The sequence below is a fragment of the Leucoraja erinacea genome, chromosome 34, assembly GCF_028641065.1.
Source record: "Leucoraja erinacea ecotype New England chromosome 34, Leri_hhj_1, whole genome shotgun sequence".
NCBI lineage: Eukaryota > Metazoa > Chordata > Chondrichthyes > Rajiformes > Rajidae > Leucoraja > Leucoraja erinaceus.
This window is the reverse complement of record NC_073410.1, coordinates 8,005,001-8,217,500: the sequence shown is the minus strand read 5'-3', so window position 1 is coordinate 8,217,500 and position 212,500 is coordinate 8,005,001. Positions and strand designations below refer to the sequence as shown.

Here is a 212,500-nt window from a genome sequence, read left to right as displayed (position 1 = left end):
CGCAAGGTTGAGTAATATAAGAAGAAGAATATTTTAATATAATAAAGAATAATATAAGTTAAATAATAGCCGCGTTAAAGGGAACGCCGTGAATATCTTGTCGGACCTAGATGTTCGTTTTTTTTCTGAAGCATTTACTCATCAATCACATATATGTAACTGTTTAGATTTGCTGTAAGCAATAACACCGGACACGTGTTGTCAGTTATGTGCTTTAAACGAGATAACCCCCCCCCCCCTAGTTTCTTTGTGTATTGACTGTCTAGCGGTCAATATATGAGTGTGAAAATCCAAGTTTTTTTCAGAATTAATATGTTGCAGGAAAACCCCGTGATAATTCCAGTCAAGGAGTCACGCAGTTGAGAAATTATTCGGGTTGCAGCATAATATCACCAGGTTGTTTTAACAACCAAGTTGCAAGGCAGATTTGAGTAGAATTAGAGACAGATGCGGGGATAAGGGAACAGCTACGTTTTGAAGCAGAGATCTGCGAACAAGGAGCACGGAGGTGACAAACCATTCAATCTTTGCGTGCAAAGGAAATTGGCAAAATTCTTGAAAAGAAAAGAAAATGCAGGGATATAATGCAAGAAGAAAAATGTGGTACGAATTGTATGTTCCTTTCATGATAGGTCCCGTCTTTAATGTATGAATTATACATTGCCATTCATTTTCAGTTTGGGTTTTATTTTGAATGAACGCAGTTTTTGTTAAAGCATAATAAAATATCGACTAATTGTTAGTAATGTGTGGATAGATGAGAGTTGAGATCTGAATGGTTGGCCGTTAGTAAATATCCATTGGGAATAATAATCATCCATTGGGTAAAAACAAGTAGGAATCTGTTTAACGAGCGCTTGATACAGAAATACACACAAACACATATACAAACACACACATATACACGACCCACACATATACAAACACACACATATACACAACACACACATATACAAACATACACATATACAAACATACACATATACACACCCCCACATATACAAACATACACATATACACACACACACATATACAAACATATATATATACACACACACACATATACAAACATACACATATACAAACATACACATACATACACACACACACACATATACACACACCCACACACACACACACACACACACACACACACACACACACACACACACACACACACACACACACACACACACACACACACACACACACACACACACACACACACACACACACACACAAACACACACACACGTACACACACACGTACACACACACACATATACGCACACACACACACACACACACACACATACACACATACACACAAACACACACACACACACACACACAAACACACATACACATACAGACACACACAGACACACACACATACAGACACACACATACACACACACACACACACACACACACACACACACACACACACACACACACACACACACACACACACACACACACACACACATACACACACACACATACAAACACACACACACACACACACACACACACACACACACACACACACACACACACACACACACACACACACACAACACACACACACACACACACATACATACACACACACACACACACACACACACACACACACACACACACACACACACGTACACACACACACACACACACACATACACATACACATACACATACACACACACACAAGCACACACTGACACATACAAACACTCACACGTACACCCACACACACATACACACACACACACACACACACACACACACACACACACCTGGGAAAGGCTACAGTTAATAACGTATTTCTGTTCCAGGTGTGGTTTAAGAACCGCAGGGCCAAGTGGAGGAAGAGGGAACGCAACCAACAGGCTGATTTTTGTAAACATGGCTTTGGCGCCCAGTTTAACGGACTCATGCAGCCTTATGATGAAATGTACTCCGGGTATTCCTACAACAACTGGGCCACCAAGAGTTTGACGACCAGCCCTCTCTCGGCCAAGAGCTTTCAATTCTTCAACTCGATGAACGTTAGTCCCCTCTCCACGCCGCCCATGTTCTCTCCCCCCAGCTCCATCTCCTCGATGACCATGCCGACCTCCATGGTTCCTTCGGCCGTGACGGGAGTGCCCGGGACCAGCCTGAATAATTTAAGCAATCTGAATAACCTCAACGGCCCCTCCCTCAACTCGGCCATGCCTGGTGGCGCCTGTCCTTACGCATCGAGTGCTGGTCCATATATGTACCGGGACACCTGTAACTCCAGTCTCGCCAGCCTCAGACTCAAGGCTAAGCAACACGCTAATTTCGGTTATCCGGGAGTTCAGAACCAAGTGTCCAACCTAAGCCCGTGTCAATACGCTGTGGACAGACCCGTATGAGCCTTATGTCTTTAAAAAAAAAAAAAATCGACTAACCTTAAATATGACCATCAAAACATACAACCAGCTCCTTGGCAGAGCTGGCTAAAACAAATACCCGTTCACACGAGAAGCCAAAATCCCCTTTCATTTGGACCGGTTTAGAAAGCTTTCATGAAAGAGTGTTAGGCACATAACTTGCAGACAAATATTTGCTAATCCAGATAATATACAATCCAAAAACATGCATGACCATTACAACCCCGGTTTACAGGTTGTAACGCGGAATATAATGTATATAATGAACTTTTCTTGTTTTCCTTTTTGTATGTGAATTGATTATCTGTATAGTGTTTTAACATGTAAAAATAACGCATGTCCTCTAACAGCATATCTGAACATTTTGCGCGCCTTGGTTAGATTAGGAATGTACAGAATGACCTGCGGTGGATATTCACTGTTGTATATCATTGCTTATATCATATCCTGCATTCATGGCCCATCAGTCGGCGTCATTCCCCTTCAAGAACCAATATATTTTATTATTTGTTACAATTAGCACACCAATCGTTAGCCATTAGACCGCATCCCCTTCAATGCCTCTCCATCCCTGATCTTAGACCCCAACCCCCCACCGCAACCAACCCCGTAGGCTTTTATAAACTTTTTTTTCTGTGGTTTATTTAAATCTGTCGGATTCTCATATGTGTAACGGTGTGACGTCGCTTGAAGCTGACAGCTATATCGCGTTTTTCATTCTAATCTACTGTGCGCAACTTTCTCTAAAAGCCCAACGTTTACAGTAAAGACAGCTTGATTTGCACTCTGTCTAATGCTTAATAAACAGATTCTACAATGCCAGTGTACGCTATTTTCTTCTTGGGACCCTTAAGACGTCTATATTGCGTCAAACACGATTTTAATAAGAGACCAAACATATTTCTGGAAATGTCCTGTTAATTTAAAATTCAACATGAACAATGGGAGAAATGGGACGCCAAATCGTAAAAGCCATCTCTTATGTAACCGCCACAAAGACCACTATCATTAACTAATCCCTAAAATGAGAAACTGCGAACCCCATGTAAAATCCGTTACTTACACTCCATTCAAGCCTGGGGTTTGAATTTTTGTGTTACATTTTTCTGATCTGAAATTACTTCTTACTTGAAACATTAGGAAACGTGTATCTATCTTTCTGAATCGCCCGCTTTGTTGTCCCCGTTGAAGTGGAATGGGAAATATTGCCTGTGTCTTGTGTCTAAACAAACGGACCAGCTTGAAGCAGTTGTACATTTTGCATTATTTACTGGAACAATTCAGGAAGGCAGAACAACAATCCGCAGCGAATTCTCTCTGCCGCAACAGGCCTACGGACAAAGCTACATGAGATAGCTTGCTAAAAGAGTTGAGGTCCTAACATGTGATATAAAGGACTGCAAGGAAGAAGTAGCAAGTGTTAATCTACATACAGCCAGAACAGTCTTTTGTATTGCCGTTGAACCGAGGAAACCTAAGCGCGGCACTTGTGGCGCAGCGGTAGAGTTGCTGCCTTATAGCGCTCGCAGTTCCAGAGTTCGATCCCGACTACGGGTGCTGTCTGTACAGGGCCCCTTGACAGTGTGGGTACTCTCCCAGATCTTCGGTTTCTTCCCACACTACAAAGATACCAAGTGTAAAGTGTCCCTAGTGTGCGTAGGCTTGTGTTAATGTGTGGGTATCGCTGGTCGGTGCAGACTCGGTGGGCTCGCTGTATCACCGAACTAAACTAAACTAAGAAAGAGCCAAATTCTTTGAATCTCGGTCAGTAATCTAATACATGAACACTCCATCTTTGATTTAAACAATGTTCAACCCGTTCTACTCATATCTCCATTTTATCTTCAGAGCTGTCATAGGTCAAATATTCCATTTCCCAGAAAACCAACGATATTATTTTTATGACGATTTCACGATAATAGGTCGTTTAAGGATTTTAATTCTCATTTATTGCTGAAATATAACACGGCCAAGTTACAAGTTATTTGACAATCAGGGTGAAGCGTTATACAAAAAAATAAGACACAAAAAGCTGGAGTAACTCAGCGGGACTGGCAGCATCTTTGGAGAGAAGGAATTGATGACGAGACCCTTCTTCAGAGTCTGAGATACTCCAGCTTTTTGAGTCTATATTCGATTTAAACCAGCATCTGCAGTTCCATCCTATGCAAGAAAATAACGTATTTCAGTTCACATGGTGCCGGGATGCCTCAGCGGGTGAGGGAGCATCTGGGGAGGGAATGGGCAAACGACGTTACAAGTCGGGATGTGTGATGGAACGTTCCATGTGCTCCATAGATGCTGGATTACTCCAGCGCGTGGTGTTTTATGTTCAGGATTCCAGCACCTGCAATTTCTTGTGTCAACTCTATTTGGACAGTGGCGTCAAATCAGAGAAACACCACAAATACTTCCCATCCAATTAATTACGACTGAAAGGCGGTGTGAGAAAACGCTGTGTGTTGGTGGGAATTCGACTGAGAACAATGAGGAGGGTGACCTGTTTGTGGCGTGCTTGGCAAGACCACGGGTCAAATGTATATCTTGTCTGAAGAAGGGTCTCGACCCGAAACTTCACCTATACGTGTTTTCCATAGATGCTGCCTGACCTGCTGAGTTACTGCACCATTTTGCGTCTTATTTTTGTAAACAAGAATCCGCGGTCCCTCGTCTCCACTTCTTCTAAACGTCCAGCCTTCTTTCAATAATGCCCTAGGATGTTCACTCCTGGAGCACCGTTCACCCAAGCGTGATACCCCAAAAAGATGCAGCCCGCCCGCGGCACTGCATCTGATTATCACCATTAAGGCGAGCATGTATCAACTGGAAACTGCTATCTATATCCGTTCATGCTCCATATCTGAGGTCATTATTAGAACTCCACCGTAAAACTGAAAGGGCTCGGGTGACTCAACGGGTCGTGCAGCATCGGTGTTAGGCGACGTTTCAGGTCGGGGACATACTTCAGCCATTAGAACTCCACCTTTGATTCTTTGCTTTGAGTTTTTCAGCATGAAATTGGCCTTAGGTTAACCAGTGAGCGTCAGGTTAAATGTCTATGTGCGGCACCCGAGTCATTCTTTAAATATTTGGACGGGATAATCCTCCCGAGGTTCAAATTCCTCAACGTTTGGATGACCAGAAAAAATATTGTTGTTTCAGCGTTAACAACTAATTGAATCTGACGTCAGCATCCTTACTTAGCAATTTAAAGCTTCTCGCCTTGACTCAGCATCACGGTGGATATGCGCATTGTCCAGGTTGTACTCCCGGGTTCCTTCTGAAATCGGTATCATTCCTGCGAATGGCGTTACAAAGTTTCTGGAGGTATACTGTGTCGGGGGAGGGCGGGGAAACAGATCGAATGGAAAAAACAAAACTCTGCCATTTGATTTTTCTTCACAGTGAAATCCGCTAAAATAAGCGTAACGTCTCAAGTTCCCTGACTTTTTCCCTGAACGGAAGCCTCACTTCAGCCAGAGTTGGACATGTTGCAGATACGCAGCAGGTCTGTGGATAGTGAAACCGTGGATACCTTCGAGCGACTCCCCTTTCAGATCAGTGATAATCAACCCAGCATTGCCCGCCTGAACCGTTGCTTTGTACCGATCAGACTCACACTCACGGTGTTTGGCTCTCACTTTACATATCTGTACTAAACAATAAAACTGCCTCAGTTTTCACTACTGATTTCCAGCTTTTGGATTTTTTTCTTGAAAAAAAAAGACTTTCAATTTCTGTTTAATTTCTCTTTCGGAATAGACACAACATGCTGGAGTAACTGAGCGGGACAGGCGGCATCTCTGGATAGAAGAAATGGGTTACGTCTCTCGTCAAGAACCTTCTTCAATGTATAGTTTTCACGAACCTCAAATATGAACTCAGTTTCTTTCTCCACCGTGGCTACCCGACCCGCCGAGTCTTTCCCGCATTCTCTGTTTATATTTCTGATTCTCAACATCTGCAATTTTGTTCTCACGTTCAGGCAAAGTGAGCCATTTTGCGTAGAAAGTAACTGCAGATGGTGTTTATACCGAAGATAGACACACAGTGCTGGAGTAACTCGGCGGGTCAGGCAGCATCTCTGGAGAAAAGGGATGGGTGGTGTTTCGGATCGCCCTTTGATTCTCCACTCTCTCACTAGTGGAATCGCCCTCTGCACATGCACCCTATCCAGCCCTTCAATGTAAGTTTCAATGGAATGGGAATTCTAGAGTGCCACGTCCCCGAGTTAGACTGCGCCATTGACAGGGACAACATGCAAAATTAATGTAAAGCATTGGATTTATTCGTTACACCCCAAGACAGCAACATATTCATCCTTTCTGTGCACATGGGTAGGGTTCCATCCATCATATTTCTGCTACCCCATTGAAGCTGCCATCTAATTAGGCTCGTTCATCGACCCCTTTCACATTGTTCGGCATTTTCAAGTTTTTTTTTCAAGTATTTCATATATTTATTAAATTCCCTTTGAAAAGTTCTAACTGAATCAGCTTCCACTACCTTTTCTGGCTTGCAATCTACATCACAATAGTCTGCTGAGTGGAAGTATTGGTTCCCATAAAGCCGAAACGTTGCCTATCCGCGTTCTCCTGGGATGCTGTCTTTCCCATTGAGATACTCCTGCACTCTTTTGTAAGCCAGCATCTGCAGTTCCTTGTTTCCAAAATGGTTCCCATGCTGCCTGGGATTCACTTGTTAATTTGAAAACGTTGTCCTCTGTTGATGGCACTTACTGCGGAGAGGGTCTTAGCTGCAAGGAATCTCCATCGTGGTGGGTTGGGAAGGCTAGATCATTGGAGCTATTTAAAGAGGAGGTAAATGGAGAATGGCGATGCAGGCGTGAGGGGCTAAGTAGCCTGTCCCTGTTCACACTTTCTTGTATTATTGTGTACTTCATCATTCTCTGCGCTGATGTCTACAAGTAACTGAAGTGTCTCTGAAGTGTCCGGTACCATTGGAGCGAATGTGCAGGAAGGAACTGCAGATGCTGGTTTAACCCGAAGAGAGACAAAAAATGCTGGAGCAACTCAGCGGACAGGCAGCATCTCTGGAGAGAAGAAATGGGTGACTTTTCGGGTCCAGACCCTCGACCCGAAACGTCGCCCATTCCTTCTCTCCAGAGATGCTGCCTGTCCCGCTGAGTTACTCCAGCATTTTGTGTCTACCATTCTAAACCTCTGCATCCACCCGAAAGCGTCGTTGCAACGCTGGGCACAACATTCCAGCTGAGGACTCACCAGCAATTTGTAAATGTTTAGCAGTGAAGTATTTATTTTTGTACTTCGTGTTTTTGTTTAATTGATCGGAGGATATTTTTTCTGGGAAATAAAACATTTTTAAAGCGTATAAATAAACCGATTTGTTTATAAAATCTGCGGAAGGTTGAAGCGATGCCCCAAGTAGCTTTTGTTTTGATAGGCATACTGCAGTTCGGGAGTTGACATTGTGTAGTGTCAGACTAATGGCCCCTTTCATTATCGTTGGAGATCAGATTCTCTCAGAAGTTCGAAGTCGAATGGAAGTGGAATCCACTCCTGTGACGTGAAGCTTCAAAAAAAGGCCACAGCGAGTGTAAAATTAGACAATTTGGCTCAGCTTGTACATTGTGACTAAAACGTTTTTTGGAATCGACCTTATTTCTGTAGTTTTGTTTTCACAATGTCCTTGGATTTCTGCTGGATCTGTTGCCAAAGAGCGCACACTGGCTATAAGAAGCTAGACGTTTGGTTTACATCTCTCCATTTGTCAATCCCAACGGGGCCAACGGGAAAGATAGCTGAGGCGAGACCTCACAAGTCAATGGCGAAGACAGGGGAGGTGGCAGCAGGCTTGTTAAACCAGTGTATTGTTCAACCAGTGACACGCTGCTGATGACTCGAGTTACAGCGCCATAGAGTCATGCAGCGTGGAAACAGGCCCTTCGGCCCAATTTGCCCGCACCGCCACCACCACCTGGCGCATCTACACTAGTCCCACCTGCCTGCGTTTGGCCCATATCTCCCTAAACCTGTCATGTCCATCAACACGATATTTGACTGTAATGCAGCGAGATCGTGAGGAGAAGGCACGGGCCACAGAACCCACTCTTTTTAAAACAAATATTGTCTATAAATATCACACAAACTACTATCAAATAACCCAGGCTGCTGTTAGGTTACACGGAACACTGGACCACAGAAGAGTACAGCACGGGAACAGGCCCTTCGGCCCACAACCTGCTGAACTTGATGCCAAGTTCAACGATTCTCCTTTGCCTGACCGTGATCCATATTCCGCCATTCCCTGGGATATATCCATGTGCCGATCTGAAAGTCTCTTAAATGCCACTATGGTATCTGTTTCCAGCACCACCACTGCAAGCGATGCAGGTACCCATCCACTACAGCAAGAATCGCCCCCAGATCTCCTCCAAATTCTGCTCCACTCGCCTTAAAGCTTTTTTCTCTTGTCTTTCGAATCAGTCGCGGTTTCAGACGTCCATTGTTTCCAATCTCTCCGGGACTTGGGACAGATCTGAACCATGCCATGCCCATTAAACGTGACCACTCGCTCAATGATCTCTTTCCCCCAAGTTCCCCAAATGCGCTGTTTCCGATATAGTGGCAGTTCATTGGTGAACGGCAAGGTTCCACAAACAGGGACGTGTGATTCAACGGTACACAAAAATGCTGGAGAAATTCAGCGGGTGCAGCAGCATCTATGGAGCGAAGGAAATAGGCTGAAGAGCAACGGGACTTCACAGAAAGTTGAAGACAGTCCGGAGAAGGGTCACAACCCAAAATGTCATCTATTCCTTCTGTCCATAGATGTTGCCGGTCACGCTTAGTTACTCCAGCATTTTGTGTCTCTCTTCAGAGAAAGCCTCTGAAATAGATCAGTGGGGTATTTAACATCTACCTGGTTTACTTAAAGAACGACATTCTAACACTTGCACCAACACAACTGAAGCTTCTTCTTCTTTCGTGTGGCATGCACAGCTTAAAGTTGTAGGACAACTTGTTCTATTTGATCTTCTGTTTGTGCACGTCTAGTTGATTGCATTAGTCGAAACAGGGCGGACCACGTGAAGGTTGCAATCTTCCACACCACAACTGAATAGTACTCTGCAAATAAGATAATAAAGGGAAAAAAACAAGTTCACCTTGAAATCGTGCAAAGGATATGCTGAGTTTACAACATGAAGTAACATTACAGAGGGATTCTATGAGAACACAATCTATGGGAACACAATGGTTGTGGCCGGAGCGCTCTACATGGTAACGTCTATTGTACCAAATACATTCCCAGCCTCTGCGGGAAAAAAACAAACATAAATAAACCCATCAAGTAGCATTGGTGTAAAATACACAATTAGTATTACTCCTCTTTAATCCATAGGTTTAAGAAGGGACTGCGGATGCTGGAAAATCGAAGGTACACAAAAATGTTGGAGAAACTCAGCGGGTGCAGCAGCATCTATGGAGCGAAGGAGATAGGCATCGTTTCGGGCCTTCGAAACGTTGCCTATCTCCTTCGCTCCATAGATGCTGCTGCACCCGCTGAGTTTCTCCAGCATTTTTGTGCACCTTCGATTTTCCAGCATCCGCAGTCCCTTCTTAAACCTATGGATTAAAGAGGAGTCGCTTTATGGATTGGGATGTTGAGTGGGAATTGCTCACAGTCCCACTACATTGAGCAGGCTCAGTCATAGATATCGGGGAATGATTCTCCCGTGAGCGCTTTGCATATACATCTTAGATATATACATTGTAAAGTTGGTATTTCATATAGTTACAGATAATGCAGAGAGGACCCCCCCCCCATCCATTGTAGTTATACGGTGGAAATACGAAGTTCTAACTGATGTTGCGTTTAACACACGGGGAACATACACGATTAGGCGCAGCGCAGTGTTTTCGACATCAGACGGGCAAAATGAGTCCGCCAAGAAGAGCACACACTATAGCGGGCATTCGCGGAGGAAACTGCGGATTCGGGGCAAGTTCTTGCGTGTACCTCAAATAGAGTGGGATAGGACAAAGAGGATGCGCAGCTCGGGGGGAATGGTCAGCCAGTGACAGGGTTAAATGGCGCATTGATGGTAAATTAAGTCCCCTCACATAAAACAAGCGATCTTTAGAGCAACAGTTTGACAATATTAGCGAGGGCTGGCTCCAATGACTACAAATAGCCGTTGAACAGCAGGGTGTAACAAAAACACAATTTGGATTAAGGTGGCGTCAGGCGTGAGACAGATTCATAGTTACAATGCTGGTTTAGACCGTCGACACAAAAAGCCTTAACTGGTCAGGCAGCAATGTCTGGAGAGAAGGAATAGGCGACGTTTCGGGTCCAGATCCTTCTTTAGACAGTTATATGGGGTTATTGGTGGCAATTTGTGAAGTGGAATAGCTAAACCAGGGTCACGCAAACCTGACGGAGAGGGGGAATGTTCGGATCTGTGCGTCCAAACTGAGTCTTTTCACAGCACGGCCTTTTAATATATTTTATTTCCAAGTAAAATGCGTATTCAGTCAATTTCCAGCCGCCCAAATCGAACTAACTATTTAAGTAGGCCCCACTGATAAGCAAACAAATCGCCGCTAATTCGCACCAGGTGTGACGGCCTTGGTTTGCCTGCTAACTTCCCGACCGCGATCACCACCCCGACCTTTGTCTCTTCTCGTCCTGTATAATGTGTGAGTATGTGTTCGCATGAATGCATAGCAACGCACCTTTTATTCTAGCATGTTTTGTGTTATGGTTGGTTTCATAAATGTGACGGTACTGGACCTCCACAGATATAATTCCTCATCGTTCCCGTTTTCGCGCAGCCAGCAACTCAGTGTTTGCAGACTGCCTTCGATTTGCACTGAGATTTACATGAGGATTAGGAAAATAACGTCCTGGTTTGCAGACTAAAAACCCACTGTCGCCCGCACCATTTCAACTCAAAGCACTCAATGCCACCGGTATTCAGGCTTGTTCACTGAAGTGCCGGGCAGGGGATAGTGACAAATAGAACTGGCGAACAGAACTAGCGTTATTGGCTTCCACAAAGGAGTAAAAAGATCGGCGGAGAGAGAGACCCGCCTGGGCGGCTTCTGCACATCTGCCCCCAATCCTAATGGGGAACATGCTTGATGGAAATTAAAACCCCAAATCCATAGGTGAGTACGTGATACATAGTTGGACTTTGGCCCAGACTTCTTATCGCAGGGACTTTCAAAGTGCTTGAAGGTAGACACAGAAAGCTGGAGTAACTCTGCGGGTCAGGCAGCATCTCTGGAGAAAAGGAATTCTAGAGAGAGCTAGATAGGGCTCTTAAAAAATAGCGGAGTCGGGGGATATGTGGAGAAGGCATGAACGGGGTACTGATTGGGGATGATCAGCCATGATCACATTGAATGGCGGTGCTGGCTCGAAGGGTCAAATGGCCTACTCCTGCACCTACTGTCTATTGGAATAGGTGGTATTTCGGGTCGCGACCCTTCTTCAGAGTCTGGGGAAAGGAAAACGAGAGATGTAGAATGAAATGTATACACTAAAGTAACAATGATAAAGGGAGCAGGCCATTCATTGTTAGCGGCTCCAGTTTTATGTGTCCGTCTTCGGTTTAAACCAGCATCTGCTGTTCCTTCCAACACATTTCAAAGTGATTGAGGTTTTTACTTTCGTAAGAAGAGATTTTTGTTCACTCTCTGTCCGGAGGCTGTTGTAAAAGGCTGCACGGACTCGTGCATGGTGACTGGTCCTCTGAGGGCAACGCGTTATGATGTGGTTTATATTGAAGAGCTGGGAGAAATGTTGACAGGTTACATACAGTCAGTGTAGCCATTTAAGGTAATTACAAAAAATGTCCGTGTACTAACACACAAAATGCTCCAAAACCGAGCTAATGCGTAAAAAGTGCGGGCGGGGTTTTATTGAGTGAAACTGAATCAATATGATCTTATCTCCATTTGAACCACAGTTCATTTTAAGCTGCTTCGTCATTTTTTCAGTGGCGGCCGGGTAAGAAAAACGGGTTTACCCCGAGATACATGTTAATATGTTGTCAACCTCCCGTGTTCATCTGAGTAATATGTTTTCGGCAATCTTTTCCTTCAACCAGTTCGGCTGCAGAGCAAAGATTACTATACGTTTTCCTGGAATTTCCGAAATAGTGGGTTCTTCTCCCGCCGCTGCGTTATTTTTTATCTGTAGGAAGGAACTGCAGATACTGGTTTAGACCGAAGACAGATACCAAAAAGTGGACAGCATCTCTGGAGAAAAGGAACATGTGACGCTTCGGGTCGAGACCCTTCTTCAGACCCTTGTTTAATGCCTGAAGGCTAAATGTTCTGAAATTGAAAAGCGGAGATTTTGCATTTTCCAAAGACGCAATAAAGACAGATTGCAGGTCATTTGGAAAACAACAAGTGATTCTTTGCAGTCTAAAATCTAACCCAGCAGCCAAATGCAGGGTGGCGATCCGAAACGTCAGCTTTTCATGTTCTCCACAGAGGTTAGTTCAGCACTTTTGTGTTTCAAGACAGCAGCACCAGGGTAGTGGGAGATGGTGGGGGAATGTTGAATGGAACACAAACCTTGCTGTACTGTAGACTACGCAGAAACCTGTTGGGTATGAGGGAGGGATAGGGGCCAAATGTGAGACGAGGTCATCCCTCAGCTTCCTGCACTGCAAAGAAAAAAAACTCCAGCCTATCCACCTTCTTCTTGCAACCCAAGCCCTCCAGGAAGGACCTCGCTTAGCATGAACAAACCATGTAAATCTCTCAGAGCGGGTGCCATTCTTGACGCGCACGGAGATTGTGACAGAATCTCTGGTCTACAGGCAGGACACAAAGTTGGCGATGTTTCGGATGCACGGGGACATCGGCCACCCCCTCGCCTCTCAGAGTATGTTTTCCCTTACATTCTTCCTCTATTTGCGAGGCCTCCCTTTAACTGAAACACTCCACTTCTAGAGATCGCTCTCTACCGCAGGGATTTGCTCCCACATCCTGTAATTGTTTAGAATTTACAGACTGGGAACAGGACCTTTGGCCCACCGAGTCCGCGCCACCCATCGATCACCCGCTCCCAATTTCTAGTTGATCTCACTTGCGCATCCCACACACTTGGGGCAATTTACAGAAGTCAATGAACCCACAAACCTGCACGTCTTTGGAGGTTTGCTCCTCAGTTCTGCTGGTCACAATAATTATGAATTAACCTCCCCCTCCTTCCCTACCACGCACATAGAATTAGTTCTATATACACGGTTTGAAGACCCATATCAGGTTTAGAGCTTAATCACCAATTCATCCCACCCCCAATCTAAAAGAAAATCACTCCACAGTTCATTTTTAAAGAAACTGTGCCTTAAGGTGACTGCAAAGAGTTAATTATGTTTGCTACGTACGCTTCAGTAGTATATAAGTCTGTATATTTAATTCATCAACATAAAACTGATTTGACACAAATGTTCACTGTCACCATTTTAATATGGACGTAAAAACAGACGGGAAACGTGTAGAGAGTTTATAATAATGTCGACATAGGTTAGTGAACGACAGTCTTCTGTTTGAGTGATGTAAACCAACCTGTGCCCTGACAGGGATTACACCAGGCACTTATCTATCCCATCCTAGCATTGACTTATTATTTGAGGACATTCACACCATGCCACACATTACCATTGCAGGTCGACCTAATTTCAGTGTTTAGTTACAACAGGCAGATTACTTAAACAATCTTAAATATTGTCAGATAATTTATTAACCTGGGGGCTGTAAGTGGAAACAAATGGAAAGTATATTTAGAACATAAACCCAGAAAAAATAATTGCTTTACCCAAAGAGTGACAAATGTTTGGAATAATTCTGGAAAGCAGTGAAGAGTCCAAATGAAATCGTGATAATTTAGTTGCTTCTGTTATTAGCTGTCGCAGTGGGAGGTGGATTGAGCTGGTTGTTTTTTTCTCCTCCCCAGCCATCATTTTTGGCTTCATCACAACATGCGCACATGGTTGGTTTTGTGTTAAAATCACACCGGCCCAAACAAAGATCAAACATAATAATATTTGGTTTTGTGGCTTTAGCCAAGCAAAAGCACGAGTAGGACTTCCACTTCTATGCCATCTTTTATGGCTTAAAATGCTTTTAAGTTAAAGAAGGGATTTTTGAAATTTCAGTAGTTCAGCAAAATAAAACTGCAAATGCAGCAAAACTATAATTCAAATAGAACATCGAGGTAATATTCAGGGATCGTGACAACATATGTGGAGGGAGAAAATCAGAGTCCCACTTACGCAACTTTTTCGGTGACTGCTGGCACCCGTCATAGGTCATTGCAGGTCGCTGAAAATATTCAACATGTTGAAAATCCAGTGGCGACCAGAACAAGGTACGACTCTTTGGGCGACTATTCATGACCATGCTGGCTTCACCCCGCGACATGTCACCAGGGTGTTGCCTGTATGGTCGTGAGTAGTCTTCTCAGTCACCCAAAGACTCGTAGCATCTTTCTGGAAAATGCTGGATTTTCAACATGTTGAAAATGTTCGGCGATCTGCACCTGTTCTATCGAAACCTTTTGCATTTTTGAACCTCTCAATCCTTCCCCACCTGTAGGAGAACCATCCCTGAGCTCAAATTCTCTTTGAGTAATTGGTCATTCATTTATTTAAAGCAAACTGTACCACTCTAGTAAAGATTCTGTTTATCCTCTCCAAAATATTAATGCTTTTCCCAAAATCTGTCCCTCAGAATTGGATGCAATGTCCTAATATTCTAACCTTCACTAATGTTATTTTGGATCTGTTTCATGTTGGTGCTCAATAAATCAACTAACTTTGCACCATTCTCCTGCTCTTTCTCAATCAGTGAATATAAGTAACCATGCAGGATGGAACTGCATACGCTTGTTTACACCGAAGACAGATACAAAATGCTGGAGTAACTCAGTGGGTCTGGTATCATCTCTTGAATAAGGGTTTAGTAGACAAGTCGGGTCACGTCTGAACAAGGGTCTCCACCGAAAACTTCACCTATTCCTTTTCTCCAGAGATACTGGCTGACCCACTGAGTTGCTGCAGCTTTTTGTGTCTATCTTCAGTATAAGTAATTATGCCTTCCTTGCGTAAAAACTGCTTAGAATTTTGCTTCCATCCAGTCATCTGTATTCTAATATCAGTATTTAATTTAGTTTATCAGTTCAAAACTAAACTGAACTGATATTTCATCTGTAGTATATTTCTCAAGATATAAAGGAAAAGTGCGGGATGTTAAAATAGGGTGTTTCTCTTTTGCGTATAGGAAAGAACTGTAGATTCTGGTTTAAATTGAAGGTAGACACAAAATACTGGAGTAACTCAGCAGGACAGGCAGCATCTCTGGAGGGAAAGAATGGGTGACGTTTCAGGTCGAGACCCTTCTCTTTAGCAATACATCTTGATGGTTGGACAAATATCCCACTGAAAGCAAGGAATGGATTGCAAGTGAAATTATTTAACTGACCTGATATTCCTAATTTGTAGTCCTAGCATTTAAAATATACTTATCTCATAATAATTAGGTATGCTTAAATCTTTAAAAGTAATAAAAGGGAACGGCAGATGTTTATACCACTGAATGACACAAATTGTTAGAGTAACTGTATTTTTACCTTGAACAAAGACCCAACCAATTTTCCTCTTCTAACTCTCCTCCACCCAGCGTAACTTGTCCTCACCCTCAACAGCTTCTCTATTCACTCCTCTCACTTTATCCAAGTTAAAGATGCAGCCGTGAGCACTCGCATGGGCCCCAACTATGCCTGCCTTTTTGTTGGTTACCTCGACCAATTCTTGTTGAAGGAAATGGGCCCAAATGCCAAAATAATTCATTTCCCAGCGTGATGAATGTTGGATTCTCTATTTTTTTGGTAATTTCTACAAACGTTCCCCTTCCCCCCCCCCCCCTCCTCCCCCCCCCCCCCCCCCCTCCTCAACCGCCACCCACACCCCGCTCTTTGGCCCTTTCCTCAACTAAAAGTCAGTTAACCAGTTTCACAGTTCGCAATGATGTATCCCTCTTGGAAGCACACTGGCCTAGCCTGAGGTCATCTGTTACCGGCTCTGATGTGTCCTGGTCTTTTCTTGTTTCCAGTTACTCCCCCACCCCCCCCCCCCCCCCCCATCTCCCCCACAATCAGTGTGAAGAAGGGTCCCGACCTGAAACGTCACCTATCCATTTTCTCCAAAGTTGTTGCCTGACCCGCTGAGTTGCAGCAGCAGTTCGTGTCTATCTTATGTTTAAATCTTTCTTTATTCAGCCATTTCATTATAGAATGAAATTAATGTGCATAAACTATCTGAAGAATACTGAAGGCAAAGCTCTGTATGCGCTGAAACTCAAGTTCAGAAGCAATTTGATCAGTGGTTGGTAGCACAGTAGTTTATTTCCAACAGGGATAACATGTTGGTTGAGTTATTTTTGTAACCCAAGCTTCGAAATCATCTTTGACATTTGCTTTTAATGTGGTTTGCCTGGGTGATTTACTGTTGAGCAAAGTTGAAATGAAATGTTGCTGTAACATCAAATGAAATAATTATTTTTGTTGGCTGCTGTTAAAACAAATGTTCTCTCTATCCGGGGTGAGTGGATAAACCCCACCCCCGTGTGGAAATTAATGACACAAAAAAAATGGTGCTAGGATTGTGTCTGAAGCATTGACATGACTCAGAAATGAATAATAATAATATTTATATTTGAGTGCTTCACTATAACTAAGTTTAGCAATCTGGCCTGGTCACAGAAAGCACTTGCAAATGTTAGCTCTTTACCCAACGTATTACTAGACCATGGAATATGTTTGGTTTCTTTCTCGAGGAAGAATAGCCTTGCCTTTGAGAATGTACAACAATGGTTCAGTGGGAGTGGTTGAGGGAGAGATCGTTGCATCTGAGAAGAGAACTGGAGGGCTATTTGAAGAACAGGAAGATATCGGGCTGTGAAGGGCAGTGGGATTAGTTTACAAAATGTTCCAGCTAAAAGCTATCAAGAGCCTATTCGAACGATATGATCTTCTGGATTCCAACAAGCTGATGTTTGTTGACTGACTATGTGTTATCAGGGAAGCATGATTGTGATAACTATAGAACGAGCAAACGACAGCAAACCTGTGAAGAGATGCCAACAGCTCTATGCAAACACAATTCTTTTCCCCTCTATACCACAGGAAACGTTAGCTTAGGTAAATTTGAGCAAAGTAAGAAAAATATGAGGCAGTGGATATGTTGATTGGGTGAGATGAAGAAAGGATAATGTAATCCTGTGAGGTAAATAATGACTGGCTTGGGCACGATTGATGAAGAGGTCATTTCTATGCTGTAAATTCCCTGTGATTCTTTCAAAATTGATGAAGATGCCTTGATAATCTATTCCTTGCAATTCCGAGCGACATGGGGAGTCTGATTTGAGCTTCTGGCTTGCAGTTTAGGGAACAAAACTCACTGTTGAACTATTAGTCGATCTTTCCAAGCAGGGCAAAGCACAAAAGGAGGTTAATTTAATCATTGTAACGTCCATGTTAGTTTAAATTAATTAATGATGGCAGACAAAATAAATAAACAGAATTGAGCGCATAGTTAGTAACCCAGAATTGTTGATGTTTGTGGTGTTCATGTGATAACATGAAGTTGAGCTCGAGCAGCTGATGAATCAATAACTCTTAAGTGCAGACCTGAAGAAATGGATTGGGCAAGATGAAGACGATGGATAGCTCAGATGTTTTGTGCTAATGTATTGGACTGAGTAAAGTACTGTCATGACATATTTGGTTGAAAGCAAACACACTCAGTGAATATATTTACATTCTGGACAGAGGGTGGACAACCACAAACTTTGCAATATGTGTGAGCATTTGTTTAAACCTCAAGGCTTTTTGATTGCCTCTGTTTATTCCTAATATTTATACATTTAAGTGGCTGAAGGCAATATTCCACTGTGATTACATCCTTCTGGTATTTTAATACAAATTTCTTACTAAACATATACAAGATTCACTTTAATTGTCATGTACCAATTACCGTACAGTGAAAATTGAGTTGCCATACTAAGTGAAAAGCAACAAGAGACACAGCCACATAAAATAAAATTTAACATAAACATCTACCACAGCAGAATCCACATTCCTCACTGTGATGGAAGGTAATAAAATTTAATCATCTTCCTCCTTTGTTCACCCGTGGTCGAGGCTTTTGAACCCTCCGCAGTTTGCCGCTGCCGACGGTCCGATGTCCGAAGGCCTCTCGTCGGGATGATGGAAACTCCACCTATTGATCTGAGAGCAAGGGTTGCGTTTCAGTTTTATGGCCACGACAAGCTCTATTTACACAGCTGCCTCCTGCTGGAATTGTAACAGGCTTGTTTTCAAGGAACCTTTGTGCAAGTCTAGATTGTGGCCCAGATAGATCAGATAAAATTCAATTGCATCTCGACAATATGAGTAGAAGCCATTTTGGTTTGACTGGGTGCTAAATTCATCTGCTGGTCAGTCAGGTGCTCACCCCATTTGACGTGAGTGTGGTGCCAGAGGAAGGACTCGGCTGTGAAGTCGAGGGAGAATTTTTCTCCATGTGCTGACAGTTCGCTAGAATCCTGGATGTTGGATTAAAGCAGCAGATGCATCATAACATCTCCATGTGACTGAAAGCAAAACCGATGACAGATGTAACCTGACTGCATTCTTAAGAAATGAGACGGGAGGGAAGAATACTTACTCTTAATATTACCATTAAGGTCAGACCAAAAATCTGTCTCTTCAGCCTTTTACCGTGCAAACCACCCTGGATTAACACTGCGTGTGTCAATTCCAAGTGGTCCAAGATGAAATCCCAAACCTTTCCTTGGCTTCAAATGCTGAATCTTGATTTAGGTTGGAATGAAGCAGAGATTCCTGATGGATTATGATCTATCCTGAGCTCCTCTGCAATACCAGTTAAGATACATTATGTAACAATTTTTAAAAACGCAACAAGTGATGGAAAGATTCAACATGCCTTTGGTACACCTTTGACAAGTAAAGATAGAGAAGTATGGGCGCAGATGTACCATCTGGACTTTACATATTTACACTGCATTAAAGAAAATATATAAAAAAGAAGTAACCGTAAGGATTAAAATCCATGAGGTCACAGTTTTGAAGGTATACTATACGCACAATGGGTACTGTTAAGGGCCTGTCCCACGAGCATGCGACTCTATGCGGCAAGCACGACCTAAAGGGCTGGGCCCAACAGCATGTGCCTGCATGCGGCAAGCGTGACCTAACGTGGTCGCTTGAACCGTACGGCCTCGCGGGGCCGGTCCCACTTCGATTGCCGGAGCCTAATGGAGTTGTGCGGAGCTGGTCCCGACATCGCGCGGGACTCCGAAAAACTGACAAAAATTCTGCGCGGCAACGGCCCGCAGCTGCCTCGACGCCGTACGCATCGCTTCAACGCTGTACGCCCGTCGAACTTCACGTCACTCACTCGACCGCCGTGTGTACAGCGTCGAGGCGGATGCGGGCTTTAGGTCGCGCTTGCCGCATGGAGTCGCGTGCTCGTGGGACAGGCCCTTAAGCCTTCACATTGTGAATAAGGCTTTGATGTTAGAGCGTATGCACTATGATGCTGATAGATATTAAAACATTAAAATATGGAGGAAGACTATTGATTATTTTTACATTAGAACAATACAGATTTTACAGGAAAATATTTAATAATCAATTAATTGAGCTGCAAGGTAGATGGAAGGGTATCATTACAGTTGAGATGGTTTGTAGTCTAGAATTTGGAGCATATAATAGAAGAAAATTGAACTTGCTTTACATAGTAATAATATTGCAGGATATTGTTGAACATGTTGGGCTAAGAAATGACAAATGGGATTGAACTCTGAGGCATAGAAGGTGTTGCATTTTCAGTGAATGGTCAGCCCCTGGAGCATGTTGAAGAACAAAGGGATTGAGGTTTATAGGTACATACCTGTAGCTCCCTGCAAGACAGGTAGACGGGATGGTGAAGTATTCTTGGCACCAATGGTCAAGGCATTGAGTACAGGTGTTGGAAGGTCATATTACAACTGTACAGTCATTGTTGAGACCACACATAGAGTACTGTGTACAGTTCTGGTTGCCCAGCTATAAATAGGATGTCATGAACTGGAAAGGGTGCAGAAAAGATTCACGTGGATGTTACTGGAAATATATGGGGTTGAGTTATCGGGAGAGGCTGGATAGGCTGAGTCTTTTTACCCCGATGCATAGGAAGATGAGGGGTGATCTTGTGGAGGTCTATAAAATCAGTCTGATATGATATATATGAGGGGTATGGATACAGTCAATGTTTATTTGCGGGACGACAGATGGCGCGATGGGCTAAGTGTTCGGCTGGCGACTGGAAGGTAGCTGGTTCGAATCCCACTTGGAGTGCATACTGTCGTTGTGTCCTTGGGGCAAGACACTTCACCCACCTTTGCCTGTGTGTAAATGTAATGTAATTATGTGAAGCACTTTGGGGTCAATGCAAGTTGACTAAAAATGTGCTATATAAATAAGATTATTATTATTATTTTCCCAGTGTCAGGGAGTCAAAAACTGGTGCGGATAGATTTAAGGTGATGATAAAGATTTAAAAGAGACCCGATGGGAAACTTTCTTATGCAGGGGATGTCGAGTACATGGAATGAGCTGCCAGAGAAAGAAATAGAGGCAGATATAATTACAATGTTTAAAAAGACATTTGGTCAGGAACATGGATAGGAAGAAATAAGAGGATCTGGGCTAAATGGAACTAGCACATAGATCATCTTAGTTGTCATAAAAGGCTCCATGCTCTCTGAATCTTTGATTCTCAGTCAGGGTGTGTTGGGCAAACATTCTAGTGAGGTGCCTTGGGACATTCCGACACGGCAACGGTTACAGGAGTGGGATTAGAACCAATGGCTGTTCTAGAGTTTGCATAGATGCTACCTCGTCATCCACAGCCACCTATGTCTTTGTTGTATCCATTCAGTACTTCAATGGCTAATGAAACTGCAATTGCCTTATCAGATCATTTAGCCAGTGGAAGGTTGGATATATTACTTTCAGGTAAACTTCTGTGACCTCAGACAGAAAATAAGCAAGTATATTATTATTCCAATTAGTTATCCCCAACGGTTAGAAATATGCAAACACTGTCATGGCAACCAAATACAGAAGATTTATATGTGATGAATCATTGAAGAATTTAAATCTTTCTCAATTTATCATATTTAATGTACAAAGCTTTGCATATTCTAAGTTCTAAGATTATAATTGTTCCACCAATCATGGCCTATTGGTGTTCTCACCCACACAATAACCGTGTCCCTCATGTAGGGACATGCTATTGAGAAGTTTGTTTACACACTTGATAAGAAATATATTGTATACCCACTTGAGACAACTCCAGTAGTTTCAGAAATAAGTTGGTCTTTAACACTTGACCACCAACCAGCAGCTTATCAGACTGTACCGACAGTCTTTTCACATGAGGCAAAGGTTCACTTGCACCTTCTCCAACCTCATCTACTATATCCGCTGTTCTTGGTGTGGTCTCCTGTATATCAGCGAGACCAAGCACAGACGCGGCGATCGTTTCGCTGAACACCTCTGCTAAGTCCACCTAAATGTACCTGATCTCAACACTTTAACTCCCCCTCCCATTCCCACACTAACCTTTCTGTCCTGGGCCTCCCCCATTGTCAGTGTGATGCCCAGCGCTAATTGGAGGAACAGCACCTCGTATTTAGCTTGGGTAGCTCAGCCCCCAGCAGTATGAACATTGACTTCTCTAACTTCACGTAATCCTTAGGTTTCCCTCTCTCTCTCCATCCCCTCTGCCTTACCAGTTCTCCCTCCAGTCTTACTGTCTCTGACCACATTTTAACTCTGTACCTCCCACTCCCCTGACATGAGTCTGAAGAAGGGTCTCGACCCGAAACGTCACTCATTCCTTCTCTCCAGAGATGCTGCCTGTCTCGCTGAGTTACACCAGCATTTTGTGTCTGTTTTTGATTTAGACCGGCATCTGCAGTTCTTTCCTTCACATATCAGAAGATAATATTTGGTTTGCAACATAATCTTCATAACTACCTTCTCCAAGTATATTGAGAATTAGTAAAGTGGATTTGTGTTCTACTGTTTTCAAAATAATTTCATTTAATGTCAGCATTAAGATGTGTATTTGTATCCATTCTGCCACACATTACCTCCATCACACTTGGCTCAAAGCTCCACAATTAAAGTGACTTTTTAAACTGAATGGGACATTTTAAATAGAATGGGCTTGGATAGCGTGGATGTGGAGAGGATGTTTCAACGAGTGGGAGAGTCAGGAGAATGGGATTGGGAGGGTGAGATTGATTGAATGGTGGAGTAGACTTGATGGGCGAAATGGCCTAATTCTGTTCCTATCACTTATGACCTCGTAGGTAGACAAAAACGCTGGAGAAACTCAGCGGGTGAGGCAGCATCTATGGAGCGAAGGAAATAGGCAACGTTTCGGGACGAAACATTGCCTATTTCCTTTGCTCCATAGATGCTGCCTCGCCCGCTGAGTTTCCCCAGCATTTTTGTCTACCTTCGATTTTCCAGCATCTGCAGTTCCTTCTTGAACACCTATGACCTCATGACATGCCAACCAGTCAAGGTTTAGCTGTGTCACGGCTAAATTGGTGCAGAATTGTTTATTGTCCAAATGTATTGGTAAAATTTAAAAAATCCTTTGTTGTGATATCCTCATAGAGATTTTATTGCCGAAGGTTGTTCATAACCTGCAGGAGAAATATTGTTATCGGCTCTGAACATAAATAAAGAGGAAGAACGAATTAGATTAATGAAGAACATTGCAACGGATACAATTCAGAATTAAACGTCTTAAAGTATATTTATATGTAATTAATCATGCATAAGATGCCAATCCTTATTTGTATGTTACGGCAGATTGTAAAATGATATGTGTCAACTACTTATTTAGGATTAAATAAAGTATCATAGAGAAGGACAAATTGAAGGCAATTTAAGAAGTGAAGTGTCAGACAGGTCACCCAATACATCTTAAAATAACTTGTCTCAAATACATCATGTCACACTTTCCACTTTGCCGACCAGGAAGATAGATTCCACCCAGCCACTAGTGACATGGGCTGGAAAATAATACAAATGGAGCATTTATAATTATTAGCAACATGCAGACTTTACAGTAGAAGTGACAAGAGAATCCAGATCAAGAAATTATTTGATTCACTTGTTAACAAAGCGCTCGTTGTCAAATGGATTTGATAAATGGAGGAACTTGTTCTAACATTGTTTTAACATTACAAAATATTAAATGGTCAGCTCGACATAGACTACAAGACCTACACCAAACCCAAACCAATTAGGAGCAGACGAGGGCATTCGATCCAATTTGTGATCCCAGCTACAAAGACAGATGTGTACAGCAATTCGTTCTTCCCCCGCACAATTAAAGCATGGAATAATTTCCACCCAACTATAGTTACCCAACCAGATGCAACTAAATTTAAAGTTGCTCTTTCTACCCAATAACCCTTTCAGCCTTAAGCCCTCCCTTCACCACCTCCAGTTTAAATTCCATTTACTTATTTTGGAGAACCAAGAACTAATATTTTATATGCAATTACACTGAAGACATTGGATTGCTGATCAATTAGATCATAAAGTCCTAACTGGATTGAAAAGTGGGCAGGAATAGATATTAGTGCAAAGATAGACACAAACTGCTGGAGAAACTCGGAGGGTCAGGCAGCATCTCTGGAGAGAAGGAATGGGTGACATTTCAGGTTGAGACCCTTCTTCAGACTGGCTTCAGTCCGAGGAAGAGTCCCAACCCAAAACAACGGCCATTCCTTCTCTCCAGAGATGCTGCTGATCCCGCTGAGTTACTCCAGCATTTTGTGCCTATATGTAAACCAGCATCTGAAGTTCCTTCCTTCACATTAGGAATTAATGTGTTAGTTTACAATAATCTGGTATTTTCAAGGTCCTTCAGATGGTTGCTCATTGTAAATTCTGAGATTTATGCGTCAGTTTCACAACTGATCACAAGCTGGTAATTAACAGTTCTTCCTCCTGCCGACTCCATTTTGCTCAAAGTCATTGCCAATATTTATTATCTAACTGACATCACTAAGTACGGATTATCTTGTTTGCACAAATTCACAGGATGTATGTTTTACTGGCTGGACCAGATTTGTTGCCAGTTCCTAATTCCGGCTGTATTTGGTGATGTGCTGGCCACTTCAGCTGGCAACTGAGAGTCAACTAGAGGCACATGAGACTGCAGATGCTGGAATGATGAACAAACTGCTGGAGGAAATCAGAGGGACAGGCAGCATCTGTGCAGGGAAATGGAACCGACCCCATATCGAACCTGCTGGCGAAGGCGATGCCACTGTAGTCTGGTGGTCTAATCTTGCTGAGGCTAGGCATTAGCTCTCGTACATCTCCTCATACCTATCCGCTGACCATGATTTGACCAACCAACACCAGGCCACTATCTCCCAAATCGTGACCGATTTCATCACTTCCGTCAATCTCCTCTCCACAGTCTCCAACCTGCCGTTCCCCAACCATGCACTGCCCATTCCCATCACCTACCCAACATCCACAAACGGGACTGCCCTGCCAAGCCCATGGTCCCAGTCTGCCCTTGCCCCACTGAACTCATCTCCTCATGCTGTGACTGTATCTCGTCTCCTCTCTTCCCACCTACATACAGACCACCCCACACACGTTCTACCACTTCAAGAACTTCTAATTCTTTGGACTCCATTACCCATCTTTACCATGAAAACCTTTACACTTCCATTCCACCTTGGGAAGGTCTCGGAGGCCTCTGTTTACTCCCAGACCCAATACCCAAACAGTTCCCCTCAACTAATGCTCTCCTCGACCTCAATCTGAAGAAGCACCTCGGCCAAAGTGTCATCTGTCCTTTTCCCTCTACAGATGCTGCCTGAGCCGCTGAGTTCCTCTGCAGTTTGTTTTTTGCTTAAGAGTCAACGGTCTTGTTAGACTCAGTCATGGGTTCAGATCATCTTCATTGAAGAACATTTTAACTCTGGATTTTATTTAATTAGTCTTTAGTTGTTGTGGTAGGTGTAATTCTATACCATTGCGGTTTCCTAGTTTATAGAGCAGTTATTTCAGAGTAACACGGTTATGCACAGGTAATGCAGAGAGCTCTGTGCCTGGTTTATTTTCTCAGATTTTGTAACTTACAAAATTCTTAAGGGGTTGGACAGGCTAGATGCAGGAAGATTGTTCCCGATGTTAGGGAAGTCCAGGACAAGGGGCCACAGCTTAAGGATAAGGGGGAAATCCTTTAAAACCGAGATGAGAAGAACTTTTTTCACACAGAGAGTGGTGAATCTCTGGAACTCTCTGCCACAATGGGTAGTTGAGGCCAGTTCATTGGCGATATTTAAGAGGGAGTTAGATGTGGCCCTTGTGGCTAAGGGGATCAGGGGGTATGGAGAGAAGGCAGGTACGGGATACTGAGTTGGATGATCAGCCATGATCATATTGAATGGCGGTGCAGGCTCGAAGGGCCGAATGGCCTACTCCTGCACCTAATTTCTATGTTTCTATGTAAGTGCACACAAAAACACACGTATGATCAATTAGACTGGAAGTCGATAATTCTTCAGTGGGTTGAATGCCAGTTTGAATTATGCTGCTGCACTTATGAGCCAAGCCTTGTTGTTTCACCAATGTGTTGATTCTGCTCAGTGGCGGACTGGGTCTAAAAATATTGGTTACCAGGAGACGAAGGGGGCCCAACCACAACTACAATGCTATCATTTAACAGGGGCCCACTTGCCATCACTTGCTATCACTTCATCAGGGGCCCACTTGCCATCGGGCAAGCTGACACCCTGGCCAGTCCGCCACTGATTCTGCTTGCTCGGTCCGAGTTAAAACTACCTTGTTCAAATTAGTTGCTGCCCTGTTTGGCAGGCACCACACATATGCACATGGTTCTCCTGATTAACTTGAGGATTAAGTGCAAACTTACAATGAAAGTTATCAGGGCTTCTCTAGTATCTCTAGGGAGGGACTGCAGATGCTGGTTTACACCAACGAGGGACACACAAAATGCTGGAGTAACTCAGCAGGTCAGGCAGCATCTCTGGAGAAAAGGATCTGTTTTGCATCGGAAATAGTCTGAAGAAGAGTTCTGACCCAAATAAATAATTTATTGTGCTAATTTATTATATCACGAGGACAGGAATAATTCAGAAGAATCCAAATTAAAATGTGAGGTAATATTAATGTGGAGTCCTACACTATTCAGTTTTCTGAGTACTTTGACGTCAATGACCCAAACTATACTGACAAGATAATTTATATAAATGCTTGTACAAAGACTTTACTATTACCAACATGCTTATTTCATATTTCCTTACCACATAGATGATTTGACTCTTTGAGTCAATCCTGACTCGCAAAGCAATCTCATTTTCCATTATGTTTCTCTGTAATATATTCTCTTTACATTCCGATCAACTTTCTGAAGATTCTACCTCTCGCCCATGGGGAATTTGCAGTGGCAATTAACCTGTCACCCACATGTCTTTTGGGAAGTGGGAGGAACTGAAGCATCCTGAGGAATCCCAAGTGGTCACAGGAAGAATGTGCAAACTCCATACAGAGAACATCAGAGATGAAGAATAAATTCGGTGGTATGAGGCAGCAGCTCTACCTATTTTATTTCAGAGCAGGGCAACTTTAAGCGCACCTGCAAGACTCTTATTGGTATTCAAAAATGCTGAAGAAACTCAGCAGGTGCCCTGGCACCCGCTGAGTTTCTCCAGCATTTTTGTGTACCTTCGATTTTCCAGCGTCTGCAGTTCCTTCTTAAACTCTTATTGTTATTCATTGGTATAACATTTTTCCAATGCAATGGTCTAGTGGTATAGATTTCATGGGATCCAGGGAGAGCTAGCCGACTGGAGAGGAAATTGGCATCATGGAAGTTACAATGAAAGTTAACAGGGCTTCTCTAGTATAGGGAGGAACTGCAGATGCTGGTTTACACCAACGAGAAATTGGCTTCAACGGGTGATGGTGGAAGGTTGTTTTTCGGACTGGAGTCCTGGGACTAGTGGTGTGCCTCAGGAATCAGTGCCGAGTCCTTTGCTGTTTGTAATTTATATCAACGATTTGGATGAGAATGTAAAAAGCATGATTAGCAAGTTTGCAGATGGTGAGTCATATGGAACAGTCTGTGTGGTAAAGGTAGACCAAAGTTTGATGTAGGTGTGTCAATATATTTCCCAACCTTTTAGTGCAGAACATGCAGTTGGTGGATTCTACTATTCTTTTCCTTCTGGTAATTGTGGGTTTCAACGTGGCTGTGGAGGAAGTGAGTTGCTGCAGTGCATTTTCAGATGGGACATGGGCCTTTGTATTCCAAAGATAGGGGGAATGTATTGCTTGGGGTTGTACATTCAAGTTGCTACTGTATCCTTCATGGTTAAGATGCATTAAGAATGAGGATGCCCAAAATCACATAATTTACGGAATAAAACAGGAACAATCTATTCACACACTTCAACCATTTCTGAAGACAGACAAGCTGAGAAGAATTGCTAACCTAGTTTGTTGACCGAGTGAAGAGCTTTTGTGAGGTCAAAAAAACTCCAGGCTCTTTACATTTTTCTTGAGTTAGTCACATGTGAAGAGCATGTCCATTGTGGAGCTCCTTTAGAAATGGTTGGAGGTGCTCCTTATGATGACTTTACCTGTGGGAGAGAGCAAGGAGATCCATCGCTAAGCACCAAGGCCACAGTCTACCAAGCAGCCTTCCAATATACATTGCAGGCATGGATAATATAGAATAGGCACTTCAAAGCTCTGGAAAAGTATCATTGGCTCAACGAAGTATCATTCGTTGGCTCAACAAATTCCCTTTACCTCCAATGCCAGGATAGGCAAACCAAGTCAGTAACCTCTCTCAGGCCAACAAAGATGCTCTCATCTAGTCGGTAGGGGCACTGTAAAACCGCTGCCCTGCCAGCAGCATGTTAATCATGTCTAATTTTTTTGTTTTTTCCAGTATGTCCAAATGTGCGTTTTAATGTCTCTCGGTGTGTCTTGTGTGTGGGGGGATAAGGGGGAGACCATGCAGATGGACCAGGGAGATACTGAGCCACTTGAGCATCTTTGATGGGAGGATGCAGAGACCAAGTGCAAGAAAAGTCGGACAAAAAGCACAACATCCTGAGTAGCCCATCCTCCTAATCCGGCAAGCTCCAGCTGTTCCATCTGCCCCAGCTGTGACAAGACCTGCATTTCTTGCATCAAACTCATCAACTAGCTCACACGCTCCTGAGCTGTAATAGAGGCAAGTCATCCTCAACCACATCGGACAGCTGAAGAAAATAATTAGAAATAAAGAGAACCATGTAACATGGCCCCAAAAAGAGTGATAGAAGTTGTATAATAATGTTTATTCAGTGGTCCAGACCGCAATTTGTCCTGATTATTACTCATGATGTATTGTATGTCTCTGCTTTGCTTTGAATCTTTCAAGGCAGTCTGCCTTTTTATCGTTCACTTTTTATCTCCTAATCGCCACATTTTTTTGCCTGTTGCACGGTCCCTCAAATGTTTCTGTTCCTAAATTGTTTTGTTCATTTTTCTCTCTTTTTTTTGGTCTCCTTTACTTTCTTTCCATTCCTGATTGATGAGCAAAGTGCCCTTTGTGTCACTGGGGTGCAGATGGCCTGAATTAACTTGACAGCCGTTCCAAGTTCCTCCCGGTTTATTTGTATCACCGAACAAATTGTGAGCATTTCGACAATCCAATACACAAAAGGCGAGGTAAAATGGTGAGGAGTAGGATTAGTGGGAAGACAGATGATTGAGTGTTACCCCAGTACACTTGAGGTCCATTAGATTACACCAGAATGTGCTTATTTTTCATTATGTGCTGGTTGCTAATCTTCTTAATACACCTTATGTCCAGCAGTAGTTGCAACTCACAACCAACACACAATTGGAAGTACAACCTGGTATAAATTGGTGCGACAAAAGTAAGCTTTGGACTTAATCTCTTGAATTAAAGATCAATACATCTTTTCACAGGATGGTACGCCAATTGAGTACTAATTAAATGGAGTATATGCATTAGTTAATTACTTTTTAAATGATTTATTTTGAACAAATCTTCCCCCCCCACCCCTAATTGAATTGCCCAGAAGTTCAATGTGCAATAAATGTCAGATCCAATTTGGAAGACAAAAAGCATATACTATAGATTCATTAAGACACACTCATACCAATGCATTCCCTTAAAATACTTGAAATTGTACTCGGTCATGTCTCGCTAACCAACATTAACTCATTCAGTTTCAAGTCGTCTCTGTGCGCTTTTATAGCTCCCGTTTAGAACACTTTACTGAGAAATTATGACCTTGTACCTCAATGGAACATAACATTTCAGATCAACATTGATAAATATGCAGCTGACACCAGCCACAACCTCATTTGGGAAGTGTTAGGGCATTAACATCAGAGGTTGGCATCCTATTCATTTTTGAATGTCAACGGGTTCCAGTCATATACTAAGAATCCAGTGCCACTCCATTCTATTCTGGGAGTACTGCACTGTTGGTGGTGATTTTGTTTTTAAGGCTGAGTTGAACTAACGCCATCCCAGACAAATGTAAAATATCCATGTCAAACATGAAAGAGGAGCACAGTGATTTCCTAATGTTCAGACTAATATTTGGCTCCCAAACGGCCTGTACAATTCTAAATTATCCATTTACTTTGATGCTCTTTGTTGGAGCTTGCTGTGCACAAAGTGGCTTCCTTTCATTATATGAAAAACAATGACTATAGATCAAAAGGAGAGGTACTAGGTTGCCTTTGTAGCTCTTTGAGATACCCTGTTTCCTTTTCTTGTATGGTAGTGGGAACAACTTACACATTGATGTCGAGATTTTGATAAACAGCTATGGATCTGATGAACCTGCAAAACATGTCACTAATGATTGGAGGGGCAGTCTAATCCCCTTGATGATATGCTTCCTTGTTTGACTTGTTTCTGAAATCACAGCTGTGCTGTAGGAGTCATGATTTCTAATTAAGTTTTTGTTTTGGACATTTATGTTGTTTCATTTCGATTTTCTTCGTTGCCCTACCGTTAATCAAGAGTTATCACTGGAGTTTCTCTCATGTTGGCTTTCTTGGTTTGAACCACAATTCTGGCATATCCGGGTGGATTGATAAATCAGGTTTGCAGGAATGTAAAGGGTGAAATAGGTGACAAAAGCTTTCCCTTCCAATATTTGGGATAAGGATGTTCATATCTGTGGGGGTCCATTCAATTGCAATTGACTTCAATGTTCTGTTAATAATTTGCATGGATATGTTTCATTCCATATCTATTTATTGGTGCCACAACCATTTGCCCATACAGAAGCACGATTTGCTATGGTTAAATCCATTAAATCCTAAATGGCTTTTCGGTTTTCCCCCTGCACTGTATTGGTTCTCATGGGTTTCAGATGGCTTATTCTCTCCTTTACTTTATCCTTGGTCTTCAACAAATGTTTTCTCCTTCGTCCCTTTATTTTTTTCCTTGGTTTTCTACTTTTGTTCCTCTGTTTTGCAACCTTTCTTTTCCTCTTCCCTCTCTTTCTTCCTCTCTCTGAACGCGCCAGGTTTTTAATGGAACATCGAGGCCCAACACACTGTCTATGAGACTAAAGCAAGCAGAACTCAGTTGCAAATAAAAGACCAGGCAAGGCCATGTTAGGCTCCGTACTTCATTTCTTTACACGGTTTCATCCAAAGGAGCCTTTATTTGTAGTTGTGCGTGCGTCATCCTCCCTCTCATGGGTTGGAGTTTCACTCCAAGCCTTCTGTTGTAACCAAGAGTCATTTAATAAATACAAGAGCTTAACCATTTGGTCAGTTGGTCTTATATTGATGATAACTTAGATGATAACTTATAGTTGTGCAATACTTCTAATGCCCCTGTCCCACTTAGGAAACCTGAACGGAAACATCTGGAGACTTTGCGCTCCACCCAAAGTTTCCCGTGTGGTTCCTGGAGGTTTTTGTCAGTCTCCCTACCTCCGGCAACCACCTGCAACCTCCGGGAACCGCACGGAAACCTTGGGTGGGGTGCAAAGTCTCCAAAGTTTCTGTTCAGGTTTCCTAAGTGGGACAGGGGCATAAAAAACGCTGTAAAAATTTCTAGCTGAAATACGACCAGTCTCTGCACAAAATGCCTTTTTGGCCAAAGAGGTATGTTTTCAGCGCTTTTAAAGGGAGGAGAGAGAGTTTTGAATTCCATAGCTTAGGATCTAGGGCTACAGAAGTGGAGGATGGACAAGTGACATGAGTTGGAACAACATACATAAGAGTGGGAAGATTCATCTTGCCTTCAATGGTGTGATTAGGTATTCTGCTATGATTCTTAATGCAACATTCCAATAGTTCAAGTTAGTTATTAATGCTGGGCTGAGTTTGTTCACGTATAGATTTATATTTGAGATGTGAAGCTTTCAAATGTTTCAGTGTTTTTTTTCAACTCTTCAACCAAAATGTCAAGACAAGTAGACGATGTACAACAGGTAGATTGTACATTAGTAGATGGAGAGATAGGGGGAGGATTAGTCTGTTTATGTTACTTTCTGGGGATTAGCTAAGTCACTGTCTTGTCAAAACCATTTGTCTTTCTGGGGTGGTCCTGCATAATGCAGGCACTAGTGAGTTGCTTGTCAGGACAAGTCGGATTAGAGGGAAGCAGACAATCCTACACACTCACTGTTGGCTTTCTGTGAGAGAAGGGCATGAAGATGGGATGACACAAAAAGGTGTTAAGCTCTCTTGCTGCAATTCTATAAACACAAAGCAAGAAAGGAACTAAGAAAGTGAACTTTGGAATTTTCATATCCCGAAGCCCCGATGATCGGACTTTGGATTGAAATAACACACAGAGACATTTAAAGGCATCCACCTAAATCAGTGCAATGTTTATGAAAATTTACATCCTTTCAATCTAATAATGAATTGCACGAAATTTGCTCTTATGCCTAGCACTTCCATAGCGACCACTTATATACTGGCTGCCAATCTCAGATCAGTACTGGAATTAATTTATAGCTTGTTTATAATTTCTGGTTGTAAATTTGACTCTGATAGTCAGCTGATAAGACTTAAGGATCATAGAAACACAAGAAGGGAGACACAAAATGCTGGGGTAACTCAGCGGGACAGGCAACATCTCTGGATAGAAGGAATGGGTGACATTTTGGGTCGAGACCCTTCTTCAGATCAGATCAGTCTTCCCACTTGAAGAAGGGACTCGTGAAACTTGCAGACATTTCAATGAAATTTGCCTTGGTGTTCATTTTTATAGCGTTGCTCCCAATCTCGGAGCCATGGCTGGTGTGCATTATACTTGCACAAATTGTCAATAGGAATTCTATTTTTGAAATCTCCATCTCTGTACCTCTTCCCTTTAGACCACATATGTTTTGTTTATTTCTCCAAATCTTTTAGTCTTTGGTTCAGGGTCTATTACATTCTTAATCCCCCGTGAATTTCTACATGAAAGAGCAGTGTATAAATGCAGAAGCCGAATATTATCGCCGATGCAAACCATAGATGGAAACACAAGAAACTGCAGATGGTGGAATCTTAAGCAAAACACAAGTTATTAAAGGAATTGCGGGTTTTGCTGACAAAGCATCATTTTCACTCTTGTACTTTGCGAACATCATTGTTATTAGAGTCTTCTTATGATATCGCCGAGTTCCTCCAGCACTTTGTATTTTAAAACGGGAAGGTGCTGACAACAATCTGAAGTCTGTGGAGAGAGAGAGGATCAGAGAAAGTTCAGGTTGATCTGATAAATGATCATCGACCTGAAGTATTAACCCAGTGGCTTTCCGCAGATATCGCTTGACCCGTTGAGTGCTCGCCTACTGAAAAATGCATGTTTCTCTAAACGTTGACCATTTTCTTCCTTTCCTTTACAACATCATCACAGTCCACACTTACAACAGAATCGTATTTCTAAACGACTGGACTGAAAGTAATGCTTTATTAGGGACAAATGTGTTTGAAAATATCGTGATAAAATCATCCATTGGCTGAGGGTAATGTTAAGACTAATGGTTCCATAAATCATCGACAGAGCATCAGATAATCAGAGGTTTAAAAAAATTAAAGAATATTAGTTACTGTTAATTTTTTGTCCCCGTGTGATGTCCCTGCCATGTAATGAGGGGCTGCATCCTCGGTACAAGATAATGGATGACCTATGGTATGATACCGACAGGAATGAATCAAAAGGATTCCATTGGTGTCATGAATCAAGGGCAAAGCACGTGTGGTATTCAATGTCACTAGAACTTGTAGATTGAATTAGTGCCTCGTATCCTTGACAGCCTTGTTGTTATTCTTTGTATTGTACCGAGAGGCGTTTATATTTATTATCTGAGCTCGCTGCATGTTGGGGGTTTTTTCCCTGTGGGATCATTCCACAGCCATTTGGGAAGCATTTCTTTTTAATCCTTTCCCAGGATTTGGGTGATGCTGGTAAGGGAAAATGTATCAGCTGCTGTAGAGAAAGTGTGGAGTCATAGATCTAATAGAACTTGATGTTTCAATCCCGGTAATAAGTCGTCACTCTTGCTATTTGCAGTGGGATTGGAGTGGTGAAGGGTAGGGTAGGTACGTCATCAGGGTCATCAGGTGGGCACGCTCCTTCTTTGACGTTTCATTGATAAGCCCACAACATCTCCAGAGGGCTCAACAATGATACCTGGCATCCCAGGTACACCCCCTCCCCTCAATTCCACACCCCCCTGTCTTCATCTTGCAGCCCAATTGTCTCTCCCCTTGATCCAAATCCAATTGCTGCTTTTTTTTTCTGCAGAATTTGATAATAATTTGATTGTTTGTTGGAGGGAGCGACCCCTCACCCCCATTTTCTTTAATAGCCTGGTCATAGATGCAGCAACAAATCCCCTGCATCCAACTTCCACAGGGAAAATCTTGGTCTTCCAGCCATTCTGGGAAGCTTTGCTTGCCAGTTCAGAGTACTTGGTCTTTTTCCTCTCACAAGCTTCTTCAACACCATCTTCCCAGGGAACTGTCAATTCCACAAGGACTCTTACTGAACTATTCTATTGAACAAAGATAAGAGTGTTAGTGGATCTGAAGAAATGCAGTTCCAAACAATGATGTTGCTTGTTGAATACTATTTTACCTTCGGGAACACAGCTGTGATAAATCGGGATGTACAAATGATGCACTATACCTACAGCTTTTCGTATCAGATTAAACACCTTTCATCTTCAGCATAAACATAATTAACTGTTTCTCCATCGATGAATAAGTACTTCCAGCATTTCTGTTTTTATTTCAGAATTCAGATCTGCGTTGCCCAACTTTTACATTTGAGCTTTATTGTTGAATGTTTAATTCAGATATGGTGTAGGGAACATGCTCTAACTTGACCTGCTTTCAGGGAGTTGTACAGTGCAGGCGGAAAATCCATGGCTCATGGTCGGTTGAAGGAAGGGTGAATAGAATTATTCACTTGCCTCCTGCCCCATCAAACCTAATACCAAGTATTATAGAAGAAGTAGGTAGATGACGTAGTCCGTTCTATTATTGATGTATTAACAATAAATATTAAAGCTTTGCTCTGCATGGTCATAATAAGTGCATGGAAGAGTCTTGAACACTGGTTGCACTCACCTCTCCCACTTTGAGTTCTGTTGATGTCAATGGGAACAAATGTGTGAAGATGGCCATGGCCCAAGGCTGATAGCCTCTTGCACATTTTGTGCTGGCAACCAACAAGTAATCTCTCACTCTCTCTGTATCTTTCAAGCCATCAGGTTTCCAATATTGCTGACCATCCCACACCATCAAAGAGATTTATTGGAGGCGATGCCTCAAAAAGGCAGCCGGCTTCGTCCAAGACCCATCCCACCATCCCATCCTACCCTCATTTCACTCCAACTATCAGGAAGAAGATACAAGTGTCTGAATGGCTCGATTGTAATCATGTATTGTCTTTCCGCTGACTGGATAGCATGCATCAAAAGTTTCTCACTGTACCTTGGTACAAGTGACAATAAACTAAACTAACTAAACTAAAACTATGACCACAAGGTTCAAGAACAGCTTCTTCCCGACTGCCATCAAGTTCTTTACCACCAGGAATTCGCTAACTAAACTATGAACTATGGACTCTCTTGCTGGCACTAAGGACTTTGGCCTTTTTTTGCACTGTATTTTTTGAAGATTATTAATTCATTTTTTTGTTGTTATTTATTCGAGGTTATCTATGAGCGTTGTGTTTACTCTTATGTTTCTGCAAGTAAGGGTTTCATTGTTAATACATATAACAAATGCTCTTGATCAGTGAGAATCTTGTGGAAGTGTGAGATCTACTGATGGGTTGAGTTGAGTGACTGCTGGGATGGGCAGGAGACACGGAGGCGAATATGTCTTTTCACTCAGCGAATGGACTTTGTGTTGACTTACTCGGAATCTGCTGCATTATGTTGAGGAATTCATTCTTAAATCCTTTGCCAGCAGACCTGTTCCCTGTCCCCTTAATTTTCAATTGGGGTTGTAGGGTAAAGGTTTAGGAGGCAAAAGGAAAGTTAGGTTTTATTTTAATCATTTTGTTTAAATGTTTTTCATTATTTGCAAAAGTTTATGTTTTTCATTTAAAAACATCACATTTGGAGGTGGTTGATTGGAGAGGAAAGACTGAGGAAATCCATCAGCTTCCTCAGGTGAAAGTCAAAGATGTCACGGCATAATTTGGAGGAAAAGCACAACATTTTCCCTGGCTCAGTTATTTTTCAATCAACATCATTGAAACACGTAATCAATACATTGCAATTTGTGGTGCAAACTACTTTGTGCAAATTGCCAACTGTGTTTCCTATATTACAACGCTCTATACATGGAAATCATTTCATTGGTTGTAAAGTCCTTTGGCATGGACCAAAATGACAATTAAAGATGCAGTAGAAATGAGTCCTTGGTTGTTTCTTTCTTTTGACATATGGAGTCTGGTCAAAATTTGGCCAGAAACTGATCCTTGGTCTGTTGTTATTATTTAATCTGAGTTGGCAGGTTCTTTTTAATGAGGAGGAAAAGGCCGGTTTATGGAGTCAAGCAACAGTTTAGCTAAGGTGTTATTGTAAAGCAGAAGCGGCTTGAGGATGGAAAGGCCTCGCGTTCGTCTTGTTCTTCTGTGGTGGCCATATTTTCACGGCCAAAGACTCACTCCAAGTGTCCCTCACAGTGATTAATTGCCCGTGGGTGTTCCTCCAGTAGTCTTGCGAACGCTGGCGTGGGTCCGCGATGAATCAGGAGGGGTGCAATATCAGCTCGTGATCCCAGCACCGTTACTGAAATTAGCGGCTGTCGAAATTTAGGTCGGCTGTAAAACTTTCCGCCAACGGAACAGCGATCGGTCGACCTGATGACAGGCGTGCGGCATTGTCACCCTTTGCGAAACCATCTGGTCAGCTCAGTTTTTCCCCTGTAACACAATATTGCATTCGGATGACTCTGAAGAGTCATCAAATGAAGGCAATGTGCTCTCACCAATAAAGTACGAAAATATATATGCTCTGTCCTGGGGTCTTTACAGTTCCCGCTGTTACTATTTTATTTGCATCCATTAAAATTTGAAGCATTTGGTCATGCTGGATTGGAAATAGCAAAAGTATCAGTGACATGCTGTTATCCAGGAAGTACCTCATATATCAGCCTTCCTATTACCCTGGTTAATGTAAAAGCCAGCTATCTGCCTGATCCACTGTTGTTTCCCTGGGCAGCTACCTGGTGGCCAACACAGTGAGTGAAGATTTGTCAATACAAAGAATTCAAGTCTTCTTTTGAAGCGCTCTTCCTCATTGCACCTCTAATTTGTTTTTGTTTTTTTGCATTGCATTAAATGGAGCAAAATGCCCCGTGTTGTAAAAATAACTCTATGGAAACAAATGCCGGCCAATAGTTAACAGATATATATACCTGTGGGGTGAGTTTTACAGCAATCCCAATGAACAAGGCAAATAGGTCATGAGAATTCCTGAGCTTGGGAACTAGATAGCTTAAAGATTGGTCACCATCTGCGGTGGATGAAAATGAGGCCGGAATTCTCAGAGCATTGCAGAGATACAGATAAAGTGTAAGGTTTCAACAGAAGAATGTGTGAGATTTGTACTGACAACCGATTGTGGATGAGCTTCAGATGAAGACGTTTTGAGATGGACTGTCACGACCTCTGAATAGACAAACCCCAACTACTAAACCTACACTCATTTTCTCAGCATACGTAGTCAGTTGTTCAATAGGATTATTTTTTTTCAAGCGAGTCAGACATTTGTGGATATTAAGTTGATTAATCTAAAGTTTACAATCTCAACACAGTGTTGACAGCGCTGAATTAAAAACAGAAATGACCAAAAACACTCAGCAGGTCAGGCAGCATCTGTGGAATGGGGGAAAAGGTTTTTTTTTTTGTGAGAACTGGGAAAGAAAGATAAAAAAAGGGGGAAAAAATACTGGAGGTTGCTGAGAAGGTTGCGGGAGGGATGGAAAAGTCAAAGAGAATATTTGTCTTGGGTGAGACCAGATTAGAAGGAAGAATGGGACTTTTACGGAGTGTTTATGATTCCTCGTGTTATGTGTTGCTAATACAAAGGCTATGGGACATACCAAGCAGGGCAGCCTGGACACAAGGAGCAAAACTGTCACACTCACATAATGGATGACGCATCAGAAATGACTCGTTTAATACAGGTGGAAAGAAATAGTCGCCTCTAGTTGGAGAATTCAAAGTTGCATCTGACAGTGCTCACTGCCAGAAGTACTGGATTGCACTGGGAGAAGATGTCGAAGACATTAAGCTTTCTCACATGGAGGTGAACTGTTTTATGCTTTAACATCAAAGCTCAGTGGGATTATTTTCCTCTATGTTTGTTCCCTGCCTTTAGCATGATAAAATACATAAATTAAGGGGCCATTGTCACTTCACCTTTTGAAGAACTATACTTTGTCGTTGACCATTTATCCATATCTCTCTATTGTCAATCTCCGGGAGATGATTGCTTCCAACTCTGAATTTTGAGTTGCTTTATAATTCACTCTGTTCTAATGAAAAATGGCCCCAAATGACAAAACAATCCAATTTGCAATTTAGTTTTCACACATCAATTTAGTACTTCCTGGTTCTCTAGCTTTGTAACGTAACCACCACTGAGCCATAGGGGGACTCAAATATTCATCTATTTCCATCTGAAATCAACAATGAAGGTCTAGAAACGGAGAACTGCAGATGCTGATTAATACACAAAAGGACACAAAGTCCTGGAGTAACTCAGCAAGTCGGGCAACATCACTGGACCATGGGTAGGGTATGTTTCGTGTCTTGTCTAAAGAAGGGTCTCGACCAGAAACGTCAGCTATCCATGATCTCCAGAGATGCTGCCCGACCTGCTGAGTTACTCAGCACTTTCTGTCCTGATGATGAAATTCTCCAAGTTTATGCGCTCAGATAATGTCGCCTCAAATTAAAGATATAAAGACGAATTGTGTTCCACTTCTGGACTCAATATAGCACAAAAGCATCAAGATCAGGGAATGGACAAAGTTTGTGTCTCTGCAGATTCTTCCTTGTGATGAATGAGAGTACAGTCGTATTTAAAGTCACCACTACATCGGCCCATTTATGTTGGATCAGCAGGTCGTTACAAGGCCAAGATGATCATTGTAGCGGTACCTCTAACATTTGCTATACATTCACTGTACCTTTGCAAAGCCAAGTGGAATAGCTGTACATACCCCTTCTGCCTGCAACAATCTGGGTCTCTAGTGACTCAAATCTGCAATGTAGGATTTTTCATGCATGCATTAATTTTCAGAAACAATATAAGTATGCCCTTGAACCTCACTCAAAAAGTTGGTGCTTTGTGGAGGAGTATTTATGTTCAAACTGTTGTTGTGTAATACTAGTATATTAGCAGTTTGAAGTTACGCCAAAAGTAGTAAACATTTTAAGGCAGCCCTGTACGGATCAACTTACTGTTGGTTACTAACCTTCATTTAACGTACTCTGTGGTAATGTTACAATTGAATGCCTTTTCCTGCACCTCTGTTCATTAGCCTAACCTGCTAGTCTCGGATCAATTTTCTAAATTTCATACAGGTGGGAGATAGATTGAATGGTCCCGGGGGAGTTGAAGAACAGTGACAGACTCATCTTGTTAGCATCAAGAAATCTGAAGCCCTCATGAAGTGGGGGATGGTACATTGCAATGAAAATAATGAGAATGAAATGAGTTTTGGTTCTTCCATAGACTCGGTGCAGCTGAAAGCAATACAATCATTTGTATTTCAATCACCTCATCCCTGAGTTGCTCCCAGATTCACAACATTGATTTCATTTACCTTGAGGCAGAATGAACATCATCTTCACCATGTGTTAATTACAATAGAAATGGCTGGAACAACACTAACAATGGGAGAGTCCAGGACTCGTGGTCATAGCCTCAGAATTAAAAGAATTAGGAAGGAGACGAGGAGGAATTTCTTTAGTCAGAGGGTGGTGAATCTGTGGAATTCTTTGCTGTAGAGGCCAAGTCAATGGATATTTTTAAGGCAGAGATAGATTCTTGATTAGTACGGTTGTCGGAGGTTATGGGGGGGGGGTGGGGGGAATGGGGTTAGCTGGGAGATGTTGATCATCCATGATTAAATGGTAGAGTAGACTTGATGGGCCGAATCGTACTACCATTACTTATGACAACTATATATGGCCTATTTAAATCTCAAAATACCATCTTTAAGTATCCCTTGATTGCTCATGGCATCTCCCAACTGAACCAAACTCAGTATGGATTGACTTATCCCAAACAATTTTCTCACTTCAGTTTTCACCTCAGTACTTCAGCTCTGGGTTGGAAATATGATGTATATACCCACAGTGATCTCATGTGAATGTCGTGGTACACCAACACGTATGTCTGACACATTCTTAGGTCTACGGATGATACAAATTGGTGAATATTTGTTCTCCAATGAGTGGGCTCTACTTTTACATTTCTGCTGTGTTGAAAACTGGAAAAGAGAGGCGAAAATAAATTGGTGCAGTAATGGAACGAATGCAGAAAGAAGAACAGATATGTTGATAAATAAGGGGCGATAATGAGAGAGAAAGAAGTAAGAGGGGAGAGTACAGGAATAGGGAAGGGTGGGGTGAGGATGGGATGGAGACAATTATATTATATTGGATGTGATTGGGGAAAGTGGTGAGGAGACGGATTCAGAAAGGTTCGTAGATCCTGGCAGATTAGTCACATCTCTTTGAATGCTGGAATATGGTCAATGGGCTGAGTAATCTCTTTTTGCCCATGTTACCATGTTTAACACCAAAGGAGACTATCCAGCCCATCAGCTCCACATCAGAGCTACCCCAACCCAACAGCATCTTTGCTGCATTCTTTTTGTCCCATTGCTGATGGAGATATCGAAGCAAAATGTTGGTCTCCTCTGTCATAATGATCTGTTCCGATGGCATACTCTCATGTTGGGAGTTATACAGATGGTCTTCTATTCGAATCTTTGCGAACAGTCTGCGTATAACAGGCTGAAATTGCTTTCATTATAGACCGGCAGTCCTTTCAAGAAGTCCGCCATCATATTCAGCTCAATTTTTCTCTCCTTACGTCCCTGGGGCCCTGAAATCTATTCGATCTCACATTTTGTTCAACTGAGTCCTTTTGACACCTACTTAATTTAAGCCTAATTTATTGTAGCTATTTAACCAACCACAGCGTGCCTTTGGGATAGGGGAGAAAACCCGAGCACATGATCAGGTAAGGAACATGCAACCTCTACACTGACAGTACATTGGAACTGTGGGCAGTAGAGCCAGCCTATTTAAAGAGGCTGTTCTCATGTAAAATGGGCACTCATGTCCATCCTTAATATTCCTGATGAAGCTGATCTGCCCTGGGGTACATCTGGAAAAGTTACATCCTCTCTGTTATAAAATAGTGGAAGGGTGAGATGTATCCAAGTTACGATGGCACCCGGGAGAGAGAAGGAAACTTGAAGATGTTGGTTTGTTCCATGCCATCAGCCTTCGGATGCTTTCCTTGTTGGCGAGGGACATCATGGGTTTGTGGGCGCTGTTAGAGAAACTCTGGAGTGTTGCTGCAGAGAATCTTTTAGATGTATCTTCTTATCGCCAGAGCAGTTAAGCTGTGAGATGGTGCGTTTCACCGATCGATGGTCAAAAGGCCACGTCTTCTCCCTTTTGCTCAAGCCATAAGGAAACTACTTGCTCCTCTGCTGGGGCTGCCAATCCTGACTGCGGTGTCACTTGGGAAATGGCAATGATAATCTGCAACCATGGACAGCTGGAACCAATTAGAAATAAATTGAATCCAGAAGCTAACTCTTCCAATTCAACATTTCACAGACATGGCAGTGAGATGCAGGATTTCCTCAACATTACCTCTGACCTTTGTCATGCCTGACCTAAAAATGATGCTCGGGAAGGTCAAACAGTTTTCTAAAAAGGCCCCAAACACAAGGAAGATAGAGACATATAAAACAATTAACATAAATTTCCATTCATACTTTATCAGGCTTTCTAAAGTCATTCACAAGAGCACAGTGCATTTCAAAGTTGCATGATCCATCAGAAATGGCTTCAACCGTTCAAATGATTGAACAGTGGAACTAGCAACTGAAAATATGATTAAAATCAGCAAGACCTGACGGGGCAGTGTGACTAAATCGATCCAAGTAAGGCAGACATCTCTTTTCCCTTTTTTAATGTAGCACAGTGGTGCAGGTGATAGAGCTGCTGCCTTACAGTGCCAGATACCTAGGTTCGATCCTGAACTATTTATTTGGGTTAAGAAATCACCTTGTGAGTCATCTCTGTGCCTTCCTGTACCTCAACATCCTTTAAATGGCAAATAATCCAAAGAGAACACTGATGCTGGTTTTATATCCATTTAAGATAAGACCATTAAGATGTGTGGAACAGAGATAGTAGATGAGGTGCATGACAACTATGTGTAGGAAAGAACTGCAGATGCTGGTTTAAATCAAACTAGACACAAAATACTGGAGTAACTCAGTGGGACAGGCAGCATCTCTGGCGAGAAGGAAAGGGGGATGTTTTAGGTCGAGACCCTTCAAAAGCTCATCTATTTATTTCTCACATCTTGTGAGAGTGCCTGCCCACCACAACTCGGGTTGTGTATTCCAGGTTCCTACACACTGGTTAAATACATTCTTCCTCCAAACTTTCTCCCCTTAATCTAAACCTATACATTTGGCTTTGGATACTTTTGCCATGGGGAAATGTTTCCTCCCGCCTATCCTCTTGATGCTCCTCATTTCCATACCTCTATCAAGTCCCTTCTTAGCCTCCTCACTCCTCGGAAAACAAATTCCATCAATCTAGTCTCTCTTCATACCAAACACTCCCAATGTTGGGGGAGTCCAGAACCAGGAGCCACAGTCTCCGAGAATAAAGGGGAGGCCATTTAAGACTGAGATGAGAAAAAAACGTTTTCACCCAGAGAGTTGTGAATTTGTGGAATTCTCTGCCACAGAAGGCAGTGGAGGCCAATTCACTGGATGAATGTAAGAGATAGTTAGATGGTGCTCTTGGGGCTAGCAGAGTCAAGCAGGCATGGGTTACTGATTGTGGATGATCAGCCATGATCACAATGAATGACGGTGCTGGCTGGAAGGGCTGAAAGGCCTCCTCCTGCACCAATTTTCTGTGCTTCTATGTTTCTATCCCAGGCAACATTCTGACGAATCTCCTCTGAGCCTCCTCCATTGCAATCACTTCCTTGCTATAGTGCACACAATGAAAACAATCTTTCCCCCATGTAATGGATTGGTAACCAAACATTTTCTAATGAGGGTAATTTGAGGTTAAAGAGAGAGAAGTTAGTTAATTCAAAGACGTGATCAGAAATAAGATGGTTTCAAAGGCAGTGGAAGCAGATCCATCAGTAATTTTTTTTTTTTTAACGGATATGGTTAATCAAGGAAAAGCTAAACTGAAGCAGAGGAAAGACCAGGGAGTGGAATGAACTGGATAGAGAAAATCTTGCCATTGTGTTTAATGCACAGCAACCAGTGGAAATCGTTCTATGGGGAAACTCTAGTTCCACATTGAAATGAAGTTTGTGCTGTGATGTACAATGAAATCAAATATTAATTGCACATTTATACTGCACTCACACTTGGCACTTTCTCGAATGGAAAGCAAAAAAAGGATTGGAACAAGCTCGGCTAAAAACAACAGCACGATTGAACACACTGGCGACATTGTGGTTTAGAGTGGCAGTGATGGAATGTGCAGATGTTCTATTCTTTTACTGTCAGTATTTTAAATGGAATTGCAGCTTTTGAAACCAGACCCAACAGATCCAGGCCTGCCACTCCCACCAACCGATGCAAGGTCTGGACACGTGTTGTAAAAAACCGCAAACGCGGCTGTTGAGTCCGTCCTGACAGACTTGCATGGACGCATTATCTGCTGACTGCAAAGCTCAAGATACAACCAGGACTTTCCAGAAAAATGAAGAATAGGCTAATAAATAAAGAAAACACACATATACATTGAGGTTTTTCAATTAAGACTTACCAGGGCATTAACAGGTCATGAAGCCATCATTCTTTGGCAACGCCTCACAATCAAGGATAATTAGATCCAAGGGAATATATTATCTACACCTGATGAGGCCAATTTGGAATTGGCACACATGGCAGCAACTGGTGCATGGACTTGCATTGTTGATCTGGTCCACAATACACTGTGGCTGCCGTGTCTGGTTTTTTACTTCTTGCTGCTGTTGGATGATTTAGAAATGCAACAGCCTTTTGGTCCATCTAATCTTGTCTTGTCTTCCAGTATCATTGTTATTCATGTTTCCCTTCAGGAGGAAGTTCTAGAAATGCTTGTCTATAAATCTACATTCTGCCAGCAGTGGTTCAGAACTGAATTTTGAATAGGAAGAGTAAATCTTGCTGCTGCTGCTGTGGAGCTCATTTACCCCCTAACAACTGGTGATTAATGTCTGAGTCATAGAGCACAGAAACAGGCTGTTGGCTCACTAAAGAGCCTGTCCCACTATACGAGTTTACCCAAGAGCTCTCCCGAGTTAAAAGAAAATCAAACTCATGGTAAGTACGTAGAATGTACGTAGCGGGATACGTCTCTTAGCGGCTCGTAACGCTAACGGTAGGTACTCGGGAAATGGGGTAAGCTCGTGAAGTTTTTTCAACATGTTGAAAAATGTCCACGAGAGCCCCGAGTACCTACAAGCGGCTATTACCGTAATTCTCCGAGTTCGAATCAGGGGAAACTCGGGAGAACTGTTGAATTACCTCGTACAATGGGACAGACCTTTGAGTCATCTACACCAATCTATTCTCCCCGCATTCTCATTACCTCCCTCCGGATTCCACCATTCACCTACGCACTTTGGATAATTTGAAATGGCCAATTAACCTCCCGATCTGCCCCCTTTTGGAATGTGGAGCATTCAGAGGAAACTATGTTGTCACAAGGAGAATGTGCAACGTCCACACAGAAGTACCAGAGGCCAGGATTCAATGCAGGCACTGGAACTGTGGCTACTACTTGTGTAACCTTGTTCTTCCCTATACTCCTCTTTAGCTACAGATAATGAAGTAGTTTGTGAAGTAGTCATTGTTATAATCTAGATAATTTTACATTCTGGTGAATACAACTATTTACACACAGCGTGGTTGCACAAAAATGCAATGGGATAAAGATTTGGTGATTTATTAATGATCTCTGAAGGAGAGGCATGGTAGGGCAGCTCAGCTGAGGGCAATTGGCATTCTGTGCTGTGTGGGAAGTTGAAAACACTCCCGTTGAGTTAGATAATCACCCTCAGTCTGATGAAGGGTCTCGACCCGAAACATCACCTATTCCTTTTCTCCAGAGATGTTGCCTATCCCACCGAGTTACTCCAGAATGTTGTGTCCATCTTCGGAGAGTTGGACAACTAGGTCTGCAGAAAGTGTCTCCATTTGCAGCAGCTTCAACTGCAGGTTTCAGAGCTGGAGAGGTAGCTGGAGACAGCGTGGTGCATCCACAAGATTAAGTATTTCATTGACACCATGTTGCAGCAGTTTGGGAGGAGATATTCATTGCAAATGGAATTTACAAATCACCACCAAAAAAACTGTGATTCGAAATAAAATTGTCCTTTGTATCAATAAATTGTTATATAAATAATTATATTTGCCATAATGAAATTGGAACATGGGCCAAACGCAGACAAATTATACTAGGTTAGATGGGGCATCTTGGTCGCCATGGACGAAGGGCGAAAGGCCTGTTTCCATGCTACATCTCTATGAATCTAATAAAAATTTGCTCTTATGGAATTTATGTTGGAAAAGGTAACTAAATAAACATGAAACGCAAAAGAACCGTTCATAAAGTTAGTCAAGAGAAATACACAAGAGACTGCAGATGCCGGAATTTTAGGCAAAATGCAAACGGTTGGAGGTGGTCAGCAGATCGGGCAACATGTGTGGAAGGAATCAGACAGAGAGATGTGTCGTGGCAGGACCCATTTTTAGATTGATGTTGTTCGCTTTATGGAAAGTGATAATACCGAGAATCTTCTGGGAATGCAACGACCTTGTAATTGGGGAATATACAGAGGTGTGGTTGGGAAGTGGTAAAGCTACAGCTTAAGGATCTGCTGATGGAGAGGGAATGGGTGAATGTCAGGCAGCTATTCCAGGGGTCCTGTGAGACCATTTCATTCCTGAGATTTCCCTATTTGGATGCTGGGTGAGGGTGCTGGTGGGTCCAGGGAGTGCAGTCAGGGGAGGGAGCATGCTGTCATGACGAGCTCAGCCGCACAGCAGTGATGGAAGAAGCGTGAGAGGGAAATAATAATAATAATAACTTTATTTGTTAAGCACCTTAAAAACAACCAAAGCTGACCAAAGTGCTGTACAGAAAAAAGAAAACAAGCAAGACATCATAACACAGGCAGAACAACAGAACATACAACTAACACGAGGCGCATAAATTACATACAAAAATCCAAACAATAAATTTAAAAAAACATAAAACACGAGTACGAACAACGCAGCAAAACCAAGCAAATAAAGTTAATAAACAATTCAACACCTCACTGGTCTACAAAGGCCATGGAGAATAGATATGTCTTCAGGAGTGACTTAAAAACAGCTAGAGAAGGGGCCTTGAAATAGTGATAGAGAATGCAGTAGTTAAGGAGAAGGCAGGCTATGACTACATTTTGAACACGGATAGTATATCAGTGTCTGAGGTAGAACGTGGAATGACTCCTGCAAGTAGATTTTAGGGAACTTGGAAAGAGGTTAAAAAGCATGAACTCAAAGTGAGTAAACAGAGGACTGGGTGTCAATGAGAGCAAAGTGAGAGAAGAGTACAAGAAATCAATGTGTGGCTGGAGAGATGGTGGAGGTCGGAGGAAAATATTTATTTAATATCAGTGACTTAGAGAGTATTTCTAAGGTTGTCCGGACCTATTGACGCTGGGTGGGTTGCACTCTAATCGGTCTCAGACCAATATGCTTCTCTTTGTGCTTTTGGTGGAGAGTTTTAAACAGTGAGGAATAATGAGTGGAGTCGGGAGGGAGAGAACCAAAGTTGCAAGTGGAAGTTAGAAATATAGGTCATTGTATAATGAGGTATTTAGAGAAGCATGGAACAGATGTGATGCAATGATCCTGGAGACTTTAAACTACATACAGACTGGGAAAATCACATTAATAGTAATCTGACAGAGGATAAATTCTTTGAATGTAAGCGAGATGGATTTCTATACCTGCATGTTCGGGAAACCACAAGGGAACAGGTTATTTTGGATCTAGCACTGTGTAATATTGAATCCTATTGTTAGTAAGGAATCTCCAGGATACAGTAAACCACAATATAATGGAAAATTATACTGTTAAAAAATAATGACATTTTATTTGAAACCAAGATTGTCAATCTAAACAAAGATAATTATGAAGCTTTGAGAGGCAGGTTGGTGGGGGGATATTTGGAAACTACTTTCAAGTGGTATAATTGAGGACATTGAGGCTGTTAAGAAAAAGATATATGACTTGCAACAAATATACATTTTTTTAAGACACAAAAGCACAAGAGAATTGTGGTGGAACCATACATTAGTGGAGAAAGTAAAGATATTAAATCTATGAAGTTGTGAGATATGTTTCTATGTTTCTATAAAGCAAAGCCTAATGATAGCGAAGGTTTTGGAAATCAGCAAAAGATGCACAAGAAACTGATGAAGAGAGGGGAAGAAAGAATGTGAGAGCAAACTCGTGAGAAATATAAAAAGATTGTAATAGCTTCAATCGATATGTAAAAAGTGAGGGCAAATTTGGATCCTAGACACAGAAATACAGGAGAGTTTGTGATAAGAAAGAATGAAATGATAAAGAATTTAAGCAAATACTTTCTTCTCAGCTGGAGACACAAATAAATCTTCCAAAACTACTGGAGAATTAATAGTCCATTGTAAATGAGGAAATAATAAAAAACTTAAATCTTCGGACCCAATGATCTATTTCCGAGATTTGAAAGACCTGGCTTATGGGATAATAGATTCTCCAGTTATTATCTTCCAAAGTTATATAGATTTTGGAATGGTTGGAAAATATTGGACAGTGGTAAATGGGACCCTACAATTAAAGAAAGGAGGGGGAGTATATAGAGAACTATTCACTTATTAAATGCCATCAGTACCAACATTTACAATAAAGGATTAATTAAGTCACTTAGAAAATAATATAATTGAGTGGAGTCAACGAATTTCTAAAAGGGAAATTATTTTTGATTAATCAATCCTTTGATGATGGATAAAGAGGAACTAGTGGATCTAGTATATTTAAACTGAGATTAAGAAATGCAAGAGAATAGAAAGAGAGTCTGTAAAGAAATAGAGGAAGGTTTAGTGAGTGGGCGAAGATATAGCAGAAAGAATATGTGAGAAATTGTGAGTACTTGCTTTGATCGAGGGTAATTGAAAGGTTGAGTATTTAAAAGGCACAAAAGAATCTGGATGACCTTGTGCATGAAAATCAGAAAGTACCAGTGCAGCAAATAATTAGGAAAGCAAATGAAGTGTTGATCCTTATTCCAAGAAGTATAAAGTATAACAGATGGGGAGTCGACTTCACCGACACAAGATGAGACCACATATGGGGTGTTGTGAATAATTGTAACCTTATTTAAGTTGGGAAATAATTAAACTGTGAAGTGATATTTCACCGGCTTGATTCTTGAGATAAATAATTGTCTTTGGAGAAAGAGTTGAGCAGGTAGGAACTATTCCTACTGAAGTTTAGAAGAATAAAAAAAATGTTATTGATACATGTAAGATTCCTCATGGGTATGACTAAAGTGGCTGCTAAGAGGAAGTTTATCTGGAACAAAGGCATAGCTCAAAATGTGGGGTGGTCCATTGGAATGGAGGAGAGGAGGATTTTGTTTTCTCTCAGAGTGAGCCTTTGCATTTTTCTACCACACAGAGGAATCTCATTTCTCTACCGCACACAACTTTCTCAACTACAAAGGCCGAGTCAATAAATACATTGGACTCTAAGATAGATAGATAGATATTTGGACAATGGGCTAAGAAGATCGGGCAGGGAAGTGGAACTAAGACCAAGAGAACATCAGTTGTGATACAATTGAATTGCTATTGCCTGTACTCTTGCTATTCCCCATGCTTGTTTTTTCAAAACAGTGTATTAGATATCTTAGACATTTGTTTGCCAGGAGTGGTAGTTAAAACAGGCCCAATAACATTGTCAGTGGGGGATCAAAAATATACATGAAAAGGAGGGAAAATAGTATGTGAGATAACTCTTTTAAAAGGCCAACAGGCAAAATGGGCCAATTAGTCTCTTTCAATGCTATATACAGTATGTCATAATGCATATAAATTATGCAGAGGTAAATATTTAATTGAATGTACATTTTATAGTTGATAGCTATTCTCCTCCAGGCCAGCAGGGGTCACATACTTTTGGGGACATACAGTGTTACTGTATTGATCATTGGTAGTCACCATTTTGGATTGATTTTATCTGCACTTTCTCTGTAGTTGTAATACTAAATTCTATTAATTTTATTTTCTCATTTGCGCTACCTTATGTCCTATCTCCTCTGGCAGCTTGTTCCATACATCAACCACCCTTTGAGTGAAAGAGTTACACCTCAGATTCCTATTAAATCTTTTGCCCTTCACTTTATACCTATGTCCTCTGGGTCATGATTCACCTACTCTGGGCTAGACTCTGTGCATCTACCCGATCTACTCCTCTCATGATTTTATACACCTCTGTAAGACCATCCCTCATCTTTCTGCGCTCCAAGGGAGAGCCTACTCAACCTCTCCCTCAAGCCCAAACCCTTTAGTCCTGGCAACATCCTCATAAATCTTCTCTGTATCTTTTCCAGCTTGACAACATCTTTCCTATATCATGGTGCCCAGAGCTGAACACATTACTCTAAATGCAGTCTCACAAACATCTTATACAACTGCAACAAGCTACCTCTTTGTGCAAAGAACCCCTTCCAATTGACAGTGATTTATCTAAAAAGGCACATTTTTTTTTTTAATTTTGTCAGCTTTGCGGGAGGATTAAATCGCTGAATTCTGAATTACTGAACTCAAAATAAGATGAAGTCCAAAGTCTTAACAAAATATCTCGTGAAGGAACTTCAAAGAAAGGAACATAAGGTTTTCCCTTTGTGCATTTTCGTAAAGATTAATCCAATTGTCGTTGTCCAGAATGGGGTGGGCATCAGAAGCAGATTTTACTTTGACAATGCCACAAAATCAGTGGCAATAAAACAGAAGTGTATTATTGCAGAGCATGTTGCTACTAATGTATAGTCTGCGCCATATTTTAAGGGATTGAGCAATGGATTAACACATGGGAAGATTACTCCCGCACTGACAGATTGAACAAAAGCAAATTACCGAGTATTATTTATGAGAAATACCGAGATGAAAGTGTTCTTTTGATGAGACCGATGGATGTAGTCAATGACGGAACTGTGCCAAATATTTTATCTCTCTTTCCATTGCTCTTCATCACACCCTTGTTCAGTTTAACCATTTGGCTGGATTGTGTGGGTGCAGCATCCTGCTCAACTGGGCCAGAAGCAAAGGGTTGACCAATCGATTGACCAGAACAAGGGTTCATCTGGTGAGGTATAACAGGCCCAGACCAGTGTCCTGCTGTGCTGCAGTCTCAGGAACATCCTAACATGAGGCAAAGCTGAGGTTGGAACTCCTGTCAAAATGTTCTGTTTTTAGATTTAATTAAAGAGAGAAATTAAAAAAATATTGAGATTTCTGTAAATAATTGAAGAATTAAAAAATATTTAAATTTTTTTTTAGAGCAGGTTAAAATACCAGGAAGATTTTTTTTAAGAAAGGAAATAAATATATAAACAATCCTTTTTCTTCTTGATCTCTAAATCATTAATCCCATTTCAAAAGAATGGATTCCCAATCCTAAACAATCTAACTGGAGTGGGATTGTAGGGTGAATCCCCTGAATATTGCTTGGGATTCAGAGCCAGATGAGGCACCACCTGCAAACTCTATTTGGGGGATAGTGATGGATACAGGCATTTGTATTCCAGATGCCCAGATTTGTAGTGTCCACATGAGGTGCAAATTTAGTTACTAAGGAGTGGCTGAATGCTGGCAATTCCTTTGGAACTGCTGACCATAACAAGATTGATTGAAAAATGGCAAAGGTGATATACTGAAATATTCAATTATACTTTATTGCCACATGTACCTAGGTACAGTGCAATGCTTTGTTTTGCATACAACCTGGCAAAAACACATAGCAGACCTCACCTAGACAGTACACGTGTCACCACCTTTCTGATGCCGACAAAGTTGCAAAAGTTCACTGAACAGTCCACATATATGAACATGGTTTGGCTGCATGCAGTGATGTCCAAATATATTAGGTAAATTAAGAATCTAGATGTCGTTATGCAAACTTAGAATTTTAAACCCCCTGTTTTCAAACATGCTTTTCAATCTCCCTATCTCTATATCTTTCTCCAGTATCACAACCTTTTGAGATATCTGCACTCCTCCAATTCTTGCTCTTTGTTCATCCCCAAAGTTAATACCTCAACGACTGTTGGCTGCACCTTGAACGACCTGTTCTCGAATCTTATCATCCTCTCCCTGTACATCTCTACCACATTTCCTCTTTTAAGATGCTCCTCAAAACCTAATCTTTGACCAAGCTTTTGGTTACCTACCTTAAGGTCCCTGTTTTTCAGTGTCAAATTCTGCATGATAATTCTTCTGTGAATGGGATGGTATTCTATAGATGAGAGATGTTGCTGCTGTTGCTATTTGGGAGTCGAGATATAGCTAACCATATTTTCGCTTGGTAAGTAAAAGCTGAGTAAGAGACTCGATTGTTGCCCCTGTCATTCCAATAATCAAATTCGCATGACATGTAAAGATGAACTTTGACCCTTTTTTGTGAATTTGTTGATAAGAGGCTAAGACCTAAGCGTGAGTGCTTTAACTGTGTGTTTTATTGCCTCGGTTACTGAATGATGGCAGATGCTTCTTTACTGAATACATACACACAGGAGGGATATTTACCTGTCAGGTGTGGAAGATGATTCCTGCCAAAAATGTATGTGTTAGACTAAAACAGTGCCCCTATACGTGGTTATACTGTATTTTCAACTGAATTAACGGAGAAAAACAAACTTAAATGTTGAACCACTACCTTCAAGATAATCCCAGTAGAAAGACCAAGCCTCGAATGATCATTTTATAACTTGTTGGCCAGTGTTTTGGTTAATGGAGGCACAGATTGTCTCAATCAAATTTAATGTAATACTTAGATAGACACAAAAAGCTGGAGTAACTCAGCGGGACAGGCAGCATCTCGGAAGAGAAGGAATGGGAGATGTTTCGGGTCGAGACACTTCTTCAGACTAGTATTAATATAATACTTCCTGGAAATTCATCTTCTGGTTTCCAGAGCAATGACATTCTGCCACCTACTGGACAAATCTACCAGTCTCCTTTCCATCAAAGTACAAGAGGAATTTGAAATGCCTAATGGGTCTGTATCAGCATTATGAATCACAGGAACCTCCTCTGGCATTACTTAATCTAACCCCATCAACTGAACTCTTCTGTTCCTTTCTTGTTCATCTGCTTTTCGGGACCCCTTCAAGATATTAGATTAAAGACAAAAATGAAAGATCACTGATTCTGAAAATCCAAATAAAACTCAAAATATTAAGAAAGATTAGGACAGCAAGCATATTTGGAGAGAGAAACAGTAATTCATTGACACAGATGGAGATATTTTAGGACCGAGATGAGGAAAAACATTTTTCACACAGGGAGTTGTGAATCTCTGGAATTCTCTGCCACAGAAGGTAGTTGAGGCCAGTTCATTGGCTATATTTAAGAGGGAGTTAGATGTGGCCCTTGTGGCTAAAGGGATCAGGGGGTATGGAGGCAGGTACAGGATACTGAGTTGGATGATCAGCCATGATCATATTGAATGGCGGTGCAGGCTCGAAGGGCCGAATGGCCTACTCCTGCACCTAATTTCTATGTTTCTATGTCCATCACTAATTGATCCTGAACTGAGTGTCTTGCCGGAGTATTCCTCAAAGCAGTTACCAATCAATCAAGTCACATGGATGAAAGAGTTTAAGAAATTCAGGGTCTCTTGGAAAGTCATATGAAAAACATACCTGTAGTAACCTGTAGAATATACACTTTACATGACAATTGTGAAGAGAGGGAGAGAAAACCCATTGATTGCCCTCATTGTGCACACCGGCACAGTATTTTTCTGATGAAGGAAATTCAATGGAATAATCCTATTTTTCTCACCAATAGAAAACTGAATCTCATTTTTCCCCAAGTGAAATATATGAAATACCATTTCTCAATTGTTCCATATCATTCTAGAATTTCAACAAGGCCCTTCCTGACAGGAGTCATCCTTGGAATCACAATGGCGGTGTGTGGAGTATCGCAGAAGAACCTGGAGCAAATGTCCTCGGGACTTTTAAATATTGTTATATATATATGCCTGCCTCAACCACTCTGGCAGCTCGTTTCATATATGTGCCGCTCTCTGAGTGGAAAAGTTACCCCTCGGGTTCCGATTAAAATCATTCCCCTTGTTTTTTGTAGATTGGGAGGTTAATAAGCTGAGAAGAAGTAAAGTCGGAAAAGGTTCATTTGAATCTTAAATTTGTCATTCTCCTGCAGAGCTAAAAGATCTTTTTCTTCACTGGAACTAAATAAAAAACAAATATGAAGTGGACCTAGAATATAAGAAATACAAGCAGTAGTATAACTTACACTCCATCCTGTCCCACCATTAACTAAGGTCATAGTTAACGTGAACTTGCCTTTGTATCAGCACTTGGTCATATCAATAAAATATGGTATGCTTCTTTCTTTCTAATTGACAACTGTGAGTGTGTGTGTGTGAGTGGTCTCAGTGACTGAGCTGCCAGCCCAAGAATCCATTTGGCCCACAATGTCCATACTAGCCTTCTGAAAACCAGTCCCTTTAGCCCACAACACCATGCTAGTGCTCCAGAACCACCCCCCCCCCCCCCCCCACACACACACACACACACACACACACTGGCCAGCAATATTGGAATTGGTGGCGAGGTGGAATATTGCGTTGGGGGACCAGCCCTCCCGTGTGAAGCTGGGACCCAACGGGTCCCACTTAGTCTAGTATTTCTTAAATGTAGCGATGGTACCTGCCTCAACTACCTCCTGCGGCAGCTGGTTCCAAATCAGTTGATCTGACAGAAATGTATGATGGCCACAACACTGCTGGATTGTCATAAAACCATAATTGTTTTGGTGTCTTTTTCTCCTCAGGCTTGCAACCAGGAGGGGGTTCCTGGCTGACTTGTAAGCAAGAGTCCTCCGGAGCATCCCAGCAAGACATCCAGTTCAGGTGCAATTTGGAAGCTGAGAGGGCGTCAGGTCTACCCGACTGTTGGTGCAACGCAACTGGGACGTTGGGTTAAACTGGGCTGGATTTCACTGGGCTGGACTGGGCTCGGCTGGGCTGGACTGGGGCTATGCTGGACTGGCCTGGCCTGGCCTGGGCTGCACTGGGCTGGGCTGGACTGGACATGGGCAGGGCTGGGCATGACTGCATTAGGCTGGAGGTACACAAAAAAGCCGGAGAAACTCAGCGGGTGCAGCAGCATCTATGGAGCGAAGGAAATAGGCAACGTTTCTGGCCGAAACCCTTCTTCAGAGTGATCGGGGGTGGGGGCGGGGAGAAGGACTGGGCTGGGCTGAACTGGGCTGGCATGGACTGGACTGGGTTGGACTGAGCTGGGCTGGACAGGGTTGAACTGGGCTGGACTGGGCTAGGCTGGGCTAGGCTAGGCTGGGCTGGGCTGGGCTGGACTGGGCTGGGCTGGGCTAGGCTAGGCTGGGCTGGACTGGGCTGGGCTGGACTGGGCTGGGCTGGGCTGGGCTGGGCTGGGCTGGACTGGACTGGGTTGGACTGGGTTGGACTGGACTGGGTTGGACTGGACTGGACTGGGTTGGGTTGGGCTGGACTGGGCTGGACTGGGCTGGGTTGGACTGGCTGGGCTGGGCTGGGTTGGGCTGGGCTGGACTAGGCTGGGCTGGACTGGACTGGGCTGGGCTGGCATGGACTGAACTGGACTGGGTTGGACTGGGTTGGGTTGGACTGAGCTGGGCTGGGCTGGGCTAGGCTAGGCTATGCTAGGCTGGGTTGGACTGGGCTGGACTGGGCTAGGCTAGGCTAGGCTGGGCTGGGCTGGGCTGGGCTGGACTGCGGTTGCTGCAGCCGCCGCCAGCTGTCGCTGTGTGCGGAATGCCGGCCAGGAAGTCGGCTCGGGAGCGCCGGCGTTAGTCGTGCGTTGGCTCCATGTAAATCTGAGTCAGTCAGTGGCGGCAGGAGAGGCGATAACAAGGCGGCGGCGGGTGGTGGCAGCAGCAGTAGTGGCGGCGACGACAGCGGCGGGCACCCGGAGCGCAGGGAACATGGAGCTGCGGGTAAGCGGGGAGTTGCAGCGGGCGATGCCCCGGTTCCCGGCCCCGGTCCCGGCCACAATGGGGCCGAGGCTCCACACAATGGCCGGCGTGGAGCGGCGACCCAGCGCCAGCTCACAATAGGCGGCGTTCCACCGGTGAGGTCAACAAAGTAGCCGGCTACTGCCCCGCAATGTCTAGTAGCCGGCTACTGCCCCGCAATGTCTAGTAGCCGGCTACTGCCCCGCAATGTCTAGTAGCCGGCTACTGCCCCGCAATGTCTAGTAGCCGGCTACTGCAATGTCTAGTAGCCGGCTACTGCCCCGCAATGTCTAGTAGCCGGCTACTGCCCCGCAATGTCTAGTAGCCGGCTACTGCCCCGCAATGTCTCTAGTAGCCGGCTACTCTCTCCACTGCCATCAGCCACCGGCTACTCCCCGCATTCTCTAAAGTAGCCGGCTACTCACTCCTGGAGCCTTCAAAGTAGCTGGCCACTACTCAAGATGGCCAAACTAGCCCCGCATTCAGTCTCTAGTAGCCGGCTACTCTCTTCTGGAGCCTTTAAAGTAGCCGGCTACTCTCTCCACTGCCATGCAGCCGCCGGCTACTCTTTTGGCCACTAAAGAAGCGGCTACTCTCCGCATGCTCTAAATTAGCCGGCTACTCTCTTTGGCCACTAAAGTAGCCGGCTACTCACTCCTGGAGCCTTTAAAGTAGGCTCGGCTCACTCACTCATGATGCACCAAAGTAGCCGGCTACTCGCTCTCCAGATGCCATCATTAGCCGCCTACTCTCTTTGGCCACTAAAGTAGCCGGCTACTCACTCTCTTCTGAAGCCACTCACTCCAGATGCCATCAAAGTAGCCGGTTACTTTGGCAGCATTAGGAGAGAGTAACCGGCTACTCCCTCCCTCTGCACCGAAGTAGCCGGCTATCTCCTTCCTTCTGTCACCAAAGTTGGCCGCAAGGATTGGAAGCGGCTACTTTGGTGGTGTCACGAGGGAATTGCTAGCTATTCTTTCCTCATGCCATCAAACTAGCAGGCTACTTGCTCCAGATGCCATAAAAGTAGCCGGTTACGTTGGCATCAGCATCAGGAGAGAGTAGCCGGCTACTGTCCTTATGGCACCAAAGTTGGCCATAAGGAACCGGCAACTTTGGTGGTGTCAGGAATGAGTAAACAACTACTCTCCTGGTACCATCGAAGTAGTCGGCAGCCCAGTGGGAGTGCAGTGTTAAAGGCCAATTCCTGTTGTGACTGGTATCCCAAGTGATCTCTTCGGCCAGATGCCAGTAATCTGCAGTGTAGGAAAGCTGGACAAGCTGCACATATCTGGCATGATCCCAGGACGGGGGAACAGACTCTTCATCAGTGCACGGTGTGCCTCGACCATATGGTGATGAAGCCGCAGCTGGCTGGATCGCATCATTTGAGTAACTTCGTCTGCACAATAACATTGAAGGAATGTCAACTTTCGTGGCCAATTCAGTGTCTTTTGCCTTTGAGTGTGACGTTAGGTTTGAGTCCCACTCTTGTACTCTGGGCTGCCTTTTCACTGGTACAGAAAATATTATGCAAACTTTGAGACTCTGGTGCTGTTTGTGTTTAAACAGAGCATCATATCCATCATTCATCATTTTCAAGATTAGCTATTTATTCCTTACCCTTGTTTGTGATGTGGTTTGCTTGCTTATACAACAAATGTTTATTTTGAGAGTAACTTAGTTATGAAGTGCATCAGATAACTTTCTGGTGCAATGAGGTACTGCATTAATGTGGAACGTATTTTTGCTGCCAGTGCATCAAATGTTTTTGCTGGGTGATTTCATTCCCTGTGACTTGAGTCAGCTGCCTTGTGGCATATATCATCTGATCATGTTTGCTAAATGCCCAGAGAAATGAGGTGAGGAAGAATCTGCAGTTTTCAAACATGTTATCCTTCCTGTTTTGAACAGAAGCTGTTTGTTGCAGACAATGAGTAAGAATGTTTTTCCTGGCTTTGGTTTGCATACACATCTCCCTAGGAACAGTAAATCTACTGAACGACCAACCAGTTTAAGGTTCAGTGGAAAACTAAATGTACTAATACACTTGGCCTGTAACTCACAGTCTCAGTGTGTGAATCTGATCTGAAGGACAACAGTAGGAGAAGTGACAATAGCATCTGAAGCATTTTCTGTGAATCAACTAAATCCATTTTTAGACCAACAACTAGTTTAGTACCTTTCACATCCCATGGTGCTTTGTACGGTTATGGTCAAAGAATGTTTGACCCCTGAGCTCCACAAGGAAATGTCTGAAATAGACATAGAAACATAGAGAATAGGTGCAGGAGTAGGCCTTTCGAGCCTGCACCGCCATTCAATATGATCATGGCTGATCATCCAACTCGGCATCCTGTACCTGCCTTCTCTCCGTACCCCCTGATCCCTTTAGCCACAAGGGCCACATCTAACTCCCTCTTAAATATGAACTGGCCTCAACTACCTTCTGTGGCAGAGAATTCCACAGATTCACCACTCTCTGTGTGAAAAATGTTTTTCTCATCTCGGTCCTAAAAGATTTCCCCCTTATCCTTAAACTGTGACCCCTTGTTCTGGACTTCCCCAACATCGGGAACAATCTTCCTGCTTCCTTCCTGTCCAACCCCTTAAGAATTTTGTTAGTTTCTATAAGATCCCCCCCTCAATCTTCTAAATTCTAGCGAGTGCAAGCCGAGTCTATCCAGTCTTTCTTCATATGAAAGTCCTGACATCCCAGGAATCAGTCTGATGAACCTTCTCTGTACTCCCTCGATGGCAAGAATGTCTTTCCTCAGATAGGAGACCAAAACTGTACGCAATACTCCAGGTGTGGTCTCACCAAGACCCTGTACAACTGCAGTAGAACCTCCCTGCTCCTATACTCAAATCCTTTTGCTATGAATGCTAACATACCATTCGCGTTCTTCACTGCCTGCTGCACCTGCATGCCCACTTTCAATGACTGGTGTACCATGACACCCAGGTCTCGTTGCATCTCCCCTTTTCCTAATCGGCCATCATTCAGATAATGGTTTCAACTCAAAACATCACCTATTCCTTTTCTCCAGTGATGATGCCTGATCCGCTCAGTTACCCCAGCATTTTTGTCCATCTTTGGGATAAACCAGTGCATCTGCAGTTCCTTCATACACAAGGAAATATTTTGTTGGGTAACTGATCAAAAACCTAGTTCATATGGAGAGTTTAGAGCAGGTAGAATTAGAGAAAGACTTAATTTTACACATAAATAAGACAAAAACATTGCCAGTGCTGGCTTTGTAGTTGTCAGTGTACTTAAGCTGTCCGGTTTTAGCTGCGAAGACATGCAGCCTGACATTAACCCTGAACGCCAAGTTCTATTTTTATGGCCATACCCTTTGTTCTGAACTCTGCACAAGAGGAAATGAGGTGGAGAGAGAAAGGCAGCCAACTCCCTTTGTCTTATAAAAACCTGAGTTTGGTCTTCCTTAATCTTCTGCATGGAGGATTATAAACTGAAGTCCGATCCCTGGTCAGTGGGGAGCTCTTCCTCGTGTGACTCAAAAAGGTTGTGAGTTCAAGTTTGATTCAGAAATGTGATCAAAAATGTGGCTGAAAAGGGTGTATAATTAACAACGTTCTTATCTTCAAAGATTTCGGATATGGTAGAAATCACAGACTCGAACTGCTCTCTCGGCTGGATGTAGGATGTGGTTTCAAAGAGCAGGAATTTATTCCCATTTTTGTTGGAAGTACTTACCACCCAGTCAATATCATTAAAACTGACATTAATTTAATACCACACTACACGTTGTGTATAAATAGCTGATGTGTTACTTCCATTACAATGGTATATATACTTCTGAAAGGTACAGTGTTTTTTATTTAAAGCAAGGGCTAGTTCTTGACTTGCGGTTAGAACATCAACACAGAGCTGTAAACTGAGGAGCCTGTCTATTGTGCCACCCACGTTGCCTTGATTAAATATCCCAAAGGGAGAAAAAAGGAGGGCCTGTATTATCTCGAGGTTACTTTTGCTTCCAGGGTAAGTTTTGATTTAATAAAGTGGCACTGCATGGAAACTGAAGTTGGAAAATAATTTGAGGGTATCCAGGAAGTATTGCTTCAAATATTACCAGTTTACATCTGGTTTTAGTTATCTAGAGGAAGATGCCAGAATGGCAAGACACAACTAATTGTTTTTGATTCGCCTCAGTCCAGAAGCTATTGGTTTTAAACTTTCAATAGACTTTCTTGCTTTGGATATTGTTATGTCCTCCTGGGTAAATGCCAGTTGAGAATGGGGGAATAGAATAATTATAATTTCTTGGAAATACATTCTATATGTGGAGTAGTAGGTCTTTGCAAATTGTTGACCCATTGCTGCTGTATTTCGAACATGCAGTGTGGCATGTGATTATTTTGAACAAGATGAACCGTCGAAAAATAAAGAAAAACAATGAGGTCCAGAGATGTCGCCTGACCCACTGAGGTATTCCAGCATTTTGTCTTTCTCAGGGACATCCGAAGTGTTGTTGTCCTTAACTCTATATTCTCTGCCATCTTTTGCAAGATGGCCTATAGCATGATATGCTTTCTGAGTGCAGTTGTTCCCCCTATGTAGTTTAAGCAGCAAGGTTCTGATGAATCAATGTTCTGGCTTAGAAACTTCAATTGGAGGTAAGACGCCAGACAGAACTCCACTGTTATTCTTTGAATTATTGCTCTGGGATCTTTGGAAAGATTAGATGGGGCCTAGGTTTAACGGCTCATCTGAAAGAACTGTGATCCATCCCTGTGGATTTTTGTGCAGCTGGGCTTGAGTCTCCCTCACTTTAAAGGTGAGCTTTGCAGCAGCAAGAAGGGTGTTTGTGATTTTGTTGTTTCATTCTTACTTTCCCTCCAGTGCTCCTAACCTAACAAATTAGGCGAAGGGAGACTTGGGAGGGGGTTTGCGCTGAGGCTTATGAAGCTGCCAAGTTTGATGATTACAGTCCTCCCTCGATTATTGTCCTACATTCTGCTGCCTGTAGAAACGAGGCTGGTTAATACACAAAAGGACACGAATTGCTGGAGTAGCTCAGCAAACCAGGCAGCATCTCTGGAGAAAATGTTTAAGTGACATTTTGAGTCGAGATGAAGTGTCTGAAAGAGGGCGTCAATCTGGAATGTCACCTATCCATGTTCTCCAGAGATGTAGCTTGATCTGCTGAATTATTCCTGCATTTTGTGTCCTTTTTCCCACTGGCTGTAGTTATTAAGTTATCTAAGCTTGACTGTCTCCAGTGCAATCATCAAGTCTAATTTAACCATTGTCCAGAAGTCTGGTGACAGTCAATAGCTTCTAGCCAGCCAATGGTGTCTTCAAAATTGCCCACCTTTGGCCCTCCTCTCTCGGCCTCCTGAAATCTCTTTCCATTTGTGGACTTTTGCAACCCCCCCCCCCTCTCCCCTCCCCCTCCAGTTTCTATCAAAAGACACAAAGTGCTGGAGTAACTCACTGGGTGAGGCGGCATCTTTGGACGTTTTGGGTCGGGTCCCTTTTTTTGCACTGGAATCTGAAGAAGAGTCCCAACCCAAAACATCCCTTATCCATGTTCTCCAGATTGGAAACGTCACCTGCCCATGTTCTTCAGAGATGCTGCCTGACCCACTGAGTTACTCCAATACTTTGGTCTTTTTTTTGTAAACCAGCTTCTGCTGTTCCATGTTTTTCTTGTTTCTATCAGTTCATCATCAATGGGTTTTCCAATGGGGCAAGGTTTCTGCATGTTTTACTAAATTAGAACCACATCACAGCACTGTCCTAAGCCACATTCACAACAAAGCTGATAGTATGTGGTGAGTAGCTGAATCTAGACTTTACTTTTATACTTTAGATAGATAGATAGATAGAATTTATTTGCCACACAACCAGGGTCGGTGGAATTTGGGTTGTCAGCAGCGATACAATAATAAAGAACACACAACCACAATAAAAATGTAACACAAACGTCCACCACAGCATTCATCACTGTGGTGGAATGCACAGAATTTGGCCAGTCCTCCTTCATTTCCCCCCCCCCGTGGACAGGACCAGAGTCCAGAGTCAGTCCAGGATCGGGTCTTCCTCACCGGAGACCGCGGCTTTAAGTTGGTGTAGGCCGCAGGCCGGTGGTCGAGGTTTAAAGTCTCCGCCGCAGCCAGAAGCACCGTAGACTGCAGGGCCGGTGGTCGAAGCTCCCCTCCAGGAGTGATGTTAAGTCCACGCCGGGCCTGCGGTAGAAGTTGGCCGCGGGCTGGCGGTGGAAGCTCCTTCTTCCCCCGGGTCCCCCACGAGGGATCCCGGGCTATAGACACCGCACCAGCTGGAACTCTGCAGACCGCGGCTTCAGGCTGCCAGCTGCCGCGGGCTTGCGAAGCGGAGCGCTCCCCTCCGGCGAGCCCCAACGAGGGGTCACCCGCTCCACACCGAGAGTCCACGCTGCGCCCGCCGCTGAAGCCCCGGGAGCGTCTCCGTAGAAAGGACGCGTCGATCCTTGCTGTTAGACCACGGGGGAGGCGACCTGGAAAAAGTCGCCTCTCGATGGAGCTCCCTTACCCCCCCACACCAACCCCCACACAAAACACACAGAGGAACATCAAAAACACACTTTAAGATATACTAAAAAATAAAAAAAAGTTGAAAAAAACTAACACGCTGCTGCCAGAGCAGCGCCCCCAGACTGTAGAGATTCAGCGCACTCTTTCTGTTAGTCAACTAATTGACTATCCATGATAATATATTGCCTACAATGTCATGGGCTCCCAGTTTATGCAGTTACCTGTTTATGTGGTATTTTGTGCTGAATGTATTCTGGAAATCCCCCTTCATTGCAACTGCTAGTTCCCTAATCTTCCTTATTGCACCATTGAAGAGCACGAGTTCTCTTTTGCAAAACCATGATGACTCTGCAAAAATAAACCAGAAACTGCAGATGTTTTTTTAGCAAAAACAGTTGCAGAATGCTCAAGTAACTCAGTGGGTCAGGCAGCATCTCTGGCGAACATGGATGGGTGACGTTGCGGGTCGGGACCCTTCTTCAGACTCTGCTGGATTACATGATTCATATTTGAGACCTCTTGTTACTGTCTAATAATATATTTCAGTATTTTCTTAATGACAAATCCCAGGCGAATTGGAAAAACGGATCCAAGTCTCAGTGCAGACATGATAACTAGTTGGTCCGCTCCCATGTCATATGATTTCATGGAAACTTGATTTAAGGCTGTTTCTCAATGATGACCTTTTATCAGAGAGACTTTACACTGTGATTTACAGGCTAACGTTCTTGAAGATAGATAACTGGCGTATGGGGGAGGGAAGTGAAGGTTATCAGTGGTGTACAGAAATTTCAATCTTTTATTTTTCTTGTCGTGCTGCCTTCAATGTAAGCCTTTGATAAGAATCCACTTCCTGTGCTGTCTTTGCCACCCATGATATATTGCATCACTGCTTTTCCAATGCTTGCGATGCTTTCTCCCTCGACCACATTGTTTTCACTGCTAGATGTGATGCGCCTCTTGATGAGGCACCAGAACCAGTCATAAACCGAGCAGATCATGGGCTCATTTACCCACGTGTTCAAGTGACCTTGGACCTCAAGTGTCTCATTTACTTGGTGAATGCGGATCAAAAATTGAGGGGTGAAAACAGTGCCACTGCCGGACATTGATGGCATGAGCATTACTTACACCAAGTCTTTGTCTCACTTGAAGTACATGGGTATTAATTTTGATACATGGATAGGTATTGTTTAGAAGGATGTAGGCTAAATGTAGGCAGATGAGTCTTACTTAGATGGGGCATCTTGGTGGGCACAGACGAGTTGGGGCCGAAGGGCCCTTTTTCTGTGCTGTGTGACTCTGATTCTCTATGACTCGACCTGGGAAGTGTCAACTCTTCTGTCGGCTCTCTTGTCATGGAAATAGCAGCTTGAAAAAGCAAGGTCGCTCAGGTGCCTGCACTCCCATGGGAAACTTCATGCTGTCACACAAGATCAACATGTGCAAAGCAGTTGTGTTCGCAAGCGTCTTGTGTGGCTGCGAGACTTAACCTCTTAACGACAAGTCGTTTGATGTGCTTTCTGTAATCGGTCTCTGTAGTCACCCCCAGGAATCAAATAATAAGGCATGGTAACGAACTTGGATGATCTGGCCAGGTCAGCATTGAGGCCATGATCCGAAGGCTCAGTTGTATTGGACAGGCCACATAAGCTGTCTGAAGAGGGTCTCAACCCAAAACGTCACCCATGCCTCTCTCCAGAGATGCAGCCTGAACCGCTGAGTTACTCAGCATTTTGTTTCTATGGACTTCCTGCTGGTTTACTGTATTTTGCAGTGAACCGCAGAAACCAGTGATGACCACGAAAATGTTGCAAGGATTACATTAAAGATAACATTAAATACCTTCCTGTAGGATAGTTGAGACTCATGCACAGAACAGAATAGGCCAATGTGCTTTGACCAAAGAGCCTGTAGTAATTTTGAAGGCAGCTGAATGGGACTGTCACCAGAACCAGTGAAATAGGAAAGCCTTGGTATCTGCGATGGCACAGTGTCTCTCCCATACCTCCGCTGTCCCAGTGTGTGTGCCACCAAGTCTGATCTAGTCGCCCACACAAGGGCTCACCATCGAAGATAGCATAACTGGTATTGTTGAACTTGATGGTCAACCGACTTACCTGGTGTGTCCAAGGTCTCTTGGGTTTGGAGGACCATCAGCCCCAATGGCCAAGGCAGTGAACTAATCTAAATCATAGCAGAGGTCATTCAGCCCATCTAAGGTGTGCTACTTCTGCTCTTGACCCAGAAACCTATAGATTATAGTGCATCGGCTTTTCATTCAACTGTGTTTTTTAATGTGTTCCCTCACCCTCTGAGAATGTGAGTCTCACCAAACTTTGTCAAAAATATTCCTACCTGCAGCCATCATTTCCTTTGTGATTTAATAACCTCTCTCTATCAAAGGTGACGGATCTTACCAGGTTAATTTATCCAGGCTTGTCCTAATTTAATATAGAATTGCAAAGTTCCACTTCAGAACCTTTGGAATGGGTGGGTGGTGGTCACTTTACTTGAGGCATGAGGTACATATTAGTACCTCAGTTTATATGACTTGACAATGCTCTCACCTGCATCCAGGAAGTTCCCCTATCATCCACATAGCTCAAGCTGAGAGCGTTATTGAATATTCATAACTTACCTACACTGAAGCAATTATTAGAACGTTTGAGGACTAGATAGTTCACTCCCAGGATTGGCTTCCAATCTGTCTGAGTGCTTTTCATTCAATCTCTAGTCTCACAGCTCAATGGCCCTCTGATCTTTTGTCCTTCATTTTTCATCTCAAGTGAAACACCCCCCCCCCCCCCCCCCCATTCATTTTGTTCCATTATTGATGGTCATTTAATTTGTTCATAAGTCATAGGAGCAGAATTAGACCATTCGGCCCATCGAGCCAACCTCACTATTCAATCATGGAAGTTCTATCTCTCTCAACTGCATTCTTCTACCATCTCCCCGTAACCTTTGTCATCCTTTGTAATCAAGAACTTAAAAAAAATAACTAAAGACTTTGGCCTCCACAGTCATCCGTGGCAATGCATTCCACATTTCATCACCCTCTGCCTAAAGAAATTCCTCCTCGTCTCCTTTTTAAAGGTACATCCTTTTATTCCCTCTAGCCCTAGACTCTCCCACAAGTGGAAACATCAGTATAGAGTCACATAGCAGGGAACAAGGCCCTTGGGCCCCATGCCAACAGGATGCCCCATCTTATCTAATCCCATAGCCCACGTTTGGTCCATATCCCTTCACCTGCTGAGGCCCTAAGCTCTGAAATTCCCTATCTCTCCTTCACCCTCATGCCTCATTCCTTTAAATTTCTCATTGAAAGACTATATACAGACAAGCTTTTGTAGATGTCCTAATCTACTTTGGCTCGGCGTTGCTTGGCAACCCCCTTGTGAAGTACATCAGGGCATTTGGAAAACATTAGATAACAGAAAATTATTATTGAACTGAAGATGTTTCCTTATGGTGACATTGCCCACATGTTCGGAACTAAGCATTGCCTTCAATCACCTCGAATCTAATATAATTTATTTTATGGGGAGCCAATATTAAGATAGGATCTGTAACTTTAGGGTAACTTTAGAGCAGAGTAATGTGCATGCTTTTCTGTGTTTCAACGGGTTAGCTTGTGTTTGGAATACAAACTCCCACATAAACAAAATGTGTAATAAAATTCCACTCGGTTAAGTTCCTGCCTGTTATTATAATTGAATAGGATTTTGATGTCCTTGGCAACACCTCAACTAAAATGAATAATTGAATGAACTCGTGAGATGTTTACTTCGATTCTAGGTTAATGATGTAAGATTTGCATGGAAGTTAATTTTGCCTTGAGGTCATTTGCAACCATCTCATATTTTAAGTATATTTGTGAGATATATTGGGTGTTTTGATGCTGATTTCTGCACAGTGAGCTCCACAAATGGCAAAGTGATTACCTGCTTTGAGAGACAAATATTGGCTAGGGGACTGGGGAGAACGGTGATCAGAAGTCAGTGCAACTGTTGTGCATCCCTTTGAGGAAGCAGTCGGGGTTTTTATTTAAACAATCTGTACAAAAGGTGTCAGCAGCCTACAGCCCATTAGCCCATTAGCCCATTCCCCTCAGTGTTTCACAGGGGAATCAGTCTGTGCTTGAGTCTCTGGAGTGGAGCTTGAACTTGTAACCTTCTGACTTCCAGAGACAACTGTTCTGCTTTGCACTACAGCTGAGCAGAACAACGTTTCAGCTAAACTCGATGTATTGGGAATTCATCCTGAATTATAAAGCATGCGTGTGAATTGCTCCAAGTGTGTCAATGATGGTAGAATCTGGGAGGACTAGTTAGGAATGTTGGAAGAATGAAATGTGATTAGTGTTAGTGCATGCTGGATGGTCGGTATGGACTTGGTGGGCTGAGAGTCCTGTTTCGAGATCTGTGACTAAATGGATTGTATAAGAAGGCCTTATTTTGAGTCAATCACCAAAAACACGGAAGCGAATAAGAACACAGTATGATTTGGCACACTGCCTGTCAGGGTAATGGAGATATTACCTTCACAAGGTGATCAAAAGGGCACTAAAAGAATTATAATTTATGGGTAGTGGAAAAGAACAGGGACGTGGGACAAATTTTTGGGAACCACCAAAAAAGCCTCCTTCTAACCTTCCTACCAACAACTGGAGAGCTGTCCTGAACTACTATTTACCTCATGAACTATCTTTGATTGGACTTTATCTTCCACTAAACCTTTATCATGGATCAGTGCCCTGTGGATCGATTGTAATCTTGTATTGTCATTCCGCTCACTGGTTAACACGCAACAAAAGCTTTTCACTATATCTTGGTACACGTGACAATAAATCAAACTCAAATACGATGGGCTGAATGGCTTCTTTTCTGCAGCAACAATTCTATGACAAAAAGATGAAGTGAAGGCCGTGATGATGAGGGAAAACTTGCTTTTGCTCTTGAAACTGGTGGGGTGTGAGAGAGTGCTACCTCAAAGAGTCAAGAAGGCATTAACTCTTATTACATGAAACATCCTAGAGTTCAGCACATAATGAGCACTAGAGCAGTTATAACTAACGAGGCTCAGGACCTGCAGCTGAGATGAAGAATCAGTTTTGGTCCGAGTTTCTCAGATAGTGCTCCTGTGCTGTGCGTTTTGCACTGAATGCAGCTGTTTTGTAAATGTTGCTGCTGAAACCTTATCTGTGCTGACCAACTTCCAGCTCCAATTGGTTAAAACACTTGCTATTTTCACTCTTGAGGCAGGAATGTGCTCGTGTTTGAGAAGTTTATTTTCTGGATTTACTATTGGTTTTTACGAGAGCTTTTGCAGGCAACAACACATTCCAGCTTCCATTTTGAGGTTTTATTGGTGCTGCAGTCATAAAGTTCCTTCGTCCAGATTTGTTATGTTTTTCACTCTTCTGGTTTCACCTTTTCCAGTGCAGATTGTCCCCAGGAACCTGTGTTCCAAGTCTGTCTATTTACACAGGTCCTCTTTTCTGAAGGAAACACTATGCTGTAGATTGGCTCCTAGGAATTTGGAATTGATTGTTAACTATTCTGCTGGTGTTGTGGGCTTTGTCATAAGGTCAGAAGGAACAGGAGTAGAATTAGGCCATTCGGCCTATCAAGATTCCACCAATCAACCTTGGCTGGTCGATTTCTCCCTCCTGACCCCATTCTCCTGCCTTCTCCCTATAACCTCTGACACCTGTACTAATCAAGAATCTATCTATCTCTGCCTTAAAAGATTGAGCCTTACAGTGTGGAAACAGGCCCTTCAGCCCAACTTGCCAACATGTCCCCTCAACACCATTCCCACCTGCCTGCATTTGGCCTATATCCCTTCCAACCTGCTACCTTGGTTGAGCCTGCAACGACAACTTTGCATAAAGATCTTGGGGGGGATCACACTGCAAAGGGTTACAGATGGAAAGGGATTTAAAGATGAGGATGCGAATTGTAACCAGGTGACAGAGTAAGTGTGTCCAAACAAGGATCACCATGCGACTGGGGCATGGTGCGCAGTGAGAGATGGATGTCAGACTGTTGGAAGACCCACAGTTTACCAAGGAGAGCATTAGAAGAATTAAATTGACAAAGATGTGTATAAAGAATCTACCAAGCATGATTAGGTGTTGCGTGGAAATGATGTATTGTCCATTCAGTGTTGACAGTTGAGGGTTTATTTGGTTGAGCTGTTTAAACTGTGACAAGGAATTCAAAATGGTAACTAACTAAGAGAAGCATAATTCTTCATACTCTTCGGATCATCTGAGGAAGCCAAGCCCATTGGGGAACAGAATCCAGGCAATTTTGGATCCATGGCGTAATATGGAATTCTGAATCTTTCTCTCGCAGTATAGAAATGCAGCTTTCATGACTCAGATTGGTAAACTTCCATTAGGTACGAGTAGCACAGGAGGCTAAATGTGTGCAAAAGCAAATGAATGGGCAAGAGGTAGAGGGCAATGAGTCAGCAGCTCCAGGAACTTGGTTACTGGGACTGGTGAGGGCTGAGGGTGGCACGATGGCGCAACGGTAGAACTATTTCCTTGCAGTGGCGGAGACCCTGGTTGGATCCTGACCGCGGGTGCTGTCGGTACTGAGTTTGTATGTTATCCCTGTACCCCGCGTGGGTTTTCTCCGGGAGCTCCGGCTTCCTTCCACACTCCAAAGACATTCAGGTTTGTAGGCTAATTGGCTGCGGTAAAATTGTGAGTTATCCCCAGAGTGTGCAGGATAGTTTTAGTTTGTGGGGATCGCAGATCGGCGATGTCTCGGAGGGCTGAAGGGCCTGTTTCCGCGCTGTATCTCTAAACTAAACTCAAAAGAACATCCTGTGGCTAACTCTGATACTTTTCTTGCAGGAGACGCTGGATCTTTACAAGGAGACGGTTGAGTTGTATCTAGGATGGGGGACGAGTTATGTGAACACATGGTTCCAGGGGATGGAGCCCTGGCAGATTGCTGCCATCACAGTCATGGCTACTCTGCTGGCAGTGTGGCTACATGGCTTCCTCTTCAAACGGCAAAGTGAGTACGACTGTCCTTTGTGCCAAGAACTGGTCCTAACCCAAAACATCATAGCAAAAGGATTTGAGATTTGATTATAGGAGCAGGGAGGTTCTACTGCAGTTGTACAGGGTCTTGGTGAGACCACACCTGGAGTATTGCGTACAGTTTTGGTCTCCTAATCTGGGGAAATACATTCTTGCCATAGAGGGAGTACAGAGAAGGTTCACCAGACTGATTCCTGGGATGTCAGGACTTTCATATGAAGAAAGGCTGGATAGACTCGGCTTGTACTCGCTAGAATTTAGAAGATTGAGGGGAGATCTGATAGAAACTTACAAAATTCTTAAGGGGTTGGACAGGCTAGATGCAGGAAGATTGTTCCCGATGTTGGGGAAGCCCAGAACAAGGGAACACAGTTTAAGGATAAGGGGGAAATCTTTTAGGACCGAAATGAGAAAAACATTTTTCACACAGTGAGTGGTGAATCTCTGGAATTCTCTGCCACAGAAGGTAGTTGAGGCCAGTTCATTGGCTATATTTAAGTGTGAGTTAGATGTGGCCCTTGTGGCTAAAGAGATCAGGGGGTATGGAGAGAAGGCAGGCACAGGATACTGAGCAGGCTCAAAGGGCCGAATGGCCTACTCTATTTTCTATGTTTCTATTATCTGTCCATTCTCTCGTTAGATGCTGCCTCATCTGTTGAGTTGAACATGTCCATTGCTTTACTCATTCTGTGTCTTTACCTATGTTTTATTGGCTCTACTTATATAAAGCCCTTAAGAGTCAACATGTTTTTATTGCTGAAGAAAATAAAAAGTAAAACCAGCCATTTTTCTGATCTATCGATGGCTAGAGGGAGCCTATTAAAATTAAAATAGTTGAGTCGTAAAAGTGATCAATATTTGTTTCCCAATTTCTTGCACTGTTTCCTTGAATTGTGTTATGAAGCTAGATTGTAGTATCTGTGCAGTTTTGTGGATTACTGCATCTGCCAACAAGGGAAGATCCTCAGAGTACGGAATAACTCAGCGGGTCGAGGCAGCATCTCTGGAGAATGTGGGTAGATGATGCTTTGGGTCAGGACCCTTTTTTACACTTGGAGTTTCTACTATTAAATGGTAAAAAAAAATTCCACCTCTCTCCACAGGTATCTCCTCACGGTTAAGGAAGTTCTTCTTCAGGATCATAAGGAAAATGCCGTTCTTTGCTGCTTCAGTAAGTATGTTTATCATTTTAACATTTCTGTGGAATAAGCAAAGAGGCATGGATGGAGCCTCTGCATTTGAATGTGGAAGATTTCCTTGGTGCATTTTGTTGTGGTCTATTTTCCATTTGAGACGTTCACATCATTTCGTAGATCCTTGCCTCCGCAACTCGTGCAATCAATTTGCACACAGCAAGGTCCCACAGTAAACCATGATGGAGTACTGAAGAATTTGGTTGTCCTCGTAAAGGATAAATATTGGCCAAATCACTTGGGGAGAATGCTGCAAAATAATAGCACAAAATATTTCATGTTGACCTTTTGGTGAGCAGCACCAAATGTAGCTTCCTCTTATAACTGAATGGGAGTGTTCGCTTCTATTTTCATGCTCTGGTGTACGTATGGGTTTTGAACCAGCAAACATCTAACTGAGGCCCAAGCGCCACCCATCACTCCATGGCTGACTGTGTTTATAAACTGAGCATCTCCTTCCATTCGAGCCAACAGATACGACTCTAGATTTGCCACTTGTTCATTCTCAGATGTGTGCACAAATCTTTTTTTAGCAATCTAATTATAAATAGATTCGAACTGAATTTTTCTCCATAGAAATGTTTGTCTTGGACCTCGTAGGATTCATTGTTTATTTTTCCAGCATCGAAAGCCCTTTAATTTGTTTTTGCACATTCGTGTGTTTACAGCTTCCCTCTTTCAATTCTGTATGTGTGTTGTCCTACAATATGTATGTTGCTTCTGCTCCAACAGCAGCACTAAAGGATGAAGAGTCGATGATGTGTTCTTTGTGAGAACTTGTTGGCAAGATCAACATTCATTATCCATCTCTGTTCATCTTTTAACTGTGTCATGTACGCTGGTGTTTCATTGAAAATTTAAGAATTGCCCACACACAGTGCCCTCCATAATGTTTGGGACAAAGACCCGTCATTTATTTATTTGCCTCTGCACTCCACACCTGACTCCTGAAGAGTGTTTCTGATCTGATAATTTCTACATCGTGAAACCAAAATGTATATAAATGGCATTTAATAAAATCTGCCAATGAGCACTTTAACCACATGTGATTTTTTTTTTTAATTTCCTATTACAATTCTTAAATTGTGGAGTACATAGGCAAATAAATAAATAATGGGTCTTTGTCCCAAACATTATGGAGGGCACACACAAAATGCTGGAGCAACTCAATGGGTGAGGCAGCATTTATGGAGAGAAGGAATTGGCGACGTTTCGGGTCTCGCCCCGAAACGCCGCCAATTCCTGCTCTCCATAGATGCTGCATCACCCGCTGAGTTACTCCAGCATTTTTGTCCACCTTTGATTTTACCAGCATCTGCAGTTCTTTCTTAAACATTATAGAGAGCACTGTAGCTCAGAATGGTTAAGGACAGGAGAGCTGAATGGTAAAGGGCATGAGAATTCTTTGCTATTAGTGAATTGGATGTGTTTTACCTCAAGCTGATCAGGCGGGGGGATGAAGGTGTTGAAGGGTTGCAGGTGACCATTTTGTAAGTGAGCAGTAGAAACTAGGAACTGCAGATGCTGGTTTACCAGAAAAGACACAAAGTGCTGGAGCAACTCAGCACGTCGAGTCGCATCCCGAGAGTTGGTGGATAGGTGACGTTTCGGGTCATGCACCTTGAGAATTTAAGAATTGCCCACAATATCGTGGGTCTGGAGTCGCAAATAGGACAGAATGTCTAAGGGCAGGAGAGTTCTATGCAGTTGGTTAACTGGAAGTGTTTTTACCACAATCTGGTTCATTCAAGGTCACTTTTTGTGTTGTTCCAAAACGTCACGTATCTGTGATCTCCAGGAGTGCTACCTGACCCACTGAGTTACTTCCAGCAGTTTGTGTCTTTCTTTTTGTAAATGAGCAGGTTGGAACCCAGAAACGGTTGAAGTGGTGCATGACATCAGAAGTGTCGTGCATGAAGGTGGTCAGAGACTGGGTGAGGGGAAAAAGAATGGAACCAAGAGATGGGGAAGTAGTTTCTGCAGGATACAATGGGTCTATCTGTTCATCTGATCGCAGTCATTCCCCTTGTTCTACCCGGCCTCCTCCACCACTGCAACTCAGAAATGTTCCCAGTTTGTGAAACATCAACACAGATTCTGTCTCCACTGCCATCCCTACTGAATAATTCCAATATTTTATATTTCTGCATCAGTTTTGCAGTGTCTGCATCCTTTGGTCTTTTGTTCATAGGAATTATAAAAACTTCAGAGGTTGTAGAATTTGCAAAAGTAGAATAACATGTTATTGTTTAACGGGCAGAACAGGAGGGAGTGCAGTGCATTGTCCTTATGCAGCTGTTTAAAATCATTCTCTAATTTGGCCCAAGTATTATATTTCCCCATAATCTCGTATGTCAGCAAAAACACGCTCCTGGAGGAACTCGGAGGGTCTGGCAGAATCTGTGGAGGGGAAATAGACAGATAACATTTCGGGTCAGGTGCCTTCGCAGTCACAGTTTCTGCACCAGCTTATTTATTGATCACTGCTCCAGCACATGCAGTTTCTTGTGTCCCCAACTTCATACAGCTGTTGTTTTCTGTATGTCTTGTAGTGTTTTCTAGAAATTTGCTACTCTTCGCCATAAACCTCTTGTATTAATTCAGTTATTATATATTTGTTTATATATTATATATGTCTGAAGAAGGGTTTCGGCCCGAAACATTGCCTATTTCCTTCGCTCCATAGATGCTGAGTTTCTCGCTGTGCACCCGATGAGTTTCTCCAGCTTTTTTGTGTACCTTCGATTTTCCAGCATCTGCAGTTCCTTCTTAAACAACATTATATATCTGTTCTCTGATTGCTGGTGCATTTGTCACAGGAGAAGCTTGGCTCTTGCTTTTTCAAAATAATGTTGGTCATCTTTGGGTCTTTCCCAACTTTCTCCCCGAAAGTCGTGAACATTCCCAGCTTTAATACCTCCTCAACTTGAACTGCCTCATCCCCTGTATTACATTGAAATCTCACTGTAGACTCTCGCAAATCTCTTGAAATCATTGCTGAATATACAATGCCTGGAACTCAGCTGAACTTTCCTAATCAATGATTTGTAAAGATTTATTAAAAGTTTTGTAATCAATGGCTCAGTGTACAAAGCCAAGCTTGCTTTTGTTTTTCCTCCCTGACTTGCCCTGCCACCTTTATGTCTGGATCGCTCTGCCTTGAACCCTCTCAAAGTAGACTGCCTTGCCTCTCAACATTGCTTCTCCCGCCCGGGGTGCATCATTTTGTATTTACACTGCATCTTTCTTCTGTCTTCCCACTTCACAAGTCTTGTCTGTCCTTGTATTTTGTTATTAACATTCTGGTCTGCGATGCTCGCAAACTTTGTCGCCCACAAACTTGTTGAGAGATACAATGCGGAAACAGGCCCTGCAGCCCACTGAGTCCCCACTGAGTCCCCACTGACCAGCGATCCCCGCACATCAACCCTATCCCACACACACACACACACACACACACACACACACACACACACACACACACACACACACACACACACACACACACACACACACACACACACACACCACACACGCACACACACACACACCACACTGTACACACTGCACCACACACACACCCACAGGCCACACACACACACACACACACACACACAGACACAGAAATCGGCTGTGTTAAATGTTCTCCTTTAACCTATGCCCATATCATTTACTCACATCTCTGATGTGGAAGAATGGATGACGTACTTGGCTAGTTTCTTTTTATTAATTGCACAGTGTTGAATATAGCATGGTCATCTGCCTTTACAGTTGTATCAAAATAAAAGATGGGAAGTGACCTAATTGCAGAATCCTATATAATTGAAATATCTTCCCATTCGGTAGTCCTTAGAGGGAAAGAAATAAAAGTCTGAAAAACCATGTAATGAAAAGAAATGTTAAATTACTGTCAACTGTGTCCCCACCTAACACTGAAATGATTTCTGGCTCAGAATCAGGTTTGCTTTTAACTCAAGAGCATCAGTATCCGACTGTACATGCCACGGACAGTGTGAACAAAAGGCTGATAGCAAAATCGCATCAAGAGCAAACACTTAGCATTAGCTGATTGATATTCCTCTACCATTCAATGGGATTCATGGCAAATTTCTGACCTGTAAACAACCAGCAATTTTTCCATATTTTTAATACTTTTGATAAAAATAATTAAATTTGCACACTTCAAAACTGACATGACATCAATTGTTGATTGTCGAAGAAACTTCTGCGCACAGAGGGTGGCAGATATTTAAGAATGTTTCCTGATTTCACCCCTGAAAAAACGACTTCCATTCTTTCATCCTAAATTGCTGGTCCAACACTCCAACTGGTGGGAGTAGATTCACTCTGTTTATTTCTTCAATCCCTCTTAATAGCTTAAAAGTATCATCCTTTCTAAATCACAGAGAATGGAACCCTCACATGTGTAAGCCCCATTTTGCAGTTTAAGTCTTTCAGCCTTGTATCATGACCGTAAATCTATCTTGCTTGCCCTCATTGTCAAACTATCCGCTCGTATCATCTCCCTTATGAAGAGCATTGCATGTGACCATTGTAACATTTCTACTTTGTGCACAAACATTGAAAAGAATGGACAGGGATGTTTCCATTGGGAAAGGAGGGCATTTGATTCACTTTGAGAATACATAACTGTTTCCGCTGCCTGCACGCTGCTTGTAGACCTGTCTGTAGTTTGTATCCAACACTGGTCTCATTCTTTCCTTTGAAGTTGCTTTGGTCAGCTTGGAACACTCCGATGGAGAAAACTTCCATTCCCAAATAAAAAATTAATTGGTGAGGAACATTGTGGTTGTGCCTTCCTGTGTTGTAACTGAAGGGGAACAAAGAGCTTCTCAAAGAAAAATGTAGTTGTTGATTTTATTGTTGGTTTTCACAAGGGACTTTTATTTTAATCCACTCAAATCGGCATGGTGGGAATAAATGCGATTGTCTTGCTCAAAGCAGGAGCAGAAGATCGCTATCCCATCCAACCCTCAAACATATGGGGGGGTACAGGCGCTGCCTTGCAGCGTCAGAGACCTGGGTTCGATCCTGACTACAGATGCTGTCTGAAGGGAGTTTGGACTTTCTCCCTGTGACCTGCGTGCGTTTCTTCCCACTTTCCGAAGACGTACGGATTTGTAGGTTAATTGGCTTTGGTGAAATTGTAAATTGTCTCCTGTGTGTGGGATCGTGTTAGTGTGCGGGGATCGCTGGTGAGCCAGCGCCAACTCGGTGAGTTGAAGGGCCTGTTTTCGCGCTGAATCTCTAAACTAAACTAAAACTAAATAAGAGTTTATGGAGCAGTTTTTCCATTAGGGCAGAGAGCACTGCGGTTCTGACTTGCGTCACATCCACTCAGTCTGTCAAAACACATTTCTCTCTGCGCTCTGACCTTGGCTTGTGTCCAGCTGTGTCGCGGGTGCTGATTTGAGATCTGGCCTGTTATTGAATGTTGATTTAGGCCAGGAAGCACTTCATTTTAATGATTGTTTTCTTAAAAAAAGATGTTAAAAATGCTTGATTGCTGAAGAGTGATATTTAAGCAGAAGCTTGTTTAAGTTACTTGTATGTAGATTTGTACTGCTGGAACTTGATGCAGATTTAAAAAAAAATTCTGTTCAATTTATTTTTAACTGTTCGGATAACTTCAGTTCTTTATACTTAATTGATTCTGGCAAAGCTTAGAGACAGCTCAAAGAAAACTTACTTTAATTGTAACAAAAGATAATTGTTAGCAAAGAATGACTTACTTGCAGAGTGGTGTTTCCCTGGTATTACATTTCAAATTTCAAAGGTTTGCAGAGGTTATAATGAGTCAGTCATACAACACAGAAGCAGGCCCTTTGGCCCAGCTTGCCCTCGCTGACCAAGGGGCCCAATCTACATCAGTCCCACCTGCCTGCATTTGGCCCATATCCCTCTAAACCTTTCCTATCCATATACCTGTTCAACTGCCTTTTAAATATCGTTATATTTCCTGACTCAACTAACTTCTCCGGCCGCTCATTCCATACACCCACCACCATCTGTGTGAAAAGGTTGCTCCTCAGATTCCTGTTAAATCTTTCCCCATTCACCTTCAACCTATGTCCTCTGGTTCTTGATTCCTTTACTCTGGGTAAAATACTCCGTGCATCAACCCTATGTATTCCCCTCAAGATGTTATACACCTCTAGAAGATTACCTTTCATCCTCCTACACTCCACCAAATACAGTCTCAGCCTGCCAAAGCTCAGGCCCTGGCAACATGCTTGTAAATTTTGTAGCTTAACAACATATTTCCTATAACAGGGTGACCCATCCCCAACACAGTACTCCAACTGTGGCTTCACCACACATTGTACAGATGCAACATAACATCTTAATTGCTATAGTGCAAAACCTTGATTGATGAAAGCCAATGTGCCGAAAGCCTTCAGACTCACTGGCCTATAGTTGCCCTTGAATAAAGGCACAATATCTTCTGGCAGCTCACCTGTATTTAAACTTGTAAATCTCATCCAGGGCACCTGCAATCATCTCTCTTGCGCCAAGGATATATCTGAGCATGCACGGGAGATTTGTCTACCTTCATACGCGTAAGGACATTCAGCACCTCCTTGACCATAATACTGACTGCCCTCAAATTGATTGCCCCAAATTCCCAAGTCCCCAAGTACTCATTGAGAGCCTTGCCCATCTCCTGCAGCTCCACATTACAATAGATTGCATGGCCGTCCGAAGGGGGGAGTGTATTGGGTGCGACCTCACCCCCCTTTTCTCCCCCCCTAAGATACAGTAGATCGAGCTATTCTCTCTCTGGTTACTCTTCTTTCCCCTTTATGTACTTATAAAAAAAAACTCTTTGGATTATCCTTAATATCTGCCGGAGCGACCTCCTGTTCAACGTTTTGCTCTCCTGATTAATTTCATTAGTGTGCTCCTCAGTTCCCTTAATTCCTCCGGGGATACACTTGATTCTAGCTGCCCACCCCTGTCCCAAACCTTTTTCTTGACCAGAGCCTGAGTTTCTCCCGTCATCCAAGGCTTTCTTTTGCCCACCTGCGTGGCCCTTCACTCTTCACCCTTCATTCACTGAGATGCAGGGAAGAGCGAACACCTGAATGAATCGGCACATTAAACACCCTTGTTGCCCTCCACCAACAGATACAGAAGAAACTTGACAAAGCACTCAGCGACCTGGCTTCAAGTGTCCTAACCCTAGAAGATGGAATGACATATGTCACGTCTTTACCGGCACATGGGCTAACGGAGTCTGATCTCCTCGCCAAGATTAAAGAATACACAACAATGGGTAAGTTAATGTGATTGTTACTTGAAAGGATTTAAAAAAAAAAAAAAATTTTCACTCTCCCACCTGAATGAAATAAGATAGGTTTTATTCCCCGGGATAGTTTTAGTTTGAGATACAGCAAGGAAATAAACCCTTTGGCCCACCTAGTCCGCGCTGACCAGCGAACCCTGCACACTAACACTATTTTGTACATTAGGGACAATTTACAATTTTTACTGAAGGCAAATTAACCTACAAACCTGTATGTCTTTAGAGTGTGGGAGGAAACCGGAGCGCCCGGGGAAAACCCACGCAGGTCACGGGGAAAACGTACAAACTCTGTACAGACAGCACCCATAGTCAGGATCAAACCCGGGTCTCTGGCGCTGTTGGGGAACAACTCTACTGCTGCATCACCACGCCGAGAGAAATCCATTCTGTTTCTCATGCACTATATATTCACAGCTGTTCCTTGTATTCTGCTTCTGAAATTTGGTGGCACTAGCGTTCCATGTGCATATTTTTAGTGCATGTGGCTATGAACCCATTTTATTTCTCTCCATCATGTATCCAGAGGAAAAAAAATGTTTATTTGTATAACACCTTTCAACATTCAGATGTGCTGGGAGCACACCAGCCAGTGAAGTATTTTTGTATTCATAAATGTAATAATGGAAGCATGGCAGCTGCTTATGGGAGCTTGCTGTGCACAAAATGCTAAGATCCAGAATCTGTTTCTTGGGGATAAATGGGAGCAGGACCTCCCACCGAGGGCCCATTGAGGTTTTAGTTCAACGTCTCAGTAATTCCCTGCGGTTATTCCATATTAGCTTCTTGTATAAGGACCCCCAGGTCCTTCCATGTGGCAATGTTCTATGTCTCTTCTTTTTAACAACAATGCTTTTTTTTTTTTAACAACTCTATTGTGTTCTGCACGCCACTGTGTAACCTCACATTTCCCCACACTTCTATCTGTTTAGCTGATTCATGCAATGTGTTGCTTTGCCTGCATTGACATCTCAGCTTTGTAGCATGCAGAGTTAATTGATCAGGGTTAAAATCCTGTCACGAGCAACAGTACATTAATGTTGAGAGACGTTTGCCTGATCCACTTTCTCCATGCTTTGTCTCTTGCAGGGGAAGTATGTTGGGAAAAGGGCCAAGTCTCTGGCACCGTGTATAGTGGCGAGGAACAACTCACAAAACTGATGGTGAAGGTAGGAAATGGCTCGATGTATCATAACAAATCGTCAGTACTGATCCTCCTGCCTCCGGTAACACTAATCCCTTCCCTCTGTTTCTGTTCAATGCTGGTATGACACCAGCCATGTGAGATGGGTGAGAACCCCATCCCTGGCCCCAGCGCTGTGTGGAAACCTGCGGCCTTGCAGCAGATCCTCTAACTTAAGGTTGGCAGCAAGACTTGGGCATGACCATGCACTACTCTTTTCAGTGCAATAAATGGGAACAGCAGGAGGCTGTTCAATAGCCTGCGGTGAACAGTAATCTTTTGCTTCAAGTCCATTTTTCAACTCAATCATTATATCCCTCACGAATGCACAAAGAACAATATAAGACCAGGAACAGGCCATTCACCCCCTTGGATCTGCTCCTCAGTTGAATATGTTCACAGCTGATCTGCCCCAGGCCTCCTCTCCCCCACAGACCTCAATTACCCCAATCTTTTAAAAACGCATCCGCTCACTCTCCACATCTTAACATCTACCCTGTCATGACTGCTCAGAATTGTGTACTTCAATATAAATACCCATCATTCTTTTAAACCAATGAATTTTACTGCTTGTATGCCTCATCGTTACCCCCCCAGCCAGTAATGAAGTATTCTACATTTCCTTGATCAACATATGCTTTGATCTGTCTTTTTCACACCTTACGTTCTAATTGTACCCTTCCATATCTCCTGTTTCCCTCTCCCCTGACTCGCAGTCTGAAGAAAGGTCTTGACCCAAAACGCCACCCATTCCTTCTCTCCAGAGATGCTGCCTGTCCCGCTGAGTTGCTCCAGCATTTTGTGTCTATCCGTCCTAAACGAATATAGATCTAATTTATTTTGTACTCGTGACTGGACAATCTTCTCACCCCAGCAATCAGCTGAATGAATATTTTGGGAGCTGCCTCCAATGTCAGTGCATTCTTTCTGTACTAGAGGACTGAAACTCAACACAGCACTCTTGAGTGTGGCTTCACTCGTACCACCAGTACAATTGTTGCTCTTTATCTGTATTTCTAATCTCCATTCCTCTTGTAATAAAGGCCAGTGTGCTACTTGCCTCTGTAATCACTTGCTGCACCTTGCTTATCTTATCTGAGAGTTGAGGCTTTGCCAGATCAGAAACTAAGACACCGTCCTCTTGAATACACACAGTGACCAGGCATTAACAACAGTTTGTGAAGAAATCTCTCCTGATATTGATCTACAAGCTTGATCTGTGATCAGAGGCAACTTCACGTAGTTACAGATTCCACCCGAGTGAAACAAACCCTCGATTCAGAATTTTGCATCAGTGATATCCTCTCAGACTTCACTGGAGAAAATTGGTGTCACAGTCCCTTAGCCTCTGACAGTGTTTCTATTCATCCCTTCTATACATAAAAAACCTTCCAAGTCGCAGGTATCAACTTAATAGATATCCACGTAGAAGGTGGAAAATGTGTTTGACGTCCTGCTTGCCAACCATTTGATAGTTCAGGTGTGTTATCACCAAAATCATAAAATGCATTACGATTTCTTTATTTAAAGGTAGTAGTCTTTATAATGAAGACAAGTAGGAGGTCTTTGAAAGCTGCCGTGTCTTTGAGGCCTTTGAGGTCTTTGAGGCCTTTGAAAGCTGCCGTGTCCTGAAGAAAAGTTCTAAACAACCTTAATGATCCTGGTGAGGGCACAATTCCTGGTTAAAGTTTCAGACCATGAGCAAGCACTTTTACCTGATTGTTCACTGGTAAAGAGGGACTTAAATTAATCGTAATCACATTACTGCATTTTTTTTGTTTTAGCTGCTTACTCGGGTTTCTTTCCGCTTCCCAAAAACGTGCGTGACTGTACGTTAATCTTAACTTGTTCCCAGTATCTAGATAAGTTGTGGGATCTAGGGGCAGTTGAGGAAAATGTGAGGAAATTATAAAGTGAATTATTTATCATTTGTGTGAATGGATGGATGACAAGATCATAAGAGATAGGAGAAGAATTAGCCCATTTGACCCATCAAGTCTACTCTGCCATTCAATCATGGCTGATCTATCTCTCCCTCCTAACCCCATTCGCCTTACTTCTCCCCATTACCTCTGACACCCGTACTAATCAAGAAACTATCTCTGCCTTAAATATATCCACTGACTTGGCCTCCACAGCCTTCTGTGGCAAAGAATTTCACAGATTCACCACCCTCTGACTAAAGAAATACCTTCTCAACTCCTTAAAATTTGGAGGCTATGACCTCTAGTCCTGGACTCTCCCACTAGTGGAAACATCTTCACATCCACTCTATCCAGGCCTTTCACTATTCTGAACGTTTTAAGTGAGGTCTCCCCTCATTCTTCTAAACTCCAGGCCCAGTGCCGTCAAACACTCATCATGTGTGAGTGGATGGTTGCTGGTGGGCTGAAGAGCATGCCTTCTGTCTCTGACTGTTGACCTGTATGTGGTAAAATCTCTCAGTACAGCGGTGATTAGGTGTTGGGGCCTTGGACTACAGTTTAGATCTGTTGGACCTTAGTGCCTTCTCTGGCTTTGAATCATCTCCGTATTGAATACTTTAGCTGCAAAGTGGCATTTCAATAAAAAAAGAAAATGATGAAGACACTCGACAGGTCTGGCAGCACTTATGGAATCATCTGAAACCGTGCTAATGTTTCAGATTGGGAAAGCTACGATAGTGGATCTCAGTTCTGTAAAGAAGATTGTTTCTCTTTTCACAGATGCCGCCTGACCTGCTGAGTGTTTCCCTCATTTTATTTTTTTTGGAATTCTGAATCTAGTTTTTAGTCCTGTTTAGTTTATCAAGGTGCAGTGAAAAGCTCATCTTATTCCAATGCATTTCAATCCCATTCCTCTCTCTGTTCCTAGGTCTATGGGGACTTTGCTTGGAGCAATCCCCTCCACCCGGATATCTTCCCTGGAGTGCGAAAGATGGAGGCAGAGGTTGTTCGGATGTCTTGCACACTCTTCCAAGGGGGACCTGACTCCTGTGGAACGGTAGGTGTAACCAAAGTGTGCCTAAGAGCATTGGATGTTGAAGAAGGCTTTCAGTCGGTGCATTGAGTATAGAAATTGGGGCGTTATGTGAGAGTTGTACAAGACGTTGGTGAGGCCACACTTGGAACCTAAAGAAGGATCCTGGTCCAAAACCTGAAACGTCACTGATTCATGTTCTCCAGAAATGCTGCCTGACCTGCAGAGTTACTTTAGCACTTTGTGTCCTTTTGAATAAATCAGCATCTGCAGTTCTTTGTCTCTACAATTGGAATACAGTGTTCAGTTTTGGTCACCCTCCCATAGGAAAGATGCCATCAAGCTGGAAAGAGTGCAGAGAAGATTTACAAAGGTGCTATCAGGACTCGAGTGAGTTCTAGGGAGAGGTTGGGACAGGCTAGGACTTTATTGGTTGAAGTACAGGCTACTGTGGGATGATCTTATAGAAGTATATATTGAAATAGTATGTTTAAAAATAAAATCATAACTGATTCCCGGATTAAAAGTAGTTATGTTGCTAAAACCTAAATCCTTTGCAATGACATGTTTTGGGCTTGAAGGATAGGGATGGCTTGTTTGGTCTGTCTGCCATTCAGTGACATTATGGTTAATTTAGTCCCCAGTGCCACTTACTAACGATTTCTTCATGCCGCTTGATAACCTCATCCAGTGGAAACCTTTGCACAGACTTGGAGTACCAGGTGCTCCGCTCATCCACCTCCCCCCAGCATCAGCAGCCTTTGCAGAGAATGAGTTGAATTATTCCACTGCACTTTGAATGGAAAAATTGATCATCTCACTTCTGAATGGCTTGGCAAATATTTACAGTCTCTTTGCATTCACGTCCTCCATGTCTGAATTTACTTCCTTAATGGCGATGTCTTTCACTGTGAAGGCATCAACCTTTTGTGGTGTGGTCCTCAAACACCTCGTTCTCACTTTATAAGATGTGTCTTACACACTTTTTTGACTGCTTTGTGTCATTCACCATATGCTTCCCTTTTTTGGATCACTTGTGGTTTTCATCTTGTTAGCATTCCTGTGAAGGTCACGAGGATATTTGCTTCAGTGTTTGTGGTCTATAAACAGAAATTTCTGTTGTTGCCTCAGCATATAATAACCATAAAACTTCTGGATTGCAATTTAGTCAAAGGAAATCTTTAATCTGGAGTACGCCTAACTCCAGAACAGATCTATGCTGTTTGACTCTAAACTGCCTCTTGTTATGATCAGTTGTAGGGGTTCAGGAGTGGTTTATGATGGGCTATGAACATGCGTCTTGCTTAAGGTACAGATGTGGAAGAACAAAATCAGATTTAAGTTCTGCAAGAAATCAAAAATGAACTAAGTTTTTTAAGTGGATTGAAATATTAATCTAGGATGATGTTGAATTTCAGCCAAGAGTTCTGGCAGGTAATATTCACTCTGGTATTGCACTCAAGTTATGAGAGTCGAGTCTGTGAACAGACAAACAAGTTCATCAATTATGGCAACATTTAGATAGCAGTGATAGGAATGCCCTATGATCTTTAATTACGGTATAAATCACCGCTCAAAGGCGATGTTATGCAGATATGTTTACGTTTTATCGAATTCAATTTGGCTGATAGTTTTATCTTTTAGGAACCAGATGCGTTGATATGATGCAGAAGTCCAAAGGTTGTTACTCACTGCATATTCTGCTTGTATAAGCACATCCTCCTTGTATTCTGTAGTGAGGGCCTATTTACAACAGGAGTAGCTAACGTTGTCACTGCCCTTTCAATGACATTCCAAGGTGCATCAGCAGCTGAATCAGCTAAAACTTGCAGCATGTGACACTGGGATTACTGACTAAGGGCTGGCTGGGGAAGTAGCTTTCAAAGTGAAGTTCACAGAAGGAATTCCAGAGCTTAGGGTGCCAACAGCTGGCGGAGCTGGAGTGATTACATTTGGGGAACAGCAAGGGAGTGCAACGATCTTGGAGTTTATAAGTTTATAGGAGCATGTAAAGCAGTTGTTAGAATTGAAAGTTCAAGGAATTGCTCAATTGGGAACCAGTGTAGGTCACGCATGTGGGTGAAGGATGAACAGGATTTTGAGCCAGTTTCATTCATTGTGACAGTTTTTGATAGATTCCAGTTGGTCAAGTTGGATGCATTGGTAGCCAAGTGCATCAACTACAGAACCATTGAATATGGTTATCAGTGATGGGCGTTAACCAGGTGTTATGTTTTTAATCTTGACTCAAGGATAAATATTGGCTCCTGTACACTTGGAAGAATTCCATATTCTTCATTGAAATAGTGCTGCAACATTTTTTTACATTCAGCTGAAGGGGGGTTGGGGGGAAGACAGTGCCTCTGTTTAACATCCTATTCGATAGACTGAAAAGACATAAGAAACCAAGTTGTATTTATATGCTGGTTCTCAATAATTACAATAACAAGGCCTTATTGTTTGTAATTACTAATCTGCCAGGAATAGCTGCCATACTTTATATGTTCCAAGTGATGACTTTGGAATTGACTTGTACGCATTGACTAGTATTTTCTAGCAGTGTGTGTCTTCAAATCATAAATGTGGGTGGCATGTGTTCCATGGGCTATCAACAGAGCATTTACAGAGAAGCACCCATGTAACTAAGTAATTGCCAGCACAACATTACATTCTTGTGATGAATATAGAGCTTTATCAGAATATTTGGGGAGCAAACATTTCATCTGCATCATGTTGTTAAAATCCAGAGACTGAATTACAGTCTGTGCATGTAAGTGTTTGGCCGATGGGCAGTTTTTGTCCAGAATATTAGGGATAATTCTACTCTGCTTCAAGATATAGCCACTGGAGCTATTGTACCATTTCAGAGAGTGGCTGGAACTTCACCTTAACTTATCAAAATAATGATTCGAGTGCACACAGTACTGGCCTTTTTAATTTCTTGTGCTGAAGTGCCTTTACCAAAACTCTGACTTTAAGGTGAATGCTGGCACACCCCACTCGTTGCACGTGAGATGCACCAAATGAAAGCAATACCTTACCATCACTTGTATGAGAATTTTCATTTATTCATCCATTTGTTGGCAAGACCCGCAATTATTCTCCATCCACGACTGGTCAGATGAAGTGTGGATGTTTGAAACCGCCTACAGTGGTTTGATACGGCGATGTAGCTTGCTCCTTTAAGGGCAAGGTAAGAGTCAAAACACTTGGGGACTTTGCAACTTATTGACACACAGCTAAAGATAAAAGAGTTCCAGCAGCAGCATTAAAGGATGTGTGTGACATCGAGTAGAATTGTCCTGGAAAAAAAATTAACCCGCAATCAAACATTGTTGTATAAATCATCTGGTAATGTGATTTACTAATATAGTGGTGTATTCATGATGACATTGCGAATGTTGTTTAATTATGTTGTCCAGCCAACATTAGGTTGCTTGAATACTTATTTATATATGTTGATGAATTTTTAGACCAATTTTATTACCATTCACTGCAAATTGGTTTAATATCGATTAATAGTTTTTTTTTTTCAAAAAGCCACTTTGGATTACTGGTCTTGGTTGAGCGATTCTATGTCTCCAGATTCTAGTTACTCTCCGATTTAATGTAGCCGGGTTTCCCAAAGAGATTCTGTTAGCCTCTCTCAGGGATGCATATGCCTGGAATTTACTGCACAATTTCCATGGAATATGAGAACATGCAATTACTCTGATCTGCCTTTGCTTGTTTAGGTAACGTCTGGTGGAACCGAAAGCATCCTCATGGCTTGCAAAGCCTACAGGGACCTTGGGCTCGAAAGGGGAGTGAAGTATCCGGAAATGTAAGTGCTATTCATTTGTACAAAAACAAGAAAAAAGCAGGGTGGTCCTTCGTTCCTTGCAAATGAATGGTTATTTTACTTTTGATAATATGGACGTATTAGTATTTGATTGAGCACACAGTATTTTGTGTTTTAAATCATTACTTGCCTCTCTCCCCCTTTCCCTTATTGCCGAGCTGTCTCAATCCAATAATATATCTATTCCGTCACATTGATCCCATTACCCCATTTATTTCCCAACCCCGAAACGTTGCCTATTTCCTTCACTCCATAGATGCTGCTGCACCCGCTGAGTTTCTCCAGCATTTTTGTGTACCCCCTATTATCAAGAGTGTTTTATGATCTCTCCCAGATAGAACAATGAAATATTAACTCCCTCCTGATTTTCCTGCCGACCACAAGTTTGGGATAAAGGATGAAACAGGCTTGTTGTTGTGTGAGAATATTATATTACAGTGCTCTTCAAACAGTTGTGCTATCCAGGCAAATGTGGTGAAGGAGGAATTGCCTCTCATGCAAGGCGGTATTTGTCCGAGCACGCTCACAGGAATAAGCTTCCCACCTGTCAGGTTTACTGTTTGCACTCATTTGCTATCACTTTTTGTGGTACATGGTCTCTCTGTGTGTGAAGGCATTTTACAATGTTTCCCTGTGATAAGGCACAGAGTCTTCACTTGCTGTATCAACAAAGAGGTCAAGGTCTGGAATGCACTGCCTAAGAGCTGGTGCAAGTAGCTTTGGTAACAACCCTTCAAAAGGAGCACGGACAAATCCACGAAAAGAACAAACTATTTTTGGGGGGGGGGGGAAAGGGCAGGAGAATGGGATTAATTGGGCAGCCCGAGGTGACACAAACATTATAGATTATGTGGCCTCCTGTAGTGTTATTCTATTATATGCCATGGAGGAGATTATTTGCATATATTTAACAAAAAATAACTGCCAATGCAAAACCATCTTTGGAAAAGATCTGTTCAGTCGGCATCAATTGTTTATTTGAGTCCCACAAGAGATGGTCTAAATTCAACTGGCGCCTGTGGGTTTTAAATAAATTATCACTTTAGTGCTTGTAGTGATGGTACAAAGGGTTTGTGTGTGAAGGTACATAACATGATCTATCTGTCCTGAAGGAAGTAGCTTTGTCAAGCATATGGCTTATTGATTGAGGGACGAGTATTTCTATTTGCTTGCTGATGCACATAATGTACCGTTGAAAGCAGCTGCCTGACGCCACATTCTACTTGTTACACAACGTGTTGGACACTTGTAGTGGAGAATAATGCATTGTGGAAGTGTATATAATATGCTCAGGCCTATCGTGTGTTGTTATTTGAGTAACGACTACTCAATTTTGAGGTACATAAATAAACTTGGTCTTTTCTCACCTCCAACTCCTCACCCCACCCCTTACATTCAGTCTGAAGAAGCGTCCTGCCTCAAAATGGCACCCATCCTTTTTCTCCATAGATGCTGAGTTACTCCAGCACTTTGTGTCTATCTTTAATATAAACCAGTATCTGCATTTGTTTCTGTATGCCATACATATCAGAATTGCTGCAACCGACACCACACTTAACACTAACAACTTTTATCTCTGTACTGAATTTAACTCGTGTGTTCCTGAGTAGTTCAGAGGAGTGGTGTCCAATATAACTTGACAAAATGCCTCACAGAGAGTTTGGGGGGCAGGTGATCTGTAGTTTGTTTACAAGGATCTTGAGATAAGAAGAGGTTAAGAGCTGGGAGAGGTTTATGGAAGCAACTAAAGACACAAGCTGATCGAACGGATGGATCTGGAGATATGGTGTGATCTTGGGGGATTGTATGAATGGAGGTGTTTGGAGAAACATAGAAACATAGAAAATAGGTGCAGGAGTAGGCCATTCTGCCCTTCGAGCCTGCCATTCAATATGATCATGGCTGATCATCCAACTCGGTATCCTGTACCTGCCTTCTCTCCATACCCCCTGATCCCCTTAGCCACAAGGGCCACATCTAACTCCCTCTTAAATATAGCCAATGAACTGGCCTCAACTACCTTCTGTGGCAGAGAATTCCACAGATTCACCACTCTCTGTGTGAAAAATGTTTTCTCCATCTTGGTCCTAAAAGATTTCCCCCTTATCCTTCAACTGTGACCCCTTGTTCTGGAGAGGTGACAATGTTAAAACAGAGTTATTATTCCAACAGGGGGCAGTGTAAATCACCACTGTTGTGATTAGGGGTCCTGGTAGTGGAATTTTGGATGAGCTTGGGTCTATGGAGAATAATGGCACAACTATTGGAGCTACATGTTGTGGGTTCAATCCTGATTTATGGCATTTTCTGTATGGAGTTTATCTGTTTACACTGTAACCAAATCTGTTTCCTCCCACGTTCTAAATATATGCTGGAGCTGCCAATCAAGTCTAGTCAGTGGAGAGAGAAGCAGTTAAAACTTAATGTCAAGAGCTACTACTTGAACTGCTGAGTATCTGAGTATCTCCAGCATCTCCAACGAAGACTTGTTTCAACTTAATCCCAAGTAAACCTCTACCTGTATATTCAGCTTCACATTTTCACTGACCTTATCCGAGTTTAACATCGGTGGGAATGTTTGAAGTATGTTTGTGAAAGTCAGCTGCTTTGTGTTTTTATGAAGATTTGGCTTCAGATTTAACAGTTCTTGTGGGGTTTCTATGGGCTTGTCTGCAGTACTAATTTCCTGCAGCACTACACCAGATATCTTGGACCAATTAGAGCAGCTGAGAACACATCCTATGACTTTGAAGCTTGTGCCAGATTACAATTTGAGTGAAAGGATTTTTTTTCCCCCATCAACTTTATGAGCCTCTCAGTCTCAAAGGCATTTGAAACAAAACTTGCATTGATACAGATCATTGAGCACGTTGCAGAATTGCATCAAAGTGCTTCTGGTGCAATGAATTATTGACAAATGTGAGGCTCAGGAAGCAAAGCAGGCATATTGTGTTGAGTGTTGCTGGTCAGATGCAGTAAGTGGATACTCAACTAACCCTCAGTGCATCATTCAGCAGGGCAACATGTAGTTTTAGGGGGGAGGGTTCCCCCCCTCCCTCTCCCCTACACTGTTGGATACATGAGATCCATGCCAGAAATGTTGGAGTTAAATTTGTATTCAAAGAGTTGAATTTGTTTTTATTCGGAGAGTTAAAATGGCAGAGAGTAGCTGCGGCACGGCCACAACTGGTAGAGCTGTTGCCAGGGATCTGGGTTCAATCCTGACCTCCGATGCTGACTATGTGAAGTTGGCACGTTCTCCCTGTGACTGCATTGATTTCCTCCAGGTGCTCCAGTTTCCTCCCCCATCCCAAAGACTTGCAGGTTTGTAGGCTAATTGGCCTCTGTAAATTGCCCCTAATGTGTAAGGAGCAGATGAGAAAGTAGGATAACAGCGAACTAGTGTGATCAATGGTCGGCATGGACAGGAAGAGCCTGTTTCCATGCTGTTTCTTTCAATGATCAAAGTTGAATCTTGGCCTGTGTTTCATGCCTTTCATATATCTGAAAAACCTGTAGCAGGGTCTTGACCCAACGCATCACCTATCCACATTCTCTAGTGATGCTGCCTGACCCGTTGTGTTACTCCAGCATATTTTCTTTCCATATATCTAGAGATGCTGTTTGTGTAGGGTTTTGATGTACACAAATTGGCTGTAAGGGTTGTGTAAGTAAGAATAGTGGGGGTATTTAGAAAGTTAATATTGCGCCTTTGAAGTGCTTTATGAATTGCCGATGGCATGATAATAAATAACGTCAGCATGGTTTGTGTAGGAAGGAACTGCAGATGCTGGTTTAAACCCAAGATAGATACAAAAAACTGTAGTAACTCAACGGGTCAGACATCATCTCTGGAGAAAAGGAATAGGACGAGACTGATTTGGTGTACTGGGTGGAATTCTTGTTTCTGCTTTAACTCCTACCCCAATGAATGGAACGCAAGTGAAGGAGCATTGAGGACAGGCTGTGCTGCAGTCTATCAGATGAGATGTTATACTGAGGCCCTTTCATGGTGTAAACGACTTCACAGCACTATTCAGTGAGCGGCAAGCATTGGCCTTATAGAGGTTCTATAGTTAAACTTGGTTAAGGTTGCTTACAGTCTCTCTAAAACATTTCACCTTTCCCAATCTAAATTCTTCTATTTCTTGTATTTCTTATAAAAATTGAAACAACATGAAAAATAATTACCAACTCTCATCTTCCTTCTGTGCAATCTTCATCTTGCACGATCATAACATTCAAAACATTTATATTAATTTGTGGTTTCAATTTATTGCAAAACACACTTTTATGTGTGAAATAAATATTAAATACTTGTATCTATGATTTTTCCTGCACTATTGATTAATTGGTTTACTAAGTGCTGGGGTAGATCACTGTCGAACAGCCATCATGCAAGATCATCAATCTGATTCCAAAAGATATTATTTTATCTAGACTGGTTAAAATGTTCAGATGAATACCAGGGATACATTTTGAGAAGTAGCAGAGAAAAACACACGCTAGAAAGAAGCAAAAAGAGCTGTTTGGTTTTGGGTAACATCTCTTGCATGTTTGGTATTTGGCCATCACTCCAGTTGGCGAGCAGTGAAACTTTGATGCCACATGTCAGGTACATGGATAGGACGGGTGTAGAGGGATATGGGTCAAATGCAGGTAGGTGGGACTAGTGTAGATGGGACATGTGGGTTGGTGTGGGCAAGTTTGGCCGAAAGGGGCCTGTTTCCACTCTGTATGGCACTACGTGTTGGTTGCTTCAGCTCCTTGAGGTTGAGGATTGTGCAGCTGGTTGCACCATTGGCAGTGAGGCAGCATTGTGACTTGACGGGTGTACTTGCTGAAACTTTGCACCACCCTTCACGTGGATATACTAAAGAAGCAGCAACAAACAACACAAGGTACCAGTTACTTCTGTATGAACTGACCTGAGATTCATTTAAAATGGCCTTGACTAGCATTGAATATGTCTTCTCTTTTTCAAACCTAGCGTCGCTCCAATAAGTGCCCATGCGGCTTTCGACAAGGCTGCCCATTACTTTGGCATGAATATAGTCCATGTTCCTTTGGATAAAGAGACAATGCAGGTGGATGTGAAGGTAAGTGCCTGATAATGTTAAGGCCCTGTCCTACTCACGAATTCTCCCGAGTTTTCCCCTTGATTTGAACTCGGAGAATTACAGTAATAGCCGTTCGTAGGTACTAGGGACTATTTTTTAAACATTTTTCAACATGTTGAAAAAACGTCCCGACTTACCTGATGCCCCGAGTTCCTGCGGCTGGCATTACGAGCTGCTACGATACATCTACGGACTCCTATGGGCTCGCTACCGACATTACCCGACATTTGCCGAGTTTGAACCAAGGGGAAAACTCGGGAGAGTTTGTGAGTAACTCGGGAAAGTGGGACAGGGCCTTTACTTATTCATGTGATTGCACTTTCATGGCTTCCTCGCTTTTAGAAGTATTGGATTCTTGTTATCTAAACTACCCCACAACAATCACTACAGATTATGCAAACATCTACACCTTCTGACCTATCCCTCACACCATCCTTGCCCATATATGTATAAAGTCTGAGGAGAAACATTTAGTTTGATCATGAAGCTGGTCAACAGTCTGAAGAAGGGTATCGACCTAATATGTCACCACAGATTCTGCCTGAGTCGCTGAGTTATTCTAGCATTTTGTGTCTATCTTCAGTGTAAACCAGCATCTGCAGTTTCTTCCTACAAAATAGTGAGGCTGTTTTGGTCTTAGGCTGTGGTACAAATGCAATGTGCTGCTGCTGTACTGCTGGAGTGTTGCAATTAACTGTTCCTGGACATTAAAATAGAGGCCTAAATTAATGATGCATCAGCATCTTTTTAAATCTTTTTAAATCCAGATTAAATCCTGAAACAGCCATTGAATTTAAATTCAGATAATTAAATCTGAAATAAACAAATAACTTATTTTAATAATGGTGATGATGAAGTACATACAAAATAATCAGCTTTTTGCCTATTGTTTTGTTTATATGCTATACTACTCTTTTATTTAATAGTTCAGTCCATATGCAACGCAGCAATATGAATCTGAATTGTACTCTGAAAGGGATTTTACAACTTAGAACACCTGAATAATTTGTTGTAAAATGCTGCTCCAGTAGTTTTTTAAGAACATAAGAAGGAGGAACAGAAGGATCCTTTTCAGCCCCTCGAGTCCGTTCACTTCACTGTTCCGTGGGATCACGACTGACCTGACATTACTCAAGTCTTTGATTCTGCCCTTTCCCCATTACTCTTGATTCTCTAGCTAATTAAAAATGTATTACTGTGCATTTCAAGCCTGTATGAACTTCACAAGGACAGCCAATCTTTCTTTGTTGCAAATCAGATGGGAATGGTGAGGCATCCTTGTGGTGACTGAGTTCAGGGCTTCTGCTTTGAGACATTACATATGATTTATACCACTGGTAATCATTGCTACATATTTACATATGCACATATTGAATTGGTATAAGGATGGGATGACTGAACTGGAAATACCGGAAAAAACCCATGCAAGTCACGAGGAGAACATACAAATTCTGTACAGACAGCACTCGTAGTCAGGATTGAACGCGGATCTCTTGCGCTGTAAGGCAGCAACTACACCGCCGCGCCACCATGCTGCAACACAGCTGAGAATAAAACACTTTGCTGCTGGTTTGAGTCACAAGGACCAAATTGAGTAAAGGTGGCAGGTACCTTCCCTTGAGAACATAATTGAATCATTTGAGTTTTGGAGTCTTAGTCTGACAGCAGAGAAACAGGCCTTTTAACATACTTTATCAATGCAGGCCATCAAGTGCCCACCTATTTATCAGTACTTAGTTCATACCTTGTTGATATAAATGCTCATCTAGAAGCTCCTTAAATGAAACAAGAATCTCTGACTACCAGCCCCTCAGGCAGTGTCTTTTAGTTTGTAATCAACCACTGCCCTGAGGCCCTGATTTTCAAACACTGTTTGACCAAAGGCAACTTATCGATAAACATGCAGCTTTATGTTCAGCACTAACAGCATTTGACTTTATAAATTTAAAAAAAAATCATATTGTTAGTTGAACAATATATTTAATCTATATTGTTTGATGCAGGAAATCCCCCTTAGATCCAGTGCCATGTAATACCCATTGTGGTGAAAGAATGCCTTGACCAGTCCCAGGGAGCCGTTGGATTAATATTGTTAGTAAAAATAAATCTCTCTGAATAAGAGTAAGGACAAACAAACCACACCCCGTTGGGCAACCTATCTAATTCAGAACACCACTTAAGTTTAAATTGCCTTTCTAATTACTTTCCTAAATTGTGTCCTGCATTCTAAATTGTAATTTCCTGTCTTGTGTGTTCTACTCGTGCATGACGCTTAACTTTACGAAGCAAAGCGAGACTACAGATACCAGGAGATCTGTGAAGTCTGATCTTTGCTGTTAGTGCTATGCAGCCTCAGCAGATCCAGATGCCCTATCCACATCGCTCTGACCTTCAAGGCTTTTCTGATAAAACTGCCCACATCTTCAACTGAAAGAACAACGAATATTCCCTTTATTGAACACTCATAGAAAATAGGTGCAGGAGGAGGCCAATAGGCCCTTCGAGTCTGCATCACCATACATTGGGATCATGGCTGATCATCCACAGTCAGGAACCCGTGCCTGCCCTCTCCCCATATCCCTTGTTTCCGCACTCCTTGCAAGAAGCCCCCCGCCCCTTCTAATTATGGCGACAAATGCAATTTTATGGCCATTAAAATGTACTAACACCCCTTCACCTTTTTTCACACCTATCTTCTGAAGCCATTTTCCTTCAGTTCCTGTTGTTCATGCGACCTGATTCACTTAGCTCTCATTTTCCCTAACCTGTTGATTCGATGCTGATCCTCATGCTGATGTCTTTCTTGGATTTTTAACTTCATAAAATGCTCAGTCTATTACAAAACTATCAATATCAAACGCAACCACCTACTCATAAAATACCCGCCCTTGAGGTTGAGAGTTGTTTTCAGGAAGATTTATTTTCACGCATAGGGTGATTGCAACCTGGAATCCACCAGATTAAGTGTCACAACCTGAAATGTCAACCATCCACTTCCCTGTCCATGGGTGCGGCCTAATCCACTGAGTTCCTCCAGCAGTTTGTTAAGGACAAGCAATTTGCAGAGGGCAGTAGATCTGTGCATTTCTCTCAATTGGAGGGTGGTGAAGGCTAGATCCTTGCGGTTATTTGAAGAGGAAGTAGGTAAACTTGCGAAAGATCATGGAATTGATGGCTATGTGGTACTGACGCAGTAGATTTGAAGCCAGGTGTGGAGCAGCCATGATCATATGAATGGCAGGGCAGGTCTAAGGGGGCCAACTAAGCGAGCTCCTATTTTCTTCTATTATGTAAAAGAGCAGCACAGCGCCACAGCGGTAGAACTGCTACCTCGCAGCGCCAGAGTCTTGGGTTCAATCCTGACTGCGGCTATTATCCGTACTGACTTTGTATGTTGTCCCTGTGACCCTGTGGATTTCTCTGGGTGCTCCGGTTTCCACCCACAATTCACAGACGAACGACAGGTTTGTAGGTTAATTGGCCTCTGTAAATTGTAAGTTGTCCCTAGTGTGTAGGATGGAGATCGCCGGTCTGCGCAGACTCTGTGGGCCGAAGGGCCTGTGTCCGCGGGGTATCTCTAAAGTCTAAAAAGGAGGCTGGTGGTAAATGGAATATGTTTTTGGAAGTGTCGGGAGGTTTCAACTTCAATGTGACATGAATCTGCTTTTCCTCCCAGGCCATGAAAAGAGCCATTTCTCGGAACACCGTCATGCTGGTCTGCTCTGCGCCTCAGTTTCCACATGGAGTCATGGACCCAGTCGAGCAGATTGGCAAGGTGATTTCCCAATATCCATATTAACAACAGGTTGGTGGGTTCCTGAAATGTGCTGCTGGGGATGGTGGTGGAGGCAGAAACGATAGTGGCTTTCAAGTGACTTTTAGATAGGCACGTGGGCATGTAGGGGATGGAGAGGTATGGATTATATGAAGGCAGAAGAAGAATTGGTTACATAATGTATAATGTAATGGGGATTAATTGTCCAGCTCTTCCATCTAACTAACAGATATGTAGGGCTGAGAAGCCATTGTGTGCTGGTGGCTTCTGCCTCTGCATTCATTGTTTAAATGCTGTTTTGGGATTCCACTACATGCCTCCAGTTAATTAATTATTTCTCTTGCATCCTCAGCTGGCCCGGGATTATGAGATCCCTCTGCACGTGGATGCCTGCCTGGGGGGCTTTCTTATAGTCTTCATGGAGAAGGCTGGTTATTCTCTACCACCCTTCGATTTCCGCGTTAAGGGAGTGACGAGCATCTCGGCTGATACGCACAAGGTAGGCGAGAGGTGTTGAATGGAGAACATGGTGGTTTATGCATAGACTGGAGAAGAACGGGCCAGATAATTTATTCCTTTGTAGCGTGTATGTATATAGTTGTCCAAAATGTATGGACAATCTATGTCCATAAGTGTCCTCAAGAAGATGGCATTCCCTTTTTGGAATGGCTGTGGGCCTTCTTGTGAAGATGCTTCCACACCATTGTTTGTTGGGCAGTTACAGACTTTAGACCAACAAAGAAACAGGATCTCCTCCCAAGACTGGGCAACGTGTGGCTTGGAGAGAAACCTACAGATAGTGGTGCTCCAAGGGCCCAATGTCTCATTAGATGATAAGTGTCTGAGTTTGGAGGTGCTGTCCATTAAGATATGATGTGTTGCTCCATCAGATTTTGTAGAAGTTGCCCATAATGGAAGGAGAGAGTGTGTTGTTGTAATGAAGGATGGGGAGGCTTTTGTGAACTAAGGAATTGTTTTTTTTTTAGATAAATGGAAAAAATCTGAACAGAATTGGTGGCTAAGTGTTGGGATTATAAGAGGGCTTCCTAAAACGAAATAATTACCCTTCCAGGAATAAGTAACAGTATGCATTAAACCACTGGATTGTTTTTGAAATCCATCCCGTTCACTAGAATCCATTCAGGCAAGGAACTCTGCCATCTTTCCTCATCTGACTCCAGAACTACATTGGCATCATTGAGTCCTGACTGACCTCTAATATGACTCAACAAACTGGTCAGTATGAGGATAAATAGCAATGGGCAATAAAGCCTTCCTTGCCAGTTCCACAATGTCGTATGAATGGGTAGATCAGCTATACAGCAGGAATGAATTAAATCTTTTAGCCCTACGCAAACCTATTAATTGATCAGTTTTGGCACGAAAGTTCCATATCTGTGTTCTACGTCATTCTCAGTTTTTACATGTTTTCTTTCCCCTCCTCCTCCCCAGTACGGATATGCCCCCAAAGGTTCATCAGTTGTACTATACAGCGACAAGAAATATCGACACTACCAGTTCTTTGTCGCCCCAGACTGGCAGGGAGGTATCTATGCATCACCCACGATCGCAGGGTCGAGACCAGGTGGGATCATTGCTGCTTGCTGGGCAACGATGATGTACAAGGGCGAAGATGGTTACGTGAAGGCTACAAAGAAGATAATTGATACGGCACGACACATTATAGCTCAGTATGTATATATTTGAAGATCTCTCAGTTTGAATAATGATCAATATCTGATCTTTTTTGGGTTATCATTCAAGTTTTGCAGGCTTTGAGATGACCGGCTTCAATTCCGACCTTGGGTAATATCTTTATGGAATTTGCATGTTTTTCCTGTGATTGTATGAATCACCTCTGAATGCTCCAGTTATTTTCCACGGCCCCAAACGCGTGGGTTTCTAAGTTATTTGGCTGCTGTAAATTGCCAATAGTGTGTAGGTGAATGATAGAATCTGGGGTGGGTTGATGAGAATGTAGGGAGAATAAAAAGTGGAATTGATGTATGATTGTTCGCAAGTTACAGGAGCAAAATTAGGCCATTCAGCCCATCATGTCTATTCTGCCATTCAATCATGGCTGATCAATCTTTCCTTCTCAACCCTCTCATTGATAGCTCATTTGGTGGGTTGAAGGACCTGTTTCCCTGTATTTTATCTCTTATTTATTATATATTATATCAGTATCTCTGACACTAGTTCAGATACAGATGGAGCAGGAGATGCTGTTAAGGGTCATGCCATTAATTGTATATTTACCCATTACTTTCTACCTCCCAAAGTGAACACCTTGCACTCGGATTAAGCTCCATCTGCCATTTTACTGCTGATCTATCCTGCTGTTACTAGCAATGTTACAACATTTTGAGACTTAAAAAATCAAGCCTGCAATTTATCCCATCAGATAAAGCATAAAAAAAGTTTAATTTAACACCTAATTCACTTTCATATCTTCAGTATTAAAAACAGTTATGGTCTTTTTCATATTCAGAAATTAGTATCTTGTTCCGTATTGATTTTCCATTGACTTAACACAAAAGTTGTGACCAAGGACAGTGAAATGGCCACAACTTTATTAAAAATTCAGAGAACTGAAAGACATTTTGAAGCATTCTGAAACAAATATTAACAATCTTACTTAGATGACCTGAAATTAAAGCATACAATTAGTTAGTTACCCAATTGTAGCTAATTCCAAAATTCAATTACGAGATCTAAACATCTATCCATTTCTTAAGAAAAGATTAACATTATTAAATAGCCTAAGTGTCCAAAGAACATTCACACAAGAATTCACAATAAAACATGATTTTTAAATCTCATTGACATTAATTTATAGGCCAAATGGAAGGGATTTAGTGTTCAATTGCTGTAAATTAATGGCCATTTAAATCGGCTTGCGAGTGGGTTTTTCTGGAACGCGATGGTTTGGAACGTTGCCATTGTGGTGGATTTGAAGCCCATATGCGGCATGAAAGATACTGCGGGTGTGAATGTGCCCCCAAGTCATGTACTCGCAACTTAAAATTTTGAATAAAGGGATCTTAAGAAGCGCTTTTTAATGTAAAAATAAAGAACCTACCATGCCTTGTTCTCTACATAAGATCCGTCCCGTTGTCGGCGTTCGCGGCTTTAGAGGATGATTTTAAATCTACTACAACAATTAAATAACCTAATTTAGTTTAAAAATAGCTGCAGTGAACGAATTTCGCAGCGATTTTTCGTCAGCAACTAAGCAGGCTGAACAACATCATTTCAATAGCCTAGAGAAAATCGCGTTTTAAACCCGCCCCCCTCTCAAAGGCGCCAAAGTCACGCACACGGGCAGCGACAGAACTGCAGCGCCGCTGAAGGTAAGTTTTGCAATATACCTACTGTTACTTTTACAGCCTTTCTCACTATTCACAACCCCAGCAATCTTAGTGTCAACTGCAAACTTACCAACCTGATTACATTTAGTTCCAAGTCATTTGCATGCATCACCACTGTTGTTTGTGATGCATGCAAATGACTTGGAACTAAATGTAATCGGGTTGATAAGTCCCAGCACAGATGCCTGTGGAACTCCACTGGTCACAGACCTCCAGTCTGAATATTGTCCTTCAACCATAACCCTCTGTTCACTATCACTAAGGCAGTTCTTAATCCATGCAACTAAATTACTAATAATCGCATGCATTTTAATCTGGACCAGTTTATAAAACGGGATTTTATTATTTAGTAATTGATTTTGTAAACTACTGTTTTAACTTCTTGTCCGAGCAACCCCCAACATTGACCGGATGACAATTTTGGAGATTACCAGAACTGAGATTGTGAATTTTTGCATGAGTTTATTAAATCTGTATTACTTCTCCCTACATCTGCCTTTTGAGGAAGTAGTGAAGAATGATGTGTGATTCGTGTCTGAGCAAGGGAAACCAAAAGCCCTGTTAGCACAAGGAAGGCAGCTGACAAGCATTTAGGCAAATGTGTGGAAATGGAATAAAGGACTTGTGTTAAAGGGAGAAAATGCTCCACCCTCTATGACAGTCAAAGTGAGGAGAGAATTCTTTCGTGGAGCGTGTTAACTTCTAAAGGTCTGGTAGTGATCTGATCATAAACCCTGCCTCTTACTGTGAGCAATCCCAGGTTAGTTTGAGTAGGTGATGCCTGACGTGCTTATGCTTGTCAACACAATTGGTTTAGGGTGTTGATGAGAAGCAAGGAGGGTGTTGCAATGAATCAGCACAGTTTAGTTTAGAAACAGGCCATTCAGCCCTCCAAGTCTGTGCTGACCAGCGGTCCCCATACACTAACACTATCTTACATACTAGGGACAATTTTTACTGAACCCAATTAACTTACAAACCTGTAGGTCTTTGAATATGGGAGGAAACCGGAGCACCCGGCGAAAATCCCCATAGACACAGGGAGAACGTACTCACTCCGTACAACACAGGAATGGGCAATGTTTTGGGTCGAGACCCTTCTTCAATATAAATACCGGAGTTAATCCATTCTATCCTCACAATCACTTCTGACATTGGGAATGGAGCCAGCACCCACTTGAGCTTGTGACATGATTACCCTGCAAAGTTTCTCTGCTGCACAAGTTCTGCACTTCTTCTAAATAGACATCTTTGAGCTCAGTGGCGAGAAGGGAACTGCACAGAGTGCATTTTGTTTAATCATAGTCCTCGAGTGAGATGGATTGAAACAGCCGACTGTCTAGAGGATAATAAATCCAGTGGCACCATGTGGACTAAGCTTCAGAAACACTTTCTGTGACATAATGCAGAAAGGAAAGGAGGCCTGATTCATTCTTGGCCTGAGCAGCAGACTGTAAAACATGTTGTTTATCCATGGAGCTGGCAGTGATGATGTACAAAGGTTTTTCCTTTTTGCTGTAAGTAACGTGCTTTTAAAACTTCAGTGGTCTCACTCCGAGTTCTGAGCAGCAAACTCTGTGCCATCCAATTCAACCGGATGCTTTCAAGATACTTAGTTTTTTGTTCCATTGGATATAATCGTGTGCTGCATTATTTGTTCTGTCTGAGACGGTCTCTCGGTGCACTGGCTTTGGGAATGTTAACAAAGGAGATCATAGCTTGAAATCTGGCACTTTATTATGAAGCCGATGATTCCATTGAATCAGTGGTGTAATTAATTTTTTTAAATAGCATTTGCAAGTAAAGGGCAGCAGAGTGGCGTAGTTGCTGCCTCACAGCACCAGAGTCCTGAGTTCCATCCTGACCTTGGGTGCTGTCTGTGTGGAGTTTGCATATTGGTATAAACCAGCATGTGTAGTTCCTTTCCACACTCTAATGTCGGTATCATATTTGCTTCTAATCGTGGCAACGTATTCCAGGCACCTTACTGCTCTATGTGTAAAACAAAAACCCGGGGGGACTCCTTTGAACTTAAAACCTGTGGCCTTTCTGAAACTCCCATTTGTTAACTTGCTTGTGGCAGTAATGCCTGTCCTCTGGCTCCATCTTGTGCTTAGTTTCTGTCTTTGAAGCAAAATGAGAAGTATTACAAAACCGACAGATTTGGCCTTAAAGGAAAACCTCAAATGCAAGTAGTCTGAAGAGTAATGTAAGGGGCAGGGAACTGCTTGTTATCTTTTAACCTTTTTGGGACAAGGATGAGATTGCAAAAAAACAAAATATATGATTCAAGTCTGGGGTTCGGAGTGAAAGCCTAAAAGATCGATGGGGTAAAAGGCTTGAAGAGGGTGTCAAAGAGAAAGGGAAGATACGAGACATGGGATGCGTGTTTCAACCCGAATCATCACCAATTTTTTTTCTCCACCTCAATGCTCCTGAAGGTTGTTTCTTGCTTTAGGTCCAAAATTTTAATATAACAGTTGTAACTCGTGAGTAGTACACTCAGCTCTCATTTGAAGGTTGAGGGTCCAAGGCCCCCTCAAAGATTTGATCCCACAACTTAACACAGGGGAATAATGCCTTTATTCAGGAGCTGCGAGTCAAGTGGAGGTTCATGCTGAGACCTTGTCTGCTATTGCAGATGAAAGTAAATAACCCTTTTGTCTGCTGGCTAATGATTCCTCAATCAGCACGATGGAAAGATCAGATTATCTGATCATTATTGCACTGTGGACCCCTTTCCCAGTTCAAAAGCCTTTCTCAGTGACTAATACATTTCAGCTGAATCCCATCCTCTGCTATGTTGAGTTCCCTTATTTCTTCACCTTGTTCTCTATTTTTAATACAAATCTTTAGTCCCCAAAGCCAGTGAAGATCATCTCCTGTGCTTTTACCTCACCATCTCTTGGACATCTCTCCCCACCCTCTCCCCTCTTCATTTTAATGTCTGTATCTCCTTTGGTTCTGTGACTTCTAACATGGTGCTCAAGGGATTAAATACAGCAATAATCTGCAAAATTCAGCAATAATCTGTTCACCAGCCCCATTGCTTCCTCTCATTGCTCTGTATTATTGTTTTCCTTTTTTTAGTTTAAAGAAAATAAAGGAAATCTTCATCTTTGGAAAGCCTGAAGTATCCGTTGTAGCCATTGGCTCGGACATTTTTGATATATTCCGATTATCAAATGCAATGACATCTAAAGGGTGGAACCTCAACACCTTGCAGTTCCCTTCCAGGTATGTGACTGCCTCGTGTGCACTCATTGAATTAATTGATTGTAAGATACAGCATGCAAACGGGCCCTTCGGTCCACCGAGTCCGCATCGACCATCGATCATCTCATTCACACTCGGTCAATGTGATCCCGCTTTCATATCCACTCCCCACACAACAGGGACAATTTACAGAGGCCAATTAACCTACAAGCCCTCACATCTTTGGGATGTGGGAGGAAATTAGAGCACCCGGAGGAAACCCACGCATTCACAGGGAGAATTTGCAAACTCCATACAGACAACACTCAAGGTCAGGTTGAACCTGGTTCTTGCGGTGTGAGGAAGCAGCTCTACCAGCTGCACCACTATGACTCCCTTGGTGCTTGCCATGATTATTGGGAATGAAGGTCAGAGCTGGGTGGGTCAAATGTATTCAAAACTCTGAAAGCCCCAGAGTGGGTAAACAATACGTTTGCCTTGTCTTTATGTATGGTATATCTGATCCATTTGCATGCAAAACAAAGCTTTTCATTGTACCTTGGTGCACGTGACAATAATAAACCTGAACATAATTCTTTCCCTCCTTTAAATCTTGCGAAACAGGAATAATGTTAATTTTTTTTAAATTCGGATCTTTCAAGGAAATAAATTGGACAAACTGATTTTTAGGACACTTAGGCGAACAATGCAGATCAGAAATGAATATTGCACTGTGTCAGCCAATATCATTTGTCTGAGTTGATAAAACAAAGTACTGTGTGTTCTCTGAGATGTAAAAATACCCATGACATAATTGTGAAAAAGAGAACAGTTCTTCCTGTCTTCCTCCTAATATTTAATCCCTGATCACTGTTGCTAAAACTGGATGATCTGGTCATTATCATACTGATGTTTGTGGAATTTTGCAATTTGGAAATTAACCATATTCCAACAATAACGACATTTTAAAAATCTTTGCTGGTGATAAAACCTCTTGACTGTGCCAGATGCGGCAGAGATGCAAGTCTTCCCCAAATCTGTAGTTACAACAATGCAGCCTGCAGTTATATCACGCCAGACAAGGAGAGTTTTTACTTGCAGTGGGCTTGTCTGGAAGCCTGAGTAGAACATTGACTGAACAAACACAGTTGTGCTAACACTCTTTTACTGTTCGTTTGCAGCATTCACATATGTGTGACGCTCCTGCACACCAGGGGCAGTGTGGCTGACCGGTTTGTGGGGGATGTTCGTCAGAGCGTGGCTGAAATAATGAAAAACCCAGCGGAGAAGACAACTGGGCGGGTGAGTTATGATGGGGTGGGCAAAGATGTCCCTCTTATACTCCCAGTGTATAAGAACACTGAAATGCCTTTGACTCGCTTCTTTAACAAAATGGGCGGAAATTCACTTGGTTACAAAGTTTGGTGTTAAGTTGCAAAAGATTGAGGACACTTGAGGAGATGTAGTCTTGTGGGTAATCTCACACATGACCAAAGTTGAGCCATCTTTTAAACTGCTGGGAAATTTGTCCTCGTCTGGATTGTAGAACTGGGAATAATTGCCAGCAACTCTCAAGCCAAGTGGATTATATGAGAATTAATGCAATGTGGGAACACTGTGGGATATGGAAGTGTTCTTACCATGAACATTGTTCTACGCAGTGGGAGACTGCTTGGTTTGCTATGGCAGAATGTTTGTTTATTTGTCTGGACATGGGTAGCAATGCCCTCAGAGCAACAGAAGATCTGTTCCCAACATTTCCCCTTAGTCCCCAATGTTCAGTTTTATTGGACAGCTCTTTGGGAAGCATCTTGGGATGTTTGAATGCGATAAAAAATACTTTTCATTTTGCATGCGGTAAATTAGTCATTTTGATTTTTGCTGCAGTATTTTCTCAGATTGTTTAAAAAATGGACACAAAACGCTGGAGTAACTCAGTGGGTCAGGCAGCACCTGTGGAGAACATGTTTTCCAAAGATGCTGCTTGAGCCTATCCATGCTCTCCAGAGATGGTGTCTGGCCCACTGAGTTACTCCAGCGCTTTGTGGGGTTTTTTTGGAAGCCAACATCTGCCTTGTGTCTATATCTCACATTGTTAGATGGGTTTAGGACGCCACCGTGACCTAAAGTGACTCCCTCTCCTTCCTCTGCAGGGTGCGATCTACGGGATGGCGCAGTCGATTCCTGATCGCTCTCTGGTGACAGAAATCTCCCATGGATTCCTGGACTGCCTCTACAGCACCGAACTTCCCAATAACGAGAAAAGCCACATGAATGGAGACTCGACAAAACACTGAAGAGCACAAATTAACTTTTTAAAAGAGAAAGGAAATCATGGATTGCGTAGCAAGAGAAAGTTTTAGCAGACAGCTGAGGTGTCCAGAACCAAATTCTATTCCTTGCTTTTTGCAGGCATTTAAAAATCTGGGAATATATAATTGGATAAGGTGGGGTTAATTTTGTTGTTTTTTATTTGTTTTTCATTTGCCACTTCTGAATCCCAAAAAGCCTTGACTTTGTACTTTTTTTTAATGTTATATCGAAAATAATTTCTTTGGCCTGTGAACTGTGTAATATTCAAATGCAAAATTGAATATTTTTTGTTTTTAAGAAAAAAAAAGGGAATTCGCAGATTTATTTGATGAGAATGTTCAAATGGTCAGAGCACTGGTTTCAATTGTCGACTGATTTGCCAAGGATTTGGAGGGAAGTGGCAATTCACCTTGATGCCTTTCTAAACTTTCTTTCACATGAAATGTCTTGGCAAAATCTTTCTCGAAGGAGCAAATTGTATGTCTGGTCACTTCTGGTCATTCTTGCTGTAAGCCCGGAGTACTGGGTAGTGCTTAGAGTGATGGGGAGGGATGTTGGTACCCGGAGCAGAAGGAGGGAATGATGAATGTGTGCTGCTCACCTGTAGACAGGTAAAGGCCCATCTGGTTGAGGCAGCTTACCACAGAGCAGGTGTCCTGGAATGGCAGTCGCTGTTTGGTTCTATTCACATTGCAATTGTATTTGACATTGCAATAGAATCTGACCTTTTGAGGGAACTGTGACCTTGTGAATTGATGTGACAATGGCAGGGGTTAGTTACTGAGCTCATCATTCATGTTCGTAACCAAGTCACTCTTGATGTACATTTACAGCTCACTCGTACTGTTTGAACGTTCGCTGGTTGCATTTCGCTGGCCCCATGTTTCCACGTAATCCTGGAACGAGCAACTTCGCCTTCACCCTCAACCAACATACGGTTTTAAACTCTAAATAAGACAACTGTTATAATTACTGACAGACCGGAGACTGGCTTCTCCGCTGCCTTGGAAATTTCATTCTTGCACTATTGCTGTGCAATTTTGTAATCTGATTGTTGACATCAATCAGATATTCGGACAAGGATGTGATTTTATTTTTTCACAGAAGTGACACCCAACTTGCTCCTTTGAGACTGCGTGAATTCTTTCTTTCAGTGTCCCCCATTGTTGAAGTTGGTGGTTTGAAATATTTCAGAGCGTGTCATAGAGTCTGTGTTTCACTTGTGTTGGTGTCAGTGTTTTTGGATTCTTCCATTGCTTACTTACTTGTGGCAGGGTCTAAGACTGCATCTGACTGTTAGTGATGCCTTCAGATACTGTACTACCTGCAGCAAGTGCTCGAGCTGTAACTCTCCATGTTGCACACCAGTGCATGCTTTATCAGGGAGCATATGAGTAATAGTGGCAAGATTTTAACGGTACTTTAGTGCTATCTTTAAAAACAGGCTTGATTTGTACTAATTCTTGAACATAATCAATTTTTCTCCTGGTACACAGCAGTACAAATTCCACTCTAGCATTTTTATCTTTAACACAATGTTCTGATGCACTCCCCAAAGTCACCTGCCAGTGGAACTCCTGCCACTTGTTGTCTCCCGTCCTTCCACGCTGTTATTCATGCAGTTAGAGACCTGAGGCAGGGAACTTGAATATGGAAACTTGAAGGAGCATGACGCTCCACGAAATGCCCCCACCCCTCCCTGGGTTGAACTGTGAAATGCTGGCAATGTCGGGTTATAAACCAGTGTCCACTGGGCAAAGCACATATACTCTGCCCCACTCTATTTGCCCACAATGTGAGCTCCACAGGTTCTGAGCAATGCAGGCAGTGAAGACCAGGCACACCAAGTTCCTGCAGAGGCATCGTTCACAGCAGTCAATGGAAGCTTCACCACTTGCCCCCATCTATCAGTGGCTCCAGGTAGGCTCATTCTATTCTCACTCTAGTCCCTTGTGAATGGGCTGCATCTTGTACTTGTCAGGTGTTTCTATGGGAAATTTTTTGCAATGATTTCTGATTTAAAAAAAATATATACATTGGCCTCTATAATGTTTGGGACAAAGACTCATCATTTATTTATTTGCCTCTGTTCTCCACAATTGGAGATTTGTAATAGAAAGAAAAAATCACATGGTTAAAGTGCACATTGTCAGATTTTAATAAAGGCCATTTTTATACATTTTGGTTTCACCATGTAGAAATTACAGCAGTGTTTATACATAGTCCCCCCCCCCCCCCCCCCCCCCCCATCTCAGGGCACCATAATGTTTGGGACAGAGCAATGTCATGTAAATGAAAGTAATCATGTTTTGTGTTTTGTTGCATGCAATGACTGCTTGAAGTCTGCGATTCATGGACATCACCAGTTGCTGGATGTCTTCTCTGGTGATGCTCTACCAGGCCTGTAATGAATTGAATTGAATACTTTATTTGTCATTCAGACCTTTCGGTCTGAACGAAATGTCGTTGCAGCCATCTTTAGATTAGGCTTGTTTTGACGACTAGTCCCCTTCAGTTTTCTCTTCAGCATATAAAAGTCATGCTCTATTGGGTTCAGGTCAAGTGATTGACTTGGTCATTCAAAAATTGACAATTTTTTAGCTTTGAAAAACTCCTATGCTGCTTTAGCAGTCTTTTTGGAATCATTGGCTTGCTGTAGAATGAACCGCCGGCCAATGAGTTTTGAGGCATTTTTCTGAACTTGAGCAGATAGGATGTGTCTATACACATCAGAATTCATTATGCTACTACCTTCAGCAGTTGTATCATCAATGAAGATAAGTGAGCCAGTACCTTCAGCAGCCATACATGCCCAGGCCATAACACCCCCACCACTGTGTTTCACAGATGAGGTGGTGTGCTCTGGATCTTTGGCAGTTCCTTCTCCGTACTTTGCTCTTGCCATCACTGATATGTTAATCTTCGTCTAATCTGTCTCCCAAGACATTTTTCCAGAACTGTGGTTGCTCTTTTAAGTACTTCTTGGTAAACTGTAACCTGGCCATCTTATTTTTGCGGCTAACCAGTGGTTTGCATCTTGCAGTGTAGCCTCAGTATTTCTGTTCATAAAGTCTACTGCGGACAGTGGCCATTGACAAATCCATACCTGACTCCTGAAGAGTGTTTCTGATCTGTCGGACAGGTGTTTGAGGATTTTTCTTCTAGAGAATTCTATAGAGAATTCTTCTGTCATCAGCTGTGGAGGTCTTCCTTGCCCTGCCAGTCCCTTTGCGATTAGTAAGCTCACCAGTGCTCTCTTTCTTCTTAATGATATTCCAAACAGTTGATTTTGGTAAGCCTAATCTGATGCCTCTAACAGTTGATGCCTCTAACAGTTTTATTCTTGTTTCTCAGTCTCATAATGGCTTCTTTGACTTTCATTGCCACAACTTTGGTCCTCGTGTTGATAAACAGCAAAACGTTTCCAAAGGTGATGGAAAGTCTAGGAGCTGAGAGTTATCATAAGGAGGCATTTAAACATCCCCGAGCAATTAGAAACACCAGTGAAGCCATGAGTCCCAAACATTATGGTGCATTGAAATCGGGGGACTATGTATAAACACAGCTGTAATTTCTACATGGTGAAAGCAAAATGTATAAAAAATTATCTTTATTCAAATCTGACAATGTGCACTTTAACCACTTGATTTTTTTTCTATCACAAATCTCAAATTGTGGAGTACAGAGGCAAATAAATAAATGATGGGTCTTTGTCCCAAACATTATGGAGGGCACTGATGGAGAGCCTTACTGTCGTGCAAAACAAACTGTTATCAACATTCCCTAGGTTTAAGCCATATCTAACACGCTCACATTCCAGCCTTTAAGAGTTTGTAAATGCATTCCATTGCCTTGCAGTTTTCCTGGTGCACACCCAAAGCAGTGTTGTAAGGGCCAGTGTGGCGAATAAATGCAAACTCTGCATGTTGGGTTCCACTCGGGCTGCACCACTGTACTCTGCAGGTGGAATTGACTGTTGAATTCATAAACTGAACCTAACTCTTTTGTCCATTTCCCCTTGGCTTTGCTCTGCTGCGTGTTTGAAAAGCAGGGAGACAGTCCATGAAATCTTCCGCATGATGTGAAGAGGCAAGATATACCTCTTGCTCCTGCAAACCTGTCCCCACATTTCAGTCCGGTTAAGCAACAGATGCGTTGCATGGTGCGTGGCGCCCTTTTTTTTATTTTTCATTTGAGTGCTTGTGTGGCACTGGTCTCCATCTAAACCATCTGACAACCCCGCTGAGGAGTGCTTGCCACAAGGTAGCCCAGGATTGCCTATTTTAATTTAATGCCAGTTTGTTTCTAGGTGGAGCAGAGCGAATGTGTGTCTTGGGACATTTGTAGTGACTGGAGGAGGCAAATGCAGCAGCTAGTTTGTATACAGCTGTGTTAACCCTGCACCTCTATTACTGTTGGAAAATCATCCAAATTAATTTGGTGTAATATGTATTAACGAGTTTGTAATTGATATTTGGTAATAAACTTAATTTGTTGAAACTGCCCCCTTTGTCTCTTCTGCCATTTACCTTCTGTTCTCTCGTGATGTGACTTTTACTCCCCATTCTTTTTCCGCCAAATATCCCTCCTTTAAAACTGTTTTGACAGCAAATTGAGCAAATCCAAAAATTGCTGGAGTAACTCGGCGGGTCAGGCAGTATCTGTGGAGGGAAGGGATAGATGCCATTTCGGGTCGGGTCCCTACAGTCATGACCTGAAATGTTGCCTATCATGTCCTCCATAGATGCTGCCTGACCTGATTAGTTATGCCAGAACTTTGTGTTTTGCTCAAGATTACAGCATGTGCAGTTATTTGTGTCTCAACATAAAATGGATCAGTTTCTCCCTCCAAATATGCTACGTGACCTAATTATTAATATCAGTTCCGGAACCTTTAGAAAAAAATACTGCAGTTGCTGGAAAACTGTGAATTCTTAATACAGCAACCAGCATTTATTTCTCAGGCCAGCCTGGTGGTTGTATCAACACCAATGTTGGTGAGCTAAACGGATAAGCCCTTAATCTATGCTTCATTTCCTTGACTGGAATTTGTGAACTGGTACCTTGTGAAATAGTTGGGCGTGCTTGGGAAACTGGGTGCAAATTTGTCTTGAATTTGCATCGTTTGGGATCAAGCTTCCACTAAATGCTATTTATATAATTGTCAAACCAGCTCAGCCAATGTAAATTCATAAGACATTGGAGCAGAATTAGGTAATTCAACCTGTTGAGTCTACTCCACCATACAATCATGACTGATCTATCTTTCCCTCTCAACCTCATTCTCCTGCCTATTCTCTGTACCCTTTGACACCCTTGCTAATCAAAAACCTGTCAATCCGCGCTTTAAAAATACCCACTTTGCCTCCACAGCAATCTGTGGCAATGAATTCCACAGATTCACCAACATTAAACTAAAGAACATTCTCCAACTGCTTTTTAAAGGTATGTTCTTTTATTCTGAGACTGTGCCCTCTGGTCCTAGTGGAAACATCCTCTCCACATCCACTTTATCCAGGTCTTTTGTTATGTGGTATGTCTCAATGAGATCGTCTCATACTACTGGGGTGCAAGCTGCCCAAGCTAAATATGAGGTGCTGTTCCTCTAATTTGCACTGGGCCTCACTCTAACTATGGAGGAGGCCCAGGACAGAAAGGTCAGTGTGGGAATGGGAGGGGGAGTTAGTGTTTAGCAACCGGGAGATCAGGTAAGTTTAGGCAGACTGAGTGGAGGAGTTCAGCGAAACGATCGGCGAGTCTGCTCTTGGTCTCACCGATATATAGGAATCCCTACCTGGAATAGTGAATACAGTCGATGAGGTTGGAGGAGGTGCAAGTGAACCTCTGCCTCATCTCCCACTCCCTCTCTCAATAGTCACCGACACCCAACTATGAAAAGCACCCAGTCTCTGCCTTTTGCCATTCAGCCAAGCTTCCCTTTAATACCATGGGCTCTCATTTTATTCAGCAGCCTCATGTACCTCATCTAATAAAATCCAAGTGAACAACATCCACTGGCCTTTTGTTTGCTATTCTGCTCCTGCTTTTTAGATTATATTTTGATCATTTGCTTCCATAGTGAAATGTTACATCAAGTATGCCTCAATGCTAGAGGTGTTTACATGACAAGTATGTTGTATGAATGAAACAGAGTCATTATTTTATTGATACAAGGCACATTTCGCTCACAATACATTAATACTGCCACTTGTAAACCAGTTCTGTTCAGTCAGATTTGAATACAACTTGATTCTATTAATAGATGATGGTTCAATAAAAACAAACACCAGCCTTTGAAATATGTTGATGGAATGCACATGTAATGAGCTTAACGCCACCTCATACACTTGTTGATTTGGTACGGACAACGGGTGATGTCCTTGGGTATCATTGAGCAACCATGGCCTCTTCCATGAAGGTTGCCAGTTTAATGTCTCGCTCGGAGAGCCCGCCACACTCGTGTGTGCTCAGAGTTATGTGGACCTGCAAAGAAAACAAGGTTCCAGTGATACGTCTGAAGAAGGGTCTCAATCTGAAACGTAACCCATTCCTTTTCTCCAGAGTTGTTGCCTGACCCGTTGAGTTCCTGCAACTTTTTGTGACTGTTTCCAGTGATATGGTTGTCCTCTCTTGTGGTTTTCTGAGTTGACAGATTGTGTTCCAAGACATGAAATTTCCATGCATTTCCAGCATTCCTTGGGTTTAATTTAGAGATACAGCATGGAAACAGGCCCTTCGGCCCACCGAGCCTGCGCCGAACAGCAATCCCTGTATGCTACCATTATCCTACACACTGGAGACAATTTACAATCTTTACCAAAGCCAATTAATCTACAAATATTTCAGGAACTCAGTTACAGCACAATCTTCCTTCATTACCATTTCTTCAGCTATAACTAACGGGCTTTCCCCAACCACTCTCAGGAGACACCAACATCATCCGACATCTGATTCTCCTTGTCTGCCCCAACACAGATTATTTTCATTCTCTACAGCTCATCCTATCCCTTTACTGCATAGAACATGTTTTTTTTTTTTTTTTTTACTTCTCCCAGTTCTGATACAAGGTCAAAATGAAACTAATGGCTTCCCTCCCCACAGATGCTGCCTGTATTGATGAGTGTTTACAACCTTTTTATTCCTTAACATGGGTTCTGATCAATGTTGCAATGCTGTCTATGGGAACTTAGCACATTAATTTGCTCCTGTGTTTCAAAAAAATTTGACCCTTTATTTGAGCAAAGGTAAAGCCCTTTTTCATGTCTTTTATAAATGTGAAAGGTATTCTGGAAATCTCTACCTTGTTATAAACATTGAACCATTCTGGGTGGTGATCCATTTTCTCTGCCTGTAAGGCCGCTCTCGTCATGAAACCAAAAGCCTTTATTTAAAAAAAACCATATAAACATTTAAGTGGATGTTATTTGGAAAACCAGCATGTTACTACTGAGCATTCGACCACTGATAAAACATCACCTGGTTGAAGTTTTTAAAGACAAACTCCTTGTAAATTGCATCTCTGCCCTCTACTTCAGCCCAGCCCACTGCTCGGAGGTTGGGGAGCAGCTGTTCACGCTGTTCGGGATTCAGTCTGTGCGCCTTTCCTGCCTAGAAAACATAAATTGGCGATCAGATGCACGAAAGATTGGTTTTAATACAATACCCACCGGCTGTGCTTATGCAGATAAAGCCTCAGTATCCTGGCCCATTTTTATTGCCAGGTCAACATCATCTAAAGACATTAAGTTGGCCATGCATTTCATTGCCACTTGTAGGAACTTGCGATCACATCCACCTATTTGTACTGATTTATTATTGTCATGTAGAGAGATACAGTTGAAAGCTTTGGTTGTGGTATTCAGTCAATTTGTACCACACACAAATACAATCGAACTATACCCATCTACAACAGGTTTAATTAGCAAGGATGTCGGGGGTTGTGGGGCGAAGGCATGTGAATGGGATTGAAATGGAAAGATAGATCGGCCACAATTGAATGGAGGAGTAAAGTGGATGGGCCGAATGACTGAATTCTGGTCCTTGATCTTATGAACAAAGAGCAACATCCCAGAATGGCATAATATATTAGAGTGTTACATATACAGTGTAAGTGCAGATGGATAAAAGTGCAAGGTCCACAATGAGGCAGGTTGGGAGATCGGGACAACATCCCAGTTTATGGAAGGACCGTTCAGTTGGCTGATAAGAGAAAGAAGCTGTTCCTGAATCTGGTCACTCTCATTTGCACTAATTTACATATATCAAACTAACTTTAATCTCAACTGGGTGGAGTTTCTGGGACATCCTGACCCCTTCACATTGTGGCATCTATACTGTATCTAATTATCAGACTGATTTGATGACAACACTGATCAGTTCCAGCAGACCTTCAATCTTTGAGTGTGCTAGTCAGAGAGTTCAGCAGAAGAGTGTAGATGCATTTCAAGTTGGCTGTGGGGAGATCACTGGGCAAGTATACCAAGTTGCAACATGTTTAAGAAGGAACTGCAGATGCTGGAAAATCGAAGGTAGACAAAAATGCTGGAGAAACTCAGCGGGTGTGGCAGCATCTATGGAGCGAAGGAAAAAGGCAACGTTTACGGGCCGAAAACCGAAACGTTGTCTTTTTTCTTTCGCTCCATAGATGCTGCTGCACCCGCTGAGTTTCCCCAGCATTTTTGTCTACCAAGTTGCAACATTGTATTTTATATTCTATTCTGAAGGAATAGGATCAGACACCAAATGACACATTATTCCGATACATTAGATGGACGCTCACAAGATGTGAAATGTAGAGAGAGGTGACACATTACAAGCTTTAGTGTCAAACATTTATGTTTTTTGTACAAATGTTGTGATTTCTAGAGTTTACTTTTGGATTGGAATATAGGAAAACTCTACCACCTACATTTTGAAAAGAAATGACCGTCGAAGGTTTCTCCAAAGCCTATCAGAGGATGTTTGTGGCTTTCAGTCTGAAGGGTCTCAACACAAAACCTCACCCATTCCTTCTCTCCAGAGATGCTGCATGTTCCGCTGAGTTATTCCAACATTTTGTGTCTATCAGTCAGAGGATATTGTTGTTGTTGTTGTTGTGGATAGGGTCAACCTGCTGAATGTCCCCAGCATTTACTCTGTGTGTTTTTCACTCTTTGATTTAAGTATGGCCACATTGCCCGACCCCCCCCCCCCCCCCCCCCAAAACATCCCACCCCAACCGATCAACAAAGCCGCTTAATTCAATTAGTTGTCTGCAACCGTTCCACAATGTTATCTCTGTGCAAAGACTGTAAATGTTTGCGGCCCTGTTAAAATTTGACTTGGAGTAAATACACAGCCCCACGATCATTGGACTTACCTACCCAAAAATAACAAACCCGATGGTGCTCGCATCGGCCAAGTATCACAGCAACCGCTGCGTTATCAGTACATGACGAACCTCTGTGTCCCTCACAGAAAGAAAGCCAATAAGAGTAAGCACGTTTTACATGCTCTGAACGCAGACATTTACCCTGTACCGACCAGCAACCGTGCAGAAATGCACGACAGACACACAAGGCAGCGGGTCAGGCAGTATCTCTGGTCAGGAGAGAAGGAATAGGTGATGTTTCAGCAAGATCTGAAGAAGGGTCTCTCTCGACCTGAGACGTCAGCTGTTTCTTTTCTCCAGAGATGTTGCCTGACCCGCTGAGTTACTCCAGGTGTTTGTGTCAATCGTCGGTTTAAACCAGTTTCTGCAGTTCCTTCCAACACATGCAGCAATGTAGTCAGGATAATAAACCACGCACCCCCACCCCCCAGCACATTCAGTGGATGTCAAACTGTATCAAACTGGAATCAATGAAGGGCTAAAACTGACACTAAGTCAGATTGATTTCCACAATCCGTTGTCAGTCAGCAGATCTTAAAAGAAACTCACTTTAACAAGATGGAGAGGAAGGAACTGTAGATGCTGGTTTCACCTAAGATAGACGCAAAAAGCTGGAGTAATTCACCGGTTCGGGCAGCATCTCTGGATAAAAGGAACTAGGTGACTTTTAGAAGGGTTCGACCCGAAACTTAACCTGTTCCTTTTCTCGGGAGATGCTGCATAACAAGAAGTGTTTAATGTTAATGCATCTTCAAGGCGGTAGATTCCACATTTATTTGAAATAACTTGCTCTGCTTTCTATTCGGGTCTACTGTTGTTTTCCAATGCGCACCGTGATTTTTTAATTTTTTTACATCTTTGATGTCTGTCGCACGTTTGAAGCTGTAAAATCTTTAAAAAAAAAACAAAAAAAATCAGACGCAGATTCAAGGTGCGAAATACTTACCATTTGCAATTCCGCCGTTCACGCTGGCCCGGCCCCGAGGATTTCACAGCGAGTCCAGGCTCCGAACCCGGCAGCTGACAGCTGGGCTTGTTGATACAAGCACGGTCACTTACACTGGACCTGCAGTGTGGCGGCAGGGAAGACCAGTCAGTGTTCATGCACAACAGGTAAAGCAACGCAGTGTGGGTGGGGACAGAGGGAGAGGGAGAGAGACAGAGAAAGGAATGTGTGTGTGTTTCACCAACAAACGAACCATTTAAAAAAAACAAATGCCCGAACCCGCAAAGATTGCAATTGCACTCACGCCAATTACGATCAAAATGGTTGCATTCTTGTTGTTTGCAAAAGAGAGTTTGCTTGTAAGCAGTATGTAAGGACACCTAAGGTTGGGTCCTCGCAGGCTGTGGCAGGGCAGGTCTCTATCCAATGACTGCATCACAACATCTACAGTACAAAGTTCCCTGTTTATGTGATGCATGGCCCTTTTAATTGAATTCATGTCTTCAGTAACTATTCCCCCCCCCCCACCTGCTAAACAATTCTCACCATCCATGATAAAAGCTTGTGTGTGGAGTATTCTGCTTATTTAAAAATATATATTATTGGTGTTGTTTGATTACAAAAGGAATTTAAAACAATGTCTAACTTTCTAGTTGAAATATAAATTGTATTTCTGATAAGCTATATACAAAGCAATAACAGTGCAATACTCTTTAATGAATTCTTAGTACCTTTGCATTCTGTGGTGCTGCCGTTATACCCCTCTCCCTCTACTCTTATTCATACATAGCTCCATCGCCACTCATGTGAGGGTGTTTGATGGTCTGTATGAGGGTCTGTCATTGCTGGACTGCCCCTTTGAATGAAATTTGCTGACAGCAAACCTGGTTTTAAAAAATATTAAAAAAACATTAAAAAAAAAAAAAACTGCCCTTGTACTCATTAGGTTTAAATGCAACAGGATGTTTCATAGTGAGAGGGGAGTGTTGGATCTGTCTGGAGAGGTGTGTTTGGGACAGTGCTTATTTTGTAGTCCAAGGGTGTCTGCATGTGATGCTTTTGGCTGCTGTAAATCAGTCTATTTTAGGATGTGCCAGAATGCACAGCCACAAAAAAAAGCAGGCACGAGCAACTGCAGATGCTGTAATCTTGAGTAAAATACAAAGTGCTGGAGTAACTCAGCGGGCCAGGCAACATCTCTGGAGGACATGGATAGGTGACTTTTCAAAGGTCCCGACCTGAAATGTCACCTATCTATGTCCTCCAGAGATGATGTTTGACCCGTTGAATTACTCCAGCACTTTTGAGTTAATCACAAAAAATAATTGTTTTGGGGGAAGCTTTTGAAGAAAAGTGTTAGTGCAAGGATTACATGCAGGATTTCTGGCAGGATTACCTTGCAGAAGATGCTGACTATCTTTGTGTTTTTGGTTGCAGATATTAAGAGCAACAGCAAATTCAATTTTAAAGCATATTTTAACATTATGAAATGCTCCAGGTTCTTGACAAAGCTAACAATTGTAGAAGGAAATAATAAGGCAATGGCTAAAAGTGTTGTTGAAGGTGTGAGATTTTCTTAAAGGAGTGTTGGTAACGGTGGAGGGGGAGCTGGTGATGTTGAGGCTGGGAATTTCAGAGTCTGGAGTCTTGGCAGCTGCAGTCAGGATCAGAATTGAGGAGATGTCTACACCCTTGGTGTGGGGAATTGGGGGCAGGAAGAGGAGAGATGGGGAGATCCAGGAAGAGGATTGAGAACCTGGAGAGATTTGGAAAGGCAAATATATATATTTTTAAACCAAAGCGTTTATTCTTAATGAGCTGTGAGTGAAGAAGGACAGGGTCAATATGATAGAGGAGACCCTCAGTCAGGACATAGTCTGTGGAGATAGAATGGCTTTATTTACTGGGAGTGGGATGGGAAAGGCTCAGCGGGAGTGTTTTGCAATGGTCTCACCCTGTGGTGGCCAAGATGTGGGTTCAATGGTGTGGAGTCTGGCAATGTTGCCGAAGTCAAAATGGACAGAGGTGGCTTAGATTAGTTAATGACTTGTGGCTGATTGCAGACAAATGCATCTCACATCTTGTTTCACTGAAGCAGTACTAGCTGTTATTCAATAATCAGCAATGTAAATCACTCAGAGTGATCAATAAACAATTGCACGCTTTCCCACCGCTGTGTTTTAGCATCCCATGCACAAAAGGATTAAAGTTTATAGCTTCCCAGCTGTTATCAGGCAACTGAATCATCCTACCACAACTAGAGAGCAGTGCTGAACTACTATCTACCTCATTGGAGACCCTGAGACTAACTTTGATCGGACTTTGCTGGTTTTACCTTGCACCAAATGTTATTCCCTTATCAAGTATCTCTACGCTGTAAATGGCTCTATAGTAATCATGTTTTATCTTTCTGCTGACAGGTTAGCACACAACAAAACGCTTTTCCCTGTACCTCAGTACACGTGACAACAAACAAAACTAAACTAAAGATAGACACAAAAAGCTGGAGTAACACAGCGGGACAGGCAGGATCGCTATATCTCTCATTTCCCTTATCCCTAACCAGTCTGAGGAAAGGTCTAGACCCGAAACGTCACCCATTCCTCTCCAGAGATGCTGCCTGTCCCGCTGAGTTACTCCAGCTTTTTGTGTCTATCTTCGGTTTAAACCAGCATCTGCAGTTCCTTCCTAAACTAAACTAAACGCAGCCCCTGTATAATTGAGAAAGATCACAAAGTAATGATGGTGTCTGTGTTTTGCAGTTACCCAAACCTAGATTAACACTGGTCTTTGGTTTCCTGGAACATCACCATCCAGGGGCACGGTTGCTATGGCATTTGCTATTGTAATTATCATTACTGTATATTGTTTATTCTGTAAGCTTCCTGCAAAAAAACCCCCAACATATTGCACACAGCTTTCTATGCCTTGGAGGTGTTTGTTAGTACTTGCCATCCAGATATTTTTGTTAAATATAATGAGAGCTTCTGCCTCCACTACTTACCCATTTCAGATTTCCTTTGATTTGGGGGAAAAATAACTTCCTCAGATTCTTTCTAAATCTCCAACCTTATCTTAAACCTATGACTGAGGTATGAACCTGAGGTATAAGGGTACAGATCCAAAACATTATCTATCCATTCCCTCCAGAGATGCTGCTTGACCCTCTATGTGACTCCAGCACTCTGTGTTTTGCTCAAGCCTGTGACTTCTGGTTTTAGACCCCTGTGTTTCAGGGAAACATTTTTTATTGCCGATCTGTTGTATGCTCCGCAAACTTTGTATTCCTCAGTTGGGTCACTCCTCGCCCTCCCCCGCTCCATTCCCCATCACCACCACCTCATAGCCTCCCTAATCTCACCTCATCCCTGAAATTCTCACTCAGGCAATATCTGGTGATAATAATCTGTGGTCTCTTCAGGGCTGTCATGTTCTCTTAGTGTGGTGACCAGAACTGTGCACTGTACTCCAGCCGTGGCCTAAATATTGGACTTTAGATATGAATCAGCACTCCCCACCCACCTCTCTTCCCGTTCAGTACCTTAACCTCCTGTCTATCCTTAACCTTTCCATGGCTACATTGAAATATACTTTGTTATGGTCGCTATCTCCAAAATGTTTTCCCACTGATACTTGTCTCTGTCCTTCTGAGAAGTATTATAGAGTCATGCCTGCCGCAGAAAACAGACCCTTCAGTCCTACTTACCCATGCCGAACAAGATGCCCCATCTACGCTAGTCCCACCTGCCCGTGTAGTCCCATATCCCTCTAAATCCTACCCATCCATGAACCTGTCCAAATGCTTTTTTAAAATTTTGTAATAGTATCTGTCTCAACTACCTCCTCTGGTAGCTCATTCCACATACCCACCATCCTCTGTGCAAGAAAGTTGCCCCTCAGATTCCTCTTAAATCTTTCCCCTCTCACCTTAAACCTATGTCCTCTAGTTCTTAAGTCCCCATATTCTGGGTAGAAGACCCTGCGCATTCACCCTCATGATCTTATACACCTCCATAAGATCAGCCCTCATCTTCCTGCATTCCAAGGAATACAGAACTAGCCTGGCCAACCCCTCCCCATAGTTGAGGCCCAGCAAACAGCCTCGTACACAGTAGGCAAAGATACTAGAGGAGCTCCGCTTGTATCTTTGATGGTAACGCCCCATGTGAGATTGGCACGGTGGCGCAGCGGTAGAGTTGCTGCCTTAGGGATCTGGGTTCAATCCTGACTTCGGGTGCTCTCTATACAGAGTTTGTATGTTCTCCCCGTGACCTGCATGGGTTTTCCTACCACACTCCAAAGTCATACAGGTTTAGTTTAGTTTAGTTTAGTGATACAGCGCGGAAACAGGCCCTTCGGCCCACCGAGTCCGCTTCGACCAGCGATCCCAGCACATTAACACTATGTTACACCCACTACGGACATTTTTATTTACAAGCCAAATAACCTACAAACCTGTATGTCTTTGTAGGTTTATTGGTTGAGGTTTGTAGGCTAATTGGCTAAATTGTCCCTAGTGTGTGTTGCGTTGGTGTGCGACGTTCGCTGGTTGGCTTGAACACGGTGGGCCGAAGGGCCAGTTTCTGCATTGTATCTCTAAAAAAAAACTAAACTAAATCTTCTCTACACTCATTCCAACTTGCGTGGTTTGAGAATTATAGGCAGGGTTGTAGTAATGAGTTACTGATGGTGCAGACTGCTGCAGTGATGAATACAAAGGTTTTGCATATATTCTGCCACAAGAGGGCAGCATGGTTTCAATTACTCAATGCCAATGCCCTCAGGCTGAACATTAGCAATTCCTCCAGCTTTAATGTGAAGAGTTCCAAATGTTCCCCATCTTCTGGGAGTGGCAGCTCTTCCTCACCTCACCTCTGAAAAGCTTGGCACCTGTTAGTGTGACCTCTTCTCATCTTTAATGTTGGCGTACAGGTATCGCTCGGAAAAATCTATATTGCTCTCCATTGGAAGCCAATGTACCTTTTCTCACATCAGGAATACAAGCACTGAAGATGGATTAAACAACCTGGCTGCTTCAGTCTGCTACACTATTGAATGAGATCATGGCTCCAGCTCAATTTCCTGGCCAGTTCCCTTTAACCCTTGACATCCCAGAGAACAAAAATCTATCTCGGCTTTGAATGTATTTATTGATTCCAGCTCCTCAGGTTTCTCAACTCTCGATGGGAAGAAACACTAGCTCATCTGGCTCAGATTTTTAACCCCCTTTGTTTTGAAGCCATGCCCCATTGTAAATGAACCCACAGTGGAAATGTTCATACTTGACCTCGTCTGTCAGTCAGCTCGCGACTCCATTCTGTATAAGCTATCCTGTAATAGGGGACGATCAGCCTTGATCACAATGAATGGCGGTGCTGGCTCAAAGGGCCGAATGGCCCCCTTCTGCACCTATTTTCTATGTTTCTATGTAAGCATCCCACACAACTCCAACCTCTTAAACCCAGGAATCAACTTAATGAACTTTGAATTGCTTCTAAAGCAAGTGTGCCCTTTACATAAAACAATCCTAGTGCATGTAATGTTCAGGGAGTGATCTTGCCAGCCCCCTGTATGGTAGTAGAAAAACTCCTTCCCTCTGTATCCATCCCTTCTGCACTGATGGTCCACGTTCTATTTGCCTTCCTCATTCCATGCTCTATGTTCATGTCTTATGCTCTGTTCATGCTTCATTTCAAATGCCAGGACCTACAGATACCTCTGCGTAGGAACATACTGTGTCATTCTTTATTAAAACAATATTCCCCTTTTCTATTCTTCTGAATGGATAACCTCACAGTGCTCTGTCTGATTGAACTATGGTTTTGTGTTGCAGCCCTCTGGATATGTGCATTTGCTGATAAATTGCTGCACTGCTTATGACATCTTAACGATCTATGTACATAACCTTAAATCTCTTTGAATCTTTGCTGCTCCTAATTTTCACAGCCTTATGTGTACCAGCAACGGAACAGTGAAATTCTTAATGCAGCATAATAGGTCTGTAAACACAATTCTGGGTTCAATACTGACTTTGGGTGCTATCTGTACAGAGTTTGTATGTTCTCCCCGTGACCTGTATGGGTTTTCTCCAGGAGTTCCGGTTTCCTCCCACACTCCAAAGACATACAGGTTTGTAGGCTAATTGGCTAAATTGTCCCTAGTGTGTGTAGTGTTAGTGTGTGGGGATCGCTGGTCACTAACACAAAACACAACCTATAATAAATAAAAAATAACAATAAATGAATAACCCAATATTATTGCACAGTAAATCTGAAGCACTCAAGATAATCCGTAGTCGTAGTTTAATTAGTTGTGTAGTCTTCAAGAGTTTGATTGTTGGTGGAAAGATGCTATCCTTGAACCTAGAGGTCACTGTTTTCAGACTCAATAGAAACATAGAAAATCGGTGCAGGAGTAGGCCATTCTGCCCTTCAAGCCAGCACCACCATTCAATATGATCATGGCTGATCATCCTAAATCAGTACCCCTTCCTGCTTTCTCCCCATATCCCATGATTCCGTTAGCCCCAAGAGCTATATCTAACTCTCTTGAAAACCTCCAGTGAATTGGCCTCAACTGCCTTCTGCTGCAGAGCATTCCACAGATTCACAACTCTCTGGATGAAAAAGTTTTTCCTCATCCCAGTCCTAAATAGCCTACCCCTTATTCTGAAACTGTGATCCTTGGTTCCGAATACCTTCTTCCCAATGGTAGGAGTGAAATGAGAGCATGGCCAGGATGGTGTGGGTCTTTGATGACACTGACGTTTGATGATGTAGCATTTTGCCACAGTTTTATCCATTCTATTAATTTCTTCTGCAATTTAAAGCTTCCACTCCCACTGCTTATGGTGCTATCTGTCGGCCTTTGTCGTTAGAAAATGGATGCGTAATTTTCATGCTCACCATCATTTGCAGAAAGGTGTGAATGGTTGAGGTTCCAACACAGGGTCTTGTTAGGAAGCCGTTAGCAATGATTATGAGCACCTGCCCGTTATCTCTACTCAGTCCTCCCCCACTCAGTCAAATTAGACCCTAGCTACATCACAAACCATTCAATTAGCCAAACAGAAGGGAAAGAGGCCCTTCAGCCCATCAAGACTGTGCCATTCAGCAAGCACTCATTTGATGCTAATCTCATTTCATTTCTCAGCACATTCCCTTCAACTCCGTCTCTTACCCACACACTTGAGGGAAGTACAGCTGGATTACTTAACCTGCTGACCCCGTGATGCTGGAAGAAACCTGAGCAAACTGAAGGGCTTGTCCCACTTTCCCGAGTTATTCACGAATTCCCCCGAGTTTTCAAACTCGCAGGATGTTTGTATCGAGTCCGTAGGAGGCTGTAGGAGTTCGTGGATATATCGTAGAGGTTCGTTATGCCAGCCGTAAGTACTCGGGGCTATTTTTATACACGTGGACATTTTTCATCATGCTGAAAAAACGTCCCGACTTACCTGATGCCCCCAAGTACCTACGACTGGCGTAACGAGCCGCTATGATATTTCCACGGACTCCTTACGAGCATTCTGCTAGTTTGAAAACTCGGGAGAATTTGTGAATAGCTCGGGAAAGTGGGACAGGCCTGTAAGATGGTTACAGGAAGAAGAGTAAACTCTACACAAACAGTGCCCAATGACAGGGCTGAACCTGGGTTGCTGCAGCCACGTCAATGAGTAAATTATTTCTTAGTATTTGTTCAATAATTTTAAAGTTGTCAATTTGTATACTTTGCAATCCTCAGTGTTTAACTTCTGTTGTAGTTGAATTTGAAGGATTGAACATGTCTCCGTTGTATGTGGTTCTGACCAGCAGATGGCAGTACCACCCTACACTGGTGGGATTGGTGATAACGACCAGAATGCCAGGATTCCAAAACAATTATATTTTTAAGTTCTGGTTCTATTCATAAATGGTTATATATTTATTAGTGACTTGGTATTAACATAGTCATCAGCCCATGTTCTTAATACAAGATTTATTAGATTAAATATTCTCGTAGTTGCCTTGTTCAGTTTAAATAACTATTTCATCAACACTATTATATTCAATGCTACTTTTGAATGCATCCTAAGAAGACAAAGATACACACAAAACATATGAGGTCAGGTCATCAAAAACGGTCAAACAGGCTCTCAGTCTTAAAAGAGAGGGGTTTCAATCGGGAATCGCAGAACACAGGACCTTGGCAACTGAAGGTTCAGGTTTGGGTTCTTTACTGTCAAGTGTGCTCAGGGTCAGCGGAAAACATTATTTCCATGCAATTCATTCAAATCAGATAATACTACACACAAAAATACAATCAAGCTAAACTTAAGGCAAATATGGCTTTATTCTTTGGAGCGCAGAAGGTTAAGGGGGGACTTGATAGAGGTCTTTAAAATGATGAGAGGAATAGACAGAGTTGACGTGGATAAGCTTTTCCCACTGAGAGGAGGGAAGATACAAACAAGGGGACATGACTTGAGAATTAAGGGACAGATGTTTAGGGGTAACATGAGGGGGAAACTTCTTTACTCAGAGAGTGGTGGCTGTGTGGAATGAGCTTCCAGGTGGTGGAGGCAGGTTCGTTTTTATCATTTAAAAATAAATTGGATAGTTATATGGACGAGAAAGGAATGGAGGGTTATGGTCTGAGCGCAGGTATATGGGACTAGGGGAGAATACGTGTTCGGCACGGACTAGAAGGGTCGAGATGGCCTGTTTCTGTGCTGTAATTGTTATATGGTTATATGGTTATATGGCAATATACAGAGTGCAGAGTACAGTTCTCAGCATTGGAGCACACCTGATCCCAAGACAAAGTCTACTGTTCGCAATGGGGTAGAGGTGAATCAGACAAGATAATAGCTTATGGAAGGACGGTTCAGAAGCCCGATCTTCTTATCGAGTCCACACTTCTCGGCATCTGCATACAATGGTGTCTGACTTGCCGCTTCTTGTGCGTGGTGGTGGACTGGTGGAAACAGGGCCGCGACGTGAACGCTCTTTCCTTCACCCCAGAAGCCTGATACCAGAGATGAAGAAGCTGTTCCTGACTCTGGTGGTGCGTGCTTTCAAACGCCTGTACCTTCTGCCCGATGGGAAGCAGGGAGAAGGAGAACTGACCGGGGTTGGCCGAGTCTTTGATTCTGTTGGCTGCTTTTCCGAGTCGGCGTGGTGTAGGTGGAGTCGATGGTGGGGAGTCTGGTCTGTGTGATGGACAGGACTACATCCACAACACTCTGCAATTACTTGAAGCCGTGGCTGCTAGTGAAAGAGTGGTTCAGGTATGCCCGAGAGAGCTGAAGAGATTACAGAGATGGGGGGGAGGTGCAATACCACACGCACTGTGGCGCAGCGGTAGAGTTGCTGTTTTGCGGCACTTACAGCCCCAGAGACCTGGGTTCGATCCTGACTATGGGTGCTGCCTGCATGGAGTTTGCATGTTCTCCCCGTGGCCTGCGTGGGTTTTCTCCAAGATCTTCGGTTTCTTCCTACACTCCAAAGACGTACACGTTTGTAGGCTAAATGGCTTGGTATGAATGTAAAATTGTTACTGGTGTGTGAAGGATGTGTGGATCACTGGTCAGTGTGGATTCAGTGGGCTGAATGGCCTGTTTCTGCGCTATTTCTCTAAACTAAATCAAACAATAGTCAACACTATTATTCACGCCTCCCAATTCTGAGGCCATTTCTTCCCTCCTTTGTAATATCTCAACTCCCTCCTGTGTTTAATGAATCGTCCTAAAGAGAGGATGCCTGTCTCTCCCTCTTCATTCTGAAACGCTCCAGTGAATTCTATTTCATTCTTCAAGAAGTTGTTGTGCGCTGTACCAACCAAAAAGATTCTTTGAAATGTCGCACCAAGCTATTTAAGAGCGAATGGCCAAGGATTTAATAATGCATTGCGATCCATTGAGACTCTAGGAGCCCATAGGTATCTCCCGTGCATCAGCATTTCACTGGAACAATCCCATGTCCCTGTCACTACTTCAAGTATTTCTTATCAAGCAACTGAACCATTCTACCACAACTAGAGAACAGTCCTGAACTACTATCTACCTCATTGGTGACTCTGGGACTATCTTTGATCGGAGTTTGCTGGTTCTACCTTGCACCAAACATTATTCCCGTATACACTGTGAATGGCTCGATTGTAATCATGTACCGTATTTCCTCTGGCTGGATAGCATGCAACAACAGAGTTTTTCACTGTACCTCGGTGCATGTGACAATAAACTAAACGGAACTGAAGGATTTCTCCATTTTCCTGTGCAGCGTTTGTTTTTGAGAAAGTGCAATGTTTTTCTGGCTCAATTGCTCCCCATGGCAAACATGTCTGCGCACTGACAACAGTCATTCAGCCATTATATCTTTGTCAGAGGACAGAAACACTGAGCTAACTGAGAGAGGGAATTAGCCACAGAGTCGTACTGTCCAGGGATTGACACACACAGGGACGTTAACACCATTTACCTGGGCCAATGATGCAGGAGTGAATCATACCTTGTGCCCATAAGGTAATGTGTGTAGATTAATGCTTTAAATTCAGTCATGGGTTGTGTGTACAATTGCTGGTAAAGGCAACATTTATTCCACTGAGTGAATTGCTGGGCCATTTCAGGGCCATTTTAACCATTGAATACATTGTTCTAGGGTGGCGTGGCAGTGCAGTGATAGAGTTGCTGCCTTACTGCGCCAGAGACCCGGGTTCAACCTGACTACGGGTGCTTGTCTGTACGGAGTTTGTAGTGTACGATCCCCCCGTGACCCGAGTGGGCTTTCTCCGGGAAGCTCCGGTTTCCTCCCACACACTAAAGATGTACACTAACGTTGGTTAATTGGCTTGGCATGAAATGTGAGTTGTCCCTGGTGTGTGTAGGACAGTGTTAGTGTGCAGGGATCGCTGGTCAACACGGACTCGATGGGCCGAAGGGCCTGTTTCCGCGCTGTATCTCTAAACTGAACTAATGTAAAAAGTGTGGAGCTTTTTATAGTCGGGTGGGGAGGGTCTGGTCCACGGTTGTGAAATGGGTAGAACTTTATGGATAGTTGTTGACAAATTGATAGTTCCATTGTCATCATCACTGAGGTTGGCTTTTTGTCCCAGATTGATGTTATTAGGTGAATCCAAGTTATCCCACTGTCTTGGTGGGATTTAAGCCCGTCGCATTGATAGTCTAGTGAAGGCCTCAAGATGACCAGTCCACTAGTATGAAGATGGACACAAAATGCTGGAGTAACTCAGTGGGACTGGCAGCTTCTGTGGAGAGATGGATTGGGGGAAGTTTTGGGTCAAGACCCTTCTTCAGACTGACAGTCGCGGGGGGTGGGGGGGAATGTAGAATAGATCATTGTTAGCTAGCAGAAGGTAACAACAAAGCACACAGAGATAAAATGTGATCAGGGCCAGTCGGACTGGTCAGAGAACTGGGAAGGCGAGGGATGGAGAGAGTGTGAAAGCAAGGGTTACTTGAAGTTAGAGAAGTCAATATTCATACCACTGGGGTATAAGCTACCCAAGCAATATGTGAGGTGCTGTTCCTCCAATTTGCTCTGGGCCTCAGTCTGACAATGGAGGAGGCCCAGGACAGAAAGGTCAAAGTGGGAATGGAGGGGGAGTTAAAGTGTTTTGCAACTGGGAGATCAGGTAGGTTGAGGCGGACTGAGCGGAGGTGTTCAGCGAAGCGATCGTCGAGCCTGCGCTTTGTCTCACCTGCCATGATCTGATATAGAAAAAAAAATTCCATTTAACCTGGTTCTCATGCTCTCTGTGGTTTTTTTTTGTGTAGGCTGTTAGGCTGCCAGTAACTGGACCTCACCATTTCTATTTGCAGGTTGGTGATATCCAATAGCTTCTGCCCACAGTCCATGCTCGCTCAATGTCTAAGTTCCATTAATAAAAAAATATGGCTATCTGCTGCAACATTTCCTCTAAGACATTGGAAAGATTGTGAATCTGGAGCGGAAAAGGCAACATGACTTCTCATCAACTAAACTGTTGATCAGCGTTTTTGGGACGTCTTGTACGATTGTAAATCCCACTATGGTTGGTGGAATAGATCAAGATCTTCTATCCAATCTGAATCCAAGACCTTTTTGTAGCTCTTATTCTTTTGTTCCTTGTATCTTTTCATACCTTTCGTTTCCCTCTCCCCTGACTCTCAGTCTGAAGAAGGGTCTCGACCCGGAACGTCACCTACTCCTTTTCTCCAGAGATGCTGCCTGACCCGCTGAGTTACTCCAGCTTTTTGCGTGTATCTCCGATCCAAGTTGCCAATTGATCCATTGCCCGAATGGCCATTTCGTTGCCAGTCACGAGAAATAATGAACAGAATACAATGTCAAATCTTGAGGTTATCGATTGCAATTGCTCTGGAACTGGGTTCCCCCCGCCACAGGTACCATGTAATCCCGTGCTACCTGCTCCATGGTCGGATAGTCGGCGACTAAACCGTCTCCCCCACCTGGTTTGCCAGGTGAGGAGGGGGCTGTGGACCCCCAGCAGGACCAAAAACTAGACCTGTCAAAGGGCAGATGAGCTTCTAATGAGCCAACGGCCATCCACACTTCAGTAGAAGTTGCGATCACTGCCGTACATAGCATTTAATGCATTTCGTTGTCTCTGTACTGTACACTGACAATGACAATTAAAATTTAATCTGAATCTGAATCGGATTTGTAAGGAATGAAGAAAAACATGAAATGTAATTCTTCTCTCTCCTTGCTTCTCAAAAGAGAAGTTGTTCATTAACTTAATGGGTTTGATCTTCAACATTCAGAGTCCTAGGTATTCCCACCCAGGAGAATGGGTCTCAGAATTTAGACAGTGGTGGTGAATTAAATAGGAACTCATTTCCAATCCAGAATAGTATGTGCGTAGAGGGGAATATAGAGGTGATGTGTGTGGATTTTGCAAGTCTGGGAGGAGCTGCCAGAGTAGACCAGGCAAGTAAACTGAGTGCATTATAGAGATGTAGACACTGCAACCACTGTACTCCCCACTGGGTATTGGACAGGAGAAGAGTTTGTTTATTGAGTGTTTGCCTTTTGGCACACACTTCCCACTAGTTCTTGCCACTGTGTTTGATGCACATTGACATCCCCACTAAAGCATTTCCACTTCTGGCATGATCTCTGCAGGTTTTTAGCATGATTAATTAAACTCGATAGCCGGGAGGTAATGCAGTCAGTACACGTTAAAGTAATTCAAATTACGCATTTGTGTGTATTCTGTGATGCATGACACACATGAGTAGAGGCTTTGAGTGAATTGTTATTCGCTCCCCAATGCCGGGAAGTAGATGCTAACACTGGAAAGTCAAGAGTTGTATCTTAAATCACTGCAGTGAATATTAGCATCTCTGCACAGGAGAGTTATCAGTCACTAAAGGGCCTGTCCCACTTGGCTGTCATTTGTGCGTAATACGTGTCATCATTTACGCGCCACGATGCATGATGCACGAATGGTGCTCTTTATGCACGCACGGTGTGCGATGACATAGGCAGTGACGCGCAGCAGCGTGCGGTGATGTACAAAATCTTCGTGCGCCATCTGCATGATGCGCGAATGACGGCCAAGTGGAACAGGCCCTTTAAGCTTCAACCGATGATGTTTTGTCCAATTCTTGCTCTAAGCTTCTACGTAACTTCTTTACCATCCCAACATTTAAGAAACTGTTTGACAGGTACATGGATAGGACAGGTATGAGGGGATATGGACCAAACGCATTGTGGTGGAAGACTCGCTTGTCCAAACCTGATTTCTGTCCTGGGCCTCCTCCATTGTGAGAGTGATGCCCAGTGCAAATTGGAGGAACAGCACCTCATATTTCGCTTGGGTAGTTTGCACCCCAGCGTGATGAACATTAACTTCTCTAACTTCAGGTAGCCCTTGCTTTCTCTCTCCATCCCTTTCCCCTTTTCTCCCACAAGCCTTATGTCGCTGCCTACATTCTTTTCCTGTCCTGCCCCCTCCCCTGACATCAGTCTGAAGAAGGGTCTTGACCCGAAACATCGCCAATTCTTTCTCTCCATAGATGCTGCCTGTCCCGCTGAGTTACTCCAGCATTTTGTGTCTATCTTCGGTGTAATCCGGCACCTGCAGTTCCTTCCTACACATTCCTGACTTTAATGAGTTAGTGTTGCTTTTCCTATTGCACTGTCAAATTAGATGTAAACTGCTGGCGAGACTGCAATCCAAAAAGACTCTATGTCTGTTCCACTAGACGCTGTTAATGCGCGATGTCCTTTTATCGGGGATCTGACTGCTTAGTTTGATGTTCAGGCTGTTTAAAGGAATGTAATGGAATTGACCTTTTTTTGCTCTTTTTTTAGAATTTCAGAGTACTTGTATTTTGAAATTTATATATAGTGTTTCTGGGAATTTTGAAGCAGGCAGTAGTTCCTGGACCAATTTGTATGCAAAACACCCCGGAATGTTGAAGCTGAGCATATAGAATAACTTTATGGAGCCTGGTTGGCCAACACCCACATTTTGGTTTGAATTCTGACCATGCAGCAGATACTAATAATGCATGGCAGGAAATGTGCTGCCTGCATTACTGCATGTGTGTATCAAACCAATTTGGAGTTCTCTGTTTGAGATTGGATTCAGAACTCGTATATATAATACTGGGCTAGTCCATGCAAACTTCTCCTTTGGGAACAAGAGGGCAGTCACTGAGCTGTGCTGACAAATGACCACCTTTTCTTTGGACCCCCATCCTCGTGCTTGCTCCCTTAGTGATACAGTATACTAATCGGGCCCATCAGCCCACCAAATCAACCTCAATAATCAATGATTTATTGACGCTAATCCACAGTATATGGATACTCGATAAAGGGAATGATGTTCAATGCAAGATGAAGTGCAGTAAAGTTGGGTTAAAGAACGTTCGTGGGTCTCCAGTGAGGTAGACAATAGCTCAGAACCACACTCTAGTTAATTGGCTTGGTTTCATTGTAAATTGTCAGTACTGTGCGTAGGATAGCATTAGCGTGCGGGGATCGCTGGTCGGCACGGACTCGGTGGGCCGAAGGGCCTGTTCCCGCACTGTATCTCTAGATTAAACTAAAAAGCACTGCCTATTGATCCACGGCTGACACTGGATCCCCGAGACAGGAACAGCCGTGAATAGCCGAAATCTGAACATCACTGAGATATTGGATGCTGCACTCGGATCAGGTTGCTTTGGTCTTTGCTGCAGTCTTTGTTTCAAACCTAATACATAACTCGGATGCATTCATTACCACGTGCCACCGTGTTGACCTATTTTTAAAAATGCACTGTAAGTTGAATGTTGGCATCGTCTGCAAATTCCCACTATGCTCCCTGTGCACCTCAAGAAGGACTATTAACATAAGCGAGCAAGTTGCCCCAATCATATGGGATCCCAATGTACAATAACAACCTTTCCAAACAAAAAAAAGCTGCCCTCAACCATTTTCCTTTCTAATAACTCACTTTTTATCTAATTTATTATTTTTGCCCTGTTTCTCTTTGCTGTGATAATCTCTGCTGGGCATGGATCAAGTGCATTAGCAAGAGATTTTGACAATTTTTACTCCAGCTAATTCAAAACCTGGAGACTCAGCCGTATAATCAGATAAAGTGACTATGCATCATTTTAATTATTTAAGCACAAACATTTCAGAACAAATCTGCATGGCTGTCCACAATTAGTCTGGAAATCCACAATGCTTAAATGGATGACTGCATTAGTTTGCTCCGTTAAATATATGACAAAATTAAGCTTTCGGAATGACATTGTTAGTTACACTCCAGGCTCATGGCACCTAATCAAACCACCTTCCTTTTAAGTAATGTGTAGGAAGGAACTGCAGAGGCTGCTTTAAACCAAAGATAGACACAAAAAGCTGGAGTAACTCAGTGAGACAGGCAGCATCTCTGGAGAGAAGGAATAGATGAAGCATCTGATGAAGGGTCTCGACCCGAAACGTCACTGATTCCTTCTCTCCGGAGAGGCTGCCTGTCCCGCTGAGTGACTCCAGCATTTTGTGTCTTCCTTCCTTTTGAGTAACTTTTATTGGCTTCTGTATAAACTTTGCATAATCCTACAAATGTTTCTGGTTTGTGTTCTCTGCACATATTTTTATAGAATATTTTAGAACCACGATATTTGAATTTATGATGTCATTTGAACGAGGGGGAGATTGAAAATGCGATTTCAAGAATGGGAGGCCAGTGAATATAAAATAACTCAATTGAGGAGCCACCTCTTTACGAGAGGTGGGAATGTTATCTTTCAAACTTGATGAGTTTAATAAGAAATAAGTAGTCAGAGGAATATTGGTTAAGCATGTAAGGCGCGGCACAATAGCACAGATGGGAGAGCTGCTGCCTCAAAGTTAAGAAACCCTTCCAATCATACTTGGGTGCTTTCCATGTGGAGTTTGCACAATCTTCCCTTGGATTTCTTCCCACATCTCAGACGTGCAGATTGGCAGGTTAGTTGGGCACTGAAAATCCCCCCTAGTGTACAGATGAGTTAAACGGGATGAATGTGGGATTATTAAAACTTTTTTAACTTCTTGCTTAGTACGGGTGTCAGGGGGTTTGGGGAGAAGCAGGAGAATGGGGTTAGGAGGGAGAGATAAATCAACCATGATAGAATGGCAGAGTAGACTCGATGGGCCGACTGGCCTAATTCTGCTCCTGTCACTTATGACATTATTATAAATACACGGTTAATGGTTAGCATGGACTTGATGGGCCAAAAGGCCTGATTCCGAGATGAATGATTCTATCGTCATTCTTCATACGGATGGAAGGGATGCAAAATATAAGGTGGTGTAGAGGCTGACATGGAGCTTAAAGACTGGACGCATAGAAAATGATTTACTTCTCATCACCCCATTTACTCATCCTGCGTGCAAATCCTTCTTGATAATGTTTCTTCCAGCTATCCAAGAATCTTTTTTTTAACTCCACTTAGCAACCGGACTGCCAAGTCCTATAGTGTCTGTGAGTGACCCACTCCACTTTGTTGCTTCATGCCGAGGATGCACTGGTTGGGTTGCCCCTGGGCCTGGCCAAGCTGGCCATCCGCGAGCCACGGTGCCAGGCCGAAGAGGGCTCTGCCCGAGCCGGCTGCCCGCCCCTTTTCCGGGGTTACGTCCGTGCCCGGGTGGTGTTAGAGAGGAACTACGCGCTGTCCACGGGCGCCCTGGGAGATTCCTGGGACCGCTGAGCACCGCGGGGGGTTGAATGCATCCTTGACAAGGAATGTAACATAGTTGTATAGTAATTTATCGTTTGTCGTGTATTATGGGTTCTGTTTCGTTTTTTTACTGTACTGTATATAACCATATAACCATATAACAATTACAGCACGGAAACAGGCCATCTCGGCCCTACAAGTCCGTGCCGAATATTTTAATATTTGAATAAATATTTTCTATTATAAAAAAAAAAACTTCTTACAACCAGTATTGCCAGGCTCAATAAACTAAACTGATAACTATATTGGCGGGTGCCAGGCATCAAACACTTTGAATGCTCCCAAACCATTTAGAACGTAGACGAGGAAACACTTTTTCTCACAGAGAGTGGTGAGTCTGTGGAATTCTCGGCCTCAGAGGGCGGTGGAGGCTGGTTCTCTGGATGCTTTCAAGAGAGAGCTAGATAGGGCTCTTAAAGATAGCAGAGTCAGGGGATATGGGGAGAAGGCAGGAATGGGGTACTGATTGGGGATGATCAGCAATGATCACATTGAATGGCGGTGCAGGCTCGAAGGGCCGAATGGCCTACTCCTGCACCTATTGTCTATTGTCTATTGTCACCTTTCTGTTCCATCCAGAGATGCTGCCTGATCTACTGAGTTACTCCAGCACTTTGTGTTTTGCTCATGATTCCAGCATCTGCAGTTCTTTGTGTCTCCAAAAACATTTGTGTGTTTGGTGGGGGTATGACTGGCCCTGGGACCTGTGTTCACCGGTCACCTGCCATGCTTTGTCCCGCCCCTCCTAGCTTTCAAAAAAAAAATCTTTCTTCCACCCCACTCCCCGCACCTCCACACAATCAACCTGAAGAAGGGTCCTGACCCGAAACGTCACCTATCCATGCTCTCTAGGGTGCTACCTGACCCACTGAGTTACTCCAGCACTTGTTGTATATTTGGCATCTGCAGTTCTGTGTTTCTACATGGGGTTACATTCTCTTTGCTCTGTCTATAGGAGTCACCCTGAGATTCCACGCCTGCCACTTTAGCTTATTGCCCTGCTGCCACTCTGACCTCTCCTGTGTATGGCCTCCTGCAGTGTTGTAACAGAGTCAACGCGATCTCCAGGAGCGGGATTATCTTTTGCCTGGGCAGCACTCCGAACTGAATATCGAATTCTCCAACAATAGGTAGCTCACCATTTATTCCTGTCTGTATCAGAACCTGTATCAGCCATGACTTTGGCACTGTTTTTCTATTTCTATTCCTATTTTCTGCCATGTTAGGCATATCCCACAGCCTGACTATTTACAGCACATTACACCAACACAGAAACATAATGTACTTGTGATAGACACAAAGTGCTGGAATAACTCTGCGGGTCAGGCAGCATCTCTGGAGAGTAGGGTTTCGACCCGAAACGTCACCTACTCCTTTTCTCCAGAGATACTGCCTGACTCGCAGAGTTATTCCAGCACTTTGTGTCTACAGTATAAGCCAGCATCTTCAGAACTTCCTACGCATAATGTGCTTGTGCCTGCCTCCATGAATCCTCTTGGTCTCTCTCCATCCAAGATATTACCTTTCTTCCTCCCTTCCTTCCCCCACCTACTCGCGACTGAAAAGTAATGTTTTACTCCCTTTCCAAGCTCAGGGACCTGAAACGTTAACCGTTTGTCTTTCCACAGATGCTGCCTGACCTGCAGTGGGTTTCCTGCATTGTCTGTCATTATGACATTTGCTTCTGTGGCTGCCCTTCCTTCCTTCCTGAGCAACAATGCTGGTTGTCACCTTTGAAAACAAAGTAGAGGCAAATCATCTATTAGCCTCTTTGCGACAAACAGCTACTTGCTGCCAATATGTATTTAAAAGGATGACTATACACAGCAAGCCCTGTTTTCCTTTCACTTTATTATGGATTTTAATGAAAATTTGAAATCTCCACTGATGCAAAAACCTAAATCCTAGTCTGGCAAACTACATCTTGACAGCCTGTGTTCAACTGCGCTAATGAACTGAATGTTTGAATAATCGAGGACTAGGGAGGGGGTTTAAGAGGAAGGTGTTGGGAAAAATGATATTATTTCTGCACTTGTTTGGGTAATATTTTATTAACATGCCATTTGATGTATTAGAGTATGGAAAATGCAGCAATGCTGAATAGTTTTTCTTGATCTGTGACAGATTTTATTTTGCAAATGTTTGACTGAAAATGGAATTTAATGCGTGCTGACTAAGTGGAATAATTTGCAAATGCCAGTGTTTTGTAGGAAGGAACTGCAGATGTTGGTTTAAACTGAAGATAGACACAAAATGCTGGAGTAACTCAGCGGGACAGGCAGCATCTCTGGAGAGAAGGAATAGGTGACGTTTCGGGTCGAGACACTTCTTCAGACTGATGTCAGGTGAGAGGGAGATACTTAGGTAAGGAAGTGTAACGTTATCAGTCTCAAATGACCCAGTGATTATTGGAATCCACACAGGATACTTTGGAGTCATTATCGGAAGTGAACTGGTGTAAAGATGGCAAGGCAATATCAAACACTTGGCTTTATTTTTAATTGTGTTATTGTCTTGTCGGTAGTTCCAAAAAGTGGTTGTAATTAATATTTTTTAAATTAGAAATTATCAAGCATTCCAAAACCGAGGCGTTATACTTGTCAAGAAAGATTGAATAGTCTTTGCGGAGCAGTCTGTACGGAGTTTGTACGTTCTCCCTGTGACCGCGTGGGTTTACACCGAGATCTTCGGTTTCCTCCCACACTCCGAAGACGTACAGGTTTGTAGGTTAATTGGCTCGGTATAAGTGTAAATTGTCCCTAGTGGGATAGTGTTAATCTGCGGGATTGCCGGTTGGTGTGGGCTTGGTGGGCCGAAGGGCCTGTTTCCGCGGAATAACTAAACTAAATTAAATCTGGGGCTCGTTTCAATGCAAAAGAAAAAGGGGAGTTTAAATAGCGAGAGGATTTGATCGGGCAGATTGCAGAGAATATTTCATATTTGCAGGCCAGACCAATACATGGATGATAAATAATTCTAATGAATCCAAAGGGGGTAGGATGTTTTTTTCAATGAAAAAAAAACTATTGGAGGAACTCAACAGGTCAAGTAACATCAGTGCAGGGAAAGGGATGATCGAGGTTTTGGATCGAGACACTGCATCAGAATTGATGAATGTTATTGTTTATTCATTTCATCATATGTGGGTGAACTAGTGAACTAGTTTAGCGTTCAATTCTTAAATGATGTCAGTGCTTCAAATTTAAAATTCCTTTCTTATGTTAAAATTCCTCGACAGCCCTACCCTTCCACATCATAGGTCATCTTACAACACTCAGATATGTTCCTAGAAATCTGACTGCCTGATCATCCCCAAATTAAACAGCTCCTTCATAGGAGTTTATACCTTCAGCTGCAGAGCCCAATCTCTGTAATTCCCTCACTTCAGCTCCATTCGCATGCTGTTTCTTTGACTAAGCTATTCGTTGTCTGATCTTCACCTCCCCTCACCTTGTTCGATGTCAGGTTCTGTTTGACCATGCCCCTGTGAAGTGCCTTAGGAGGTTTTACCACCTTGAAGTTGCCACATAAATACAAGTTGTTGTTGGGAGGAAGCCAGGTCATGGCTTCATGCTGAGCCGTTGATTCTAGATGTGCTGTGCCCATCTGAACTCCCATTCCTTGTAAATCTCAGGAAGAATGATAAATCTTATTTGGCCTCTCTACCTTCCAGTCCCTAATTCCATCCTGAGACAGGATATACAGAAGTGGCTCACAACTTACCATCTCATTGAATGCTGCGTTGATCTTTCTGTGCCTCCCATTCTGGCACCTGGTACCTCCGATAGAACTGCACTCAATTAATCTTTGAGTAGGACTGAGCCAATCGTTGAGTTTGTACTTTCTGGGGAAACAATGAAGTGGAAGCTGTGGGATCAGCTGGTTCAATAATAAGATTACAATTTGATAGTATAGGATGAGGAGTTTGAGGGCTGAATGGCCTTCATTGTCCTTTCTAATTTTAAATAGAATAAGAGAATGTGCAGCATGAAAACTGTTCCACTCCGTGTGTACATTTGTGCTTCGCTCACCTAAGTCTATCGGCATCTCTCTTTCTCCTGCATTTACTCCAGTAAATCCATTAGTACATCCCTGCCACCAGCCACCACTGCCTTTGTTAGCAAGTTCTGCATTCTCCCATTCTATGAGTCAAGAAGTTGGTCCTAAATTGCACATTGGCCATCTTGTGTTCACAGGCACTTCTTTTGATCTTACTGGCCAGTCTGAAGAAGGGTTTCGGCCCGAAACGTTGCCTATCTCCTTCGCTCCATAGATGCTGCTGCACCCGCTGAGTTTCTCCAATACTTTTGTGTACGAAATCAATACGATTTTCCAGCATCTGCAGTTCCTTCTTAAACAAATGGAAACATCTTCTCTGCATGATCCTTTCATTATTTCGAAAAACTATTTCCAGTTTCCCTTGGTTTATTTTAGACACTTGTCCCAGCTGCGTGCATTGAATTTTGGATGCAGTGAACAACACAAAGAGGATGCTATGACAGGTGCTTCTTGTCCCTCACCTAGGACAAACATCTCGTTCAATAAGCTATCTGGTGGTTTGAATTTTTTGAATCTTTTCAAGATTTTGCTCTGCTGACAATTTCACAGAAAAGTTGTCCCTTCTGTAAATGGAATATGCATTGGAAAAATGTTGCATTGTTCACAATTGTTTTTCCTTTGTGCTTCCTGAAACACATGTCCTCAGTGCAAGAATAGCAACAAAAAAACAGCTGTTGCAAATCTGAAGTGAACAAGGCACTCAACGTGTCAGGCAGCATCTGTGGAGAGAACAAGTTCACAAAGTGCTGGAGTAACTCAGCAGGTCAGGCAGCATCTCTGGTAAACACAAATGGGTGACCTTTTGGATCCAGACCCTTTTGAGACATCACCTGTCCATGTTCTCCAGAGATGCTGAGTGACCCGCTGAGTTAGTCCAGCACTCTGTGTCCTTTTGTGCATTATCCAGTATCTGCAGTTCTTTGTTTCTACATCTCAGGAGAGAAACAACCTTCGTGTTTCATGTCAATGATACTTCATCTGATCACCTGAAACGCTCTCCACAGATTCTCCCTGACTGGTTATTTCCAACATATTACTTCATGCAATAATCCGATGAAGCTGTTTATCAAATGTATGGCTACGTCTTAAAGTGCAGACTAGTGAATGAATGGTTATTATGTGCTTTGCTGATGTAAAACATCAAATAACTAGACAAGGAACTTGATCAGAGCAGGCAGCTGGGCAGGCAGCCTATATTTTCCTTTGTTTGAGGCAATGAATGACTCGGGAATTATTCTAAAAAGGAGAACATTATTTTAAACACAGGGCCATGCTGCATGGAAATGTGTCTGACGAGTCTGTGCAAGCTTTCAAGCACCATTAATACGAAACTTTTGCCAAGTCTGTTTAATTTAGAATAATATTTAGAATAATCCATTTATATTCGCCCCACATTGCAATACCACTTCCCAGATTCTACCCCCTCACCTATGTGTCGTGGGCAGCCTACAGCTGGTAAAATGCACCTTCCAATTCACACTTCTTCATCACGTGCTAGGAAATTAGAGCACCTTGAGGTAATGCACATAGAGAATGTGCAAATCCAACACTGACTGACACAGGTACAGGTACATGGATAGGACGGGTTTAGAGGGATATGGGCCAAACGCTATCAAGTGGGAGTAGTGTAGATGGGACATGTTGGTCGGTGTGGACAAGTTGGGTTGTAGGTTCATGAGTGATGGGAGCAGAATTAAGCCATTCGGCCCATCAAGTCTACTTCGCCATTCAATCTATCTCTCCATCCTAACCCCATTCTCCTGCCTTCTCTCCATAATCCCAGACATCGTACTAATCCTGTTTCCACACTGTATGACTGTATGATTCTCAGACAACACTGAGGGTCAGGATTGATCATTGGTTGCTGGAGCAGTGAGGAAACAGCTTTGTAGCTGCACCACTGTGCTTGCAACATAACAGGTGATACGGCTTCAAATCGGCAAAAAGCTCCTTCCTTCGAAGTACTATAAGTTCTCACAATAGGCAACGTGAATGAGCTAATATCCTTTATTTCTAAGTTCTGTTATTGGCAGTGGGGAGAACTGACTGTATTTTTCTGCAACTCCACGGGATCCTTTGCATCCTAGAGCGTGGACGGGGATCTGATTAAAGTTCCATCCAAAAGTCGGCACCTTTGCAATGTAGCACTCTCGCACGAGTGTCTGTGTGTAGTTTGTACGTTCTCCCCTGACCTTCACCGGTAGCTCAAGTTTCCTCCCACACTCCAGACACGTACAGGTTTGTAGATTAACTGGCTTGGTATCATTGTAAATGGCCCACAGTGTGTGTAGGATAATGTCAGTGTGTGGGGATCGCTGGTCGGCATGGACTCGGTGGGCCGAAGTGCCTGTTTTCGCGATGTATCTCTAAATTAAAGGAAACAAACATAATTAATATATAATTTTTGCATGCATGACATTCATTGCTGACATTATTAGGTAGCACAAGATTCATTTTCGCTTTAGAGTTTTTCTTGAGTTGTTAATGGGATAAACCCCCCAATAAATAATTTAATGTCAATAATCTGTTTATTATTGGTCACCAACGAGTCTGTTTACAGTGACCCAGGCAGGAAAATTACTGCTGACACTCCTAATGTAGCCCTGTGGAAAGTGCAACACTGCAGCAGTGGCAACGTTTTGATGGGACTTTAACTAGAGCCGTGTCCACTCACTTGGATGCAAATGATCCCATGAAGCTGCTTAAAAATATAGTAGTCTCTACTGTTCTGGCCAATAACTTAGCTCTCAGCTCAGAGAATTTTCCCGAAACGTTGCCTATTTCCTTCGCTCCATAGATGCTGTCTCACCCGCTGAGTATCTCCAGCATTTTTGTCTATCTTCGATTTTCCAGCATCTGCAGTTCCTTCTTAAACATTAGCTCATTCATGTTGTTTTCCGTGAGAATATATGACACTTGAAAGGAAGGAGTTTTTTTGACAATTTGAAATATCTGGAAATAAGTCTAGCAGAATTTATTCGTTATTTGTAAGAAATCATGTTTATTCGGGCAACATGCATGTGGTAGTTAAAACAATTGGTGTAAATTATATATAAAATTATTAATAATGCGTCTTAATGAATGCCTGAGGATTGTTATGATCTTAATGTACCAGGCATCATCTTCATAAAATAGATATTCTTCATCATGTCATTCAGCGTCAGACTAAAATGGTGTTAGCTGAGAAAAATATATTAAGAAATTTGCAACTTTCAGATGTAAACTGTAAATAATCATAAAAAGCTGATAGGGAATTGAAAGTAATAATCTAGTCTTGGAGGCTCACTCAATTTCATCCCAAGGTTTATATCGTAGAAACTCCTCTATAAAATTGTGGTTTAGAAATTCACAGGAATCTATCTGTCCTCTATCATGCAGAACAGTTGGAAATACACAGAACTGCGGAACATTAACAAATTCATTATATCTTGATAATTTAAAATTTTCCAATATGTTCTGGCTGTGGTAAATGAACATCCATATTAGACTATAAATTGACGTTTAATCACTTCATGATTACTAATGCTTTAGTGTGAATGCTATTACAAATGCATCAGTGCAATGGACCGACCACCTGCCAAAACTGCTGCTTTAGCAGAGAGGTGATTTAACTGCTTGTAAATCACTTATTTTGTGATCTTGGTAAGGTGGTGGTGATAATTGTCAAATGGGAAAGTGGACTTTAGTCCTTGGAGTTGTACTCACTCCAAGACTGCAAGTAATTGCAGAGATAGACACAAAAGGCTGGAGTAACTCACCATCTCTGGGGAGAAGGAATGGGTGACGTTTGAGTTGAGGACCTTCTTCGGAATCTGTTGCAGATGCTGCCTGTCCTGCTGAGTAACTACAGCTTTTTTTGTCTATCTTCGGTTTAAACCAGCATTTGCAATTCATTCCTACACATACAGCATTTGCAGAGAGTTGTGGATGTAGCCCAGTCCATCACACAGACCAGACTCCCCACCATTGACTCCATCTCCACTTCACGCTGCCTCAGGAAAACAGCCGAGATTAAGGACCATTTTCACCCCAGTTATTCCCTCTTTCCCGCTTCCAACAGTGAGAAGATACAAAAAGCTTAAAAACACAAACCACCAGACTCGGGAACAGTTTCTTCCCCTCTACATTGGACTTATGGATGGTCCTTCCATAAGGTGGAGTCTGATCTTCCAACCTACCATATTGAGGACATTGGACTTTTTCTCTGGAACTGCAATACTACAATGCAGAAAAACTATATTCTGTACTCTGGCATTTTCCCCTGTCGCGTATGGCTTGATTGTACTCGTATATCGAATGACATACAATATGATCTTCACATGATCTGATAGCACACAAACAAAAGCTTTTCACTGTGTCTCAGTACACATGTCAATAATAAACAAATACCAATGGCAATCATTGAATCAAAGAAGCAAACATTGTGGAAACTTTCAGCCCATTGGCCCCACGCAGTCCAACATGCCCCATCTACACTGGTTCCATCTGCCCACGGCTTGGCCCATATCCCTCTAAACCTATTCTTTCCATGTCCCTGTCCAAATTCTCTTCAATTTTATGATAGTACCTGCCTTAACTGCCTCCCCCGGCAGCCTGTTCCACACACCTCCCACCCTTTGTGTAAAAAAAGGTTTCCCTTCAGGTATCTATTACATCTTTCCCCTTTACTGTAAAACTGTGCCCGTGTGTTATCGATTCCCCAAAAGACCCAGTGCATTTACTGCTGTGTGCATTCCTATCTAGGCTGTTGCTTTGATCTTTTTCATTTTCTCATTCTGCACTGTGTACTTTTGGCTACACCTCTTGCCCCTGACTGTCACCCTTTGCTTGCCTATTTCCCCCCTCACTACCCTGTGACTATGCTTTGTCTTCCCCTCTTGATTTATTAACCATCTTGCACTTGGAGCTCTCCCCCCTCCGATTTAATTTGAAGTCCTGTCTATGACCCTAATTGTGCAATTTGCCAGGGCTCTTGTCTCAGTTTGATTCAGCTGGAGCTTTCTGGCACTCTTGCCAAAACAAGTTGAGCGTTGAAGCTTCCACCCGGAAACCTGAGAAACGAAAATCTCTGCTAATGCTCCATTGTGGCTGAGAGAGTTGAGTTGAGTTGAGTTGCATTTAGTTTATTGTCACGTAATATTGTGATCAATTTTGGGCACCATATCTGAGGACGGATGTGCTGGCTCTGGACAGGGTTCAGAGGAGATTTACTAGAATGATCCCAGGAACGAGTAGGTCAACCTATGATGAGCCTATGTTTGTCGGCACTGGGCCTGTACTTGCTGGAGTTTAGAAGAATGAAGGGGGACCCCATTGAAACGTACAGAATAGCGAAAGGCTTGGATTAGAGTGAATGTGGAGAGGATGTTTCCACTAGTGGGAAAGTCTAGGACTAGAGGACATAGCCTCAGAATTAAAGTGCATTCTTTTAGGAAGGAGATGAGGAGAAATGTCTTTAGTCAGGGTGGTGAACCCGTGGAATTCTTTGCCACAGAAGGCTGTAGAGGCCAAGTCAGTGGATATTTGTAAGGCAAAAATAGATAGATTCTTGATTAGTACCGGTGTCAGAGGTTGTGGGTAGGAGGCAGGACAATGGGCTGAGGAGGGAGAGAAAGATCTGCCATGATTGAATGGAGGAGTAGACTTGATGGGCCGAATGGATTTGTGGAATCCGATCACTTATGACCTTATGACGTGTAATGAGGTACAGTGAAACGATTTGTTGTGTGCTAACCAGTCAGCGGAAAGACAATGCATGATTACAATCGAGTCATCCACGATGTACAGATGCACGATAAAGGGGATAACATTAATAATGTTTAATGGAAGATAAAGTCAGTGAAGTCTGATCAAAGATAGCCTGAGGGTCTCCAATGAGGTAGACAGCTCTCATGTTGTTGGAAGAATAGTTCAGCTTCCTGATAACAGTTGGGGGAAAAAACTGTCCCTGAACCTGGAGGTGTGTGTTTTCGTACTTCTAAACTGCCAGAAATGAGGTGCTGAACTGCCAGAGGTGCTGAGTTTCAGATGAGCCATTGGACTTGAGCTCCCACAGTAGGTGGTATCACTTGGTACTATTTCCAAGGCCAGCTTGGGAGTTCTCCCTGTTGTCTTTCTCAATACGTACATGTATCGGTATCACAAAATGACACACCGACATGCAGCTACTTGTTACAAAAATAGTCACAAAGTGTTGGAGAAACCCAGTGCATCTGGAGACCATGGACAAGTGACATCGACTCCAAATGTCACCTGTCCATGTTGATTATCTGTATATTATTACATTGCTGCCTGTGGGGCATTGCGAGGTGCACATTGATTGCTGCATTACTCATATTGACTAATGACTATATAACAAAAGTACTTAACTGTGCAGCAATTTCCAGATAATGAGAAAAGTTCAGGGCTTTCTGCATATGACCTTCATTGGTTGTGATGTTGAACCCATGGTCAATGCATAAACATGGAGCGCAGAAGGTTAAGGGGGGACTTGATAGTCTTTAAAATGATGAGAGGGATAGACAAAGTTGACGTGGATAAGCTTTTCCCACTGAGAGTAGGGAAGATTCAAACAAGAGGACATGACTTGAGAATTAAGGGACAGAAGTTTAGGGGTAACATGAGGGGGGACTTCTTTACTCAGAGAGTGGTAGCTGTGTGGAATGAGCTTCCAGTGGTGGCGGAGGCAGGTTCGATTTTATCATTTAAAAATAAATTGGATAGTTATATGGATGGGAAAGGAATGGAGGGTTATGGTCTGAGTGCAGGTAGATGGGACTAGAGGAGAATAAGTGTTCGGCACGGACTAGAAGGGCTGAGGGCCTGTTTCCGTGCTGTAATTGTTATATGTTATATTACATGGTTAAACAGGGCTCTTGCTCGAGGTTTGGACAGAGGCAAATTGGGCAGTGGCACCTGCAACCATTCATGTCGTTTCTGTGATTGATTATGCAAAGAAATACCAGGATATGAAAATATTAGCACCTTTAATATTCCGATTGAAAAGTAAGTTTGGCAAACTTAACTGGCTGACAGAAAGACTTATTTTCATCTGGCAGTGGAGATTAGCCACTTCAAATATCCAAACTCCACCTTTTGAGTTTGAAGATAATTGTAACGCGGGAGGGGGGCATTTAGATCAGTGCAGAGCAGAGGAGCGAGAGAGATGCAGCACTTCACAGTTTGCAGAGATGAATTTCTTCAGTGAGATGAGCCATATGGTTTGGGTGCTGTATAGGTGGAACTGGTGCAGCCAGTCATTTAGAATCATGGTTATGAATCAACAAAGTGACAGACTCCAGCTGTGTTTCATCTGTCTCGGATTCCAAGGTGTCTTGCAATCTATGAAACATGAACGTAGGGGTGTATGTGTGTATGTGTGTCTATGTGTGAATGTGTGCGACTGTGTGTGCATGCGTGTGAGTGTGTGCTCTTGTATGTGTGTTTACGTGTGTGTGTGTATATATATATGTGTGTGTGAATGTGTGTGAGTGTGTGCTCATGAATGTGTCTTTGTGTGTGTGTGTGAGAATGAGTGCATGTGTGTGCTTGCGGTGCATGCACGTGTGTGTGTGTGTGTATGTGTGTGTGTGTGAATGTGTGTGTGTGTGTGCTCTTGTATGTGTGCTTACGTGTGTGTGTCTGTGTGCATGTGTGTGTGTGAGTGTGCTCATGTATGCGTCTTTACGTGTGTGTGTGTGTCTGTGCATGTGTATGCTTGCGGTGCATGCACGTGTGTGTGTGACTGCATGCGTGTGAGCTCATGTGTGTGTGCATGAACGTGTGTGTGTGTGTGCTCGTGTGTGTGTGCTCATGTGTGTGTGCTCATGTGTGTATGCTCATGTATGTGTGTTTACGTGTGTGTGTGTGTGTATGTGTGCTTTTTGTGCATGCACGTGTGTGTGTGACTGCGCGTGCGAGCTCGTGTGCATGTATGTGTGTGTGTGTGCTCATGTATGTGTGCTCATGTGTGTGTGCTCATGTGTGTGTGCATGCATGTGTGTGCGCGCTCGTGTGTGTGTGCGCGCTCGTGTGTGTGCATGCATGTGTGTGTGTGTCTGTGTGCGCACTCCCAGATGCAGACACACACATTTTCTCATATTGCAAATGTACGGATACAAGGCATACACAGTAAACCTGATCTGATGGGAATATCAGAAGTAAATAATCATTCCCACCAGTGCATTTCCTCTGGAAAACACTTATGCAAATCAACAAGTTTGCATTTGCATGTTAATGAAAAGTCAAATACTATTTTATTCTTACCTGCCCCTGCATCTATTCCCACACCACTATCCAGGGAACTAAACGGTCCTCAGGTGTGGCTCACATCCAACCTCGTCGGTTGAATTCGGTGCTGTTGATGTGGCCTCCAACATTGCCCCTCCCAACGCACAGCTCCCGGTTGACTCTGTGCCGATTCCAGCCTTGTCATCAAATGCGCAGGCAATGACAGTGCCGTTGTGGTCTCTCGGACGAACCTTGGCCTTGCAGGGGCTAGAGGGCAACAATTGGGACATCTTCTCATACTTGTCCAACCATTGATCACCAGGCCACTGTCTCCCATCCCATCACAGATCCCATAACTCCAGGAGATTTTCCCCTCCGTGACTTTCAACCAACGTTCACCAGTTCCCCAACTCTTAACACTAGCACTCCCAACTTTATGTTGCTCATTTCTATCATTGAATATGCTTCTGGCAAAATCATTGAATATGCTTCTCTGCAAACCATTTATTAAGGCCAGAATAGGCCTGCTGAATTAATTGATAATCTAATAACTTGCATGTTCTCCCATGGATTTCTTGCGGTTTAAGTCTACGATGTATGCAGCCAGTATTTGAAATGAACGGCAGTAAGGGACAAATTGGAAAAAAATGGTTCGGGGCCTGAGGGGATGAAAAATAATCTGAATAATACCTGATGTTAGAGGTTTGAACCCTGTTGGAGAAATAATGAGTGAATGACACAAAGTATTTTTATTGCATAAAGCTGCCAGGGAATCGAGGCTGAGGAATTTGTCGCGGGCTGCAGATCCCGCTGTATGAGCATCTTCACGTTATTGATAAGAACCTGCTGGATTTGCACATTAATTGTCTATTAAAATTCTGCAGGAAGTTCAGGCTGGTAATTAATGACATGGATAACATTGTGATAGATGCTTCTGTGATGCTAATGGACCACATGGTCCCAAAAATGCAGCCCAAACCGTGGCGACCTGCTCATTCATGGCCAAATTTTGCTGAATGATTTTATTTAAAAGGTTTAGATTCTTCTTTACTTCACTTTCTAACACCTGATTTCATTCCTTTTATTCCCTGTCTGGCTTTCCCCTGATTTAATTTAAACCCTTGTATTGTGTTAGTTGGATAGTCACCATTGGCCCTGGTTCTGTCCCAGAGGTTTTGTTTCATTCATTGCCTTATTATTAAGATGTATTCCCATTATATAACAATGCAAAGTTATTTTCAAGCTGAAAGGTGCAGAATAAAGTTTTAACTAACATTGTGTGCTGCGCAATGCCCCAAAGGTCCAATCCATCAAGAATCGTTCATGGTCGGTTTCCTATTCGAGTGTTAAGCTATGTAATTTCAAATCATTTAAACGGTGTTTTATCACTGAGAATAGAATGTCCTTCCCCTCTTCTCCATGTCCCGTGACTCCTCCATTGTCAGAGTGAGGCACAGTGCAAATTGGAGGAACAGCACCTCACATTTCACTTGGGCAGCTTACACCCCAACAGTATGAACATTGACCTCTAACTTCAAGTAACTCTTGCTTTCCCTCTCTCCCCATCCCTCTCCTTTCCCAGTTCTCCGGCCAGTGTTACTGTCTTCGACTACATTTTATCTCTGTTTGCTTTGTTGTTACCTTCTCCCAGCTAACAATGATCTATTCACTATTTTCCTTGATCTCCTTTCCCTTTGCCCTGTTTTCAGCCCTTCACACTTCATCATCTATGTATCTCCCTCTCCCCTGACGTCAGTCTGAAGAAGGGTCTCGACCCAAAACGTCACCCATTCCTTTTCTCCAGATATGCTGAGTTACTCCAGCATTTTGAGTCTACCCAGGTTAATTTGTTGCTGTGTTATCATTTCCCCAGAGAAACTGGTCTGCACCAGCACATAAGTAGCAATGTTGCAGGAATAGGTCAGAGCCTATGTATCCTGTACCAATTGATTTCCCTTCTGATGTTGCAAAACCTTTTCTCCCTGTACAAGGTACTTGACTACCCTCAGCTTGACTGGGAGAGAACAGTTGCAACTGCACTCTAGGGTTTGATTCTAACCACGGGTGCTGTCTGTACGGAGTTTGCATGTTCTCCTGCGACCTCGTGGGTTTTCCCCGGGTGCTCCGGTTGCCTCCCATGCTCCAAAGATATAGAGGATTGTATGTTCATTTGGCTTCAGTAAAAATTGTAAATTGTCCCTCTTGTGTAGGATAGATCTACTCTAACAGCATCTCCCAAATGGCACATTGGCGTAGTGGTAGAGTTGCTGCTTTACAGCACCGGAGACCCGGGTTCGATCCTGACTCTGGGTGCTGTCTGTATGGAGTTTGTATGGTCTCCCCGTCAACGTGTGGGTTTCCTCCGGTTTCTTCACACATTCCAAAGACATTGAGTTTTGAGGGCTAATTGGCTTTGTATAATTGTTCCTAGTGTGTGTACGATAGTGCTAGTGTGTGGGGGTCGCTGGTCGGCACAGACAGTGGGCTGAAGGGCCTATTTCTGTGCTGTATCTCTAAACTAAACTACATTCTGGACCAATACCATGAAGAAGGACAATGGCAGAAGGTACATTGGATCACCACCCCCAGCAGGTTCTGTGTCATAAGAATTTAACAATTTGGAATAGGCCAATTGCTCTTTTGAGTATTAATCATGATAATGGCTCATCTTCCAGCACAGTACCATGCACCATAAGAGTATAAAACATGGGAGCTGAATTAGGCCATTTGGTCCATCAAGTCTATACTGCCATTTGATCATGGCTGATCTATTTTTCCTTCTGAACCCTGTCCTCCTGGCTTCTCCCTGGAACCTTTGACCCTTTTACTAATCAAGAACCCTTCAATCTCCCATTTTAAAATACCAGATATCTGTAGCAATGAACTCTACAGATTCACCACCCACTGACTAAAGACATTCTTCCTCACCTCCAGTCTAAAGGTACGTCCTTTTATTCTGAGGCTGTGTCCTCTGGTTCTACTCTCTCCCATCACTGGAACCACCTTCTCCAAGTCCACTCTATCTAGGCCTTTAATCCCCTATCCCTTTATTCATTTAACATCCAGCTATCTAACCATTTCTGCTTTGGACATGTGCTGGCCAATGTTTGCAGAGTAGGCTTTCATAAATAGTTGCACGGTAATGACTGGTTAATCTGTTGTTTAAGTGATTTTGGAGTCTGAGATAAATGCTGTTTCTGAATGTTGGTTTGAAGAAGGACGGCACAGTGGTGCAGTTGTAGAGTTGCTGCCTAGAGTTGGAGACTCAGGTTCGATCCCGACTACGGGTGCTGTCTGTACGGAGTTTGTACGTTCTTCCCTTGACCGTGTGGGTTTTCTCCAAGGTCTTCGGTTTCCTCCCACACTCCAAAGATGTGCAGGTATGTAGGTTCATTGGCTTGGTGTATGTGTAAATTGTCCCTAGTGTGTGTAGGATAGTGTTAATGTGTGGGGGTCACTGATCGGCACGGACTTGGTGGGCCGAAGGACCTGTTTCCGTGCTGTATCTTTAAACTAAATTCAACTAAACTAACCTAAAGGGTCCTGACCCAAAATGTCATCCATTCCCCCCACAGATGTTGCCAGACCCTCTGAGTTCTTCCAACGCTGTGTTTTGCTCATGAATGATGATTCAATTCTTTTGAAACAGTCATGGGATTTTTTGTATCCATTTTACCGAGCATCCTGTCTCGTCAGAAAAACAGAATCAGAACAATTTTCAGAGTTGGTTCTCAAATTAGATTAAAACTCACTTGACTTGTGTCGATTGAGCAGCAAACATTTCTGTTTGGACAGTGGATGTCCTTGGTACGGATCAGCAATGTGTCGGCATGGGGAGATACATTTTAATCCCATTGTTCCAGGTTGGATTAAATATCGGAGGAGAAAGCATTAAGGTTCTGCTCCACTTGACCAGCCACTCTGTCTTAAGAGCATGTTGTTGCATCTTTTAAAACACCATTGCTTTGTGTGTCAGCACAAGAACATATTTGAATAATTAAATAGGCACAATCAAAAATACACAGGGATTCATTTAATTTGTTTCATGAATATATTAATAAATGCATTAGTTGTGATTATTTATTAAACATATTAGCACTGCAGAAATAGGGGAATGTGCAATAAACAAGTGTGGACCACAGGCAGGAATTTGCAGAAGTATCGACTTGACTCATTGGGGGTAACAAAATTCCTTCTGTGATTAAGTTGTAATTTTCAATGTGCAATTTACCATGTATTGAACCATGAGTGGTTTAATTTAACGTGAGCGTAGATTAAATCCGTTCTGAGCGTAGTGCTGTGGTGCAATATGCAGCTTTTAAAAGTACAGATGGGGAGTTAATGTAAGCATTGAACTGTGACTGATGAGACAATTACTTTTTCCACAGTAGAACACAGATGATTCAGGCCCTACACGACACATTGAAAACAGCCAAGCAGATAGCAGCCAATGTTCCTATTGTGCGGCAACAAACTCTTCTCCACGTTCAGTTGTTTGTGAAGCAGGCTTAAAGGTAGCTGGTTTAATTCGGAAAACCCACCCTACATCTAACTTGGTTTCTTAGCATGAGTGAAGTTTATTGTCTTAGTGAAGAGTATTTGTCACATGCTAACCTGTCAGCAGAAAGACAATATATGATTTTGTCCCGTGCCATCCACAGTGTACAGACACATGATAAAGGGAATAATGTGAATAATGTTTAGTGCAAGATAAAGTCCGATCAAAGATAATCCGAGGGTCTCCTGACCCTCTTAGTCTGACTCTCAATCTGAAGAAGAGTCTTGACCCGAAACGTCACCCGTTCCTTTTCTCCAGAGAACCTGCCTGACCTGCTGAGTTACTCCAGCATCTTGTGTCTATCTTTGGGGTAAACCAGCATCTTCAGTTCATCATTAGATCTCATTGAATGGCAGTGCAGGCTTGTGAGGTCGAACACTCCAAAAAAAATCTCTGAATTTTTATGTTTGTTTTGTATCTTGTCCATTAATATTTTCTAAGGACAGAGGATGTACCATATGTAATAAATAATTCTCCATCTCATCTTCGAAATAGTGTCAGGAATTTTTTAATATTTATCTGAGAGAGCAGAGAGGGACTCGATTTAATTCTCAGCTGGAAGACAGAATAATATTTATTTTATGCAGGGCGTCAAAAACTAACTCTGAAACTGGTTTTCTTGTATGGTTTGAATTCTATGAATTTGTAATTGTGAGGATCATAGAGTTTCAAAGGTAAAATTGGATATCCCATTATTTTCATCTAGAATCGAGAGGCCACATTTTCTTTGCTTCTTGGATAAGGAGATATTGGAAAGAGAACTATTTTCTTCTTTAAAACAATAGGCATGTATCTCTCCAACATCTTTTCATAATCTTGGATCTTTCAAAATACGACACAGTACATTTTAAGCGCTGTTATTTTTTTAAAGCTGGAAACATGACAGACAATTTGTGTCGAGCAAGATCTCATAAACAAGAGATTATAAACAAATCTTTTTTGGTGATGTTGGTTCATTGAGGCTTAAGTTTAATATTGTCACATGTACGAGGTACAATGAAAAGCGTTGTTGGCATGTGAAACAGATCAGATATACCATACATATACACAATCAGTTCAAACTGATATACAATAGAAAGAGCAAAGGGGAAAATACAAAATGCAGAATATAGTTCTCAGCTTCGTAGCGCATCAGTTCTTTTGACCAATTCCAATGTCCTCAGTGGGGTAGAGATGAATCCTAGTTTATGGAAGGATCATTTATGGAAGCCTGATAATGAAGGAGAAGAAACTGTTCCTGAATCTGGTGGTGTGCAGGTCCAGGCTTCTGTACCTCTGCCAGACAGGAGCAGGGAGAAGAAGGAATGACAGTATGGGACAAGTCTTTGATAATGTTGGCTGCTTTCCTGTGGCAGTGTGAAATATAGATGGATTTAATGGTGGGAAGTCTGGTCAGTGTGACGGGTCTCGTATTGGTAAGAACACCACAACAGCTGGGGGCAGGGGTGGGACACGAGGCTCCTCACATGTTCAATGTTCATGGCCTGTCTACCTCAGTCCACAAATCGTTTTCTCAGCCAGTTCCCCATAGCACTGAATTCCCTGATCTTTCTTTTAAAACAATACATCTGCAGGCGTCATCTCCTTTTTAAATGGCACAACTAACTCCCCTACTCTTATCTGATGGCCAGACGTCAATATCATTCTCAAAAGTGGATTACCTGTTTACTGTGGGAGCTTGCTGTGTATAAATTGTCAGAGGTGTCCTACACGTGATTGCACTTCAAAAGTACTTTCCTAGTCGTAAAGCACATAGTGAAAGCTGCCTTCCAGATACAAGCCATCCATGAAGAAGCTCAGAGGATACTTAAGATGTGATGGATTACTGTATATGTCCCTCAGGGGTATATTGAGAGTTAGAACAAAATCCTATGGGTGACTTTCTTTGGCCCAGCTGATCCATTCTTAGATGAGAGATGACTTCATAGGTTCTTATTGAAACGTATAAGATCATTAAGGGTTTGGACACGCTCGAGGCAGGAACCATATTCCCAATGTTTGGGGAGTCCAGAACCAGGGGCCACAGTTTAAGAATAAGGGGTAAGCCATTTAGAACGGAGATGAGAATACACTTTTTCTCACAGAGAGTTGTGAGTCTGTGGAATTCTCTGCCTCAGAGGGCGGTGGAGGCCGGTTGTCTGGATACTTTCAAGAGAGAGCTAGATGGGGCTCTTAAAGATAGTGGAATCAGGGGATGTGGGGAGAAGGCAGAAACGGGGTACTGATTGGGAATGATCAGCCATGATCACATTGAATGGCGATGCTGGCTCAAAGGGCCAAATGGCCTACTCCTGCACCAATTGTCTATTGTCTATTCATAAGTTGTAGGAGCAGAATTAGGTAATTCGGCCCAGCAAGTCTATCTATCTTTTCCTATCAACCCCATTTCCAGCCTTCTCCCCGTAACCCTTGACACCCGTACTAATCAAGAATCTATCAATCTCCACCTTAAAAATATCCATTGACGTGGCCTCCACTGTCTTCTGTGGACGGTTCCCTCTGCCCTTGCCTCTTATGTTACTTCAGCATCAAGAGCAGAGTGGACCCCTACCTGTGTCTTTATTTTTGAGTGTCCGGTCCCCACATGAAATGTCGGCAGGTTGCCATGGGTATTATTTAGCCTGCACCGCAGGTCATTCACCATGAGTTGTATCACAGGAACATATTCATCACTGTTTGAACAATGTCCTCATGGAAACAAGGATGAGGGATGAGAAATTAGATTACCAGCCTCAACATATTATTGTGTAAAATCAAGATGCATCCGTGATATTCAACCTTCTTCTAGATTAGATTAGATGAGAGATACTTCGGCACACCGAGTCCACACCAACCAGCAATCCCCGCACATTAACACAAACCTGCACACACTAAGGACAATTTACATCTATACTAAGTATACAAACCCAAGCCAATTAACCTACAAACCTGTATGTCATTGCAGTGTGGGAGGAAACCAAAGATCTCGGAGAAAACCCACGCAGTCACGGGGAGAACCTGCAAACTCCACACAGACAGCAACCATAGTCGGGTTCGAACTTGGCTCGCAGGCGCTGTAAGGCTGCAACTCTATCGCTGTGCCACCGTGCCACCGTGCCACCCCACGTTTCCATGGTAACTAATTCCTGCATTGAAATATCCAATAAAATTCATAAAGTCCTCAAAGAAAATGTAGTAGTGTTTCAGGTTATGAAAAGCACTGTAACATAATATTCTTAATAAAACTAATAATAATTTAAAGAATTGTACTGGCAGGGATGTTGGTGAATTCTCAGTTGCTATTATAATATGTTCATTTGCTGGATATACATCTGAATTGCTTGGAGAATAGAAATGTGAACTGAAATGCATGGCAAATAATTCAAAAATAAAGCATAATCTGATAATTTAGCTGCCTGCATCATTAAATGTTCCCCATGGATAATTCAAGAGGTAGCCTGGAATTAATATTTTCTTCCATTCTTTCTGCAGAGAGTCTAATATCAAGGCTGAAAAACTGTGCATAATTATTGCACTGGTCCAATCTCTTTAATGGTAGACGCAGTGTTTTGAAGCATTCCCAATAAGGCTGAGTGCGGCAAGCAGACCCTGTGGTATAATGCAACAACATATTAAATGTCTGGGGCACGGTCATAACATTTCAAGAGTGGATGCTGAGTCTGGGGAAAAGGTTGGAGATGAAAGTACATAATCTTATATTTTCATGGCATCACAAATTGCTCCCGGTAGATGATGTGCAGAGTTGTACTGAGTAAACAAGACGTCTGCTTTCTGTGATTAAAACCAAGACCACGAGTTATATTCTGCTCTGATAAAAACGGGGGAATTGGTGAATGGTAAGTGTAAAGTTCTGAGGGGATTTTCTTGATTCCAGGTCCAACAATGTGGATTAGATCATAAGATCATAGTCGAATTAGGCCTTTCGGCCCATCAAGTCTACTCCGCCATTCAATCGTGGCTGATCTACCTTAACCCTCCTAATCCCAATTCTCCGCATAACCTCTCCACTCCCGTACTAATCAAGAATCTATCTATCTCTGCCTTAAATATATCCACTGACTTTGCCTCCACAGCCTTCTGTGGCAAAGAATTCCACAGATTCACCACCTTCTGACTAAAGAATGACAAGATTCAAAATGACCACAACCGTTCAAGCATCCACCCCTGAACATACATCCCTTCCTCCACTTGACAGTGGGACAGCAAGATTGTCTGCACTAATTCACAAAGATATGCTTGACAGCATCTCCCCCCAATGCACCCTGACGCCCTGATCATTTATCATTTAGGCCAGTTGACATTTGAGTTTAGAATTTAGAGAGACAACATGGAAACAAACCCATTCAATCCATATCAACTATCGGGCACGTGTTCACATTTGTTCTATGTTATCCCACTTTATCATTCACTCTGCACACACTGGGGGCAATTTTACTGAGGTCAATCAAACTACAAACCCACCCATCTTTATGAATGTGAGAAAGCCCAATGTGGCCACAAAGAACAAACTCCACAGAGACAGCACCCGAGGTCAGGATCGAACCTGGGTCTTTAGCAGTTTGAGGCAGCACCTGAACAAGCTGCACCACTGTGCTGCCCTCAGATGCCCTCTGTCACACCCTGATTTGAAGTTATCCTATCGCTCCCAGTTGGTTGGCCATTGGTGGGACAATGGCGCAGTTTGTGGTGCCCCAACCTCACAGTGTCCTAAACCTGGTTTCAGACCAGATGTGGGGTGTGTGTGTGTGTGTGTGTGTGTGTGTGTGTGTGTGTGTGTGTGTGTGTGTGTGTGTGTGTGTGTGTGTGTGTGTGTGTGTGTGTGTGTGTGTGTGTGTGTGTGTGTGTGTGTGTGTGTGTGTGTGTGTGTGTGTGTGTGTGTGTGTGTGTGTGTGTGTGTGTGTGTGTGTGTGTGTGTGTGTGTGTGTGTGTGTGTGTGTGTGTGTGTGTGTGTGTGTGTGTGTGTGTGTGTGTGTGTGTGTGTGTGTGTGTGTGTGTGTGATCTTGTCACCGTCACCGGTTGCTCCACATTCCCCCCTCATCCCATGGATGTGTTATGGCAGATGGATTTGTCACTTTAAATTGACCCTGGTGAGAATGTTATAGACTCATGGAGTCTTAGAGTGATACAGCATGGAAACAGGCCCAACTTGCCCACACCAGCCCACATGTCCAGGTACACTAGTCCCACCTGCCTGCATTTGGACCATATCCCTCTAAACCTGTCCTATCCATGTAATGTTAGAGAATAAAATATGTAGGATTTGTGTAAATAAGTGGTTGATGCATAGGGTGGATTTTGATGGGCTGGGGGGGGGCAGTTTTTGTGCCGTGTCTTTTTACAACAGAGGAATTTTATGACAGAGAAACTCTCTACTGTTGAAGCATCTTCACCACCATCTTTTCAAAGGGATTGGTCTTTTGCAGGGATGCTCCCATTCCACAATTAATTCTCATCAGTATACACTGAAAGCAAATGTTGTGCGTTTAATAAATTGTATATTGTTTCGTCCAAAAAACTCCAATAGTCTTCCACCACTGCATTATCCCACAACCAATAATTACCTCCAAATGCACTTCTTCAGAAGATCTTTAATGCCCATCTGAACAGCACAGCCTCTGTGTCATACCTTATCCATCCTTTAGCACTACACCTGTTATATTTGGATGAGAATACTTGATACCAGACCAGTCTAGGTTTTCAAACTGTCAATGAGCTAGAGGAATACTTTCAAAGAAGCGCTGGTCAGACTAATCAAACAGAGGGTGACAAATCTCTTGGATCAGATTATCTGGTTTTATAAATTAGGTGGTTGCAGACGTAATGGCTGTCATATTTTAATATTTCCAGATTCGGGAAAGGTTGTGGCCGATTGGAAAGCAGCAAATGTAATATTACCATTCAGACGAAGGTGCGATAAAGATAACAGAGAGGTATAACCTGTTAGCTTAACATTGTCAGTTGAAATCCGTCATTAATTGATGACAGAGCATCCAGTTTTGTGTCACCAGCAAACTATGAAATACCATGTTGGTTCCTTCAGGTATTTACAATATATCTCAGCGATTCGGGTGAGGCCTAACACTGATCCTACCATGCCCCATTTGTCATAGAAACATAGTAACAAAGAAACATAAGAACCATAGAAAATAGATGCAGGAGTAGGCTATTCAGCCCTTCGAGCCAGCAGCGCCATTCAATAGACAATAGACAATAGGTGCAGGAGCAGGCCATTTGGCCCTTCGAGCCAGCACCACTGCTAGCATGGCTGATTATCCAAAATCAGTCCCCGTTCCTGCTATTTCCCCATATCCCTTGATTCTGTTATCCCTCAGTCATCACTAGCCACCCTGAAAAGGATGATTTATTCCTGCTCAACATTCTGTCCGTCAACCAGTTTGCAGTTCCTATTGAAACCTTCCCCTCAATGCCATGCTCTTTAATTGGCCACGCTAATTTTTCATGTGAGCCTTTATCAAAAGCATTCGAAAGTTCAAATCATTCACATCCACACGTTCTCCCACATCTTTTCAATCTGTCACATTTTCAAAAACAAAACTCCAGTAGGTTTCTCAACTACAAATTCCCTTTCAAAAACACAGCATTGATTTTTGTCTAACCCCATTAATATTTTTCTCACCTGTTGCCTTGTTCATTATTGTAGCCTCTGGCATTTTCCCTTCTACTGATGTCAGGCCCACTGGTCTGCAGTTTCCAGTTTCACTTTCTCCCTCCCACTTATATTCCAGTCTGCAGGAACTGTTCGATATTCCATAGATTTCTGGAAATTGATAACCAGTGCTTCCATTGTTTCCTCAGCGAGTTCCTTTCGTAGTCTGGGATGTAAAAATTGAGTTTTGTTACATTTGCAATGTGGTTAATCTACTAGATTAATATTTAAAGGGCTGGACCACTGATCTGGAGACGTGTTTAAATCTCAGGCAGCTGTTGAGATATGAAATTCAATTAAATAACATTATAATTAAAAGTTAGCATTTGTGATGAAGATTTTGACACTAAAACATTATTGTAAAACTCGTCTAAAACTGCCGTTTTACAGGGATGGAAATAGAGACATAGACACAGCAAGCGCCTAGACCCACTACAATTGGCCAAGTGCCACATTAGGTCATTGGAGGATTTAATCTCAAACAAACATAGTAACAGAAAATAGGTGTGGGAGTAGGCCATTCGGCCCTTCGACACAGCACCACTATTCAATATGATCATGGCTGATCTTCCAAAATCAGTGCCCCGTTCGTGCTTTCCTCCCCATATCCCTTGATTCCATTAGCCCTGAGAGCTAAATCTAACTTCAGCAGCTCTAGGTTTTTGAGACTCTTTTCCTCTGGTTTCTCCATTTGAGCTTCCTCACAGGTCCCTCTGAACCTCCTAACTTCCTCAGAACACAGGGTGGCACAGTGGCGCTGTGGTAGAGCCACTGCCTTACAGCGCCAGAGATCTGGGGTCGATCCTGACTATGGGTGCTTGTCTGTATGGAGTTTGTATGTTCTCTCCATGCGTGGGTTTTCTCCGAGATCTTCGGTTTCCTCCCACACTCCAAAGACGTACAGGTTTGTAGGTTAATTGGCTTGGTATAACTGTAAAAAATGTCCCCAGTGTGCTTAAGGAAGTTTTAATGTGCAGGGATCACTGGTCGGTGCTGACTCGGTGGGCCGAAGTGTCTGTTTCCGCGCTGTATCTCTAAACTATTCTAAACTAAATCACTTACTAAGGGATTTGTTTCCTCACAGGGCACAATCTCAAACCCAATATTACCAGAGATTATATTAACAATATAAATGCTGGATAATTATTTTATAATTGAGGTTATCCATTTTAGTTGCACTCCAGAGAACTGTGTCATATGGAACCACTGTAATTCAGGTCCTCCAAGTTCCTGAGATCTTGGATAGAGCTGTTCCCAAACCAGGCTGTGATGTATCCCGATAGATTGCTTTCTACGGCGCATCTGTAGCAGTTGGTGAAGGTTGTTTGGGACATGCTGAACTTCCTGGCCCTTCTAAGGAAGTAGAGACTTTTGTGTGTGCTCTTGGCCATAACTTCGACGTGGCTGGTCAAATAAATATTCCGAGGAACTAGGAACTTGAAGCTTTCGACCATCTCTAGTTCAGTGCCATAAATGTATGCCTGAGTGTGTGTCCTGCTTTGCTTCCTGAAGCCAATCACAAATTCCTTTGTCTTGCCGACATTGAGAGAGAATACTCATTTGTAATTGCCCTTTGAAAGTGGTGGTGAGCCATCTATTTGAACTGACGCAGCCCATTTGTAAAGGTACTGATCATTGTCGCTGTGTAGAAAGCTCCTTATTTGGACCCAGTATTGATAAGGGAGCTTTGACCAGGAGGAGGGGGACTTACAGATGATGGCATTCCCTGTCGTCTTGGATGTGGAGAGATTGCTGTGGAGAGATTCAGGTGTAAAAGAGCATTAACTCCTTCATCTCAAATTCGTCTGTTGATTTACTTAAATTAGTTAATGGTGGTGTCAGAGAGCAGCACTAGAGTATCATTAGATGTTCAGCTACCAGTTTGAGTAATGGGCCGTTGTAGCCCAAAATAATTAGCAATTAATGGTTATTTTACAACAGCATATTAAATTTTATGTTGATCAAACTGGAATCAATATATCAGTGAGCTACATGTTTGTTTAATTCTGTTGGTTGGTAACCAGATGCATTTGAATAAAGGTCAACATTTTAGTTACAGACCTGTGGATGTTAGCTTTAATACAAAACTATTTTAATAATGATTAATGCAAGAGTCATCAGCTAACACAAAATATAACATTGATCTAATCCGCTAAAGTCAAAGATCAACAAGCAAACGAACAGAAGTTCCTTATATTTGAACAGATTAATAACCACTGCTGTTGTTGAAGTGCCTGCAGTTTTGGAATCTTAAATTTTCGCTGCAATCATGATCCTGATTGAACCAAGAAAAAAGACACAAAGTGCTGGAGTAACTCAGCCGGTCCAGCAGCATCTCTGGAGAGAAGGTATGGGTGAAGTTTCGGGGCGAGACCCTTCTTCAGACTGATGTCAGGGGAGTGGGCAGGACAAAGATAAAATGTAGTCAGAGATGGTAAGACTGGTGGGAAAACTGGGAAGAGGGAGGGGATGAGTGATATGTGGATACCTGTGATGGAGGATAGGCAGATGATTGGACGAAGGCCAGAGGTGAAATCACAAAGAAAGTGAAACAATGATAGAAGTGGTGAAAATTGTGAGACCAGAGGAAGGAACATAGGTGGAAGGGGAGAAATGGGTGCGAGGCCAGGTGGGGCACAGTGAAAAGAGGGGAGAAAAAGGTGGGGGTAGAAGTGGGTATGATTTCTCCAGAGAAGCTGCTTTGATCGGCTGAGTTACTCCAACACTTTGTGTCTTTTTTTGTAAACCAGTATCTGCAGTTCCTTGTGTCCTGTCTGAACTCCTGACAAATGTTCTTGCAAAAATTAACTTAGAGTTATAGAGACTCAGAAAGGCATCATCTATTTGACAAGCATATACTAGGAGAGAGCAGCTAAAACAACATACCTCCAGAAATTAGTGTGCCCACCTTTCAGCACTCGTCAATGCCTTTGACTTGATAGATGATTTTTAATCGTGAGTCAGTTTAGGTAACGCCATTTTTAAATGGAGTGTTAACTTGTGGTTTAAGTGAAAAGATAAATCCAAGGTGAAAGTTTTCAAGCTTTGTACCTTGTTTTTATTAAAGGAAAAAACAGTTGACTTGTTGCAAACTGTGTCATAAAGTCATAAAGTGGTGGTTTGTTCAAGTTCAAGTTCAGGTTGAAGTTCACATTTATTGTCACATGCACCAATTAAGGGACAGTGATATTTGAGTTGCCAAACAGCCATACAAGTAAAAAGAACACAATACACAATAGAATTTAACATAAACATCCACCACAGTGGAATCAGCATTCTTCACTGTGATGGAAGGCAATAAAGTTCAGCCATCTTCATCCTTTGTTCACCCGTGGTCGGGGCCTTGAACCCTCCGCAGTCGCCGCTACAGATGTTCAGGCCCTCTTGTCGGGATGATCGAAACTCCGACGCTGGGATGGATCGGAACACTCTCCGTGGCTTGGAGTTCCCAAATCGGCCACTTTCTGACACTATGATGGCGATTTTCCCAAGACAGCATTGGTGGTACCATTTTGGTTTGAGTCGGGACTCTTCTTCTGAAGAAGGGTCCCGACCCAAAACGTCACCTATTCCCTTTCCCCAGAGATGCTGCCTGACCTGCTGCGTTACTCTGGCTGAGGTATCCATTGTAGGTAATCCATGTAACAAAAAAGCTTATCACTGTACTTCGGTACATGTGACAAACTCAACATAGAAAACAGGTGCAGGAGTAGGTCATTCGGCCCTTCGAGCCAAATTCAGTACCCCGTTCCTGCCTTTTCCCCATTTCCCTAGATTCCGTTCCGAAACAAAACTAAATTAAACTGAATCTAAACTAAAATTTGTACTGAGACGCAGTCTTGAGCTTCTAATGCTCTTTTGTTCAGATGGTTAAATACGGTGCTGGCACACTAGAGGTGATGGTGAATTTCATCACCAATGTCGGTCTTAGTTGAGAAATGGCTCCTGAGTTAGGGGAAGTGGTCCCTGATAGCTGGAGGAATTTGCGGGCAGCTCATGGAAGGTGTTGTAACCCCAGGTTTGGATGGTGGAGGTCTTTTGTTCTGCATATGGTCGGTATAAGTTCCATTCTCCCATAAACTTTAGTGAAAAACGACTTGGAACAGCCTCAAGACGTATATATACATATACATAAGTGTTACCTGCTGCTGCTGCAGCTCGATGACTGAGGTTGCAATGACCTTGGTTCTGGAGTGGAGACAACACAGGTTGAACAGTTTCCCATTTGTCCTTTAGATTAGCTCCACTCCAGCAGGAAGCTCACTTCAGGAAAGGGAATGCTCTGACTGATGTGCTATTAATAGCAACAAATGTGCCATTAGCAACTCCCAGGGCTAATTAATCATCTCTTGGTGACACATATTGACCATTAAACAGTTTTCATTAGCATCTAGTGGTTAGGTTGCTTGGGTGAGTCTATCTATCTTCATTAGTCCAACGCTTCCAGCTATATCATGGGCAGACAAGCTTGGTTTCTCTGCTGTTACCTTCAGTGTTAAAGGTGTGTTGCTGATTGCTCTGTAACTGTGGTGGAGTTGATGTGGGGGTGGGAAGGCAATTAACACACTTTAACATACTTGTTTTAAACCATCAAAAATGCCCCCACTTGAACCGCACCCATCCTCCAGCCATCGTTCCCTTCCCAAGAATGTTTTGAGCGCACGTTGAATTGATGTCCTGTCACCAGATCCCATGCTTTTATATGTCATACTCAGAATATTTTATTTTGTGTTTCAAGTCTTCCTTGTGTCAGTAACTCTCAGTAGAAGAAACAGTGCTTTTAGGCAACATAAATGTGGCAATGACAAGTGTAAACGCTACAATCGTTTATTAAGGCAAGCCGGCAGATGCGTTGTGTAGAAATTGCAAAGATTGCAGTTTGTGACATAGGTGTGGAAATTATATGTGCGCTGCTAATAACTAGGGTGGATCCCAAGTGGGCTGTTCCTCCGCTGAAAGAAAGAACTTGCATGTCTCTGCCGTCTTCTTCAGTCTTGGGATGTCCCATGTGTAGGAAGGAACTGCAGATGCTGGTTTACACCGAAGATAGACACAAAATGCTGTAGTAGCTCAGCGGGACCGGCAACATCTCTGGAGAGAAGGAATGGGTGATGTTTCGGGTCGAGATCCTGAGTCTGAAGAAGAGTCTCAACCCGAAACGTCACCCGTTCCTTCTATCCAGAGATGCTGCCTGTCCCCCTGAGTTACTCCAGCATTTTGTGTCTATCTTGGGATGTCCCATGCTCCTCACACCAATGCAAGACACAGCTGCAAGGAAGGGAATGTGATAGTTTGTGCATTCAAGATCCCACATATGACAAGTTCACGTTACAGAATTAGGCCATTCAGCCCATCGAGTCCACTCTGCCATTCAATCATCTCTGCCTCTGCCTCCTAATCCCATTTTCTCGCCTTCTCCCCATAACATTTCCCACCTATTCTAATCAAGAGCTGGTATATCTCTGCCTTGAAAATTTCCACTGATTTGGCCTCCACAGCCCTCCACAGCCCTCCACAGCAGTGTGGAGATGACTAAAGGGCCTGTCCCACTTAGGCGATTTTTTTCGGTGACTAGCCACCTACGACTACACCTACGGCCACACAGGCGACAATCTACGGCAACCAAAGTCAACCTACGTCCACAAGCTACAACAAGCAACGACCCAGTCGGCGACAACTGAAGACAAGTGAAGACATTTGAGTCGCCTGGGACCTGTCGCCGGTTGATGTAGGTAGTCGCCAATGGAATTCACCAAAGACCGCACCCGGCGACAACCAACGTCACCTGGCGACAACCAACGTCACCTGGCAACAACCTACGACAGGCAAAGACAAGCTACGTCAAGCCCACAGTCACCGAACAGGTTTGAACCTTTCAATGTTTATGATTGAACCCGGATCTCTGGTGCTGTAAGGCAGAATCTCTACCGCTGCACCACCGTGCTGCTATTGAAAGTTACTCCTCCAAAAATAAATAAAGATAAAGCAAAACACAGCACTCATCTCTAAAAAAGGGGAACAGGAGATGGTTATCAAAATTAAATTAAGATATGTAAAAGCGATCTTTGATATTTTTGCTGTTGAGGGTGAATGTTCTGTGATGTCTTTAGTGAAAAGTTACAACAGCTTCTGCACCTTAATTAAAAGGGTTAAACAAACGCTCTGTTATAAATTGTAATCTGTGCAATTCCAAGTATTTTATTGACGTGGCCACATTAAAGGCTCAAGGATTGAGCACAGTTCTCAAATGAGCTGAGTGACAAGACTGAATACTTTATTAAATTCTTTATTAGTCGCTCAGATATTCTCCGGCTGACTTCAATTCAATCGGTTGTTATACTTAATGAAATTTGTTTCTTCTAATGTTAGTGCAAAGTTTTATGCACCAGAGGGACTTGACCGAGATGTTGGGAGGAATGTTTCTAGCACACAGTAAACCTGAAATACATTAGTGGTGTTCCCTGTTCTGCCTTCACTCACTGGGTGCAGTAAAGATCAGCCTCAAAGGACATCTGTCTCAGCAACAAGTTTAAGAGACAAGTACAAGCATTTAGTTCTGGCTGATTAATGACCTTGTGGTGTCGTATTCGGTGGGAGGGGAGAGCTCAAATAGTGAGACTTGTGTCAGAATTTTATTTTCATTCTCACACAGATTTCTTCAATGAAGTGAAGGTGGGGTGTAAAGTAAAAGCAAAGTCGGAATATATGCTCTCGCCCCCTCAAGCCTTTAGTGGTTTGAGATAATGTGGAAGAATCAGACACAGGTTGCAAGAGTGCAGCTAATTGCAGCTCCCATTCTTGTGTCCACATTCTCAGCTTTAAAGGGAACTGCAGTTCCCATTCTTGTGTGCCACATCCTTCTAATCCTAATTGGAATCCTGTTTCACCTCCTTGTTTCGGCCCGAAACGTTGCCTATTTTCCATAGATGCTGCTGCACCCGCTGAGTTTCTCCAGCTTTTTTGTGTAAACCTCCTTCTATTAATGGCTTACCCTCCTCTTTTCTGGTCATGGTCATTAATTATTTGCTCTGGTCATCGACTGCTTAAGGACAACTCATCTTGGATGTGAAGACTTGAGGTATAGATTATGACCACCCACTTGGTCCTCAACAGGTCCATCATAGGACCCAGGAGGTAACAGGAGTTTGGATAACATGGATCACATCTCATATCCATGGAGCCACCTCTCAGTGAAGGGAGGTTTTGAAGAAAGAAATCATCTTCAGTGTGAGGGGATTTATTTCCTTCAGCTCTGAGGAAAAGGGTATTTGAAGATAGCATCCCTCAGCCCCAAACATGCCCCGGTCCTCCAGTAAGTTGCTCTTCCCTTGGGATGTTCTGAAGTAGCCAAAGATGCAAACATTCCACAAACTATCTTGAGTCGGAAGGAACTGCAGATGCTGGTCTAACCCGAAGACAGACACTAAAAGCCAGAGTAACGCAGCATCTCTGGGGAAAAGGAGTAGGTGACGTTTTGGGTCGGGACCCTACTTCAGAAGAAGAGTCCCGACCCAAAACAGTCTCGACCCGAAACATCACCTATTGCCTGACTCGCTAAGTTACTCCAGCTTTTTGTGTCTGTCCACAAACTGTCTTGTTGGTTATCTTTGGGATGTGTAAAGACATGAAGATTCGTTATTGCTGAGCTAGGATGGATCTGCAAATCCCCTGGCCGAAAATAATGAGCTTTCCTCTGCTGGGCAAAGTTCCATTTCTTGGTTTGTTAGTGAGCCTAATTTCAATTCCCTTTCCTCAATTGTTAGAAGCGCTGCAGTTGAATGTTCCCACTGTGAGGAGCTTGATCCCTGCCTCCTTTATGTACACTCTGCTCTCTCATGAATAATGCACTCTGCTAAACCCACCGGCTCTTGAATCAAACACTGTGGGTTTAAGTCCTGTTGCAGTGATGCCAGTGCAGTGTGGATGAAATCCTGCACTACACAAGGTGCAGTCATTTGGATGGGGTGTTAAAACAGAATCTGCTCTCCCATGTACACATAAGAGGCACTTATTTAACAGTAGAACAAGTGAGTTGTCCCACTGCCGTGTACGATATTTAACCAGTCAAAGCAGGTTCTCCACTGTCTGATAAAACGTGCGTATAATTTGGCGGTCTTTCCCCCATTGCACTAATAACAGTGGGTTCTCACCCCTTTACTATATTTCCTATGCACTCATGACGGTGTGGCCAAATTCTGCATTTACAGGTTTGGAGTACAGTGGGCCTCATGTCAAACAATTATGGGATGGAATACGGGAAGGAAATAGAGAGCTTAGTAACATAGTGTCGAGACAACAGCACCTCATATTTCACTTGGGCTACAAGGAATTTGCCTTTGTGCTCCGCCCACGTAACAACATGACATACAGTGACAGTTATGAATGACTCAGAAAACACTAAACATGAATAATAATGATAAAACACCATTGATCAAGCATGTCAACCAACAAAATACCAGATCAAAGGGAGGCTACAGATTGTTGGCTGTTGAGTAGAGCTACTACTCGTGGATAAAAACTGTTTTTATGTCTGGCTGTGGCAGCTTTGACAGTCCGGAGTCGCCTTCCAGAGGGAAGTGATTCAAAGAGTTTGTGGCCAGGGTGAGAGGGGTCAGAGATGATCTTGCCCGCTCTCGCTTCCTGGCCCTTGCAGTGTACAGTTCATCAATGGAGGGAAGGTTGCAGCCAATAACCTTCTCTGCTGATCGGACGATTCGCCTCCAGGTGTCGTGCTTGGTGGCCGAGCCAAACCAGACCATGGTGGAGAAGGTGAGAAATGGACAATGTGTTGGTGTTAGTGCGGTTATGATATTGTAGGAAGGAACTGCATATGCTGGTTTATACTGAAGATAGACACAGAATGCTGGACTAACTCCGCGGGTCAGGCAACATCTCTGGAGAAAAGGAATAGTTCTTGATTAATACTGGTGTCAGAGGTTATGGGGAGAAGGCAGGCGAATGGGGTTGGGAGGGAGAGATAGATCAGCCATTATTGAATGGCAGATTGGACTTGATGGGCCAAATGGCCTAATTCTACCCCTATCACATGATCTTATGAATAGGTGACTTTTCTCCGGAGATGCTGCCTGACCCAGTGAGTTGCTCCAGCTTTTTGTGTCTGATGTTGGAGATCAGGTGGTTCACCCTGCAACAAGGAGCATGAACTGAAATTGTAAAAAGGGAAGAGGTGACCCACGATTTGGATGTAAGACAGAAGGGGGAAAATGAATGGAACAAATTGCCTAGTCAAGCTGGCGGTGTTGGCAAATGTAACACCTGCACTGGGCTTTGGGGCACAAAATGAGGAAGGGTTTAGCACAACAGGCTGCTTCCCTCCAGAGGTGTGGGGACTGGAGACAGAGCATTATGTGACAAAAAAACGAAACGTTGTTCAATTGAGTGAAATATATTCTGCTCATTATCTCTGTTTGACCTCACTTACACAGTGTAACAGGTCCGACAATCATTTACATTCAGAAAATGGTACAATTCACACTTTCAGCCTATTTCATCAACAGTCTTCATGAATTATTACTGCAGTTTCCCCTCAAGCATTGTTTAAGAACCAATTACTTTTAATAGTGTTTCCTGTAATGCACCATTTTTGATGCTACAAATGTGCAGATTGAAGCAGGCAGTTATTGATTGCTTCAGAGGGACAAGAAAAGTATTCAACGCACACACTCTGCCTTCCCTGAACTCACTGTCTCATCGCAGCCACAGTATAAATGATTTATATCGGGATTAATTGGAAACACGATTAAAGTAACATTTCATATCCTCAGTGTAAATAACATTACAAGAAATCATTCATGATATAATTTCAGAAATCTATTTGTCGGAACGTATTGAACGCAACAGGAACAAGGTTCTATGCGCTATTAATTTTGTAGAGACTCTACCTGTCCTCTTAAATAATAGTGGTCGATACAAAGACACTTGTGTTGAAGGGAGGCTGAGAAACAGAGTTGTAGCTTGAGTTGCCGTGTGTATGGTGACACAATGCATAAAGGCCACTGACTTCAATCACTCAACCATTGTTGATGGTGTTCTCAGCTGCCAGGAATTTAAACTCTGGAACTAGCTCAGCCCTCTATAAGCTATTTCTCATATAGATAGAAGACAGACACAAAATGCTGGAGTAACTCAGTGGGACAGGCAGCATCTCTGGAGAGAAGGGCCTGGTGACGTTTCGGGTCGAGACCCTTATAATGTCATCCATTCCTTCTCTCCAGAGATGCTGCCTGTCCTGCCGAGTTACTCCAGCATTTGTGTCTAACTTTGGTTTAAACCAGCACATGCAGTTCCTTCCTACACACCTCATATAGGCTGTGGTGGTAGTGCATCTCCTTACCTCTAATGGATGGGTGTCATTCAGCCCATTGGCTTTGTGCTGGCCATAAATCACATTTCCCCCACTTATTTCCCTGTGATCTATTAAATTCAGGGAGGGTTACAGCAAGGAAAAAGGCCATTCATCCCACTCTGTACGTGCCATCCATCAAGCACCTCTTTTTTTAACATATAATTTTGAGTTTGAATTTAGTTTATTGTCATGTGTACCGAGGTACAGTGAAAAACTTTTGTTGTATGCTAACCAGCCAGCAGAAAGACAATACATGATTGCTGGTGCTGTTTTCTTGAATAAATTTGGATTACTTAGTCAAATTTGATTTCCCGAATCATGGTTGGTTTTAAATTAGTCTCAGATCATTACGCGAGCATTACTAGGTCGGCGATGCCGCCATTACAGGAACCTACTATTCCAGAACTCTTGCTACTGCACTTTTAAATTTGCATGTTTGCTCACTGATATCCTATATTACCTGTACTTGGATTTTCAAGAAGCTCTCATCCCAAAATGTCACCCATTCCTTCTCTCCAGGGATGCTGCCTGTCCCGCCGAGTTACTCCAGCTTTTAGTGTCTACCTTTGGATTCCATTTACTGTTAAATGTATCCTTACATTTAGTAGTTTCACCCTACTGAAATAATAAACTTCCATCCAAAGTGGATAAATACCCTGACATTTTCCCTTTCTCTACCTGACAACTTTGTATCCATTCTTTTACTCTTTCTATATCTCTCTACAGTTCCTTGTGAGCTCACCCACGTCTTTCTGTATCATTAACAAATAGAGACTCTCCACCTAATATTGATTGTGAATGATTGAGTCTAGCATGGTTACTGATTGCCAATCTGAAAAGAACCCTTTTGAACCTACCCTTTTTTTTCAATTATTTAACCACTCCTGCTCCTTGTCAATAATACAATTTTCTCTTCACTCAACTGTTAACATTTAATGTGGCACTTTATACCTTATGGCAATTCTAATACCCTACGACTACTGATTCCCCTATATTGATTCAGTTTTCATAGAAGTCAATCAAATGTATCAAACATGATTCTCTTTCTGAAAACCATGAAACTCTGGTTGATTTTCTGAAGATCCTATACCAACCTACTCACGTATGGATTCCAGCAATTTGCCAGTGGGTGATATTGGGCTGTCTGGCCTATTGTTTTCTTCTTTTTGTTTCCCTCCGTTCTTGAATTATGGCATTAATATTTGCGATTTTGCAATATTTTGTGACCTCTCCAGAATTCAGACAAATTCAATAGATTAAAACCAAGACATCCACTGTCTCTGCAACATTTCCTTTCTCACTCCATGGTTCACACCATCAGATCCGGAAACTTGCAAGAAGGAACTGCAGATGCTGGTTTAAACTGAAGATAGACACAAAAAGCTGGAGTAACTCAGTGGGTTGGGCAGGATCTCTGGAGAAAAGGAACAGGTGATCTTTCGGGTCGAGACCCTTCTTCAGACTGTCAGGGGAAAGGGAAACACGACGATGTAGAGAGATCTAGAACAAATTAATGAAGTATGCAAAAAAGTATTGATGATAAAGGAAACAGGCCATTGTTAGATGTCTGTTAGATGAGAATGAGTATAGACAATGAGGCTCAACAAGACGACTTTGAAGCGGGTACAACTTGGGTGGGGGAGAGATGGAGGGAGAGAGGGAATGCAGGGGTTACTGCATTTAAGAATGAATGAGAAATCAACATTCATAACACTGGGTGAGATACCCAGCCTTTTGTTTAAGATGGAACTGCAGATGCTGGAAAATCGAAGGTACACAAAAATGCTGGAGAAACTCAGCGGGTGCAGCAGCATCTATGGAGCGAAGGAGATAGACAACGTCTCGGGCCGAAACGTTGCCTATCTCCTTCGCTCCATAGATGCTGCTGCACCTGCTAAGATACCCAGCCTTTATGGCCTTTAGCCCCGTTAATTAGCCAGGCATCCTTTCTCTAGCGGTGAGGATTTGTTTTAAGTTCCTTCCCCCCTTTATCACCCGCATGAGCTATTATTTTTTTGGATGGTATAGGTGTCTGCTATCATGAGGACCCAGCAAAAATAATTGTTTCGAATCTTTACCACTCCTCCATTTCCTATTCAACCATTTCCAATCTTATTCATTAAGGGTCCAATGACTACCTTACCGACTCTCATGTTTTATATACCCATAGAATTTCTTAATGTCTGTTCTTGCAAATTGCTGGAATGTTTATAGGATAATTATAGGATCTTTAGAAAATCATAGCATAATCAAGCAGAGTTGTGCAGTGTTATTAAAAAGAATCATTTGCTAGTTTACCATCTTGTTTTGCATTAATTTTTTTTCATCTTTTGTTCAATGCTAAAAATACTAATTTCCTTTACAATACTGTGTGTCTTTTCTTACTTTTTGGTGCCATCCAGCATTTCCTTGAATATCCACAGACGGTATACTCTTCTCATTGAAATGCACCTTGACTGAGATTTCTGAAATATCTCCTTAAAGGTCTACCACTCTGATCCTTTCTGTCCAAGGTCTCCTCCATTGGCAGAGTGCAGCTGGAGGCAAATTGGAGGAACAGCATCTCATATTTCACTTCAGCTTACAACCCAGTGATAGGACTATAGATTTCTCTAACTTCGAGTAACCCCGGTATTCCATCTCTTTCCATCCCTCCCCACCCAAGCCTCACCAGCTTCTCATTTTCACCCAACAAACAGCTAACAATGGCCTGATCCCTCTATCATCATTACTTTTTTGCATATCTTTCATTCATTGTTCTAGATCTCTCTTTTGCACCATCTATATCTCGTTTCCCTTTCCCATGACTTTCAGTCTGAAGAAGGGTCTCGACCTGAAAGGTCGCCCATTCCTCTCTCCAGAGATGCTGCCTGTCCTGCTGAGTTACTCCAGTTTTTTGTGTCTATCTTCGCCTTATCCGTTAATCTATCTTCCCAATCTACTTTAGCCATATCTGTTGTCATACCATTGTAATCTTCTTTAATTAAATTTAGTTCCCAAGTTTCTTTCCCTTAAACGCTATTTGAAAGTGTACCATTCTGTGATCATCCTTTCCTTAAGATTTTTTAAAAACACTAATTTAAGATAAGGAGGAATTTCTTTAGTCAGAGAGTGGGGAATCTGTGGAATTCATTGCCACAGGCGGCTGTGGAGGTCAAGCCAAGGGTGTCAGGGGCTATGGGGCGAAGGCAGGAGAATGGGGTTGACAGGGAAAGATAGATCAGCCATAATGGAATGGCAGAGTAAACTTGATTGGCTGAATGGCCTAATTCTGCTCCTAGAACTTAGGAACTTAATCTTAATAGACAATAGCAGATCTAAAATATCCTGCTCCTGGGTTGATTCCTCAATGTGTTACTCCAAGAAACCATCTCTAACCCAATCTTTGAAACACCACTAAGTCACCTTTGCCAATTTGATTTGCCCAAGTTATATGATTAATAAAACAACCCTTGATTATTGCAGTATCTTTATAAATCCCCATTATTTGTTGCTGCATGCTCTTGCCCTTGTGTATAGTGTCTGCGAGATGACTAATCTCTGCAACCAGACACTTCCTCATCTTCTACAGAAACTGAGAGCGCGATGGAGGTCTCACCTCAAAATAAGATGTTAACATCAGCTGCTGGTGTTTCGACTAAACTGGAACTGACGCAAAATAGTGGCACTGGCCACTTTAATAACTGGCTCTGACCACTCAAATCAGCTGCCCCGGACATTTTTATGATTGGTTTTACTGTATTTTAACATTGTTGTTTTACCTGCTTTTAACTATTTATACTGTTCCATCAGGGACTGGATTGTTTTTTAGTGTTATTATGTGTGAAATGTTTTAAATTTCATGTGCGATGCTCCGGGATCCCCTGGGAAACGTCTTTTCATTTTGCACTGTACAACTGTTGCTTGCAAGATGACAATAAAGGTTGATTGATTGATTGATTGATTGATTGATATGCCAGCTGGATTGAACGTATAAACAGGGAGTTAATTTAGATAGACACACAATGCTGGAGCATTACTCCATCATTTTTTTTGTCTATCTTCAATGTAAACCGGCATCTGCAGTTCCTTCCTCCACGAGTTGTTAATTTAGTTTTGTTTTAAGCAATGTACATTTTTGACTGTATTTTGTGCATGTGTGAATGTTCTCCTGCAAATTAAAGGAAGGCAAGATGTGATAACCTTGGGGTACTTGGAACCGTGTGAATAACTTTTGTTAGCCTAGTCTTATCGTTGCACTCCCGTGGTGAGGTGGAAAAGAAGGTAAACTGCTCCCGGTGGCTGGCACATGGTTGTTGAACCCACACTGATGAACTCGTGTTTTATGCAACTTATCCTCAATACATGGATCCATTGAGAGATGCTGTTATGATCGATTGTGTTTATATTTTGTGAGTGTAACAGGGTGTAACATTTTAACATGTACATTAGAAATGTGTTTTTTTTTCCATCATTGCCTCCACAAAACGCAACATATCTGGTTTATTTATTCTTCTGCAGGGACATTAACCTACTTTGAGAAAGTTAATGTCGATGCTGGATAAAAAAAGGCACCAGGGTATTTTTTGAATGAATATTTAACATTTTAGCACATTAATATTCAATGATTCTAAACTCAAAAGTTTCAAAGTCAAATCTGTCCACATATAATTCCCATTAAAATCCAAGGGCAATCTGGATAGTTTTGATTGGCAAAAAGTAGCACGCTAGGTTTTCTGGATGCTTTCATTAGTCAAAGAGGCACAAACAAGGTAGATGTAGTTATAGAATAAGGGACCAATCATTTAAAACTGAGGTGCATAAAAATTTCATCTTTGATGGTCGTGAATCATCAAAATTCTTTGTTCCCGAAGGTGTTCAACAGCTAAGCAGAAGGTATATATTTAAGGTGGAGTTTGATAAATAGTTGAAAGATTACAACGTTGAGGATTATGGGGAACTGGGACATGAGGAGTTGATGCTCCAGCATAGATCAGCCATCATCATATTGGACAGATAGGGTAGACAGTCAGAATCTTTTTCCCAGGATGGAACTCAAACACTGGAGGGTATAGTTTTGGAGGTGAGTGGGGCAAGGTTCACGGGGCAAGTTTTTTACGCAGAGGGAGTTAGGTGCCTGGAAAGCACTGCAGAGATGATGGTGGAGGCAAATACCATAGTGGCCTTTAAGAGGTTTTTAGTATAGGCACATTGGCATATGGAGGGCCAAAATGTGTATGAAGGAACTGCAGATGCTGGTTTGAACGGAAGATAGACACAAAATGCTGGAGTAACTCTGTGGGACGGGCAGCATCTCTGGAGAGAAGGAATGGGTGATGTTCCGGGTCGAAGGGTGATGTTTCTCGAGGGGGGGAGCAGATCAAGTGAAGGCTGATTATTTTATGAGCAGATTGAAACCTTTTGTTCTGGGTTTTCTGAAATAACTGAATATTGGCTATTCCATTGTTTAAAAATTTGGGGTGAAATTTATGTTGGAGCCTTCTTTCTAGCACTTTCCAAAATTTCTACTGGAATTTTGGATTAGCTCAACTGCAGTATTTTAAGATACATGAAAATGAGTGCAATATCATTCAAGTCAACCTTAATTTCAATCATAATTTTTGCCGAGAGTTGTGAGCAGACATTTCTGGGGCGAGTTATCCTTCAGTGGAGGTGATCTACACCTTCAGATGCATGTAGAGAACCAATTGCTTGACTTTAAGGAAAATAACGGGCTGTGTCCCCATCACCCGACTATAAATGTCCCTCACTCAGTATGAAAGAATGTTGTCAAATTGCTGTTTTGTTGGAGTTGCCTGTGTAATACCATTCCAACAACTATAAAGTACTGATTCAGATGCAAAGTATTTGTTCTTGTGCAACATCTGAAGCTGATGCTGTAAAGGTTCAAGATGTTGTTTTTCAGTCAGTGTTCTTTGGCACAAAAGTTGATTCTCTGAAGCTACGGAATGTATGAGGGAGACTTGGTGTTCTTTACCCACGTATAAAAATATAATGTGGAGGAAGATTTATTACAACTCCGAAAGCTTGGGTGAAATTAACCCTTCGGACCATTCATACCCTGTGTTTTTGTGACATTCATCTTCTCAAGCCCAGCAGGTGTGAATCCTGCCAACATTTTATTGCCTGTGCATTAGTTTGTACTTAATCACACTCTGCTAGCGGGACTGTAATAGGTATGTCTTTTGAATTGTCAAGATAGTGAGTCTTTAGGTGCACCAGTGAGTGAAAGCATCCCGTTCAATAACATCAACAATTGTATTTACCTAGTGTTCTGGAAATGCCTTCATAAATCTTTCCATCTCTCCGTCTGTAAGACCCATCTGTCACCTGTTCTAATTTTGCTTGGTATTACGTTTTGTTTCACTATTGCTCATAAAGGCATTTTGGAATGCTTCAAAGGTTAACAAAATGCCCCAAAAAGCTCTCAAGCTGGTGAATGATTTGGGTTAGGATCAGTCTTAATCAAACAGAGGTTGAAAATGTACTTGCTGTATTCTTCTGGCACATAACCAACACTAACGTGCTTATAATGTAACTGTTTTAATGCATAATATAGCCAAATAATGTTTAGCTGCAATAATAAAGGCATTAATAAAGTCCAGAGATATGGAGGGGGAAGGTGTGAAAATGACAGATCAAAGCAGATGCTGGTAAGGAAATGTAGAATGGTTTGTTGATAGCTGAGGGTTGGTCGTATGCCTTCTTGCCATCTTCCCCTCAGCTAACAATGAGCCGTTCTAAAGTCTAGTATAAAGGTACGAGTTTCAGCACAGATGAGGCAATGCAGTGGGAGACTTGGGTGAAATGGACACAAAATGCTGGAGTAACTCAGTGGGACAGCTAGCATCTCTGGATAGAAGGACTGGATGATGTTTTGGGTCGAGACTCTTCTTCAGACGACCCGCCCCGACTCGTCTTGACCCGAAACGCCACCCATTCCTTCTATCCAGAGATGCTGCCTGTCCCGCTGTGTTACTCCAGCATTTTGTGTCTACCTTCAGTGCAAACCAGCATCTGCAGTTCCTTCCGACACATTATTGTGATGGAGATGGGTGGTATTATTGAGCTAGGCTTAGTGATTCCAGGGATACATGTTCTGAAATTCCACTCTGGGTCAGCTGTGACATAAATGTCACAAATGGACTGTCTCAAGTTGAGACAACTGCCAAAGAGAAGGATGAAGCTGGTGATGCCAAATTATGGCAACGGCCCTGCGAATTACAACCCCCACAGGGGAGGTCATTTAAGACTGAGGTGAGAAAAAACTTTTTCGCCCAGAGAGTTGTGAATTTATGGAATTCCCTGCCACAAAGGGCAGTGGAGGCCAAATCACTGGATGGATTTAAGAGAGATAGAGCTCTAGGGGCTAGTGGAGTCTAGGGATATGGGGAGAAGGCAGGCACGGGTTATTGATATGGGATGATCACAATGAACGGCAGTGCTGGCTCGAAGGGCCTCCTCCTGCACCTATTTTCTATCTTTCTATCTATGTTTCTATAAACACAAATCTTAGTTTTCAGCCCGGAATGGAATTTTCCACTCAATCTTCATGATTTAAACTGCATCCAAGAAGTCTGCTTTCAGCAAATACATCATCTCAGCTCGTTTTACTTGGTTTGCTTTAGATTCTTGGCCTTGAGAATGAAGGTCACGATAGCTGGTGCACAATTCACTGCTCAACAGCTGCAATGGTTTCTAATGTGCCGTGGGAAGTCTCACAACTTCACTGCAGGTAGCTTGAATTCCCACTGCTTTACCTTATGCACCAGTACTTAAGAAGCAAGGAAGTATCATTCTGGAAATGACAAGGACCAAGGAGTCATCTTCACAGTTTCCTGCTGGATGCATGATCAGCCGTGAGGAATGCCTCAGTCTGTGGTCCTCTTGAGTTTGAAGGTTATGCATTTCTAAATCGTACTTCAGCAACTTGTGCATTAAATCGGGGACTCGCCATGCATGGTGGTGCTGCCAGAATGGTGCGCTATTGAAGATACCTCCCTTCAGATGGGATATTGAGGCAAAGCCCATATGCCCTCTTGATAATGTAAAATACCACACAATGCTATTTCAGTGAGGAGTATGGGAGACCTCACACATCCTGGGACTGACATTTATCATTCACCCAACATCACAGCAAAGGCCACCACTAGTAGAACTGCCGCCTCACAGCGCCAGACCCAGGTTCGATCCTGCCTCTGGTGCTGTCTGTGTGGAGTTTGCACATTCCCCCTGTGACCGCATGGGCTTCCTCCGAGTGTTCCAATTTCCTCCCACATCCAAAATATGTACACACATATGTAGGTTAATTAGCATCTGTAAAATCTCCCCTAGTGTGTGGGGAGTGGATAAGACAATGGGTTAATGCAGGACTATTGTGAATGAGTGATAGATGGTTAGCATGGACTCAGTGGGCCGAAGGGCCTGATTCCATGCTGTATCTTTAAACTAAGCATCGCCAAGTTGGATTATCAGTCTGTTTTCACAATGGTGACAAGGGTGAGTTTTTGTTGTGCAAAACAGCCCACTTTGTTCCAACATCAGTAGTGACTACACTTCAAGAAGTACTTCAGTAGCTGCAAATTTTCCTGGCACAGCCTAAGGTTATGGAAGAAGCTATGGAAACGTCTCTTTCCCTGCTTCTTCCCCCTACTACTACCATCTGAAGAAGGGTCCCGACCCGAAATGTTGTCCAGTTCCTCCATCAATGCTCCATCAGTTCCTCCAGCACTTTCAGATAGTTAAAAAAACATGTAAGCTTTTCTTTCATGGTATTATTAGACAGTAACGTGCGAGGTGAACACTTTCCCGCGTCAAGTTCCCTGAGCAAAGAGAGATACAAAATGCTGGAGTAACCCAGTTGGGTGAGGCAGAATCTCTGGAGAAAAGGAATAGGCCTTTGTTTCGGGTGTAGACCCATCTGCAGACTGAGAGTCAGGAGAGAGAGAGATAAACTATGACAAGGTGAAAAGAACAAATGAGCTCTGGTAACAAGATTGTGGGTCTGAATATGAAGTATTTACACTACATGTAACGATGAGAGCACACATTTATTCTGATTTCTTACATTCACACTTAATAAATCCTGTTTTTTCTATTTACTGCAAAGTTTTGTTTCACTCTCGGCGGATGCCTTCCGATCCACAATCCAGTTCCAGCATTTTCAATGTTAAACTCATATTTACTATAGGGAAAGGGTTAAATTGCTCAAAAGTTTAAGCTGGTTTAATATACTTTAGATCATGTTATAGAGTAATGTGACTTGGTAGCAGACCAAAGGTGGCATGGTGGCGCAGCAGCAGTTGCTGCCTTAGAGAGCTTGCAGCGCCAGAGACCCATGTTCGATCCTGGCTATAGGTGCTGTCTATACAGAGTTTGTATAATCTCCCCGTGAGCGTGTGAGTTTTCTCAGAGATCTTCGGCTTCCTCCCACACTCCAAAGACATACAGGTTTGTAGGTTAATTGACTTGGTATAAGTGTAAATTATCCCTAGCGTGTGTAGGATAGTGTTAATAACCATATAACCATATAACAATTACAGCACGGAAACAGGCCATCTCGACCCTTCTAGTCCGTGCCGAACACATAATCTCCCCTAGTCCCATATACCTGTGCTCAGACCATAACCCTCCATTCCCTTCCCATCCATATAACTATCCAATTTATTTTTAAATGATAAAAACGAACCTGCCTCCACCACCTTCACTGGAAGCTCATTCCACACAGCTACCACTCTATGAGTAAAGAAGTTCCCCCTCATGTTACCCCTAAACTTCAGTCCCTTAATTCTCATGTCATGCCCCCTTGTTTGAATCTTCCCTACTCTCAGTGGGAAAAGCTTTTCCACGTCAACTCTGTCTATCCCTCTCATCATTTTAAAAACCTCTATCAAGTCCCCCCTTAACCTTCTGCGCTCCAAAGAATAAAGCCCTAACTTGTTCAACCTTTCTCTGTAACTTAGTTGCTGAAACCCAGGCAACATTCTAGTAAATCTCCTCTGTACTCTCTCTATTTTGTTGACATCCTTCCTATAATTCGGCGACCAAAATTGTACACCATACTGCAGAATTGGCCTCACCAATGCCTTGTACAATTTTAACATTACATCCCAACTTCTATACTCAATGCTCTGATTTATAAAGGCCAGCACACCAAAAGCTTTCTTTACCACCCTATCTACATGAGATTCCACTTTCAGGGAACTGTGCACAGTTATTCCCAGATCCCTCTGTTCACCTACATTCTTCAATTCCCTACCATTTACCATGTAAAATGTGTGGGGATCGCCAGTCGGCGTGGACTAGATGGGCCGAAGGGCCTGTTTTTGCGCTGTACCTCTAAACTAAATAAATTAAACTAAACCTAGAAGTAAAAAAATAATACAGATATATAAATTTATTGCAGGCTGGCAACAAATAAAAATATTTTATAAAGCTGAGACACTGCCAAGTGTAAGATTGCCAAGTGTTAAGATTCTCTCTATTTTATTTGCTGAAGATTTAATAGTGTGCGGCTGGTTTGAGATTGTAATAGGACGATATGCAAATACACTCATTACTGCTCCCATGAGAATGAAGCTGTATTAACCCTGAGGTAAAACAACTCATTTCTACATCTCTCACAGCATCACCCAGCTCATTAATCAGAATTTCAGGTGACTGGAAGTGGTGTCAGGCAAAATTTCATCTGAATGCTGAACATTTTGCACATAAAATGTTGAAGCTCGTAATGGAATTCAAATAGAATTTGGACTTCACTCTTTTTATTGTGAAGTCCTAAACCAGTGAACCATTCAAGTACAATCACCACTTAGGCTGAAAATACCAACAAAAAACAGACTGCCTCAATGTGGAAATCATTTCACCTCGTATATTCTTTTTAATATTTTGACATTTTCCACGTGTCTATTCAGAGAGAATATTTCTCATACAAAAAATTGAATGAAACGTCTTACTGGAAAATGTTTTTCCATATGTGCAAATATTTGGTGACATTTTTCCCAGACCCTTCAATGTATTTACAATAGACATTGGGTTCGTATCTGATTCTGTTGATCCTGGAGAATAGTGCACAGACTCTGAATTCCCGATGACATCCAGGGGGATATTTAGTAGTTTAATTTCATTTAGAGGTACAGCGCAGAAAGGGGCCCTTCGACCAGCCGAGTCTGCACCAATCAGTGATCCCCGCACACCAATATCCTACACTAAGGACATTTTTTTAAAATTTATACCTATAAACCTGTACGTGTTTGGATTGTGGGAGGAAACCGAAGTTCTCGGGTAAAACCCGCGCAGGTCACAGGGAGAACGTACAAACAGTGCACAGACAGGTACCCGTAGCCACGAGCAAACACGGGTCTCTAGCGCTGTGATCGCTGTAAGGCAGCAACTTATCCTCTTGCCACCGGGTCGAGCAGTTGAAGAGGGAGCTCATGTTGCTCTTTTGCTCCACCGTTTATCATCTCCAGTAAGAGATGATTATTGTTGTAAGTACAGTCCACCATTATAACAGACCATAGTGGGGAAGGAGGGGGTTGGGGGGGGGGGGGTGGGGGGGGGGGGGGGGGGGTGATGGTGGGGGAGCTGTGTCCATTGTTGCTGCTTGTCCGCGATAACCGCCTGAGGTATTATTATTGTATGTAGCTCTTCAGGCCACCGCCACCATTAGAATGCACTGGATCATCATGGGGCTCCCTCCCCTCTCACCAGCTGCCCCTTCTTCCTGTCGGCCATCGCTTTGTCCACTCCCTGCGGGGAGAAAGAGGAGGAGGCGGCAGTGAGACCGAGTGGATAAAGTAACGGTCCGACAGAAGGGTAGCGACAGGTAATGGGAGGAGAGGGAAGCCCCACAGTGACTGAGTGCGTCCTGTCGGTGTCTGCGGCCTGATGAACGCTGTCACCAGGGGGCTACAACGTGAGCCGCAACAAGAGCCATCTCAAGCGGACCATGCAGTGGGTAAAGAAGGGCTTGCTGGTACACCTTGCGTGAGATGATATCCATGCGAGACGGGGTGGCGTCGACTGCTCCGACCGCTATAACCAAAGTCCATTATAAAGAGGTCCGTTAAATCGAGGGCTTACTGTGTATGGCACAACTTTGTTACTGCAACCACTAATGTGTTTCTCATTGGGACAGTGGTCAGTACAGCGAACTAGCACAGTGAACACAGTATTGAGCATGCAACTTGGCATCCAATAATTCCTCATTTTAAACTTCCATGAATGGCACAAAAACATTCTGAAACTCTTGCTTTAGATTGAATATTGAAGTTGTGAGGTACTCCTATTCTTCCTCTGAAGATCATTTGAAATGTTCAACATTTTATGTTCTCAATAAACAAGTTCCTACTCTGCCAAGGTTATGTTATTTGCTAATTAATTCGCCTGCAATTTTTTTAGAATGCAGTCATGTTAATCATTCTCTTTTTAAGTTGAATATTTTTTAAGGCAACATCTTGATTGTATCACTTATTTTGGCACTTGGTTTAAAGGACTCACAATGAACTTTTCCTATCAGCAATTTGTTGGAAGACATTTTCAATACAAGCTCGTGACAAAATGATGTTATCAGGCCCCAGAGAGGAGGTGAAGGCAATTGTATACTGTATAATACTGTATAATCTAATTCTCTCCTCCTTGGCAGAATATCAACAATGTACTGCTCTTCAATGTAGAGCTATGGGTTCAAGGTGAAAAGACTCATCTGATTTCACCATTGGAATTACGAGATGCTATCATTTTTCACCGTATCCCAGGGTACTTTCCAGATAAAGAAGAATTCTCTGGAGTGTAGCCGCTGTTGCAATGTAGCCATGTTGCAGTGTATTTATGCACAGCAAGCTCCCATAGTGTACTGGAGGATTAGGGGAGACTGAATATAAGTATACAGCCATAGATATACAAGGTACTGCAGTTAGAAACGTAGAAAATAGGTGCAGGAGGAGGCCATTCGGCCCTTCGAGCCTGCACCGCCGTTCGCTATGATCATGGCTGATCATCCAACTCGGTATCCAATCCCTGCCTTCTCTCCATATCCCCTGATCCCTTTAGCCACAAGGGCCACATCTAACTCCCTCTTAAATATAGCCAATGAACTGGCCTCAACTACCTTCTGTGGCAGAGAATTCCACAGATTCACCGCTCTCTGTGTAAAAAATGATTTTATCATCTCGGTCCTAAAAGACTTCCCTCTTATCCTTAAACTGTGACCCCCAGTTCTGGACTTCCCCAACATCGGGAATAATCTTCCTGCATCTAGCCTGTCCAACCCCTTAAGAATTTTGTAAGTTTCTATAAGATCCCCCCTCAATCTTCTAAATTCTAGCGTGTACAAGCCGAATCTATCCAGTCTTTCTTCATATGAAAGTCCTGCCATCCCAGGAATCAGTCTGGTGGCAGGAAATCAGTTGCAGGAAACTTGAGGAAAAAAAACAAAGCAGTGGAGTAACTCAGCAGGTAAAGCAGCACCAAGGAGGAAATGGATAGGTGACATTTCGGATCGGAACCTTTCCTAACTTGGCGCCAAGCTGAAGCATCTCCAATTAATTCCCTCCACAGATGTTACCCGTCTGTTAAGTTGCTCTAGCACTTTGTGTTTTACTCAAACATTCAGCAGATGCAGGTTGACGGATCAGTATTGTGCTGGGACCCCAGGATGGTTGTTTCGGCCTCTTTCAGAAGAATGGTGATCGATCTTTTGCATTTGGATGAGAGGGCAGACAGCTAACTGATGCTCTCTCGATGACTTCTGGAAGGACCATGGTCAAAGTATTAGCTGGGATTGAATGTGCTGCACAGTCTTACCTCCAAGGACGGACAATGACAACGCAACCGACTGAACCAACTTCAAACCTGCTGATGGAGGCGAATCGTTCTGGCCTACGGCTGTTTATTAACACAGAGGAGGGTGGCAGTAAACTGAAATTGTTGCTGTCTCGTGGACCATGTCTGGAGGCTTGCAGTAAAACTGCACCACTATCTCATTTCGTTGGCTTGCTCTTCTGCACATTTGTGCAGGAGTTGCTGTGGCCAAGCAAGTCATGTTTAAGGGAGTGCAAATCTATTAGAAGGAAGCAGTGAGAAGCAATAGAATTGGCTCGTCACCATGGTAATAGAGAGAGATGAGTTAATGATATATATTAACCAGGTCTTGGAGGAGTAGAGCCTGTTGGCCTGCAATATTTGCAGTGGAAGAATGGGCGCTCACATAATACTTAATGTCCCACTTCCTTCTTTTATTTTTTATTTCTGTCATTGATCGAAGAAAAATATAATTCCATTCCAGGGGGTACAAACCTTCTATAAGCTAGGGTACTGTTCAATTCACTTCTATCCCATGGAGGATATTGGACCCAAGGATGCGCTAGAAAACTGTACTTGAGTTTGAACTATATCTCGGAGGACTTGTCCTGGTCCCTCAACACCTCCAAGCTGATCAAAAAGGCACAGCAGCGCCTTTACTTCCTTAGGAGGCTCAAGAAAGCTCACCTGTCCCCCCAGATCCTGACCAACTTTTACCGCTGTACCATAGAGAGTATCCTGACCACCTGCTTCACGGTATGGTACAGCAGCTGCACTGCTGCGGACAGGAAGGCACTACAACGGGTGGTGAAAACCGCGCAGCACATCATCGGTGCCCCGCTCCCTGCCATGGATGCCCTCCACCGAAAACGGTGTCTGAGACGGGCTGGGAAGATCATCAAAGACCCCTCACACCCCAACCATGGACTGTTTGCCCTCCTCCCATCAGGGAGGCGGTACAGGAGCCTCAGGTCACGTACCAGCAGGATGAGGAAAAGCTTCTATAACAACACAATCACACTGCTGAACTCGGAGTCCCGACGCTAGATTTCTCTGGTCCCTCCGTCCCCTTTGTTTAATCATTCTGTATTTCCTGATTATTCTGTATCTTCTCTCTTTCTATTTTTTTTGTTTTTCTTTATGTACAACTACTACGGACTGACGCAAAACTGCATTTCGTTGTACTGATACTTGTATTTGTGCGATGACATTAAAGTTGAATTGAATTGAAAACTGATTAGGGTTTGATTAGAAAAAGTGATTGATTAGAAAAACAAAGATTTTCACTGAACCTTGCTACAACAAACCAAAACCAAAACCTATTCTAGGTTGAAAGGCCAAAGGTGGTGCTGAAGAAATACCACACAATTGGAGACACTCTCTTTCCAATGAATCTGTTTATATTGTCCAAGAGGTCCAGTGCAGAATGGAAAGCTGGCATATTCAAGAGAGTAAAAAATGCTCTTAGGGCTAATGGGATCAAGTGATATGGGGAGAAAGCAGGAACGGGGTACTGGTTTTGGATGAACAACTTTGGTCATGTTGAATGGGGGTGCTGGCTCGAAGGGCCAAATGGCCTACTCCTACACCTACTTTCTATGTTTCTGAGATTATATCATCCGATGACCTGTTGTGGCAGCTGGCAAATTGTAGTGGGTACAGGTGCTTGCTGAGGTAGAAGTTGATAACGTCTCAAAGCACATCATCACCATGGACTTTGGTGCCACCGGATGGTATTCGTTGAGGCATGTCATCTCATTCTTCTTCGTGGGCAGCGGTATTATTGATGTCCTTTTAAAACAAGTGGGAACTTCGGATCTCAGTAAGGATCAGTTGACGATATTCACAAAATCTCCAGCCAGTTGGTCGCACGGGTTTTAAGAATGTGACCAGGTACAGCATCAGGTCCAGATGTTTTCCGAGAGTTCACCCCCCTGAAGGATCTTCAGGCTGAGGGAGGCATCCTGGGAGACAGTATTGATGAACTTTCATCAGGACTGGGGAAAAGTCAGAAATAAAGCAAGTTCTAAATAGCCAAGAAAGGGGGAAGAGAGAATAAAATAAAGGTTGATCACAGTCACTTAGGCGTTTCTCCATAATATAAAGCTTGCTTGAGTTTTCTCAATGCTGTTGAAAGGTCATTAACATAGCACCTTAACAAAGTGTCCTCCTGCATGGATTTGGCCTGACATTGAGGCCTTTTGGTATTTTCTGTTTTTAATTCCAATTTCCAACATCTGCAGTATATTGTTCTCGGATTGCAATTTCTTTTTTGGCTTTTATTCCCTTCTATATTAGAGATTAAAGGTGATCCAAGGTACTATCACAGAGAGAATCTTTATTGCTCTGGGGGCATTTTTCTTGTGATCATTTTTAATTATTGGTTGTTGGCATCATCTAAAATATGGTTGTTCTTGCTTATTGATCTTTGAACAAGGCGCTTGCCATCAATGTAACAGTGCAAATAAGATTACCATTTCAGAATAAATCAGTGCGACTGTATGGAGAGTTTTGTGGCTTGCTTAGGAAATCCCAAGGAATTAATTTGAAACGCAATTCAAATTGGTCTAGAATTTAGCGTTTCAATTGCAATGAATGTCTGTTGTAAGTAGATGACATTGCTATTTTAATACAGGCTCTGAATATAAACAGGCCAACATAAATATAATTGTAGAGGCACGGACATTGTACGACTGGTTAAGGATCTATCAAGTCATTTGAATGCGCACCCCAAACACTGAATGTGAAAGAATTTAATTTAAAAGCAATATGTCATCTAATCATTTACTCTCTTATCTTTTCTTTGCTAAATTAATACATCGAAGGTGCAAAGGAGAAACGTGCTGTGCTGTAAAAAAAATTAGACCTCCTGAAGATCGTAGAGATAATTTTCGGATGTACAAACTAGATGGAAGCTGATTGCTTCAGGGAAAGTCTCAACTCTATTGATTGAGTGCATTCGGAATGACTAGTCAGAGTAAATGGAACCATTGCCAATTCAACCATTTTGAATTATCTTTATTTCTCTCTTAGATTTCAAAATAATGGTGGGCCTGGAGCGGGAATTCGAGGGTCTGGGCAGGTTACGTTTTATGAGTATGAAGGGAATCCACTCCAACTTAGTGCTGTGTAAAATGTAACATACAGTTCTTTCAAAACAGGAAGGGAAACGGGAGTCATAGAATCATAGAGTGATACAGCAGGGAAACAGGCCCTTCGGCCCAACTTGCCTACACCGGCCAACATTTCCCAACTACACTAGTCCCACCTGTCCACATTTGCTCCATATCCCTCCAAACCTGTCCATGTACCTGTCCAACTGTTTCTTAACCATTGTGATAGTCCCTGCCTCTACTACCTCCTCTGGCAGCTTGTTCCATGGACCCATCACCCTTTGTGTGAAAAAGTTACCCAACTGTAAGTTCCACACTCTATCACTCTAAAGCTTTATGACTGTATGTCCTTGCATTTCTGTGCAGAAACTAATTGGCTTTCTGGAAATTGTGAGTTCCCTTTACAGAAATGGACCATGCATCGGGATCTTTTATAGGTGGAATGGGCCAGGGATTCTTCTTGCTTGCTTGTCATTGTCCTGTTAAGAAGAATCCCATTTTAGGCAAGCATCCACATCCTAATGTCACCACTAATTGGTGACATGGTGTGTGGGAGGAAACCAGAGCACCCGGGGAAAACCCACGCAGTCACATGGAGAATGTACATACTCCGTACAGATAGCCCCCGTAGTCAGGATCAAGCCCGGGTCTCTAGTGTTGTAAGGCAGAAACTCTACTGTTCTACCACTGTGCCAGCCTGATAGAAACATAGAAACATAGAAAATAGGTGCAGGAGTAGGCCATTCGGCCCTTCGAGCCTGCACCCCCATTCAATATGATCATGGCTGATCATCCAACTCAGTATCCTGTACTGTATCCTGATGCATCTAAATAGTTTCTAGTGTCTCAGTTGAGGGATTTATGGATGATTCAATTCTCTCTCCTTGTGATCGATGAGATGCAATATCAATTCTACTTGCTTCTGCTCCAGGTAGTGTGTGTCACACAGTGAGAAACTCCTCCTTCCACTCTATTCTCTTGAAAAATGACGTACCCGGGAAATCAGGCAACTTGAGCATCTTGACTGGTTCCATTGGGAACAATTCCATCGTCCACACGTTAACTCAGTTGTGAAGAATCATGTCTGCTGTTCCATATTCCAAATTTGCACTGTGAGTCTAAATGTTACGATTTTGCATGCTGGTAATTCTGACGCCTTCTTGGGGCATCACAGTGGAGTAACTAGAAGAGTTATTCCCTCACCCCCCCCCCCCCCCCCCCCCCCCCCCCCCCCCCCCCCCCCCCCCCCCCCCCCCCCCCCCCCCCCCCCAGCTCACCCAGGTTCAATCCTAACCTCTGGAGTTGTTTACGTGGCATTTGCATGTTCTTCCTGTGACTGAGAGACTTTCTTCTAGATGTTGTGGTTTCTTCACACATTGCAGAGATATGTGAGTTGGCAGGTTCATTTGTGTTTGTTAATTACCCCTAACGTGTAGGTGAGTGATAGAAGCACAAGGGAGTTGACTGGAATGCAGGCTGAAAAAAAATGGGATTAGTTCAGATGAGTTGACTGTTGATCAGCATGGACTCGTGTAGTTGAAGATCCTGTTTCAATGTTTTATGACCCAGCGTCTTAGTATCATTCTTATTAACCTTTGGTTATGCTGCCAATAGATAGTCACTTAAAATATCAACATAGATTATTGATAAAAGAGCATACATTTCCAGATACCAATCTTGGTGTGTCTTTCACCAAATAGACCGTCACTGGAACTACCTTTATTAACCATTGTTTCACATGCTTTAAGTGCTGAAGAGTTGATAGCATTTAAAGAGCTATTATTGTTCATAGTCTGACATGCCACATATGTTACAGAAGACTGAATTCTCAGACAATTGTTGGAAAGGGAGAAGCCATAAGCAGGTTTTAAAATCCAGTGCTACTAGGCTGGTGTGATTCGAGGTTAGTGGATACAGGGTGGAGGATGAAGTATGAAGAAGGGAATTGATGCGAAACGTCACCCATTCCCTCTCTCCAGAGATGATGCCTGTCCCGCTGAGTCATTAAAGCATTCTGTGTCTATGTACTGGGTGGAGGGTGTAGGTTAATTTAGTTTAGTTGTTGTTTCAAGAAACAGCATAGTAACTGGTCCCTTTGACCCACCCAGTCCACACTATCCATTGATCGATCATTGATCGTTCTATGTTATCTCACTTTCTCATCCACTCCTCTACACACATGGGGCAACTTTATCTAGGCCAACTGACCTACAAACCCACACGTCTTTGCGATGTGGGAAGAAACCAAAGCACCCGGAGGAAACCCACGCTGTCACAAGGAGAACGTGCAAACTCCACACAGACAGTATCCAAGGTCAGGATTAAACCCAGATCTCTGGCTGTATGGGGCAGTAGCTCTACCCGCAGCCCCAAGAGGACTGTTGGCGTAGGTTAGTTGAGATGAAGTTGTGTTGTGAATCAATCTCAAGCAGTGCTGGAATACACGAGTGTGCAGTTTAAAAGGCTGCCTGTTCCATTTTTAGATCAAATGCACCTGAAATTCAGCTTCAGCGAAAAATCTCCATGGTCTAGAATGTAATGGCAACTGAGTGAGCTCAGCATGATCTAACATAAGGTAGTGCTGAGCCATTGCAGACAGAACTTGTCCAGATTCCTTAATTGCAGCTGTGTTATGTCCCAACTGACAGTGAAGTAATGGCTCCAAATGTTGATTAATGAGCCATATCAGCTGTAAAACAAGTTTTAAACTAAGGGAATACGGCACTGACTGACAGAGGAGCACAACTAATTGACTTCATGAAAATCAGGATTATTGCTGCCATTTAATTTACTCTCTCTTTCACAGACTCCCAATTTAAGCCAAGTGTGTACTTGTAGATGGGGTGGGAGATGCAACATTGAACGATACCTTCTCTCGTGTAGGTTTCCGACAAGCACTTCTGCAGCCACAGCTCAAGGAAATCCATTGTCGACCAATTGCCCTTCAGAGGGTGATCAAGGATATCTGAGCTGCTTGCAATGTCATTCCACTGCCGCCCATCTCCAACCCCCTCCCTTTGCATGCAGATTCTGAACATGTGGTGCTGCAAGCTTCACGCAGTGGTACCAAGGTGAATATGTCATTTGCAAATCACACAAATCACATTAAATCATAAAAGAATTGGCTTCATGGAAGGAAGCAGAGGGTGATGGTGGAAGGGCACATTGCTGTTTGTGGTTTATATCAACGAGTTGAAAGAGTATATACAAGGCATGATTAGTAAGTTTGTAGATGTTACTTTGGGTGATATCACAGATAGCAAACATGGTTATCAACAGTTACAGCCTGATCTTGATCATCTGGGCAAGTGGGCTGAGAAAATGGAGTTTAATGCAGATAAGTGCAAGTTGTTGCATTTGGGGAAGTCTAACCAGGGTGGGACCTTCATAGTGAATGGCAGGGCCCAGGGGAGTGTTGTATAGCAGAGAGATCTAGGAGTGGAGGTACATATTTCCCTGAAAGTGGGGTCACAGGTAGGTAGGGTGGTCAAGAAGGCTTTTGGTGCATAAACTTTCATCAGTCAGGGTATTGAATTTGTGATGTTAGGTTACATGTGAGACTCGCGTAGATGGGGCATCTGGGTCTGCATGGGCAAGTAGGGCCAAAGGGCCTGTTTCTGTGCTGTGTTATGCTATCAGAGGAGACATTTGTTGATTGTGTGTGAGGATCAGTTTATATGGGTGATTAGTATGGGTGTCAAGGGTTAAGGGGAGAAGGCAGGAGAATGGTGTTAGTAGGAGTAGACTTGATGGGTCCAATGGCGTAATTATGCTCCTATTACTTATGACTTTATGAGTTTATAAACGGTAAATCCAGAAATTCCAACAATATGTTATTCGAAGTATGACCAGGAAGTATTGTAACCATTCAACAGGTCGGTCAGTATCTGTGCTAAAGTTAATGCTTCACGTCAATGGTCTTTCAACAGAGCTGCTAAAAGAAAACCCTCAGATTTTCCGAGATCTAATGAACAGTTCTTGACCTGAAACATTAACCCTGTTTCTCACCTCTGCAGATGCTGCTGGATATTTCCAGAATATTCTGTTTTTTAAAATGTAAGGTTGTCTGGTTGAGCAGAAGTAATATTGTGGAACTCGCTGCAAAAGATCTCGCACTCTACCCAAGCCGCCTGCAACCATCTTGTCCATCTCCTCCCCTTGCCAATCTTCTGTTCTCTATCTAGGTGAGCGATACATTTGCTCACCTAGATAGGGAACTATCTATAAAGCTTCCTTCATTTGTGCCTCTGGGTGAAAAATAAGGTCTTTGTATACAACACTAGGAACACCATTTATCTGAGTATAAATCATGAGAGGAATAGACCGGGTAAATGCGTAGTCTCTTGCCCAGAGTAAATGAAACACGGACCAGAGGACATAGCTTTGAGGTGAAGTGGAAAAGATTTGATAGGAATCTGAAGGGCAATTTTTTCACACAAAGGGTGGAAGGGCTATGGAACAAGCTGCCAGAGGAGGTAGTTGAGGCTGGGACTAGACATGTACATGGATAGGACAGGTTTGGAGGGATATGGACCAAATGTGGGCAGGTGGGCCTAGTGTAGCTGTGACACGTTGACCGGTGTGGGGAGGTTGGATCACTGTTTCCACACTGTATCACTCTATGACTTTATGACTGTATGACCATTTATCCCATCTCGCAAACCGTAGAGAACACTCATTTTGCCTCTTTCATCTGCTCACTTATGTCTCAATGTTAACTCTAATTCCATAGACTGTTATTGCTATAAGCCGTGGCTTGTACAGAACATTATTTGCTGTCTGGAGATTTGCAAATCTATCATGCCACGAAAATGTTAACTGGATTGTTAAGGGAGTTCATAACTAGAGATAAACTATATAAATCTAGATGACTTGCAGTCAAAGCCACACCATTGCATTGCCACTCAGACAATATCTAACTGAATTAATCAGCACAGATAGATTTTGCTTGATTAAATCTCTATTCTTCAGAGAGCTTTAGTGGTTGACGATGGGATATGGGATAAAGAATGGTTAAAAAGATGACACAAAAATCAAAGACTCAATGCATTTGATATTAATCTTGTAATTGTTTGGAAGCCGGTACACCTTTATGAATATAGCCTCTCATCTGCGCAACACTTGCACTGCAAGAATTCACTTTTGAAATCTAGCAACGACGTAGCTGACCAGTAAACCCCCCTCCGGAATAATGGTCAGGTCGGTGTAGGGGTAGTGTTGCTGCCTTGCAGCACCAGAGACTCGGGTTCAATCCTGACTACGGGTGCTGTCTGTACGGAGTCCTCCCCGTGACCTGCGTGGGTAAAAAATTATTAAAATCTTTAAAAATGGCACCAAAACGTGGCGGTTCTTGCATGCAATCTCAGTGGACCTTATCAATGCTCTCCATACTATTGTAGATTATGCTTGGGTGTGCCAATACTTTCCTGAGGTGTATGCAAAATCAGAATTTCACTGTATGTATGTACAGGTCATAATAAAGAACCATTGAACATATGTAAACCAGGTAAGAATGAAGGATTTGTTTTTTAAAAAATTGTTGAAAAATCAGTACATCCTTAGATACGATTAGACTAACTTTTAATTCCAGATTTATTTAATTACTTGAAATAAAATTCCGCAACTGCTGCATTGGGATTTGAGTTCCAGAATCTAGATCCATTCCTATGGATGCTGACTTCGTGATCGAGTCACTCTACTATGCATGTGTGTGGCCCCAGTTGTTAGTTGGCTCGCTCCATCATAGAGATGCTGACTTCCACTCCTTGTGGCCATGAAAGAGTGCTGAATTGTCAGGAGCACTGTCTTTCAGCTGCGATGTTGAATAGAGGCATCTTCAGCCATTCGGGCGAATGCAATAAATCTCACAGTGTTGCTCTGAAGAAGACCAGGAGTGCCATCTCATATTAACACAAACAAAATCACTGCCCATTGCTGTTTCATGGCCTTTTTGGCCGCAGATTGGTAGTGATTGTTGATTTATTGGGCTGTTACACAATGATTTGCAGTGGAGTTTGTGGTGACACATAAAACCCTTCAGTAGCTCCATCAACTAACATGCAAATGATCGCAACCTTTATTGACATTGTTGACTGCAGATTGGTTCGGTCCACGCTTACAGAGTTCCTATTTGAAATGTGCCCTCTGAAAGGAGTATGGTTGGAAAGGTTTTGCAGGCTTGGAATTTGTTTTGCTTGCAGCAGTTTGGAATCTAAGCTTTTAGCAAATACCATCAGATTTATAACCTTGTTGTCGCCGTCAGCTGCTGGAATAGTTTTATTGTGATTTTGTGCCTTCATACACAGTATCACCAGGCAATCTGTAGCATCCAACTGAGCAGATTGACAGAAGCTTAGTTTAACATCCTGGTGTCATTGCATCTACAACTACAAGCAAAGCGACTGCCTGAATGCTGATTTTCCTGGCGTACTGTGATGTGGAAGATGGCAAGAACTTTTTAATCGGTTCAGGAGTAGTGATGTTACACAGTCCACTTTGTTTGTTGACACTTTGGATATGAGTAACTCACAATCTCCAAAACCAGTAATCAGTTGGAAATGGTTAAAGTGTTAAGCAGTTTAATTCAAAGATTTTGTGTTTAATTTTGTGTACCTTCGATCTTCCAGCATCTGCAGTTCCTCCTTGAACACTTAATTCAAAGATCTTTGGTTTAATTAGTGTTGCTTTACTATAATGATGTCATGTGACAGGATGGATGTGTCATGTGACAGGAAATTGGTTGTGATCATGTGGTGAAGACAGCTTCATCTTTCCACTGGGATGGTGAGTGGTGTTGTAAATGGGGAGGAAGCTCATCCCATGATGTTTTTTTTAGGAATTAAGAACAGAGAAGGAATGAAAGAACAATGTTTTGAGGTATGTTTCTTTCTTTGAATCAATTGAGTGGATGTCCCCTTTGAATTCTCACCAGTGATATTCCAAACTATAACCTGTGGTCTCCATTTGCAATGAGCCATCAGAGTTGTGTTTATGTTTTCTCCTTATTAATAATCATTTAATGAAACAACTATCTCAAATATTGATTGAATCAGAATTCTATTGTAATAAACCACTGTTTGGCAATATCTGGGAATTTTAATGTGCAATATTCTCTTTAAAAAAAATCACCAGAAGATGTGGTTGGGTTGTTAATGGTTGAGTGGATGCTTATGGATGGCCATATGACCTTAACACAAGGGATGACTTTAGTATATGCCAATGTAGTATTTTGGTGGCCCTTGTTATAATATAGGAAATGTGGCAATGAATTCATGAGCAGCTGCCTCTCCCTGTCATTATCATAATGGCTGGACAATCTATTTTATTTGCGTAGGAAGGAGGTCTGAAGAAGGGACTCCACCCAAAATGGTACCAATTCCTTCTCTTCAGAGATGCTGCCTGTCCTGCTGGGTTGTTCCAACTTTTTGTGTCTATCTTCTATTTTATTTGCTTGTTAGGGGAGAGATATTGACCAGGAGAGGACGTCACTTCTGAAAGTGCTATGAGGTTAAATATATCTGAGGTGTGAAACTGGACCTTGGTCATGCTTTAGTTTAATGTCTCATCTGAAATATATTATCTTAGACAGTCTAGCACCTGCCGAGTATTATATTGGGAATGCGGTCCTGCAGAAATTCTTGTGTCAATTCTGGTGCATCCTTCTGTTGGCCTTGACTCCTTTGCAGTAAGACTCAGTTATACCCACTGAGGCAAGGCTGGCACCATTGCAGTGTAAATATAAGCTGGAATAGAAATGTAATCAGTCTATGCTCATACAGGCTCGCAATCAATCTAACAAGGTCAGCATGCTGACTCGACAGTCTAAAGTTTAACAGATGTTGTTCTGATATCCTGATGTCTGGTTCTCTGGATACTTTCAAGAGGGAGTTAGATAGGGCTCTTAAAGATAGTGGAGTCAGGGGATATGGGGAGAAGGCAGGAACGGGGTACTGATTGGGGATGATCAGCCATGATCACATTGAATGGCGGTGCTGACTCAAAAGGCTGAATGGCCTACTCCTGCACCTATTGTCTATTAAATACAAATTGTGGATGTCCCTTACTGGACTGGGTTTTGTCCTCTGGTGTTTCAAGGACCAAAATGAGTGGGTAAATATCTTCATCTTTATCCCTTATCAATTGCAGGTGCATCTTTCTATGATTATATCGGTAGGAGTGAGTACTGCACTGGCCTTAATTAGTTATTTGCCTTTGTGTTCTTCAGTTGCTATATTTGGATTTGAAAATATCTTCAGGTTAATATGTATTTAGATGCAAGCCTATTAACCTGGCATCTTTCACACCCAATATACTGTCACGGAGGAGGGTCATGGTTGGACAGAAGTCCTGGGAAAGCACAGGATGGGCTGAATGGCCCTCTCAGTGCTTTCTCACTGGTACCTGCTGCCAATCAGACTAATTGCAGTGTGGTTTATGAGGCTCAGTGCCTGCTCTGAATATCCTTGAATCTCTGAGACAATGATTTGGATTTTGGATTCTTAATATTTGGATTTGGATTCAATGTTATTGTCATTGCACTTTTCAGTTTGATTTCTGCGGGTTATTCATGCTTTATTCACACAGTGATTCAGAAATATGCACACTGCCATTACTAGATGACCACGTATGTCCTTTCAAAGGCTTGGATAAACTTCAATGAATTGGATGTTTGTCTCTGAAAACTGAATTTGCAAGCAAGCACATGTTGTTTTAAAGTATTTTAAAATATGTTTATGCCAATAGAATGGCTATTGATATTGACATTAGCACGAAATATGTCAATGCTATCTCTCCTACGAGGTTGTTAAATATCGGTCTCCTGCTTCAGCCTTGACCCTCAAGCAGGTTTTTGCAGGTTTGGCTGCTCCCTTTGCTAAATCATTAAAACTGATCAAATAAAATTGAACATGACTCCGTCTAGTCGGACTGTACACCTCTATCATATGCAAAGCTGAATCCTGCACTCAATCTGTGTAGAAGAATATTTTTCCAAGAAGAAGGTGGCACAGTGGTAGATTTGCTGCTCTACATCATCAGAGACCCGAGTTTGATCCTCTCAAAGAGTGCTATCTGTATGGAGTTTGCATGTTCTCCCTGTGACCGCTTGTGTTTACTCCGGGTGCTCCGGTTTCTTCCCATACTCCAGACGTGCAGGTTTGCAGGTTAATTGGTTTCTGTAAATATCCCTAAGTGTAGGATGGAACTAGTGTATGGCTCATTGTTGGTCAGCATGGATTCTGTGTACCAAAGGCCTGTTTCCACATTGTATCATTGAAGCTGAACAAACAACTGGCTTCTCTGATGAACTGTGACAAAGACCCTTTTGCATCATTCTCAAGGCCCTCTTTACAATTCCCCACACTGTGAAGAGGTGAGCAACCATATTCTCTGTAGCTGTCGGCCCCAAGGGCATTGGTAGTAAGATTCTGACCGTACAGGAAGGAGCTGACTGGGGAGGGACCTCTCGCCACCAACCAAGCCAGGTCTTGGTGCTGGATGGCAAGTTCTGGTGATGAGGCACCACCAGACAAACTGGGCAGTCTGCACAGAGAACCATGCCACGAGATCCATTGAGTCCCTGTCTTGCAGTGCTTGCAGGATGTTCCATGCTGACCACTCGTGGTCAAAGATCAAACCTGGAGATGAGGTTGTGTTTAGTTTAAAGATCAAACATCACCTATTCCTTTTCTCCAGGGATGCTGCCTGACCTGTGTTATTCCAGCATTTTGTGTCTATCTTTGGTGCAAACCAGCATCATTTGTCCTTTCCTACACTTCTTAGTTTATTTGATGTGTTTATTTTTCCTTTGTTCCAAACACATTAATTGAGTGCAATACAGATCCCTCAGTCACTATCCGCAGTTGTATTTTGACGGGAATGCTAAATTTATCGCATTTAAAGGATTAAGGGATTTTTTTTTTTTAAAGCCAGGCTGATTGCTCTGGAAATTAGATTGACTCTGACACACGAGATCCATCACTGAATAAATTGGCACAGAAGGAGACTACATGTTTCAGTATGCCTCTGCTGGCTCTATGGCCGAGTCTCCTATTTGTCTTGCTTCACCTTTTTCCCCAACAGTGCTGCTATGTTTTCCTTATTACCTATCGATGCACTGTTTTACTATTGAATATCCTTCCACCACCCGCTGATGCATAAAAGTAATTTTCCTCCCTGACCAATGTACCAACTGCACACAATTAAACCAATCTTCATGGGGGAGAGAGTGACATTTTTATGTATGTCTGTAGATTAATACAGTCCAACAATTTAACAACGTTGGAACACCTTATCTTGTCTATTGTGTGCAGTTCAATTGAAATGTGATTCTTCTTCCGAAAGTGAATGTTCAGTGCATTATTAGCCACTAATGAAGTCCAGTGGAAAATGTACAGCCTTAAGGGGTTGGACAGGCTAGATTCAGGAAGATTGTTCCCGATGTTGGGGAAGTCCAGAACAAGGGGTCACAGTTGAAGGATAAGGGGGAAATCTTTTAGGACCGAGATGAGGAAAACATTTTTCACACAGAGAGTGGTGAGTCTCTGGAATTCTCTGCCACAGAAGGTAGTTGAGGCCAGTTCATTGGCTATATTTAAGAGGGAGTTAGATGTGGCTCTTGTGGCTAAAGGGATCAGGGGGTATGGAGAGAAGGAAGGTACAGGATACTGAGTTGGATGATCAGCCATGATCATATTGAATGGCAGTGCAGGCTCGAAGGGCCGAATGGCCTACTCCTGCACCTATTTTCTATGTTTCTATGTTTACACATGAGACATAAGATGCAGAAACAAAACTTGTGTGGTTTACTTAAGGGTTCATTGCGGCCTGACTCTGAACTATTGGATCCTTGTAAATACATCTGTTTCATTAATGTCCTTCAGGATTCAACCTGGGCCACTGGAGCGACTCCAGACCAAATAACTGGTTGACTTTTAACCTCCTCCTGAATACAGGGACATCAGGGATATAAATGGCAGCAACATTAGCATCATGTGAAGGAATGATATAAACAGTGATAGACACACAAAGCTGCAGTAATTCAGCGGGAAAGGCAGCAGCTCTAGAGAGAAGGCATGGGTGACGTTTCGGGTCGAGACCCTTCGTCGGTGAGGTGATTGTCCAGTCAGTTATATTTGCCTGCACTACCCTTTGCACTGTCAGATAGCAACAGTTCCTCTTGGTCTGCATGCAGCCACTCTGAGAGGGGGTGACCACTAGCCCAGCCAGCAGTGCCTCTCCCATGGGAGGAAGTCTTAAAGTGCCAATTATTGTCAATATCCAATATTACACTTACTGCATTCTCTTAAGAATGCAATGAAGGTCTGCCAAATATATTTTCTTTGAACATATGGTGACAGTTAGGAATGACACACAAAACATTAAACATTAATAATAAAACAGAGATCAACAGAGTGGAGAGATCAAGAACAACGAATGAAAGATATGCAAAAAAAAATAATGATAAAGGAAGCAGGCCACATTGTAAGCTGTTTGCAGGGAGGAAATGAGAAACTAGTGCGACTTGGGTGGGTGAGATAGAGAGAGGGAATGCAGGGACCATCTGAAGTGAGGTGCCTGGCTTATCAGGTGTGGGTATTTGATACACAACCTATCCCGATCCATTTCTAATCTGAAGCTGTCCCCATTCCTAGACCCTGACATTTCACCCTTTGGATCAGTACATCAACATGGAGATCGACTCATTTGTTACTAAAGACTCCATTAAATTTCTTGTCATTTATTTCTCTCTCTTCCATTTTTTCTCCTCTCCCACTTACACTTCTATGTGAGAAAATTTACATTGCCACATTAGATGAGAATCAAGGTGCCTACAAGAATTTTTTTTTTAAATTACATGACCTTGGGTTTTTGAAAACCTGTTATGCTATCATTGGATTGAAACACAGACTATGAAGCATCATGGAATATGTTGGGTTTTCAGCAAGTAAGTTTTAATAAGTTAAATTTAAAATGTTCCTGAATACAACAGATAAGTGAATGAGAGGGCAGGGGCTTTTTGTTTAATTGGCCTGATGGACACGCTAATGTACTTTTTATTAGAAGCACCACTTCATCTTTAAAACACTTTATATTACTTAATGAAAAGAGTAGTTGTAAAGATATTATCTAATCAGCACTTCCACAAGATTCCAGCTCTACTTTATATCTGTTGGAGCTGTTGCTGCAAGACTTTATTAGTGGTTATAAAAGGAAAGTTGCTCTCTTACTGCTGAAGAGATGCACGGAAGTTCTTGATGTTAAACAGGTCATGCCAACAAGGAGATTGTTGTTAATAATCCGGACCACTGAACTGTAGTGTCTGCTGAACAGGATGAGTAGACATGATACTCCAGTCAACCTTGCAGTGATCGACTTTTGAAACCCTGAGGCACATGGCTGTTCTGGTCACTCATATCTAATGCTAGCCATTCTTGATGAGTTTATGTGAGGTGTCTTTAGTTGAATCTCAAGGTAAAACTGACCAAATATCCAGCAGAGAATTTCCCAGTAAGAGCTGGTGAAATCTCCTGTTATTGTTCCTGCATTGTAACCATCTATTGAAGTGCATATTGGGCTGCCATTCTCTCTGAATTTAGTGGCAGAGCTATGGATGTGACAACACAGGGTGTTGGGAGCCCTACACTGCAGATGAGCAGTGGAGTTGGCTTCAACAGTGAGGCATGATTTTGATAAATGGTTGGTTAAATTCATACATGGCGAGGGTTTGGAGATGTTCAGCAACATTGGCAAAGATGATACTTCACTCTGAAGCCAGTTTAAAATCTTCAACTCTCCTCCCAACAAAATCTGTTGAGATGAGGGATCAACTTAAACATCAACATTGTGATTGATATGTCTTCAATCGGGCAAAGGTATTGAAGGTTGCAAAGCCAGGGCCAGTAAATTGAGTCAACCTTCTCTGCCACAGAAGGTAGTTGAGGCCAGTTCATTGGCTATATTTAAGAGGGAGTTTGATGTGGCTAAAGGGATCAAGGACTATGGAGAGAAGGCAGGTACAGGATACTGAGTTGGATGATCAGCCATGATCATATTGAATGGCGGTGCAGGCTCGAAGGGCCAAATGGCCTACTCCTGCACTTATTTTCTATGTTTCTATATTTCATCCTGTTGGTGGTGGAACAAACTTGAGAGTCTAAATTTCTTTGAAGCCTGTTCCTTTAGCGACTGATGGTCCTGTTCCTATGTGACTCGGATACAATGAGTAGTGGGATTTATTGTTGATGTATTACACTCTGCTCTGTAATATTCGATACGATGCTTTGTTAACCCAAAACTGTGTTTGGTCTCTCTGGGTTAAAAAGATAGCTCTTGACATTATTACAAAGTTGACTTGTAGAGTTCCCCCTGCTATCCTGGACAATACTTGTTCCTCAATGAGAATGATTATAAACGCAGCAAACCTAGCCTTTTATCGCATGCTTTGAATTAAGAGAATTATAGATGAACATAAATCACAACCAGCCATTTTTCAAAATCCTTCTTTCCCACTGGCCATTAATCAGAATAAATACTCATTAATAACCAATGTAAAGTTTTAAGCAAGACCAATTAGGTCAGCTTTGTGTCTGATATACTCCCAGTAGATGTCATCATAGCACTTTGCAAGATCTGGCCTAGCCTGTCCCAGAGTGCTGCCCTTACAAGCGACGAAAACACTTGTACAATAAAGCATGTACTGATGTGGAGGCTTTGGAGAGGGTGCAGCGGATGTTTACCAGAATGCTATAAAGGACACGGTACTAGAGTAACTCGGTGGGTCGGGCATCAACCCTGGACAATGTGGATTTTTGGGTCGAGAGCTGGCTTCTACATAATCAGGAAGCTGCCTGGATCAGAGGGTTTCAGCTATGGGGAGAGGTTGGACATCTTGGATTGTTTTCTCTGGAACGTTGGAGGTTGAGGGGAGAGCTGATAGAAATATATAAAATTATACGAGGCATAGATAGGGAGATAGTCTGAATCTTTTTCCAAGGGTGTAAATGTGCACAACTGGTCGGAATAAGATGGCTGGGAGAAAGTTTAATGGAGATGTGTGGGGCAAGGTTTTTTTACATAGAGAGTAATGGGGACCTGGAACTCATTACCAAGCTAGGTGGTGGAGGCAGATACAATGGTGATGTTCAAGAGACTTTTTGATAGGGACTTGGGTGCAGGCAATAGTGGGATATGGATCAAGTACAGGCAGATGAGATCAGTTTAAGTTGATATCATGTTTGGCACTACCATTGTTGTGTTGTACTGATCTATCTTCTATTGCTCCCTTCCTTTTATGGAAGAGGCATGGCTTTCTCAACAGTGGGATAGGAAGGCGTAGTTTCTGGTGCACCAAGGAAACTCGGGTAACAGGAGGTGCTTGGCAGGAGATGGCTACAGTAATGTGAGCCAGAGTGGGAGCTGCCTCTTATTGAAGCAATGCATATGATCCATCAGTTTGAGTTGAGTGATCCATTACAGTAAATAGATCAGAGAGTCGCTAATTGATCCCTTATGATCTGTACAGATGGACATACTCAGGAGAATGTGAGGAGTTGCTTTTTGTCATTTGGCCTCTCTCAACTGATTCATGGTGAACTGTGAAGGAATAGAAAGTGGAGCGGGCCACTACAATTTCTCGTGGTCCTGGTACTGAGCATTTCCTTGCTAGAACTTGGAACGCCCACCCAAACTTCTACTGAAGTATTTCTATTGCTAATTTTTATCTATAATTTCTCTGTTCTGTATATTGTTACTTTCTTCTACCAGCAGTCTGGCTTCTGCTGACACCTTATTTCTTTCTAAGTTATATTTTTCAGAGTTCTAGTATAAATCAACCATGTCAGTTAACTCTTTCCTCACAATCCATCCTTTTCTTTTTGCTACGCTCCCTTGATTTACACTATCTCCTCCTTTTCTAATGCTAGCAGCAGATTCTTCACCTCCCTATCCTCCTCTCGTTGGTCATACTGTGTTCTGAAGGCCATTATGGTGGCAGCACTGTTCTGTGTCAGGGCTGTTTCAATCAATCGCTGAGCCAATTCCCGTACGCAGGGAATGATACAACGTCTGAACAAACACAGTAACCCCACCATGACTATCACTGATGTTAGGGCTGATGTAAAGATGTGCTTCCATTTCCCAAACCAGTAGTCTAGAAACCCGGTCCAGGAGGTGTCTACTCCACAGTTCTCAGCCAATTCGATTCAGACTTACCCTAGGCATATCTTCCAGATGCTGTTGCCGGTAAGTTTGTGAGCGGCGGTCACGCACAGATGATACCACCATCCACCCATCAGCGGCTGGTACCTGGTAGACGAGTTCTCCTCTTCCTTCTGCTCTTGTCACTGACTGCTCTCCCACATGTCCCTCAAGCACCCGGTGTCATTGTCGCTAGTTCTCTGGTCCCAACCGCTGTCTTTGGTTGGCAAGATTGCGCAGCACACTGCGACTGCTGCAAGTGTGCTACAGGGTCCATGCATTAGAATCACAACTGCATCCTTCTTCAGACTCGACCCGAAACGTCACCCATTCCTTCTCTCCAGAGGTGCTGCCTGTCCTGCTGTTACTTCAGCGTTTTCTGTCTATCTTTGGCGTAAACCAGCATCTGCAGTTCTTTCCCACACATTTTGTCCTGCGTATGTGCCGGAGGTGGTGTACCACCTCATGAACTGCCCTCTCAGCCAGCCCCTGCCCCATTTGTGGAAGGGTCTGTGGTTGCTCCATTGGCCTTATCTGCTACCTCAGAACCCTCAAGACTCAAGTGGAAGCAAATGATTCTTAATCCCAAGGGACTCTTTAAGAAGAAAAAAAGATGCTTATTGGACCTTGATTAATCTATTTTAAAATTTCCTCTGCAATCTGCAGAGAGCTAGATAGGGCTCTTAAAAATAGCGGAGTCAGGGGATATGGGGAGAAGGCAGGAATGGGGTACTGATTGGGGGTGATCAGCCATGATCACATTGAATGGCGGTGCTGGCTCGAAGGGCCAAATGGCCTACTCCTGCATCTATTGTCTATAATTAAAATGCAGAGTAAAAAATCTTAAACTTCAACTGTACAACATCATAGTATCATGGAGTTACTGACACTGTCATATTACTTCAGTTTGAACCATCTACTAAATTGGTCAAGTGGTGGAAGAGCTGTGTACATGTTATAGAGTCATAGTCACACAGCGAGGAAAGAGGCTCAACTTGTCCATGTTGACTAAGATGCCTCCTCTAAGATGGTCCCATTTTGCCCATATCCCTCTGAACTTTTCCTATCCATGTACCTTTCCAAAAGTCTTTTAAATGTTAAAGTACCAAGGTGTTAATGGGCATCCAACTTCAATGTCCTCATGGAAACAGCATCAATGTTTTAGCCTGAGAGGTCTGGTGGAAACGAACCAATATTAATTGCATTTGAGAAATGTGTGTTCTTGTACTTCACAAGAAGTAAAACTTTTGGAGGCTTAATATTTTTCATCACATTTAAATATTGGCAAGAAAATACAACTAAATATGCAAGAGTAAAGTGAGGGGGGAAAAGGGAATTATTCAACAGGTTGAAGATCACAACGTAGGAATTTGGTAGTAATTAATTTATAATGATGAGATAATGAATATGAAATGCCTTTGAACCAAGAGCAGATTAGAGGATGGATTGAGTATTCCTTTGATTACTGTTTGTTGTGAAATCAGAGGTCTGCTTGGGATGGTTTTGGTCTCATTGATATTTCTAGTCGAATCCCCCAAAATTACTTATTCTTGCAAAGGATCTATCACAAATACAGTTTAAAAACCGCAGTAAATAAACTCTTCAGTGTTAAATGGATTACAGCGTACACTGTATCCTTGCCCTGTGGTGGAATCTGATATTTAGTTAAATGCAATGATACAAATTATAATTAGAGGAAGGGAGTAGATGTAATCTTTGGCTCAGAACTTTGGATTCCTGCCTCTGAGGCAGAACTGAAGATCCACATCTGAAGACCAGGAAAATCTTGGCTGCCTCTCCAATGCAAGACAAGTCAAGTTTATTTGTCACATACACATACGAGATGCCAGTGAAATGAAAGTGGCAATGTAGTGTTAAGGCAACACCGCACCATTAGAGATGCAGGATGTTTGAGTCGTAAGTTCCGCTGTACTATTCGGGAGATTGGGAGAGTCCTACCTGTTGTCCAAGGTCAACATTTGTGAATCAAAAAAATATCATCAATGCCAGTGATTTGCTGATTCAAACATTGCCTGGTGAGAAACTGCTGGGTGACAATTAGTTTCTACATTTCCCAGGGATAATGGCCACTTTCTGCGCTGTAATTCTAACAAAACAAGTTGAGAAGTGGACAGATTGAATGTCCATAACTGAGGTGTGAATGAGACTCAAAACTAGTGCAGTTTTAACTCTCATAACTAGAGTGATGAAGAATCCCAACCCAAATTGTGGCCTGTCTATTCTCTCCATAGATGCTGCCTGACCCACAGAGTTCCTGCAGAACTTTGTATTTTGCTCAAGTTTCCAGCATCTGGAGATCCTTATCTCTTGTATAAGAGGTACTTGATCCAGTGGGGTCACTGGGAGAGAGAGAGATTAAATAAACCAAGTCGATGCAAGATATCCCACACCACTGCTTATACAAAGGAAATGTCTCCATATTGACCTGGGACCAATATTAACCATACTCAACATCGCTGAAAAATTATTAGTTACACTTATTGGTATCTGTTGAATCTTGCTGTCTACACATTAACGGGTCAATTTCCTACTTTATGGTGGTGAAATGCCTTGGAATGCACCGAGTCTGTAAAAGTTATGGAGTAGTGAGGAGGTGCCTGGTGAACTCACTATGGTGGATGTTAATTTGTGTTTATTGTGTGTTTTTGTCATTTTTACTATATGTAGGACTGCAAGGCAACAAAATTTTGTTCAGACCGCAAGGTCTTTTACTTTAAACATCCAGGCTGGCATTTATTTTGCAAGCAGTCACGATGTCGGCTGCAGCACACTGTCCTTTCATGATATTGGTTTTGCAGCAAGCTGACTTGCAAGTTCTTTCATGACAGTGAGGGGAGAAATGATACATTATGGTGGCCCAAATATCGCTGTATTTCCACATCATTTATTTAATCGTAGAATTAACTCTCCGTGCTTGGACTGTATTGTGCTTTGGCAGAGTTCCCATACTCGTCCATCTGGTAATGACCTGTACACTCAACAACCACTTTTGGTATTGCAATTACATTAAAATAGACATCCAGTCTGGGAGCCAACATAGAGATTTGATGTTGCTCATCGTACATCAAAATGACTGTAGTGTGAGGGGGCTAATGGCACATGAGGTATACATTTTAGAATCGTAGTTATCGGGCACAGAAACTGGTTCTTCGGCACAACTTATCCACACTGATCAAGTTGGCTTTCTGAGCTATTGCCATTTGCCTACATTTGGCTAGTCCCTTTAAAACTTTTCTGGCCATGTTCCAGTCCAAATGTGTTTTTAAAATCTTCTGATTGCACCCACCTCTTCTACTGCTCAGCACCACATAGATTGAGTCCATTCAGCCCATCAAGTCCAGGGGGAGCAGTTACATGACTCGCATTCTTCATCAGCCCTTCCCTGAGCTCCACATGAATTCATTCTCCTGTGCGAGTCCATCACCTTTTGTTCCTGTTCATTAACCTACACAAAGGTAATTTAAAGCAGCTAATTAATCTACCAGCATGTCTTTTGGGAAGAAACCAGCTACCCAGAGGAAGGCTACATGGTCGTAGAGGAATCTCTCCACAGAGAGCACCTGAGGCTAGAGTTGAAGCAGCAATACTAACTGCTGAAAACCGCCATGTATGTGGTATATTACAGAGCTGTAGTGTGATGAAGCAAATTATTTGTACATTTTAGAATTGTAGTTATCAGGCACAAAAACAGGTTCTTCAGCCCAATTTATCCATTCTGATCAAGTTGGCTTCCGTACTGGAAGAGCACAAAAATGGGCCCTTTGGTTGAACATGATGCCAAGACTAATTCTTATCTGCCTGCATGTAAATCATATCCCTACATTCCATTTGCCTTTCCAAAAGTCTCTTAAATACCACTATCCTACCAGCCTCCACCATCACCAGGCACTTGTCAATCTGTGTGTGTATATAAAACAAGCTTGCCCTGCACATCTCCTTTAAACGTTGCCCCTTGCACCTTAATGCTTTGCCCTCTAGTATTTGATCTTTCTATCCACCTGGGCTGGTGGTTGTGGTGGGAGGAATGCTCTGACTCTCTATTCCATCTATGCACTCATAATTGTATATACTGTCTACATCAGTAGTCTTTGAGATGTTGTATTAGAGCAAGTAGTCTAAGGCTAAGGAGTGTTTCCTTGAACATACAAATGCAGAGCTGAAGTGAATACCTTATGTGCGTTGAGATAATAACACTGATTTGCTTCCTGTTCACTCCCTTCACACAGATACAAGCCCAAATCTTCAATTACATTAAACAATGCCCATGTATTGTCAAATTCCTTGCTCAGCGCAGTAAATATTGTCACCCCTGCAGATATTTTTTTTTTTCAGACATCAGCACATTTTCTAAAATAAAATTGTTTTTGTGTGTGTGTGTGTTATGTTGGTTCAATTTAGATACAGATGCAGCATTGTGGATTAAAGGGAGTGAGACGAAAACATTGCAAATTGAGCATTTCTGTGCCCTCCGCAGTCTCCACCCAAATACATTTAGCCTAAACCAGCTGCATGTTCATCACAGCGCCAGTCCATGTTGGAATACCGGACACTGGTAAAACCCCTCTTAACACAGACCGATATTGGGATCGAACCGGAAACAGGAAGCAATATGGTGCCATGCTTGGTTCATTGAGTAGTGATCATCTTATGTGTGGGTTGAAGATAGACACAAAGAGCTGGTGTAACTCGGCGGGTCCTGCAGACCTGAAATGTCACCCATTCTCTCCAGAGATAACCATATAACCATATAACAATTACAGCACGGAAACAGGCCATCTCGACCCTTCTAGTCCGTGCCGAACACATAATCTCCCCTAGTCCCATATACTTGCGCTCAGACCATAACCCTCCATTCCCTTCCCATCCATATAACTATCCAATTTATTTTTAGATGATAAAAACGAACCTGCCTCCACCACCTTCACTGGAAGCTCATTCCACACAGCTACGACTCTCTGAGTAAAGAAGTTCCCCCTCATGTTACCCCTAAACTTCAGTCCCTTAATTCTCATGTCATGTCCCCTTGTTTGAATCTTCCCTACTCTCAGTGGGAAAAGCTTTTCCACGTCAACTCTGTCTATCCCTCTCATCATTTTAAAAACCTCTATCAAGTCCCCCCTTAACCTTCTGCGCTCCAAAGAATAAAGCCCTAACTTGTTCAACCTTTCTCTGTAACTTAGTTGCTGAAACCCAGGCAACATTCTAGTAAATCTCCTCTGTACTCTCTCTATTTTGTTGACATCCTTCCTATAATTAGGCGACCAAAATTGTACACCATACTCCAGAATTGGCTTCACCAATGCCTTGTACAATTTTAACATTACATCCCAACTTCTATACTCAATGCTCTGATTTAAAAAGGCCAGCACACCAAAAGCTTTCTTTACCACCCTATCTACATGAGATTCCACTTTCAGGGAACTGTGCACAGTTATTCCCAGATCCCTCTGTTCACCTACATTCTTCAATTCCCTACCATTTACCATGTACGTCCTATTTTGATTTGTCCTGCCAAGATGTAGCACCTCACACTTATCAGCATTAAACTCCATCTGCCATCTTTCTGCCAGATGCTGCCTGTCCCGCTGAGTTACTCCAGCATTTTGTGTATCTTCAGTTTAAACCAGCACCTGCAGTTCCTTCCTACACATCCCATGGGTGGGGGTCAGTAAGATGCAGCCATTCCAGAAACTTGAATATAAATTCTACACTGAGTCTCCTACACACTGCAGAGAGAGTACACTGTTCGAAGTGAGGTATTTCAATTAAGATATTGAAAACCAGTCCCAAATATTCTCTTGAGACTATGTTTAAAGAATGGGATACTTCTCAGACACTGGTGGCTGTTCCTCCATTAACCCACTAAAATTGGACAAAGCCAACTTGAAATGGGAAGGAACTGCAGATGCTGGTTTAAACCAAATAGACACAAATAGCTGGAGTAACCCAATGGGTCAGATATCATCTCTGCAGAAAAGGAATAGATCTTACTTTACGTACAGTGAAACATTAAAAAAAAATTATTCACCATAACATTGGTTAAGTTGATTAAGACTATCTTGAGGTGGGGATAAGTGCTTTAGAAAGTGTAAGTCTAAGGGCAGCACTATGGTGCAGCCATTAATGTTATTGCCAATCCTGACCACGTGTGCTGTCTGTGTGGAGTTTGCATATTCTCTCTAACCATGTGGGTTTTATCTAGGTGCTCCACTTTCTTCCCACATCTCAAAGGCGTGTGGGCTTGTAGTTCAATTGGATTCTATAAATTGCCCTTAATGTGTCTGGAAAGATGAGCAAGTGGGATAATGTAGAACTAGAGTGATTGATGGCCAGTGTGGACTAGGTGGGCCAGTCTCTACAAACTAAACCAAATACTTGCAGGATCCTCATATTATTTGAAATTTGATAGCACGGCATTTTATTAAAAAGATTTCAGTGTTACGTGAGGTTAAAACACTTCCACTATCAAGCCCTATGCTTTGATGCAGACCAGTAGTGTTGTTCTCCAAGGAGCCTGTTAATGAAATGAGGTCAGGAGGCATCAATGTGCAGCAATCTCTAGTGGCATGCGAGTTCATTGCATGGAAAATTGTCGCTGTATTCTGCCCAACCTTTGTCTGTATGGAGAAATGGGAGTTCTGCCCATTGCTCCCATACTATCTGCAAGATTCTCTCCCAGAGTGATGTGGTATGGAAGCTCCTCATTGCCTCAGAGTTGTGGAAGAGTTGTATCGTTACTGGCATAAGTGCAAACACCTCACCGAGAACATGGGATTACAAGAAAGCTCCACTGACCTGCTGTGCAAACCAGAGTCAACTGCACATGTGCACAAAGAAACTGCAGATCCTGATTTAAACTGAAGATAGACACAAAAAACTGGAGTAACTCAGCAGGTCAGACAGCATCTCTGAAGAAAGGGAATAGGTGAGGTTTCGGATCGAGACCCTTCTTCAGTCTGGAAGGCAGGGGATAGGTGATGTTTCGGGTCGGACATTTCAAACTGAAGAAGGGTCTCGACCCGAAACGTTACCTATTCCTTTTCTCCAGAGATGACTCGCTGAGTTACTCCAGCTCTTTGTGGTCTATCTTCAATTGCACATGTTGTACATTCATTATTTTTCAATGGAAATACACATTTTTTATTTTTTTTTGTAAAGTACATTGTTTGCAGTCAAATTTGCATGTGAATTAGCATCTCTCTCGGGTTTGTGAAGGATAAATCTACTTCAGAGTTGAACATCCGTAACCGTTGACTCAGCATTAATTTGGGATGTGTTGTGATGGGGAAAAAAGGCCCAGATAATTCATGGAATTGGTCGAAACTGGAATGTTGGTCAGGATACTAAAACTAGAAGAAACAAAGACTTGCTTTCTTTAGCAGCTTTGTTTCCTGAGCGGAATGTCCCAAAGTGCTCTACACTACTTCATAGTCCATTGTTGCAAATATGGCAAAGAATCCATATACAGCAAGACCCAACAAAAAATACTAGTGGCCCGTTGAGCAGTGTTAAATAGTCAGGTAAATATTGTTGGCCTGCATTAGGAATCACATATCCATTTGAAGGAATGGACAGGATCATATTTATACTGTCACCAGTAACCCTACCACCAGACACCACATCACTGTACAGTGATGAGAGATTTTGTTCAAGTTCCTGTGGTGGGAATTGAACCCAACATTTTCTGATGCGGTGCAGTAGTAGAGGCCTGGGAAACAATAGCACCATGAGACAGTTTGGTTGCTCCTTTAGGCCATGGTTTAATGTTTCACCTGAAAATCAGCACCACTGATAATACAATGTTGTCTTATCTCTGCACTAGTTCGCAGCTTGCCTGCTGAGGGACTTGGACCTTTAGATTCAGAGGTAATGCGGACAGAAGCAGATTCACGCTTGTATGGTGCAATCAGCAGGAAACTGTTGGCATGCACGGTATTCGTAGAAGGAGAAGCAAAAAACGAGAATAGTATGGACGTCGAGGAGTAGTAAATTCAATTTAACATCGCTTCTTAGACACTGGGTATTTCCAACACTTATCTTGGCAATTCAAGGGCTTTCAACACACAGAAATATTACATGCAGTGGAGCAACTGAATTAAATTGCTTAAAGATACTGGTTTGAAGACAAGGTAGACAAGGAAGACTCCCAGCATAGTTAATTCAAAACACATTACCATAACCTTTTCTTTGCATGCTTATTCAGTTTCCCTTTGAATGCATCGATAATACTTACCTTGATCACTCCCTATGGTACCAAGTTCCACATTGTCATCAACCTTGGGAGGAAAAGTAATTTACCTAGATGGCCTGCCTTGGATTTATTAGTGTCTGCTTTATTTTTATGTCTTCAAATAGGTGGGGTCTCCTGCAAGTGAAGAGCTTTTCTCCATGTCCAACTCTTTAGATATTATCCTCTGCAAACGGACAGCAGTAACATGAAACGAACGACTTTATCATTGAACATAGTTCCCTACACATGATATAATAATTGTCATTTGGAATCCAGTTTATACATGCTAAGATCAGAGTAAACATAAGGAATTTGATCTCTTTTTAATCAAATGTTAAATGAGAATTTTCTGACGTATGATCAGCTTGAATTCATTTTTAAGCAGAAAGTAACATAAGAGTCAAAACTTCAGTTCTTCAGTTCTAGCCAGCCTAAGCTTTTCTTCAACGTGGAAATATCATAGTAGGTAAGGGGGACAAAGTTTAAAGGAGATGTACAGGACATGTGTCTTTTACAGTATTGGGTGTTGGGAATGTGTTGCCTGGGGTCGTGGTGGAGGCAGAAACAATGGTGGCATTTGAGAGGCTTTTAGATGGGCACATGGATACAGTGGGGTAATGAATAACGTGCAGGCAGAGAAGATTACTGAGCATCATGTTCGTCATAGACTTTGTGGGCCGTAGGGCCTGTTCCTTTGCACTGTTGTGATTTCTATCTTCTGAAGTTTAGAAATGGTGCCTTAAACCTCTGGGTGACAGAGTGATACAGTTAGTGGAGACTTGGCCTCAGCACGAGAGATCTGAGAGATCCTCTAAGACTCCACTACTCTCAACCTGTGTATTTCCCAAAATGTTCCTTTATATCCATCTATGCCAACGTTTTAGCTCTGGGCCTTTATATTTTAAAATGTGGCTTGGTAGAATGTCTGATTACACTTCTGAGGTGGCACAGCAGTAGAGCTGGCGCCTTACCGTGCCAGAGGCCAGGGTTTGATCCTCACTACAGATGCTGTCTGTAGGGAGTTTGCACGTTTTCCCTGTGACCACATGGGTTTTCTCCAGTTTCCTCCCACATTCCAACAACGTGCAGGTTTGTAGGCTAATTGGCCTCTGTAAATTGGCCCTGGTGAGTACTAGTGCACAGGGTGATCAGTGGCTGGCATGGACTTGTTGGGCTGAAAGGCCTGTTTCAATGCTGTATCTCTAAACTAAATATCCCAATCTGAAAGGAGTCATTCGATGTCTTCTGCTTTATCTAAAATTGTTTCCACGTACTCTGTTATTCTCTTGGACTGAGGGAAATAAACCTTTTCTACGCAGGGCAGGGAATGGTCTCAAAGGAACAAGCTGTCCAAGATGATAGAAGAATCAAGTGACAGTGATGCAGTCAGGCAATGATTGAGACAAAACTAATTATAACTGAACTGAACTCTAGTAATTTTATGTCACAGGAAATGTGCAGAGAATACTTTTATACCGCGAGTTGGTGTTATCTGCAATGCACTGTCTGAATAAATGGAAGGAGGAGATTTTGTGATAAGGCTTCATGTCATTTCCAAAGAGAAATTACTGTACTCTGGGGCAGAGTAATGGAATAGGAGCTATCTGGAATAGTTCTCTCAATGGACTGAATGTTCTCCTGTGCTGTATGGTTATGTGAATAAAGACGGCACCTGGGACAGTCTGGGTTAGCACCACAGTCTATGTCTTTCATGAGAAAGACACCCAACAAAGCTATGGGAAGGCCTAATGAAACGTATCCCCAGGAGATCCCGAGAGAGGGGGGGAGGATGAGATCGCCAATAGGACGGACCAAAGGTTATTGACCCACGCAAACGACCTGGCTACGAGTATAAGATGCATTTGCAGAAAGCTGTGCAAGAACCACCGTGGCCTAAAAAATAAAAATCAAAATCCATCAAGTTTGATGTAAATTGTCCTCTGGTCTGCAGGTGGCTAGGGGTTCCATGAGAAGTGATTGAGTTTCACTTCAGTGTAGAAATGTCATATCAGAGTTGAGACGTTACCTTACTGCGGACAAAATGCACAAGAGCTCGCTTGTGTGCAAGGCTCAGTGGATTACTCTTAGCTCTGGATCGCTGGTTCGAGAGACCAGAATACAAAACTGCAGGTGGCTAACAATAGCAACAATACTAGAACAGCCCAGGATTGGTTGCAGAAATCAATGTGCACAGTCCATTAAAGATGTCTGAGTGGTTTGAAGTCCCGCTGGAAAGTCCGACTTATTATTATTGGCTTGTGGATGACAGTTGTGTCATGGGCACCTCTTGCCAACTTTCACAGATGCAAAAGTTTAAAGTGCTGTGAGTCATGCGGATTTTTCCTTGAAAGTGATGTTTCTTTGGTTGATTTAGCTTAGTGAGAGCACCTGATGGAAACCAGCATCTGGTGATTTATTGCCCTTCTGCAGGGGTGAGATGAGGTTTGGCTAAGAGAGAAGTATGCTCTATTTGTTCTTGAACGTGCGATGCATGTTGATGAGTTTCAATTACCTCAGTGTAGAAATCTTGTATCAGAGTTAAGACATGTTATCTTCCAGAGTTCAATACATGCAAGAACCCTCTTGTGCGTGAGGCTCAGTGGATAAACTCCTGGCTCTGGATAGCTGGTTCGAGTCCCGCTCTAGAGCCCAGAATACAAAATTGCAGGCCGGTATGGTTGACCTGAGCTGCTCTGTTGGAGCTGCTGCCTTTCAGTCAAGTTATTAAACGGAGACCTTGCCTGCCAAGTTTGTCAAAGGCACTTTCAAATAGGAAAGATTTCTCCTCGGTTCCAAGCCCAATATTTTTCTCTCAACCTACTTGACAAAGGATCTCGATTGAATAACGGACAGTAGGGACTCGGACAAAGAATGAAAACAAATGCATTATGTTCTTTGTGCTCCATACCTTTCTACACTACAAGGTCTAGGTGCAGGGTAAAGATTTGGGCCTCGTGGGTTTTTAAACATAAAATAAAAATCATTCTATCAATGTTACAGGCAAGACCATTAATTGTCCATCCCTGAATACCCTAGATTGAGGAAGCAATGAGAATCCAACCGCATGAGAGTGCATCTGGAATCACATAGAGGCCACACCAGGTAAGGACGGCAGAAATCCTGACCTGAAAGACATCGAGAAATGTTTCAGTAGAGGGAGCAGAAGAATTTGACTTGGCCTTAGTTGTTCTCAAAAAATATATATTGATGAGTTACTGAAAGGAAACTGACACCCTAAAGGGCCTGTCACACTTGGCCGTCATTCGCGCGTCATTTATGCGACCTGCTAGCGAGTGGGTAGCACGGGACGGGCGCATGGTGTAATGTGGAGGAGCGTGGATTTTGTCTTGCACTAAACTTCGCACGCCACCGGCCTGTCGTGTAACTGACGGCCAAAGTGGGACAGGCCCAAGACCCTGATGCGGCGCAACGTCTCACCTCCAACAGCAGCAGAAGCAGGCAAACGGTCGTCAAGCTCGGCCTGGGGCTCACGGCCGTTGTGGATCCTGATCCACCCCCACTCCTACTCCCAGAGCGGGGCCAAGACGATTGGAGATCAGCACGAAATGCTGTAGTAACTCAGCGGCACCCGCAGTATCTCTGGGGAGAAGCAATGAGTGACGTTTCGGGCCGAGACCCTTCTTCAGACTGAAGAAGAGTCTTGACCCGAAACATCATCCATTCCTTCCCTCCAGAGATGCTGCCGGTCCCGCTGAGTTACTCATGCATTTTGTGTCTATCTTCAAATGACGTCGCGCCCTCCAGACGGCAGTGCGGACGTATGATGACGCACACGGTCGTCACGTGTCATTCACTACCGGCCTGTTGCGTAAATGACGGCCCAAGTGGGACAGGCCCTAACACTTCTTCCACTAATGAGTAGCTTGTCCTGTATTCACCACCACTCTTTTCGGATGGAGCCGTCTCGCTAGTAAATTATAAAGCTGACTATGTGATCTATCGATCGGATTAGCAAAGGCTGTTAGCTTTCACAGGTTCAGCATGCAGAGACAGAACAGCTTCACTATTCCAAGAAAAGAAAAAATCATTATTTTGATTTCAGAACTGCTGTATTTTGGTTTGCCGAGCAAGAGCTTTTCTAAAGCAGATCTTGCATCTGATAATTCACTGTGGGCAGGATCGAGGTACATGGTACACAGCATTCATTGCATACTTACAGGCAACGTCCATTGCATCCACAGTGGCATCTGTGCTGCACATAAACGTCCTCCCACCCCATCATCCCAGCCCTCTGTTATCCAACTTGAAGGGTCTTGACCCAAAACGTCAATCATTCACAGAAACATAGAAAATAGGTGCAGGAGTAGGCTATTCGACCCTTTGGGCCAGCACCGCCATTCAATACGATCATGGCTGATCGTCCAAAATCGGTACCCCATTCTGGCCTGTACCCCATATCCCTTGATTCCCTTAATCCTAGGAGCTAAATCTAACTCTCTCTTGAAAGCATCCAGTGAATTGGCCTTCACTACCACAGATTCACAACTCTCTGGGTGAAAAAGTTTTTCCTCATCTCAGTCCTAAAAGGACTACCCCTTATTCTTAAAATTTGATCCCTGGTTCTAGACTTCCCCCAACATCGAGACCATTTTTCCTGCATCTAGCCTGTCCAATCCTCTAAGAATTTTATGTTCTATAGATCCCCTCTCATCCTTCTAAATTCTGGCGAATACAAGTTGACCCATTCTTTCATCATACGTCAGTCCTGCCATCCCAGGAATTAACCTGGTGAACCTACACTGCACACCCTGAATAGCAATAATGTCCTTCCCCAAATTAGGAGACCATAATAGCACACAATGCTTCCTTCTCTCCAGAGATGCTGACTGTCCTGAGTTACTGTAGCATTTTGTGTGTCTCTTCCCTTAAAAACCATTCCTTGCTTAACTCAACAACACCCTCTGGGAACAAGTTCCACATTCTCACTGCACTCTGGATAAACACATTTTGCTTTTGGATTCATTAGTGATCACTTATTTTGGGGTCCATTTTCTAGTCTCCTCTGTAGAGACATCTTATTTATCTCTTTGAAGTCCTACACTATACGTCAATCATATCAACTTGGGCCTTTTTATATTGTGCTAAGTGTTTCCGCCTGGTCAAATTTATCCTGTATGTATAACTTCTCAGCACTGGTGTTGTTCTAATTCTTATTACTCTACTTTCATTGCCTATATATCATTTAATTGACGGTTCTGATCTCTATATTATGCTGTTTTGATGAGCATGCACTTGCAAAAGCTATTAACAAGTATTGGCAATTGTGTGATGTCTTCACTTACCTACCCAGAGAAACGCGCTGACGGCTCCACGGCATGAAATTTGGTTACTACCAGAATTTTGTGTTTCTCTTCGGTTATATAAACACAGCATATCGCCACCAAGTTCCTTTATACCCACTCTCCTAATGATAGATCACGGACTTTATGTTTAAATCGGTAAGCATATATTTCGGGAGTTATTGCAGATTGTTTGCCTAGGCTATAAAACATGATTGCTTAATGGAATCTCGTATTATGTGTTTTATTTGGTATTAATTGTGCCCAAATTGTGTTACTGTTATGTCAGCTCAGCTGCATGGCCACATGTAATGAATAGTCATTGACTCTATCTCATTGACAGTACAAAAGCATCAGCCATGAAACACTCGTATGAACCCTTGAATATTGCCATTAGCGAGCGAATGACAAGGCGATTCACGAGGATTGACAGTCCGGGCCTGATCCATCACCGCGGCCTAAGCAAAAAAAAACAAACATATCAGTGTAGCTTTTATTTAGCACCCTAGCTTAGCTATAATAAAATGCTGTTGTTTTATAAGGACTATAGAAAAGGATTACAGCCCGCTAGAAGAAAGACAAGAAAGAAGAAGGAGCAGACGAGCAGAAGCACAAGAGAAAGAAAAAGTCCCATTTCGGACCCCCGACGCTCCTGCTGACCAATGTTCACCCTGTACATATGACGCCCGTATTTATGAGTTACCAAAGCTATTAACCTCACAAGCATGCTAACTCTGTCATTGGATTGTCTTGGCGAAACCGCCAGCATCCGCGAAGAAAACCCATAAGTGGATCACCAGGCGAAGCGAACATCGGCCTAAATATAACTGCCTGCACTAGGGCGACTAGCATAACCTGCCTTATATCGGATAGTTGCGCGAATAGTCGCCAACCAGCCGAACGGTATCTGAAGCGTTAGCTGACCTGTAAATGGCCGACGAGCATTCTGCCTCCAACTGACCCTCACTCAATGTGTGCCTACACTGACCCAAATAGGGAAGATTTAGCAAGCAAGCGGTATATGCTGACACAGCTTATGTGTGAAAGCTGGACAGTACAGAACGACACAAGGCTAGATTGGAGGAGCAAGATTATAAGGAATGGTAGAGCAAAGGGAGTGGTGGAACCATGCTCGAGTCTTGCCCTCGCGAGGCGGGAGAATGCTATCATGAACCAAAGCAGTGTGTGTCAAAGCTGCGGATTTAGCCGTGCACCACAATGCACAGTGCAGAATGATACAGATATTCAAGAGGAGAATCGAGGTGCTCTGCAGTACATCGACGCGCAAATGAGTGAAATGCGCACGTCACATCTCAGTGTCCTAATGTATGTCTACTTTCAAGGAGCATATTTATTTCAACTCTGACACGGTAAATTGGCATATAGTATCATGAAATCCGACCTATCTTAACAAGTCAATAGAGCCCAACCATTCAAAATTATATAATTCTTTTCTCTTATAATAACGCCCCTGTGCATGTAGCGGAGCATTGTTACACACGATGTAATAAGATGAAACATGAGTGTTCATCAACAAAGCCCAGCATAAAGTTTAACTAACACAAGATAAATAGCCCCCCACGCTACTAGAACACAACAGTAGGACTTTGCCCTAAATATATTATGGAACCTGCTCAAAAGCTACAGTAGCACTCACTGACCACTGCGTTTACCACAACTAATTTGCAACGAGTTAGGGCTGAGAGCATTGGCCGGCCCGCCATTAAAAATTAACCAACATGATCTACACGCGAGGCAAAGCTGTTGACAGTCCTGAAGAGACACCTGCTTAGTTGTAAGTTCTCTGGTTAAACTTGAGCCATGCGACAGAAGGTTGAGATCGAAAAGCAAAATATACAGCGGACACCCC

General features: G+C 42.8%; 3 protein-coding genes and 1 long non-coding RNA gene across 10 annotated transcripts in view; 3 read left to right on the top strand and 1 right to left on the bottom strand.

Moving 5' to 3' along the window:
• The window catches only part of pitx3 (paired-like homeodomain 3), a 17,264-nt gene extending 14,027 nt beyond the window's left edge, over positions 1–3,237 (top strand). For all 5 annotated transcript variants that reach the window (XM_055661790.1, XM_055661791.1, XM_055661789.1 and 2 more), the window contains one exon: positions 1,839–3,237. In XM_055661790.1, coding sequence (XP_055517765.1) covers positions 1,839–2,402 — 564 coding nt within the window. In that variant the 3' untranslated portion in view covers positions 2,403–3,237. The remainder of the gene's footprint in view (positions 1–1,838) is intronic.
• An 8,139-nt stretch (positions 3,238–11,376) lies between these two features.
• On the top strand, positions 11,377–108,051 carry sgpl1 (sphingosine-1-phosphate lyase 1). Of its 2 annotated transcripts, none has more exons than XM_055661772.1 (14): positions 11,377–11,575; positions 69,084–69,249; positions 70,379–70,446; positions 77,618–77,765; positions 78,882–78,961; positions 81,829–81,957; positions 85,668–85,756; positions 90,765–90,873; positions 94,571–94,669; positions 95,022–95,168; positions 96,122–96,360; positions 101,131–101,277; positions 102,417–102,537; positions 103,389–108,051. In XM_055661772.1, exons 2-14 carry the CDS (start codon positions 69,165–69,167, stop codon positions 103,530–103,532), a joined length of 1,605 nt encoding a protein of 534 aa, XP_055517747.1. In that variant the 5' UTR covers positions 11,377–11,575; positions 69,084–69,164; the 3' UTR covers positions 103,533–108,051. The 2 variants fall into 2 exon arrangements, with proteins under 2 accessions (XP_055517747.1, XP_055517746.1); XM_055661771.1 differs by lacking the exon at positions 11,377–11,575 and adding an exon at positions 55,467–55,645.
• A 1,631-nt stretch (positions 108,052–109,682) lies between these two features.
• On the bottom strand, positions 109,683–114,057 carry pcbd1 (pterin-4 alpha-carbinolamine dehydratase/dimerization cofactor of hepatocyte nuclear factor 1 alpha). Its single transcript, XM_055661774.1, has 4 exons — positions 113,865–114,057; positions 111,025–111,156; positions 110,849–110,929; positions 109,683–110,031 (listed from the first exon to the last, which is right to left on the bottom strand). Exons 1-4 carry the CDS (start codon positions 113,865–113,867, stop codon positions 109,936–109,938), a joined length of 312 nt encoding a protein of 103 aa, XP_055517749.1. The 5' UTR covers positions 113,868–114,057; the 3' UTR covers positions 109,683–109,935.
• Positions 113,894–152,445, top strand: LOC129712966 (uncharacterized). Of its 2 annotated transcripts, none has more exons than XR_008726164.1 (4): positions 113,894–114,031; positions 133,289–133,433; positions 147,765–147,890; positions 150,879–152,445. It is a non-coding gene; the product is annotated as an uncharacterized LOC129712966 (long non-coding RNA). The 2 variants fall into 2 exon arrangements; XR_008726165.1 differs by having other exon boundaries at positions 113,960–114,031; positions 133,299–133,433.
• The last annotated feature ends 60,055 nt before the right edge of the window (positions 152,446–212,500 follow it).

Excerpts from the sequence above, each read along its gene's own strand:
- sgpl1 (XM_055661771.1), top strand. Across the intron at positions 95,169-96,121 it reads TCTCGGCTGATACGCACAAG|TACGGATATGCCCCCAAAGG; the intron begins GTAGGCGAGAGG and ends CCTCCTCCCCAG. Across the intron at positions 96,361-101,130 it reads GCACGACACATTATAGCTCA|TTTAAAGAAAATAAAGGAAA; the intron begins GTATGTATATAT and ends TCCTTTTTTTAG.
- pcbd1 (XM_055661774.1), bottom strand. Across the intron at positions 110,930-111,024 it reads TCTTTAAAAACTTCAACCAG|GCTTTTGGTTTCATGACGAG; the intron begins GTGATGTTTTAT and ends TTTTAAATAAAG. Across the intron at positions 110,032-110,848 it reads GGTTCAATGTTTATAACAAG|GTCCACATAACTCTGAGCAC; the intron begins GTAGAGATTTCC and ends TTTTCTTTGCAG.